The sequence below is a fragment of the Gobio gobio genome, assembly GCF_949357685.1.
Source record: "Gobio gobio genome assembly, chromosome: 18".
Taxonomy (NCBI): domain Eukaryota; kingdom Metazoa; phylum Chordata; class Actinopteri; order Cypriniformes; family Gobionidae; genus Gobio; species Gobio gobio.
Genome location: NC_137111.1, coordinates 28,794,815 through 29,032,007, shown reverse-complemented (window position 1 = coordinate 29,032,007; position 237,193 = coordinate 28,794,815). Strand labels below are relative to the sequence as shown.

The 237,193-nt window shown below is 37.8% G+C and overlaps 4 protein-coding genes across 9 annotated transcripts; 1 reads left to right on the top strand and 3 right to left on the bottom strand.

The window, feature by feature from the left end:
- Positions 1-34,125: 34,125 nt before the first annotated feature.
- Positions 34,126-57,011, top strand: b3gat2 (beta-1,3-glucuronyltransferase 2 (glucuronosyltransferase S)). The gene is made up of 4 exons (XM_079843373.1): positions 34,126-35,135; positions 40,865-41,009; positions 48,196-48,344; positions 56,214-57,011. The coding sequence occupies exons 1-4, from the start codon at positions 34,566-34,568 to the stop codon at positions 56,298-56,300; spliced, it is 951 nt and encodes a 316-aa protein (XP_079699499.1). The 5' UTR covers positions 34,126-34,565; the 3' UTR covers positions 56,301-57,011.
- On the bottom strand, positions 56,791-192,467 carry smap1 (small ArfGAP 1). Of its 6 annotated transcripts, none has more exons than XM_079843365.1 (11): positions 192,172-192,467; positions 156,930-157,063; positions 149,573-149,658; positions 145,323-145,398; positions 134,113-134,184; positions 129,793-129,873; positions 91,289-91,367; positions 82,693-82,820; positions 67,925-68,150; positions 67,034-67,350; positions 56,791-57,982 (listed from the first exon to the last, which is right to left on the bottom strand). In XM_079843365.1, exons 1-11 carry the CDS (start codon positions 192,287-192,289, stop codon positions 57,848-57,850), a joined length of 1,452 nt encoding a protein of 483 aa, XP_079699491.1. In that variant the 5' UTR covers positions 192,290-192,467; the 3' UTR covers positions 56,791-57,847. The 6 variants fall into 6 exon arrangements, with proteins under 6 accessions (XP_079699491.1, XP_079699492.1, XP_079699495.1 ...); XM_079843366.1 differs by having other exon boundaries at positions 129,793-129,870; XM_079843369.1 differs by lacking the exon at positions 129,793-129,873.
- A 1,642-nt stretch (positions 192,468-194,109) lies between these two features.
- sdhaf4 (succinate dehydrogenase complex assembly factor 4) lies at positions 194,110-195,121 on the bottom strand. The gene is made up of 3 exons (XM_079842553.1): positions 194,968-195,121; positions 194,677-194,808; positions 194,110-194,427 (listed from the first exon to the last, which is right to left on the bottom strand). The coding sequence occupies exons 1-3, from the start codon at positions 195,044-195,046 to the stop codon at positions 194,318-194,320; spliced, it is 321 nt and encodes a 106-aa protein (XP_079698679.1). The 5' UTR covers positions 195,047-195,121; the 3' UTR covers positions 194,110-194,317.
- Positions 195,122-198,519: 3,398 nt separating this feature from the next.
- tlx1 (T cell leukemia homeobox 1) lies at positions 198,520-201,348 on the bottom strand (the record flags this gene model as incomplete). Its single annotated transcript, XM_079842411.1, has 3 exons — positions 198,520-198,730; positions 199,756-199,993; positions 200,880-201,348. 3 exons carry the CDS (start codon positions 201,346-201,348, stop codon positions 198,520-198,522), a joined length of 918 nt encoding a protein of 305 aa, XP_079698537.1.
- Between the last annotated feature and the right edge of the window lie 35,845 nt (positions 201,349-237,193).

Here is a 237,193-nt window from a genome sequence, read left to right as displayed (position 1 = left end):
ACCAAACGACAATGAATCATCAGTGACAACTGGAGAGTCACCTGTAGTCAAAAGCAAAAGATTAGACTTTACAGAAATTTAAATCTACAGGCAACGCTAATACACACTAAATACAAGTAGTCACGCAATGCTGATGTTGTTAACATTAACAATTTGAGAACATAGTATAACAATAATAATGATTTGCACCGGTTGATGTGTTATGAGTTAAGCGATCGTTAGATTCAATCACCGTTGGTAGCACAATACATTTTAATGTTTTTTTTTTCTCAGCTGGCCAGAACAAAAGTGGCTGACATGTTACTTACTTGTTCAGATGACATATTCAGGTGAAAATTCTTATTTTGGTCATACTTCCAAGACATAGAATCTGTGATTTCGAAGTACAGTATCCACGCTGGTGTGGTGAATGAATGACAGCCAAACATACTCCTCAAAACATTAGATTCATTCGCACTGAGGAGCCATGCCGATGCACAATTAAGATGATAATTCCGCAAATAACAGCAATTGCATGTTTCAAATAGAGATGTCGACAAAGAGGCAAAAAATTACGGACTGTAGCTTTAAAGCCGTGGTCAGACTTTGAGCATGCAAAACATTTTCAAACACTGCAGTGGTCGTGATATGACGTCACTCTCTGAAGCGTATTTTTATAAACATGAATTCAAAATATAACAAATAGTACACTCAAAATGTAAAAAAAAAAAATACAATCTACTCGACTTTACTGTAAAAATGTGGTTCTTTTAATTCAGCCAAGGTCACGCCGTAACGAATTGATCTTCAACTGGTCACACATTGTCCTGTAATGCAAATTAGCAGCTCAGAGTTCACCAAACTTGAACTTTGGAACGCAGCGAAATGCAAAACTTTTAGCATGAGCTTGCGTTTCCGGTTTAATGCATTCACATGCGTTTGAATGGAAGTCAATGGAACAAAAAGTGCAATGTGACCGCCCCTTAAGGCGTCTATACACAGCTGAGTTAAGGCTGCTTTAAGGAGGCTCTGTGTCTGCTCCAAATTCTGTGTAAAGACACAATGATGCATAAAAGTCACACTGTTCACAGAAGCAAAGCAGTTCTGATGCTGTATCAGTGACGCCTTAAAACAGGGATGGGCAAACTCGGCCCTGGAGGGCCACTGCAGAGTTTAGTTCCAACCCTAATCAAACACACCTGAACCAGCTAATCAATGCCTTCAGGATTACTAGAAAGCTACAGGCAGGTGAGTTTGATCAGGGTTGGAACTAAACTCTGCAGGGCAGTGGCCCTCCAGGACCGAGTTTGCCCATCCCTGCCTTAAAGGGAGAGTTCACCCAAAAATGAAAATGTCATCATTTACTCACCCTCATGTTGTTCCAAACCTGTATGAGTTTCTGTTGAACACAAAAGAAGATATTTTTGTTGGTAACCAAACAGTTGACGGTAGCCATTGACTTCCATAGTATTTTTTTCCTACTATGGAAGTCAATGGGTGCCGTCAACTAGAACTGTTTCAAGAAAGAAACTCATACAGATTTGGAACAACTTGAGGGTAAGTAAAGACAGAATTTTCATTTTTGTGTCTATACCTTTATTTTTTGGGTGAACTATCCCTCTAAACTTTGTCATTGACATCAGAGAGCATGCAATTTATAATACATTATATCGTATATTTTTTTAAATGTCATGTTTTCAAATGTCTATATTCTATCCACAAGTTTCCTACGCCCCATGAAGCCTTGCGTCAAAAGTGGGAGCGTCTTCCGGTTCGAAGTAAACAAGCGGGACTTTATGCATTTCCATCGTAGTTTATGCGCACGTTTTCGTATCGGCTAGAAAATGTATCCGACTCAAACGAGCGCATACATATTTTATGTGCATTTATAGAATTCATTCGCATCTTGGCGTTTCCATTCAGCATTTTTTTGATGCAATAAGGTTATCCCAAAATGCGCATAAAAATAGGTGGATGGAAACATAGCTTATTGACATTCAACAGTTGACAGTCATTCATGCTATCCAAATTGGCTAACGATGTGGGAACACAACCTCAACAAACTTTCAAAAGGGTGAAACAACCGTACCTTTACCCTCCGCGGTAGTTGGTTGGGAGGATGACGTGAAGAAGTGGCCTTGTATCACGTACGGTAGCATTTTTAGCTATTTTCTAGATTCTGTAGCCTGTGATGGTAAGGCGATGACCAATTTGAAAAGCTCAGAGGCGTATCAGTATCTGTCGGAAACTATCTAAAAGCGGACATTGAGCCGAGCCCGAGCCTACACGTATCCCATCACAAGGCATGGGTTCTAGCATCAGTGACAGGTGAAGTACAGACAGGGCGTTGTTCATGAATTTGGGCCAGGACGCTGTTGTAGTTATGCAGCAGCACTTTGGTGGAAGGTCAGTAAAGTAAGGAAGGACAATTAAGGACACGAAAATGTTATTGTTTATTGTATTGTGATATCCTTAATTAACTAATAAATGTACTAAATTAAATGTTTAGTGTGTGTCATTCTGCAAATGTTTCTTCACAGTAACCTTCACTTAACCCTTGTGACACCATCTGATAAAAAAAACGTAAAAATGATCATTTTGAAACCTTGCCAATGATCCGAAAAACACTCTCCACTAACTAGCACACAAAACACCATTGGAATACTACTTCCGCCGCCTCACCGGAAGTTGTACCCACGTTCTTTTTTACAGTAGCGCCCCCCGGAAACAGGTGGATATATGAACAGTTCAAATGCAAAAGCTGCTAATCGGCACCTCCGTCAGAAATGAAATAATGATATTGAGCGAATGCTCTCCACACATAGTATACATTTATCAAATACTTTCATTTGAAATCCGCTAAATCCCAGCATCAGGCCATTCAGAAATACCAGTTTGTTGGCAGAAACCTCTAAACGCCACTTCCCTTTGTCAGCAAAATCCACAGAAGTCCACAGAAACCGTGAATCAAATCATATGATTTCAAGATGAATGATGCTATGCGAAAGAGCCATCTTTTACTTGCCAAGCTTCCATTGTTATAGTTGCAATGACAGGTTCTCTTTCAAGCATACGTTTCGGTGTCTCACTATGGGATACGCCCCTTCCGTGTATTCCTCAGAAGCTCTATTACATTACGTCAGCCCCAATTGGCTGGCAGACGTGACATTGTGTCCCTCAGTATAAAAGTGGCGACATAACTTCACTATGAAATTCAAAAACCGCTTCTCGTTTCACAACAGAAGCCTACATTTTTGGATAAACTTTAAAAAAATAACAAACTTCTGGGCGAACTACTGGGCACCACGCCGTTTTTCGTCTGGCTCCTTCAATTTGCATTCCAGCCGACTGCAAGGATTGTTCGATACAATGATGGCTGCAGCAATGCAGACTATCCCGGCTAGTGAGGGAGATTCTTTGCGACTTTGTTCATGCAGGAACCAAATTTCATGCACACGACCACACCAGGTCAGCTCTGCATGTCTGGGGGTTAAACATGCCCAATTGGTGATCGAGAACCCCGGCTCCTGTGAACACTGCGCATGCTTCACAAGCTAGCACGCAAAGCTAGTCTGACAGGCCAAGATCCTCTCATGTCACCTAGCCTTGTTCCAGCTTCCACTCCGCAGGTACCCATTCCTGCAGAGCTGCCCACCAAGAGCTTGATGTGTGCTTCCCTCTGCCCAGTGTGCTCAGCATGGACGAGGATGAGGATGCGCTTGATTTCGAGGAAGAGGGACAATCTGATTTTCTTCTCTCTGAAGAAGAGGAAGATTCAAGGACTCCCCCTTCCTTCCCCCTGCGCACTCGGCACAACTCCTTGCCGCAGCGGGATCCACGGAAGAGGCGGGTGGGGTACCATCCTCCAGTCGCTCTCTCTGTTAGGGCTCTGAACGCGATCTCTATGCTGACCGCATACCAAGCGGAGCTGCAGGACGAAGTGTCGACCATGCCAGGTCAGACACATTGGGAAGAGATCTGTGTCATTACGGATCTCTCTCTGCGTCTTCACAGATGCGCGGTTCAAGCCGCGAGCAAGGCCATGGCCACAATGATCATTCAGGAGAGAGGACGATGGCTTAACTTGGCTAATCTCTCGACAGGGAAAAAGAAGAATCTGCTGTCCAGGGGCAATCCTCTATACGGGGAGTGGAAATTGAACAGGGAAGAGGTCGAACAGATTTGGAGCATATACAGCAGAGTGACAGTGGATCTGTTCGCGTCTCACGACAATGCTCAGTGTCCTCTGTTTTTCTCCCTGAAAGACCAGAGCGCATCCCTGGGGATAGATGCGCTGGTGCACGAATGGCCTCGCACTCTCCTTTACGCGTTCCCACCAATAGTGTTAATATCCCCAACACTCAACAGAGTTAGGAAGGAGGGATTGAACTGATGTTAATAGCTCCGAGGTGGCCAGGAAAATATAGGGAGACGGAGATCATACAAATGCTATATGAAGATCTGTGGTCTCTCCCGTTGTGCAGAGATCTACTGTCTCAGGCAGAGGGGGAGATCTTTCATTCTCACCCAGAACGCATGGCGCTATGAGTATGGCCCGTGAGTGGTTCAATTTGAACACAACCGGTCTGTCTAACAGTGTTAGCAAGACTATACACAATGCTATAGCTTTGTCGACTAGGTCTCTTCATGAGTGCAAATAGGGCGTGTTTGAACGCTGGTGCACGGCTAAACACGAAATTCCCTTTCAGTGTTCAGTGGCAGTCGTTCTATCATTTCTGCAGGATTTGATAGACCAAGGGAAAGCGTTTTCAACCATAAAAGTGTTTCTGGCTGCTATCTGCTTTCACATAGGTTTTGATAGCAAAACTGTTGGGCAGCACAGTATTATCCTTAAGTATGCAGGTTCATGAAGGGCGCACACCGTGCTTTGCCAGTTTCAAAACCGCTTTCCCCTTCATGGGACTTGGGATTGGTACTTGATGCTCTTTCAATGTCCCCATTTGAGCCGTTGGACAAGATTGATTTAAAAAATTGCCATTTATGACAACGCTGCTGTTAGCTTTGGCTTCAGCAAAGCGCGTGATGCAGGGGTAATTCTGAAACCTAATCCTGCAATCATGCCTCATGCCAGATCATCCCTCTTGAATTGAGAGCTTTCTCCCCGTCGCCTTTTGCTTCATTAGAACAGCAAAAGTAAAATGCGCTGTGCCCAGTGCGCACTTTACGCATTTATGTAGAAAGAACCAGAGGGTTCAGGGAGAGGGATCAGCTGTTCGTGTCTTGGGCGAAACCATGTACGGGGAAGCTGATTACTAAGCAGCGTTTATCGCACTAGATAGTGAAGGCGATTGTGTTGGCATATTCCATTAGGGGTCTTGTGCCCCCATCTGGTTTATGTGCACACTCAACAAGGGGAATGTCAACGTTATGGGCTCTCTTTAAAGGAGTCATGATACAGGATTTTGTGAAGCGGCAGGTTGGTCCTTGCCGCATACATTTGCAAGGTTTTATAAACTGGATGTTACAGCTCACACTTTAGCACATGTGGTATTGAGCGTAAGAATGTGAGTCATGACTCATTAATCTCATTCAGCCCTGGATGCAGTGACTGTGGTTGGCAGAAGACTTTGAGGCAGGCTATCTGGCAATACGGTAGTTAGGATATCCCATAGTGAGACACTGAAACGTACGCTTGAAAGAGAACCGGGGTTACGCAAGTAACCTATTGATTTTGCAAGTAGCAAGTAAACACAACAGTGTTCCTTGTGCTTCTATAAAACAGAAACAGATGTGGCAATCACTTTGCATCACAGCTCCCCTTACTGTGTGGATCAGTTTTGTCACGTGCTGGAGAAAGCAGACGAAGGCGAGGATCTAAATGCAGGGTTTTTAATAAAATAACACATTGAACCAAATAACTCCAGGAATAAAGAAACGAAGGAACAAAAACCACTAAGACACACAAACTAGAAGCAACCATAACATGTATAACAACCCACAAACACCAGTAAGACACAAGCACTATATATACAAAGGGAAGACTAGCTTAACAAGATAACAAGAGGGAGTGGCTAAATTGGAAACACCTGGGAGAACTTATCAACATGAAAAACTACAAAGAACTACAAAACATGACACAAGACAGGAAACAACAAAAGTCCTCACAAGACAGGGAAACACAGGCTGGGATCATGACAGATTTCTTCATTGTTACATTTTGAATTCTGCTTTCATCATTTGCAATGTTTCCAATTGCATCTTTAGTGATTTTGCAACTGTTTACTATTTATTTTTGTCCAAACAGGTGGACTTAGAGGTTTTTGTTTGAAATTAGTTAAATACCCATGAATTGACTAAAGTGACATTCTTGAAAATAAGGCATTTCAATAACTGACTAATAACCTTTTCATTGTCATTAAAGTGAAATTACTGAACCTAAACACGAGGAGCATGCTATAAAATGCTAATTTAAAAAGAAAACATGTCAGATGGACTTAGAGGTTTTTGCATCTGAACTCTTCATATGTCATTCAACATATTTTTAAATGCATTACAATGCTTTAAAGCTACACTGTGTGATATTTTCCCCCATCTAGCGGTTAAAAGGTATATGACCATCCAGTGAATATTAGTTTCTCTTCCTCTCAATTCCGATTTCGTTTTAAATCCTACAGTGGCCGATTTAGTCCAAGATTAATATGGCTTCCAGTTCGACCTCGTCCACATTCGACACGGTGCCGTCGAGTGTTAAAACGCACCTATCAGGCGAAGCTTGAATTAACGGGTATGTCCCTCTTTGGCTAATGTACTTTCAAGATGGAGGGGCAACATGGCGACCCGCATTCGAACCCCTTACCCGTATGTATTTTCAATGGCATATTCTCGTATAAACTTACGAGAAAACTTTATTACTTGAAAGAATTAAATATACATTAATGAGCACATATATTTTTGAAAGAACTAAGTGTTTTTAAACTAAAAAAGTTACACAGTGTACAATGTAAAAAAAAACCCCGTAAAATTTACGGTAAAAAAAACGGCAGCTGTGGTTGCCAGAACTTTACCGTAGAAAATACGGCAGTAACGATTTAGGTTTTTAGGGATAGCACCATATAATTTAAAGGTTTATAATGTAAACATTACGGTTAAAAAAGGTTTTATTTTACAGTTCAAATCCGTATAATTTAAAGGTTTATAATGTAATAATTGCGGTTAAAAAAGGTTTTATTTTACAGTTAAAAACCATATAATTTAAAGGTTTATATTGTAATGATTATGTTTACACTGTAAACAATTTACGGTAAAAAAAATATTTTATTAACTGAAATAATGTTAAATTACAAACCTATTGAAATATTAATATCAGTTATGTACCTTTGATATATACGGACAACCACCAATCACAGTGGTGATGAGAATTACGTGATGAATCAAAGCTCATCACAATCAGCTTTTAAGAGGACAATACTAATATATAGAAGGTGCTCTGTGTCATTCACACAAACACTAAACACCATCATGGTAATACACAAAACTTTGGATAAAAAAATGCAATAAACATTCATTTAACAACATCAGATGTAACATAAAACCCTAATGTACATAAGTGATTAGAAAAAACAAAGAAGAAGATAGTTATTGCAATGAAAATACATCAAAGGCGAAGTGTCCCGCAGGGAATTCTGGGAATGTCAATTTACGGGTTTTCACTGTAAATTACACAATGACTTGTTCTTTTTCACGTTCAAAAACTGTAAATTTAACGATATTTTACTGTAAAATTAAATGAAATGTAAGGTTAGATCTATTACAGTTATTTACCGTATATAGTAATGAAACTTTCTGTTAACCAATTAACTGTTTTTCACCGTAGCATTTTTACAGTAAAATACCGTTAAAATCACAATAATTTTTTACAGTGTAGCTTTAATGCACTGTGAACTAACATGAACAAACCATGAACAGCTGGATTTTTATTAACTAATGTTAACACAGATTAACTAATGCTGAACAGAGGTGTTGTTCATGGTTAGTTCATGTTAATTAATGCATTAACTAATGTTAACTAATACAACCTTATTGTAAAGTGTTTCCAATTCATCTTAACTAAAGATCAGCCCACTCAACATGTGTAAGAAACTCAAAATGAACCTGAAACTTTGAAAATAAGAGCTTGCATAAACATAAAGGCTAAATCAATTACATGATGTTATGTGGATGCATACATATCCTATTAGGGAACTGTATTCATTTTTAAAAAGCCACTAGGTGGCATGCATTTGTAAAAAGCTTGAGATTAAGCATGCACAGTGAACTGCAGAAGGATGAGGGCAGAGGCTGGCGTGACATGAGGTCAACTGCAAGTCATTGCACAATATGTCAAGCATGATCATGTGTAAGGAGCAAGTTCAGTGTCTTTTCGATCTCAAATTAGAACTCAACTCATCATGGCTAAAGAGGCCAGATTTGATGTATCTTTATTTGAGTGACTGAGGCAGGAGAATGTCAAGCCTCTTTAGACAGCATATTTTTTACCCTAAATGGTTGAAAGAACAATTATAACTAAAGATTATCAGGAGACCTAAATCTTCATTCATTTCAACTCTTGTTCACTATATTTCTCCTTTCTCTTCTCATGTCGCTCACAATCCTAAATAATGGACTTACTGTCTTCCCAGTTCACTCTCTCTATTGTTCATGCTATACAGCATTTATCATTAATTTATCACTTTGCCTCTTCTTGTCTCTTTCCATCTAGTTTCCCTCTCTATCTCTCTCATTGCCTTCTGTTCTCCTTTCATCATGAATCTCTCTCTGTGTGTGTGTGCGTGTGTGTGCGTGTGTGTGTGTGTGTGTGTGTGTGTGTGTGTGTGTGTGTGTGTGTGTGTGTGTGTGTGTGTGTGTGTGTGTGTGTGTGTGTGTGTGTGTGTGTGTGTGTGTGTGTGTGTGTGTGTGTGTGTGTGTGTGTGTGTGTGTGTGTGTGTGTGTGTGTGTGAGTTTAGCAAAGTGGATAGGCTCTCCAGTGACTGTGGGGTAATTATCCTTCATCACAAGTCATGCTCTGCTGCTTCCTGCCTGTTGGGGGCTGGGAGACACAGGCCCATCAGTGCAACTGTTTCTAAGGTCTTTACAAGAGGGGATTCGAGATTGCTGAAAGCTTGTCGACATACCAAGCTGACATTCTCTTTTTCCCATCCACTCACAAACTCATTTGGCATTTTTAAAAGAAATATGCCTGGTTTCACAGACAGGGCTTAAGCCTAGTCGTAGACTAAAATACATGTTTGAGCTATCCTAACTGAAAGAAACTTGCACTGGCATTTCTTAAAGGTCCCATGGCGTGGATTTTTAAAAGTATTTTATAATGTTTCCTGTGGTTTACTTATATTGTTAGTATGATTTTTACATCATAAAATGTCATAATTTAGAAATAAAAGGCATTTTTCTATTCTGATATTAGCCCTCTGGCTTGAATGCTCCGTTTGAAGGGGCGTGTCTGCTGTGAGACTTCAGTAAAAACGCCCACTGGTAATTGGCTGACATCTTTGCATTTGAAATGAGTATTAGATCTTGTCGCGGAGGGGGCGTGGTTTAGCGAGGTTATATAAAGTTATATTGTACTGAGTTGTTGAGAGCGCTGTGAGCGCAAGTTTATTTTGTTTGTATCAGAGAGTTCTGAATAAACACGAGTCCCAGCCACGCCGACCCTGTCTTCTTCCACCTTATTCTACGAACTTTGTAACATGTGGAACCCCTCTCGAATACTTTTACTACGTTTTTTTACCATTACAGCTGTCGAGATGAACGAATCGTGAAAGTGTTGATTATAGCATTATTTTAGATCCTTTCCCATCACATGAAAGGCTGCAGTGAAGAGCACTGAGTACACAGACAGTCTGTTGATCGTGTGAATAATGATAATAATAATAATAATAAGCTTACTGCAGTGTGCAACAAGTGTCTCGTAGTAGTGTCTCATAGTAACCTTCGACACACTCAAATAATGTATCTAATATGATAAAACAGCGCTGCGTTACCTCACATACGCATGACCGGAAGAAGCAGAAGCGGCAACTGTGGCATAACAAAAGCTCAGCCAAAATCAAGGTGTCATCAAGCTACGTGAATTTTTAATAAACTACCTCTAGCGGCGAAAAATTACATATTGTGGCTCTAATCGATGAACTGAAAATGTAAAAAACAGCACTTAATATCGAGGAGGTCCCCCTCGTTGGCCATCAGCCCATACTCGACAATCCCACCGGGAAAGTCCTTGTGCTCCTTATGGCCAGTACATGTGTAACAGGCATTTAGACCTTTTCAATCTGCCCATCCATTGAAGGGATGTCTATTGAGTTAGGAAAGAAATCCAGAGGCGTTTCTAAGCAATTTGACTTATCATACAATCATACTTAGCAAACTGCTTGCCTGACACTTTTGGGAGCCATTGTGCATTTTATAGCTGTTTTCTCATTACAAAAGCCATTTGTGCCTGGCTGTGTGAGAGGAAAACAACAAAGCAACAAGCAGAATGAGGAGAGGTGGGCGGTGAAGTTTAAAGAGGAGGCGAAAATAATAATGACATCCCATCGGTTAATAGAACCATAAGGAGCATGCATGCTTCTTAGTCAGCATGTAGGACCTGCTGAAGTGAGCTTAAATCTCTTGGTGGACATCCAAGCTAATTTGAATGGGATGGACGGCTGTTGGCAGCTCAATGACTGCTTGCCTCACTAAATGCTGTGCCTGACAGAAGCTATACAGGCCTGAGTGAAGCTGTCAGGATGGAACTATGTTACTGTACCACAAGGCTTAGTAGTTGGTCTAATGAGTGATTTAGATTTCATGATGCCATAAACACAATACGCCAGAGTTGATTAATTTTTTCAAAATGTGACGATGGCGACTCGCTGACAAAGTGATGACATTCGTATGTAAGGGATAAATAAGAAAAGCAAATTGTTTTATAACCTTACCTGTATAGTATCTATATCCTAAAATTTCTGCTAAGAAAATCAGTCCAACGACGTCAAAATAATTGACACAAACATTATGATAACTTTATATAATAACAATATTTAAACTGATGAGAAGCAAAATGGTGCCAGTTGTGTCACCATAACATTGTGACGATTCTTTAAAAAAAATTCATTCTTGTTTTTAATGGAATATTGCAGTATTTATTATAAATGATTTCTCCGTGCACAACATTATTTCTTTTTTTAAAATTCAGGTGCCCGCCCCTCATAACTTTAAAGGGTAGCCTACATAACACACACATTTTATGCCAATCTTATATGTTAATCTTGAATAGGCTACTTATAGAGTAGTATTGACATCCATCATATCTCCGAAGAGTATTTAGTTTTTATCATATTCATAAAAGACAGATACGCTGTACTGATTCTTTCCAAAAGCAGCCGAGCTCTTGCCAAGTATAGGTCTCTGCAGGATAGTAATAGGAGTTACTAGATCAGTGGGCGAGGCCATAAACAGAGGGCCGTTTTCACTGCGTTACCTGATTTTCCCACGTCACAGTGTGGGTTGGGTTTAGGGGATCATTTTCATTGCATGGTTTATAAACACCTATCAGTTTGAAAACACCCACAAATTTAGAAACGCCCACTTTTGTTCAGCAGAGACCCCATACTCGCTCGTGCAGGCGTGCAGTGGGCAGAGCTAAAGAGACACCACACACACACACACACACACACACACACACAAAATACATCATGGCATTATCCCTGGATAACTTTCGATTCATTATAAGTTTGTGTTGTTTACATTATGCACTTACGCTGTGATTTCCAACAAAACACAGACATTTGATGCAGTTTCACTCACAACCCGCGGTTTCGACGCATGACAGGGAGAAAACAAACACACTTGCAGAACTCCGGAAAAACAAACTGCATCCACTGTTTCCTTAACACTGGGTTATTCAGGAAGCTGAACAAGGTTATCTTTCCCTCACAACCAAAAACACACTTCTTTAGTGACATTGTTGATTTTGTGGTCTAAAAACAAAATGACAGCGCTACCAGAGCCCGTCTACGGAGAGCCTGCCCACTCCCTATTAAGCCCTGTTGTACAGAATTTTGGTTGTAGTACCACCAGAGTTCCACTGGGGGCGATCGCCATGAGTGCAAAATGAATGGAAGTCAATGGGGCCTGACGGCTAAATTTGTCTCTTTCACCCGATTGCCGTTGAGAAATCTCAGAAATGATTGTAGATTTTGCAAGTTCAACATGGGTTTTAGGTCGAAAGTTGAATGAACGAGTACTTATGTCCTTTTGATTTCTTACAGGTTGAGTTGTTGTTGTCCATAACACGCTAGCATTCTGCTAATGAACGCTGATTGGTCAGTGAAGGACTGATTACGACCAGAGATCCTGCTTGATGGCATCGTGTCATCTGAAGCGGGACCAGAAACAAACAAAACAAAAACTCTTCTAGCACGTGTATTTACCTGTGTCAGCTGTGTTGTCGATGCCTCGAGAGAAAAGAAAGTGCAGAGCGCGAAAGCACCAGAGCGACTGAAGGATTGCCGTTAAGCAGTATCTCTGGTCGTACATGTGTATGACGTCATTGACACTTTAAAAGACTTTTTAAAGCAAATAAGTGACTCTAAAAAATCTAACACCCAGCAATGTGTAATTTATTTGCATTTCCTTTCGAATACAACATTCAAATTACTAGATAAAAAATTATATCCTGAGAAAAGTGGATTTTTATTGGTATAGCGCCGTAGACCTCCATTCATTCTGCACTCGTCCTGTGAGCGCCCTCATATGGAATCAGAGAGGAACTGCAACCAGTTCAGAAGCCGGAAGTTCAGTGAGAGTGAAACTTCTCGCCATATTAGACATTCTCTGGCGCTACCGACGGCTTCTGTAACCAAATGAAGCTCGTTGATGGGCGTGCTCTTGCGCGCTCACACTCATGTTTTGACGGACAAATTTTGCCCATGTTTAGCATGAGAATCCAACTCTTTAACAGTGTAAATAAGTCAGAATGCATGAAATAGCATTAGCCCCCCCCCCCCCCCCCCCCCCCCCACCCCCCACCCCCTTAAACAAAATAACTACCCTCCCTCTTGCACCTAGGCCTACATCTCTTTTCTTCTCTGATGATGTATTTACTGGCGTGAGGGCGGGACAACATGTCAATCAAATGACATCACAGCAATAGCAAATGACAATGATCCAACCATCAATTTCTTGTTGGAAAAGCCATTTCACTTGGATATAGCCTACATCACAATATAGAGAAAAGACTATCACAACTTCTGTTTCATGCTGACTTTAAAGAGAGCAAGTCCATGATATGATTCAAGACTCAAGAGACGTGAAAGTAGTTTCAGTTTCAGGATTCTGTCTCCCAGGTGAGTAGACTCATATAGGCCTATAGCATTGCCATGAGTGGCAGTGTAGATTAGGGAATACCGTGACTGTGACTAAATAATTAGAACAAGTATTCAAAGGAGTTGTTGAACAGAATATATCAGTAGACTGGGGATGGTTGTAACACTTTTTGTTTGAGCATCAGTAACTAAAATTTTGATACATTGTAGCCACATTTGTCTACAAATAACTCACTTGAACGTGTACTACACAATCACAGATAATGTGAGTTAATGTCACAAAGAGTCCCGTTGTTACAATCTACCCTACTACTGGGGTGAGTTATAACACTAGCTGGGGATAGATGTAACACTGAGAAGTAAATTGATGAAATAACACCCACACTATCCCACTTTTGCTTAACCTTCATTGAGGAACAAAGAAAAAACAACTAACAACGTGAACAACACTGCCAAAAAAACATTATATTGTATTTTTTTAGAACACTGTTCCTCCCTGTTGAAAAAAACAAACAGCATATGTTGGTTAGGCTTCATGTCATGTAAGTTAAATAATTGTACCTACAAGTCAATGATTGCTAGGCGGAAAATAATTCTGATGAAAAATTTTACTTTCTTACCTTTTTTTGGGTCATAAAATTTAAAAATTTGCTCACAGTCACATGCAATTCCTCCCGTGAGCTCTAAAAGAAGATGGGTGAGATATAAAACGAATATTGATGTTATAACAGCTCTTTTTTTGACCTGTCAAACTAAAGTGTAACAACACTCCCCTACTCTTTCATAGCACTGCTGGATTCTGGAATGTTACTTTATGAAATTAGCATGTTACCCAGTCCGGTTAATAGACTATGAACTCACTAAAACGCAGTTTTACGCAGTGCTATTTAAACTCGCCCTCCATTTTTAACTACCGTTTCAGTAACTTTTTCAAAAGAACTCTGAATGTTATTTTCTTGGACGGACAAACATTCTTAGACTAATGTAGGCTAATCGAGCAACAGTCGAGCTCTCTGGCTCAGTAATGTTTGTATAAATCCTTATATGTGCTTTTGTAAAACGATGCTTTGGGTTCATATCATCTGATGCTGCGATATAATGGTAGAACTTGGTTTATTCAGTAATTCTGGCAGTCATTCAGTAAGTTAGTTTTTTTGTAATACTACAATTCCACCACTAGAGAGCAGCAGTTCCTCTGTAATGAAAACAATGCCTTTTTGATTTCACACGCTCAGAGGATACATTTGGTTTTGAGGGAGCTGGTGGGACATAACTCTTAGTATGCATTATGACTCAGACAGCCAGTTGTGGGGCGCTGGGGCAGCAGATGGGCTATTATCTGGATCTGTGCGGGAGTGATGGAGAGTCAAGCCTGTGCTAGATACAACACAACATTACTCAAACAAAATATCACTGTGCCAAAGAAATCCCTCTGCTTATACTAAAGCTCTTTCAAACAGTAATGCAGCAGCTCTGATACATTCACAACAAATGCACCAAGTTACAGGGTGAATAATAACAAATCATAACGCAAACAATGAGGGTAATGAGTTTATTATGATCATGATTAATATTTGGCTACAATAATAGCCTAATTATAATAAAAATACCATCACATACAATAATAATAATAATTATTGACAGTTTACTGATATAATAGTTACAATAATAATCATAACAACTATTACAACAAGTATCATCATCCTCATTGTTATATTTTAGTGAATTATTAAGTTTATTACATTATTTTTATCAAGACTAATTATATGCTACCACTCTAAAATTGATTTAATGTTTATGAAGTTGTTTTCCTTCTGAAGACTGTTGGCCGCTCCCCAAAATGTAGCAGACACACAACATGAGTTAACTGCTGAACATTTTGAGTTTGATTTCAGTTTACAAATGTGTTGTAGTTTTTTTTTCTTTCAAACATTTTTCTACTGTCCCACTTCATCAAAAATGATTGAAAATGTGGCACCGCATGCTTTGGGTAATCTGGGACAGTCTTCAAATGGGGGAAATGTGCATTTAGGGACTTTATAAGTCTAATGACAAGGGTGTAGATCTCATTACAACTTAGGGGTAGACCCCTGATATAGGCTACTTTGAAATGAACTTGAATATAATAACCAAATTAATAATCCGTTGATCAAATTGTTGCTTGCTGTTGCTTAAATATCAGTTGATTTGTTTTATATGTTATAGAATGTTAATAGAGTTTTAAATTAATTTAAATTAATTAACACAGTAGATTGATAAGCCTCTGTAGAGATAGAAATTATTTTTCCGGATATTGGAACACTCTTTATGAAAAAATGTGACTAGCCTATATGTGTATATGAATTAATAAACATTTCTATAAATAAAATACAAATTCTTATTGAGAATTCTGTCATTTTTTCATAATGCTTAAAAAAAAATTGGTTATATTGTGTTTGGCATGGATAAAGTATAGGCTTTTTTGTTAGGCCTAATACACGTGTCCCAGATAACAAAGTGACCTGTCCCAGATTTTTTTGGGGGCAAAAAATCACTTATAGGTGTGGCAAGTCTCCTCTGGGTATAATATCTACATTCTTTCTTCTCGTGTGATTAGAAAACAGCTTAGGGATTTCAGAAAAGTCTAATGTGTTGATCTAATGGGTAAGATAGATATTGAAATAAATCGCAGAAGTCATAATTGCAAAAAAAAATTCCCAGATTACCCGAATTCACCCTAACATTCGATTTCTTAGGAAGCACGTCTGGTTTGTGTTTGAGTTTAGTTTGAGTTGGACTTTAAGTTTTGCTTTGTTTTTTGTTTTTTTACACTGTTTCTTGTTATGTTGCCTTTGTTAGTGTTTTGTTGCCATGGTTATTCATTGATTGTCTAATGCACTGCCCCTGTCACTGGTTTTGTTCATTGGTTTGTGTTGGTCTACACTCACCTAAAGGATTATTAGGAACACCATACTAATACTGTGTTTGACCCCCTTTCGCCTTCAGAACTGCCTTAATTCTACGTGGCATTGATTCAACAAGGTGCTGAAAACATTCTTTAGAAATGTCGGCCCATATTGATAGATGGCATCTTGCAGTTGATGGAGATTTGTGGGATGCACATCCAGGGCATGAAGCTCCCGTTCCACCACATCCCAAAGATGCTCTATTGGGTTGAGATCTGGTGACTGTGGGGGCCATTTTAGAACAGTGAACTCATTGTCATGTTTCACGAAACCAATTTGAAATGATTCAAGCTTTGTGACATGGTGCATTATCCTGCTGGAAGTAGCCATCAGAGGATGGGTACATGGTGGTCATAAAGGGATGGACATGGTCAGAAACAATGCTCAGGTAGGCCGTGGCATTTAAACGATGCCCAATTGGAACTAAGGGGCCTAAAGTGTGCCAAGAAAACATCCCCCACACCATTACACCACCACCACCAGCCTGCACAGTGGTAACAAGGCATGATGGATCCATGTTCTCATTCTGTTTACGCCAAATTCTGAATCTACCATCTGAATGTCTCAACAGAAATCGAGACTCATCAGACCAGGCAACATTTTTCCAGTCTTCAACTGTCCAATTTTGGTGAGCTTGTGCAAATTGTAGCCTCTTTTTCCTATTTGTAGTGGAGATGAGTGGTACCCGGTGGGGTCTTCTGCTGTTGTAGCCCATCCGCCTCTTCTATCAGCTTGAATCAGTCGGCCCATTCTCCTCTGACCTCTAGCATCAACAAGGCATTTTCGCCCACAGGACTGCCGCATACTTGATGTTTTCCCTTTTCACACCATTCTTTGTAAACCCTAGAAATGCTTGTGCGTGAAAATCCCAGTAACTGAGCAGATTGTGAAATACTCAGACCGGCCCGTCTGGCCAACAACCATGCCACGCTCAAAATTGCTAAAATAACCTTTCTTTCCCATTCTGACATTCCGTTTGGAGTTCAGGAGATTGTCTTGACCAGGACCACACCCCTAAATGCATTGAACCAACTGCCATGTGATTGGTTGATTAGATAATTGCATTAATGAGAAATTGAACAGGTGTTCCTAATAATCCTTTAGGTGAGTGTATATTGAGCCTGTTTTCTGTTTGTCTTTGTTTAGTCTTCATCTCGTTTGGTTGGTTGTTCAGTTCAAGTGTTATGATATTTGAATTATCTGAGAATCTCAGCTTTATTTTGAATTTGTAAAATGAAGACTTTGCTGTGACAGTACTCAGACCACAATGATATAATGTGAGTGTTAATGTTATATCTTATATAAAATTGCTCTTGTCTGTTTGTTGTAATGCTCTCTGAAAGCCAAGACTACATGACAAGCTCACCACACACTTCTCTTCCTCTCCACGTCCATGTCTCGAGTCCCATCGGGCATGACACTCTACCAGACCTTAGAGTCTACTGAGAGCTTAATGAGACGACGGACTGTTCATCAGCCAGAGCACACTGAATTTAGACATGACAGTTGAGGGGGTCATAACGAAGAACTGCAACACTTTGCACTAGTTACACTTTATATTGTGGGAAGAATAAGATAAAGCATCAGAAAAAAGAATCAAAGTCATCTTTTTAAGAAACACATACAATCTACACGTTATGAAGTGGAGTGAGCCAGGATTATCAATCAGTTTTATAATTGTCTGTAATTAATGAAAGATATGGGTCATTACCTTGTAGTCAAGTGTGTCTTTGCATTTCAAGGTTGCTTTTACAATCTAACTTAATATGATGTATCTACCGAGAACAGTAATCACATCCTCGCTGTGAGTTAACACTGAGACACTCGTGTCCCTCTGGCAAGGGTTTTCAGGAGGTTAAAAGGCACATCAGCATTCAGCGGTCATGACAGGCACACACCATCCAGGGTACGTAAAAAAAAATGTTGAACTGTCCCAGAGTCACAGAAAAATTAAGTTGTGAAGGGGTAAATAAACTCCAAGCAGATAGAAGCCATAATTTGCCTATGATTGCGATGCATGGCAGTGACATGATTACAGTGACAATTTGACATATTTTTAGATAGTTATATGGATACCACAGACTTCACCAGACCTCACCAATTTATGAGATATTCATTTCACCTTAATTTAATAATTTCTTGCTTTTTTTGTAGAATCATAAAAGGTGAGGGTTACACGTTATAATAAGTAGGTATACAGCGATAAAGGAATTACACATCATTTGTAAACTATTCGTTTATAGTTAATTAATAGTTTATATATTGTAGTTTCTGCATCGTTAATATATTAATAGGCTATATACAAATAATGAGGTCTTCACATGATTAACTCTTTTTTTTTATTAGCTCACATGTAAAGAGTTAGGTTACACTTTATTTTAAGTCATTGTTACAGTGTTATTATATATTTAAGTACTGAGTAATATTAATTATCCACATACTTACTATATGCTTATGGTGGGATTAGGGTATGGTTGAGGGTTAGTTGCGTGTAATTCTGCATAATTTACTGTTATTACTATGGTAAGGACATGTAACATATGCAACAAGGACACTGTAAAATAAAGTGTTACCAAGAGTTAGATAATGCTTTGTTAACAGCTTATTAACCGTAGTTCTAACTTTAGATTAGGTCACAGAAAATCAGAAAATGTTATTAATTAAGTGCAATCAATTGCAGTTAACAATTAACGTTACAATTACAAGAACTCACTATAGCCTTAAAGGATTACTTCACCCCAAAATGAAAATTGCCTGATAATTTACTCACCCCCATCTCATCCAAGATGTTCATGTCTTTCTTTCTTGAGTCGAAAAGAAATGAAGTATTTTGAAGAAAACGTTCCAGGGTTTTTCCATCATATAATAGTTTTCAGTTGCAACCAAAATGCTGAAGGTCCAAATCAATGCTGTTTCAAAGCGCTTCGATGGATTCCAGAGGCTCTGCGTGAGGAATAGGGTCTTATCTAGCGAAACAATCGGTCATTAAAAAAAAAAAAAAATTGTAGTGAATATACTTTTTTAACCTAAATTGTTCATCTTGTGCAGCTCTGCGAGGTGCTAAGGATGACGTAATCCCGTCGGAACGGTCACATTAGACGTAGGCAGAAGTACCGCCCCGTGTTTACAAAGCGCTTGTGTGAGGACTAATACAAACGCCCTTTAACAAAAACACTCAATTTTCAACCTCAAAATTAGGGATATATCGTTGTTTTACCGTGTTTTTGTTTTTGTTTTTTTGCCAAAATACGTTTCTATAACAACAAAATGAGCGCTTTGTAAACACGGGGGCAGTACTTCTGCCTACGTCTAGCGTGTCCGTTCCAACCCTATGGTTCCAACATAATTACGTCATCCTTAGCACCTCGCAGAGCTGCACACGATGAACAATTTAGGTTAAAAAGTATACTCATTTAAAAAATATATATATTTTTTTTCATTACCCTATTCCTAGTCTGGGATCACGCAGAGCGCTTTGAAACTGCATTTATTTGGACCTTCAACATTTTGGTTGCAACTGAAAAGCATTATAGCCTATGATGAAAAACCCTGGAACGTTTTCTTCAAAATACTTAATTTCGACTGAAGAAAGAAAGACATGAACATCTTGGATGGCATTGGGTGAGTAAATTATCAGGAAATTTTGGGGTGAACTAATCCTTTAACAATGTAAAGACTATACAATACATAAATTATGAATTAACTAGTTTGAAAATGATTTGTAAGTACTTCATTACTGTATTTTTTATATAAAGTGTTATCAAGGTAAGAGCTGACTTTATTTTAATCTATTCATATATCAGCAGCTGCTGGGTTATTTCCAAAGCTCTGTGACTGAGATTATTAAATTGGCTGATGTCGTTGATTAATGCTGTAGTTTTGTCATTCTCTCTTCTGTCATTACAATTATTTGATCTGATATTGTCACGTGATATTGCTAGCTTGGATGGTGTCATCTGAACTTGCCATAACTTGACTTTTAGAGAATTGACCGTACTGCCAAACATTCTGGGATTTCAATTCTGTGTCTAACAGCTGAAGGCCCTTATCATTTTTAACCATATTTCTCCCCTTTAGGCAAACACACACACACACCTTTACTCCTGTCACACAGTATGTGTTACAGTGTGCTGTGACTGCAGCTTGTCCATGGCTGTTAATTAAGTTCTTATCAGAGCTGTGTGTCTGTGCATCCACGGGCTCATGGGACGCCAGATACACACTCCCATCTGATGCAGCAGCAGACCCCTGGCATATATTCTTCAGCTCAATATCAGCGTTGCTCTGCCAGTTGATCTGCTGTTATATTACATGGCTCTCTACAATTCTTGATTCTGATTGGTCAGTCATGCCAACCAGCGGTGTGATATTTCCTAATATTTGCTGTTGTCTGTGTCAATGCTGTAGTAGCTGTATAAAGTGTCAGTCCACTCATCCGGGTAACTGAAGCTGGTGTGAACAATCAGGTTCTCTTGCACGAATGGGTCCACACTTGTGATTCCATTGGCTGAAAAGGGCTTATATGTGCTCTATTGAGTGCCTGATTAGAAAACGTACACACCGTCATCTTAAGTTTAACTATGTAAATAAGACTATAATTGCTTTTTTAAAATGTATTGGTTAATAAACAAAGATATACACTGTGAAATTAAATAGACCTATTTATTGTTCTTTTAACTGCTCAGCATAGATTATCATACTGCTAGCCTGTTAGCCTGCTAGAAAATTAAATGTATAATTTATGATCTATTATCTTTGATCATTTGTTAAGAACAGGCAAATAACAAAATGTGGAAACAATAAACTTTTCACTATTTAATGTTATATTATTATATTTAGTATAGAGGGACTTCAGTGTTAATACCAAGCTCAATTGCTTAGCTATTGCTAAATAACTAAATAACTAAAAGATTAGGCTATAACAAAGTGCAATAAATGATAAACTTACTGAGCTGTATTCTCCTGGGACCCAGAAAAAAAAGGTTTTTGAATTTAATATTTTTTCATGTCATTACATTGTTTAGAAGATAAGAAACAAATGGGAAAAGGTTTTAGGTTTCAGGATTTTTTTGAACCAAACTTTATTTAAAGATGATTCTGAACTATGTTAAGAAAGATATAACGGAATGCATTGATATACCATTTTACTTTATGCAATGTGTGGGTAAAATGGCCATACTTGGATTTTCCCATTCAATACAATGTATCTATACACTGCATCTAATTTGCATATTAATGTGTTCTTGGTGCAACATGTAATGAAAATAGAAGTGTAATAATGGGAGTAATAATTGGCAGCATTTTCATAATAATATATAATATTTCATAGGAATATTGATATGTAATTTCCTTCCTTATTCACTTGTTGTGTCTCCAAAATGCCTGATAAACATGATTTAAGTCCTGGCTGTTTTGTAACAGAAAGTCTTTTTATTTTGATTAGAAACCCCATAACATTCTCCTGAGATTATAACAAACTATTTGAAAATTAATCAGATTTTAATGACAAAATATTATCATATTTCCATAAGAGTGCTAAACATTAATGCCAGCCATTTTTAAAGACCAAGAAGAAGAAGTTGTTGTCCTGGTGACACCTCCAAACATTTGGTATCTCTGCAAAGCACTGAATGTGCTCTTTACAGGACATCCAGACTTAAAACTGTGACATATGGTGTCAGAGAAATTCACTAAAATATAATGTCCACTACAGTGGACAAAAGTCTATTACTGGGTCCAAGGAGGATATTAAAATAATTTGCATGATCACGAATAACTATTTGTTTATGACTGCTATAATAAATTGGCGCATGACATGTTTTTTAATTTAACTTAAAAAAAAGAAAAAAGGAAAGAAAGAATTACTCATTATGTTCTCTCTTTAGCATGCTGCTCACGTACAGGATGGTGCATTTAACGAAATAAACACCTTAAAAACAAACAACGGCACAAGGTTTAAAATCGCCCCATGAGAGCGAACGAGAGCATCTGGAGCAGATGACAGAAGGGAGGAAGGGGTTTAAGGAATACACACACCGGCATAAATCACACGGCACGCTGACAAATAATGCTCAGTGCCACAGCCAGCTGATTGCAGGTAAAATATATAGTCATAGGCACTCATGTTGATGAGACGCTTCTCCATAACGACATATATTGTTATGGATAGCCCATAGTTTTCATAAGAGCTTTGTGCTATTTCCTGGACTGCGATGACAGGGGTGTTTTATTAGGAGTACACTGGCTTTGCTACCAACATCTGCACAGAGAAGCACGAGCTACAAAAACTGGCCATTCATATTTTATTAGCCATTTTGCTGGCTATCCATAATTCACAGCAGAGCATGCTTAACAGGCCTGCTCTGGGAGAGTGGACCAATTATACGGCCCCTGTGAAGGAGGATTGATTCTGTTTGGGTCAGCGTGTCTATGTGTGTATGCACTATCTGTGTGTTTGTGTGGTCTGCAGGTGATTACAGGGGTTATAAATGCAGCTGGCTGCAGGGAGATGGAGAACAACCTGGAGCGGACAGTAGGATTAGCTTTTCTTTCTCTCAGCTTGGATTCTCTAAATGGTAGAGTGTTCAGCTTTCGAATGCTATATTATTATTATTAATGTTCATTTGTTCAAAGAAATTGAAGTTATTTTTACAATTTGACGTTATAGAATACATATGGGTGAAGTGGGACGGTTATGCTTGATACCCATTATATTCACACAATTATTAAAAGTCATTACTGAATGAATCTCTGGGAATAAACAGTAGCTTGTGGGGTTCTTACGTTGATTGAGGGGCTTGGTGCAGCTTAATTCATAACCACCAGCAAAAACAAAAGGATAAAGAAAACAGCATATACAATTGAAATGTAATATATGGTAATAAAAATGTTATATCTCTTCTCAGCAACTTTTTTATAAAATGTATACTAAAAATAATTAGTTTATATTACAACTTTTTATTTTGTCATTAGATTCTGAAATACATGTCATTGTGCATTCTTTGTCTGTTCTTGTTGCTGTTTAGTTGGATTGCTGTTCTCCTGAGTTTTCCTGTGTTCCTTATTTTGATGTATTGTTAAATAATGTACTGCTGCATTTAGATCCAGCCTCAACTCATCCTTTGCTGCAACCACACAGTGACACACACACACACACACACACACACACACACACACACAAACACAAATGGCTGGTTCACTATCTTTGTGGGGACCTAGACGTAATGGTTTTTATACTGTACAAACTGTATATTCTATCACCTTACACTAACCTTACCCCTAAACCCACCCATCATACAAAACTTTCAGCATTTTTACATTTTCCAAAAAAAATAAAAAATTCTGTATGATTAAAGCATGTATATATTTATACGCACATACACGTTTTCATGTTTTTGGGGACTTTCCATAGACATAATGATTTCTACACTGTACAAACTGTATATTCTATCCCCTAAACCATTGGTGGCGAACTCCGGTCCTGGAGGGCCACTGTCCTGCATAGTTTTTCTTCAACCCTAATCAAACACACCTGAACAAGCTAATCATGGTCTGAAGGGTTACTAGAAAGCTAAAGGCAAGTGAGTTTTATCAGGGTTGGAGCTGAACTCTGCAGGACAGTGGCCCTCCAGGCCTGGAGTTTGCCACCCCTGCCCTAAACCTACCCATCACAGAAATCTTTCTGCATTTTTACATTTTCAAAAAACATAATTTAGTCCGATTTATAAGCTGTTTCCCTCATGGGGACCAACATATGTCCCCACATGGACAAGGATTTCGGATATTGCTATCTTTGTGGGGATACGTGGATCAAACACACACACTTGATTAATATTTGTCCTATATTGTGGTTGGAAAGTAGGCTGAGTCACATGCTTATTATCTTGTTTACAATGTTATATGTCTTTTTTTTACACCTTGCCTAATATGGAATGAGCGTCTGCTTGTACTTAACTGACATTTACATTGTCAGCTATTTGTTCAGTAAAGGTTGCTGCTGAACGGCATGTACAACATTTAAATATTTGAAGATCTGATTACTGTTTGATTGTTACTGACATGCAGGAATGATGTCATTATTCATTCAATGGATGTGATGTCACATTACACACACACACAGTCTTGAATATGTGGTTTACGGGGACTTGCCAGGCGTAATGGTTTTTATACTTTACAAACTGTATATTCTATCCCCTTACACTAACCCTACCCCAAAACCTACCCATGACACAAAACTTTTGGCATTTTGGAATAAAATAAAAAAAACTTGTTTTTTAAGGACAGGAAGTGTCCTCATAAACCATGTTTACGTTGTAATACCCATGTCATTATACACATTTGTGTCCTCATAAAACGTATACCTGTATACACACAGACACCAAACCTTCTTATATTCCCTTTATACATTCCTGCAGCTTTACTAATCACAGCACTCAAGATTATTGTGGCGTAGTGCACGTCTGTGCTGTTTAATTAAGAAAGTTCTGTAAAGACTTTATAAAGTCCCACTATCTGTCAGTCCTAACCTACACCCTTTGGCGAGCACTAAATCCTCCTAAGGGTCTTTGCTTCTTTCTATTTTACACTAATATCTCCCTCATTGAGCTAACCTCTTTCAACAGAGCCCTGCCATGGCATATACAAATGCAATATGACTCAAAAAGATTAGTCCATAGAAGGAAGAAATTTCAGCGGCTGCTTACATTTGCCTTTTATTCAAGATCATTAAATGTTGACAGTTCTTCTGTCATTAAGAGAAGGAAGTTAATTGTGGCTTTGAAATGTAGTGCAATCACATTCAAACAAAATTTGAATATTAGAAAGTAGTAATTTCAACAGGATCAAGGACATATCCATTTCAAACATGTAAAAGCCCTCTGAATGCGCATTGTGTTTCTAACAACATCATTTTAAGGCACATAATTCTTAGACTAAATTAGAGACCAGGCTCTGTAAATTGCACCCTGTCCAGACCCTACTCAAGATGGCACATTTGGAAACAATGGTTGCAAATGAGATCTCTATAATATCTATTGTTTGAGATATTAAATTGAACTGAGAAGAGCAAATGCTGCATCTTTTAATGATTGCATCTCATTTCAAACCATTTGAACTGCACTTTATTACCAATTACTACCACAGCAAAAAATGACATTTCTTTAATCTCATTCGCATTTAGACAAAAATTAGATTAAATGAAGAGCACATGTAGTATTTCGCTTGAGTCTACTCTTAAAAATAAAGGTTCTTAGGGTGTATGGTTCCATGAAAAACCTTTAAAGAGCACCTATTATGGCATTTAAAATGTTCCAAATATTGTTTTAGAATTCCCCAACAACAGTTTTGCATGCATGCAATGACAAAAAAGACTTTAGTTTTCTTATAATATGCATTTATTTTTACCTGTTTTGACAGCGATTCTCAACTGATTCCTTTAGTGATTCACTTTTCAAAACCCCGCCTTTACGTGACGCTAATCTGCGGTGATTGGTCCGATGACCCAGTCAGTTGGGATTGGTATAGTCTGTGCAGATATTTTCGGAAACGGAACGCCCATCAAAGTCTTAAAGTGACAGTAATTTGTTAATATGTGTCAGGAGTTATGAATATGAAAACCGTGTCGGTACCGTTTGATTGTAATATGAGCCTCAGCTGATCTCATTCATAAAAAAAATCCTCTATTCTCCTCACGAAGACTCGCGACAAATCAACATCCCTCAGGGCTTTTAGTTCAAAAGTGTGCAGATGAGGAGAAATATTGATAGATTCTCATATGTCTGTGTCAAATTTCTAAACAGAGGAGTATTTTTTATTCAATACTTCCTCAAAATGCGCAGATGTAGCCTAATCATGAGCGATTGAGTCTCTTATGTGTTGTTTTCAATTCATACTGGCAGCCGGAGGGCGCTCTGTGCACATGTAGTCCATATATGGTACAGACAGACGAAGAAGATACCATGTGCCATAATAGAAGTCCATAATAAAAGCTTCCTGAGATCGCGAAACATGCAAATAGAGACATTTGAAGACTAATAAACACACAATCGCGACGATGTATGGTTTGTCTTCAAGCCACTTAGTCTTCAAATGCTCATCCTTGGGCAGATGAAAAAAGTTTGCTTTTGAGTCGCACTTCAGAACACAGCGTCTCGTCGCCATGATGTTTTCTAGTTTTCACTGGCGTCTTGGAGCGCAATAAGTGGGCGTATCGTATTCAAATAACTTGACAAGTTGACGTCATCTAGTCAGAGAAAAAGCTTCGGTTTTCTAACGATTCTTAAAAATGACCCAGAGTCGACTCTTACTTTTGAAAGAAAATAACTAGGCTATACATACGGTGCACTGTCATATTTCAAACTTTGCAGGATGTTTTTGTTCACTTAGATCTATGTTACACACTACATGAAAGGTAAATTTCAAAATTCCATGATAGGTGCTCTTTAATATCCAAAGATCCATTGCACAAAAGATTTTTTGTAGCGCAGACTATAAAATGGTTAGACAAATGGTTCTTTAATCAAAGAACCTTTCACAAAACGGTTCTTCTATGGCGTCGCCGTGAAAACCCCCTTTTGGTTCTTCCTGGCACCTTTATTTACCTGATTATTTCTCCTCTTAGTTTTAGAAGACATCTGAACAGTATCTCAAACTGCTCAGATTTGTCAGATTTCAATATGAACTCAAACATTTCAGCAGCAAGACTACATTTTTTGAGCTGCTATCCGCATGAATTGTATCACTCTATACTCCTGTCTGCCAACGATTGTCTCATTTGCTTCTGTTTTTATTTCTCCTTAGGAATTTTGTCATTGGAGCTCCACATGAGCACACAGCTCACTGTGTTGGAGCGCATGAGCTAAACGCCGATTACATCTGAAAAAGATGCTTAAATGAAAGATAATGGTATCTTCATTAAGCCTACTGAGATATGAATGAGCAACCTCTGAGCAATACAGTTTTCATCTGTTTACATCCTTTTCCCAGCTGAGATGAAAACCAAGGGGCGTCGTCATTCATCAGCAGGTGAGAAAGGAGTCAGCCAGCTGGGTGCGGCGGGGACGGTGTGTCCTTCCGGCATGGAAGTGAAAACTAGTCTTGCAGTCTCGTACTCCTCTCCACTCCACCCACATGATCCAGCTCCCTGTGGGACTAACCGAACCAAATCAACAGAGTTTCCAAATAGCACTGAACAGGCCAAAGAGAGACAAGTCTAATTGATCACCCTGTCACTGCTCTTTATCGTTAACGGCTTCGTGTCACAGTAACAAATTAGATTGTTTCAGGATGAGACCAATTAATTGTGATGTTAGAAGGGCTTGCCAAGTTCCTTGTGCCAGATGCAATTGTGAACACCAGTGATTTCTTGGTTTTGCTGGGGCACTCTATCAAAATGCCATTTTGTACTCTGCATCTTTCATGATTGTTAAATGCCTCTCAGAAAGAATGGGAAAGCATTTTCTTTCATTCAAATCGTCACTTTTTTCTTTCCTGGCAGAAAAGAGCTAGGTCATACTTGTTATTGTTTTTATTGTGTTTTTATTGCTAGATCAATGCTGAAAGTAATATTGACAAACTACATATCGTTCGAAACCTTACAAACTCTAGTTTTCCTATTTGGTGACTGCTTTTCGAAATACATTACAAGAAGCAGTAATTTATTAATTGGCAACGAGAATATTTTCATACTCATAAGGTGTGTTCAGGCCTTTATGTTGAAATGGCGATGAACACGAAAAATCATGAAAAAATGGTAGGAATCTCAGTTTGTTTTCATGCCAAAAGTTCATTAAATATAAAGAAAAAAAGGGGTTCTCCATGTGTGATGCGCCGGCGCTATAACGCACATACGTGTTCTTTCCGCATGTCTTTTATGTGTTTGCTAGAGGTTGAATTCAAATCAATTACTGCCAAACTGCCCATACTACTTCTGAATAGAATGTCTACTTCATAAATTGTTTGAAAATTGTGGAAAAAATATGGTTCAGATCACTATAACCATATATGGAAACGGAGCCACCCTTATATGGTAAGTAATGGAGCTTGGATGCCATTTAGTGAAAACGTTTTCTTATCCGAAAACTCATTTTTTTGAGATGTTAACCTAAAATTTTGAACTTTCTTGCAGTTTTAACATAAAACATGTTTTGTCAAATATATATTTTATATAAAATGTATATATCATATTTTTACATTTTCAAAAATTTTAAAGAGTGTTTAAAACAAGACCAATCTTAAGGTTGTATGTGCATTTTTATGTCTATGCAAAGAAAAAAAAAAGTTAAAAAGGGGTTTAAAATCACGTTATTTTATGGATGCACAATATAGGCCACCATATCGGTGTCAGCTAATACATGTTCATTTTTAATGTTATCATTATTGGCCCGATAAGAAAATTTGGCCAATATATTAAAGCCGATAAATAATGGATAATTTCCTTCAGCTGAGACACTTCAGATGTGCACTGCTCTCCATCATCAGAGATATATATGCTATATGTAGCTTTGCAAGTACATGTCAAATTATTCTACCAACCGGAACCTCTTATTATACCAACCCTACCCCTAACAGTCTCCTAATACTATAATGAGATTTTGTTGACATGTTGGTGCAACATAACTTATAACAGAATGTCTGAAGGGGACCATCAAAATAAAGTGTAACCAAATTGAATTGCCATTCAAATGTAATCGTGTCAAACAGTACGGGAAATTGTAGAATGTCTTCTATCAAATAGGATTTGTACTTGTTTGCCTTTTACCCAGAAAATAGATGCTGGAGACATTACCAAGATGGCTAGTGAATAAACTAACTTGCCTGAAAGAGACTTTGGCCAGAATCAGTCCAATCCAATCCAATCCAATCCAATCCAGCATTTCAAGGACATCATGCTGCATTTGTGAGCTTTCTCATTTAATCGCTCCTTCTCCAGCAGATATAATTTCCCCATGGATTAATTAAGGACCTAAATGACCTTTTACTGCATGTGTGTCCCATAAAGAGAAAGCGCAGTGTTTTAAGATAAATCCCCAGAGCTATCATCAGCATGTCGGTCTGAGGTCTCGCTGGCTGCGTATCATTACATCACTAAGTTGCTCTGCTAGTGCTGTAAGACAAATAATATGCCATGTATGTGGCAACAAGCACAGTGGAGCTCTGTATTTCAGAGGATCCTCCTACAGGTAATTGCTTAAGTTAGCCACAATATAAGAGAGCCGCTTGGTATCACAGGTGCTAATGCGTGTTTATCCGGGGGCTCGTACCTTTGATGTAGTCTCGAATTGAGGAGTGTCATCATCTATTAATGTACTAGCAATACGTGGCCTGTGAAATGCCATGTTACCGCTCCGGCTCTGTTTACTTGTGATTGAGCTCCAAGAGACAGCTTTTGTTATGTAAATCAATCCCACAGCATGATATTCTGCCACAGATTCAAGGTTATTACAGCGCATATTCATCCTGTTGCTGTTCAGGACTGTTTTTCATGAAGACTGCATTAGACAAAGATGATGAAATATACAATGCAGAGAGATGTTAAAATTCGAAATTTAAAAAAGATGGACTGCATGCTTGGATGCTTCAGATTAACACTTTCTTGAGTGTCCTTGGAATGAAAGAGCTTGCAAAGTTACTTCTGTTATTTAGAGATCTGGTTGCGTGACCAGCATACACCTGACACTGTTCCTGGAAATTATTCACACACACTCACATTTTCGAGGTAAATGGGCTGTTCTTACAGCTTGTGAGAAACAAACCCAGTTCAATTCTTATACGGCAATTAAGCTATTAAGGCAATTTTGTTGTAAATCTTAAAACTCAATTTAATGTACAGCCGAAATGGTGGCAGAATTGGAAACACAAAACGCTATCAAGTTGAAACATTAGATGCACTTCGCTCGAAAATTAGATTAGGCTTGGAACAAGCGAAACTATTTGAATGCTTCGATTTTTAGTTGAGAAAAAAGTCCAACGGCAATTTGTTTCCGCAGCTTCAAGAACAGAGACCTAATGCTGTTAACTGCAGGCCAATTGATTCCATTGAGTTATGTTGAGAAAATGTATTGGCTCAAGCCAAATTCACACAATAATGGAAAGTGATGAAAAGTCATTTCTATGCAAATGGTGTTGACAAATGCATTCTATATTTCCTGCTTATTGTGAAGATCTAAATTGCTTTGCCTCACTCTTATTGAATCGAGACCTAAATTATCGTTTAATCTAGTTGTGCTGTGATCTACTTTCATGGGGCACTGCTTTAATTGGTTGTTATTGCGTTCTGTTGGCTTCAACAGCATGCATGAGTATTGAAAGGATATTTCTCCATCAATAAACAGCTTTCCTTTTCCTCCTCCCCCACCCCTGGAAGCCATTAAATAGTCCGGTCCATGCTCTCCTGCGTAGCGTCATCAGCGTGAAGGAAGATGGAAGGATTACCAGATTAGATTGACTGCAAAAATGCACACTAGTATAGCACCATTCTCTGTCTTGAAGTGTGTCATAGTGTCTCTTGTTCCTTCTGAACAGCATAAATCCTCCTTATTCCATCACATCTCATTTCCTCAGTTCTAACAAATCGGGGAAAAAACCACTTGCTCCATGTAATAGAACAGTTCACTTAGGATCAATTCCATTACATCTAACACCTGAAGCTCATTTCTTGAATAAACAGGCCATAGCATTTCTGCTATACTTCATAGAGCTTCTCTTTCAATCTAGATGCAAGGAAATGCACAATAGCCAGTGTTACCTGTCAGATTCCAGTCATTTGACAACAAAGGGGTGCCCGCAATGAGATAGCGACTCTGACAGTTGCTTCTATTTTCTGTGATTGACATTGTCTGTGCTGACAGGGGGTGGCATGTCGAGGATGGGAGGACAAGGCTGGATGTCACAATCCATTGCTGTCATCGCTGTGAATGGAGACACAAGACAGTCAAATAGACATGCCAGTGCTGAAATGAACATCATAAAAGCCTGCAGGCAATGTGTCAGCCATTTTGATTACAATGTTGACTGTTAAATCGAATAAGTTGTCGTGTTGTTTTTTACCTTGATGTTTGTCATGCATCCGAATGTTTTGTTTATGCCATCAGGTGATCTACTAAACTTACAGATGGGAATATGCCTAAAGCAAATTAAACATCACCAGATTGCAGTCTTCAGTCAATCATCTTGTTATGAAAAAATCAGGATGATGTCACAGGAACTTGCACTTCCAGTATTCATTTAATTGTGTTTAACATTGATCAAACAGCAAAAATCCTTTGGTTAGCAGTTTCTAAGTGTATAGTCTACTCTGCAGTTTTAGCTGATGTTGTATGATTTGCACCTTTCCAATGGTTCTAGTGAATTAGGGATAATTTTATAAAGTAGTCTGCAAATTACACAATAATTAAAACATAAACGAAAACAGCATCGAAATCAAATGAAAAAGTTGCATTTGATGAATGTTCAAACAGACCCTTTATTTATTGGACTCTGATTGCGATCTGTCAGGAGCTCTGGAACAAACAAATGTTGTGCTGTTAGTGTTTATCAGGGGCATAGCCATCATTTCAGAAGTGAGGGGGACAGAAATGTCAAGTGTAATACCAGTTTATTTTTTCTTATCTCTTGTTTTTAACTGGTTAAGAAATCTAATACACTGCTGAACAATTTTTCCTATATTGTCCTAATGATAATTTTATGATTGGTTTATGTGCTGCAAACACTTTTGCACTGAGTCATCAAAAAGTTTATGTAAAAAAGCCTATTTTTTTCACAAAATAAGGCAAAAATATATTTTAGCCTACATTTTCTGTACTGTAGAAGACTAATAAAGGCTGTGTTAACACTGTATTATTATTCATATATCATTGATATCGTATGAAAATACCCTGAGATGGCTTGAAAAAAACAAACACATTGTCACAATCGTATTAATTGTCTTCATATGTTTCATTAGCCAAAAAGTTTCTGCTTTTTATTCAGCTGCAGCCATAGTGGGATGCCTTTGTCCATGTAAGGGATTTATTGGAACTTCATAAGTTATTACTTCTATGAGTCGTTTTGGACTTTCTACACAATGGCGCCCTCCGACTTCGAGAATGAATGAAACATTACATGAGAGTGTTTAGCGTTAAAGGTCCCATGGCGTGGATTTTTGTAATTATTTTATAATATTTCCTGAGGTGTACTTATATTGTTAGTATGATTTTTACATCATAAAATGTCATAAATTAGAAATAAAAGGCATTTTTCTATTTTGATATTAGCCCTGTGGCTTGAATGCTCTGTTTCAAGGGGCGTGTCTGTTGTGAGACTTCAGTGAAAACGCCCACTGTTGTGATTGGCTGACATCTTTGCATTTGAAATGAGTATTAGATTATGTGGCGGAGGGGGCGTGGTTTAGCGAGGTCTGCAAGCGCTGCCAGAGAGAGAGAGATGGACTGGGCACTTGTAGACCAAAAAGACGCAGAGCTGGAGAAAGATTGCTGAGAAAAGTTATATTGTACTGAGTTGTTGTGAGCGCAAGTTTATTTTGTTTGTATCTGAGAGTTCTGAATAAACACAAGTCCCAGTCACGCCGACTCTGTCTTCTTCCTCCTTATTCTACAAACTTTGTAACATGTGGAACCCCTCTCGAATACTTTTACTACAGCTGTCGAGATGAACGAATCGCGAAAGTGTTGATTATTTTTAGATCTTTTCCATCACATGAAAGCATGGGCGTCAGAAGGAAAAAAAATGTGGGTGGGTCCTAGCTCTCTCAGAAAAATGTGTAGATGCCATTTGATTTACATTAAGTACAAATATGCTGTCTTGTTTGCTAAACGTCTGGTTGGGAAACACAACATTACAGAAATCACCATAGTAAGAGCAATAATAAGACGCAAGGCATCAAGTTTTGATGCAAATCAACCCGAGGTTCGAATCCGCCTTTTGCCGAACTCACTCTACTCCCTTTTCCCATCACATATCTGATCGGAAAGGCATTTATTTTCAATAAAAATGTTAGAAAAGTGAAAATAAAGCATCTAACGTGTTTAATAATAAGTGTTTATTGGTTAAGGGTAGGTAAACAGACATGTGCTGAATTAGAGACGATAAAAGTGAGTGGGTCCAATATCATTGATCGTAAAAATTGGGTGGGTCTTGTCCCCAACGCCCATGCATGAAAGGCTGCAGTGATCAGCATTGAGTACACAGACAGTCTGTTGAATGCAGTCTCAACAATGACGACATACAGTGAAGATTCCAGATCGACTGTCTGAGCTTTCATTTTCTCAAAGGCAGAGCAGGACACCCAGAACTCGGTTTACACCTATCAAAATCTCTAGCCACTTGGGGACCATATACAGGCTAGGGGAACTCATATTAATGTTAAAAAAAACTCATAAAATGAAATTTTCATGCCACGGGACCAGAGAAACGTGCGAGCGGCCATCTTTAGAATTTTGTCTTTGAACTTCCGTTTTTGTGGTAGCTCTGTAGGCTATATTTAATCGCTATTGAAGTAGATTTATTTTGCAGAGTTAAAAATTAAACGTTATCATGAGCATTGTAGGCTGTTTGTAATGTTTATTATTTTCAGAATTAAAATCTTTAAAAAGAAAAAAAATGAGGGTGGAGAAAGTAATTAGCTTAATTCATACAGTAAATTCGTGCAAAAACAAAAAATCAACATGTTATCTATTTAGGATAACTTCTAAAAGCAGCCCTCTTTGTAGGCTACTATTTAGCCTACAGTTTAATAACCCGTAAACTTGAAGCTTTTACAGACAAATATGTTTTAATTAGCCTGAGACACAGACTAAAAACAGACTAGCCTACAATGCAAGTGATTCCTCTCTGCGCAGGTTGGGAGGGTGAAATCTCAGTTTGAAGTCTCAGTCTTCCTCATTTCAACAGACCACAGCAGCGCTTGTCGGACCATCAGCTCGGTCCCATCATTCGGTGCAGATTTGAGAAATCGTTATACCTACATGGCTTTATTTCACTCCAAGGTGTGCACGTGACCAAAACAATGACCTGTTGTAATGTTTGGCACTGTTCTCCGCGCTGAACGACTGGAGACATATGAGCATCTTCTCAGGGAACGGACTGACTGGCGGAGCGCAGGACGGGATGGGATTGCAACAGCGCGTTTAGTTGAGGGAAATGGGAAGTTTAACCGTTCGTGGACTGCGGCTACTGGATAAAAAACACGCGAGGAGAGGCTTTAAAGGAAGTTTAAAAAGTAAAGATCTGCAATAATACAACAATCGCCTCTGAATGAACTGCTGTGTTTGTGGCGGACTGTTAATTCTTCACATTAAGCAGCGCTGGTTCTTCGGGCACAATGAAATCCATCTTCTACACTCGCTTTTTCATCCTTCTTCCGTGGATCTTGATAGTGATCATCGTGATCGACATCGATACGAAGAGATTGTCTGTTCGGAACACGGCCAGCTTCTATTTGTCTCGGCTGGGGAATGTGCAGCAGCAGCGGCAGGTCGTCAGGACGACTAGGACCAGCAGCAGCAGCAGCACCACCAGCAGCAGGAGTAACGCCACATCTCTCCCGGTCGTTTATGCCATCACTCCCACTTACAGCCGAGCGGTGCAGAAAGCAGAGCTCACCCGCTTGGCAAATACGTTCCGCCAGGTTCCGCAGTTCCACTGGATCGTGGTGGAGGACTCGAACTCCCACACGGAGCTGGTTTCGCGTTTTCTTGCCCGCTCTGGGCTGCGATACACTCACCTGAACGTGTTCACCCCGCGCAGGTTCAAGCGGACGGGGATGCCCCGAGCGACCGAGCAAAGGAACTTAGCGCTCGGCTGGCTCAGAGGACACCGCGCGTCCAAAGATAAAGGAGTCGTTTTCTTCGCGGATGATGATAACACTTACAGCCTTGAGTTATTTGAAGAGGTAAATACGACTTCTTAAGATGACTATTGTTTTTTTTCTACTCCTTGAAATCTGGAAATCTGGAAAATATTAATGAAATAGTCCCACATCATAATTAGCCTACCTAACTAAAGATATGTATGGGGCTCTAAAGAAAGCTCTGCTGGCCCACACTGGTCAAAGTCATGAATACATGGCATTCTATGTCGAAATATGGCTGGGATTAGTGGTTATACTGTTGCTAGGGTGTTGCTAGGCAGTGGCTACCACTCCCGGTTGCTATACCACTCACTCTTAGATATTGTCATCCTGATGTGATGAGCCATTGAAAAGGACCATGACTGTCTGTACAGTAACTCAAATACAGGATGAGTTAGTAGTTTTTTTTTTCATGAAGAAGCACATTCATATAGGCTACCCATCTTATTTCTTCCAACAAATAATAACTAGTCTGTATCATCTGTAAGACCAGGGAAAATGTTTATAAATGGGGAGTGTGGATATCACACAAGGTGTGATATAGGCACAACTTAGGCCCTACAGTAACTTGCACTGTAAAAATGCAATAAAATTGAAGGCTGCAATCAAACTTAAAGCTGCAGTTAAAACAAATTGGTTGATTTACGCTCTTTATTTTCACTGTAGAACACACAACAAGATGTTTTTGTACTCCACAAGGTTGTTGCATTACACTTAAATGAAGAGTTTAGAGAGAAATAGATGTAGGCTATATATGAAAAGTTGGCAATTAATAAATAACTAGCAATGCCTCTGGAGACCTCGCTGTAACATCTGTCCCCATGGAGATTCATGTGGTGTCTGCCATTTCTATCTATTTCTTATGAGTCAATGTGCAGAGGTTGATGCACATAAAGGAAGGCGACCCAGTACACTGTGTAGCCAAGCAGAGTGAATTAACCCAGTTTAAGGCAGTGGAAGTCACAGAGAAACGACAAAGCGTCCTGACAGCTGGGAAATTAGGATTTGTCTGTTTAACCGGTTGTCTGTGGACGAAACCGATAACACAGTGAAGTGATGAGAGGAGAGATGCTTCATTTGAGGCTCTGTCTTACACAGGTTGAGTTTTTTTACATCTCACACTCAAAAATCGTCGTTTTTCAATGGAGAAAAGAGAAATTTTAAAGAATCTTTACACAGCTCTTTTGCAATTAAAAAACATTGATGTCAAGCTCCAAAAAGGACAAAAAAAGTTGTTTGTATGAGGAACAGACAAACCTTAAATCGCATGTGATACCAGCGCACAGGTCATATAGACCAGGCATTCTCAACCCTGGTCCTCAAGGCCCACTGTCCTGCAGAGTTTAGCTCCAACCCTAATCAAACACACCTGAACCAGCCAATTAAGTTCTTCAGGATTACTATAAAGGTACAGGCAGGTGAGTTTGATCAAGGTTTGAGCTAAACTCTGTAGGACAATGGGCATCGAGGACCAGGGTTGAGAACCCCTGATATAGACCACGTCTTTTTTTTTTTTTTTTTGTATTAGGGTTTTTTGGGGGTCTTTTTGTAGTTTGACCAACATGGCCTCCACATGAGCTGAGTAAATAATGACAGAATTTAAACTTTTGGTTGAACCATCCCTTTTTTCATCAAAACATCTATTTTACAAAGTGACAAGATAATATAAATTCATACAGAAATGTGCAATTTTCAGACAAAACCATGAAGGTCCACACTTAAACCTAACCGTCAGAAGGCATAAAGAGATTGTATAAAAATGTTTGAATGAGAAAATTCAAACAAGTTAGCCACAAGTTCGCTAAAACTAAAATATGTTACAAATTACCATGTGAGTGTGTTGCTTTAAACAATATCTGATGATTATCCATTTCTTTTATGTCTGGTGACTATAAAAAGGTCACCGGGGTAGGGTTGGAACATAAATTGGAATGTAAAGTCCATACTAGAGGCTTAGTAAATACTAGTTTGTAACTAACTCTGTACTTTATTCGTATGCACCATTTGTTCTCAAGGCAGAACGTAGCTAGTAGGTCGTAAGCTCTCCTTAAAGTAATGCATAGTCGCATAATATGACGTTTACCCTCAATGATCCAATATCAAGCCTTCAAATGCCTGAGTAGAAGTTGTGTTGAAATGCTTTAAATTTCAGTTCATCCTTCATTTTAACGTCTTCCGCCTAATGGTAAAAATAAGTTTCCATTAAATACGATACTACTTAATCATGAATAACATATGTAGGCTAAGTAACATTCAGAAACGAAATGAATAAGGATCAATAACTAAATACTGATACAAAAACCCCCCAAAAGAAATTACATTTATTGATTGTGACAGATTTTATTTGACATGCACAACATAGAGGGATGTACACAGCGCTGCGCTGTTTAGGACAAGTTCGTGTTGAAGAGCCGCTAACAAAGTAATCTTTTCACATAATGTTCTCTCTCTTATAATGTAATTGAGTGTAAATGTCAGCATTATCATATGTCAAAAGAATTGAAGTCTGTTGGGTAAAACAAGAGCTCAGTTCAGTCAGTCTGCTATTTTATTCCAAGCGTTACTCCTGATCGGAGGCTTCCATAAATATTAGTTTATACGTAGTTACGCTTAAACTAATTTGAATGGTGCAACGCAAAAATATTTAGTGTGTAAGTTGTAACTTAGTGCCCATTTACGTCAAAACTAGGCTAACTTAGGCACAGCTGGTTCAACCGGCCCCAGGAAGCCACTGATGGGGAGAGAAGAGGTTTCCTCCATTGCATTATACTCAGTTCTATCTACAGTCACACAAAATCTCCTCTCTCTTGGCTGTTGTCCAAACACGGCACTTATAGCTCATCGTCTCATTTATCATCAATTATGCTGCCCTCTTTTACCTCTGCTTTTTCCTCCTGTTTTAGCCGTTCTCTTTTCCTCTGCCAAAGGCCTTACTGCTCTCCTTCTTTCTTCAATGCTTGCTTTGTAGCTCCCTCTGCCTCTTTCTCTCTCTTTATTTTTTCCAGAACACAGCTGGACATGTGGATGAACACATGGAACGGCCCCTGAGGGGTAGAGCGCAGTGTCAGTATGCTGATGACCTCTGCACTGCTCAACACAAACACATTACACAGCACAACAATGAGTGTCATTTGGCCACTTTCAACAGCTAGTGCTTTATAATGACAAATATTAACGACACAAAGGAATTGTATTCATTTAGCACATACTGTTTTCCCCAACCAGAAATGCTACAGCTCGACTTATTCATCCTAAGGCGACAGTAACATAAAAGCAAATTGGATAGAAAAGTACAAGCTAGTACAGAGATGTGACGGAGAAACAGTGAAACAAATTTGTTTTTTTGTTTTTTTAAATAAATGGAGTACGGTACAGTGCGCTAATGGTCATCGATCAAGTGCTTGTGGAAATATTGTCTTCAGCTGCTTGAGTGGAGTGTGGAAAATCATTTTGTGTTAAAATAGCTTTATCATCAAACATGCAAATATAAAAAGATAATTTTTCATTATTACATTGTTATTTGTTCAGTTAGAATAATAATGCGATAAGATGAAAAGCAATTTGTCCAACAACAAAAAAATTAAGCATGATATAATCGATCACGAACCAGCCAATCAGAACAGTTCTCTCTGTTTGTGCGACTCTCACACTCTACTCATTTGTGCTGCAACTAAAAAAGCTTGCATTTTCATGTCTAATGTAACGCTTTACCAGACAGCTTTTCATTTCGAAATGCGAGGGTCATGATATCTACAACCAGTCTCTCCTCGTTCATGTTTTTATATAGACCTCATGTAGCCCCGCCCCTTTTTAGCGCTGTGCTTGTTGTGTTTTGTCCACCCAAAAATGAAAATTCGGTCATCATTTACTCACCCTCATGTTGTTCCAAACCTGTATGATTCTGCGGAACACAAAAGAAGACTGTAGCCAAAGAGTTTTGCATCCCTCTGACCTCCATTATATTGTTTGAGGAAGTCAATGGGAACCAAAACTGTTTGGTAACCAACATTCTTCAAAATATCTTCTTTTAATGTTCCACAGAAAAAAGAAACATGTTTGGAATGACATGATGGTGTGTAAACGTCAAACGATGAAAGAATTTTCATTTTTGCGTGACTATCACTTTTAAGTCCAATGAGATTTCAGTTTTGCTCATTGTGGTCAGTTAAGACAACAATGCTTTATCATATCATTGCTGCAAAAAAGAATTACCGTAATAGGTACGTTTACAAATGAAATATGTAAAAACAAGATGTATTTACTTGAAAAGCCACACTTCTGCTTATTACACTGGCAGTTTTCCACTTGTTTTGAGTTTAAAGTCAGTGTATTAAATTAAAATAAGAATGAATAGTATCTTATGCAGAGATGCTTCTCTTGTTTCTAGGATTTTCAGACATTGTTAGTGGAAAGCATCTCCAAGAAATATAATTGTCATTTGTTTTTCTGTGTACATATGTATTTAAAACTAAATCACATTCTAATTTTCATGGTAAAGTATACTATGCTGCTACCCTGCTAATGACACATTGACATCACCTCGAATTCTGCATTCGATTTATTGTTCTCAATTGTAACCTGTCTTTCCCTAGAAATATAGTTCCTCGCTAGATTTAGATTTTTTGAATTATTCGAATCCTCTCTGGAACTGTCTGGCAGCATGTAGAGTTTTGTTATCGAAGGTGATTTAGCCTCCCTGAAGATATTGAACACACTCGTCTACTACAAATTTATTTCTCTGCACTGTGTCAAAATGGGGCCAGAATTTCCTATTCCCTGTCCCTGCAGGAAAACACGTAGGTCACAAAAACTGCCAAATACAGATGCCTTGCCAGTAGCTCGAGAGCTTAACTCAAAGAACAGAGTATGTAGCATTGCATTTGATGGCTGTGCCTGTTGCCCTTGTTGTCATCTTCATTGCAAAAGGATGCTTGGCACCTGCAGATGACATCCTCTTTGCTATAGAGAATTCTTTGACTTTGCCTTTGAGCTGTGTTACACTTTAAGAGCAACCATTATAGAGACGAAGCCTTTGAAGAGAGTGAGGAGGACAGCCATAGAAACACAGCTAAACGGGCAGCAGTTCGGGCTTCAAAGCTTGTCCATTGCTTAGGGCCGCCAGCCATAGACCATCACCGACTGCATACAACACTCACATAAATAGCACAACCATTAAATATTCAAAGACTACTCTGACCATTTGGTTGAGAAATTGCAGCAGCGCTCATTCCCCTAGTGGCAAATAGTTTTTACTTTTATTATATATGAAGGAATGAAGGATAAAGCAGATTCTTTCAGCAGTAGGATGTTTAAAATTTCTCAAGGAAGATGATATCTTGTTGGAAATGACAGTTTAGTGTTGCCGGGTGGTTCAATCAGATGTGATCGTGTTTATGAAACTGAAGAGCGATGTGCGCTGTCTCCAGCAAACTGCAGGTGGACGGACTTATTTATGCTGAAAATGAGCCAGGATTTTACAAGAAGCCATGCTGTGTGTGGCAGTCCTATACTTGCTCCTTTAAAAATAAAAATTGCTGTTGAATACTCATATGGTTATGAAGCAGGGCCATATCCACCACCATAGACATTGAGGGGGAAATGGCAAATTTGAATCATTTAACAATTTATTTCCTTTAACTAAAAATACCCCCCTTCCCCCAATTTTTTTGGTTATGGCCTTGGTATAGAGGCATAGTTTTTTTTTAAACAATAGTGATCTTTTTTTCTGTGCATTGTGTTTGTAATATTATCATATTTAACTTCTTCTACAGATGCGGTCAACCAGGAGAGTGTCAGTGTGGCCAGTGGGACTCGTTGGAGGCCGGAGGTACGAGCGTCCCCTGGTGGAAAAGGGGAAAGTGGTTGGCTGGTATACAGGCTGGAAAGCCGACAGGCCGTTTGCAATTGACATGGCTGGTAAGACGTCACTAAGATCGACCTACACAGGAGTAATTTTTCCCCCATAGTAAGTTGTCAAAACACCGCTAGCGATTTTTACTGATTATTATAATGACAAAAGTGAATTATACCTGCAACAGTGTATCTAACCAGGAAAAAATGTCACATATTTATGAATAAATGACTATTATGCTTGTTTTACACCATGCGCAGAAGCAGCGTATTCACAAGGCTGAACCATAAACGCGAGGCTCAAGCATTCATGCTGACACTGTTTCTGCTGTGTAACAGAACTGAAAAACAGTAGAAAATTGATTTCTTGCTTAATAATGGCCAAACGTTCTAGAATGCCAATTGGAGTGTACCACTGAAAACTATTAAGACTTGATTATCACAAAATCGAATGTACGTAAGGAAATCCAAAAGCTAATTAATTAACTTGGAACAATCTAAACCTTCCATTCATTATTTTATATTCAAAAAGCTATATAGATTGTGCTGATAAATCACTTGATAATGCATTTTCTCCATATTTTCCACGTATGACTTGCGGCTAAATTACCTTCAAAGCTGAAACCTCACTGAGGCATGTAGTATAAATGGTCTGATGTTAATATGGGCATCCTGAAAAAAACAACAACAAGCTATGCCTTAGACCTGAAAAATCTTTTGCCTCAGTGGAGTGCCATATTCTCCTCTCACTTACTGTATTTTTAATAGCTGGTTTAGTATTACAGATTAAGCAGCCATTTGAAAAAAAAAAACATTTGACCAGTTCTCAGAAATGCCTCTAAATATCTATTTCTGAATTTCACATTTGCATAGTTCTCTTAACATTATCTGGCTCGTGTGACGGTGAACGTTTTTTGACAATAGATTCCACTGGCTAATTAACAGGTTTTCGGTGACTGGCACATTCTTTCATTCAGCTGGTTTTGAATTTCAGAACTCATTTGTGCAAATCACGTGAACTTCAAGTTAAACAACTACCAGATTTCTTTTTTTTTATACATCCTGCCCATCTGAAAGCTTCCATTTAAGTTGCATTTATTCATTAGGCAGATGCTTTTATCCAAAGCGATTTACAGAGCATTCGGAGTATACACTTTTATCAGTATGTCGGTTCACTGGTAATCAAACCCATGACTCGTGGCATTGCAGGTGAGCTACTGTGACCAATTAACCATCCATCAATGGACTTGAAGTCATTTTTAAAGTTCAGAACCATTAATGTAAATGTCTTAAAAGTATTTGAGAAGCAGAACAACATTACCTAGAACATTATGTCTTCGAGTTTCACCACAAGGTCTCTCAATTTTATTTAATGTTATTAAGATATTGAACTTCCGCCATCCATATCTCTGTCCATCTTCTCTGAGTTCTGGAGGATATTCTGCCCATGTTATACCATGTGCTGCTGATGATCATAACATCAGCTGTGTGAGGAGCAGCTTGCCTGCTCAGATAAACAGATGGGACTTCTTTGCAGTTTGGTCGTGTTGATACTTTCCAGACTGCCCTTCACTGAAATCATTTCAAACAGGCGTATAAAATTGGCCCAAAGCAGGCAGCAAAACAGCTTCTATATGTATGCAAGAAAAGTGCTCTAAGCTGAGGAAAAAAGCTGTGAAACACCAGAGGGTTTTCTGAAGAGGCTTTTCTCCTATACTATACTATACTATAGTATACTATACTAGTGATACTAGCTAGATCAACTTTGTCAGTGATTTTGAAGGGAAGGTTCTAAGTAAGTGAACTGTACCAGGGTTGTTATTGTTAACAAAATTTTAATTATTAAAAAAGGGCATGTAAAACAAAATTACATGAAAATTAGAAATGCCTTGAAATGAGAAAATGTGAAATTGTCTTGGCAACTCACAGAAATAAAATATGTTTAAGATAAAGTATTCAATTTACTAAAAAATAAAATAAAATAAATTAAAGCTAATATGCACTAAGTTTTGGGACACCTGCCTTTACATGCACATAAACTTTTATGACCCATTGTTGAGTTGGCCCACCCTTTGCAGCTATAACAGCTTCAACTCGTCTGGGAAGGCTTTCCACAAGGTTTAGGAGTGTGATTATGGGGATTTTTGACCATTCTTCTAGAAGCGCATTTGTGAGGTCAGGCACTGGTGTTTGGACAAGAAGGCTTGGCTCGCAGTCTCCGCTCTAATTCATCCCAAAGGTGTTTTGTCGGGTTGAGGTCAGGACAGTCAAGTTCCTCGTCACCAAACTTGCTCATGTCATCCATGTCGTGCACTGGTGTGCAGTCATGTTGGAACAGGAAGGGGCCATCCCCAAACTGTTCCCACAAAGTTGGGAGCATGAAATTGTCCAAAATGTCTTGGTATGCTGAAGCATTAAGAGTTCCTTTCACTGGAACTAAGGGGCCAAGCCCAACCCCTGAAAAACAACCCCACACCATCACCCCCCCCCCCTCCACCAAACTTTACACTTGGCACAATGCAGTCAGGCAATTACCATTCTCCTGGCAAACGCCAAACCCAGACTCATCCATCCGATTGCCAGACAGAGAAGTGTGATTTGTCACTCCAGAGAACATGTCTCCACTTATCTAGAGTCCAGTGGTGGCGTGCTTTACACCACTGCATCCAACACTTTGTTTTGCATGCAGCTGCTCGGCCATGGAAACCCATTCCATGAAGCTCTCTACGCACTGTTCTTGAGCTAATCTGAAGGCAACACGAAATTTGGAGGTCTGTAGCTATTGACTGCAGAAAGTTGGCAACCTCATCACGCGCTGACCCCGCTCTGTGAATTTACGTGGCCTACCACTTCGTGGCTGAGTTGCTGTTGTTCCCAATTGCTTCCACTTTGTTATAATACCACTGCCAGTTGACGGTGGAATATTTAGTAGTGAGGAAATTTCATGAATGGACTTATTGCACGGGTGGCAAGCTATCACGGTACCACGCTTGAATTCGCTGAATTCCTGAGAGCGACCCATTCTTTCACAAATTTTTGTAGAAGCAGTCTTCATGCCTAGGTGCTTGATTTTATACACCTTTGGCCATGAAAGTGATTGGAACCCCTGAATCCAATGATTTGGAGGGGTGTCCCAATACTTTTGGCAATATAGTGTATATTTTTTTACACCAGTGGTTTTCAAACCTGTCCTGGAGGCACCCCAGCCCCGCACATTTTGTTTGTCTCCCTCATTTATCACTCCTGGTTCCACTCATCAGCTCATTAGTAGAGACTGCAAGAACTAAATTGGGTGTGTCTGATAAGGGAGACATACAAAATGTGCAGGTACCACAAGGACACGTTTTACACATATACACATACGAAGCACACAATTACTGAAACTAAATTCAAAACTGGAAACGTAAAAATAAAAGCTAATTTAAAATATTAAAAAATATATAATAGTATATAAATAATGCTAAACGAATACTGAACTGTACTTGCATGGGACAGAGGCTCAAAGTTAAGTCATGGATGATGATGCTAACTCAGATAATGGGGTTGTCAATGAAAATGAAACAATGTTTTTACAGCACTAGTGTTTCCAAACGGAATAGCAATAATAATGACATTTTAAACAGGTTTATGAAACCCACCATTGGTCTGGCAAACTCTAGCCCCACCCTAAACTCATGCCACTGGTTAATAAAAACTCCCCTGTTGTGCGGCATCTGGTCGTATCTTTACTCTGAGATATTAAAAGTTGCTTTTCAGAATCTTCCTCCTCTCTGTTTTTCTCTGGTGTTACGAGCTGCCAACCTCTCTACCCCATCTGCTGAGACCATCAGAACCTTCAAGAAAGAGCTGAAGACACACTTCTTCCACAAGCACTTAACTAAAACACAACCATAAACAAAGGCACTTCCTATAATAACTCCTGGCCCTTAGCACGGTGTATTGCAAATATTATTGGCTCTTCTAATAAAATGCTTGTGATGTTCCTCATTTGAAAGTAGCTTTGGATAAAAGCATCTGCTAAGTGAATACATGTAAATTGGAAGCTGACATGTCAAGCTGGGCGGGATACTCAAACAGAGCAATGTTAAAAGCATCTGTGTTTACACTTTTTGGAAAAATCAGCTTTCAAATGGTATGCTACTAGTTTACTATGATAAAGAACATATTGCAATTACACACTATTATAAAGCATAACAAACAGGCAAAGATAACAGGGACCCTGCAATTTTAGACAGAAAAAGCCACCATTCGCTCTCTATAATTGGCAAAAAGCACCTTTACTGAAGCTAAATACAGCAATTCCTCTGCATTTTTAGCGAACGTGAGCTCTCAGGCAATGCATTACGGAGGGTGGGGTGAGAAGATGCTGACAGGTTGGAAACATCCTAATGGAGAGAGGCAGGGCTCATATGGCGCTCGGAGGAATGAATACAACGTCAAAGATAGCAGTGCGTAGTTGAAGCAATCCCTAATTCCCCAGACTCCAGCACTGCCGCTGGATATTATGCTGTTCATGAAACTCTAATAACAAGAGATGGTATCATCTCTTTCTCTTGTGATCTCCGTTACTACCACTATTGCTCTTTTTCCAAAGCTCATATTTTTCTATCATGTTCACTCACCCATAAAATCATCATCATTGTCATCAGACGTAACATATTCATTGTCAGGCCTACCTGACAGTGAGCACATCTCTCTTAACAAACACTTCACACAATGCATACGCTTCCTCACATCGCTGGCATAGACTAAATGCATGTTGAAAATGAGCTGTTTAAGGTTGATAAATTTGCCGGCTCTACTGCACTTCTCTCCGAACAAAAGCGGAGAACAATAAGGTTATTTAGTATTCCTGCTGTACGGCTTCTTCTGAGAGCAAACACAATAGCAGAGAAAAGGTCCTGAACCGCCTCTCTCATTGCTTTCAAGCACTGCTCTCACCTGAAGAGGAGCTCAAGTGCTCGTCTTAACATGGAAACCTTTTTAACACACAATAGCATCGTTTTGCACATTAGGCGGAGAAGAGCTGAAAAGATTATGCATGAGAATAAACGGAAACAAAAAGCTGCATCTGTAGTGTACACAGTGATTAAACCGTGAGTCACACTAGCCTTTAGACAATCCGTGTCACCAATATAATTTGCAGAATTGTATTTTACAAATGTTTTGATAAGTATCATGCACTGATTACAACAGCTTATTTGTGGTGAGCACAATACAATTAACATACTACTAAATATTTAAGAATTACACCATAATATTTTGTTGAAACATCTACAGTACACTACCATTCATAAATTTATCCATTATATTGTGATATATTTTTACAATTTAAAATTGTATATTGATTATATCTGTGATGCAGACTCCAGTCTTCAGTGTCACATGATCTTTCAGAAATCATCCTAATATTCTGCTTTATTACTTTTATCATTTAATATTATTATTATCAGTTCTTAATATTTTTGTGGAAGCCGTGAATTTTCAGGATTCTTTTATGAATAGTAAGTTCAAAAGAATAGAATTTATTTGAAATAGAACTCTTTTGTAACATTTTACATTCCTTTGTCACATTTAATCAATTTAATGTCATTTCTGAAAGAAGAAAAAAATCTCAGTCGCTAAACATTGGATGTATAAAATGAATATTTACAGAACAAATAATAATGGTTGGAATAAAAAGCAGACTTATTGAATTACATCAGCGAGCTCATATTGTACCTTAACAGAATTGAATCTTTTTCAAATATATGATAATATTATGTAAATAACCGAGTTGGTAATGACAACATGAAACTAATTTAAAAGGTGCCCTTTTCAATGTGCTTTTTACAGATTGCTCTATTTGTATTTACTTATTGTCCCTTATTACTTTTAGCGAATTTTCTGAATATGATTTACATATTTAAGTATACTAATTATTTCATGATTTATGCATTTCCCTGGAAATTAAATTACTAATGACAGGTCTATAAAGCAAAATGGGTTTTAAACATCAATCGCTTTTTAGCTAATTTGAATGCCACCCTAATGAAAGACCTTACAAATGCTTGGTCATGCAGTCTTGGAGTTGGTTCAAAAATCACGATGTGAATGCTTACTATGGGCTTACAATACAGTCTATGCATCACATCTAAATGGACCCTGAAGTGCTGGTGGTGCAACAGCAGAAACGTGTCCAGCTCTTCAGCACTATCGAAGCGGTGTCCCTAGATCTCTGAGCGAAGGTTCTTGCATCATTTCTCCAATACTCGTATACAGGGACATCAAAAGGCAATATAGTCATTAAAAAAAGACAAGAAAAAAAAAAGATCAAAAGAAAGGAGTTAGCTGGTCTTCAACTATTAATAAACCTTGACGGTATTCATGTCGATCTGAGGGAGAGAAACCTTGTAACTTCACAAGGACACAGTTAGCCAAGGCTTAGATGAACATTGCAATGCTGTCGTGAGCTCACCTCTGTGGATTTCAGGGAAGCCCAGGTGGTTTCAGCTGGAATGTAGGCGTCCTAGAAAACAGCCTGTGCCCATGCAGGATAAAAAGCTCACAACAGAGGGTGATATTCCCTATAGTCAAATTTGAAAAGTCCTTCTCCTGTTTGGGGGCTGAGACAGTCATCGAGAGAAATGGAAACAAGGGGGTGAAAAACTAATCCTGACCCACATGCATCAGTGGGACGGTTCAACTTGCTCCCATGCGAAATGCATTAGGTCAAGAGAAAGCTGAAGAGCTGTGCATCTGTGTATATAAATAATACCGAGTGAAAGAGAAAGTGTTTAAATATATTGTGAGATTATTTGGACAATAATTTATTTTAGATCATTTTGCAATGAACCATTTTCTCGTAAGCTTTTTGATGAGCTTCAATGAGCACCAAACCCAGACTCTCTCACTTGCAAACGAGATCTTTAATACCTGGAGAAAGTTATCCGATTGTACTCCCATCCATCTCAATGGCAGTTGTTCAACCTCTGAAAGTATGCAATTAGCAATCTGCCATCACTGCTTAAGGGGACTCACTTCTGCAGCCAGGTTTGAGCCAATCACCCGAGCCGTATAAGACTAATCACTCTAAAGGCGCAAGGAAATGACATCATGACAATGCTGTCACAAGAGTTCCAAACCCTTCTCAGTAATGACTGTCATGAGTTATGTCAAAAGCAGCAGAGAGGATAAAGTTAGAAATAAATAAAATACATTTTAATTTAAATGTTTGATTTATAATTTGCATGGATTTTTTTTTTAATGGCAGGCTTTGCAGTGAATCTGCAGGTGATCTTGTCAAACCCACGTGCCCTGTTCAAGAGGAGAGGAGCCAAACCAGGGATGCAAGAATCAGATTTCCTCAAACAGATCACCAAGGTGGAGGACTTGGAGCCAAAGGCCCAGAACTGTACCCAGGTCAGTAGAGCAGGTTACTTTTGAATCCTTCACTTTAGGGGCTTTCGCACCGGAGGAACCTTTTCATAGTTCCTAGAACCCGGATTTTAGTTCTAGGAACTCCTTTTGGGAGAACTAAATAAGCTCCTACTTCAGAGTATGGTCTAACCCTGCACAATAGGAACTACCAGTGTACGCTGATTGGCCGAACGCATGTGAAACAACAGCACCCGCCATTTTTAAAAAGCTGTGTACACACACAGATTATAGCCTATATATTTACCCCAGAAACTAACTCTACAAAAATGGAAAACAGTGATAGATGGACCTCTCAACCAAGCGAAACATGATTATGCATTTCTGCTCAGCTAGTGACATTGGACATCAGCCACACAGCAAACGCTAATACTTTTTTATATACTGTCTACTTTCTTTGTAGAACAGTTCTATCTAATAGTGTATTAAACAGGATTGTTAAACAGATCGTAAACTAATGAAGACAGATGCTGCACATTTAGACACGCACTTGCAAACTTCCCTAAGCCCTTCCCCTCGGACAGACCCTTGCTCCCTCGATTTTGACCGAGGGAGTCTACTTCATGTGTACACTTCAGGCAGCATATACCACAATGCAACACGAATGTGTCGTCACCGCATATCGCGTTTCATTTACCCCACCACAAAAAAATCTATGATATTTTAATTATTTTTTAAAACAACCCAAACACACATATATACATATAGAATGCTGCATAAAACAATGGAAAAAAAAAATCAACTTCATAGTGGATCCAAGTGATCAAGGGCTTAGGATGTTCTAGTTCAGTCCATTGCAAAGGTTCCACCAGTAGTAGGCACTTATGTAACACAAGCAATGACGCATATCGGAGTGAACGAGACAGAGGGAAGTTAGCAAGTGAAGAGCATTATAAAAACTAACTGGAACGCAGCAAGAGAATGTGAGAGCTGTGTGCTCAGGCTCCGGTGTTCTTAGCAGCGTCAAAATAAAGGTCCGCCGCGCCACAAAAATAAAAGTCAAAACAAGAAGTGCGGCATACGTCACTTCAGAGTTCCTACTGGCGGTACAAATGTAATGAGGAAAATGGCCCTAGGAGAACCTTAAGTTGGCTGGTGAACCCTGTTGACTAGTTCCTAGAACTACCCGGTGTGAAAGCCCCTCTTGATTTTCATGCATACTAAAAAAAAAAGCTAGTTTTTGATGTTCCCTATACGGTGACCGAGAGAGCTTGAGCTGCAAAAGTTCACAACACACCCAAACACAGAAACGTTTCACAAAAGTTCACAACACATCCAAATATTTGTGTGTTTCTATATTTGGTTGCATTGTGAGTATTTGCAACACGTGTTGTCAAACTGATGAAGATGTTTTCTTAATTTGCTGGTGTTTTTTCTATTTGCATGTTTTCTTCAGTTACAGCATGTTGAGCTCTCTCTGCCACCGTATTTGTTTCTCCATTAGCTCCAAGTATCTCTTGAGTCTGAGACTCATTATTTAAAAGTCAAAACAACAAGCGTGGCATACGTCACTTCAGAGTTCCTACTGGCGGTACAAATGTAACGAGGAAAATGGCCCTAGGGCAGGGTTCCTCAAACTCGGTCCTGGAGGGCCACTGTCCTGCAGAGTTTAGCTCCAACCCTGATCAAACATACCTACCTGTGATTTTCTAGTGATCCTGAATACCTTGATTAGCTTGCTCAGGTGTGTTTGACCAGGGTTGGAGCTAAACTCTGCAGGACTGAGTTTGAGGAACCCTGCCCTAGGGGAACCTTAAGTTGGCTGGTGAACCCTGTTGACTAGTTCCTAGAACTACCCGGTGTGAAAGCCCTTCTTGATTTTCATGCATACTAAAAAAAGCTAATTTTTGACGTTCCCTATATGGTGACTGAGAGAGCTTGAGCTGCAAAAGTTCACCACACACCCAAATATTTGTGTTTCTTTATTTGGTTGCATTGTGAGTATTTGCAACACGCTTTGTCAAACTGATGAAGACGTTTTCTTAATTTGCTGGTGTTTTTTCTATTTGCACGTTTTCTTCAGTTACAGCATGTTGAGCTCTCTCAGCCACTGTATGTTCCTCCATTAGCTCCAAGTATCTCTTGAGTCTGCGACTCATTATTTTGGGCGTTGTGACTCAACGCTACCTTTTTGGTACTACTTTGAAAACATAACTTCGTACATGGTTTTATTCTTCTACCAGTGACAATAGTGAATAGCTATGTCAAGTAGCGGTTGAAAATGGAAAAACACTATCCTGTGTATTTGACTCCGTCTGATTCTAAAAGCCCCTTCATTCATTCGTGGCCCATTATCTCAGGAGCTGAAATCTTCAAGCTCAAACCTCTTTGTCGACTCACCTTACATGTCAAAATGCTCTCTTCCTCCCTGTACCGCACATCACGGCTACTGCCATCATCATTATCACCCAATTACCCTAATGGTAGCCGGCCTGGGTTATTAATAGTTACTATTAGCAGGGCTGACAATTCCACTAATCACCAACACCAGCAAGAGCAGGACACGTTTCCAACATCAGCCAATCAGCTATGCGTCATTTTGCCAGACGCAGCATAATGTCTGCATTGTAAACACACTGTAGAGAGCACAGGTTTATTCCTATGGTACAATGCCGTGGCGGGTGTAAGTGTGTAGATATCGCGGCCGTAAACAGGGCGGAAAGGCCACTGACAGTTACAAAGAAGTGCGAGTCGCTACTTGGACAAAGTGGGAGTTTAATATACTTAAATTTGTGGCTGTTTTCCAGTTATATGAGAATGGCATTGTGGAAGTAAACAAACAAAAGTTTGTGTGCCAACAGTTATGGGTCCTTGTGATGGGCGCGAGTGGGCGTCTGTCCAAGTGGAGCACTGCCAGCAATGTCTTTTGGAAAGGTCACATTTATAGAAGTGTTCTTGTGGGTCCCTGGCAGATGACTGTGACTAAGCCTGCGGGCAGGGCAATACAGCTAACTCCCAGCATGCAATTCAAAATGAAAGGCAGGGAGGCTGGGTAGGATTGAGGGGGGTCATCTTATGTGAGTAATCGGACTGAACTGATGTGACAAGGAGGAAAGAGACAGAGGGAGAGAGGAAGAAGAAGAGGGCAAAGGGAATCTGTTTTGAGAGATGGCTAACATGTCATAGATGGAGAGGTGAAGAGGGTGTGAGAGAGATTCACATGTTTATTTACAGAAGTCAGTGCATAGACTCTCCTGTTTATTAATGTCAGTCTCAATCATGCTTCTGCAGACCAGATCCTGCCAGACTGCTGTCAGTGTGCCAGCTTGCTTCACTCTGCCCACAATTTCCCAAATGATTAGTCTCTCTCGAGGCTTTAGATATTCAGCCCGTTTAGATTCAAAAGAAACGCTTCTTCAATAAAAACATTGTTTGAGAAAATGGTTGAGAAAAAGACTGCCCAAATAGAGACCTTTAGAGTAATACACCTGTATCAGTAGTTGAATACATGAGCTAGAATACTTTAATTGTGTAACAGTTAGTTCCGATGTTGTGAAGATTATATCCCTCTTGTACAATTATAGCAAATCACTTTATGATGTATAGTTATTGGTCCAGACTAGGGTTCATTAGTTCATGCAATAGATAACATGAACTAACAATGAACAATGCATTCTGAGCATTCATTAACCTTTGTTATTGTTAATTTTTACATATACTAACACATTTTTAACATTGCAAATTGTGAATTTTATAGAATAGTATAAAATTAACTAAAAAAATTAATTGTTAGTTCATACAATTCCGTTGTAAAATTTGGGGTCAGTGGGATTTTTATGCTCTTATGCTCACCAAGGCTGCACTTATTTGATCAAAAATACAGTTAAACAGCGATATTGTGAAATATTATTACAAATTAAAATACCAGTTTTTTTATTTTATATGTAAAATATCATTTTTTTAAAGATGTAATTTAAACCTGTGATGGCAAAGCGGAATTTTCAGCAATCATTACTCCAGTCTTCAGTGTCACATGATCCTTCAAAAATGCTGATTTGGTGCTCAAATCATTATCAATGTTGAAAACTGGGGCTGGGTATTGACACAAATTTCACGATTCGATTTCCATTCACAAGCTTAAGATCCGATTACGATTCGATTCAATATCGATTATTCTATCAGAAACAGTACATGGCAAATTTTCTTGAGGAAAAAATGTTGTAAACTATACATGGTAGTCAGTTACTAATATCGAAGGTTAACATTAACTGATTTAAATACAAACATAAATTACACTCAATGTTGTTTATAATAATAAAAGTTATAATACTAACTTTAAAATTACATAAATCATATTTCTACTCTAATTTATTTTTGAAATATAAACATTTAAATGGTGGCAATCATAAAAACTTGACGGATTTTTTCAAACATGTATTAATATTGAAGAACATTAAAAATGAGAATGAATAGCCTATGTAATATGGTGCATATATTCATCAAAATGCTTATCATACACATAAAAAAGGTTCTATATGGCACCAAAAATGGTTCTTGGCTCGTAATCAAAGGGGAACCTTTTTAAGTGCTATATAGCACCAATTTTGGTGCTTCAGTGGTCCTTCAGCGGTCCTTCGACTAAGGTGCTATTTAGCACCGCTGACTAAAGTGCTATATAGCACCGCTACCATAGGCTATACAGAACATGTTAAGATATAGTGCTATATAGCACCAAAAGTGGTTCCTCTATGATTACAACGAAGAAACATTTTTGGTGCCATATAGAACCTTTTTTTTTTTAGAGTGTAGAGTTCATTTTTTTCTAGCTGACTAATGAGTTCCTAAATGTGACATTATGTGACATAGCTGTTGACGTCTTTCTGCGGTTGAAACACTGATTGAGCGATTACATGTGACGTGATAAAGATTTCAGTGCATTGTACTAATCTTTTAACATACCTTGACGTTCATACATGTTTATTTCACGCTGTAACTGGTATTAAAGGGATAGTTCATTCAAAAATGAAAATTCTGTCATAATTTACTCACCCTCAAGTTGTTCCAAACCTGTGTGAGTTTCTTTGTTCTGCTGAAAACAAAATAAGATATTTTTAAGAATGTTGGGAACCAAGTAGAGAGAGCAACCATTGACTACCATAGTAGGGAAAAAAATACTATGGTAGTCAATGGTTGCTCTCTCTCTTTGGTTCCCAACATTCTTCAAAATATCTTCTTTTGTGTTCAGCAGATCAAAGAAACTCATACAGGTATGGAACAACTTGAGGGTGAGTAAATGATGACAGAATTTTCTTTTTTGGGTGAACTATCCCTTTAAAGCGGAGGAGATGATCAGTTCAAATGAGATGCGCGCTGCCGCTTCTCTTGAGGTGAGCTGCGCTACTGCGATCTGTCACACCACATTAAACAGCGCCAAAATGGTATTTATTTTTTTACATTTCATAAAAAAAATTATTTTAAGATTTGATAAGATTATATCTTATCAAAAGTAACAAAGCACAAAGATTATTGCGATTTATTGAATGGGAGAGGCTGTACAAAGTTAGGTTCATTCATCACCTGAAAACAGGATGTCTAATCGATTCTTGGGATTTTAGAATCGATATCGTTCATAAAAATGAGAATCAATTCAAATCGAGAAATCCTTTCCCTCCCACTAATTTTTCCCTATTGAAAACGGCTGCTTACTATTTTTTGTGGAAATCTTGATAATTTTTTTTCCAGGATTCTTTGATTAACAAAGTTCAAAGGAACATCATATAGGAAATATATAACTTTTGTAACAATATAACAGTCTTTCATGCCACTTTTGATTAGTTAAATGTCCTTGCTGAATAAAATACATTTCTTTAAACTTTTGAACAGGAGTGTAGGCTACATGGTGATGAGAAAAAATTGGAAATGGGAGGAAAAATTATATTTCAATGCTTTTGTGTTCTTTTGCAAATGTTTTGTGTTCCACAGAGAAACTTTGTTCGCTCACAAAATGTTTGCTCCCGGAGAAACCTTGCATTTGCTCGCAAGGTTTGTGATGAGTTTCTTGGGGTACTGCATAAAAAAAACAGTTTTTCGAGGGAAAGCTACATTTCTCAGGGGAATGTATATGTTTTCGAGCGAATGAAAAGTTTATCGGGGATATGCAAAATTTTGGAAATATATTTGTTCCCTCCCATTTCACATTTTTCCACTAATGGCAAGACATCATGAAAATGTGAATTCATGTATTTTAAATTACATATCACTCAAGCTAAAATTGGACAAATTAAACATTTGTATTTATTTGTGCTTTCAGTTGGTCATGAAGGTATTGAAGAAGGGTGATGATAGGATCTTGCATGACATCAGTCCTCTAATTTGATTGGTTAATTGGCCTCACTCTACTTGTAGTCATGTTCCAGATCAGAGTATTGTATCTGTGCTGTGTATGGTATGGGAGCAGGGAGCAGTTTTTTGTGTGTGTTTGTGTGTGTGTGTGTGTGTGTGTGTGTGTGTGTTTTTGCAAGCTAGGAGCAGGCTTTCGAAAAGCAGGGAATGGGTATCTTCTCTCATTCCAGGATCAGTCAAAGTGGGGTTTCTTTCACCACAAATTGAAATGTCCATTAGAGTATTAAACAAGATAGTTCGACACACATTGTAATAATACTATCTGCTCTTGTCTTACAATATTCTGAGGAAAAACTATTCCAAGATTAGTGCAAAAAGTATGAAGGTTTTAAATTTTAATAACCATTTCTTGAAACCCATTAAGATTTACTAGAGCCCATGGGGACTGCTGGCTTCCCACCTCCGCACTGCTGTTATATCACTGCTTTCAACCTTTGCACACTGAATTGTAGCCATTACATTATCAACATTAAAAATTAAAGGATTTATTACATATGAAAGCGGAAGCGCACAAGTTTAATTAATGTATTATTACATTCCTCTTATAAAAATTAGACATCTCTGTGGGCTGCAAATGTCAGCGACAGCTGCACACAAACATAACTAATGAAGTTTAACCACCCACAAACCAATTATGCTCCACTTCAGAAAGTTCCCAATTTAGTCTATCTCAGACACTCAGACTTAAAGTGAAACTTTTATCCATATATAAAGCTCTGTTCTGCAACTTACTTGGCCCTGACAATATTTATTAAGGGAACAATGGGATAGTAGATGTCAAAGTACAGCAGACGACACCTACATAAGGAGCACTTTTATAGAAACTACCAGGTGGATGCAACTTATGATCAGGCCAACTACTGCAATACAGCATGCTTCGGGTCACTTTTTGGGTTTGCTCCAAGGTGCACCATATTTATCGCTTATGGTTCTGCTAAATTAGCCTTGGGCAAAACAAGACAATCTGCAGTGCCAAGTGTTCAGGAACTGACGCGTCACACCTGGGTGCGGCCATTTAACCACACTCATTCCTTGCATTGCCTCAAACTGATATAATTAAGACATGTAACCAATCTGAGAGATCCTATTCCAGCACTTTCCAAGATCTCCGCTGAGAGATCACATACACTGACCTTGTTTTCCGTTATGATGTACCCGTGTACGCTTCGTTTCCTCCATAGTTCATTTCAAGGAAAGCCAGTTCACTCTGTGACCATATTTGCAACCCCTTCGGGCAGCTATTTCAGGCATTCAAGACTAACGCCCATGTACTTGAATGGGGAAATACAGAAATCTGCTTGAGAAACTCACATTTAAAAGACAGATTTAAAATCAACAAATAAATCTTACATGAACCGTCACATAAATATTGTTTCATGAGCCCACCATATTGCTCATTGCACTTTCTACCGTTCCTAGTAAAATGAGTAAACCGTCTTGGTGTCTTTTTTTTTTTTACGCACGTTTGATTCCCAAATTCTGAAATAACCGATTAAAACTGGTTTCTTTCAGGTCCTGGTCTGGCATACCCGGACAGAGAAGGTCAATCTGGGTAATGAACCAAAGCGGCAGCAGGATTCGGTTTTTATAGAGGTCTAGCAAGCGACACTGCACTAGGACTGTCATGACACTGGATGGAGGCTCGCCATCCCTGGCAATTTCCAAAAGGATGGCCGCCTTTGAACTTTAGGATACCTGCTCTGGAGGAAAAGACATGCCGGGCTATTTCGGGTTCCTGGATTCTCTACTGAAACACTGTATCTGCTGGAGCTTCTGACTGTGGTGTCACACTGGATTATCTGTTACGTGGTGGAGAAGATACCGTGGATAAGAGGTTTTTCAAATGGCAACTCTATGTGAAAACTTGATCTTATTCCCAATGCGGTAGTTAACAGACCACTTTCCCTTTTCCTCGGACTCTGAAAGCTTGGAGAATCAGATTAAGGTCTGTGAACGTGGAGAAGAAGGACCAGCTGCTTGAACAATGTACAGAGAGGTTGGGTGGTGCTGAAAATAAACTGTCCATGAAAATAAAAGGAATAGTGGCTAAAAACCCTGCGCAAGACACCATTACAGGGACAGAACTTTTGGATTACAACTGTCTTTATTCCAAACGACCCTCTTTAAAAGCAAACAAAAAAAAAAAGAGGAAAAAAAAAAAACTTTACAATAAATGCGTCTTTAGACAAAATGATCACACAATAGTTCATGGCTATTTACTGTTTAATGCACGGAAATAACAATATTCTGTCTCTGTACTAGGCACCAGAAAATGTAAACACATTATAGAAATAAACCTGGATGACACGGTGGGGATGTTTAAATTATTGCACAGCAGAGAGACCCTGTCTGAGAGGATAGAAGCTCTGCTACAGCGGCGGGACTGACGTGTTCAACTGCACGCTTTTGTTCGGTCAAAATGAGCTGGCTAAAACGACAATTCCTTCCCCGAGCCCCTTTCTATTGACCCCCCCAACCCCCCTTTTTCCGTTAGCCGTCACAGCTGTACAGTCGTCCAGGTTTATTTGTCTTTCACTCACTGTGCTTCTCTGTAACGCACACATTAAAACATCACAGTAAAGATGGAGTTTGTCATGGAGCTACACAGATGCGGCGGGGTGAGAGGCCAGAGAGAGGGGGCGAGGGGTTCGTCTATCTCATGGTTACATTACATTACATGGGTCTATACAATATCTGCTACAGGGTTCTGGGACATGGGGCTACAGAAGATAGGGAAAGGAGGGGGATGTTACAAATATGATAGCCATACCTCTGTCTTTTAAATACTATGACTTACTATTTGGTAAAGATATATTAGAAGCCTGTATAATTGGTCCAGCAGCTTTCTTGTAGCTGATATGTGATTTGAACCCCCCAAAAATATATATATATATATAGAAGAAAAAATAATTGCAAATAAGACGGTCAAAGCTGCCAGTCTCTTACACGCCATACTCTCGCTCACTTGATCAATACACAGAGGGCAGGATGAATCGATGCTCTCCAGAGTAGTAATAGTTGGAAAGAGAAAGGGGGAAAAAATGACAGTACATGAATAAAACTCTGGGTGCGAGTGGTGGTGAAGGAGGAGAGGAGGAGAGATGGAGGGATGTGGTGCCCCTTGTCCTCCGTCGTCCCTCATTCATTTACTTCCAGAGTTGGGTGCTGAGGGTCTGACCAGATGGGGGTGCCACCCAGCCGCCCATGGGGGCACCAGGTGGACCAAATGCCATTGGAGCACCGGAACCGTTCAGGTTCATTCCAGACATCTGTTGGTTAATCTGAAAAAGACAAGGGGGGGAGAGAGAGAGGTGTGTGAAACATCTATAGACACAAGACTTGTTAGAACAATATTTGCTCTGGTCCAAAACCAAAGCATTTTAAGGCATCACAGGCGCTCTACCAACAGAAAAAGGCTTTCTCCTAAAATACCCCATTTCAGCTAAATTCTTAGCCAGCATCACATGTACCTTTCGCGGAAAAGGCAAGAATGCACTGCAATGAGCTCAGTGAGGGAACCCACCCCCCGATTTTATAAAAAAATTAATTACACATTTTAATTAAATAAAAATATATTTATTACATACGCTGCCATTCAAATGTTTGTTGTCGGTTTAAAAAAAATTATTTTATGCTCATCCAGGCTGCATTTATTTGATTAAAAATACATTAAAAACAGTAATATTGTGAACTATTACAACGATTTCAAATGACGGTTTTCCATTTGAAAATATTTGAAAATGTAAATCAAGGAAAACATCTTGGAGCGCTGCTTGCTGGAAGGACCTTTGTTTAGTAATCCCAAAAGGTGCTATTTGGTTGGGTTTCAAACTTGTATTTACAGAAAGAAAGATCCAAGGCACTTCGTCTGGTTCAAAAAAAGTTAAAAAGCCTTTATTCAAACCATGGCTCACTCTAGAGACTGACTCTAAATGATTAAAACATTCGGGCATTCAGCCTTCCTCAGAGTGTGTCAGGTACAAAATGAGTAACAAATGAGTTTTTCTATTAATACATATTTTTTATTAATCCTGTGATGGCAAAGCTGAATTTTCAGCAGACTTAAGTATCACATGATACTTCAGAAATCATTCTAATATGCTGATTTGGTGATCAAGAAACAATTCTTATTATTATTATCAATGTTGAAAACAGATGCGTTGCTTAAAGGTCCCATGGCATAACATTTTCATTTTATGAGGTTTTTTAACATTAATATGAGTTCCCCTAGCCTGTATATGGTCTCCAAGTGGCTAGAAATTTCGATTGGTGTAAACCAAGTTCTGGGTGTCCAGCTCTGCCTTTGAGAAAATGAAAGCTCAGACGAGCCGATCTGGAATCTTCCCTGTATGTCGTCATACGGGGAAAGGTTACCTCCCCTTCCTCTGCTTTGCCCGCCTAGAGAATTTGGAGAAAATGGATTCCGTTTCGCAATGTCAGCACAGGCTTTACAAACAGACTTTTACCATATGGATTTGACAGCACTGCCAAAAAAACAGTGAGTAACAGTGTTTATTAATGCCTGATCTGTGATTTCTGATGTGTAGCTAATCATTCAAGTTCACACAGACTTTCTTTCTAAATCTTTTATGCATCCGTGAATCAAGCCAGTAACTAACGTTAAACGATCAACTTCACATCGGTTCTGTTAGTAGCATGAAACAAATCTGTTATTTAAATGATTACAGAGAGCGATCAAAGAACAATCTCTTTATAATAGCTGAAGCTGTCAATCACACATCGCAAGTGTATCTGCACACTTGCCCAAACTGCTGTTAAAACGAATGACGCTGTTATGCTGCACAACGAAGTTCTTACTTTATTCATGTCGATGTCGTGTTTGCTGTTAGTTGTGGTGAAAGCATTTTGTGAGAGAAATAGCGCTGCAAGGACGAGATCACTGCATTCACGCGATCAAAAGACTGTCTGTGTACTCAGTGCTCTTCACTGCAGCCTTTCATGTAATGGGAAAGGATCTAAAATAATGCAATAATAAACACTTTCACGATTTGTTCATCTCGACAGCTGTAATGGTAAAAAAACTTAGTAAAAGTATTCGAGAGGGGTTCCACATGTTCGTAGAATAAGGTGGAAGAAGACAGGGTCGGCGTGACTGGGACTCTGAAAAAAATTTTTTTATTCAGAACTCTCAGATACAAACAAAATAAACTCGCGCTCACAGCCCTCTCAACAACTCAGTACAATATAACTTTCTCAGCAATCTTTCTCAGGCTCTAAGGTCTCTCTGGTCCACATGTCCGTCTCTCTCTCTCTCTGGCAGCGCTTGCAGAACTCACTTAACCACGCCCCCTCCACCACATAATCTAATACTCATTTCAAATGCAAAGATGTCAGCAAATCACAACAGTGGGCGTTTTCACTGAAGTCTCACAGCAGACACGCCTCTTGAAACGGAGCATTAAAGTCAGAGGGCTAATATCAAGATAGAAAAAATGCCTTTTATTTCTAAATTATGACATTTTGTGATGTGAAAATCATACTAACAATATAAGTACACCTCAGGAAACATTATGAAATAATTAAAAAAAAATCCAAGCCATGGGACCTTCGAATAATTTTATAGAAATAGTGGATCATTTTTTTCAGAAATAGAAAGCTCAAAAGAATAGCATTTATTGGAAATACATTATAGTCACTTTTGATCAATTTGATGGTACCCTTGCTGAATAAAAGTATTACAAATTGAAATTGGTCACAAGATTGGATGACTGTTAAGATGCTGTCTAAGGTCCCTAGGTCTATTCTATTAAAAGAGAAATACACATGCTTTTGGTGGAGTCTGCAGTAGCATGAAAAGTAGAAGTGGTGTTTCTGTTTTTACACAATCAGACCAGAGATAAGACCAGTAATTTCACCTGAGGACGGCCTTTCCCTCCAAATGTTCCCTTTTCCTCTTTTCTTTTTTCAGGTCACTAAGCTGTTCTCTGATCTTTAAACCCACTCACCCCTCTTATTACTCTTCGTCTCTCTCTCTCTCTCTTTCATTTTCTATACCTCTACCCTTTTCCCTTGACTCTCACCAGTTTTCTTCCTGACAGGTCCTGTGCGGTGTGCTGGCTGTGGGGCAGCCCATCAGACACGTCTGTCTGATTTATACCGCTGTTTCTACAGCTTACATCCAACAGAGAGAGAAAAACGAATGGTTTCAAATAAGCAGCTCCCCATTTTTTCATTATTAACTTGAATTCTGGGGACTAAAGTTTGTGCCATCTTTATCCAGCTGTCAAAATGTATATATAAATGGAAAACAGAATTGTTTCTTTCTTCGCAATAAGAGTTTGCTGTTCTATGTTGACATTGGATGTACAAAACTACATAATCCACCAGTCAGTTGGTTGTCTGGTATACAGAGGCTAAAATAAATGACAATCTTTTATTACTCAAAAGTCAAAACTAATCTCTTCACAGAGAACTGTGGATGATAACAGAAACATTGCTCACAGCACATGATCAGTGCAACAAGTCCGACAGTAATGGTCTTGAAATATGTTGTTAAATGCTGTAGATTTGTGACACAGACAGTGTTTTAGAGGGAGATGAGAGACTTTTTCATGCTGACAGTCTAACAGCACACTAAACCACTGTCAGCTGTCAGCCCGCTAAAAACCTCTCGGCGACGGTGCGATCAGTCTCAGAAATTCATCCCCTTCATAGCACCGCTTTCAAAAAATATATCACTTAAAACAAAGTCAACCTTATTCATTGACTGGATGGTTGTTTACATAATGTTTAAACAATGTTATGCTAATGTTTACCTAACTGCTTAGCCACTATTCAGCTCAGTCCGATCTGAGGAGCGAATCAGTGAAGTGTGCCAGTACACCGAGGTGAGCCAATCATAACAGAGCTCATTTTACATATAAAAGACTTAAAGACTACACAGCTTGCTTAATAAATATTATGTAAAATAGACATGAAAAACTAAATTACGACTATAATTATTTTTTTAGACTTTGGACAAACCTTTCAAAAAAAAGAAATTAATATTTTTTTTCAGCAAGGATGCTTTAAATTGATCAAAAGTCAGTAAAAACTTTCACATTTTTACAAGATTTCTATTTCAAATAAATTATGTTCTTTTGACAGGTAAGAAAAGCATATTAGAATGATTTCTGAAGGATCATGTGTCTGCAAACTGGAGTAACAATGCTGAAAATGTAGCATTGCCGTCACAGGAATAAATGACACAACAATATATTAATTCAAATAAAAAATGTTATGTAATATTTTTAGTGGTGGGCCGTTATCGGCATTAACGTGCTGCGTTAACGTGAGACTCTTATCGGGCGATAAAAAAATATCGCCGTTAATCTATTCTCAAAGTTGGGTTGGGAGCTGGGTCTATACTACGCAAGCTATGATGACTTTCACCTTGATATTTTAGCGCGGATGTATACCTAGCTGAATTGTACTGTAGGGGCGAGAGAACGAGTCTTCGAACCTGTGTGTATGCCTACTAGTGTCGTCAAAAATATTGATATTTCGCTATGTATCGATACTGAAATATCTGAAACGATACTCATTTTCTAGAGTATCGATATCAGCTGCGCTCTCCTCTCCTCTCCGACCGACAGTGAGTTGACACGCACCCGCCTTCTCTCATTCAGTCCGTGTAATCCTCTGAACATGGCGAACGCATGTTCTGCTGGATTTTTCCTCATGTGTGACCGGTCTGAATTTCGCGCAGGGTTGCACATAACGTTAATTCTACTAATTCCCGCAGATTTCGTGCTCGCATCTGAAGCGCACATACACATACCGTAATAAAGCCGCCTCTGACATACAAGTGCAAAAATGAGCTCCTTTTTCCATCTTATTAATGGTCAAATACACTCAAAAATGTCTCAATGCCCATTTTGGTGAGTTTTAACCTATGGTTTTAACGTAAACACAGTCGTAACCAGCTCACAGGAACAGTGGGATCCATGCGTGCGTCAGGTCTTAAAGGGACAGAAGTTATTTATTATTTAAACTACAAAAAGACAAACGATCACTTACGAGCACACATATTCTGAATGCCTTCGGCAGAATTCAAATGAGCCATTTTAATCTAGATTAATTCCAAGATTACAGTCAGACTAATCTAGATTAAAAAAAATTATCTATGCCCACCACAAAATATTTCACAATTTTACTGTTTTACTATATTTATGATCAAATAAATGTGGACTTAAGCATAAGAGACATAAAAAAAATCTTACCGAACCCCAACTTTTGAATGGTAGTGCATACAAGAACACAATAAGGCCGTGTGTCCACCAAAGCGTTTTTTTCACGCAGCTGGCTGGCGTATTCAATTGTTTTCAATGGGAGCGCCACTTTTTTAGAACGCCATGAGCGTAACGAGGCGCTGAGCAAGTATTTCACGCTCAAGCGCCCAGCGTTTTTTTACTGGTCGCCTAGAGTTGAAGAATGTTCAACTTTGAGTAAAATGCAGCACTCATCACTGTCACTTTTCACCCAGCCGTCCAATCAGAGTGGAGGAGGGGCGGGACAAATACAACACCGACCAACCGCAACATTCTGCTTGTACTGTACAACGTCAACAGATGATAACAAGCAGTATAATAATGGAACAAAATAATTTAAAACAAGAGCCAGAGCAAATACTTTACATTGTATCAGCATTTTATATAGAATCAATACAGAAACAAACTATCTGTGAAATGAGATACTAGTAACACTTCCGCGGATATTCCGTGTCATAAACAAAGAGTCTCAACTGAAAAAAAAAACGGTGCACTGCCAAAACGCTCAAGCGCCCACAGCAAGACGTTTTCAGCCGGCTAAAATGCTTTGGTGGACACGCGGCCTAAGTAAAATTTACATTTTTTTTCTTTTGCAAGTTGTTCCACGCAGTAAATTTCACATATGGAATTAAGTAAACTCTACTTAACCAAGTAAAATTAACAAAGAAAATAAGTAACTTGACCATTAAAAGTTTGTTGAGTAATTTCTACTTTCTTGAAGTTTCCTTTGCAATACTTTTTACTCAAATATAACACTGAATTAAATTGAATGAAAATAATTAAATAAATTATTGTGTAGACACAATATCTACATAATATAAGTAACGCGTCATCTGAACACAGAGACCTCAATACTAACACAATAACGGTAACATCCAATGAATCGTTTTTGAATATGAATGTGTCAATTTTGAGTAGAAAATTAACTCCAAATGTCACAAAATGGCAAGTTACTAAACCTAACAACAAAAGCAATGATAAAACTGTGTAAATACAGCTGGAAAACAGCCAAACACTAACCTTATTAATTATTCAAGCCCCACTACATGATGGCAACGCCAGTATCAGAAAAGTTGAGTACTTTTACTTAATTTTATATTTACACTTTAATTTCTACAAGCTTGAACTGAGTACTAATAAAGAACTTTGTTTTTTGAATTGCCTGAACTAATTTTTTCATGTAGAAATTATATTCACGTTTTCTGTAGTATTTACTTATAATTTTTTTATCAGTGTAGACTAAAGGGAATAAATATTGATATGGTACAAAAATATAAAAAAAAGCCACTTTAAATAAACAGAAACAGTAGCACTTGCCTTTTCCCATACAATCCTGAAATACAAACTACAGCACACAGAATTCATCTGCCTCCTATTCGTGTTTAATTCCAAAGCACTAAACCCCTTCCTGAGGCAGTTAGGGAGGTTATCCATCACCGTGAACTCCTGGAGTGCTCTGATGTCTCACAAGGTGACTAAACCGCTTTAGGCCATGTAGTGTATGACTAGAGTGAGACAGTCAGAGGGAAAAATGTTTTTAAAATAAATCCTCCCAAAATACTCAGGAGGATCCACTGTGGACCTTAACTTCATTTTGTGCTCAAATGCACAGCAGGACAAATTTGGCCAATCTCGTAATTACACCTGCTTCCTCCGCAACACAGTACTGCCTACGCGCAGAGAAATAAGTGTGCCGTGAGAGTGTGTGTGTGTGTGTTTGTAAATACTCCAAGAGCAGTATTCAGCAGTATCAAACGCTAATGATTCTTCTCCTCCTTGCGCACTGGCTCTCCCACTTCCTCGGAACAGAGGGAGATGCTGGGTAACGAAGAAAAACATCTCAAGTCAGATCCTTCTCAGAAAAAAAAAAACATCTCCCAGGAACCGTGCGACAAAATTACCCTCACTCCAGAAAACCATTAAGCAAACGCATTTCTTTCCTCAGCCGGTCTCTCAAAATACAAATGTGCTGCTGAAGGCCTATAACTCAGGACGCACACGCTTGCATTGTAGGGAGGGATTTTAATTAAGGCCGTGTGTGTGAGTGTAAAGCACGCTGTATTGATTTATGATGTGTAATTAACCTCCTGGAGGCTGAAATCTCGGACTGCCTCCGTTCACAGCCTCATACACAGGGGGTCATGGGCCACGGGAGGCAGAGGCGAAACAGGGAGATGATAGAAGTTGAGAGGTCAGAGTCGCTGAGCCCTCGTCTTTAATGAGCCACATGCAGATGGGAGGTGACAGCAGATTAGATGAGGACTTTAAAAACCCTCATTATGAATCTCTGATTATACGGTGAGAGTGACCGAGAGAGACTGAATGTGACAACTCGCTTTCCACCTCAAAATGTGAAAGATCTGATCTGAATAAAAGGAAAGCTTTGTGGATACCGGGAGATGCATTGTGGGAATCGAACATGATGAATGGTAATAGCTTCAGATATAGATGTTCTCTCTATAAAAAGCAGATACTGATCCACTGCAGCCTGTGCGTCATATCAATGACTCATGGCAGATTCTGAGAGGGTGGGTTGGTTAAAAATACACCCCCAGAAGAACATTATGAACATAACCTGAAGCTCTTGACCTCCTGTATGTGACTTAATAGTACTGTCATTAACACTTTTCAATTGTGACAGGTCCCCTTTTTTCACCTACAACATTGATATGATTGCACTTATCATTCATTTCCCAGCTTTTTGAATGCTTCCTCTACAATGGGTTCTTGTAGCTGGCAAAATGGACAGTCTCTTTCCTTTTTGCAATGTAGCTAACTACCTGCTTTCAACAAGCGTACTACGAGACAGATCTACCAATCCAAACTCAAAAGTACAACTAGTTTCATTAGGACTTTAGTTAACATGACAGCAGATTATATTCTTATATAAATTTCATTTATGCTAATTACCATCTTTATAAAGACCAATTCACACCGCAAGGACAAACACGTTTGTTGGCTTTTGTCGGATCACTGTGTTACCCCTGTCTGTGTCCGTTGCCGTTGGTCGAGGTTTGTTTTCACCCGACTGAATGTGTTCAATCATTGTTTGTCGGTGTCTGTTGGAGCAGTGTGAACAAGAGTTATTTTTAATTCTAAATTGTAAATCCAACAGTCAACATGTTTGTTGGCGTTTCTTGGCTTTGTCTGTGCTGTGTGAATTGGCCTCAAAAACAATATAAATGTTTCGTATGTATTAGTTGTACGTTTCCTCCTGAGTGAACCTTCATAACAATACTTCAATTATAAAGTCTCTTATGCTCACCAAGGCTGCATTTATTTGATCAAAAAACAGTACTATTGTAATACTACTACAATTTAAAAGAATTGGTTTCTATTTTAATATCTTTTCAGTCTCACATGGTCCTTCAGAAATCATTTTAATATGCTGATTTGAAACCTCTCTTATGATCGATGCTGAAAACCATTATTATTAAAAATTTTTTCCAGGAGTCATTGAGGAATATTAAATTCAAAAAAGCTTTTATTTGAAGTTGAAATATTTTGTAACATTATAAATATATCCAAGGTAAATTTTGATCAACTTAATGCATCCTTGCAGAATAAAAGTATAAATTACTTAAAAAAAAAAAAAAACTAAAAAAAAAAAAAACATCTTACTGAGCCTAAACTTTTGAATGGTAATATAAAAGTATAGTATAATATAATAATTGATTTATTCATATCAATAATCAATGATATTGATCAATTTTGATACAAACAGGAGAGTTTGATTAGGAAGGTACACCTAAGGCTTATATTTAATATAAATTGATATACTAAAATAATATAATAAATATTATAAAAATACTATTAAACAGCCTCAGCATTCTTTTAACCACACACATCCTTACTCCAAAATCCCACTCTCCAAAGACATATCAGCAAATCTAAATGTACCTAAATTCTTATAGCATAGACTTAGAATAGCTTAGGATGTTTCTTTTGCCGTTTACAGGTCAAGAGCTGTCATAGAGACAGGTGTGTTTTCATAAGACATTTATTTCAGTGACCGTCGGGACATTTTATGTGTGGTAAATTGCTTACAGCACCATGACATACCTGTGCCATATTCCACTGTCCTTGCTGACCTGGCTGCATGGCATACATGTTTTGAGGGGGCACCATGCCCTGAGGTCCCATCATGCCTGGAGCCAATCCCATCACCCCCGGCTGTGCATTGCCCATGAAACCATTAGGCATTGTCATGCCAACCATCATGCCCGTATTCTGGCCCATCATAGCGCCACCCTGGCCCATAACAGCCCCCATCATGGTAGTGGGCGGCATGGCTCCTCCCATCCCAGGGAAAGCCTGAAAGTTCCCCTGTGGCTGCGCAGGGAACTGCATCTGAGATGGGCCCATGAACATCGCAGTCGCTGTGGGAGCAGAATTGCACAAAGGTACACAAATAAGATTTACACACAACGACATGTTCAATATGTTCAAAGAGACAAAAACAGAAGCAGACCAGAGGACACGGACACACAAAGCCTCACAGAAAGAGGAGAGCAATCAATATCTGTGCTAATGTGTGCAGTTTCTTGCCCCGAGCGCAGAGGAAATGGATCTTTGAGACAGGAGAGGTGTTCGGGATGAAAGGGGACATATAAAAAGTCCTGATGATGGAGAATTGGCAGCGCCTTCATTTTGAGCATCTGAGGTTTTGGGAAATGTCCTCTTTGAACAGGGCAGGAGAAGCAAGCAGCTTTAAACCACGTTCAGCAGTATCAGAGTGCTGAGACACGCAGTGCTTGAATTATTGATACCCCCATTAAAGCAGGGCTTCTCAAGAACCTCGCTTGCTTTCTCTTTCTCTCAAACACACACTCCCACAGCACCATTAGAAATGGACTCTAGACGCATAGAGCCATTTATAGATCTGCATTTTCTCGCTCGGATCGCTCATTCTCTGAGGAATAAGAAAGTGGGACTCTGGAGGGATGGATGTACCTTGTGCAGGCTGTTGTGGGACGGTGCTGGAGCCATACAGAGAGAGAATGGAATCCTTGGAGAGAGGTTTCTTGGCCGAGTCCTCTGCTTTGCTGCTCCCGCTGGTTTCGCTGAACAGGTCCAGATCACCCTGTGGTGGAGCAGAACTTCCTGTGGCCGTAGCACCTGCCACAGCCCCTCCGGCAGAGCTGGCCTGAATGCTCTCAGCTGCCTTACTGGAACTGACCTGCAGAGCACAGGAGACGGTTCACTTAAAGCCACACACACACACACACGCAAAACCTGCTAATGCTCTCTCAAACAATAATTTCCTGATACATCAATAAACTCATTAGCAATCACACACACGCATGGATATATCTGTGGGCCTTAAAATCATGAGCCAAACGAGGTATCTCTACAGACTTCCCCAGTCTAAATGGTGGGAAACCTGTGCCAAATCAACTGGATACAGCTCCAAAACATCCACAGAAGAAATACTACCAACAGAAATGCTCATTGAATTACATATTTTCTATAAATAAACTAAAAATAAAACAATAAAAACTAAAATCAATAATTTTAATATATATATATATAATTTTTAGTTAAACGTATATTTATATTCAATAAAAATATGATATGAAAATATTTCAAATATCTTAGCTAGTTTCCTAGCTTGGTTCTAGGGGGCTTTTGACTACTTATCAGATTGTAGACAATTGATGAAATATGTAAAACATATGAAGTACAGCTCACACAGAAGTCACTTTCAAACCCTTTCTGTAGGAAACTTTTGCTCTAAATGTGAAATTGTCATTCATGTGGATTCCTATTGAAAAGCCATAATTTTGCCTGCACAAATTCGCTGAACAATGGTTCTTAAGGAACCTAAAGAGAGAATCAAAAGATGCCAAATCAAATCAAAGTTGGTTGAAAATATCCATCCTGTATAAACTCAGAGGAGAGAAGACACACACACACACACACACACACACACACACACACACACGAAAGAAAGGCTTCATCATCTTCAAGCAGAGAAATGACATTAATTAGACTGCAGCTGTGATGAATGAATAGCTCAGGAAGAGGAGACACAATTCACCGTTTACACAAAGTTACAGCGCACACAAATAGCAGAAGATGGAGGAGACAATCAGTAAGAGGCAGTTTGTGTTCAGTCAAAGCACCTGCATCCTTTTACTCAATTACAGTCGTGTGAAGCTAGACTAACAGCCAAAAAGCTGCAGATGGTACGGCTGATGCCATGGTTACCCTTCAAAAAGCAAGTCTGTCAATATGAAACTTGAGGGAAAGTTCTAGGCCTAAATCATAATTTGCATGTCCAGGAAAGTCAGCATGCTGATTAGTAACTTACTGACTCTGGTGGCGCATGGCTGAAGAAACTCAACAGTGGCCCAAGGTCATGTTCAGTGATGTGCGAGACCTGGGTGAGCCTTGCTGAGATTTGGCACAGGCTCCATTCCATTCCTGATTAAGAACCAGGAGGGCATCACACTATTATAAGCAGGACTAAGGTACGTTACCCTGGCAACACACCATGCTACATATTAGCCATGCCAGGTGGACTTCATGAAACCTGTGTCTTTGGCTTCAAGGGTATTTATATGCTTGTGATAAATGTAACATGTTACACCGGAAAACAATTTATACAAATATACACAATTTTGTTGCAAATGCACTAACTTTCAAAGGTTTGGGTTCAGAAAGGTTTTTGAAAAGAAATGTATACTTTTACTCAGAAAGAATGCATTAAATTGATAGCAAAGACATTTATATTTCAAATAAATGCTATTATTTTGAAGTTTCAACAAAAATATTAAGCCGCACAACGGTTTTCAACACAGATAAAAATAATAAATGTTTCTTGAGCAGCAAATTATCATACTAGAATGATTTCTGCCTTGATTAGGGTTTTAAATTATCTGCAAGTTATTCAGGATTCCAGGACAATCCTAGTTCTTTTAGATCTAAGTGCTGCTTCTGACACAGTTGATCATGAGGCTCTACTCGACCGACTTTAGATCGGGTCTATCAGGTCCTCTCTTAGACTGGCTCAGATCCTGCTTAAGCAACAGCATATGTTACTCTGAGTAACATATCCAAGAGTTATGTCACAACTCCAAGAGTTATGTCATTTCTCGTGGTGTTCCTCAAGGCTCGATTTTGGGTCCTCTGTAATTTAACCTATACATGCTTCCTTTAGCTGGAATAATTAATCAGTACAATATTTCATTTCACCAGTATGCAGATGACACGCAACTCTATCTTTCACTTGCACCAGATGCCCAAAATTAAATTTCCACCCTACTGGACTGCATTGAGAGCATACATCTGTGGATGTCACATAACTTTCTACAGCTAAACAAAGATAAGACAGAGGTACTTGTTATCGGGAATGATGTGCGGTGAACATCTATTGCTCCACATCTTGACTCTCAATCACTAAAAGCCAGTTTGTAAAAGTTTGACAGTGATCTAATATGTTTTAAGAAAAACACATTAGCATTGTTACTAAAACAGCATATTATCACCTCAGAAACATCTCCAAAGTGACATTCTCTCCCTTTCTGACAATAAGAAACTTGTTCATGCATTAGTAACATCTAGACTTGACTACTACACAATAGCATTTTTGCTGGGTTACCAAAGAGCTCTATTCAATTCAGAATGCAGTGGCACGCATGCTAACTCGCTCTAAAATTAGAAATCGAATTACTCCAACACTCAAATCTTTTCACTGGCTGCATGTATCAATCAGGATTGAACTCAAGATCTTCTTACTAGTTTTTAAATGTCTTCATGGAACTGGCCCAATATACCTTTCCAAGTCATTGAATAAATACACTCCAACAAGATCGCTCCGAACATCAAATAGTAATTTGTTGGTAGTACCAAAAACAAGGCTAAAAATCAGTGAGTCAGCCTTTAGTTATTTCAGTCCCAAGCTATGGAACTCTCTTCCTGACAACCTATGAGCGAACGACTCCCTTTTAAAAAAAAATTGTTCACTAGGGCTTTTCTTTTATTTATTTTATTGTTGTATTTTATTATCTTATTTCTGTAATGTGATTTAATTTTTGGTCAGGGCTGTCAGGGTGGAAGAGCTTGAGAGAATTGGGGAGTGATATTTTGGATGTGGTCTCAGACTTGAGGGTAAGACACCAGGACCAAGGATGCAGTCTGGATTAATTGCACACCTCTATGTCAACAGGTGTGTTTGGATGCTCAACTCCAGTAGAGGTGGAAAGAAAATGGATGCCATCAGAGGCAGACGGTGTGTTTGGATGCTCCACTCCAGTAAGGGTGGAAAGACTAGGAAGCCGGGGCTTGCTGCTAGTGTAAATCACAAACCGAGGCTCTCTGACTCTTCCATTCAGATCGAATTTAGTCATCTTATTTCTATATGTGTATGTATGTTTTTTTCTGTGTATTTCTCTTCTGTAAAGCACTTTGTAAACACTGTTTTCAAAGGTGCTATATAAATAAAGCTTTACTTACTGAAGACTGGAGTAATGAAAGCTGAAAATTCAGCTTTGGCACCACAAGAATAAATTACATTTTAAAACATATTAAAACATTAAAACATTTTAACTAATAATATTTCATAATGTTACTGTTTTAATTGTATTTTGATCAAATAAATGCAGCCTTGGTGAGTAGAGAGACTTAGTAAGAGACTTAATAAAAATAAGTTTACAAAGGAAAGACACGATTTCACAGGGCCTTTTAAGCACTAGAGCTAATTATAACTTTTCACCCTCCATAGAGAAAGAAAAGAAAAGCAGAGAGAGGGAGTGAAAATGCAGAGGGGAGAATGTGCCACATCATTTGAATTCAAATCGAGCAAAAACAAATAGATATGTGAATCAATCGATTTTCCCCACAAAATCATCCCACCCTAGTATCATTAAGTGGCAAACATGCTTACTCAGATGGCAGATATCGAACAGGCCATTCTCTGAAGTTCACTGCTGAAGTACGTGCCTGACATGAGCTCATAAATAAAACTAAACGAAAAGAGCGTGATTCAGAGACCATCTCCGCTCTCCTGCTGTCTATCCATCAGTGTCCTGGAGCTTCGGGCACAGAAATGTTCCACAGTAATCAGAGACAAAAAGGCAGGGTTGGGAGGACAGGGTGGAGGTTGGCAGGGACACATGCGGACGCTCTCTTCACATTTAGATGGGTCGGCGATACACAGCTCTGCGCTTAGGTATGCGGGAGTAACACCTCCAGCTGCTGCTGCGCCAGTCGCCACATCTGATAAGAACCGAGCAGAGCTGAACACGGGTGAACAGCACTGCGGCACGATAAGCCAAACACCGCCTCGCAGATCTGATACGCAAACCCCACGGCTGATTAACCTGTGAAGGCTGACGCTAACAAATGCGTGCTACAGCCTATAATGGGTTCATGCTTTGATATGCACAAGAAAAAAGAGACGGAGAACAAAGAATCACACAAACTCTTGACAGCTAGTCTCAAGTCCCCAGCAACAAGCAAGAACATACTGACTTGGCAGGAGTGAGCCTTTTTCAGGCCTCATTATGAAAAAAAGAGATGACATAAGCCCTTTTCTCTATTTGTAATATGAGTGACATTTAAAAGGGATACATTGGGGGGTCCGCAGAGGATCACAGGCAATGCTATTAGAATTAAAAATAGATGAGGAGTGGGAGGCCAGGAGACCTACACTTCCGAATTCAGAGAGAGGAGCAGATATTTCCTCTATGCTAAATGAATGAGAAGGAGAGACAAAACTTTTGTTCTCACATGGACAGGACTTTAGATTATCGTGAGAGATGTTCACATGAATGTGCATCTCAAAAACATGCTACAAATATTGCAATGCTTCCTCTTCTATATATATCCACAAAAAACATATTAACACTAGGGCTGTGTCACTACAATATTGCACTGATAGAACAAGCAAGAGAATGATAGAACAAATGATAGATGGACAGAACAATAGAACGATAGAACGATAGATAGATAGATAGATAGATAGATAGATAGATAGATAGATAGATAGATAGATAGATAGATAGATAGATAGATAGATAGATAGATAGATAGATAGATAGATAGATAGATAGATAGATAGATAGATAGTTAGATAGTTAGATAGTTCGACAGAACAATAGATAGATAGATAGATAGATAGAAAGTTCGACAGAACAATAGATAGATAGATAGATAGAAATTTCGACAGAACAATAGATAGATAGATAGATAGATAGATAGATAGATAGATAGATAGATAGATAGATAGATAGATAGATAGATAGATAGATAGATAGATAGATAGATAGATAGAAGGATCGACAGAATGATAGATAAATAGACAGAACATTAGATAGGTAGAATGAACTATAGAACGATAGGAAGAATGCCTGGAAGAATGCCTGAAAGTCAGATAGGTCGAACGAATGACAGAACATTAGATAGGTAGAATGAACAACAGATCGTTAGATACTGGTAGAACAAACGACAGAACATTACAGACAGAACGATAGATAGGTAGAATGAACGACAGAGCGTTAGCTAAAACAAACGACAGAACGATAGAGATAGAACAACAGAACGATAAATAGGAAGAATGTAAGAACGACTGATAGGTAGAACGAACGACAGAGCAATGGATAGATAGCATAGAACGAACGACGGAATGTTAGATAGATCGATAGAATGACACATCGTTAGATAGATAGAACAACAGAACGTTAGAACAAACTACAGAATGATAGATAGATAGAACGATATATAGAATTAACAAATGACAGAACAATAGATAGACTGAACGACAGCGTTAGATGGGTAGAATGAACATCAGAACATTAGATAGAATGATAGATAGAATGCATCTAGATATAGATATATAGACAGATCTATTGTACGGGCAAAAAAAAAAATATATGTATATATTTTTTATGGTCGAGAAGTACATTTTTCATCAAATTTATAATCTACTCTTGAGTGCAGTATCTACTCTCCAAATCTTGTGTTTGCCGCCCTATTGTTAGCAGTCCAATTACGTCATTGTAATGCATCGCAATGTTTTGAATAGTGATGTATCGCGTATTAAACGAAAACAACTAAGAAAACGTCTCATTCACCAACAATCAGTGTGGCACCAAACACATGAATATTTGATCTATCCCTCCCCCACATTAGCACAGAAACACACGCGCCATACACACAATGCAGCCTGTATTTCACTGTGACATTCACAGAGCACCATGCATATTCCAGCTCTATCCACCCCCAAACACAATTCACTCGCTCACTCATACCCACAGAGAGAGAGAGAGAGAGAGAGAGAGAGAGGGAGAGAGAGAGATTTTATGTGCAACAGAGTAGGCTTTGTCTGATTAGCAGCCCCACACAGATAATTAGCACTCTGGTGGTGCTGTGGGCTGGGCTAATCCACTTTTCCCCACAGTCCCCTTCTGCCTGGGAAACCAGAAAAACCTGAGCACAAAAAAAAAGAAAAAAGAAAAGAAGAAACAAAAGAACAGAAGTGCCCCAAAATCACAACTGTGCTAGGTTGTTTTTGGTGTAGATGGCTGCTCGCAGCAGTGGGTGCAGACTGGGTATATGCCAGATCAGAGTCTGGCAGTGCCACCCTGCCAAGGTCCCACTGAAGCTCAGAGTCTGAGGATCAGTCAGCAGGAAAGAGCGGATGAGACTAGAGGCCATCTGGGGAATACAAAGACACACAATCAACAACATAATGAAAAAACAACAACAACAAAAACGAACGAACGAACAGTTAAGGCACGTTTACACCAAATCTGAGTTGCAATGTTTAAAATAAATAAAGCAGTAAATATATAAATAATAAAATAAGTAAAATATGTAATATGCATTTATTTTATATAAATGGGTCAATGACGTGACACCTACATTTTCTGTCCGATTGCATTTGTTTTTTCCAGATAAAAATGGGTTTAAATGCATAAACTGCTGTTTTGGAAATCTTTGAAATTATTCTAAATTTACTCTTTACTCATTTATTTGGCATGATTTCCAAAGTGTTTAGTAATCCTGTGCAAAATTACAAAGCATTTGTATTTATATTTTCATCATAATCTACAAACAAACGTCTGATCATGTGGTGCGACCATCAAGAAACTATACCACTTTGGGACTTTTATTCTGAAATCCATTCAAGATCACTATTTACAAAAACTCAATAAGAAATGCAATTACTTTTCCTAAACACTTTAATTACAGAGAACTTGTTAAAACATCTTTTTTAAGTCAATTAATTAATTGTAAGAAAAATTACGGTTGCACCACATTACATTTTATAAGGCTACAGCCAATTCATCTTAACTTAATTTAACATTTTAATATGAATTCATGTGTCCACAACCTTCTTAATGTTGGAACAATTGCAATAGATATTATTATTTTTTGTATTTTAAAATTGGCCTGTCGAAAATCCTTATACGTCACTGACCCAAATGCTTCCATCCTTACAGGAGTTAAAGCTCAGTGTTGTGATTTTAGACCTTGAAATTAAAACGAATTCTTCAAGGACAAGTATATTCCTATGGACAGGTTTGAGAGCATTTATGAAGTTCCCTGCCAATTTCACAACAAACAACAATCCCATTAGCCTCTGAGATGCTCTGGCTGTATTGCGTTCATGACCTCCACTGGTCCAGAAGACATTGTGAAGAAGAGTGTCCCTGAGGTGCAGCTCTGGGATCAGTTAACTGTGTTAGCACTGCAGTTAGCAGTGGTTACAGATAGAAGATGGAGAAATCTGAGCCTGCATTAGCACTCTGACCTATATGCTTCCAGTCAGCCTCTTTGTAATGTATCCACTGCCTCACTTTGGCCGTGATCGATACTCAGCTGGTCTAGACTTCAGTCATAGTGCCATTAAGTACAGGTAATATTCCCACATAAAAGCAGCAGTATTTCACCTTCTCCTCCACACGTTAACAAAAATACCTTAAGTACTAAAGGCCACTATAGCACTAATTTAACATTTCAAAAGGCTTCCTGTAACTCTATTGAAAACAGACATTATTTTATGGCTAGTACCTGCTAAAAAGGGCTGTCAGTGATATCACATTTATTTACTGAGAGAGAAAAAAGTGACATAATACAGTATATGCACCACAAAGAGATTAATTCCAGCTAATAATATTTCAGCCATATTTTCCACTGACAAACATGGCTGAGAATAAAGCCTAGCCATAACATTCAACACCCTGCTGCTTACACACCCAAGGACGTTCTGGCTCAAGGATACCTTTAAGAAAATGAGCTGCCCTGGAAAAGCAAGAACACGCATACATACACACACACACTGAATATGTGAAAAAAGCTAGACCAATTAAGGCTAGGTTACCCCATCTGCTAAAGAGAAAAATTAATACACTTGACGCATTACTGTCCCCGAATCCTAAAATATGCATGTGTTCTTTAAATATCCTAACAATTTGCATGTGGCCACAAGCGACAACCTCACCTTTTCCTGAGACGTGCGAGCGGATTGGTTATGTTTTCAAGCTCTCTGGCTTTAAGGTAGAACTGGTAACATGCGTACATTTGCATTGTGCGGGACTGGAGCATGAAATAAGTTAATCCTTCATTGCCGTGGTTCCTCAGGCAGTCCAAGCAAGCCCATTCATGCATATATCAGTAATGTTTTCTATGACCTTGTGAAAGTGTCATATGACGGTATCTAAAGGTTTCATGAGTAGGACAGGCATGGGACCAACGGATTCTGATTAGCATGGCTCCATTAGTACCTGCTATTAGATGACCTAACTAAACCATATGGCAAAAAGCATTTTTTCCCTGCTAATGGACAGCTTTCATCAGGTACATTAGACCTCCTTGTACCCTTTGACTTGCAGAAGTGGGTGTGTTGTTCTAATCGGATGCAGAGAACAGAGGCATATAGAAGTATATGTTGATTAGACTAACAACAGTGACAAACAGGACCAGAGTGAAAACAGAAGTCTTCAGATTGCATTATAACGTAATTTTGACACTTACACAAACACACGCACATTCTGCCACCGGTGGCAGTAATAGCTCTCAACCCAGATGATGGTCTGCCAGTGAGTCACTTCCCAGAAAGCAACATTCAGAACGGCAATGCAAAATCTACAACACATCCCAAAGAACAGAATTTTCAAAGCATACTGCATAAAAAAAAAACCACACCAACACATATATACATATAGATTTGCGCAGCACAGCAGTGGCCGGAAAGCCAGATTTAAGCCTGGATAAAGCAACCACCCTGCAGCACCCCGGCCACCGCAGAGCCTTTTCTCTTTGTAGAGGTGTACAAACTGAACTAGCTCAGCTTTCATTAGGCATAAGTCCTACTGAGAGACCATCTGTGCTTAAAACATGCACACAAAAACTGAGACTGCCTACGCTGGAGCTCACTATACAGCGTACGTAGATTCATGTGGTTTTCCACTGTGCTGTATGCATGCAGTGCTGAATGCGTGGTGCATGGCAGGCCCATATGTTGAACGTGAGGGCCCATGGAGCTCAAAAGAACACGAGCGGATCAATAGCTGTGCTTTTAAAGGGACGGCGGTGGGTTTTTCTGATGAGTTGTGCCTCTTAAAGAGCTGAATGATTCATTAGTGAGTCAGCACGCTATACATCCTGTGTGCAGCAGATTCTGGGGCGAGACTAGTGCAAGAAAACAGCTGACAGATGGTACTAAAATGACTAAAGTAAAGCAAACCTTTCTGCAATTACATGACCTAGTCTAGAACACTGCCTCAATGAAAGCGGTTTAGAGAATTTAAATAACCCTGTAATACATCAAAATCTAATTTTAAGAGGATAAAATCAGCTAAATACTAAGAGGATCATTTGCAAGATATGGAAATGGAAGTGTGATTTTTGGGTCAAATCATGTCACGGCAGGGACATATTAGTTAACATCATATACACTGTAAAAATGATAAAAACAGATTATTGCAGTATGTTTCTACTTCAAAAAGTCACAGTGAATTAAATGTGTTACTTGCCATTTCTTTGTAGGTGTTTGAGAAATTTACTAGCAATTTCTGAGTGAAAATTGTAGTAGAACTTTGTCAGTGTAGAGATTTTTTTCTTTACTGGTATCTGTTGTATCTGGATATTAAATTGTTCATGCTCATTTACACCATTTTTAGATGGCCATTTCCATCATCTATCCCTCAAATATTAAAATGAATACTGTACATTATAATGTTTAGACAATTCAAATAACCCTGTAATCATCATTTCCAAGATATGGAAGTGGATTTTTTTCTTTATTGTTATGTGTTAAAATTGCATATTAAATTGTTCATGCTCATTTATACCATTTTTTAATTTTTCATCTTAAAGTTCATCTTAAATAAAGCGCGGCACCAAAAGTTACATGTAAACGCCTCAGTTTGACAAACTCCAAATAACAGTGACAAACATCATGTGTTGATATGCGAACAGCGAATGATCATGATGCAAATGAGCAGGGACGCCTTCGCTCCACAACACTCACAAAATGTTGATGTTGATACTCTCACAGCTCTTATGTGCGCAGACAGCTTGATTAGGGAGCTGCAGAGAAACAGGCTGGTCAGGATGTCAATAATGGGGAGGGATTTGTTGCTAACGGAGCATCATGGGATACCAGAACCGGCTAGCAGTTGTGCAATCATACAGAAGCTGTAGGGAGGGTGAAGTCTTGCAGAGGAGACTGTGTGTGGATGTCTCAGGGGGTGATATGAAAGCTGGCAGTAGATGAGATGTGAAAAGAGGAAGTGTGAGGACAGATTAACATGCACCGGCTGGAGTCACACTGAAGGAATGGAGAATACGGAAGCCTGGCGGTTTCTCATCAAAGGCTCCAACGGTCTCTCAAGTTCTCATCATTCTCTCCCCTTAGGCTTGAGAAGAACTGGGAGTGCCTTGACTCAGGCCCTCATGCCAATCAATCAGAAATCTGCTGCTTGTTTCCACATGCTGTCGCTTGGTATCAGGGCATGGAAAAAGAAAAATCAACATGCATTCCCTCATCGTCTCGCGCTCATTTCCCATCTTCTCCAATTTTGGTTTTCCTTTCCAACCAGGCCAATTGCATGCTTACTGGTCTTATTATTACTGTTGTATCTTTCTGGGTGTTCAACTGATTCCCATTTTGTGCACGCTCCGCAAAAGGATTGAGAGGAAAAAAAGAGGTGTGAGAGGGTCAAAACATAATCCCATGCCGATTTTCGACATGTGTGACGCACACAAAACCAGATTGCTCATAATAACCAACATTGTAGGAAGAGCCGATTGGGTTTCAGTATTGATGAATGCCTGTTTATATTTCTGATGTGCAGCAGATTTACTCAGGAAATCTTTATTTACAAATATCATAAGCATTAATGTGAATATGTAAATAGTGGTTTGTCTTGGTTGATAGAGCGGTTTTTATTTTTACTATGATAGTATTTTATATATAATATCATATTTGTCAATATTCTGAAATTGGCTTTTTTACATTTTTACTATTCATAATTTTTGTCATTTGTATTAGTATTTTTTACATTTCTAGCTCTAGTTTAGCTTTAACTTATTTATAACAATTTTATAAAATAGCTTTAACTTATTTACCTGGTCATAGTCATTTTAATAGTCTCAACTTTTCTAATTTTAAGTTTTTCATCTAATGTTTATACTTTATATAATTTCAGATGCATTTATAAATGAATAAATGCATTAATTAATGAGCAGTTTAAAAAAAAGTTTAGTTTTAGTTAAAGTCACCATGACAGTATTCATTATAAATGATTTATCCATGTACAACTTTATTGTTATTATTTAATATTTATGCGCCCTCGTAATCTTTAAACACTGATATGGAGACAAGGTCAGGCTTCTCTTTGCACTTCCTGCAGGCGCTCTTGCTTCCCAAAATGACTGTTTGGGGAAAAACAAATCCTCATTCACACACATAAGCAATCCAATTTCTATAAGTGACATCTTCAGATATGAGAAATGCCTCTAAATCCTTTAAAGAGCTAGCGTGTGGCTCTTTCAGACACATCTTCCACACAAAGCCTCTAAAAGACACAACAAACAAGAATCAAGGCATAATGCTGCCATCCTCCCTCATCAGACACCCACCGGCGCTCGATTCATCTGGAGAATAAGAGCAGAGATTGACAGCATGCTGTTGAGACCGAAGGCTTTGTGAACGCCTGAGCATTCGCCTACTATTCTCAAGTGATCTATCTTTAGCTCCTCTTTATCCTTTATTAGCATCCCATGAGAATGCAGAATGTATTCATTGTGAAGGAAGGGCTGATTTCCGCTTGGCCAGAGCAGAGCAGAGCAGAGCAGAGCAGGAGGGCATCAATTATTTGAGGAGTCCAAGTCAGTCCAGCGGCTTTACACACCTCTCAATAAAACATTGATTCAAGTGGGGAAAAAGCTTTTTGTCAAGCCACCTTTCTGGCTTCAGCAGAGCTTCAGGTCTCGGAGATCAAAAAAAGAGAATCGTCCTCAAGCCATTCTGAGAATGATGGCCAAAACAAGTGTGAAAGGAGGATGTGAATAGAACTTAGTCAGGGTAGGCGCCATATTGAATTTAACACGGATGAAAGCGAGTCTATGAGGGAGAGACTTGAAGTTTTTACAAATCGCATAAGCGGCATAAAGCTCCTAGATCACATGTATTTTTCAGCTGAACAATCAGTATAACAATTACAACAGTACAATCCATTGAACACAATGTACTTTTATCCCTCAAAAAGAGAAGACCCTGTCAAAAATTATATATGGCGCAACCCTGACTAAGGGAGAAAAAGAGAAAGGACAATGTGGGGTTAGTGAGAGTGGATCTCAGGGGTGAAGACGAACTTCCACAAAGACAAATTGCTATTCATGCTGGGATCCTCCAGTGTCCTGATTGGCTATAAGTGTGTAAATCAGTGGTTCTCAACATTTTTTTGGCCCAGCGCCCACCTAAACTGTATCCACGTTCCTTACCACCCTCCATTAAATAAAAAGTAAGCTACAGATATTAACGTTGATTATTATTATTACGCGCTTTATTATTAACATATCATTAAAAAAGCATGGCCCATACTGGACAAATGTCCAGTTGTAAAATTCGACACCATTTTGTCTATAAAACTTAAAGTTTTCATTGCAACAAGTGAATTCAGGAACATTAAAATGGATATTCATTTTTTGAATATTCTTAGGATATTCTAAAGACTACATTTAACAGTGTTATTCAATTATTACTGTGTATTTAGTGAGCATTAGTTGATGGCAAAGGTTCTTCAAAAGTAAAAATAAGGTGGGTATGTACAACTAAATACACAATATCAGTCAAAAAAAAAATAACCCTAACCCTTACTTGAACCAATAAGGAACAGATGCATTGTCCATCTCTAACATGTATCTACCAACTTCTCTCTCTCTCCTCTCAACATTTTCTTTTGTCACTCCCTTCTCTTGACATTATTAAACATCTCTCCTCTTCACTCTCCTCAGTGAAGGGCCGTAATAAATGCTAATATCCCTCATTATTCATGCGGCATCCTTTGGCCAGAAAGACCTTGCAAATCAATTCTGTCAGCCGCAACTAGACAGGCAAAATGTAATCATGTTGTTTGCGGAGGAAATTAAAACAATTGGGTTTGACCTTTTCTTTGTCTCTCTTAGTGAGTTGATTTTAAACTGAATGAAGGCAGGCAGAAACAGACACACTGACAAATTACTAAATGCACCAAAAGAGTTCAGATGGTTTGTGGGTAGCTGACATACTGTAGCACTGACGATTCGCTTTTTGTATTTAATATCATGATTTAAGGTTAAAACTATATATGAATATATTACACAAATGTATATTTTAGGCACCTTACCATTTGAAAGAAATATTTGCAGTTAATTTGTTTAAATAGTTCTACATTGTTACAAAATCATTTTTTGAATTATAAAATGATGTACACTACCGTTCACAAGTTTGAGGTCAAACTTTTTTTATGTTTTTAAAAGAAGTCTCTTATGCTTACCAAGACTACAATAATTTGATTAAAAATACAGTAAAAACAGACATATTGTGAAATATTACAATTTCAAAATTATTTCATTTTAAAAATGACAAAGCTGAATTTCAGCATCATTACTCCAGTCATCATTCTAATACGCTGATTTGGTGCTCAAGAAACATTTCTTATCAATGTTGAAAAAAGTTGTGCTGCATATTATTTTTTGTGGAAACGTTTTTTCAAAAACATAAATGTGTTAATTTTGATCAAGGTAACGCATCCTTATTAAATAAAAGGTTTTTTTATTTTATTTAAAAAAATGTTTGAATGACAGTGCAATTTCTCTAAAATGAGTGGTATATTATAATTTTACAAGAAAAAATGAGCCAATTCTTGTCAACTACCCAGCACTGAGTAAATAGTGTGACTGACATGACAGCAGGATAGAGCATGTATTTTGAATTTAAGTGTGGACACTCACTATCTCTCACACACACACACACACACACACACACACACACACACACACACACACACACACACACACACACACACACACACACACACACACACACACACACACACACACACACACACACACACACACACACACACACACACACACACACACACACACACACACACACACACACACACACACACACACACACACACACACACACACACACACGCACGCACACGCACACGCACGCACACACGCTGGTAATTGGTGTTTGCATTGGTGGACTCGTGTACCTGGTTTGTGTTGGTGTTTGAGGGCAGAGGGTTGGACACCATTGGTCCAAAGATGTCTAAGTCGTCACTGATTGGAGCTGCACTGCTTATTCCTGCCCCACTGCTTGCAGAGCTGGCTGTGGGCGCATCTGAGCAAAAGAGAACCAAATGTCATTACAGACAAGGGAAATGTGTCAACTGCATTACACAGAGTAACAGTCACTATGGATTTTTAATTGGTTTCACACCAAAGTTGAGAAATACAGTGGCCCCAAAGCCACATAAATATGTACATATGCGATTGCATTAACTAACAAAATATGAAACTGTGCCAAAGATTTAAGACCACTGAAAAAAGCACACTTTTCAAGGAAAGTACATACATTTTTGGTAGGTTGTAAAGGCAAAACCCTTGTTTTTTCATCCACTGGTCAATTTTGAGGTTGTGTGCTATTTTGTTTCCATAACCTCCTTTTTTCAGACTATTACACTTTATCTGTTTGCGTCTGAAGTTTTCAATTACGATACACACCTTTAAAGGGCGGTTTCCTTAAAATTAGTTTTTTTTCTCATGCCACTGAGCCAGTAATCTCCACTTCACTAACACTTACAAGCAGAACATTCCAGTTTTATTCCTATCTATATTCTAAAAGTTTTTAAAGTGGAGTGTGTTCATATATTATTCACCTGATACATACATTTTATTCCTAAAAACATGATGCCAGTATTTTCTGATTAACAGAGTGATAAAACGAGATATCCAAAACCCCCAAATTGTCACCAAAATTAAACAAGAAATTCGAACCTGGCCTTATCCAATGTTCAGAAAACTAGTGCATATTTAAAACGTAACAAAACAATTGTCTTGATGCACTGTGATTAATCAACAAGTATGGTGAGACCTATTTAGACACTCTCTGGTATAGTCAAACTTAATACAAAAAGTCCATAGTTCATGGGATTAAGTTGCTAGGACACCTGTTTTGCAGGGACCAACAGGTTATCAGTAATGGCAAAACAAATGTTTTCATTTGTTTGTGAATCTAAGTGTCCAAATACATTTTGGGGCCACTGCATCTTCTCCGAGCCACTGGAGTCAACCTCTTTACATAATTCAGACACATCTGTGACATTGACTGAGCAGTGATGACCAATGCCAGGCTAAACCTGCTTGCATGAGTCTTTGTCTCTGTAGAGAGAAATAAAAGAGTGTTCATCTGGCAGCAGCCCACACCGCCTGCTCAGCTTGCTTTTCCCGTTCACGCTACCTATCGACTTCATCCAAGAGAGCAGGAAATCTAATCACACTCCGCACACGCCTCCGCCAACGCTGGAGAAAAAGCACCCGCTCGCCTCCGACGCCGGCCTGCCGCTCAGACGCACTCTCTCATTCCATTAAAGTCAAAGACTCCATCAGAGCCCTGCCTGTGTTCACACGTTACAGTGCGCAGAGTCAGGAGCTGCTGCCATCTCTTTATGACTGATAAAATCCATGAAAATAAAAGAGCTCAAAGTAATATAACTGCAGCCAATAGCAACGGGTGTGGGGAAGAGGAGAGATGCAATGCTTGATGAGCGGGGGGTGAGACAGGAAGGAGAGAGGGAAGAGGAAATTAGAGAACCTACGTATAGAGATGTGCAAAAGAGCGCAGCATCTGGAAAGCACTGCACTCTATTTCATAGACCTTTATGTGTGCACAAACTCTGATAAGCTTTAAGAGCACCTTTACATGCTACGGTTCAATCCATCGGTTGTTGACTTAAGGAAGGCAGATCTGAATGCAAGCTTGCGATCGATTGAAAGCAAGTGCCATCTATGAATCTATGCAGATTAAACTATTGCCTATTGACTATTGACATAAGAAACCAGAAAATAATTCTGTTGTTTAATTACAAATGAACAAGATCCCAAATATATTTAACAAAAATGCAACATTTGCATGGATTAATTTTTCAAAATAAATTCAATAACATGCAGTTAGAAAATATATAGGGTGAAATTTAATTTCATGTCAACTTTAAAGGTCCCGTTTTTCCTGTTTTTTTGAAGCTCAGATTGTGTTTACAGTGTGCAATATAACATGTGTTCATGTTTCACGTGCAAAAAAACAGTATTTTTCACACAATTTACTTATCTGTATACCGCTGTTTTCACTGTCCTCAAAACGCCTTGAAAGATTTCCCTGTTCTATGAAGTCCCTCCTTCAGAAACACGTAACGAGTTTTGATTGTGCCAGCGGTTCCCGTGTTGTGATTCGACAGCAGCTTAGTGCACGTTGCCCGGAAAGGTCACGCCTCTTACCATAACGGGGAGATGAGCGCGCTCAAAGTACAGCCCCTGAAGGCCAAACAAAGGTGATTTGACTCCGGGATGAAAATAACAGCGTCTGGACGACATGGCGACAAACGCAACCGAACGCAACACTTCCTCTTCTCCACGAGGGAGAGCAACATGACCACGCCCCCTTTTTTGCGTATTCTTGTGGGTGGAGGTTAGTCAACAAACTGTTCTACTGACGTCATTAAAGCAGGGAGTACCAGGATGTAGTCCAAACTGTCCGTTCGCTGTAGGCTTTGAAAGGGAACTTCTGTTAAATAAAATATCTCGCTTGGCATTGAACTTTGAGCTTTATAATTTTACAGGTATTATATATGCTCTAACAGCAACATTACACACTAACTAAAGTTTGAAAAATGGGATCACGAAGAACAGGACCTTTAAATACATTTAAATGTATAATTTTTTCTTTTGAACAAAAAAATATATATTTACAGTGCCTTGTGGAAGTATTCTTACCCCTTCATTTTTTCCACATTTTTTATGTTGCTGCCTTACATTATAAATACTTTTTTTTCAGCAATCTACACTCCATACACCATAATGACAAAGCAAAAAATACATGTGACAACTAGTTGTTTCTTTTCAATAAATTGCAAAGTATTCAAACCCTTGACTCAGTACTTAGTTAAAGTACCTTTAGATCCCCAAATCTTTTTGGGTATGACGCAACAAACTTTGCACATCTGCATTTGCCGATTTTCTCCCATTCTTCTCCTCAGATCCTCTTAAGCTCTGTCCGGTTGGATGGGGACCATATCTCTCCAGAGATGTTCGATTGGATTCAAGCCCAGGCTCTGTCTGAGCCACTCGAGGACATTCACAGTGTTGTCCATAAGCCACTCTTGTATTGTCGTAGCTGTGTGCTTAGGGTCATTGTTCTGTTGGAAGGTGAACCTTCTGTCCAGTCTGAGGTTCTGAATGCTCTAGAAAAGATTTTCATTAAAGCTATCTCTATATTTTGCTGTGTTGAGCTTTCCTTCTACCCTGACAACCCCAGATTATGATGCTGCTACCACCACTCTTTACTGTTGAGATGATATTGTGCAGGCGATGAGCAGTGCCCGGTTTCCTCCATACATGATGCTTAGAACTGAGGTTCATCAGACCATAGAATATTGTTTCTCACAGTCTAAAGGCGGTGGGCAACGCGTCGATTTTCATTTATACTTCTGCGCCCTTGTCCGCGTCGACGTGCAGTTACACATGCAGAGGGAGCATGTGTACCCCTGAGGGAGGGGTTCTGGATGACCAATCACAGCGCTTGCGGTCCGCATAGAATTGACGCGTTGTTACATTTTTGGAGAGGGTCACGTCAAGGTACGTCGTAGGCTAGGCGTGCAACACACAGCCTACGATGTAGCTACGGCGTACACTCGACGCAGAAGTATAAATTGGGCTTAAGAGTCCTTTAGTTGCTTTTTTTTGCAGGAGGGGCTAGAGCCTGCCATTCATAAAGCCCAGATAAGTAGAGTGTTGCAGTGAAGTTTGTCCTGTAAGTTTCTTCCATCTTCATATATGATCATGGAGCTCAACCAGAGTGACCATCAGCTTCTTCCATCGATTGCTCAGTTTGGTCAGAAGAGTTCTGGTTGTTCCAAACTTCTTCTAGTAAAGATTATGGAGGCTTCATGCTTCCGTACAAATAATTTCACAACGCACTGTATATATTATGTACTGTGATGCGTCACAATTTGATGTCCAATTTTAAATTTGAAACCAGTGCTAAATAAATCGGTTCACTTCGGTCCTTCTGTAACTTTACCCGTAAAAACCTTGTAACTCCAGTGAATCCTCAAGCTGTCAAAAAAACCTTATACAGAAGCTCCACCCGCCTCAATTGTGAATGAAGTGCCAGACACATTTTTGAGAACATCTCTGCTTGTTTGCATTGGATGGGTAAATAAAGGACTGGTCATTTGAATAAGTACAGCATTTTCGTTACACAAAGTTTGTAAAGGCTAATGTTTTATGTATTTAAGGAGCAGAGCAGAGAAGAGAGTCTTAGTCTGGTATTTGCTGTCTAGTCATAGCCAATACAGCCTGTGAATAACACTCCAAGCTTTTGGCCTTATGTATTAAACAACAGGAAAAACTGAGCGCCAGTAAATTTAACCTGTAAGTTGCTGAAAACGTAATGCAATGCACGTTATTGCCTCACATGTGAGTGTTCTAATGACTGACAAAACATCTCCATTTGATCTTGATTTTGGTTAGAATGTTAATACTATAATGATACATCCAAGTGTTTGACTATGCATAAGAGCCTGTTTACAGCTGGTCACTTCATACAAAAAGATTCCATTTACACTGGGTCACATAAATGTGTCTCTGCAAAACGGATATAAATCCGATCTTGAATTCCCGCGCTATATGCAGATTTAATGGAGTTTACATCACCGAAAACAACAGATATGAGCTGCATTTTATCATCAGCTAATTTAAAAATCAAAAACTGCAATAGGAGAGAGTGTGGCAACAGCACTGGTAAGATAATTTAGTTTCTTTACTTTTAATGAAGATGATTGTGTGTTGAGACTCTGTGACTTACTTTCGGTTTTATTTGCGGTAGTTTGTGCGCTGGCTTGATGAAGAAATACTCAGCTGTTCATCTGTGGCGATGCGTGTCAGATTTGTTCATATCTGGCTATAACATGTCATATAGTCTATAACACGCTCTCATGTTTATCTTTTAGCATTGTTGGGAGGAGTAAAATTTACATATGTGGGTTCAACAACCAGGTGCATTTAGACTTGTTCAGTTTTGACTGGAATGCAACCCAGACCACCACCAGAAGTGGTTTGAGTGATCGGATTTAAATCCGTCTTGAATGCGTTTCAGAGGGAATTTACACCCGGTCTTTTCACGATTGGATAGCTATCCGATCACAGAAAATGCATGAAGTGACCAGGTGTAAACAGGCCCTAAAGCTACAATACTAACTTTGACAACATGGTGTTTAATTATTTAATACAGTTTTTTTTTCTTTTCTGATTAGTTCTACACTAATCTGTAATTATCGCTGGTTTCAAAACAAACACCGTACTGGATATTACCTGCCATTAATTTTTACTTAAATTAAATGCTTTAACATGTGGTGACATCCTAAGAAAAACTCCTGGGATCCAAAAGCTAATGCCAGCGCATAGACATGGCGACTGACCTATAATGACTTGACAACTGAGTAGGGGTGCAACGATACACTCATGTCACAATTCGATACAATATTATCCCAATATTTTTAGCCAAAATAAAGACTTTTTTTTTTATAATAAAAAACTTTATTATTAAAGCAGCACTAGGTAGGTTTTGCTCTCGGGGTCCCCCTACAGTTGGGAAACAGTATTGTCCTCTACTACTGTCGTAAACTGTCATTCTACATCAGGGGATGCATCGCACGTGCATTTATTGACATGACAACCATGAAAGCCTTAAACACTGCAGGAGGAGTTCACCTGTCTATGGAGTTCACATGCAGGTGTTCTGCTTGCGTCGCGTGTGATATGTCTTCATCCCAGGTAACGTTACAGTGGCATATGTTTCAGCATGTCATATGAATATAATTTCATGGGTTTTATTTTTTTTCCAACGCCAAATGATCGCGATGCTCACGTTTACAAGCCAGCGTCATTATAGTAGCCTAGTCTATTGGTTCCCGTTTTACAGAATCTATATGATACTTCAATTCAATGTTTGAGTGGTAGGTAATAACCATATATCGTCAATATTATAATATCAAGCTACCATAGATGAATCTGCAAATTTGAAAAAATCTATTTGCATTATAGCTTGAGGCAAGACAAATAAACCAATATCACAGACATGTTAGGTATCCTAAAATATGATTTTGTACGTCTTACGTATTTACTTGCAAGAATGTAGCCCCTCCTCCTTCAGCTCACGCCAACGAGCAAACGCTGGCCCAATGTTGATCCTCGTCCTGCCTTTAATCCGATCACTTTCTCGTTTCCTCTTTTTGCTTTCCTCCGACAAAACCTTTGCTTTCTTATTTTTCTGTGCTGCTTCGGCCATGACTATAACATTCGGCAAACAAATGATAGTTGGGCTCGCACGTCCGAATTTAAGGAAGTGGGGGTGGTGGTGGAAGTGACGTATATGCCGTAAAGCAGTCGAATTTTGTAGTTCTTTTTTTTCTCGGGTTACTACACGAAACCCGAAGTTTAAAAGTTCGATTAAAAACGATACAGACCCCGTCAGGCTATGGCAGACGTGTCATTCAACCTATTGTAAGTCGATGTATCATCACAAGAGGTTTGAAAATATATTATAAAGGTTGAAAAGTTACCTAGTGCTGCTTTAAAATAATAATCCTATTATTTTATTATTATCAGGACCCAGAAATAATCCTCCACTGCATTATTATACATTATATTCAATACTATACATAGTAGTTTTATGTAGTAATGTCACTGAAACTCCGTAAACGTTCACTTTTTTTCTTACGCAGTACTCAAGCTTTCAATGCAGGCATTCATCGGATCTCTTATACATAAAAGAATAAACCTAAATCGCTTCAAATAATAACACTAAAAACTATGTGATATGGTGATTTAAATTATGTTTGCGCTTTCCAGTAGCACGTATGTGCTTCAGACGATCCATGCACACAATCATGGCATGTCAAAATGACTATTCCCAAACTGTCAATGGTTAGTTCATCCCAAAAATTGACATACTGAATTTACTCTGTCATGTTTTCGCAAATTACGCAATTTTGTTTTAAACTTTAACTGTGAGCTAGGTATGGGCTTTAAATTTGTGATTAAACCGAAGTAGTGAGATCTTTTCTTCCATATTGTGACATACATTTTCAGTGAAATTGATTATCGAAAAAAGAAAAAAGAAAAAAAACACAGGACGGGACTTCTATCCATCAATTGTAGAAAGCAAGCTGGCAGTCGATGGAAAAAAATAGGCCGGGTTTGAGGAGGCTAAATGATAGGAGAAAACAAAACAGATGTCTGTCGTTTCACCAGAAGATCGATTTATGACATTTTGATTAAAAAAAATTAAAAACACATGTATGATGAAATAATCATTCATAATGTTGTTCAAAATAATACAGATGTTCACTTAAAATAAATATAAGCGTTCCACTCAAAATGTCTTATACATTTGCGATGAGAATACAATTTTAAGTATGCAGTCATGAATAATTCCCTTAATAAAATCGGTTTTGTAAATTTTGTAAGCAGCTGTAAACAGATACCCCAAACATGTATTTAGCCTAGATTAAAATGCAAATATGCATATAATGCAAGTAATTTGATAAAAAAATGATCAACGGCACTAAAGTAACAGCATCGAAAGGGAGATAGACATCTTGCTAGTCTGAACACAGTGCCTGTTATGGAAGGGTGAGGAGAGATGCTGAGGCCTTGAGCAAAAACACATCAATAAGACGCACGTCTCAATCTCAACATCATCATCTCCAGCCTCTCTTCATCAGCACTGACCCCTACTGCCCCCCAGCTGAAGACGTTCATCTAAACACTGTAACCTCCTTGCCTTGGACACACACATTTGTGGAAATTTCTATATTCTCACCAATGCTCTGTCTGTCTCACTCATCATAACGGACAACTTGGTAGCAGACCGAGATTGAGAGAGTGAGAAATATTGAATGAGAGAGAGAGAGAGAGAGAGAAAGTGATAAATACACAAGACGGAGCGACAAAGGAAAGCTCCAGGGCAGCAAATAGAAACTTTCATTTCCCAGAAAGTAATATAACATCAATTGTGTTTGGTCATCTCAAGGGCTCGAGTTGCCGGCCTGATCAATACCGCCAGGACTAAACTAGCAGTGTGCTTCCCTGAACCTTCATCTAGACAGTAATAGAAGTCAGTGTGTTCCTCTATCCGAGCCTTAACACACCCTTTAAAAAAAAAAAAAAAACTACGCTTTGGTGAACCGCAACACGTTGCTTTGGAACCGTTCTTTCAGTAGTCACTGAAACAAGGAAAAAAAAGGATAATGCCATTTTACATGTTACAATATGCTATTTTGTCTAAATAAATGAAAAAGGAAAAACGTAAAAACTAAGACCATTCATTTGGAATGCTTCAAGAACTCTGTAGGATTGATTTGCGTGTAAAATCCTAATGTCTAATTAGACACGTTAAGTTCCGCCACTTCCCTCCCATTTAAATTGTTTGCCTTAAAATGGCCTTGAAGTCTCTTTTTCTTTCAGACTATCTTAGATGTATCAGATTCCCTGATCGGCAATGAGATGAGTAATCAATTATTCATGTCTTACCAAGGCCTAACAGGTCGATGGAGGGCTCTGCACTCTTCTTAGGACTGAGTCTGGAATCTGTCTGGTTGTCCTCTCTTTTCTGGGATGGAAAGACACAAAAAAAGAGATAAAAGAGAGTGTTATTGAGAACCTTTTTTTGGGATCACAATTCCGAATGCAGGCATCAGCGTAACAGGCCACCAGTTGTTGTTCTGATTTGAATGCTGTTCTTCACCAAAAACAGCCTTTAGATGCTATGTATACACAGCTTCTGTTTTATCGTTGCTAGTCGGCACTTGACGGCTCTGAACATCCTGTGCTGCAAATTGTGTGAATAGATAAACAAAAAGTGTGAGCAAGCTATTTTGGCTCCGCGTTGCATTTGTCTCCTGACTGATGCCCAGCTGCACCTCACAGGTGCTGAATGACCGTGCCACTTTTGAGATGCAGTTTAAAGGCGCTCTTGAGGCCTGTGATTTGTGACGGGCAGAAAGAAGCATCACAGGCTGAGAAGCGAAGCGTAATCCGGTCTGAACGGCCGATCGATGGGCGCTGGGTTAAAGCCTGGATCAAAGCCAGATAGAGGCCTTTTAAAACCTCATCCTACACAAAAACACACGCGCATATATACACAAACACACAAGAAAACTCAAGAGGACAGCACTCAAGGACAGACCGGGAAGACTAAAGGTAACAAGAGGGCAAAACACATTGGAACAAACACAAACCGAGCCAGACTGCACTGTCAAATCTGAATAAAACCACCAGTGTCTGACATCTGCCTTATTAGCACAATAAAAGAGAATGATAAATGCGAATTTGTCTAGATGTGTCACTTAACGTCATCATTGCGCAATTGTTCTTGGCAAAAGATTGGATTTGAGCGATTGAAAAACGGGACAGAACTGACACAAGCACTCTAATGAGCATCTGCAGGCTTGGGTTTGTGGTGAAGTGTCAAGCCAGGTGCATCGTGGGTAGAAGGATTAAATGGGGAAAAAGAAAATATGTTGCTGTTCTCCAGTGAGCTTTAGCCTCGGGTCCATCCAAGTGTGGAGTAAAAAAAAAAGTTGCTTAATAAAAAATAAAAAAAATGCAGTCAAATGCAGTTTCTGATGAGAAATTACAGTGGTCGTCCGTAATTTTACAAGCTCCCAAATAAAAAAAAAGCTTATCAAAAGTATGTTTTATACATCACTGGGCCCTAAGCTCTTGAGAAACGGTTGGAAATTGAATTAAATTGAATTTAATCTTAATCTTTTAGTGGTGAAAAGCCTCTCCAGTCTTGCACATCAGCTTTTGTGTACAAAGCCAAGTCTCTCAGTTGTGACCTTTTTTTATTGTAGCACACAGGAGCAGAGACACACATGGGTAGAAAGGTGAGCAACAGCTGCCCTCCACAAATACAAAGATGCACAACTTTTATTCGCTTCTATGATTGAAATCCGTAATCTTAAAATGGTTGGCTTTGGTTAAATTATGTATGAATTGGGGGCTTAGGTGCTCTACTATTTGTTTACTTTGACACATGCATGCTTTGAAGACGACTTCGAAGAAGAAATCCTTCAAAAATGTATTTGTGCTTCAGATGATGGAAACACGACAGCCTGAGACAAACAAACAAAGAAACAATGCACACATTCACAAGACAAATAAACTGAAATACAAAAGGCATATGGCACACAAGCAAAGGTCCCTTTAGCATGAAGGCTCACACTTAATTTATATTATTAAACATTATATTAATGAGGTGAGCAGACCAAAATGAGTGTCTGAATTTAACCAAAAAATTATAGAAAAAATATATAGTATATTACAAGGTTATTATTAGCTAAAACTTTGAATTTGATTGAACCTCTAAAATTACTAATTGGAAACATAAAAAAGGAAATTATACCTAATTAGTAAAATTAAGCACAAAACAAAATTGCTAAAAAATGTAACTACAGTTAAAATGAAAAATACATTAAAAAAAAAAAAAGCTAGTTTATAATATTAAAGGATTAGTTCACTTTATTTTACTCACCCCTATCTCATCCAAGATGTTCATGTCTTTCTTTCTTCAGTCGAAAATAAATGTAGTTTTTTTGAGGAAAACATTCCAGGATTTTTCTTCACATAATGGTTTTCAATTGCAACCAAAATGTTCAAGGTCCAAATCAATGCAGTTTAAAAGCGCTTCGAATGCTTCAGATGCTCTGCGCGATCCCAGATGAGGAATAGGGTCTTATATAGCGAAACGATCAGTCATTTAAAAAAAAAAAAATAAATAAATATACTTTTTTACCTAAATTGATAATCTTGCACTGCTCTGCGACGTGCTAGTGATTGCGCAATCATGTTGAAAACGTCCCACGAGACGTAGACTAAATCCCCCCCCCCAAAAAAATGTTTTTATTTATTTTCGACTAAAGAAAGAATGACATGAACATCTTGGATGAAATGGGGATGAGTAAAATATCAGGGAATTTTCATTTTGAAGTGAACTTATCCTTTAATAAAGCTATAATAGTACATACCGGTAAATAAAATTAAAATAACACTGCTGACCAATTTGAAGCGTAGTCTGCTACTCTTTTGCTTTTTCTCCATGCTATGATTTTATTTATACATATCTAATCTATACACCTGGCTTTCTCTTACTCCCCCACATCTCTTTCAATGCATTTCATCCTCTCTCAGCCCTTCCTCACTGCCTCCATCACTCACTCGAAAGCTGTTCAGTGAACGGGTGTGAAATTGCTTGAACTGTGGCGTTGTGTCTCTGGGGCCTCTCCAATCAAGGTCATTTCTAATTCATGAATACTTCCCTTTGATGGAAGAATAATTCCATTTGGGTCACATTCCCTCACACTCGATGCGCCCGCGCCATGCAAACAGGATCAGAGGGAGATGCTCATGTGCGCTCAGGCGGTATGAACAGGGCCACTCACTCTACACTTCATTCTGGACTGATGCAAAAGCTGAACACACTCGGCTGGGCACTCACAACTTCATGCATTCCAGCTATGAATATCAGAGAGGGAGATACGAGTATTCGTATCGATTTGACTGTTATGTTATTTTTCTAGATGTTCAAAAGACCAAGAAATTATCTTTTTTTTATTTATTAAGAAGGCAGACAAGTGTTTCACAAGACATCACATACACTATTCAAAGATAATCAGAGGGTTAAAAAAAAATGTTTTACCATAAGCATAGCCATAGTTTCTGCCATAAACGCCAGTTATACAACTGACAACTTTGTATTAACCACTACTACTGAAACAGACTTTAAAAGAAAGGAAACCATTATAGTTTAAAGTAGTTATAAAGATGAACAGACTTCGCTATTATCAATAACTATTAATAGAAACTATGGAATAAAAGGTACAATGTTATATGGGAACAAACTAAATGGACAAGACAAAACAATACACCACAACATACTGTAAACAAACACAAAAAATAAAACATGAAATAAAAAAGAAAAATATTAAGTGACAAACTTTAGATTACAAATGAATGGAAGATGTAATATACAAAAAAACGTGGGGAGAAAGAGATCTGCCATCTTGAGGAGGAACAGAAGAGTTGTTGTTCTGCTCTTCTACAGCCCAGAAATAATGATAGTGGAAGCTCTTGGCTGAAAGTACAGTGTGTTCTTGAGCTTATGAGCGGGCACATGCCACTTCCTGTAGCACAGTTCCTTTACACACTCACAGACCGGGACAAAGGCCTCACTCTACACAAGCCAGAGCAGAGGTATTAATTATTTGTGAAACCACAGTGGAAAAACAGAAAGACAGGCGAGAAGTGCTTTGAAGGCTTGTTAGACCAGTTCCCATTGGCACAAACACTAACCAAAGATTGCCAACTAATACAAACCTCTTTAATATTTTACAACAATTAGTGCCAAACTTCTAATCTGACTGACCAAGCAGTGTTATGGGCTTTAGTCACCAAACACTAAAGCTGGATGTAATAAATTAAACCCCTGTTACGGAACATGATAAGCAGTCAAACTCATTCTGTTTCCAGTAATTAAAGCAGCACAAACCCCAGCCAGTGGTTAATGGAAGCGTGGCAACATCTGCCAGCGGATGCACAGAATGGAGAGACGGAGGCCTGTGCCGTAGGGGGAGAGAGCAGGACTCGGTTATCATTTAATATGCTTATCTTTAATTATAGTTCATCATTGTGCTTATCAGGGATCTAAACTGGGGTGGCCTGAGGAGTCTTCAGCTCGTAATCAGCACAGGCACTTACACCACTGATTACTTTATTCCAATTCCACTTTAATCAGCTGTTAATCCACACGCTCTCTTAGAGTTCGCACTTCCTGCGGAACAAGGGCAGCATTGCAGCTCGATGCAGCTGTAGCTCAAACTCAGAGATGCGGGACGAGTGACAGACTGATGGTCTGGCCCAGACAGAACCTGGGGAGATTTTGTGCTCCGCACAGATTTCTCAGAACAGATGTTTTAACAGTTTTAAACAGCTAAGCGCAGTACACTAGCAGCGCACAATTTTTACACAAAAAAATGAACAATAAAACTAGTTTTTGGTAGTAATGGGCGATATAAACGATATGCGATATAAACGATACAAAATTGGCCTATGATAGAGATTTTAAGTCTATTGCACTATCGCGATAATGCACGTTGATGACAGAATCTACCCGCGAAATTTAGAGCCACGAGCTGCAACTGGCAGCAATGCATCATCGTATTGGTCATCTTGAGTAAACATAGCTGAAAGCAAAACGGAGGAGCTGGTAAAAAGACCGGTGCAACATCCATTGTTTGGACTTGGTTCGGGTTTAAGTCGACGTCTGACGCACAGATGAGCGGCACGCACGCACGCACGCACGCACGCACACACACACTCGCTCACTGTCTTTGTAGTCTCTGCAGTGTTTCCCAACCGGAACCATTTTTTTTCTTTCAAATGTTCATTTCTCAAAATGCTCTTGAACGGACAAACTCACACAAAAAGTATGTCAACATCTCCATCTTGATGAGTATTCTAGCAGACATAGTCTGTATATGCCTTAAGCAAACTTTATACAGTCGATAAAGACGACGCATATCCATGCATTAGGTCTTAAAGGGGCAGCAGCCTTTACTGCTGTCTGTTTAATGTCAAACAACAAAAGACAAGGACATCACTCACTGCTCTTGATTGAATAGCTTTTGTAAGTTTAATAGGATTAATCTTTAATTTATACAGTCAAATATGCAATGTTATTCTACATTTGATCATTTTCTGTACCTGATAAACTAATGTTAGACGTAGGCTACCTGAAAAACCTGAAAAGCATAGTTTATTTTATTAGCATCTTTGCTCAAAAGTATTTATTTGTGCTGCTGCTTGTATTTAAATTATTTGTTCTTATTATTTTCTTTATTTTTATTCGACAGTAGTCCTTTTTTCCCTGAACAAAGCAAATACTGAACCGTACCGAAACCGTGAACCTAAAACCGTGATACAAACCGAAACGTGAGCAATCTGTACCGTTATACCCCTAGCGTAACATATGCGAGGGGGTGCCGCAAAATGGAAAACATTTTCAAAGGGTGCCATGACTGAAAAAAGGTTGGGAAACACTGCTATAGAGGACACGAACGCATAAACCATCACTTCATGAGAATTTACCATTTCATTTGAGAAAACTGTCATATCATAAAATGAACAGACACTCAAAGGTGTTCACGGTAACCCGTCAAAATAAAAGTTTGGTTTAAAGGGAGACATTTTTCAGAATATATTTTATTTTACTGTTGTAGCCTACAGTAGATTTAACTTTGTCTCTATGTAATAATAATTCGTCTCAACTAATAATAATAAAAATTATGCCTAGATGGTTGCTTATTTTTCACTTGATCTTTTTTATAAACAATTTTTACTTTTAAACAGCATACAGCCTTTAAATGTTTATGTATTATTTACTTATAATGATTATCATCATAAATAATAAACTTATTGAATTGCATTTAATTTTTTTAAATACTTAAATAAATAAAAATTGTGGTACCGAAATTGGTACAGATCTGGCACGCATCTCCCTGTATCATTGCGTGATACTTTTGTATAATTTTTGTAAAGTTTTAGCCTGGTCGCTATTCACTGCCATTATATGGATAAGCGCGTACAGAACGTTTTTAAAACTTTCAGCTTTTTTTTTGTTAAAGTTACTATAATAACTACATGTATCATGTGTAACAAGGACAGGTGCAACGTGTTACCAAGTTTTTTGTTATTTGTATTCTAACCAAAATATGTCCTTTCATATATCCTGTCACATATATTTATTTTAATTAACATTTCAAATAAAAATGTTGTCAACTGATTTTAAGCCATTTAAAGTAAACTAAAAGAGACTTCCAGCTCCTGCGGTTCAGACCAAAGCATACTATAATTGGATTATTTGATTACATTTTTCTTAATTTTTTTCTTCTTCTAAAAATACTGTCAGTCCATTGTAACTACTAGGGGTGTAACGAGACGCTTGGGTCACGAGACATGAGATTGGGTTCACGAGAATAAGACGAGATGAGATTTTTGCACAGTATTTTTAAGAAATCCTCAATGACAAAATTCATGACTGGAAAAATGGTACGCAAGTGCATTTCGAAATGTTTTAACTAATCATCTTGTAATAAATGTCATTTCAGTTCTACTTTCGGAGTATGATTTATCATATGCATTGAAAGACAACAATATACAAGCACTGTAAAAGGTTTTGCCACAAACTCAACTGACTGGCTTCTCTCCTGTGTGAGGAGTCCCTTCAGACATTACTATATATGAATTATGCGCTTCCAGAGCTTCTGATTGAGGCTGTTTGTGACCTCCTAATTGAACTCATTTCCACTAATTGAACACAGAAATAAAAACGTTTTCTTAGTCTTATTATTAAGTGCAAACAATGAGTGCAACCATAATCAAAGTAATATCTAATAAACAAATACATAAAAAGGCAAGAAATTTGTAGAATTTTGTGAATGACTAGCATTACAATTCAACAAATCTGAGGGCCTGCTGATGGCCTGAAGCGATTATAAGAGATGAAGGGGAAAAGATGAAAACAGAACTTTCTTATCTGCTGCAAGCCCATGCAATGGATTGCATATATATATATATATATATAAATATATATATGGATGTGTGAGTGTGTGTTTGACAAACATTTCACAGTAAACATGGCCACTGTAATCTGTATTATGTATGTGGGTAGTGGGCATTTTCCAGTCGTAAGGCTTTGTTAGCATTAGATGGGATGGACAGGCATGAAAATTCAACAGATCAACAATAGATGTGTGGGGAGGGAGAGGGAACGCTGGTGCGAGGGCTCACTTCTGTGAATGATGCACTGCAGGGGGTTGTGGACCGAGCTTCTGGCCCGTCACAAACTGTCAACACACATCACACTGAGGAGACTCCGGCGCGCTGATACTTCCACGCCTGCCTGCTTGCATACACACACACACACACACACACACACGCACTGTGTTCTTCCCTAGACACTGCTTTTGTGAAGGCTATGGAAACTAACTTTGAGGGGTCAAAATTCTCAGTTGCCAGACAGAAACAATTTTTTATGCTGGCTTCACTTAATTCATTTGACAGCGTAGCAGGAAAAGGAAGGTGGTGGCGAAAAAGTAATGGTGCACAAACATTCACAAACATTCTACAGCAGATGTTGCATTAATTATAAATGTTCTATCATTTACTGAAGTTTAAAAACATTGACAGACAATTAACTTGCCTTTTTAGCGGTTTTAAAATACATATGAAAATAGTTATACATATAAAAATAAGTCATCTAGCCTATTGCAATTCCCTTTTTTTTTTTTTTTTTTATCCCACAGTGAAGGAAGCCAATAGGTGTTTTAACTAAAGAAAATGGATGAACAGTTTCTGCCCCTACACAAATAGATGTGAGTGATGATTTGTGGAGAAAAATTTGACATTCTTGTTGTAATTCATGAAATATTGTTCAAATAATCTGGTGAACAGATGGCAAAACCACTGTGACTTCTGTCTTTATTTGAAGAGCAAAATATAAAGGAAAAGGCCAAAACCCTACAACACTGCACTTGGTAATGCTAAAAGAGCTCTTGCACAAAGGCTCTTGTGATATTAACATATTAGTTCATTTCAATTTATAAGTCAGTTTTTGCTGTTTTGTCTTGTAACAAGATTTACTCAAGGAGCAACACTGAATAAGATATTGAGTTTTCAAAAAAATGTATATTTAAGAAGTGTATTTTGTCTTTTCATTTGTTTTTACCTTGCATATACTTCAAAACTAGAGAAAAGTCTTAATTTGTTGTGCAGTTTTGCTTCACATCTTGTTTTAGGAATTTGTATATATTTAAACTGAAAATTAAGATAGAAATACTTCTTAAAAATAGGAATTTTGCAGTAAATGTCACAATAAAAATACCAAGTAAATATTTTACCGAACATTGTAACTTGAAATAGAGATCAATGATTACAATTTGACTTTTCAAAATCAATTGCTTTCGTGATCAAATGAATAAAGTCAGATTTACAGAACTGCTCGACTTTAATTTTTTCTATCTTTATGAACTTCCACTTTAGCCTGTATTATGTGATGTTTAGGTCATTATAGACCGAAACAAAATGATATAGACTCAAATTATCACTAGTATGGAAAAATTATCTGAATCTTCAGTCCTTCTAAAATGCGGTTTTGGCAAGAAACAAGTCTTATTATCATCAATGTTTAAACCATTGCTGTTTAATATTTTTGTGGATACTATGATGCATTTCTTTTCAGGGTTCTTTTATGAAAACAAATTTCAAAAGAGCAGCATTCTGACCCCAAACTCTTGAACAGTAGAGTATGTGATAACTGGGTAAACTAGAAAGCTGAAAGTGTGAGTTGTGAGTGAATAGGTTGCGTCATTTTTAATTATTGAACATATTCGTATTGGGTAAATCAAGAACAAATGTGCACATAGAAAAGGAATGGCATACATCTATATCATTTTCAGGAAAATGAAAATAACAATGGAGCATGACAGAAAATGTACAACCCAGTTCGTCAAAGTGACGGATGATGATTACTTGCAGCGCATCCTCTGAATTGCAGGTGTGTGTGTTATCATGGCCCTCCTGCTGTGTGATCTCATTCTCTAAAGGTTGCCTGCACCCTCATCTCCCCAGAACCCCCTCCTCCCCGTCCTCACTCTCTCCCTCACCTTTTATCTTGACATCACTCTGGCCTGTATATCAGCTAATGTGAATTCTGAGTGGATGGGCTGAGATGTTGAGGTTAATGATGATGCCCTCACTGCAGTATATATGAAGCTCAGCGAGGGCTGTCTGAACCCCCAGAGCCACTTCACTTGCACCTCAAGCCTCAAGTCAATACGGTGGTTAGGCCTCAATCTCAGTAAGGCCACGCACATACTCACAGGGTGGGGAGTTACAGTTTCTCCACTCCAGGCTTCTAACCACACAGTCATTTTCACGCCTACTGGATCCTCACGCTTTCCAAATTGTTTTTGCAAAGGTCAAATGCAATGTTCAGCTTGCGGGGTCTGACGGTGTAAATGGGGAAGACGAGGGAGGGGGAACACCAACCCTTCGGCCACAGATGAGAAAGAAGGCTGAAGTGGTGCTCTGAAAACAGTTTTTCTTTCTCCTTTGTTTTTTTCTTCTTTTCTCACTCCCACAGAATGAAACAATGCCACACAGAATCAAAGCATCCATAACTTCTCAGCAAGTTCATTAATAATAAAAGAAATGTGAATCACCGGGCAGCAAATTACACTTTTACAGTCTCATATACAACCTGGATCTATAGTCAAGTCGCGCACAGCTGCACAGAGAAGTCTCAAACGTGTAGAGGTGTCCAAATAAACAGTGAGAAATGCATAAACTGAGTTTAATAATTCTGAAGGTGAAGTGTGTGATTTCTGTGCCATAAGAGGACCAGAACTGTAAAGAAATTGTGTTGATTTCCTACTCTCTAAAAATTTTTGCTCACACTTTACATTAGGTGTCCTTAACTACTATGAAGGGTCAAGGGTCAAGCCAAACATCACTTGTCTCTTCATCAGACACATATCCTTCAAGAATGATTTTATGTTCAATATTAAAATAAGAATGAATGATAATCAAGTTATAACAGTGTCCTACATTTGATAAATCAGTTCTCTATATTCAAGGAGTGATTTTGAATATTGTAGTGTTTTAGTTGCTCTGTGCTTTTGAATCCAGCTCTGATGTCTGTGTCAAGATGTGCTGACAGGCAAATGTCCTTGGTGTTTGAAGTGAGAAGAGCTCAGCATGTGTTAACTGTATGTCTTCCTAAAGCGACCCCCGGGGTCATCTATGTTACAGCTATGTGACTCTTTTGGGGACTTAAAATGTAACAGAAATGTACCTCTCTGATATACTTTTCTTTCTTTATAGAATAGAATAAAGTCACTTCTGTACTAAATGTAGTATCAGCATGTTTTGCAGATTCAGCTTTGTTGATAGTTAGTTAAGATGTCCCGACCTTGATGGAAACTGGTATTCTCTGGAGTATTGTGTGTGTGCGTTGTATGATTTGTGCAGATCCAGTATTGGATATGGGCCTTCCTGCAGGCGATGCCAGACCTTTAGACGCTTTTCTGTGACCTCCGAGGTCACTGGAGACTAATCTGGGCCTGGGCGACATCAAGTCTACGCATTTTTAGAGATATATGCTCCTATCTGTCTACGTGTGGAAAGTTGCTTACGTTGCATGTTGTTAGAACCAATCAGAATCATTCCACATGGCAGTAATGACGTGTCTAGACCTTGAAAACAGTATAACTGTTCAGAAAATTGTATGTACGTTAGACGGAGGCGGGGAGACTGTTAGAGGGAGCGCGGCCTACAAACTCCTCTTGAAGCTGGCTTCTGCTGATGAAACTGCAAACTATTCTTCAGTAAATTTTTCTTTAATTAATCTCACTCCTGACTCTTGGTCTTCATTTTTCACTACTGGTCCTGGGTCCTAAGCTGTTACCCCAACAACTATGTGCTTATTATGTTCATATTGTAGTACAAAACACTTATGCAGATATTGACGTAGGTGAGGTTAGGCACAGGGTTTAAGGGTAGGTTAAGGAGTAAGGGAAGACTCAACAATAAGAAAAATGTAAAAACATATGTACGCAATAAGTGCATTATATCAATTGATTAATGTAAATGTTAGTATGTTAACGTTAAAGACACCTGATATAAAGCTGGACTAAACATTTAATTACTTTAAATTTGAACAATCTAGATATAGATTCTTAAAACGGCAAGATTGATCTTTTACTCTATCCCTGTGTCTGAATATGCCTACTTCCCAAAAAGCTGTACGTGTAATGAGTAGTACCTATCTTTGAATTCATAGTATTCATAAAACAGGAGAAAAGGTCACACTTTAATAGTTAGTGGACCCTAATTTAACAACAACTTTTGCCTCAAATTCCTAATTACTGCTTACTAATAGTTAGTTAGGTAGTTGTGACATTTAGGTATTGGGAAGGATTAAGGGATGTAGAATATGGTTATGTAGAATAAGGCATTGACATTAATAAGCCAATATGCAATATCCAGCATGTTATATGAATGCTGACAAGCTACTACTTAATAGTGAGAATTGAACCCTAAACTAAAGTGTTACCAGCGAAAAGTATCCAGATTACCTACTATCCCGGCAAGATTTTGAATTGTGCAATCGATGGACACTTGAGGCCAAAGGAACTGACGTCAACCTGACGCCTGTACCTCATATGACAAAGACAACGTGGTAAATGTAGTACACACATATTCATACTATATAGAACTTACTTTTTTAACGTTTGTGAAGTTCGTTTCTCATATCATCTGCAGTACCTACTCAGACATGATGCACCTTATGCCATTATTGATGAATCTTCAGCACAAGAGTCTTAAGTCACAGATTTTTACGAAACTGTCCAAAAAATACAAAATAACAAAAAAATTACTCAAATCAATATCAAGTTCTTTTGGTATCTAATGGTGAATCAGAATGAATACAAATTGAATCTAAATCAAACAGAGGTTGGGAATCAGAATTTAAATCAAAATAAAATCAAATCAGAAAATGTGTCTCGATACCTAGCCTTAGCAAGAAGTTGACATGTCAGATGTCTTAAATACAATAACGCTTTAACGCTCTTTGGAAGTCAACATACAAATGACTTGTATCAGTTTCTGCACACTGAACAAGGGCAGGAGAAAACATTTCATTGTTAAAAAAGGCACACTTCACATTTTATTTGTGCAAAAAAACTAAACATTCTTGGCACAAATTTCACATCAGGCCGTGGGTCAGGAGGGGAAGAGATTTCATCAGGCATAGTCAGTGAAATGGGAGCTGACCCTTTTCTAGGGTCTGCTGTGACGCAGGTAGGCAAGCCACAGGCCCAGAGATCAATGCAAAACACGTTTCAGGGCGCAGTCAGACTTGGTAAATGATGGCTTATTAAAGGAGAGAAATGGTGGGAGATAGCGGTAGGAGGGGGTGAGTGAGAGACAGCGATACAATTAAAAGAAAAAAGGCTCTTAGAAGTTCCTCGTTTGCTTTCAGAAGAGGCGTTACATCTACTCGCCACTTTCAGATGCATTTTTTGATGACTTTCCTCTGACTGGTTCTCCAAAACTCATTTGCTCTTGCCACATCAATGCAATCTGATTTTTGCGCATAAGGCGCCGTTAATAGATTTGAATGCAAGTTTTATTTAGTGCTTAATAAAAATACAACTAATTTCACTTTGCATAAAGTAATTGGATTTGCCGTTTCCACAGTTCTCGGTTCACGACACTCAGAAGGGGGTCTTTTCTGACTAAATCAAGAATCGTAACTACAGCACCATGCTTTTATGTTTGCGTGTTCAGATGTTTTCAAATATGGCCGTGCAACATCCTAGTCAGGTTTCTGAGATCTTATCTTTCTCTTGCAGCCTCAAACAAACAGATGCATAAAGGCAACAGCCACCGTCACCCGACCTTCCGCCGGCAATAAACTTTTAATTAAGACTTTTCATAAATGCTTATCTTCATCACGGGGCTCCACAGGGCTTGAGAAATCCTAGTCCTCATTTCCTCAACCGAAAGCCTAAAAGCTGCCGCAGATCTAATTATGATTCCCACCTAGTGCGTTCGTGCTTTCGTTATTCTGAAACTTCGCTAATATTTCGCCTCCAGTGGAAGGTTAAGAAACGAGGCTTTAAACCCACCAGGACAAAATGTTCTTTTATGACATCTGTGTGCTTCGGTTCTGCAACTGACACCTTTAATGAATGTGGTGACTGTTTAAGTGGACACTGGTGGATTTTGTGAGAGTGCTCGCATGTGTAAAGATGCAAATGAGTGCAACACAAATGCATCATACAAAAACACATTTTCGACAGAGTAAGCCGCGTGGGCTCCCTTGGTGGCGATATACAGCGGGAAACGGTCTCAGCTAATTCACCGCTCTCCCGCTGCTCCAAATTCAGGCAATATTGATCAGACTCCCTGCGGCACTGCTATCGATCGCCTGTTTGCAGGTGTGTGTGTGTGTGCATGCGATTGCATGTGGTGTGTGAAACTAAACTGGGTCCCTGCAGGGTGACTGAGCGGATGGTGGGGGAGGGAGATGTCTAGTTAAGGTGAAGAGTGTTGTTTGTCAGAGGACGCTGCTCATTTAGGGCGCCCTTCACTCTCTCGCTCTCGTACACGTGGCTCTTGTCGCATTAAGGTTGCCAGCGGTGGGGGCTGGAGGCAGATGTGTTGTTGAAAGGCAGAGGCAGAGATGAAGGTGGTGCTGGGGGAAAGAGCCGTTTTAACACTATATTACAGGCCGCAGTGTGCAGCTTCTGGTTAATGGGCACCACTAACTGCATTGTTCACAGTCTCCTGTGCATCAAGTATGCCATGGTGATAGCTAAAGGGATAGTTCTCCCAAAAAAAGGAAAATTCTATCAATGTATTCACCCTCATGTTGTTCTAAACACTTTTTTTTTTTCTTCAGTGGAACACAAAAGTCAAAACAACACTGACTTTCATTCTATGGATAAAAATATGAACATCTTTTGTGAGAAAAATATCATACACGTTTGGAACAATATGGGGGTGTATAAATGAAAGAATAAAATGTCGATTTATGCACAGATACACAAAAAACCTATTAAACCAAGCTATCCATTACCTTACATTTAGACTTTCTACCAAAATACTATTTTATAGTAATTGTTACCACAAGAAACTAAATTTGGTATTAGTGCTCGAGGTGATATTTCAGCCTCTAAGACTATGTTCACACTGTCAGTCCAAATCAAATTATTTGTGTATCCGATTGGAATCTAATCTAAAATTACAGACTTTGTGTATCGCAATTGTTCAGATCCGATTTGCGTCCCATGCCGCCCTTTTGTTTTCCAGAATATCTGCATTGGTTTCAATTGCAATGAAGTTGTGTTGGAAGGTACATGCCAAAAACAACAACAGCAAACGCAACATGGAGGGATTTGCAATACAGATGTTGTCTTATTTAAAACATGACAATGTATAGCTGCCACACTGGACTGCTATGTCAGAAATGTATGAGGCTGGTGTGCACGGCACTTTGCAACAACACAACCTAGTTTCTGCAGCGACTTTCAGCGTGTTTCCTATAACAACGGTTATGTTTTACGTAGTGTGAGAAAGTAGCATAAACCACAGGGAATCCAATCAGAGCAGTCAGCCTGAAACACGAAATGCGATTTGAATAGGATTTCAAACCACATATGAATGTAGCTTGAAACAGATATGTAAAAAAAAAAAAAAAAAAAAAAAAAAATCACATTTAATGTGGTTTTTTGATGTTCACAAAGAAATGCGGATTTGGACTGACAGTGTACACGTAGCCCTTAAGACAAGTAAAAACCAAATTAAATGTGGATGGTTGCTTTAGCCAGACAGTCCTTATAAATGGGCAGCTCTTGGCCAGAATAAGCTGCAATATTGACCATGGGAGACTCAGACACAAATGCATGGATTCTCAAAGAGTGGGTGAACAAAATGAGTTCTGTTCACAGAAACTAAATATTGCATTTATGACTAATGTGATTTTCCACAAATTTCAAATTCAGTACAAGGTTTAAACAAAAACAGCCTACATGGTCTAAAACAAATCAAGAAAATGAAGACATGCCTTTCATAGCCTCATATCTCAGCTGTGGTATGGCTGTGCATAGTGTTATCTTGGGTTCTGTTATCATGTCTTCCTCTGATTTATGCTTCTGCAATACGCAGCGCACAGCGTGTGCTGACAAGCTCTGATCTATACATTTACTGGCTCACACATAGCTTGTTGACTAATACGGTACACTCTTCTCCAAGTCGCACACTTGCCGCAGCATCAAAGGTAACACACACAGGATGTAAAGTACTAGAGCAGTGGTTCCAAACACTGGCCCTGGAGTACTGCCAACACATTTGATGTCTCTCTTATTTGAGGCCTTGAGGTCTTTACTAATGAGCTGATGAGTTGAATCAGGCATGTTTGATAAGGGAAACAATCGTTTTTCAAAGTTTTTGTCTCCATATAATGTTTCAACTGCTTCTGTCCATACACTGAAAGTCAGTGGGGTCCGAAACAACATTAGACCCCAAAATATCATCTTTTGTGCTTCATACAGATCATCCTAAAAAGTCATACAGGTTTAGAATAACATGAGGGTAAGTAAATGATGACAGAATTTACATTTTTGGTGAGCTACCCTTTAAGCTCCGCTGACAGCATGTGTGGTGTGTGGTTGATAAGCACATAATAAAAATAAAATTATTTTGACTACATTGGTTTCAGCTTATCTGGTATATTCTAGAACAGGGGTGTCCAACCCTGCTCCTGGGGGGCTACGGGCTAGTGTCATGCAGAGTTTAGTTACAAACCCAATTAAACACACCTGAACCAGATAATCCAAACCAGTCTTACTAGGCATACTAGAAACTTCCAGACAGATGTGCTGAGGCAAGATGAAGCAAAACTGATTTCTAAAGCAAAGGAAAACATTTGCTTTTAACTTTTAAACATTTAAATATAATTAAAATAAATAAAGTTACTTAAGATTAATGTTAGATCCTTCAAAATGTTGATATAGTGCCCACATTTACAATACAATGTGTCCATAGATTTTTACAAATCTTTTGCTCCAAACGTCCAAAAACTTGATCCAAAGAGTGTCTTTAACATGACTGAAACCAGTGAACAGAAGGAAACACCCATGAATTAACAGACACTTATACATACACACCCACACACACCCACACACACACACACACATACACACATACACACATACACACATACACACATACACACATACACACATACACACATACACACATACACACATACACACATACATACATATATATATATACATATATACATATACATATACATATATACATATATACATATACATATATACATATACATATATACATATACATATATACATATACATATATACATATACATATATAAATATATATATATATATATAAATATATATATATATAAATATATATATATATATATATATATATATATATATATATATATATATATATATATATATATATATATATATATATATATATATATATATATATATATATATATATATATATATATATATATATATATATAAAACAGAGGAATACTTCGCTCTCTCTGGCTCTGTTTCTCTCTTACTAATGTAACATGTGAATAATATAAATCCTAAATGTGCTGCAGGGTTCTCATGTGTTCAAGGGTTTCCTCTAACCGCAAGTGATGTCTATTGTGGTCACTGTCTGAACATTTTACACAACCACAAAGCCACAGAAATCATTCAACAAGTTTAAGAAGTCTCTCACTGTACAGTTATGAAACTGATCAGAGAACTTCTCCGTGGGTAAAAACTGTAACATTGTGATGCATTATTATTATAAATTCTGGATATTTATTATTCTGGGTCACATGATCCAGAAATCATTTTAATAGGTGTTCTATTAACATTATTATTACGTGCTTAATATTTTTGAGATTTGATTTCAAGATTAGATTTTTTTTCTCAGGATACTTTTACAAATAAAATGTCCCAAAGCAGTGATGTGAAATAGAAATCTTTTTTCCTTTTTTTTGGAAAATTTTGTTGATGTTTGTCCTGAATAAAATTATTCATTAAAACAATACAATTTTGAAGGGTAGTGCACCCGTTCAATTCCATAACCCTTAGTTTATGAGCAATACTAGTAATGCTTTTCTTAGCAATCACCACAACAATACCACATCCACAATCCAATCAAATACCATTGGACAATATATTTTTGTTTTCCGTCGAATATTCGGATTCACTTAGACGTGTCAAATTCTAGACATTAAAGGTGCTGTAAGCAATGTTAGCTGCTTCGCTACACTTCTGCTACTAAAATCCCTCAATAATCACACTCTCCAAAGACACACCAGCAAACCAGAATACTTATCATATGAAGACTTAAAATCCAATTGCTTTTAACAGCATCTGGTATCAGCGACATCACTGAAAATACTTGAAAACACATTTAAATGCATTGCAAATGTCAATGCATATACACTTAAAGTGCAAAGAGTGTCTTGTGATGGTCTAATTAAAAGGTGTTAAGGCATATTAATGCATATATAGCATATGTGTGTGTGCTTCCTTTGTGCTTTGACACTGCAGAAAAAACCTCTTAACAAAAGCAGCACTCACTCTGCCTGGCCCGAGTGTGCCAACTTACAGCCACCACAGCAAATCACTGCATTTTCCACCTCCTGCAGGGCGACTCGCTCTCCTCCATCTCCTTTCTTTCTTATTTCACTCCATATAAAATCTTGTCATCTTCAGTGGCTCCCTTTTTTTCTAATCTGTTTATTGTCTGATGCCATTCCCATCTCTTTTATATATTTAAAATAATGACTCTCTCTCACTTTCTCCTCCTTTGATTGGCTGGCCAAATCAGGGGACATTATTCCACCACACATCAGGGACTCAACAGCTCTCCAGTAACCGCAAGCTGCCGATAAGGTCCAGCATCTGATGCACACCTCCATCACAGTGGAAACTTCCTCTCCCACGGCGCACAATAATTAGCCGATGTCTCGTGAAAACAAACACACTTGCATCTATACAAAATCTAGAATGTATTCTACAGACATACAGCTGCCTATACATCTGCGCGGGGAAAAAACACAAGATCTCCAAAATGAGAACAACATTAACTGCTCATAAGCAATCAGTCGTAAACAACAGACTGTTGAAACCCAGTGATTTGCTTGTTCTAAAAGGTAGGCAGAATGATTATGCATAAGATGACCACAGTATTCACAAGCATCCTTCAAGAAAAGGCATTTAATTTTTTTTGGGAAAAAAAAATACTGTTACAAATGTATTGCTCATTGTCAATTAATGATAGTAAATGCATTAACTTACCAATTTTTATATATGATATATTATAAGTGAATGCATTTACTATCATTAATTGACATTGAGCAATACATTTGTAACAGTATTCATTTATCTTTTTTAACATTTGTAAATAAAATACAACTGTTCATTGTTAGTTTTTAGCTCAGGACCATTAAATAATAAAAACTTTTGATTGTAAAGGAGCAGTATGTAAGAATGACAGCTAGTGTTTGAAAAGGGCACTACAGTCCAAACTCAAAATATTGCTTGCCCCGCCCCCTCCTCCTCAGACTCGATGTTCACATGGGTTGCCAGTTTGAGGACATGCAACAGGAGCGAACTCAATTGACAATGGACTTGCTGTTGAGAAAGTAAGTTAATTTACAGTAAGTTGATTTACTGATTTGTGATGAGTTGATATCATGTTTTAATATGCTCCCATTCATAGAGATTTTTAGATGGATGCGGAGGCTTTTTTGGTCATGTATAATCTGCGATCTCTGACCCAGTTTGTTTGCTTCCATGGCTGCAATATGCAGTGTTTTCCGCCAACTGGCAACCTGGGGTGTCGAAATACTTTTGGGTAAATTGGCAACGTGTGTTAACGCACAGACTAAAACAAAAACTGGATGTAGCAGTTTTTCAGAGAAATTAGTATGTTTCCTAAATATCTGCAAACATATTATGGTATTTCTGAGTTTTACAGTCAAAAACGTACATATATAATATGTATTAGTAAATGTTCATTAATATTAAAAAGTATTTTCATTGTTAGTTAATGTTAATTAATATATGTACAAATGTTAATAAGTGGAACCTTATTGTAAATTGTTACCAAAATATTTATTATATTTAAGCAGTTTTTTTTTAGAAAATTTAAATATTTAAGTATAGTAGTTTTTCAGTTTGCTTGTTTCGTTTTTCTGATTGGTGGATATTTCTTTGCATGTCATTTTTCCCACCAGGATTTGTTAAACACAATTATTAAAAATTAAACTGAAACAATGCAGGCTGATGTGTTAAACAAAAGCATTTACTATTGATTAACAACCTCAGAGATCACAGTATGTCTGTCTTTAATGGTTTATAAATGATCTTCAAAAATCCATTCCCCTATGGAGAATTTATACTTCTGGACATTTATCTTGTTTGGGGGTTGTTTCGATGATTTTCCTGCACAACTAAACAAAGATACTGACTAAAAGAAATATGTTTGTAGTGTGAGACAATGAAAAAGAAAAAGAGACACACTGAACGAGAATGAGAAGAGATAGAGAGAGATTACAGACTAATGGAGGCTCATCGTGGGAGAACAAACCTCAATCTGAGCTTAGTCAGTCTGATCTGAGGTCAGTCGTGCTCTATAAATAACAGACGACAGACGGGCAGCAGTGGGCACAGCACAGGTGTGGAGGAGGCCTGGAGGAACAGAAGCTCTATGTGTGTGTGTGTCCTTACAACTGAACATTTATTCTGAGTCAGAGAACTCCAATTCCAATTTATCCATTGGGAATAGATTTATCATGAAAGAGGCGTTTAGTGTCAATAGGTGTGTTCGGGATGCTGGCTGGTGGCGTCAGCTGAAATGACATTTATTTAAATTGTACAAATAATTTTTCTGTACAATGATAATAGGAACAGGCATTACAAAAAATAAATGGAGTCCATTTAGATTTCATGTTGACATTCAAAGGCTGTGTGTATGTGGTCTGGGAGGCAGAAATCCCTCAGCTTCAGCGCCCATCTTTGATAAAACCACTAGTGAAGTCACAGACCCATAGTATCTTTGTAGCTATTTTATACTTTATACACACACACGCGCGCACACACACGCACACCTTTAGGCAGAGTGGACAGTGAATCCTGAAATCCCATTCCCTGCATGAGCAGCCCAGTGAGAATCTCTCGTTCTCTCTCACACACACACACACACACGCTCAGTCTCGCACCAGCCGCCAGTCTCCCGCCCTGCACCAGCACACCTTTTTCGTCTTTTATCTCCTCTTCCTCACCTCAGTCTCCCCCTTCCTTTCAACACCACCTCTCTCCCATCTCCCTCGATACTTCCCTCTCTCTCTTTCTCATTTCCTTTCCTTTTGTTCTGTCTTCCTCTCTCTCTATCTCCATCTTTTCCAAACCTCATTTCGCTCTCCATCTCCCTCATCACCTCTCTCTTCTCAATCTTTTCTGTATCCCCAAAGCAGAAACCCATCTCCCCATGTGTGTGTGGTATAAGCACAGGCCCAAGGTCATTGTTAGCCTAGATTAGGCAGGAAGCGCAGAGAGGAACGGCCATTATCATGTGACCGACTTTCTTATTATTTGGTGTCCTCAGGCTGGAGAGTGAATCAGCATCTACGGTTCCGACGCAGACTATGAGTGGGAAATGAAGAGAGAGGAGAGAGACAAGTGAGGTTACGCTGAGGCGGTTTTAGACAGAATGACTCAATGTTTTGATGAGGTAACACGGAAGCGAAACCAAACTCGAAGAAACCATTTCAATTTACTCTAGTTTGGCTGTGGCAGTCATTAGATAGGCAGTCATTATAACTGCACAACTGTTAGTGTGATATTGCTTTTATGAAACAGTTAAAAAAACAAGTAACTTATATTTCAGACTAATTTGGCTGTTAATTTCTACATTTTGTTTCTGTTTTGTTTCTTTGAAAATAAACACAAATGTTCTTATATGACTGTCAGTATCAGGTATATAGATAAATAATAAAGAAATACAAAGTTATTATAAACACTTTATGTTTTTATTAGGGCTGTCAAAAGATTAATCGCGATTAATCGCATCCAAAATAAAAGTTTGTGTTTACATAATATATGTGTGTGTACTCTGTTAATTATTATTTATATATAAATACACACACATTTAAGAAATATTTGCATGTATATACTGTATATACATTTATATAATCTATAATATATATATATAAATATAAATGTTTTATATATAAAAATAATATTTTTTCTTAAATATATACATGCTTGTGTGTGTATTTATATATAAATAATAATTAACAGAGTACACACACATATATTATGTAAACAAAAACTTATTCTCTCGATTAATCACGATTAATCTTTTGACAGCCCTAGTTTTTATTTTATCTTACTTGGGTTGAAACCATGGGAGAGGACATAATACAGTTTGGGTAAAATTTTAGAAAAACTGTGGAAACACTGGTTCAATTTGTTAACATTGTTAGTTTGTGAAACATATGTATTACAAATCAATTAATTTTAAAGCACAAAATTGGTTAATGTTAATTTATAAATATATTACTCAAACATTGTTATTTTACATTTGTTCATAAAATGAAATGTAAATTAAATTATAAAATGTTAATAAATGTTAATTTATACAACTTGAAATGTTAAAAAGGATTCAAAAGTTCAAATGTTTGGGGTCAGAAAGATTTATTTTTTTAAAATAAATTAATACTTTTATTTAGTATAGATGCATTAATTTGATTTTGACAGTAAAGACTTTTACATGGTTACAAATTTTCTATATCAATAAACATATATTTTTTTTTTTAGCTTTCTACAAAACAAAAAATCAGCATAACTATTTTCAACACTGATGATAAGAAGAAATGTATCTTGAGCACTTAATCAGCATATTCGAATGATTTCTGAAGGATCATGTGACACTGAAGACTGGAGTAATGATGCTGAAAATTCAGCTGTGCCATCACAGGAACAAATTACATTTTAAAATATATTCAAATAGAAAAAAGTTATTTTAAATTGAGATAATATTTTGCAATATAATTATTTTACTCTATTTTAGATCAAAATTGAAATAAATTCAGCCTTTAAAATTCTTACCGACCCCAAACTTTTAAATGGTAGTGTACATGAAGAAAGAGAGAGAGAGAGAGAGAGAGAGAGAGAGAGAGAGAGAGAGAGAGAGAGAGAGAGAGAGAGAGAGAGAGAGAGAGAGAGAGAGAGAGAGAGACAGAGACAGAGAGAGAAAGCGGCGTGTGCATCACACTGGTTAGTGCCAGGCCTTGAGCTTTAAATATCTCATCTACATTAATTATGCATTTTACCTCACAAAGACTACAAAGGAAAAATCTCACCTGCTGCCACTACACATATGCTTATCAAGAGCACGGACCACACACACAAACGCAAATGTAAACACCAAACACTCATGCAGTCTTGTACTAGTGAGATGCACGTGTGTGTCTTCATTAAGTGCAATGATCAGGGTTATACCTCTACACAAAAGCATTTAATTAAACACGAATAATACTAACAGCAGGACCTGCTCTATTTAGCATGTAAAAGCCCCTGAACTTATTGGTCTATGGGATCTCACCTGTTCAACTGCCAGGCTAATGCGTCTATGACACGTACGAATATGCCACTTTTCTTTGGCACCTCAGTAAGAGGCTCCTGGGAGGAGGCGATGTGTGTTGGATATATTCTTTGGCTGATGTTGCCCACAAACAAAAAATATATTTCACAATTTGACTGTATTTTTGAAGCAATATATGCAGCCTTAATGAGTATAAGAGACTTCTTTGAAAAACATCAAAAAAGGTAAAATCTTACCAACCCCAAACTTTTGAAAGGCAGTAAATGTAAACACAAAACTGCATACAATTTTTATACCAAGATACTCCTCTTAAATCACTAGATAATTTCTGCCAAAATGTTTCCTGTTTGCAAACAAACTGCACACACATACTTGCCTGTCCAATTTTTTTTTACATTTTGGTACATCATTAAATCCAAGTTTAAATGATTAAAAAACTTAAATTAAAAAGTTTTAATGTGTTTGGGAAACCATGCTAGATGGTATATTTTAACATTCTGAATTTATCATCATTCATAATTTATTATTTCTTTCCAAAAACGGAGTGCCTGAATATCCAGTTGCCCTTCATTGCAGGATTGACAACAATTTTGCATGATCAAAAATCTATCTTGAGCATTCCTCAGGAACAGTCACAAATTCTATGAGCAACGACATGGTTTAAAGCGATTGGCTTTTTCGATTAAGAGGCGGGACTTCCTGACAGTCCGCTTGAAACAAAAATCCCACTCAGCTCAGATTAGTGAATTGGTTCTCAACCATGGAGCGTCCACAAACTTTCAAGGGAGCTGACTGAAAATTATTTAAATTACATTTCTGGAATTACAAAATGAACTGTGGTTAATTTAAAATTTCAACATATCTCAGTAATTTCCCATATCTCAGCCTGGGGGTGAGTGGCTTTTGAAAATTGTGTTGGGACTTTTGAGTCAAAAAAGTTAAAAACCACTATGTCAGGAGCGCATTATGGAGTAGGGGCTCTGAAAACAGCATCCATCTTTAGGCTAGGGAAGGGCCTCTGTCTCCCCATCAGCCGACTGCACATCTGGATGTGCCGTATTCTACACTGGATCGAGTAAATCTGTGTGTTTGCTATGGTCGAGTAATATGGAAATTCCTCCTCTCCAACTGCTCACAGTCCCCTGACAGCAGACTGTCACAAGAACAGCAGGGGGATGGAAAGATCTGAGCAAGAAATGCATGCACACACTCAAAAGGACAAACACAAAGTGTGATTAATATGTAGAGCTTTCCACATATACACACACTTACTCCGATGTCTCACACGAGCAACATGATTCTCAGGTGAACAGATGGCTTCCCATTTCATACAATAACGTAGACACAAATCCCAGAATCCTAAACACAAACAAAGAACACTACACATGCATGTGATGTGTACCAAACAATAACAACAGCATCTTCAGTTCGGCAAACGCTGCTGGTTTCTTCTTTGATAATTTATTCATCGCTCAAATGGGAAAGAAGACTGAAACGTAAGCTTAATTTCCAAAGGGAAAAGAATGGAGGATGAGTGAGCGAGAAAGCAAGACAGGTGTTTTGAAGGAAGCGAGACACTTTTTTAACTCTCGATGAGCAACAAAGAGCCAAAAAAAACGATAGGAGCATGTTGCGGCATCACATGTGGATTCACACATGGTGTATGATGTTGTGTGGGCGCTAACCCTGGAGACAAAGCAGATGCTAGCCTAGCCTAATGCGTCAGTGAGAGAAAGGGGAAATTATGTTGAGCATAGCAATAGTGGATGTTTTATTATTTTATCCATGAAACGTTTACAAATTCTGGACATGACAAAAAAGACTTAGTTGTGTAAATGCAGAGATAATTTGTGCAGTTACCTTGCCTACTGGCCTTGAAAAGCACATGGGATAAAATGCGCTCGAAAGAGAGAGAGAGTGAGCTAGCAGGGGGCTCGGTCAAGGTTTTTGATTGCATTCAGGGAGAGTCACGGCAAATGAAAACAATTGTGGCGCGGCTGCCTTCATTAGCGCAGAGAGAGAGCTTTTCATACTAATTCCACTTAAACCCTAATGAGCATCTCACTGAGTTTTAATGAGAGACGGTCGGGCAGGACGAGATACTTGGGCAGTCGCTGCCCTCCAGAAACGGTCTTCTGGGGTCACTGGAAAAACAAATCGCAATCTAGTAAACTCAAAGCTGCTTTGGAAAAGAAGAAAAAAATAATAAAAGCACAAGCCAACAAGCTGCTGCTTCGTTCAGACCCTCCAAGATCTCGAAGATTTTGGAAACTACTGCTGGAGAAGAAATAAATAAAATAAAATAATAGTTGATTCTTTCCTAAAATACAAAAAGATAAGGAACTGGGACTTTTTTTGTTGTTGTTAAAAGTGCTGTAAACAATGTTAGCCATTCTGGAACTTTTCATCAACTACTGAATTAGACACAGCCTCTTTTTCCCAAACCCTGCCCTAAAAATATACCATCATACTGTTGAGAGCACTGTAAGAGAGATGGCACATCATCCTAACAACTAACTAACAACTGCTTATGAAGCTCAATATGGTACTCAACTTAAATAATCCGCTTCAGCTACCATGATCTCAACTTCCAGCTCGGCACATATGGAACATCCAAAATGATCGACAGGTAGAACGTATCTCAGTCTTAGCTGAGATAGAAAAATAAAAAAATAAATAATTAATTAAAATTCAATACCGAAGGGGAAAAAAATTTATTGAAAAAAATAAAATGAAGTTATATAAACAAATATATTAAAAATGGTATTACTTGATTATTGTATTAAGTACAGAACACATTTAAGAATAATATCATGTTATTTGTAAATTCCTAACAATTACCAATTCCTTACACTTCCCATCTTCTTCCCTTCCTGAGTTTTGAGAGACTGTGATGGTGAATGTTATTTAAGTAACAGCTGAGTTACATTTTGATCACTGTAAAATCCAACAGTTGTTCTTACTAATACTTTTTAGTTGACTTTCCTTAAATTTTTTATTAAAATAATGATCTTTTAAAATTGTATTGCAAACACTTATGGCATAAATACCTTGTGAAACTTTTAGTTAAGTTGATATAATCCCTCTATATTAGTGACAATATCTTGCAATTGACCATGCTTGAGCCACACAAACAGACATTCAGCATGCAAAACACAACAATGGTAATGTTTATTATTATTATTATAATTATTATTATTATTATTAATTAATAAGACCATTACAATTTTATTTGCTGTCGTTATTGGGGAAATACTAACACAAGAAAGCAAATAAAATTGTAAAAAAGCCAAAAATGGTAAAACAAAGAAATGTATTTATTCAGGCTGCAACGCACTCTGGGAGCTGTCTCGCTATCACCAGACCAAGCTCAATTTAAGATTGAACATTGGTCTGGGGAGTCTGCTATGTATTTTCTACTGCACAAGAGGCGTGATCAACGAGCATAATTCAAATGACTCTGTACGCAATTGGATAGTCCTTCAACCAATCAGCCCACAAGAGGCGTGATCAACGGGCAACGACCCATCAGTTCTCTATGCGTCATCGTGTTAAACCCGCCAATACCGCGCCAGGTGGATAAGCCAGTCTGTGATTGGTGGCCGCAAAAGTGTAACAGAAGCAGTAGAAATTAATGTAAAGGTTTCCAGACTGAGTTGCAGAGCAAAATCAAATAGCCAGCAGATCAGGCTGGGTTTACCCAGTCTACTCTGGGAGTACACTTCCTCAGATCACAGAAAGAATTAAGTTGACAAAACTTAAAATGGTTTAAGTAAGAACAACTTGATAAAATTAAGTTATGCTTAATTAAATTAAAGCAACGAGTTTGCAGAATTGAATCAAGTAAATTGAACAATTTTGTTTTCACGGAGTAACTTCCCTACAGCAATGACAGACATGATCCTATGAACAGGCATGAACCCTCTTGTGAGGCGCCAGACAGACTCACATCCATTCATTTATGAGCAGCATGTCATAATAACAAGCCTCCATCAAAAATGTATCCCATATTAGCAATATTCCAAAAAGCATTATAGACCATCTGGTGTACATTTCAGTTCATACAAGGGACCGTTATGTCTAAAAAGCAGAAGAATGGTGCATAGCTGATTACAGTATAAAACGCTACTTAGCTTTTGTATAGAATGACTAGACTAGACTAGATTAGAATGACATGTTGCATGACCGCAAAAATGTTACTAGGCCAAAAGGGACCACCGGAGTTTCTACAATATTTTCATCCGTCAAGTGAAGTCTGATCACTTAGAAAACAATACCACAACAATATCACACAATACCTCAACAAGCCCCACAATGTGAGGTTTTACTCATATCTGTAGCACAAACAGTGCAGAGTGAGTTACTGTAAGTGCTACAGTTTAATACTTTGAGTTAGGAGTTTGTTTAAATCCCAAACCCTGGAGTATGAGCAACAGTGTTGCGCGTCTTAGCAAACACCACTAATAAAACAGTGAAGCCTGTGGAGATCAGGTTGTCGAAAATATATCCGTGTTATTTATGGATTGAGGGAGATTTTTTTTAAGAATTCTATGAAGCTCACCAAAGGCTGCATTTATTTGATCAAAAATAGGGTAAAAAAGTAACATTGTAAAATATTATTACAATTTAAAATAACCGTTTTATGCTATTAATGTTGAAATAACAGCCTTCCAGTCTTCAGTGTCAAATGATCCATCATTTTTTTATTATCTGCTTAATGGTTTTGTGGAAACTGATTTTTTTCCCCCCTCAGGGTCCTTTGATGAATAGAAAGTTCAAAAGAAAATAATTTATTTGAAATATAAATCTTTTGTAACAATATAAAAGTCTTTACTGTCACTTCTGATCAATTTAATGCATCCTTGCTGAATAAAGGATTTCATTAATTCACTGAAAAAAAAGAAAATATAAAATTCTTAATGACCCCAAACTTCTAAACAGAAATATATCTATAAAATAGTAGAAATTTTAACCAAACAAATAAATATTTTATTGCAAATTTACAACAGGACGATTTGCTGATTTTCTCTTTTGAAAAAAGGAAATGGATGCTACTAACACTGAGATTAAAAGCAAATTAACACTAAATTAACAATTCTATTAAAATCATTTAATCAGTCGGCCGAGGCTGTTTATCCGTTGCCATCGATACTGAGGCACCAAAGGCTGGTATCGTACCAAGGCCAAAGTATTGGTATCAATCCAACCCTACAGCAGACAGATGGAGTATCCACTACAGCCAACTGAATTTACTTAGTTCTACATCATCTCAGCCTGGCAAACACACAAACCTCTCTGAATGTTTTTACGAAGCTAAATAAACCATCATGCATAGCGAAAGACGTTTACCTTTCTCTAGTGCTGACAGGATGTTGTTTTAAGTGGCAGACTCGCTATAAATCCCTCCGTTGTGTCACACATGAAGCCAGAATGCCATCTTAATCAGTCTACATTGACCTGGGGTCAGCGCTGGTTTCTCTCTCTGGATTTTCTTTTTTTTTTTCACACTCCCTAAAACACACACGGCTCTGGCGATCTCAACATGTGAGTCACAGACTACGGATCAGGAGAGGTCATGCTGGGGGGCATGACAAAAGCGACAATCATACACACACACACAGTTGCGGAGGTTCAGGAGAGGCTATGAATATCATTGTAAGGTCCTCGCTTGGGTGATTTTAACATAAGCCAGCAAGCACCTTTGATGGCAAAGGAAATATGTATGGAGATTAACTCACAACGACAGACAAATGAAGGTTGTCCAGGGGAAAAATATGCATCAGAGGCCACAAGGCAGGCACCCTTGTTCCCCGCAGGAGCGCTTTAAGAGATGTGCATGGCATCTCATTCAGCCATTCAGGGAAGACCAAATTAAGGTTTGATAGATAGCTAGCTGAGGAATATTTGCACTCAACAGAGAAAAAGAGAAAAAATGGTGCAGACACACTCATCTTACTCTTAAAGGTGCAGTGTGTCATTTCTAAATGCTAGCGCTGGGGTGTCTGGCCTGGGGATGAATTAATATTACATGTGCGGTGCTACCAAATCAGGTGTGTCCACAACATTGAATCTGGCCCCCTTAAAAAACAAGTTTGAACACCTCTGCACTAGCAGTATCGAATTTTTGGAATTTCAAAAACAAATGAGTGTTTTTAAACAGATTTTGAAACACAGCTATGTTTTTGACCAAGCAGATCAACAGATATTAGTTTATTAAGGTTATTAGGGTAATACAGTTATTAGCAGTTATTAGCAATCTGATTGATGCCAAAGACCTCTAAATATGATTATCCTTTTGCTTGGGAGCTCATACTAAAAAAAGGAGTTTATATTATTTTCACATTTAAAGAGCCATTTATACGGTGTGAGAAAAATATCAAACATATGTTGTTTGCTTAGTTAAATTAACTTACTTAGTAAATAATTTATTTATTTAGTAAAGCAACTTAAAGGGTTTGTTCACCCAAAAATTTAAATTCTGTCATTACTCACCCTCATGTCGTTCCAAACCCGTAAGACCTTCACAAATTAAGATATTTTTTGATGAAATCCAAGAGCTCTCTGATTCCTCCATAGACGGCAATTTAATTACCAATTTCAAGGTCCAGAAAGGTAGGAAAGAAATCGTTAAAATAACCCATGTGACTCCAATGGTTCAACCATAATGTTATGTAGCAATGAGAATACTTTTTGTGCGCAAAAAACAAACAAAAATAATGACTATTCAACCATTTCTTCTCGTCTGTGTCAGTCTCCCACCCAGTTTACGTTGGCCAGCTCCTGCGTCAGCATCACACGCAAGTGTCATGGTGCTCACGTGAACAGCATCGGCCAATGGTAAGCCGCCGTTCTGCCGTAGAACCTGGAAGCGCTGCAGTGTATTTACAACGTTAGCACTTTGTAGGAGACTGACACAGACATGAAGAAATTGTTGAATAAATTATTGTTGTTTGTTTTTTTGCGCACAAAAAGTATTCTCGACGCTTCATAAAATTAAGGTTGAACCACTTGAGTCACATGGACTATTTTAATGATGTTTTTACTACCTTTCTGAGCCTTGAAAGTGGTAATTAAATTGCTGTCTATGGAGGTGTCAGATTTGACAGAATTTAAATTTTTGGGTGAACTAACCCTTTAAGAGTTAATAACTTATTCTAACTTAACTTCACTAGTACAATGATGAGATAAAAGTCAAATAAATACATTCTTAGTTTCACAAAATTATAATTTTTTTTAAAACTACAACTTTCAAAATAAAATAATTGTAATTAATCTCATGACAAGTATTTGCAGCAGACTAAAACTGAGAAAAAAATATTAAACGAGATATTAAAAATATTAAAAAGCCAACTAAATAAATAACAGACATTACCCGTTGTGTCCCTTTTAGGGGGCAGTTTGCCTCAGGCCTAAGGTATAGATTTAGTATTGATACAGAATGAACCACTGATTCAAAGTCATAAAGTTCATCTCAATCCAGTCTGACAGCAGACAGATGGACCCACTACAGCCAACTGAATGTAGTTTGTTCTACATCAGTGTGCTGGTTGTGTGTGTGTGTGGAGGTGCACACATGAGCTGTCACGTATGGCCACAGGCACCAGCCCCAAAGGCACAAAGGTTCTGAACTGCCCTGTCAGGATCTCTCCCTCCATTCCTTCATCTTTCACACTTTTCGCTTCATCTCATCCCTCTCCCTCAGGGAACGGTGTGAGACTGCTCTAGAACAGGAGGTGCCCCAGCAGTGCAAAAACTCAGTCTATCTTAACGCTTAGTCGTCTTCCAGGAGTTACAAACACCGTGAATATTCTTGACTCAGTGGAGCAGAAAGTGGAGAGATTGCAGCTGGACTTCCAAAGGCCACTGCATTTTCAATCTTCTCCACTGTGACCCGCACTTCACACAACATACAACCGCACATAGTTGAGAAAGATTGCAAGAACGTAGGACAGTGGACTAACGGGTTGTGAGCCAAAAAACAAGTTGCGGGTTGGTTCCGAAGCACACTGTAAACCCGAACGTTCATATTAATTAAATAGATTAAGTAGTGTATACTCAAAGTTTTAGAAAAAATTCTACCAACTTAATTATTTCAAGTTGGTGTAACATGGTCTTCCTTTTGAGTAATTTCAACTGATTTTTTTTATTAAATGGAACTTTTTTGTGAATAAGTAAGCATAACTTAAAAACATAAATGAAGTACAACTTAATAGAATTAAGTAATTACATGCTAAGAATGATGAAGTCCTGTTATTTCTGTTGTTTCAAATAGAGATGATTTAAAAATAAACTTAATTTATATAGCACATGCTAAAATACAATAAAATCTCAAAGTGCTTAACCAAATAAGTAAAATCCATCATAACAAATAAATTACAACCATAGCCTATTAAAACAATTTAATTGGGGCAAACTGAAATGTGTTAGTGGAAGACAAAATGTATTTATTTAATTTATTTATTGTATTTTTTTTGTCATCAGTTTAACGTAGCCTACAAACTAAACGATTTTTATAACGTGTACATAAGTTTTGTTCTCTGGTTTAACACATCACACAATAAGCACTTCTAACTCCTGCAAGACTTACTCACACACAGAGATCAAGAATCAGCCTATGAATCTCAACAATGGTGACATGATTCATGCCGCAATGCATTCTGGGTGCATCGTGCGAAACTCATCCATGGCTCCCATAATGCATTGCGGCATGAAGCGTGTCACCATGGTTGAGATTCATAGGCTAATTCTTGATGTCTGTGTGTGAGTAAATCTCACAGGAGGTCAAAGTACTTAAAATAGAATCTATTTTAAAACTTATTCAGCTTTTCTGATTAAAACTGTGCTGGATCTCAATTGCCTCAAAATTTTAAGTTTGAGTCACATGTTTTTAAGTAAACAAACTCAACATATTTGACTAACGTGTACTTAAAGCAATGACAACACAAAGCAATAAAAATTTAGTTTTGTTAACATAAAATGGTGTGGTTGTGTACTTATTTTTTAAAGTTATGTGAAAACGCAAAACTTTGTTATAATAATTGAAAATAATTGAGTTGCCTTAACAGAAAACTGTAAGTCATATAACTGCAAATATTTGAGCTGAGCTAAATGAGCACTTTAATTTAACTGTGATCAAAAGGTACAAGTAGCAGGTAATCCAACCTTTTAAGTTCTGGAAAATTGTGACTTTTAAGTTATTCAACTTAAAAAATTTGAGGCAATCGATTGCCTCAATTTTTTTGAGTTCTGGGAACTTATTCGGGTTTACAGTGCATGCAAATAACAAAATGCAACTAATCATATAATGTGCTAGGAATAAATAAACAACATTTAAAAAAGAAAGAAAACATTTGCCATATCCATTTTAGCTGACGTCAAAGGCTGTTCATCCAACCAAATTACAGTATTTTGGTGCAACTTTGTCACTTTGTAATACGACAAATAATAATAATATAATAAACTGTCCAGTGTGTGTGTGGCAGACAGATGGGAAAAACACTTCTAAATGTTGCATTTACACAATTGTGACACTCATATTTCTGACTCTAAATTCTGAATTGATCAGCAGCATTCAAAGACACAAACAATATGCTGCTTGGCAAACATATAAAAAGCCTAGTTAGCGTAATAAACCATGTTACTTAGTGGAAGAATTGTTAACTTTGATTATTATTAATCATTTCTTGATCATGCAATACTACTGTTGGTGCATGCCAATTTATAAAATCAATAGAGTGCAACAGTACCTGCCGACTTTTTTAGAGGCCATGGTTTTTCCCATTCATATGGATTTGTTAGTTACAAGCCATGAACCAAACCAACCAGCTACACGGTAAAAATCACAACATTACAAACTTTGATTTGAAGCAAAAAAAAAAAAAGTATTTGAAAATTAGACAAAAAGACAAAAGGTACAAGACTAAAAGGTAACGGCTTTAATGAAGGAAAGAACTACAATCCAATGAAACGTTACAAATGACAATCTAATCCTAATAGCTCATAGTCGGCCTGTCTTCAAAGGTCATTAAGTTATCATTAAAATCAATTCACCTATGGAGAAAATGAAATGGATTTGTACTTATGGACGCGGAGTGTTGCACTCTATAAAGACACTTCACTAAAGCCCTTTGGAAAAGTTGCACCCACACAAAATGGACTAAAACTGTTGTGTTAAAAATATACAGAGAACCCATGCTTTGTGTTCAATACAGTTGCCCCTTAAAAATGAATTATGAATTTGAAATCAGCATGATTACAGTCTTTTCTTAAGGGTACTTTAACACTGGCAGTTTAGTTCGAAACGGGGCATAGTTTGCAATAAAAATGGGTAAAGTGAAAGCTGTCATGCGGACCGGGAGTGCATAGGGGTAACCACTGCCGCTGATCCAGAGAATGCAGTTGTCATGTATAGGTATGGCAGCTTCACAAACAGTCTTTTTGTCTTTTCAACATCACAGTATAATTTTTTCTATGTCCATATTATTCATACGAACATTCATATCACGGAAGTACTGGGATACAAGTTTATATTTCAGGTATCAAAACAGATCAAAACAGAGCAAATCACCTTTTTAAAGTAACATGGAGCTTCAAATAATGATTGTATCGATTACATTGTTTACACTACCAGATGGTGACAAGTGACCGTTAAAATATATTTGTAATTGAATAATTTATTCAAAAGAATTGTTCAAAAAATGCTGATTCATCCAGTAATGAATTGAGTAATTGAATCATTCAATCAACAAGATTTAAAAAAATCTGATTAAGTGTGAAAACAACCCAACCCAAACCGGTCCTCATGTGTGCACTTGTTCAGGAAGAAAATGTAACCCGTGCATGCATTTTAGCCAATGACAACGTCATTAGCTCAACAAAACACAAGGGATGACAGCGATGATTTACCATGTATACAAGCGAGAGAGTGAGCTTGCAGTGCAATCACGCATAGTGAATGACAAATGAATGGCTCACAATCCGCTGTCTCCTCAAAAGAGTCTGTTTGCAAGTAGCAGAAAGTCGCCTTCATGTGTCGCACATACAGTGAACTCGGGTGTCATTCATTCTGCTGCACATATTGACCCGCAAACGCAACAGGGTTCGATAGAATCAAGTTCAGGCCTTGCCCACGCTAATAAGTTTTCATGTGAAAACGCATCTTTTTCTCTCCATTTTGGCCTTCTGTCCACACAGAGATGGCGTTTTTGTCAACAAAGACAGAGCTCTCCCACGTGGATACATTTGAAAAGGCTGTTTTCACATTGTAGTGTGGATGGTGATCGAAAATAATGACGCATGTTTAATCATGTGACTCATATTGTGCCCATAATATCTATGGTTATACTGGCATTGTTGTGCCTGCTATTTACATTCATAGTGTTGCTAAAGATAAATGCTCCTTTGTTGAATCTTCATATTTCATGAAATACTGAAAATGTCTCACAATTACTGTCGTGTGGCAAAACATGAGGGCAATTGCCTTTTAGACCATACGGTTTTGAGTGCGACCTGGACAAAACAGTGAGTAGTAGTGGGATATTTTGCTAATAAAATGATAAAGCATGAGAATTTTATTATATCTGATCTCCGTTATCATCATCTTGTGAGCTTTTATTACGTTTTACGCATCCACAGCAAGGTGATTTAAGCATTTTCAGAAATTTCAGTGTGGATAAGCAACTTTTGTAAAATGCTAGTGTGGACGGGGAGTGTTTTGAAATGAAAACATTGTTTTCAAATGTATCCCGATTAATGTAGATGTAGAGTGGTGAAACCAGACCGCGTTTGGACTCGGATCGCAGCAGACGTGCACAGGTTTGCCTATCAAACCCATCATCTAGTTTTACCTATTTCTGTACTACATGCTAGTTGGTCACCACTGTATGTCCAATGTAAAATCAAGTTAAGAGCCACTTGTGCAGGACAACAGAGCATGAAGGATAAGGAGCCATACAGAGAGAGAGTTAGAGAATAACAGAACGCGAGAGACACTACTGAAAAAAAGCACAGCACTCTTGTCCTCTCCGTGACTCTTTCTCCATTCTCACTCAGGGCCACCCAGCCTCGCAATCCCGCCTGTCAATCAAATACCACCATTGTGCTCTCTGACAGCCAGATGACAATAATACACATTCCCAAAAGCCTTGCACACTTTTTTTTTCTCTTACACACGACTGCCACTTTCTTATGCGTTTGTTTTCTGCGTTATGATCCCAGGTGACCCCAAACTGCGCTTCAGGGGAGGGGAAGGTGTGTGTGACTGCGAGTGGTTATGAAGTGTAGCCCGAAGGAAAGCAAGGTGCCTGGAGTGTGAGGACCGTTACACAAGTACAAATGTAAGATGGCTGTTCATGTTGTTTTTCCCTTGTGTTGCAGAGTTGTGAATGTGTGCTGTCGACTAGACAAAAATTTTAAATTATTGCTGCTGTGGCTATTTCAGCACATCTAAGACGTGTTTGCTTGTTTGCTCAACATCTCTGCAGTACAGAGAGATGAAGTCAAGCCTGCAATATCTGTTACTCTACGTGTCCACTGGTGCGGAAGAAACCCGCTCGATAAACCGCTCAAAGCACTAGAGATCAGACACTCTGGGGGTTTGTCTGTAAAATGAACAGCAGTGTGGTTGTTTCCATGCGGGCAATTGCATTCTATACATCTTCAATGAAGTCATCGTGTATATATATGTGAAACACTACAGTATACATAGTATATATACGTGGTGGCTATTTAAAAAAAAATTGGATTACGCTATTATTTTGACATCATTTATAATACATTATAAACAAAACTATATATAATATATATATTAGTGCTGTGAATCCATTTGAAAAATTAACTAATTAAATCGCATTGTTTTCTGTAATTAATCGCGATTAATTGCAATATTTTTGGAGTTTTTAATATTTTGATATTGTAATAATTTCAGTTACTCTCCAAATTAATGTAGAAACAATTTAAAGACAGCATATTTTAAATATGTGTTGTAATGGCATCTTTTTATGAATGAAGGCCAGTATCACTGATACTAATGTCTCATTGAAACATTAATGACGTTACATTACAGTATAACTGAAAGCTCCCAATTTCAACATTTATTAGACTTTAAAAAAGCAACTTTAATTTAAGTGAACTTAAAACAATCTTTAAATAAACCCATTACAATAAATGTTATATTTACCTGTGGCCTTCCCTGTTAGACATATACATAAATGTAATAGTTATCGAACACCTTTCTTACCTGCATGAATAATAAATTAAATATAGATTAATCATCTTTTCTCTGTTACCTTAGTTCTTTGATGAACATTAATGACAGACATCATTATTGAATGCTGTGACTTTAAGATCGGCGGCTGCCGAACATGACACGCTGTCACGCGCATCTCATTTTCTCACGTTCATTTAAGAAGTTATTTAACTCATTTAAGACTCTTATTATGAGAATACTCGACAAAACTGGCATTTTGGCAACATTCACTCTGTTTTTGTTATTGTTTGTTCAAGAGCGAAAGAGAACTCGATGTGTGCACGAGACTGGAGCAACTAGGGATTGAGATGCAGCCAAACAGACAGTACACTGACATACAGCGCGCTCTCTTCTGTCTTGTCACGATTAGATGGTTTAAAAGCATTTACATGAATAAGAGCGTGATCATATAATGTAACACTAGGCAAAAATGTATATAAAAACGAACGCTGCGTTAAATATTTTAAATGCGTTAAAATGAAAAAAGTAATCGCCCGTGTTAATTTGCCTAGCACTAATTATATATATCAGGGAAGCAACAATACAGTTAGTCCACAGTTCAATACATACCTCAGTTTTTAACCACGGTTTTCGGTTTGGTTCGGTTCTGATGGCTTGTCACATCAGTTTTTTGCTATTCTATTCTTAGCAGACAGGAACAGCAAGAGGATAAGGAGAAAAAAAAATACTATTTTTTTATTTTACTTAAAAGACTTGAAAAACCTTACTTAAACTTAAAACTTTACTTTAAAAAAAAAAAACTAATTCCTAGGGTATTGTATTAATATAAAATTAATATATAAAAAGATTTACACTGGCAGCTCAGAGCTATACAGCAGTATTTAAGTATGAAATTGAATGAATAAATTTAAAAATAAAACACTACATAGACTTCACTATAAAATATACATTGATTCTTATTAAAGCTACCGTATTAAAGTTGTTCTCTTTGTCTTTTGTTGTTTTATTAACATTAAAGGAATAGTTCACTCAAAAATGAAAATTCAGTCATCGACTACTCGCGCTCAAGTTGTTTTAAACCTCAATATAGTTATTTCTTCTGTTGGACATAAAATATATTTTAAAGAATGTTGTAAACCAACAGTTGCTGGTCCCCATTGTAGGAAATAATAATATGGATGTCAGTGGCTACCATCAACTAGTAATACAAGACTCAACATGTCAATAAGACTACATAGTCCAGTAATCACGTGTTTGACAGGCGTTTAGTGTGCGCGCTCGGAAAAGCGCATGTTAAAACAGTACATAAGCACGCAAATGAAATGTTTAACCCGCAAGGATTTAAAATGCATGAAAATAATTAACTTTCGTGATTGCGAATAACTATAGTATGTCGCGTTGTTCAGTATATTGGGATGGAGGCAAATGATAGAATGTGTAGGCAAATAATTAATTAAATGCAAAACAAACTAAAAAAAACGCAATTCACAAGCGCGTATTGAACCGTGAATGTCGTACCGAACGGTTCAATTATATTCAGAATTGTGGCATCCCATATATATATATATATATATATATATATATATATATATATAACTCTCACAAACAGTACACTTTAAATAGAAAGGTTGTTTTTATATTACAATATTACTGTTTTACTGCATTTTTTTGTCAAATAAATGCAGCCTTGGTGAGCTGAAAAAACTTTTCAAAAACATTAAAAAAAAATCTTCAACCCCAAAATGTTGTATTGTATACATAAATATGAATAAAATTTATAATAAATATATTTTATTTACATTTTCTTTCAAATCACAAAGTGAAAATAATTGTGATCAATTTCAATTTCCAACTAGTCTTTACAAAAGCAGCTAGACAAATGGTAAAAAGGTCAAAATTGGCAAATGTTAACTTTTTTTTTTCTTCTTTTTAACATACTTTTCTCTGACATTTTCTACAAATGCCTTGGGATCTATTTAATATCAATGTAACACACTTTTGTTGACTTAACCCCATTCAAGCCACAAAGATAACAAATTTGAAATTTGAACAAATAATAGCTCAGCTATGTCACAATCTTACCACCTTAAATCCGCAATCCCCCACATGAGGTTTTCAACTAAAATGAATCCAGAGATTCCAGTGAACTAATTTACTGCAAAGAGGCATATGAATATGCAGGACAAATTAAACTCCAATGCATAGAGTGTTTGATCTCATAAGAGACGGGACTGTGATCTTCCTTATGGTCACTGAACACGGTCCTCCTACTCATGTGTGATTTGTAAAGATTTAGATTTACTAAAAATGCAAGCATTGGAAATCAAGAAAAAACCTGAATCAAATCATTCATATCTGTAAAACCTTTCCCCACTGAGATCATATTTAAGAAGCACAAGATGAAGCTGATAAAGTATCAGGTAGGCTACCTTTAAAAAAATTAATTAAAAAAAAGTCTTGAAATTATTCAAAAACATGGCTCTCATTACAAAAGGTAATGGCTCCAGTCTATTTGGTCAGTAATGAGGTTGATTACCTTCTCAAAAACTGCTGGCTTGTTCCCTTTATCTGTGTCCTTTTCCCTCTTTTTCTCCTCCTTTTTCTTCTCTCTCTCCTTCTGTGTCAAAATGAGGAAAATATAAATACAAAATATAATGTGACAGATAAACTGTACTCAGAGACAGGCAGGACACAGACACACAAACACCTCACGCATACACACACACACAAGAAATTGAACAAGGAAAAAAAGTTGAGTCAGCTACAAGTCTGAGGTCTTAGGGCACAAGGCTTACCGTTTTTCCTTGAGGCCTGTACTTTGACAGCTTAAATATGGTTACCAAAGCTTAAAAGACACACAGGCTATATATTTAGGTTTCTTGAAGTGTGTGCACAACACCGAATAACTATGTCCTTTTGTCATAAAGATGACCTTCACAGTGTCATTTTCACTAAATCTCCAATTATGTACTGTTTTTGATAACATTTTTGATAATAAAGAGTTTAAAATCACAATTATGGTGAATAATCTTGATTACAATATTGCTCAAAATAATTATACGTGGGCCATATGACCAAAACCTTATGGAGTAATTCATGAGCCTATTACTGCATTCGGACCGAATGCAGTGATTGGATGAAAATTCTTTGGTCTTGAGACTTCACCAGAAGATATATGTACATTTTTTAATATTTAGACCACATCTGTTATTGATTGCTATCAGATTGTTAAGGGAGTTTCAACCAGTATAACAAAAAGTTTATGAATATAAAGTTTATGAAATAAATACCTTTAAAGTCCCTGTAAAGTCAAAATTAAATTCTGAGTTTGTCACACCACAGACAAATGTGTTATTAACCACCAAGCCAAATTTTAATCATAAAAAACATCCACCAAGTAAATAAAATAGCTTATTAAAAACTTGAAAAAATGAGCAGCATTCTCTGCTCTCAAACGCTGGGGACGTGTCCACTGTCAGCGCTGAAACCACGCCCACTCGCGGGACCGCTGCCGTAGCACACAAGACAACACTCAACTCACTCGTACAGTTCACGATGGCATCAGATGTTGGGCGGGATGGGAGGATGAAGGCCCGGGTGGGAGATAATCGGTTTGGCCCCGTTCTGCAGCGGATTATCAGTGAATTCCAGTTGTTTCCGATGAAAGTTTGTAAAACTATCCTGTTTAAAGTCACTGCAGAGGCAGGTGTTGGTGGTGATCCTCAGCTCTCCATCAAGGTAGCTGTTCACAAAATTAATCCACCTCTTCTTGATATCATCGTTTTTTTGTTTTGTAAACTGTTTTGTAAGTCTAACGGTACTGACAGTAACTAGCAATCGAGCGGGGGAACTGATGCGAATGTGCTCTAGTTATGATCGTGTTAGGGGAGGGGCCAGGTTCAGTGGCTCCAGTGCATCATCAACAGTTATGATGTCTCGGAGGAGGGGCCATATGCACAGTGACCGCAATTTACGAAAGTCACATTACATGATTTCACTGGTTTGCATGTTAAGTTTGGGCTTTTAAGTATGAATGAAAGTGGGAAAAAAAGGAATGGGGCACAATATAAATTTCATCTCAATTACCGTATTTTCATAATCAAAAAAAAAAAAAAAAAACAATCATTGAAGAACAAAACTCAATTTCAATTAAAATCACACAGCCCTAGAAATGACAGAAATTACATTTTAAAAAATGTGAAATTAAATGGGAGAATATTTTGTCTCCCTGAAGCTAATTTCAAAGGTAGCATTTTAGGTATCTTAAATATATTAAATGTAATTTCACAACCTTGATTTTTCTCTGGGTTTTTTTTCATAGATCATGTTTTGTTCTTTATCTCAAACATCCTCAAACTTCACTGACACCGTTTTGTCCACGGAAACCAACGACACTAACTACTAGCAAAATTGCTTGCCAAGATGGAAAAGATTCCACAACTGAGGACAGTCAGAATTTCAGGAAATTCATATAAATAATTTTAACAAGATTTGTGAATATTTCAATGATTCGTTGATTTACATTATGATTTCTTTTGTTTTGTTTAAGATCAACCTCTGGGAAATTGTCAAGTGCCAGTGATTGAAGAAACACCGACATACAGTTTCGCAATAGCTTTTAAAGTGCACCGTTTAAAACTCCCAACAAATGCATGAAAGGTTTGGCCTTGATATCGAGCTATCAGCCTCCTTTTCTCTCAGCGCAATCAATTGCTGCTGCAAAAACGCTGAGCGAGAGGCTGGTTCAGGTGTGGGAGCGAAGGATCAGAGTGGGTTTTCTGCAGTGGTGGTGGTGTGTCTGACTGGCACTATGATTACCAGCAGACGGAACAAATGGAGAACAGGCCTAGAGGAGAGGTGCGGATTGGCCGTTTGGAGCTCTTTATGGGCACATTGATTATTCTATTTCCCCTCTGCATGCTGCCAGAGCTGTGCTATTGATTCCTTTCCACAGCAGAGCACAGAGGCATCTGACTCCACACACACACACTCAAACAACCACAGCACTTTTTAACAATGGATGTGAACCCGTCAGTGTGATTTCTATAGGTTCTTTCTCCTTCCCCTTTGTTTGGTTTAAATTAACGTTCTCACAAGCGGTTATATAATCTGTTGCTAAACCTGTCAATAGTCAGATGGTTTTGGCTGGTGCAATTACATCCGCTTTACATGCTCCATTTTACAAATAGATTATGTAGTGAGAATTGTGGCAACAGGAAATTAAATGCATATATTAAATTAATTTATTTGTTCTTAGATATTAAAATATTACCTATTATTATATTACCGATTCATAGAGGCCCCACCTCGCAACTTACAGGACTTAAAGGATCTGCGGCTAACATCTTGTTGCCAGATACCACATCACACCTTCAGGGGTCTAGTGGAGTCCATGCCTCGACGGGTCAGCAAAAGGGGGACCAACACAATATTAGGTCATAATGTTATGCCTGATCGGTGTATAATAAATATTATTTTGGCCTTGTCCACACAATATTGTTTTCGTTTGAAACTGCATCTTTTTCTCTGTTTTCTCTCCATTTGAAAATGGCATTTTCATGTTTTAGTGTGAAAACCATAGACTGTAAAAAAATATGGACGTAGTGTCCGTGACGTCACCCATAGGATTCTGATGAGGAGTTTTGAAGCGCAAAGAATGGATGAGATGGCCGTTGCCATCTTGGTAGCGCGTCACTCCCGGATAACAGAAAATGGGCAAAAAGGAGGGACGTGGGCGGAGCTGAAGTGACACGAAGACTAACAGACAGCAGATAAATGGCTATCCACCTGTCCCTCAAAGTGGCCACGCCCTTAATTATGCAGAACTTTAATGCTTTATATAATGTAAACGAATGAGTTATACAAAAAACTCACCCCCCTCACAGTTGTCATAAAGGGCAAAATTAGCCGTATAGACCAAAACCACAATTTGTACCAGGCTGTAAACATGTTTTATTCTGCTGTAAAGTTGGGCATTTAAACATGGGGCTCAATGAGCTTTTATGATGGTTTCCACATGCGCTGTAAGGTTCATTTGGCGTTTCCCGACATTTCAATGTGGACGAGAAACTTTTGGAAAACGCTACTGTGGACGGCGAGCGTTTTGAAATGAAAACGCTGTTTTTAAATGTATCCAGATTAATGTAGATGCAGCCTTAGAAGTTAGAACAATAATAATAATGGCCACCAACATGTTTTGGTGCTTCTATGCTGTGGCCCCAACCAAACCATCTTAACCAAACATGCTGGTTGACCAACTTGACCAGCTAAGATGTTCTAGTCTAGCACTAACCAACATAAACCATTCTTCAACCACATGGACATGGGGATTGCGTAACATATTATATCACTGGACATTGATTCAGCAATTGATTAACAGCATAAAAAGGGCTGTCCCAATTCGCATACTACTTTGTTGGGGAAGTGAAAGTGCATTCAGAGTATCTAGTAAGTTTATCAAGTTGTGTGATAAAATATCACCTTGATAAATTGCATCTACATACAGAATATCAAAGAGTTCAGTAACCAATAGGTCTTAGTACATAATCAATATTTCTAGTTCGTTTTCTTCCAGATAAAAGCTAAATGTGTGCATATAGATGGCTTCAAAGCAAACAGACAGGGACTGAAGCCCACAAAACTTTGTTTTTAGGTGCATTTTTAAAAAAGGAGCAGAAACAGTAAAAAATGTGGGCATGTTTGGCATATTTTCAACATAATATCATTTGGAAAGCAAAACTTACAAACTATTTAAGATGGAAAGCATGCGAATTGGGATGCAGCCAGAATGCACAGCACAAGCACAGCACCAAGATCAGTGATCTGCACAGCACAGAGAAGCACAAAACTACAGTACCTCCAGTTTGCTTTTCTCAGCTGCTTGCGAAGGAGGAGGCGATACTGAGGGCAAAGCAGCATCAGAGGACTTCTGCAGGAGCAGAGGAGAAAGAAAGAGGGCGAGAGGGTAAAAGAGCAATTGAAAGAGAATGAGAGAGAGTGATAAAGAGGGGATGTGGAATAAAAAGAGCAGGAGAAAAAATCTGAATTAATAGGCTGCAGCAATCACTATACAGTGAATAATTATTCAGCCTGTGGGAGACTGGGAAAAGCAAAAGTTATATACTGATACATTCACACACACTACTGGTTCGCTATCTTTGTGGGGACTCTCAATAGACGTAATGGTTTTATACTGTAGAAACTGTATATTTTATCCCTAAACCTAACCATCACACAAAACATTCTGCATTTTTACATTTTCAAAAAAACTCATTCTGTATGATTTATAAACCGTTTCCTCATGGGCACCTCAATTTAGGTCCCACTGGTGACATAAGTTCCCATGAGTGAGTGTGCATTCAGGTTGAAGTCCCCAATAGGATAGAAAAACATGAACACACACACACACACACACTTTAATACTGCCAAAATATAACTATTTCAGTAGTATTTCTGTCTTTAAGTAAAATATTTAAACCGTTAAAACAAAAGTCACTCGTAAAGCAAAATTGCTTAAGATATTAAGAGAATATCTTGAGAATAAAGTATTTGTTTCCCCCATTGGCGTTATTACCGCATGTAAACTTCAATAAGATTTTCACTTTCACTTCGTTAAAAAAAAAACAACTTGCCAAAGGGCTAAGAACTTAATTCAAGATATATTTAACATATGCAGTTTTACTTCTCAAGTGAATGCATCTTGTTTTAAGGATTCTTAGATATTTTAACTGGGAAAAAAAGACCAAAATTCTGCATTTTAATAGGTTGCACAAATATAAAAATCAGGAAGAGGATCCACGCATCTTGATCTAGTTGCATCAGCAGTCTCATCTATCAAGGACACATTTGGTGCTTAAAAATAGCCCAGACTTTTCCAGATGTTCCAAAAGACTCCATATTTGTAAGAAATGAGTCCATCTGCAGATTCAGTCTGTCAATCTGCATGGCCAAGACTGCCTCAAATCAATAGAATTAACTCACAAGTGTAGCCACGGCATCAATCAGACAATGATGTTTGAAAAGCCTGCTCCTATACGTTTACATACACATATATATCAAAAGCTCAGCCAAGTTCAATAATATGGATTTCTATTTTCAGTTTCATTAAGAACTGTATTGTCTGGGGTAGATGGGCATCGTTTGTAATATGACAAAACAATACCCAAAGTGGTTCAATTACTGCTTGTATTATAGAACTGCATGACTATATATTTTGAAAAGAACTGCCAGTGCAATTTGAACCGGGATATGAAACGCATTTAAAATCTCATTGACGCAGTTTAGTTATCAAAGCAAAAATAATAAAAAGGCAGAGCAGCTGATGTTCAATAAGGTGAGTGAGAACTGCAAGCTAGCAAGTGATGCCTTTTGACTCATAATTAAGTCATGTCTGACTTCTCTTCAGCATTATATCGATTGCAATAGCAGGTGTGTATTCCTGAAGTCTGAATACTGAAGGCTGAAAATACAGTTCCTCTCTAATTTAGCACAAACTTCTTATGATTAATGTTGTGTGAAATACCAAATGACTGTTTTGGTTGAGAAACAAAACTTTATATGTGCTCTCAACATGAATATTAATCCCTCTTTTTATGAACTTGCACTGTATGTGTATAAATAAATTAACTTGCACAGACAACCACATGCACTTATTAACAAATATGTAGATATACAGGTTTGGAGATAGCAGACAAAAACAAGAAAAAAAAAATGTGTCTTTCCCCGAAAATGTGGTCAAACGCTTAAAAATTAAATCAATCTTGTATTCATGTTTTCTTAATACAAAGACCAAAAAAGTGCTTTTCCGCTAATTCAAGATCACCTGTTATAATATCTTCCGAGCATCAAATGATACTGATCAAGCTCTTGACCCACACTTTCTTTTTGTAGTCTTCTCCCATTTCCCTCACTGTGCCCCCTTTCATTCGCTCAGGGTAGCTTGTTTAGGGTAGTTGTTTTCATTGACTCAGGGGCAGATAGATGGCCCTGGCCCTTCACAGAGTTCCACAAAGCCTCCTTCTCTTGGGGGAAGAAAGAGAGAAAAGGGGGGCATGGATGGGCCAGGGCCCATTCCAAGAGGGAGAAAAATAAAAGGAAGAAGGTGAAGTGGAAGATAGAGTATTGGTGGGATGTCTGATTCTTTTCTGCAAACTTTTCCGATTCACTTCAATGTACCGGTTCATAAAACCAAATCGCTGATTTATTTTCCATTATCACGCAATGACGTCACATACGCAATTCTATTATTAAAGCACCCAATAATTAGACTGGGTAAATCCAGCCTAATCAAATTGCTGGCAGATCTCGCCCTGCAACTCAGTTTGGAAACCTGTACATTCGTTTCTACTGCTTCTGTAACACTTTTGCGGGAACCAATCACAGACTGGCTTATCCATCTGGCGCGGTATTGGCGGGTTTAACACGATGACGCATAGAGAAGTGATGGGTCGTTGCCCGTTGATCACGCCTCTTGTGGTTTAATTGGTTGAAGGACTATCCAATTGCGTACGGAGTCATTTGAATTATGCTCGTTGATCACGCCTCTTGTGCAGTAGAAAATACATAGTAGACTCTCCAGACCAATGTTCAATCTTAAAATGAGCTTGGTCTGGTGATAGCCAGACAACCCAATAATGATGTGAAACGCGGACATGTCTAAAGTATATAAAGTGAATAAACTAGACTTAAATCAACTCACCTTTTTATATGAACCAAGACAAACCATAGAAAAACTTTAATTTCATCCCCTCATTCTAGTCAACAGCTCGGTTTATTCATGCTTGTATCAGCAATACATCGGTTCTTCGCAGACATGACAGAGTCCGAACTGTTTCCTCAGTTCAGTGTACTGGTGACACAAGAACTTTGGTAACCATCAGCTGTCTCTTGACTAGAGAGAGAGAGAGAGAGAGAACTGGGAACTGCTGTTGACTCCATAAGAACTACAGCCATCGGATCACTGTTGTATTTCCAAACGATTAATTTGTTATACTTTATGCTTTTCAGCAAAATACATGCAGAAAGAATAATTTTGTCCCCATTACAAAACCCTCAGCAGACAGTTCTAAGCATGTCGGATATGTCCGAAAGAATGAGGTAAGAAAATCATAAGATCATAAAGTCCTGGATATTTGGTTAATTTTGAGTCAGAGTGACTACACTCTTAAAAATAAAGGTTCTTTGGCGAGGTGTGTGGTTCCATGAAGAACCGTAAATATACAAAGAACCCTTCCATTGCTAACAAGGTTCTTTATAGCGAAGAAAGGTTCTTTAGACTATAAAATGGTTAGAAAAAATGGTTCTTTAAAAGAACCTTTCCCAAAACGGTTCTTCAGGGAACCAAAGATGGTTCTTCTATGGCATTGCAGTGAAAACCCCTTTTTGGTTCTTCCTGGCACCTTTATTTTTAAGAGTGTAGCAAGCATGTCTAAAAGTGAATTTCGAGTAACCTGCAGATCTGTTCTGACTTTAGGTTTCAGATGGCTCAGTCCAATTTGGGTGAACCAGTTCAATAAAAAGAACTGGACATCACTAATATGGGACATAGAAAAAAAGAGCAAATTAAAACAAATAAACAGAGTTCAATCAAAGTTAAAGGGGTGGTAAAAACACATTCTTTTGAAGGCTTGATTGTGTTTGTGGGGTGCACTGTAACATGTGTTCATGCTTCGTTTAAAAAAAAAAAATCTTTATTTTTCATATATTTGACCTTTATTCTACACTGCTCTGTCCCTCCTTGTAAAACGGTCTGATGCTTTCCGGGTTGTATGAAGCCAGTCCCTCAAAAATACGCGATGGGCTCAGATTGGTTAGCTGGCCCAGTGTGTTGTGATTCGCTAACCGCCTAGTGCACGTTTGTCGGAAACGTCACGCCCCTTACCTTTACCGGTAGACTGTGCTTTGGCAGTATTAGAAACAAAGCCGTCAATAAAACCACACCAATCTGAGCCCGAATCAGACCCAGAACATTTTAGTGAAGATGATCGAGCAGAACCTGTTCAGTAAAGACTGCGGATCTATAGTGATCGCTACTGAATGGCACTTTTACTTTTGTATTTGTAGAACGATTATAGCCAAATATCTGTCGCAAGAACTAACCCAAAACGAACACTAAACACTGGCTTTACTAGTAAGTTAGCCAAATCACACACAGAACCATGTTTAGCATGCCTGTAGATAAACAACACATAAAAGCTCTAATCAAAGAATCATTTACACTAATGCCAGGTTCGCTGTTGAGATTTTAACGTTAATGTTTGTAACGTTAGGTGTTCGTCGGATAACGTTAAGTATGAATGAGCATTTAACAGACTGGTTTGCAGAACAGCGTTGTCATCTGTTTACTTCCTTGCTACAACCTATTACAGGAAAACACATCGATGAAATATAAATCAGACTTACAGGTTGTGGCCCGTAAACAGCTTCTGTTTGTAAATCCAGCTTTCAGGACAAGCCGTTGTGCATATCCTGCATTGAACTCGCGAAGATGGTGGAAGTTTTCCTCCGTGAAATGTGCAGCGCGCGTGTCGTGCATCCACGCACTGGCAGTGTTTGTCTCACGCAGCTAACGTTGTTCAAATCCGGCATTGAACTCGCGAAGATGGTGGAAGTTTTCCTCCGTGAGATGTGCAGCGGGAGCCCCGCGCGCGCCTGTTTCCCTCTGTCTGTCTCATACACACTTGCATATAACATGCTGTATGTTAAACGCTCTGCAACGCACCCCCGTCCCACAAGGAAGGCTGAACAAAGCAAGTACCCCAGACCTGCAATCCGGATGAAAATAACAGCGTTTCCTTGGCATCGCGGCAACAACACTCCAGCCTAACTATACCACAACAGCGCCGCGATACAAAATGGCCTCACCCCACCTTATTTAATATTCTCGGAGGAGGGGTTTATGTAAATATTGAGCCTGTTGATGTCACCAACCCTGGAGGAATGTGTGTAGTCGCCTGCTGGCCGTTTGCTGTAGTCCTTAGAAACTGATTTCTTTAAAAGCAAATATCTCCCTTTGCTTTAAACTTTGAACGTTGTAACTTTGCAGATGTTGTTTATGCTCAAGCAGCAACATTACACGCTAGCTAAAGTTAGAATAGTGAAATCGTGGTTTACCACCCCTTTAAGCTTCACCAACAGCATATGTGGAATAATGTTGGTTACAAAAAAATATTTTGACTTGTCCTTCCTTATCGTTGGCACTTTATTTTTCATTTTACGTTGAAAATGTTTTCGTAAAGTTTTTTTTTTTTTTTTTTAAATGTTCGAATAAAACATTGAAAATGAATGCCAGAAGTTATGGTTATTTTAGATTAATCACCTAATCAGAAAATAATCTAAAGATTTATCGGGGGTGGGGGTAACAGAGAACTACTAAAAGAAGAAGAAAATATGATAGTTAAATTGACAGGAAAAAAGTTAGTAGCATAATTAATATTGATGGTTTCAAAGCTAACAGCCCGGGACTAAAGCCCACAAAACTCCAACTTTGGTTTCATGAGGTCTTTAAAATGTTATTTTAGGTTTTATTGATGCACTCTTCAAACATAGTAGAAACGGTAATTGTGTGCCATTTTTTTGTGTCCTGTTTGGGATGTTTTCAACAATATAATTTGAAATGCAATACTTTTAATGCTCAACGGACAGAATTTGTGGCATAATGTTGATTACAAAAAAATTAATTTGGACTTGTGAGGCACTTAATGGAAGTGAAGAATGGAAGCCAAGCTATAAATGTTAGCCAGTTTTTTAATAAAGTAAAGTAATTAAGAATATCCATGCGATTTAAAAAATGTCACGTCTGTGAAACATTACATCCAATTGTATGACTTGACATGCAAACTTTACACCATGAATGACTATAAAATTATTTAAATTAAATTACATTACAGCTGAAATAATACATGCGTTTTAATAGAAAATGTATTGCAAGTGTTTTTATAAAAGAAGCTTCACATTTCTTCCATAACAGCATATAAAACTGGCCCCACACTGTAGGTGCTTCACAGTAACCTCAAACTTTTTTTTTTTATGGTATTCAACATAAATGCCACAAATGTTGTCGGTTTAGCTTAACTTGTATTAAACCCGGAATATTCCTTTGAAGCAAGTGACGGTGGCAAGGGAGTTTTCAGGAAGAGGAACCGGGACAAGGAAGGGACAAGAAGACGGATGACTTTCCCTTTGTCCCAGTATGGAAGTAATACTGTCAGCGGCATGCGTCCACAGAGCCCAAGCTGAACAAGTAGGTCCATTAAAGCTCGAGTTAGCATAGAACTGTCCGGACCGGTTCATTACCTGCTGATGGATCCCCCTCATAATCTGCTTTTATTGGGTTAGCATCACCACTGTGCTCCATAGCAGCATGGGCCCATATTCATTAGAGAGCCATTAAATAATACCACACAATACTCCACATCTTCCCCCACTATATCCCTTTAATACCAGCATGCCCGTCTGGGGAAATAAGTCCAGAACGGGAAGCAGGAGGAGATGAAGAGAGGCGGTCAATAAGCAGAGACAGCAATCAGCCTAGAGTGTGAAGGGAGAACCGATCTCCATCTTAATGCAGCCGAAGGCGTGAAGACTCCCATCCTCTCAAAGTAGTAACAGCATCACTGTGAGGTCCAAAGGTCTCCGGCTTTCGAGCTGAAGAGTAATAGAAGGAGCGAACAGCTAAATGCCCCCATAATGCAGTGCAAACGGCCAAGCAGGCCAGGTCACTTGGGGCTGAATGAGGCTTAGATGACTGCAGTGAGAAAAGAGACAGTGAGAAGAATGAGAATTGTCCAATCGCTGGGTGCAGAAGGATGAAGCTATTATTAGTTACGCTCCGATATCTCATTCACACATTCACGCTCACAGACAGTTCCGTGGCGTAAAGAAACGGAGTTTTCTAAAAAAAAAAAAAAAAAAAAAAAAAAATTCAAGTAACATTTACCATAGCAGAGCTGAGCCTGTGATGTTCATATTCCCATCGTCTTTTATATATTCCGTTCTTGATATTAAAAACGGCCCACTGAGAATCTTCATTTTGCGCATTTTCCATGGCCTGGAAACACTTTGATCAAAATAATGAAAAAAGCACGCAAAAAAAAAACATGTTTTGAAAACATCAAAACAAAACAAGGAAGTGCAGGACGCTTAATATCCTGGGACATTTATTTTCTGAGGTTCCGCTTCACTGTTGGCTTCACACACACAATCATTTAAATGGTGCGAATCAGCAGGGAGGGAACATGACTTCAGCGCGCTGACTGGCGATAAGGCTTTCAATAAGACACATTTATTCCCCATCTACTGCCACAGAAGAACACACACAACTTTCATTACTGCCACGAGACAGGAAGACAAGGAGAAGGAAAGAGAGGGATGGTCCGTTAGACTCTCTTGAGCTTGTTTTAGTAATTGAAGCAAGGAAAGGCTGCAATATTGCATTTCTCTCCGCCTGGGATGGAAGCAGGCAACTATTGATTTGATTTCTTTTCTTTTTATTTGGCCAAGCTGCTCATCAGAGGCCTCCATCTCAGACTTAAAGTCAGCGTCACATGATGAGAGTTAACAGACATGACTGGGGTAAGTTGTGTCACCAAAAAGTGATCAAACCCAGCACCACAGCGGAGACAAATATTACAGCTCGAAAGTTAAAGTGTCAGTAATGACAAATATATTACAAAATATTTCGATTTCAAAAATTCTGTTCTTTTGAACTTTCTAGTCATCAAAAAAAATTATCACGCTTCTCACCAAAATATTAAGCAACTATTTTTATATTGATTATAATAAGATTTCTGAAGGATCATGTGACACTGAAGACCGGAGTAACAATGCTGAAAATTCAGCTTTGCCATCACAGGCATATATCAAATATATCAACAGAGATAGTTATTTTAAATTATAATAATAACATATCACATTATTGTTGTTTTTACTGCAATTTTGCAGCCTTGATTAGCATAAGAGACTTCTCTTACAAACATTTCAAAATCTTATAGACATCTAAAATTTTGAATAGAAGTGTAAGTAATAAATTAACTAGCATAACTTCTGGCACTTCTCAAAGACTCAATTTATATGACATGGAAGAAAACAGCAATGACAATTGTCAATATCTTCTATTGTGTTTTATAGAAGAAAGAAATATGGGTTTAGAATGAAATAAAGCAGAATAAATAATGACAGAAGCTTAAGCTTTGTTAAATAGTGTTGCTCAAACGTTTATCTTCCAGTTCATGCATGATTCAGAATTACTTCAGTTACACCCTCGTCAAAGCCGGAACTTGTGCTTTTAAACCAGGATTGTGATGAGGTAAACTGAATTAGTACACTATTGTGTAAGCCGTTCTCCACTACAGGACTCAGTTCTCCGTTACTAAGGATCATCTGCATTAGCAAGGACAAACACAGATGCATAAAAGGAGGTAAATACATAATAAAGACAACGTACACATACGTTTCTACAATATATCTGCAAATACTAACAGTAGGGATACTATTAATTTACGTGGGGATAAAATTAATTTACGCATTTAGTTTAAAACATTGGCTCTCAACTGGTGGGTCGGCCCTGAAAAAAAATGTCTGTTACAATAAGGTAATGGAAGTAAAGGAATACAAATAATAAAAAGAAACTAACCACATAAATAAACTAACACTTCTCTATCTTTGTTGTTGAGATCAAAATTTAAGTGTCCAATAAAACGGTATTTTGCGAAAATATATTCCAATATTTTATATATTTTTTACATTTTCATTTTAATAAAAATTTTTACAATGTGTGCTTTTGTAATTGTTATATTTCTACCGCATTAGTTTTAGCAAAGTACTTAAACTTAAATTACACACACTTCAATTAACAAATACATTTTTAATAATTTTAGTTAACAATAACAACACTGACCATAACCAGTTGAGAACCAGTTTTTAAACATGAATACATTTTAAAGGGGTCCTGAACTGAGAAATCAACTTTCCCTTGAGATTTTTATACATTATATAAAAGGTCATGGTAATATACGCAAAAACCACGCAAACGTCATAAGTTGACCTCAGACAACAGTATAACATTTTTTAAAAAGCCAGTTCATGACACCTTTAAAGATGCAAAGAGCAAAGAAGTCTGTCTTAAATCATTATCTGCTTCTGCATTCATCTCAAGTAACAGTCCCTCACTTCACACTGTTCTCACTCACCTTCTCATTATCTTTTCTTCACACACTCTCTCTCTCATCCAGACCCCCTCCTCACTCTAAGCAAAATGCCTTAAACTGAAAAGGAGTTGTTTTTAATAATATTTTAGCATATAAAAGCCGTTAGCAGAGTGGGAGGACAACCTGAAATCACTGTCTTTCTTCAGGCAGTGCCTCAACTTTACAGTGCAGCGCACAACACAGCACTATTTTACATTTTAGTATTGAATTTTAATTAAATTAATCATTTTTCTTTCTTTTCTCTGACACATACTGATGCTGCTTGTATCCATGTCTGGTTTATGACTCCTCAATCAGCAGCTGCCCACCATCGCATTGACCTCTGCCGAAATCTGATTGGCTGTCTGTTCCTGCAGGCAGGAGCTTTAATTGGCCGGCTCAGGCCTGTCAGAGAGAGGCAGAGCTCTTCTTGGGTAGGCTTAAGTAGAAAGAGAACTGTAATTGGACAGGGCAGCCGTGTGGAGTTTGATCGAAAACCTTTCACGCTGCAACCATGTTTCAGTCTCTCCTGATCCAAAGCAATCAGAAAAGGCCAAAAGGAGGCTGTTTGTTTAGATTGCTTAAGCTCCTCAAGCATTATCATGAGGCTAAGACCTGCACGGCACGCTAAGAATGGTCGATTACTATTCTTTGTGGCGTTCTTAAAGATTTGGTCAACACAGACTAAGAACATAGAGAAAGTCACAGACATTAATTTAACATATGAGAGAGTGCTTTAATTGGCTGCTGGCTCTTGTCAATCAATTTCCAGCACGTAAAGCACAGCTGCAACCCACCAGGCTGTGTAATGTGAATTTGAGGCCTCAATGATCAGAACAACTGGCCACCAAATCAGGCCTTTCGCACAAAAAATAGACAGTAAACTTAGAGTAAACACTATAGCTGGGTATTGCTGGCTCACTATACAGCGTTACGATTCTATATGCTCCACTGCATCACAATTTCAAAGTGTATCGTGATAAGGGATTTATTGTGATAAGGGCAACTTTGCTAAACGCATAAGAGCAACCAAATCTGCAAGATCGGTTTCAATATTTGTCACACAGACTGCTTCACTTCAGTCCAGTACAATGCCTCAGAGAACTGCCACTATTTATATGAGATGCTTCTTCATTTCCTAATCTGAAGGAAGTGATATGAACTCACACATGAATGAATAGATGAAAAAAATAAATAAACACTAAATAGACTAAACAAATAAGTCCAGTATAATGCCTCAGAGAACTGCCACTATTTTCATGAACTGCTTCTTCATTACTTCAACTATAGAAAGTGATATGAATTCACACAAATTAAAAAATAAATGGTAACTTTACAATAAGGTTCATTAGTTAGCATTAGTTAACAACATTTGTTAACATGAACTAATAATGAACGGCACTTATAAACCATTTATTTATCTTTGTTAATGTTAATTTCAACATTTACCAAAACATTATTAAAATCTTGCTAACATTAGTTAATGCACTGTGAACTAACAAGAACAAATCATGAACAGCTGGATTTTTATGAACTAACATTAACAAAGATTAACTAATGCTGAACAGAGGTGTTGTTCATGGTTAGTTCATGTTAACTAGTGCATTAACTAATGTTAACTAATACAACCTTATTGTAAAGTGTTACCAAATAAATAAACAAATAGGGGTATATCAATGATATATTGGGGGGGGGGACAATATGTTAATATATGAATGCATTACCACAGAACTTGTACAAAACTATTTTAAAGTTGATGTAACTTTGCTGAGGATTTATAAATAATGTGGTCACGAACCTGGAAAATAAACCTTGCAGTGCAGCATGCACGCACACTCTCACACACACACACACACAATGATGTGATGATGTTGATACTCACAATGGCTCCATTGACAGCATTTTTATCGTAGTACTTCTTCCTCTCGTACTTGTCCCTGATGAAGAACTCCACGGCTCTGAAACATTGCTAAGGAAAATTCAAGTCTCATAATAACCAAGACAAATTATTTTAAGCATCACAACATTTAAACAAGCCTGGCTTGCATTTAATCTGTAACCCGAGATAAGGATGTAAAAACAAAGAAACATGTTGCTAACTGATAACTAGTCAGTTAATGTTGAACCATTAAATGGTTTGGCTCATATTTTGATTGAAGTTTCATGACATATACTTCATCATACCTCATATCCTCACAGTAAACAAAGCCACAAAACGTCCTTTTTGATTTCATGACGTTTTTAAATCTCAGTCTTGTTGTTTTAAACTTGATTCGAGGAACAGTTTGAAGGAGGTTTTTTTTTTATGGCAAATCACAGTTGCTCAGCTACAATGCAACTCCTGCAGTAAAGAGGCCGACCCTCTCAGACTGGCTGCTATTTCTCCTCATCATTAAAGACACCAGAGCACCAACACCCCACATGGACCACAAACTGAATAAACTTAACATTCTGTCTTTTTGAAAGAGAGGAAAAACACGTAGGATCAAACAAAGATGGCTTCACTTCCCCAGATCCTCACAAACCTGTTTTTTCATCTTTTTACAGCAAACACACACACACACACACACACACACAGAGAGAGAGAGAGATCGGGGCCAAAGAGAAATGAAAAAAGACACTCACTCTTTGTTAACAGTGTGAATTTATACAGTGACAGTAAAATGCTAAGAGGACCGGTTCATACAGCTTTATTGGATTTACCCTCTCATGAATCCCTTATCACAATACAGTAATGCAGCTGATGAAATACGGATCAGGGTGAAGAAGCAGGTGGCACGAAGAGAAAGAATGGAAAAGAGAAAAGACAGGGGTGAGAGACAAAAGCCTTGTAGCATCAACAGTACAAAAGATTAGCGGTTCTCAAACTGGTGGTCCAAGAAGAATTTTAAGTAGTACACTGAGTGACCCAGTGTATTTTGCTCTTAGTATATATGTATATAAATAAAATACACACACGAACAAGCTAATCCAGCTAATAAAAAATCCTCATGGACACTTATGTTCACAATTATGCAGGGCTTCCTTAAAAATGAAATGGATGCTTTGTTGCATCACGCCGAGTTAGAATGTGATGCAAAAGTTACAGAGAGAAGCCGGGAAGAATGATGATGCATAAAAAATAGTGCTGGCATAAATAGGAGAAAGAAAAATGAGTTACACAGTAAAAAAAAAAAAAAAAAAAAAACACAGACTGAAAAATGAGAAAGAAATCCACAAGCACACCACATAAAAATACCGCTGCCATTCACAATGAGCAACAGAAGAGAAAGAACTTCAAATTTCCTCTCTCTGCTGATCTGACGTTTATATTAACATGGCCAACTTTTCCATTAGAGAGAGAAGCGGTGATAAGTGCGAAGTGAGAGAGGGCGAGAGAGAGTTAGAGACCCCCACACTGGAGCACAAAAGATCCGCATTTCCATCTGAAGAAACCACACCGGTGATAAAGCAAATTCCATCAAAGCCAGTTTGTGGAGGAAGCTCACCTCTGCTGTCCAGATTAATCCATTTTGACGGTTAAGAATATTGTACCTCATCGGTCAGCATACAAATGAAGCCATTTCCATAGCCACACCAAACACAGAAGCGCTGATAACGGGCCACGGATGCCAGGGAAATTCAATTAGAGTTTCTGAAGGCGCCAATGAGGAGAATATGGAATTATCCTGGCCGCCACACACACCCAATTAGACTGATGGTGTGAAATAGGACGGAGGAGGATACCCGAGGCAAGAGGGATGAGGCGGAGGGATGAGAGACATGAAGAGACTTCCTGTCGGGCCTCAGAGATGAGGTAGTTCCTGTTCAGGTCTGCTCTATGTGAAGGTGCTGAAAACAGCAGCTGTTTTCTCTCGATCTCTGGAGCCAGAGGTGTGAAGTCACACAGGCTTCTGCCTGCCAAACTCTCACACATCCACCAACTTTAGAACAGGAATTCCCAACTGAGTTTTTATATTTATATTTATTTATATTTATATAACCCAGTACAGTATATACACTTTGTGACAGAACTGAACTGGCAAATAAAGAAGTCTCTGCATTTATTTGATAAAAAAATACATTAAAAAATTTTTTGTGTGAAATATAATTTAAAATAACAATTTTCTGTTTGAATACGTTGTCATTTATTCCAGCGTCGGCAAAGCTGAATAACACCAGTCTTCAGTGTCACATGATCCTTCAGAAATCATTCTAATATGCTGATTTGGTTCTGAAGATGTTGAAAACAGCCTATTAATATTTTGTGGAAACTGATGAAAATTTTTTTTGATTAATGGAAAGTTCAAAAGAACAGCATTTATTTGAAATATAAATATTTTGTAACATTATAAAATATCTTTACTGTGATAAATTAGATTATGCCTAAACTCATGGTAATATATGCAAACAATCAGTGCAGTTCCATGACAGTGCTTTTTTCTTAGTGTACCAATTACATGCATTCATATTCATATTAACAATGGGTGCATAATAATAATGTCATAAAAAGTAAAGTTTACAAAAAACAGTCATTGTTTCCCCTTTTTCAAGCCTGAACAAGATTGTGAACATGCAATGCAAAAGTTCCATTACCTGGAACTAAATGTCTCAAGAAACATAATGGTACTGAATGCCTCAAAGACAAAAATGTGCTCTTAAGCTACAATAAAAATATTCATGCATGCATATTCAGGTTGTAAAATAAGTAGTATTTTTGTGAGCAGAAGAATTAATTTTATTCATCTTTGGGGAAGATCTTTGGTAAGTCTGTTAAATTAATTAATTCAGATAGAAAAACTTTTTTTCTATATATATATATATATATATATTCCATATTCTCCTCATATGGGATTCATGAGAGCGTAAATCCAATAAAGCTGTATGAACCGGTCCTCTTAGCATTTTAATGTCACTGTATAAATTCACACTGTTAACAAAGAGTGAGTGTCTTTTTTCATTTCTCTTTGGCCCCGATCTGTGTGTGTGTGTTTGCTGTAAAAAGATGAAAAAACAGGTTTGTGAGGATTTGAGGAAGTGAAGCCATCTTGTTTGATCCTAAGTGTTTTTTCTCTCTTTCAAATAGACAGAATGTTAAGTTGTGTTCAGTTTTTGGTCCAGTTGGGGTGTTGGTGCTCTGGTGTCTTTAATGATGAGTCTGAGAGGGTCGGCCTCTTTACTGCAGGAGTTGCATTGTAGCTGAGCAACTGTGATTTGCCATTTAAAAACGCCTTCAAACCGGTCCTTGAATCAAGTATATATAATAATATAATTAATATAATATAAATATATATAATATCATATCATATAATAAATATAATTAATATAATATAATATAATATATATCTTATTCATTGATGGCTTTCTTCCTTTTCTGTTAAAAATAAGAACTGCCTGCCTTCAAGCCATATAAAAATGTAAAAAAAAAAAAAAACTGGTGTGTCCCTGAGTTGCCTAACACAATTCTATGAGTATGTGATAAGAACAATTAGTATTATGGGAAATGACACACATACTTTGTTATAGCTTTAGGTGTTGTACCAACCACTACACAATTTAAATGTAAATTGACATCACTTCAACTGCAAGCAATATTTTGTCATATATATTTGTGGAAATACTGCATAAAAAAAGCAATCTGCAACTCAACTGACAAAAAGCATTGAGAATACCCGTATTTGGTAATTAAATATTGACTATCTTCATTTATCAGAGTGCAAGACAATCCAATATGTACAACTACCTTTAAAACAGCAGATTGCACTGTTTTACATGCATACTCTAAACCCTTCTTCTCTGTTGCTTACAAGAGAAAAGTTCCTAGTACTGGCTACAGAATCTGATAGTTTGTTTGAATTTGGCAGCAACAATAAAAGAGTAGGATGCGACAGCATAAACTCACAAATAAACAGTCCTTTGCATATTACAAATCCGCAATTTGTCTATTCTAAAGCCAAGAAAGGGGATTTTACACTTTAATCATGTCAATTCTCTCCAGACGACCAAGAAAACATCTGTACCACACAACCCCAACCTCTGAGTAGAAAGTTGATACTGACTTTTACCAAATAACCAGCAAAGGCTATTAGAGCATATTGCAACCAGAATTACACAAACAAACACAGACAGATAGATAGATGGACTCAAGGATACTGGTCAGTTTGCGGCCGTCTGAAGTTTTCTGGGAGATGAGCTTCATACAGCTGTCTTGCCTTGGTGTTGCCCATGCTCTGCACACTCTAAACATAGAAAGAGAGAACAAAGAAATAATAGGTGAAAAAGAAGAGCAACACAAACCATCTTAATCCCAGGGTCCATCTGTAAGAAGAAAAACCAAGCAAGCACCTAAATAATGAATAAATACAATTATTATTATTATATCATCATCATCATCATCATCATCATCATCATCATCATCATCACACATTTAAAGCATAGCATAATACACAATTTAGCTACATATTAAGTGTTAGAAAGAATATATATCACAATTGCCAATCAAGCATAACACCTTTCTATCAGAACCAGCATTAACTTCTTGAGCAATTTGAGCTACATTAGCTTGTCTGTTTGATCCGATTAAACGGGCCAGCCTTCACTCCCCACATGCATCAATGAGCCTTGGTCATTGCCCTGTCACCGGTTCACCATTGTTCCTTCCCTGGACCACTTTTGATAGATACTGACCACTGCAGAACGGGAACACCCCACAGAGCTGCAGTTTTGGAGATGCTCTGACCCAGTCGTCTAGCCATCACAATTTGGCCCTTGTCAAACTCGCTCAAATCTTTACGCTTGCCCATTTTTCCTGCTTCTAACACATCAACTTTGATGACAAAATGTTCACTTGCTGCCTAATATATCCCACCCACTAACAGGTGCCTTGATGAAGAAAGATCAGTGTTATTCACTTCAATATCATAATGTTATGCCTGATCGGTGTATATTTCACATTATAAATCAAGTAGTTTTCTTAATGAAAAACATTGCAAATCATGTTTTAGTTTAGCTGGAAATTATTGTGAAATTACTTTCACAGTTTTGTCAACTCTATTAGAACACTAACAGAAGTGCCCTTGTCCATTATCAAAAGTACATAAACTCAAACATTCAACACAGAACTCTATAAAATCAATAAATAAGTTAATCAAGTTCAATTTATACAGAAGCCACTGTAAAACTGGTGCATCTCTGTACAACGTTAAGTAGGGCTGCACGATTAACCTTTATCGCATCGATATTGAGGTTTTAACTCCCGCAATAACCTAACCTCAGGAGTCGGAGGTTTTTTCCCCCGCCTCTGACATTTGAGTGACAAACCTATTAGCCAATCAAAATGGTCGAATCTCGCGTTCGTGGCTTGCTGGCCAATTAGAAATGGCAATGGAAACAAGGTTGTATGATGCGATGCACCGGGCGTGGCAGGCGGCTTTCTGTCAGCAGCAAAGCAGCTAACACACAACGTGTCGTGTAAGTTACCTCGAATTGTGCCTCAAATTGTGAAAAAGCTTGTAACTAGGGTAGGTAGATAATAGGTAAATAGGTAGATAATATACTATCTTTACATAAATAGCTACTATTCTCTTAAAACTATAATTTCGTTATTTTTACTAACCCAAATAATGATTCATCCGCTAGTTTGCACGTGAGGGGGAAAATAGGTTCCTTCCACTTAAGAGTTGAGCTCTTTTTATTTTAATATAACTCTTTACATAAATTCTATTTTCTACTTTTTAAAAAATTACTTCGTTATTTTACTAACCCAGTGTTTTGTATGTGAATGCTGTTTGACGTGAATATTACCACAGGAGTGAAGCACAAAGCTTAGCCTAGAAAGGAAATAATGGTCAGATTGCACTTTTTCATTCTGTTTTGCGATCTGGATCACTCGACTTTCCGTGAATTTTAACAGGCCTAGTCCATTTTATCCCAATGGACATGGACATCTAGTTTCTTTTCCCAAGTCTTCACTCGCGTCGCACCCATGTTAACGGGATTATAAACGTTTCTTCCTTTCGTTTGCTTATAATTAAGTCTATTATAACTATTCACATCCTTTACTGTGGTAAAGTATAAAAAACACTGTAGGACGAATACCTTATTACTTCAATTTTTATTTAACACAGTTTGTTATTAAACTTGGTAAGGCGCGTCAAGTTTGGTTTATTTGAATAGCGCATTTCACACACACACACACACGCGCGCGCGCGCGCCGGTGATTTTAGTTTCGTTTTCTCTGGCAGTGAATAATCAAAGATTGCCTAAATGTCTTGACCCCGTGGAAGATAAAATCCGCTCTTCAGACCTTTTACAACAAGTGTTGCTTTGCAACATCAGTAGAACATATGAAGATGAAGATATTCGAAAAAGTGTCTATCCAGCTTGTGTCCCATTCCTCTCAAAGCGCAGAGCGGTAGGCCTATATGACGCATCTTTGCGGGGAAATAGTATGAATCAAATATTTTTCTAACTAATATTTAATTCTCTTATATTCTTGAGGTTACCATTATTTACTGAAAATCGTTTAAATGTTTTATAGGCTGTGTTGTTTCACTGACGGAAGTGCTTAAATAAACAGGCATTATGGATGTTTCAGCCTCAAATGATTTCAAAATGTAGGCTATATATATATATATATATCTTATATATATCTGGCATAGACTACAGTATTTAAAATTGCATATATGCATTAGTTACATTCTCAATTTAATTTACAGAGCAATCCCTGCTAAGTTTTTAGTTTAACTAATACTAGAAGAGGATTTGTGTCTGTCGGCACTCACAACAGACTCGCAACGGGGGCGTGGCATCACGATGGTTGCGCTCCATCGTGATGTCGGTCAGCCATCCATCGGCACAACCCTACTTGTAACTGCGCAGAAATGGCCGAAGGCACTTCTTCGGTGACGGGAGAGGAAGCGGAGCACTTGGTTAACAAGAAGGGTGGTTCAGCTGTTTGGACTTATTTTGGATTCGCGAAGAATGACGTGGAGCAAAAGAGTGCTAAATGTAAAATATGTCGACGTGCCGTGGCCAGATCCAGAGGAAACACTACCAATCTATACCAGCATCTTAAAAATGTTGGTGTTTTATAGTAAAAAACCTTTAATGTAGCACTCTGACACAGTTTCTGATTTTGCACTTTCTTATCTTGCAGAAGGCTGGATAAGGTGTTGTTTTTAATTGTCATTGTCATTTATTTTAAAATGTCTGCAATATAACAGTTTCATGTTCAGTAAATTGCAGTGGACTACAGAATTATTTTGTTTTTCTAATTGTAAATCTAATAATAATTCATTTTCTATTTTTCAGTGTTTAAGATTGTTAAATTTAAAAACAAAATAAATGACCAAGTGGTTAAGTTAATTTCCATTATGTCGTCTTTTTCTTTGGTATTTAGGTTCAGGTATTTAATAATCACGAAGCATCAAACAATCTCATTACCTCAATCACTATGTATGTAGTTTATTTAACCCTCTGTGCCGTAAAAGTAACAACATATTTTATTCATAATTTTAGGTTTTATGCACTTAAAAGTATCGAACGCAAAAATCGAAAATCGCACCGCAATCGCAATATTTGTCAGAAAAACCGCAATTAGGTTTTTTCTCAAAATCGTGCAGCCCTAACGTTAAGACATTTAGCTAGCTTTTTTTTTTTTTTTAAATGCCCTGAGGAATGTATTCATTATACTGCTTGGATCCCAAAAAAAGAGCTATATTGATCTCTCTTTCAATGTCAAAGTAATTCAATGACCTCATTCATCCCTTAAAAAGGTGGAGTTTGAAAGGTTGCTGTGAACAATCGCTGGGGCAACTGGAGTGACAGTGCAAAATATCTATACCATGATTCATGCCACACCTCCCAATTTTTAACTTGCTAATAAAGCAAAACAATAAAACACATGAACTTTCACCTGAAACACAGAGCTTGTAACCAGAGTTTTCTTTTAAGCCTGTGAGTTCATGGCCCTGATTTTTAATTAACCGTGTAATCCTGTACACAACTGCTTAGAAAAATAAAGGCTGTTCGAACATACAAATTACACATATTTGCATTATCATTTCAGTGTCACGTACGTCTAAGTCTGTCAGAGACAAATTAATTTGAAAATGATGGATCAGAGTGAAGGAAGAGTATATGCTGAAAAACAGACAAGTAATTACCCATCAAGAATTAATTATCCATCCAGATGTCAATTAATATGCGAAGGGGAGATGCAAGACTCCCTTTTGGTTGCTTAAAAACTCATAAATCTTTCAAGCCACACTGCTCTTTACAGCACAACACACAAAGACCTAAAATATAGTTACACATGTATAACTGTGCTTTGAATGATGGTTATATGATTTTTATGCTGGCTTGATCAGGCCAGTAGTAGGCTTGCTGCTGTAGTCTGTGTTAACGGTGTAACATGATGTTCGGCCGTACACCATACGTTACTTGCCTCCGACGGCAACACCCCGACTGTCATTTGCTTTTTTATTGAAATAAAAACCATTTAGTTCAGTTGGACAGCAGACACTACAATTATGAACTGAAATTGTCTGCATTGCTCCAGACACGAGCTACAGTCACAGCACAGTGCAGCAGGGGTCCGATTTCATTTATCACATGATGAGAGTAAGGAGGGATGACTGACAAGACGATGGCGACTTGGTGCGCAACAGATCCTGAGCGTCATTGACAAATATCTTATCTTGTAAAATGTGCGGCCAGTACCGCCGCTCCCTTTACACAGAGTACGTGTCATATCCACGATGCCTACAAATTATAGGCCGTAATACACAGAGTGATCGCAAAATCGATCATACACTGGTGTTATCAGTAATACCGGTATTGCAGTCACAAGTTTATATAACATTACTTTTGGCAAAAGGTCAATATCGTTGCATCCCTAGTGAAATTTGCAAAAATAATGTACATTACCGGTGAAAAGTTTGGGGAATGGGGTCAGTAAGTGTTTTTTTATTTGTTTGTTTTTTAATAAGACCCCATCCACACGGAGACCATTTAGCTGTATACGTAAAGTTTTTGAATCGCATCAGCGTTTCGTCAAGACGGATCCGGCGTTTTAGGAGTCTGAAACCAGGTCCTTGAAAGGATAAATCAGAAAAAAATACCCTTGCGTTTTCATGTGTACAGCCAATCCGTATATTTTGTGAAACGATGATGTCATCACACTAAGTCCCACACGGTAAAGACTAGAAGGGATACAGCTAAGGGCACTGGGCATGCGCACATCAATATTGAGTAGGGCTGGGCGATAAAACGATAACGATAATTATCGCGAAAAAATTTTCCTCGATAAAACGATAACAACAGTTCGATAAATGCTCGATATAATGCTTACGCGCTATGCGTAATGCTGCACATGCGTTTTGCATGTTGTTTGCAACGTTGTTGACAGTCACAGTGGCCGACAGGCTGACAGGCTTGGAGGATTGGAGTGGAGTGAAGCGAGAAAAATGAGCGATAGTGATGAAAATTCAGCGCTCACGACCAGCTTGGAGGACACAGATACCGTTGATAGGAAAGGTCACTCAACTTCAGTGGTTTGGAGATATTTTTGCTATTTGCGATCCGACATAAAACAGAGCGACGTGCACTGCTTATCATAGGTTCACCACACGGTAATATAATTATTAAATTATCTTGCTTCTTCGAAGTTCTTCCATATAGCATTGCCATTGAGCCCAACACAGCGGTAAATCTACATTAGCCTAATATCAGTTCACGCATAGGCTTATTGCCTTATTAGTTGTAGTGGGTGACTACAACCAGCTAACGTTACCAAATTATAAATCACTAAAACATGGAACTTATGGAAAAATATATTTATTGGTATCATAATTTTTTGTCTTTGGTGATTTATTAATAACTCAGCATCGCCTGTATTAAAAGAGAAATAAAATAATTTAATCCGATGTTTAAAGTGAATAAAATAGACTTGACAGCCTACTGAACTTTGTACTCTCTCCCAGCCCACCGCAGTTGTGTGTCGGTGAGGTAGGTGTGTGTGTGTGTGTGTGTGTGTGTGTGTGTGTGTCGGTGATGTGCGCGTTGGACCAATCCACTGTAAGGCAAGAGAGGGGGGACTCAAAATGTTTCTAAACTTAAAACGCATTTTTTGCCTGTTTGCGTTTTTTGTTTTACTACTTACACAATTATTTTATATAGTATATATAATTATATTATTGATAAATTGAGTGTAGAGTAACAAAATGCTGACCACAGTTAAGATTTTTCTTATATTTATTTATTTTATTTATGTTGTCAATGTCATTTATTTATAAGTTTTGGCATGCTGACAAGAAAGATTTTTTTTTTTATTCTATTTTTTTTTTTAATCTTTAAAGCACTTTAACTTTGCATTTGCAGTCAGCAGAGCCAAATGTTATATCATTACAGTTCTAGATTTTACTATAGATATTTATTTTATATATTAGATTTATATTAATAATATTCTACTCTATTTATATTGATTTTATTAGTAATAAATAAATCTACCTCAGTTTTGATCAATTATTCACCTGTTAGGGAAGTGTTTGTCATGTTTTGACAATAAAGGATAGTTTAAACCCCACAATTAACTGTCTGTTTTCTACAGCTTTCACTCAGGAGCAAAAATATGCCTATAAACTTTAAAGAAATAAAGAAGAAAGAAAAAAAGAAATTATATTGTGATAATTTTTTGGGGCATATCGCCCAGCCCTAATATGGAGTCATTTGATTACTGTATTTGCATTATTGTAAGGGTTTAGGGTTGGGGTAAGGGTAGGCGTTAATAAAACCCAATCTGGTAAGTAGAAAATGCATTTATTGTTATTTTATCGTGAGATTTTGCCTCACTTCCGACCGTTGTTGTACCCCTTTCTAGCCACAACTCTTCTTCTCCATATTTAGTGCATTTCTGTGGCAGAATTACAGCGCCACATACTGGTCTGGCATGTATACTACATCGTTTTAGTGGTTTCGTGTGTACGCAGAAATTTCTTGAGACGAAGGGGGGAAAAAAGATTGGATAGGGAAAGCTCTGGCTTCGTGTGGATATGGCCTAAATCAATATTTTTATTCAGCAAGGATGCATTAAATTTATTAAACATGACTGTAAAGTATTTATATGGCCAAAAGATATTCAATTCAAATAATAAATGTTTCTTGAACACCAAATCAGAATATTAGAATGATTTCTGAAGGATTATGTAACACTGAAGACAGCTTTGCAATAACAGGAATAAATTGCATTTTTAAATATATTCAGTCGCAAACAGTTATCTTAAAATGTAATTATATATTTCACAATATTACTGTTTTTTACTGTATTGATCAAATAAATGCAGCCTGGGTGAGCATAAGAAAAGCATAAATACATCTTACCAACCCCAAACACAAAAAAAGCAGTACTGTGAGTTGAGTCATCAACAGAGCCTGAAACATCCCATTCAGCCCCATAAAGAAAGAAAAGACAGCCAACACAATACACAATGTTACACAAAAACACACATACTTGTATCTGCTCGGGGGTCCATTGATCCAAGTTGACTGATTTGACGCGTGATATATGCACTCCCAGGTTCCGGTGTATTCCAGCACAGCGGATACACATAAACACACCAAGATTCCAAGAGGCCCATCGAGGTCCTGAAGGGAAAGAGAGAGAAAACAGACAGATTTCAGACCTGCAGTAAAGCACTTCCCATTATCTGAAACAGATAACACCATCATAACAGGCAGTGAAGAAACTGCGGTTTAAAATAAATCTTCTGAGTCACGGTGCCGCCTCAAGCTCCGTCGCTTAATTCTGCCTCACCACAGCATCGAATAAACTGCATTGTTTTGTGATGCTGAAAACCAATATCTAAATGATGGAATTTTGCAGTTGTGATAATAAAATTCGATCCAAGAGCCAGATGAATGCAGCAGGTAGCCCACCTGAATCAACAGTCAATAGCTGCAGGTACTGGAATAAAACGGTGAAACTACATTGTGAGACTCCTGATCTCATCAGCCACAAGAAAAAAAAAAGACAAGAAAAATGTGAATTGTGCTACAATGCAGACTGTATGTGATTATCTTAAGCCCAGTGTGTAATATTCAGCTCTCAGAAGTGACTATAATAGCACGGGGGTGGAAGGAAGCGCTCTGACTGTAGATGCCATCAAAGGCAGAGACGGAGGTTATGTATCTTTTAGGGATGTGCGCCACAAATAATTCCCATAACATTTAAATGGAAATTTTGTAACCGACTAGTTGACTAGTCTAAGAAGACAGAAGACAGTCTATATAAGCAATGCATTTGAAATAACCTACTTGATCTATGAATCAAACAGTCAACTACCATACTGAATGCCGCTGAAAGAGATGTGTATATATATATATATATATATATATATATATATATATATATATATATATATATATATATATATATATATATATATATATATATATATATATATATATATATATATATATATATATATATATATATATATATATACAATCATTTCATAAACAATCGCTGTGCTAGCCTTGCATTATGATCATTGTACATTAAACTTGATGTTTACCAACAACAATACATTATTTAAGGTCATACTACGGGGCTGTTGAATGTTTGAATCTGATTGTTTGACGAACATTCTAAGAATTTGCAATTATTTTCAAGGAAATGCACGGCTAAAGTAGTTCCAGGCAGGTCTTGACCACATTACATGTCCATTTCACTTCGCCAAATTATTTCAGTTATTTCCTTACAGCTTACAACCGCAAAATAACTAAAACCCACAATGACACTGACAAAGCAAATAAATATAGCACACAATAGGATAAAAACGATAAATTATTTCCATGTTTTTGCCAGAAAATTATGTTTTAATATGTACAGAAAGTACTCTCTCCCGCTTGCTCTGCTCTCCCACTCAAACGCGCACACATACAGTACGGACACACACTCACACAGAAACATGTTGTCGCCGCTGCTCTGACGATTTTATCAGTAAAACAGTTTGGCAACTTAAAAGCTACATGACATTTCTCACTAGTGAGGTAATAAGAGTGCTGTTCTTGAAGCAGGTACACTTATAGTTTGGCTTTTAGTAGAGACGCTGCTGCCAAACACTGTTGAGAGACACGCAGACTCAAGTAATTAACACACGCTTAATCTCTCTCTCTCTTTCTTTCGCTCTCTCTCTAATAACTGCATTAGCCTGCTAAGAATGGCTCAAGCTTTCGTTACTAGCTCTAAAATTATGTTTTGGAATTAGCAACGGAGGCATGGGATGAGATGCATAAGAAATTGTTCTTAAAGGAACACTCCACTTTTTTGAAAATAGGCTAATTTTCAAACTCCCCTAGATTTAAAGAGTTGAGTTTTACTCTTTTGAATCCATTCAGCTGATCTCTGGGTCTGGCGGTAGCACTTTTAGCATAGCTTAGCATAGATCATTGAATCTGATTAGACCGTTAGCATCTTGCTCAAAAATGACCAAAGAGTTTCCATATTTTTCCTATTTAAAACTTGACTCTTCTGTAGTTACATTGTGTACGAAGACCAACAGAAAATGAAAAGTTGCGATTTTCTAGGTCGATATGGCTAGGAAACTATACTCTCATTCCTGCGTAATAATCAAGGAACTTTGCTGCCGTACCATGGGTGCAGCGGCGCAATGATATTACGCAGCACCTGAAAATAGGCTAGAAAGTCGCAACTTTTCATTTTCCGCCGGTCTTAGTACACAATGTAACTACAGAAGATAGTTCAATTCAACTGCCTGTTGTCAACTATTCCTTACAGATTCTGGATCTGGATCTGCTGCGGTTAAGTAAGTTTCATTCGAAATGTTTAAAATTCCATTAAGGTATTGTCCCCTAGCCCTTCAGACGTCGCCTCTATAAAAATATAAAGCAAAACATAAATGTGGACAAAATGTAAACGACTGGTATTTCCAACATCGAAACAAACGGCATCGTTTAGTCATCTAGTTTCGCAATTCCCTAGTATTTTTCAGCTCTGTTCGAGAAACTGTGCACAAGACGCGTTTGTGCGAGAAGTTGAGATGGTTGAAGTGGATGGATTGGGGGTTTGGGCGCACTGGAGCAGTCCTGACAGCTTTCCGCTGGTCGGTTGGGGTTGGTGAGAGCACTGCTCCTGACGGGCTATAAATCACAGGGTTTGCTGGGAAATGGATTTCTGTGGTTCACCCGCCCTCTTTGGCTTTATCTACACCTGTCAGCCATCTTAGGACACGTCCAATTCGTTTCCTCCGTCTCACGCTCTCTCGCAGTACGGAGCCGTATCCGTGGTAGCGGGGGGGGATGGGATCTATATTCTGGCCGCAGGATGCCTGGCATGCTTTTGCATGCCCATCATGCAACAGTAGAGTAAACCAGTGACCCCGGTAGTGCCACCCACACAGCTCCTGAATAGAAAAGGCACACACACACTCACACGACAAGTACAGCCATTAGCATAACAAACAATACCGCACTGTTTCTTCACTTTTAAGCATGTTCATAATTCATCCTGCATGATTGCTCAGGATATTAATGGCTATCTTGTTTCTGTTCTGCGCTCAGATGACAAAAGAGGATGGGCGACTCGTGAACAGGCTGATAAGATTCCCCCAACGCGCTGGAAAAACTCTGGCGAAAACTGCAGTAATGAGAGAGAGCTGGTTTCCAGTCTCTTATCTCTCACCCACCCCAAACTACCATCCGGCTGGCTGCACCAGCTCTGTCTGCCACCCTCCCAGATTTATTAGCCCAATAAAAGGCTTCAAGATTGTGTCTCACACCGCTGCACCAGGAGCTGCATAACTCACCAACAATTAAAGAGGGTTAATTTGTCATTGAGTGGAGCCCGGTGCAGTGAAGGGTGCAGTGCCCCTGCGGAGGGGAAGTGCTAGAGAAACTCTCTCCACACCCTCCCTGCTGGACTAAAACGCTGCAGTGGGGACTGGATATGCTTATTAGGCAGAAGGTGTGGGAACCCTGAAATGAATTTCCATAATTTGTCCACGACTTTAAGGATTCTTACAAATGCTTCTGTGTTTCTTTGTGAGAACATAGTACACAGAGTATTTCCAGCAGAAGAATTGAGAATAACTAAAACAAATTATATTAATTATAGAAAATACATTTTTATGACTTTTTCAGAAGTTCCCTCTATATAGATCAGTAGTGGTGAGAACCCTGCATCTGGCTTCAAAAGAAATCAACAGTCCAAATCCAAAAAAAGAAAGAAAGAAAACGTATACATCCTAGAGCTGCACAATTAATTGTTTAGAAAAAAAATATGAATTCATAATCTTGATTCGAACACCCACACAATCTCATTCCTAAACATCAACGATTCGGTCATGTCTATTTAAACCTGTGACAGAATCACATTGGAACATTCAAATCGGAGTTGGCGCTGCCGCTGACCCAAAGAAAGCAGTTAGGCTATCTATGTATGAAACAGCTTCTTTTTTTAGCCATAATTATTTCTGTAACAAATATTCAAATTATCACAGAAGTAAGGGGGTAAATGTTTATAGTTAGGATATTAACACTGATATCTATGGAAGCGATCAAAATCAATCAATCAATCACCTATTGAAAGTAACTTGGCCTTTCAAATAATGATTGTTTACAAATGTATGTGTCATTGAATCATTCATTCAAGATTAATCCAGTAATGAAACAATTGAAGTATTTATGAGTCATTGAATCATTGATTCAAACCCATTTTTTTAAAATAATTAATTCAAATGACTACAGCAATTAACATCTTGTCAGAACCTCTAGAAAATTACATGTTATTTTGTTTAGTTATCTGTTCAGAATCGTGGGAGAATCGCAATATTGATTTGAAAAAACTAAAACAAATTGTGATTCTCAATTTATCCAGAAATGTGCAGCTCTACATACACGTGCAAACATTCACAGAACATTTTCAATATGCCTGCAGCGATATGCTGAAATATTTAGGTCACAAAATCAGATAAATTGCCCCACACAACAAAAATCTGATCAAAAGGGATTACAGGCAACATGTTTAATTTGCACGATAATAACAGTAGTAATCTGTCTCAGCTGCCGATTTATGATTGGCTTATCCAAGATGTAGGAGGGGACCAAAAATAGCAATACCAAAATATCATGATGAGTAATTTTATAACATGGTAATATCAAATTACAATACTTTATTATGATCAAAATAATTAATTTAACATTACTTAAATAATTTATTAAATATTTACAGAATTTTACAGAACAAGTCTGGCATCAACAGCTGCCTTTATAAATAATACAATTGGATGAGCCATATTCAAAATGCTAAAATAGCCGATATACACACACAAACAAACCCACTTGAATTGCTGCTACATTGCTGGCCGACCATAAACAACCTACACTGACTGTCTCTACCTCACACGCAAACACTGTAAACGTGTCAAAACGAAATTACTCTAATTAGAATCAATGAAGCTGGAAGCGCCCGTCTGCAACATAACTTGCAGTGTAGACTGCAGATTTAACATAACATCTACCATTGCATGGTACAGTCTACTGTCAAGCCGCAGAGCCCTACTGAGATGGATGTTAATGCCAGGTGTAAACAAGGACTCTGATAACCAGCCAAGAGTAGAGGTCAGATAACTAACTGCTGTCTGTCTCACAGCCCTGCAGACAGACACGAGGAACTGGCAGAGGCTGCAACCAAGACAGGTCATGACCTATGACCCTACCTAAGCTCTGCCATTCTGAGAGGAATGATGATGGCCTCTAGCGCCCAAAAGGGGCAATTTCAGCATTTCAGATGTGACATGCCCGCATGATCGCTCTACTTCCTCTCATTTCCCTCTTCCCCAGTCCATTCATTATCTCCACAGCTGGTCGCAGCAGATGTACAGCAGTGCGGACGAGTCCCTCAGTCAACATACTTTGGCTAATAATTCACCATTCACCTCTATGAAATGGGAACCGGATGCTGTGAACAAGTCTGCACTAGAAGGATGTGAGAGAGAAAGTGTTCTCAGTAAGACTGTGGCACGCTATATTTAGACCCGAGGAGAACATGCAAAGGATGCCTTCAGCAGCTGGGTAGTGAGATAACATTTTTGGGGAGCCCATAAACACAGGACACCCTGGGTGTGCAAGGCGGCCCTTCCCTGAAAACTCAATTAAAAAAAGGCAGGCCAAATAAATTATTCAGTGTCTAAACATCCAGAGCAGGGCTCGCTGGGACTTTGTGCGTGTAGGTACAGCGGGAGATTTACAGTTGTCTCTGCGGTTCCCCGGTCTCAGCCCGCTCCATTGAGGAGTCACCCCAGATTTATAAGCCTGTAGCTCATTTGCCTGCGTAGAACACACATAAACAATAGGACATGGCGGATATAAGATGTGTGAATCACACACACTCTTTGTCCCTCACACATGTCACTTGTGCCTTTGTAGCACCTGTCTTACTGAAAATTGAGTGGCTGCATCGCTTCGTCAATGTCACCTCAAGGCTACAAGAGAGCATTTGTCAAAATAAACAATAGTCCCTTCTGCCCTCCATCTTTCACTTCTGGGGGCACGGGTAACCGTGGCGACGAGAGCCCCTCTCTCTTTTTTCACTTCCTTCCTAATCCCCCTCCATCAGCTCTGCCAAAGAGTGAGGAGAGAGAGACAGAGGGAGAAAGAAAGGGGGAAGAAGAAAAACAGGAGAAGACAGTGGCACTGTACTTCACCCAGAAACCTCAAAGAACTGGAGGACCTTCCAGCTACGCTCGGGTAACACTTCAAAAGGCTGGTGTTTATTGTCCCAGTATGGTCCAGGGACAGGGGCCAGTTGTCGTGTTTCAGGACCCCGCATGGCTGCCCTTCACAACACCTGACTTACTTTTAACAGCTGAATAGGATGCAAAACCTCCAACAAATACTTATGAATGGCTGTGTGTACAAGAGTGTCATTTCAGTTGGCTGAGAGTCTGCCTGCAATTTAAAATTGATATACACACTACCGTTCAAATGTTTTGGGGTCGGTAAGATTTGTTATGTTTTTGAAAGAAGTCTCCTATGCTCACCATGGCTGCATTTATTGGATTAAAAATAGAGTAAAAACAGCTATATTGTGAAATATTACAATTTTAAATAATTGTTTTCAATTTTAATACATTTAAAAACCGTCATATGTTCCTGTGATGGCAAAGCTGCACTGTTTTCTGTGCTGCGCAGTAGGGCTGTAGCTATCGATTATTTTAATAATCGAGTATTCTACTGATTATTCCATCGATTAATCGGATAAGAAGTACTATTAAAGAGCAGTACTACAAGAGAAAATAAGACAGGTCTCTTAAAATGAACTAATCTGTTTCCTTTTTAGAAAAATTATCAGCAATTTTTATTGCTGAAATTGCACATTAATATATGTGACAACTAAACCCATTGAAGTGCATTCAATTGCCATATTACATTCAAAATGCAAATACAAATATATAAATTAAATAATTTTTTATAAATAAAGATAACTTCAAACTACTTTAAAAAGGGTAAACATGGTACAACCTAAAACTAAACCTACAACCTATAAATCAAAATAATAATATTACAAACAAGAATAAAACATTGCATTTATGTTGTGCAACTTAACTTTCAAGTTTCAGCCTAACTACATCTGAGGCATGACATAAGCCTTTACTGTCTTCTTGGAAGGCTTTTTGGCTGTTGTAAGAGGCAAATATTAGTGGACAGGAAGGTAACTTGGAACAAGAGTCCATACTAGAGATGCGCGCATCAGCTCTAACGTCACCGAATCCGCTGTTAAAAACAAACCATCCACCCGCACCTATGATTTTCTCTGATTTAGATATCCACACCCGATCATCACTTTACAATTATTCAAATTCTCAGTGTTAAGCGAGATGCTATCGTAACATATTACACTAAAGTAGGTTGCTTTAAGAAAAAAAATCTTCTTTGGCGAAATTACATTTCTTAAATAACCTAACAACCTCGACAACCTATGCTATAGCACACGGAGGAGTAAATACTGGAACGTGAGCAAAAGATAAATTTAATTCAGATAAAGTACATCGCACATGCAGATCTACGTTTTAAGGTAATCATTCATTATAGTAACACAGCTTGTTTTATTAAGTTAGGAGCAATAAATATGATTAAAGTGTGAGATTTAAATTCAATGAAAATTTAAATGAAATCAATGAAAGCAAGCAGCTCTGAAAGCAGGAGCGCAGCGCATCAAGAGCACACAAGTTTGTTGCCCTTAGCTTTGAGAACATTTTAATGGTGTACATTTCGGAGATATGAAGTATATAAAGTCCCGTTAAACATTTCACATACACATCAAAATGACGGTGATGCATGTGCAAACTCCATTCATGCTGATCGCTTCATGTGTTTTGAGTAGCTCGTATCTCTTCAGCTGAAATTAAACTTAAATGCTCAGCGTCGCATCCTGAAGCTCAACACACAGTTGTCTTCATTTAAAAATTGCGAGACTAAATTATATTACCAGGGCTGATGTCGCTCTCTCTTGCATTGCGGTCTTTGATCTTGAAACGAGCTGAAAACGAAAGTAAAAGAATGACACACGTTCATTACGTTTTACCATGAACAGAGTTCTGCGTCTTTATTAAAATCAACACATTAATGATTTCTCTCTCATCCACCCTTTGAAATATTATTTTTTTATTACTTTACTCACCCGACCCACTACTCCTTACACATAAAATATCATGGCACAATATGGATATTTTTCTTACAAAAACCCATCGATTCACTTCAGAAGGCCTTTATTAACCCCCAGGAGCTTTGTGGATTACTTTTATAATGGATGATGGATACACTTTTTGGGCTTCAAATTTTGGACAGCCATTCACTGCCATTATAATGCTTGGAAGAGCAAGGACATTTGTTAAATGCAACTCCGATTGTATTCGTCTGAAAGAAGAATGTCATTTACACCTAGGATAGCTTGAGGGTAATGTGTCCTTGATTATGTTTTGTTTTTTTGTGTGTGTGTGTGGGGGGGGGGGGGGGGGGGGGGTAAACCATCCCTTTAACTTTGCCCTTAGCCAAATCTATTTGCTCTGGAACAAGTAATAGATTAATAAGATCAAAGATTACCCGTTTGACATACCCAAAATGAATTATACCTCATGTTTAAACACTATCTACATAAGAGCCAGTGGCAAATTCCCGAAGGACTGGCCGAGATGAAGCCGTTCTCTGCGGGTACATGAGCACTGAACGGCTGCTGATGGCCTGGAGCTCACATCTCCGAAATCGTCTAAACAAATAGTAGTCACATATTGAGGTCTAAATAACTACATTATCGGCTAAAAAAAAAATTCTTAACACTACATTGTGACAACAACAGCAGAATTTGTAAAATTATGGTGGCTTTGCTCGTCCGCCATGACACTCGCGGTTGTGAGAGAAATGCTGCAAGCGGAGTGATACAAACGGTGAAACGATTCCTGTGGTGATAGTGGTAGAATATTGCATGGCTGCATTGTTATGTATTGGTCCAATGTGTGTGTACTGGTAACCCAGAATGCACTGTAGCAATGCTGACCACACACTCTCAGTGAAGTTCCGCTAAATAATGTGCACGTGTCTTTAAAAATAACTCGTACTGCTTTTGTTAACAGTGCATGACAGTGCTGATGATGTTTATATAATAGACTGTGTGCGCGTGTTTGTGTGTTCATGCCTCATTTGGTCTGTAAGGGCAAGCCACGCTTGTACAGTGCATCTGTGCGCATCTCTAACTAAGTCACTGCGATCTGCGACTGCTGGGTATAGGTCACTACACAAAGCATGCTGGGAATGTGACGGTGGGATCCTAGTAAAAAAAATTAAAATAAATAGGAAGTGAGGAGGCAGAAGTTCAGCACTCAGCCTCATCTCTAGATCCAAAGAGTGAATCGGCACAGCAGTCCGTCAAACACACACCTTAACGTAGGCATGTGCACACACACACTTTTGGACTGCATAAGGTCACCTTTTGAGCCTTTTAAAAGTGCTGCTGCCATGTTCTTAAAAGCTTCTATTTTTCTCTAATTAAAAAAAAGGTGACTGTGGAAAACAAGTGCACCGCACAGATCTCAACCTGCACCTTTTCAACACCAAATAACAGGCTGTGAATGTGCAGGTGTGTATTTATTATCCATAACTGGAGGAGAAAGTGTGTCTGGTTATGCAATAGAGTGGTGTGAGGGGGGAGGGAGAGGGGGAAAATATGCGGCTCTGCCCCGTCCATCACAGTCGTGCCCATTAGTGTTTGTGCTAGCTATACGGACCCCCAGCTGTTTGCCCAAGTGAACACACTTCATGCAGTCTAAAGGCCCTTTCACACCAAACGGGAGACGAAAAAGCTAAATGAATTGCAGGCGAATAGTCTATTCACACCAGAAGTGAAACGAATATAGGGCTGAACGAAAAGCACATTCACGCTGGCTCAACAGATGCCATAACGCACCCTTCAGGTGGATTATTAGAAGCACAGGATGGAGGATCATTCATTGGCTAAGTTCAATTATAAAAATACAAATATTGAAACAGATGTGATGTTTAAAGTCATTTGCAGTTTTTGTAAGATTACAGTTTTGTAAAACTTAAAGAATCCTGAAAAATCTATATTACAGTTTGCATAAAAATATTTAGTAATACTGTTTTAAACAATAATAATAATGAACCCTAACCCTAACCTCACCCTAACCCAACCCTAACCCTAACCAATCTACTACTACTGTCAACTCACTGTCAAATGTGCATTTCTAAGAGACAAAACATGTAATATTATTAATACTGCAGCTGAAGATATATGCCAAAGTCAGGCCACACAAACCTGTTTCATGACTAGAAACAATATAACCCGTTAACACACGCAGAAACTAAGACATTCATTTTTTTCTATTAAGAAATGTATTTAAGGAAAAATGACTGGAATTTGTCATTTTGGCAAATAGTTTAGCCACAATTAACAGTCTGTTAATTGTGGCTAAACCAGTTTAACTGTTTAACCACAATTAACAGTCTGTTTTGAGAGTAGTTTAACCACAATTAACAGTCTGTTTTCTATAACTTTCACTTAGGAGCAAAAATCTGCCTTTAAATTTGAAAGAAATAAATATTTTACATTTATCGTGATAATTATCGATATTGACTGATATGAAAAGATTTTATCGAGATAATTTTTTGGCCATATCGGCCAGCCCTACTTTGTTGTTCATTTTATTATAATGTTTCAAATAATTTACAGTTTATTTAAAAGATAAAATAGTTTTAAGCACCTTATACTTTATATTATAGTTTTATAATCTGTCCTGACAGTGATTATTTTTTATTTCATGAATAAATAAGATAGCTTTTTGGGTGATAGTTCACCCAAAAAATGTATTCTAGCATTTGCTCACCGTCAAGAATTGTATTTGTGGGTGAACTATCCCTTTAATATCACAAACTGTTTCTTTGCATTTATTGTAAGTACTGGGCTCACAGTTCACACCGGTTGGGTACTTTGAACTGTGTGTGTGGATGCTGTGCTTGTCCATTTTTGACCCTGCTGGTCTGAACAGCTTCATAGAAATATATTGTTTGTTTTCAAACTGTTGTTGGTGCTGAACATTTGCATTCGGTGCGAAAAGGGTCAAAAGGTGACAGAACAGAAGCATCCGAAATGGGTCATCCTAGAAATCATACATCATCCTGAGCTTAAACCGCCCATCTTCCAGCACTGCACAGTATGGTAACAAAACTAATTGGTGTTGATGGGAGTCAAGAAATGTACTGGAACCGTGCGATTATGCTGTGCTGCGCCTGGCAGTGTTTTCAGATCCTTCCTACCCATGATAAACCCCAAAAACACCCACACACCAGGAAATAAACTCAAAAACCAAGTGTGAAACAGAAGTGCATGGCAAGCGTATCTAAATACCAACCGTAACAGCAGCAAGCGACCCGCAGAGCCAAGAGGATTTATCTGAAAACTAACCGTAAGACGAAACGCTGACACTGAATACATATAGACTAGCTCCTCTGAACTACATGAAAGAACGAGAGAGAGTAAAATCCTGAAATAGACCGAATGTAATAAATGTACCCGTGAACACAGGCCTTCACACAAACCAAATTGCAACCTGTCAGATTCTCAGCAGGTGCTTCCAAAAAAAAATGCACCAAGGAGATTGATCAGCCAGCCCCTGTGATGCCAAGATACTTAAGGCAGTCAACAGAGAAGGGTCAGAAAAAAGAGAGAGAGAGAAAGAGAGAGAGAGAGAGCACGGCGACTGGGAAAGGTGATTCAGGATCAGGTCTTTTCTGAGCTGAACTCATATGGTTTAGATGGATGTGAATATAAAGAACTATAAGGATACAGAGATGGAAAGCACACCGAGGACAGAAAGAAAGAGCCACAGAGGACTCCACTGCAATGCTTTAACTATACCGCATCCTCACAGCACCCCCTGGAGGGAAAGAATGACAGGATGATGACTAACAAGTTCTTCAAAAGGCATCCAAAATGACAAATTGAGATAAAAAGCATGTGAAGGCGGACTAATTGGTTGAAGTATCTAAAAGTCAAGCTCTTAAAGAGATAGCTCACCCAAAAAAGAAATCATGTACTCACCCTCACGTTGATCCAAACCGGTATGACTTTATGTAGCACAAGACATTTCGCTAAATATCTCAATGGAAATCAATGACACCAAAACTGTTTAGTTACCAACATGCATTAAAATATATTTTGTGTTTCGGAGACAGGTTTGGAGCAACACAAGGGTGAGTACATGACATGACTTGGTGAACTGTCCCTTTAAAACCTTGACTGGATCTACTAATGTTCGCATTTTTATTATTTATATAATATAATAACTGTTTATTATCTCTTGGCATATAATGAAAATGTACCATATATACAACTTGCCCATATAAGTAATTCCTTAATTTGATTATTGCAAACTATTATTTGGCCAGGGATGTGCAGAATACTATAATACCATAGTCGAATACTATGTTCGGAAAGGAAATGATGCATTCTACAGAGCCCCTAAACGGACAACAATGTAAAAATATTAAGAAAAAATATATTAATATTTCTGCTATTGGTTTACTTATTTGTTTATTTTTTTTTTTAATTAAGCCACAGTAGCTTCTATTTCCCCCATATTGATCGGCTGTTGTCACAACAGGCTTCCAACAATGCTGCAAAGCATTTTGGGAGGAAAGCAAGTCACACTGAGAACAGTATGAGCCTTGCAGACCTGCTGTGCCACTCAACATGTACTTTACTGCTCGTAGAACTGCCAAAGTGTCACAGACAGCCATAGATACACATTATATTATTGTGCTGCAGTCAGCAGTGCACACTAGGTAGGGATGTTAACCATTAATCGACAATCAATTAATTTGTTGATAATTTAATCTAGAAAACTGATTGATGTAATAAGATGGTTGATGAGTGATGATCTTCCAGTGCTGTTTCAGCTGTGCGCTCCTATTCTATGGCGCAGGGTAAACCAAGACCTGTCAATCCGAGCGATTAAACCAATCCAAGTGCGCTCCAGCTGTAAAACAGTGTCCGATTGGTCTCTACACCTTGCCCCTACCCACCACACCAGAGATCCAGTTTCCATTGATTGAACTTTCAAATGACAGTGGAAAACACTGTCAAGATCGCGACAAGATCGGATCATGTGTGTATGTGCATCAACTGTGCTTTTTCATAAACATACTTGGTATAGTTTGGTCTCTAACTAAAACAAATATGATTGTTGTATTCTGCTAGTTGAGACCTTTTTAACAATATATGACAAACCTCTCTGTTGTGCAGGTTGATTTTATAGATCACATTTTCATGTAAAGCAGTTATTTTTTCATGCTATGAAAATAGAGCACTTCATAATATCCCTATATTAATTGTAAAGCCAAGCTTCTAGGCTTTAAAATGTCACTTATTTTGTGTTGGTTAAATGCCCTTTTCACTAGATGTAATATAAAGCCACAGGAACTTTCCCCAGGAACTAGGGACTTTAGAGTGGTACTCTGTGTGTTTCGACCGCAGGAGCTGGGGTCTAAATGAAGTTCCTGGTAAAAATGTCCTCCTCAAAACGGCCCTGCTCACGAGGTAGTATTTTTTCAAAGTTCAGGAACTTTCGGGGGTGGGACTTGGGCGCTGAACATGCTGATTGGTTGAGCTCACCCAGCATTTTATTTCAACCTAAAAGTCAGTTGCGGTGTGTGCAGTAAGAGTTGTTTGCTATTCAAATCAACAATGGAGTTTAAAAAATACGACCGATGATGAGGTTCAGGCTTTATTGAGTGTATTTGCGGAAGTCGAAATCCAGTGGGCTCTGGAAAGTCGAGTGCATTCCTACGTCATCGGACTAATCTTCACGGTAGACCCCAATGGAAACGCAGACAGCTAAAAAGGTTAGTGGGACAAATTGTTCCGGGTAATTTCGGTGCAAACAGGGCTCCAGTGTCCCCAGGATGTGTCTATGAAGTTTCAGCAACAGAAATACACCACAAATGATTTATTATAGGATGTTTTGAAAGCCCCTATTTGGGCGGCAGCTGTTTTTGTGTCTCTTTAAATGCAAATGAGCTGCTTTTCAGAAGTGGGCGGAGCCTTTACAGCTCACACTAGTTTGGATGAATGATAACAACTATGGAAAGCCGTTTTGACTTTTATTCATTCCCAGGATATGAATTCTTGATATCAACAATTACATTTTCACTAGTTAAAATGCTAATTCTTGATATCAACAATTAAATTCCTGATATCAACAATTAACATTTCTGATATCAAGAATTAAATTGTTGATTTCAACAATTAAAATCTTGATATCAATATAATTTCAGATATCTAAAATGGCTTTCTTACTAGTAACAATCACATTCATGATATCAAAAATTTACATTTTCTCTAGTTGCAATTCAATTTTGATATCAAGAATTGAATTGTTGATATCATCAATTGAATGTTAATGGCAGCCTATGGTGACATTTTACTAGTGAAAATACAATTACTGATATCAATAATTAGAGTTTTTACTAGTTGAATTTGAATTGTTGATATCAGAAATGTTAATTGTTGATATCAGGAATTTAATTGTTGATATCAAGAATTAGCATTTTAACTAGTGAAAATGTAATTGTTGATATCAACAATTCGTATCCTGTGAATGAATAAAAGTCGAAACGGCTTGCCATAAACAACAACTGGAGTGTGGAGAACCTCACACAGCGAGTAGAATTCGCAAAGATGATAAATACCAACTGTTACACAAACTTCTTTGTATTTTGGACTGGTACACCGTTGTCACTTGCGAAAACAAAATGGCAGTGCTGTGGGTGGAAACATGCATATTAAGGGGCGGTAGTATTATAATAAAATCCCCTAACTACTTCACTAGGGGAGCGAAATCTGAACGGCTCGTTTTTTCACATGCTTGCAGAGAAAACAAAGTTACTAGGTTGTCCTTTTCACTTTCTCTGGGTTGGTAGATGCATCAGGGTCCCGATTATAGCACTTAAACATGGAAAGTCAGATTTGCATGATATATCCCCTTTAAGCAAGTGTTTGTCAAGTAACATGATAACTTGGTAGCGATTTCAGATGTTAAGGTTATCGATTAATTGATTTATTGATTGTTAATTTAAACAACGATTGATTATGAGAATTTATGTCAATTGACCTCCCTATTGCACACTATCATTAACGATGACTGACATACAGAACTTAATTTACATAGAACATACCGCTCACAGACTGTTGTCGAAGACAAAAACAAGAGATGAAATAAAGCAATCTTTAAGAAAAAACAGCAAAAGCTCTGATTTTTCAGACCTAAAACCAAAACAAAAGCAGACGCATACACAAAAATTTGCCAAAACCTTTATCTTCACAGACACAAGCTCAAAACAGCAGACGCCACTGACGACACACTCTACAAAGCCTCCCAAATAAATTAAGACTTCAATTAAAGATTAAAGCCAGTCGGAGATCCTGAGAGAACTAACTCCTTCATTAGAGGAAAAAAAAGGCCCTGTTCAAAGAAAAGCTCCACTCTGTCAGTCTTCCGAGGCACAAGAACACACACATACACACACGGCATCTCAAAACTGGCAGTGGAGTCCAACTGAGTGACAGTAGAATTCGGCCTCACAGAGGGAAGACTAGCAGAGCATGAAATTAGAGCCCTCTATTCCAGCCTAGTAGGAGAAAGACGTCTGACAGAGACTGAGAGAAAAGGTGTGCGCATATGTGTGTGTGTGTGTCTGCTATCTCTGACAGGTGAGGGAAGGAAAGGAAGGGTGTTTCGGGGGTGGGGGAATAAAGGCTTTGGCACAGTGGCTGTTCTGTCAGGTGGAAAGGAGAGAAAAGACTGAGTGAACATGAGAGAAGGGCCAACTCGCTGTGACCTCTGTAAACATCCATAATCGTATCCACCTGTCTCATAATATTGTGTTAAAAGCTAGTTTTGGAGAATGTGACCTGCAGCCAAGAAACCTGCGTCATTTAAGTTCGAACAGAAAAGAAAGTATAGATGAACCGATTCACTTTGGCTTTAGGTGGTGTTGTGCTGCCCCCTGCTGGTGAGGGGCACTGGAGATTAGTATAACCTAAGGACTTTCGATGTCTGATCATAGTTTTAGGAAAATTGGGAAAATGTGTGCTTAAAAGCTATGGAAATATGTAAGGCTGTATGTTTGGAGAAATGCATTCAAACAGATTATTAGTAGTTTTCAAGTACATACACAAACCCTCAAAAGTGTGGAGTAGGGAAGTTTTTTGTAATGGTTTTGAAAGAATTATCGTTATGATCTTTCAACAGTACTGCGTTTATTTGACCAAAATGACAGTAAAATATTATTAAAATTTAAAATAACTTCTATTTTAAAATGCAATTTATTCCTGTGATGGCAAAGCTGAATTTTCAACATCATTACTCCAGTCTTCAGTGTCACATGACCTTGCTCAAGAAATGTTATCAATGCTGAAAACAACTGCTTAATATTTTTGTGGAATCCGTGATACATTTTTTTAGGATTCTTTGATGAACAGAAAGTGTAAAGGACAGCATTTATTTAAATTTGAAATCTTCTGTAACATTATATTATGTCTTTACTGTCACTTTGGATCAATTGAATGAATTTTTCAAAACAAAAAATCTCTTCTCCCAAACGTACACCTACAAACATACACAAATATTGTCGAATTACCAGACACTGATAATAAAATGGGTAGTCTTCTCAGTTTATGCAATTTGGCTCCATTTATTAATTTTATTCTTTTTATTTTTTTCATCGGCTACCATCCATATTGGAATTAAATGAAAGCATGCCAAAGAAGGGTGCGCAGACGGTAGCTCAGGTAGGTCAAAAAACACACAAGAATAAGCGTTAGGATAATACAACATCAGCAAACGCAGACATTCGCATTCGGATAGGATTAGATTTCTCAGAGGACCGCTGAGTTTGCCAAAAAACAGTAGGTAATTTGCTCTGGATTTTTATTTTACAGAGGTTGTGAGAGAAAAGTACAGATTTGGCAGATTCAGACGGCATTAAAATCGCAACTTACGTCTGTGAATTTAGATTTTCTCTAATGGCCCCCTGGAAAACGAATCCCGTCCAAATAGGGCTCTAGGCAATACAAGGCTAACTTTCATGCTAAATTCACATGCTAAAAAATATATATACTGTAGTATTTCATTTGGAACACAGCCACATGCTCTGTGAGATAAAGGCCTATATAGCGAGCTGAGCTCTGCTTAAATGAATCACTGCAAGAGACACAAAAGCCTAAATTCACATCTTTATTCAGCTAAGACTGTAGAAACAAGGTTTGATCCACAGAGCTGGGAGAACTAAGCCAAAACACACCACAATGAACATAAATCTAGTCAACAGTTTTACCACATACTTGTGCTATAAGGCAAACAAGCTAATGTCTCTCTTGCCCCACCTGCTGACAAACTAAAGGAAAGTACTTAAAGACAATAAGTGTTATTTACATAAAATTTCCAGACCACTTAAAGACACAATCGCTTTGATGAGAGGAAGAGAAGACAGGCTTTATTAAAAACCTTTAATTTATTCAACTATTCATATTTAGTACCACCCTATGCAAAGTAACTTAAAGGGATAGTAGACACCCTCATGTCGTTCCAAACCCGCAAGACTTTCGCTCATCTTCGGAACACAAATGAATATCTTTTTAATTAAATCTGAGAGCTTTTGAGTTTGACACTTCAAAAAGTTCATAAAAAGATTGTAAAACTAATCCATATGAATTGTTTAGTCCAAATTTTCTAAAGAGACACGATCGCTTTATATAATGAACAGATTGAATTTAGGCTTTTATTCACATGTAAACATTCATCAACTCATCGGTTGTGGTAAACGGAAGCTCAAGCATGTTCACGTGACGTGCGAGAACCAATGAGGTTCATTCTTGTGTTACGCAGCACGTTTCAGCTTCCGCAAGAACCAATGAGGTTTGTTCTCGCGAGTCAAGCATGTTTGGTTGAGCTTCTGTTTATGTTCTCTGATCAATGTTTATATGTGAATAAAAGCCTAAATTCAATCTGTTCATCATATAAAGCGATCATGTCTCTTCAGAAAATTTGGACTAAACTGCTCAATTCATATGGGTTAATTTTACGATCTCGATGAACTTTTTGAAGCCTCAAGCAGTAAGTTGCGTGTCAATTGAGAGTACAGAAAGCTCAGATTTCATCAAAAATATCTTCACTTGTGTTCCAAAGATGAATGAAAGTCTTACAGGTTTTGAACGACATGAGGGTAATTAATGAAAGACTTTATATTTTTGGGTGAACCATCCCTTAAAAACGTCTTTATCTGAACGACTCTCAATAACACCAACTTACACTGAAAGTTTACCATGACCGGCTCACTTCTAGGGCATGAAATACAGAAATGAACTGGCCCTGACACAATTGGTCACCACCACCAAACACTCTCAGTCTCGGTAGTCACAGACTCCACAGTGATATCCAGACGCGGCCCAATTTGATCCAGGCTTTGAGTGGAATGGAATCTGCCTGAAAAACATTATAAAGCAGCACAACAGCTGCTCTTACCGAAAACACTCCAGCTGGTAGAGGCGTCCATAAAACAGCAGGCTAATATTTGGGCAAAATGTAGCACTGGATGAGACGCATATTTGCAAGTCCCTAAATTGATTGTAGCTTTTATTGAATTATTCTTTAAACAATACCTGATTAGAGGTAATAATGAAATAGACATCTAGAAATAAAGTCCTATAAGGAAGAGGCTTAATTTTTAAATAATGTTACATTGGGTACATTTAACAAACCTGCTATTAGTTAACTAAAATATGAAAATTGTTTCCTCCTCTCACCCTCATGCCATTCTAAACTGTGTGCCTTTCTTTCTTCAGCAGAACATAAGATATTTTGAAAAATGTTGAACAGTTTTGGTTCCCATTGACTTCCATTGTAATAAAATTCCATTTGTCCATAAAATTGAAGCAAACTGGAATCAAAACTGATTGCTAATCAAAATTGTTCCAAAATATCTTATTTTATGTTCTTATCTTATGTTCTTGGGATGACGTAAGGGTGTTTAAATGACAATTTTCATTTTTGGGTGAACTTCCCCTTTAGGTCTGTGGGGAAAAAATCCACAGATCACTGTCAAAGTCATTATTAAAATAGACAAAACGGACGCACTTTATATTAGGTGGCCTTAACTACTATGTACTAACATTTTAATTAATAATTTGATACAATGCACTTATTGTGCACATACATGTCTTTACATTGTACTTACATTTAAAAAAAATACCTGTATGTAATTACATCTGTAATTAATTTCTGTAGTTACATTTGTAATTACCGGTACACAGTTGACACTTCCCTTACACCTAACCCTACCCTTAAACTTACCCATACCACCAAACCTGTCCCTAACCCTACCCTTAAACTTACCCATACCACCACACCTGTCCCTAACCCTACCCTTAAACTTACCCATACCACCACACCTGTCCCTAACCCTACCCTTAAACTTACCCATACCACCACACCTGTCCCTAACCCTACCCTTAAACTTACCCATACCACCACACCTGTCCCTAACCCTACCCTTAAACTTACCCATACCACCACACCTGTCCCTAACCCTACCCATCTCCACCTCAATATCAGCAAAGGTGTTTTGCAATACAATTTGAACACAGTAAGTACATTGTACTTATTTTTTGATGCAAGTAGTAGTTAAGGCCACCTAATAATAAGCCACCTAATAAACAAACATTTAAGGAGCAATTTTATTCAATATTATTTTGTCTAATATAATGTGTTCAGCTACCAATACTTTCTATATTTAAATCCATTCCCTGAAATTACACAGATTCCACAATCAAAATTGTAAAAATGTGCAGATTCTAAAACCCTGGAAAACAAGTCTAGGAGCAAAGGACTTCATGCTTTTGTCTGTCTGTAATTACTGTGGTCATAATTCATACGCAGTGACATCATCTCTTTTCCAGTTATTGTGAAAGCATGTTTAGACACAGCCTGAGCATGAACAACGACTCTGAAGCTGAGAATCCAGTCCAAAGGAAAGGAAGCTGCTGCTATAGCAGGCATTTCTAGAATGCACCCACAGAGATAGTGATCATGCACATCATTCTTGTCACAGAGAGGAAAAGACTCTGTATTGTTTCACGTAGCAGGGGAAATCCTTCTGATGTGTAGGAATGCAAAAAAAATTCTCCTTTTTGTGGCACCCCCTCGCATATGTTACGCTAGGGGTGTAACGGTACAGATTGCTCACGGTTCGGTTTGTCTCACGGTTTTAGGTTCACGGTTTCGGTACGGTTCAGTATTTGCTATGTTCAGGGAAAAAAGGACTACTGTCGAATAAAAATAAAGAAAATAATAAGAACAAAATTTAAATACAAGCAGCAGCACAAATAAATACTTTTGAGCAAAGATACTAATAAAATAAACTATGCTTTTCAGGTACGTCTAACATTAGTTTTCAGGTACAGAAATTGATCAAATGCAAAATAACATTGCTTATACTACGGGGCCGTTGAATGCTTGAATCTGATTGGTTGATGAACGTTCTGAGGTGTGCAATTATTTTCTGGGAGACGCACAGCGAACGTAGTTCCAGGCAGCTCTTGACCGCATTACAGTTCCATATCACTTCGCATAGTTAACTGTAATAACGGAAATTACAGGACTAAAAAAAAACACCATGACAGACGATTTTCCTAAAGTTAATTTTAATATTTACGGGAACTATAAAATGTTCAACAAATGGGCGGCAGGAGTATTAGACGGTCCAGATGAAGAACAACATAAACGGAAGCGGACATCAAAGACAGCCGGCAACAACAAAAGACATAAAATGATTAGCGAAGAACAGCTAGACATACTCGAGGGAGAAAAACACGAAGAAAACACCAAAAAAACAACAGCTTGGGCAGTTAATGTGTTTAACGACTGGCTTAAAGCCAAAAATACGTCTCTGGATGAGGTAGAGAGAGAGGGGGCATCCACTTTAAATACCCTGCTGCGAGCTTTCTATGCCACTGTCCGAAACGCATCCGGCACAGAGTATTCAGTGTCAAGTTTTATTTCCCTTAGAGCTGGACTGAACCGCTATATATCCAAATACAACATCATTGGTCAATCGGAATTTAAGTCATCCAACGACGTATTCAGGGCCGTCCTCAAAAAGTTTCGAAAGGCTGGGAAAGACGTCAGTACTCATCATCCTCCCATCTCCACTGCTGAAATACAGCGCATTCGTCACTCTCCGTATCTGTCACCAGACACAGCAGCCGGACTGGTTCGCAAGGTCTGGTTTGACATTCAGCTGAACCTGGCGAGGAGGGGGCGTGAGGGAAATCGAGAGTTAAGACAGCATTCATTCGTTATTAAAAAAGATGAAAATGGAGGTGAATTTGTTTGCTTGTCTTATAATGCAGAAACAAAAAACCACAAAAAGCCCAACGATCCCAAAAAAGACTGTTACCGAGGATTCATGTCTGCCAACACAAGTGACCCCCTTTGCCCAGTTAAAAGCTTCAAAAAGTACCTCACTAAATGCCCACCTGATGCCACATCCTTCTATCTTCATCCTCTGAAAGCGACACAGGAGGAGCTTGACAGGCGAGAGTTCTGGTATTCTCACGAACCCATGGGTGTGAACTACCTCGGAAATATGCTTCCTTGCATCTGCGAGGCAGTGGGGTTATCCAAAAGATACACCAACCATTCATTAAGAAGCACAGCAGTTCAAATACTGTCTGAAGCAGGGCTGGAGAGCAGGCAAATCATGTCTGTCACAGGGCACAAGTGTGAAACAAGCCTGAGAAGCTACTGGGCACCTTCAGCAGAAGAAAGAAAACAATGGAGCCTGATCCTCTCTGAAGGACCAACAGGAAAAGACAATCTCCACTACACAGCTCCCTGCGCTTGATCTGCCATTTTTGATGTCTAATTTTACAATTAACGGAAGCGTGCAGTTTAATTTCAATAAATAAAACATGTAGGTCTAGATAAATAAAGTTGTAGCATGAATCAAAAAGTAAATATAATACAGCTGGTAGGCCTGCTGCATGATTTTTTCCCCGTTATTATTGCAGGTACAACAAATAATATAGATATGCCTAAGGCCTTTTGTGTTTCATTCATTTTTGCACAAAAAAAACAAGCAAAAAACCAGAAAATGCAACGATTTAATAATAATTAAATGAATATATATACATTCACAAGCTTTTCTGTCTCATTACTGCAATCACATGTGCACACATACACTACAGTTTGCACAAAAAGGTGTTTTCAGCGCTGACCTGACGATTAGATCAGTTAGCCTATAGGCCTATATAGTGTAGCAACTTAATGTCTACATTGTCTACACATGACATTTTTTCCACTATAGCGAGGTAATAACAGCGCTGTTTAGAGACGCACAGAGGTCTCTCTCTCTCTCTCTCTATCTCTCTATCTCTCTATCTCTCTATCTCTCTATCTCTCTATCTATCTATCTATCTATCTATCTATCTTTATATATATATATATATATATATATATATATATATATATAATGCACACCCGAGGTGTAACGGTCACAACGCGATATCATTCTAATAATTGAACGGCCCGTCGTCAATTATTCCTTACATATTTGAATGTATAAAATAAAGATTAATCCTATTAAACTTACAAAAGCTATTCAATCAAGAGCAGTGAGTGATGTCCTTGTCTTTGTTGTTTGACATTAAACAGACAGCAGTAAAGGCTACCGCCCCTTTAAGACCTAATGCACTGATATGCGTCGTCTTTCTCGACTTAATTAAGTTTACTCAAGGCATATACAGACTATGTCTGCTAGAATACTCATCAAGATAGACATGTTGACTTGAAAGAGAACTCAATATTTGCGCGCTGTGAAACGCGTGCGCGCTTTCGGTTGAGTGCACAGAGACACATTTTCTCACAGCGCGTGCGACTTCTCATTCGCGTCTTCTGGCACTACACCCGGGAGATGACGGCGAAAATGACTGGTCATATTCGAACATAGGGCAGCACTCGCATGCATTGAACAAAGGTTACAAAGAGTGAATTATTTGAAAAATGTGAAGAAAAAAAAAATTTATTTGAAGGACTTTTACACGGCACTCCTGCACTCGTCAGACGGCACCCCGGTTGGGAAACACTGGTCTAAACGACGTAACTACATTAATATACACTGGTATTAGGGCTGCTGCTGTCAATAAATCAAAACCGAATCCAATTACATTACATGATATTCAAATTAATTACATATCAGTATTTGCTGATACTACTGTTCAAAGGTTTTTTTCGTAACGTTTTTGAAAGACATCTCTTATGCTCACCAAGGCTGCATTTATTTGATCAAATATACAGTAATAAGGTGAAATTACAGTTTAAAATAAATGTTTACTATATTCAAATGTTATTTATTCCTATGATGGAAAAGCTGGATTTTCAGCATCATTACTCCAGTCTTCAGTGTCACATGATCCTTCAGAAATCATTCTAATATGCTGATTTGCTGCTCAACAGACGTTTATTAACAATGTTAAAAACAGTTGTGCTGCTTAAAATGTTTGTATTTTACATTTTCTCAGTATTTTTTCAGGATACCATTTTGTAACAGTATGTCTATAATGTGTTGATCAATGTAATGTGTTCTTACTGAATAAAAAATAAAAAAAGACCACACATTTTTAAATTGTAATTGTTTTCTTTTCATATCAATTAACATAAGCCTACACTTCACAGCAACCTATTTTCCAATCAAGTTCAATCCATCTGTGGTATTCTAGGGGCCAGCTGACGTTTTTGGATGCCTCTCAGACCCCTGGATTCTGTTCCATTTTATTGTGCTCTCAAGGGTTTTTGAACCAAGAACATGAGCAGTGTGAATGGCTCCTTACTCATTCTGTGCTACTGATTAGGGATGAAACGGTATGGAAATTTAACATCACGATTATAGTGACCCAAATTATCACGGTTATCAATATTATCACGGTTTTGTTCAAGTTTTATATTTGAAAATCAACAAACAAACTAAAGCAGCTCTATGCACTTTTTTAAGCAAGATTCTGTGGGATTTTCTTCCTTACAATGGCCGTCGTCAATATCAACGGATAAATAACAATAATTTATCGTAAATATAATCTCTAATATTATCTCTGTAAATATATTCTCAAGCAATATTCTCATCAGTGTTCAACAATGATGCATTTAAATCTAGCATGTTTTGTGTAAAAGCCCAAACAGTATCCTAGAGAAATAATGCATATCCATATTTCCATATGATTTGACAGTTTATTTTATTAAATATCAAAATGTCTGCATCATACCTGACACCTAGATGATCACTTTACTGCCAGTTTTATGACTTTCATTCTTTTCAAATGCTATTAAAGTTTCAAACGTGTATAACGTTACCAATGTTGTGTGTAACTTTAGAGACGGTCCCTAAATTCACCAACTTTATGCCAGTCATATCAGATGCGCTGTGGTTCTGCTGTGTTTGTTTGAAACTATTTTCGCTGCTGAAATAGAATAAAAACAGTCATCCACTGTATGATGAGTGAATCTCTTGCGTACATCACACACACATCTCTGCTTTTAGTGTAGATTTCAGCGCGTGAGAGCGGCGCGCGCTCTGAACAAAATTCCGGATAATCTGAACGCCTTTGATTATGAGACATTGCATTCATAAACTCAATATAAACACGTGTGAGTGGTTATAATGCGCAACGCGATTATAACAGATGGATTTTGAGAAGACTATAATAAGTTCAACAGCAGAGTGGCTAGTGTGCAGCCGAAACAACGTTAACTTACACCCACAAATGGCGGTTGTTAATGGCAAACCCTGATTATTATCCCTTAAATGTCACCCTAGTCTTGTCTGAACTTGTTCGTTCGCTTCACGTTATTATTTCCCAGACGTAGTTTTGGTATTGAGGTCAAAGTCCACTTGCCTTGCGTTCGTAGTTTTGAAGTGTTCCCCCTATTACAGCGACTCTCTTCTGGCATGTTCTGCAGATAAGGTGACCATCTTAGATTACGTTTCCCTCAGGACTTTTGTAAAAGCCAAAATATGACAACGCCTCAGATTTCGTCCTTTTAGATATCTGAAAAATCTCCCGGTGCAGTCACTGCCTTCTGCCATATCTTCTCATTCAGAAAACAGCGCTGCAGCCAGACTGACTGGACAAGATTTACCGCGAGTTTTAAAATCGTGATAATCACACGCGGTTTTAATGATAATTAAATTGTATACGATATTACTAACCGTCACTACATTTTATCGTGGTTTATAGTGAAACCGGTAATCGTTTCATCCCTACTACTGATCTTGGTTGTTTGGCGAGTCGGGTTACCTGTAGTAGCAGCTGGGACTCAAATGGGCAAAAACATGTCAAAGCTTATATTCAAAAATCCTCATGTGATTAATTGCATTTGTATAGGCGTTTTATCAAACACGATTAATCACATTCAGTTGACAGCCCTAATATTTTTACTCTCAGGTTTTGCTCTTTCTTAATCAAAACATAACTTCTGGAGAATAGAATAACCGAAACACACAAAGATGCTGACGCAGACTTTCCGCAGTTCTTATCTCTGTGAGTGACAGTGTGAAAGAGGGCACACAGGAGGAAGTAGCAGAGCACATTTCCTGTCTGTCCTTGCGGCGTGTGCATGTGCAGAGGAAGTCAAAGATGGGGAGACTATCAAATAGACACTTCTCTCAACACTCTCCAGTTGCCAGACACAATGCAAAACCAATACACACATACATCTATCAGCACTTAAAGCAGGAAGGACAGACACACACTTCAGTACTCTCTGCTTTTTTCTGTCTTGAGGCCTGATTGGATCATTACTCATTACTAGATCTGCCCAGAGGCATTCCCAGAATCTGTGCCCACAGAGTTTCACAAAAAGAGCTCATGTGAGCACACTCACTGCTTGCTGGTTAAAGGCTGTAGCTAAAGTAGATATAATGTGTATAAATAGTTTTTCCATTGGATGATTTGACTATGATAATCTGTGGGATTTAATGCATCTAACCACAGTAAAATCTTACTGAAAATGAATGCTTACTACAGTACAGATCACTAATTGAGGTAGCTAAAATACAACATGTCTATATGACAACTATTAATTACATCACGATAACATCGGCTTAACTACTGGTGTAAGACGCAATGACTGGAGTCTGCCTTTCACACAGCATGCAAAGCAGAGCATGGTGCACTGTGTGTGTGGGGGGGGGGAGGGGGGATTCAACTGGCAAAGTAGGCAAAACTGTGGTTCATAATAATAATAATGGATGAAACAGTGTTATTGTTGAAAGTAAAACTATTAAAAACTATTAAAAATTAATAGAAATAGAAATAAGCACATGAAATTACTAAAACTTATTCAAAATAAATATTATAATTGTATATAAACACCAGGATGAAGCTAAGGATATTAAAAACAAGCCCGTTTTACATAATGCGTCAATTATAATCTCTGTCCTCAATTTAACCAATGTTTAGAACTGTCATTATTATTATTATACCATGCAATTATTATGCTGTGTTGCTGGAAGGTTTTTGAGCCCGGAAGTTACGACTTCAAACCACGGCTCACGACTTTGTAGCGTTCCAGGCAAAGTCGCGCCAAACTGCCTGAGCACAAGGTGGTAGCTAGAAGATCCAACAAAAAAAACGAGATCAGGCACACTGTGAGCTGGCTAGCTAAACATTGTAGGCTATGTCTAATTTCGCTATGCTGAGAAATTGTACATTACATCATTTTTTAATAAGCATGACTGTTTGCATGGTCAACTTCAGGTTTACCTTACGTTAGCTATGCCCTACATTTCCATGTGGCGATATACTTTCACGACATACATCGTTTCAGGCACATAACATTGTAATACATAATTGTGTGTGTATTATTTATCATTATTATATTACTATTAATTTAATTCCAACATCATATTGTCCTAAAGTCCATTTCTCACCGTGTACGACTTTCATAAACACGCATCCGTAGGGCCTGCCACTGTTGTTCCTCGGGCCATGTGACGTCAGAGCGCGTAACTGGGAGTATGTCGATCTAGTACGAGTTCACGGGTGGGAACTGGGAAGTCACGGGTTTGACTGCCGTTCCAGTGCACTTTCACGGGTAGAAGGTTGGAAAAACACGGGTTACGGGTTGCCTGGAACGCCGCATTACTATTGCATTGTATAATAATAAATTTAAAAAAAGAAAAATTTGATGAATGATCATGCTAAAATTATGTTATTATATTAATAACTGGTCTCAAATGGGTGAATGGAAATCAAAGACTAAAAAAAAAATATTTTAAACGTAAAAATTTAATTACTAATTGTCATACTGAACCTTTATACCTTATTCTACCAGACAATAAAGATTATAATGCATGACTTCAATGACATCAGCCCTCTCCCCAACAGCACAAATGTAGGTGACGTACCAAATAATAGAGCCTGTTATTATCGCCAGACAACAGGCATGTCACATGAGTCTCTGTGTTTGGCTCACAGGTGCCCCCAAGCTCCAAAGACAGGAACGGGGCAAAGCGCCTTCACCAAGTGTAAATAAGCATACACAGAAATGCAAAAAAAAAACACACACAGACTAAAAGAATGTGTGTGTATGACACTCAGGATAACACAAACTCTGCCCACACAAAGCAAATATGACCTTAAACATAGGCTGGGTTCATTCTCCGGTGGTGTTCTGCATGTCGGTGACAGCGAGCATAGTGGCATCAGGCAGCGAGAGAGCAGCACGGCACAAAGTAAATAAAAGCCTCTGGACACACTGTGCCCAGCCATGTCTGACCGATCCCTACTATTCTGTCACATCTAATCACATCCATCGGCTAGAACCAGCAGCTCCAGCAGTGCCACACTCAGCACATTTACTGCACTCTGTATATTTCCTCTCCTTTTTTACTTGACAGCGCAGTTCATGGCAGTCTCTCAATTCTACAACCATGTGGAGCTGTAAGTTGTCTTGTGAGGCACAAACATTTGGGGAAAACACAGCTGCAATGTTCACTTGTCTTAAAAATATAAAATAATAACAACATAATAATAACACTCCAGCTAGCCATTTTAGGAAGGCTATGGGGACTGTGCTTCGCTTCACTACACAAGACTTTTTTGCAAATACAATACATATACAACCACATCTTGGTTCTGAGAAACCCAGCGCTGGAAAGCTTTTCTAATATTAACGCAGGTTCTAAAGCTCTGATCATAACCCTTTTTCCAGTGATATTCTTCTGACCTTTTCTCTTTTGTAATGTCTCTCAGGCATCTCTCTTTCAACAGGCTTAGGCCCAATCCCATTTCTACCCCTTAGCCCTTCTCTTTCCCCTACCCCTTCGTTTTGCGCGTTCACGTGAAGGGGTAGGGGTGTCTCGATTCTTTTTTGGCTGGAGTGGTAGGGGTAAGGGGAAGGGCCAGATAGCCCTTCAAACGAAGATTTTTCAGGACCACACTTCGAACGAAGGGGTATGAGGAGTTTCCCTTCACCGACTACCGTGCTGCATAGAATGTGTGTGTGTTGCCACTCGGGATCGATCACTTGTGTGTCGCCTGGCTGCCGTTTCTCCGTAGCTTGCTTAACGCACTATTTGCGGGATTTGAACACATATTAATAATAGTTAAAAAAATATATATCTGGTCATCCTTCATAACGCAGTCGATATTTACAATACATATCATCTGTAAACTCTCGCGTTACCAAGGCAACGACTGACTTGACGTATAACGTATGAACATTATCGCAGCACCACAGTAGATAAAGAAACCATATCCGTACCGGCCGGCTCGGATCAGCACGGAATGGAACGGTTAATAAACAAAGAGAACAGTTTGGTCCAATGGAAAAGCGGCTTCACTAGTCTTGTATGTTCTGTATCATTCTGTATTGTCTTAGGAAACTCTGGCTCATGTTTTTGAACTGAAAACGAGTGACATTTTATTAAGTCCAAATACAGTGCAAAACTCTGTTGGGAGTGAGTAATTTGTTAAACGTGCTCGCGCCTGATTTCTGTTAGATATAGCCTACGCACTTCATTGCTGTTCATACTGGTTAAATGTCACAGGATTTCATAATAAAAGAAACGGGGTATGATGAGGTGTAATGGTATAGTAGTGGTGTCCCATTTCTTAGGGGAATATTTTCACCCCTACGCCTTGGCACTCTATTTCAAGGGGCAAGGGGAAGAGGTAGGTGTAGGGGAAGGCGAAGGGGTATAAAATAGAATTGGGATTGGGCCTTACTCTCCTCCACCATCATGTGTACACGGCCCCTACTGCTGATTGGCTACTAGTGTTGCGGTTTCAACATTGTTTCTCAGAAATCGCTTACTGCACCTTTAAGTTGGCCTCTATTGAGTGAACCAACATGAAAGAAACAGCATTTTACTCCCATAGTGTCCCATATTTCTGAATGAAACAATATTCAACAAGTCAAAAAAAAATTTGAGAGTTTTGAGAGATTTTATCAATTAGCGGTTAAATTAAATATATTATAGCAGAATTATGTTCAGATGAATCGTGCATAATAGGACCAAGAAAATATATTAAAGACATAGTTCAGCTAAAAATTTAACTTGAATATCCTTCTTCTGTGAAAAATAAAATACTTTTTGCGTCCCAAATCATGTACTACTTAAGCACTAGTCTATACCATTTTGTAGTATGAATGGTGTGAGTAGAGTCACACTGAAAATTCCAAAAAGAATACATGCCGTTTTAAAGGCACAATATAATATTTTTGGATTAAAACGTCCAAAAACCACTAGAACAATGTTATATGTATTGTTGACCAAATTTTTTCCAAGAATGTTTAAATCCAGATAAATAAGCAATTTTAACCAGGACACGGACCGTGTCAATGCATTGCCTATCAATGACATCATACACACGTTACCCTTGATTTCAATTTTTTTGTTATGGTAGAAAACATGGAAACATCAAAGACGCTTTAATATATTATGTGTATTATTAGACAGGTGAGCAACTGTTTGGATACATTCATGGACAGAAAACTAATCATTGATATATCGCTCAACACAGTTAGTCTTTTTGTTTAAATCTCGTTTTCTTGATTTACCGCAAGTATGTTTTACCATGCCTAATATCGATCTAGTTTACTGCAGTGAGCAACAAGTGTCTCATAGTAGCCGCCGAGCAACGCACAGAGTAGCATTATAACATAACTTTCAACACACTCAAATGTATCCAATATGATAAAACAGCGCTGCGTTACCCCACATACGCATGACCGCAAGAAGCGGTTGTCTGTGGCATAATAAAAGCTCCATGAAATCAAGGCGTCATCAAGCTACGCCTTTGTTTTAAATAACCGGAAAAAATTACATATTGTGGCTTTAAATACCCATATGATGCACTTAACCGAAAAAACTAAGTGTTGAATGTTGTACACTACATGCTTTTGACTGTCGCAGCTTTTCGTACGTACCGGAGGGGTGTGGCCATCAGACGCTGATACTGAATGACAAAATAACTTCTTAAAATTAATACACTAGATCAGTGGTTCTCAAACCTGTCCTGGGGACCCCTCACCACTGCACAATTTTTATGTCTCCCACATCAGACAAATCCAATTCAAGTCTTGCAGTCTCTACTAATGAGCTGATGATTTAAATCAGGTGTGTTTGATGAGGGAGACATGCTAAATTTGCACTGGTTTGAGAACCACTGCACTAGATGGTAGAGCACATAGTGATTAGTGCATAGTGCGCATTTGGTGCACTTCAATGTTTTTTGTCAATGGTGAACATTCTTCAAAATACCTTATTTTATGTTCCACAGAAGTAAGTACGTCATACAGGCTTGGAAAGACATGAGGGTGAGTAAATGGTGATAGAATTTAAATGTTAAAACTCATTCAAAAGCTAATGAAGCAACAAAACTCCACCCATCAGCACTAGCATTGTGTAAGAGAGAGGCAGAAAGAGGCCAGGCAATATGAGCAGTGAGGTGTGGCTGCACTTAAGACACCGGAGAGCTCTGGTCTGGTTAAGACGAAAGCTGAGAGGGGAGCTTGAGAAGGAGCAGGCCTGCGACATCACCGCAGAGTCGAAGACTGCCTCCTGCCTATATATTCTCACATGCTCTGTGTGGAAATAATGGACCTTGATGAGAAGGCAGAAGAGGGTTTATAACAGAAAAGACGATGGAAATGGAAAAGACAGAAAATAGTGCCATGGTCACCCAGTGTTTTGTTGATGGACTATGATGAACCCTAGACCATAGAGCACCTTTACTTCCCATTCCACCCAGGATGCAATCTCTACAATGGGACATAGTTTAGGGACTATAACAAGTTTTTGAATTTGTCCACCTATAAGCTTGCATCAGGATCTGTTGGTAAGATTGTAGCTAGTAAATATAGCAATGTCACTGCCACTAAGGCCACAATTAAAAAAAACATGCAACATGCACGGAAATAAGAGGAATTGAGAATGCATTTTGTTCTCAATGTTTAGCACCATGTTACAAATACAACTGCACACAGCTACAACAAAGAGACAGTACAGGACTGCAACTTTGTGACAATATTTATTATAACAATGACATATAAAAGTCATGATGAAAAGGAAATAGCGGCAGGATCATTTGTTCTGTATTCTTAAAGGGGTACTTCAGCGCTGGGAAGATGAATGTGTATTTAAACTGTCATTCATGTAGTAGAAATGTTAAATTATTTTTGAATTTGGTGCCTTCTAGACCGAGAAAAGACAGAACATGTATTTTTGTCTCGTGGATGAAAGACAACAACTCCCAGAATGCACTTGCTTCGCTGCCCAACGAGGCCACTCACAAAGCCACGGCTACTGGTTATCACTTGCCCACCGCGGCACCGCCCCCACCGTCGTTTTGATATTCATAGTAATAAAATAATTTTGTTCAGTTAGAGAACAGACACTACAATTAAAAACTGAACGTGTATTTTCAATAAAGTGTGAGTGAGCCGAACGAAAGTCAGGCACAGACGCAGCAGGAGTCAGATTTTCCGAGCGCATTTACATTCTGTGAGTGAGATCTCTCCCCTGTGGGCGGGTTGATAACATGCGGAACAGCTCCTTCTACTGGCATACATGGGCAATATACAGCCCGGGGGCCGGATCCGGCCCAAATAGTGCTTCAATCCGGCCCCCGCGATGCGCTCGATGTGCTGGCAATGTGGATGAAAGTTGAATTTTTGTATTTAGGATTACAAATGAAATGTTTAAGCTTTTGATCGCTATGGTCGCATATATGGGATTTTTACTTCTGTGCCCCTGAGAGTACGGTCCCACATGGTATTTAGAATGTTCAGTGACGTCGCATGACTGCCGGATTCAAACTGTGCTGTTGCGCGTTGGTTGGCGCTGAGCCAGAGACGGACGAGCTCAGCCTCAGCGCTGTCATATATCACAACTATGCAGTTTTTGTTCAACCTCATAATGTTTATTTTAGGTTTCAGACATTTCAATACACATAAGCACGAGTAAAACAATACATTTGGAGTTTGTAAAATACACACTGATGGCTGTGGAAGCAGCAATAACAATCTATTCAAATATAATTTTTCCGAAGTGATATTATACCAGACAAACATAGTAGAAGTTACTATTAAGTTTACTCTATTCTTGTCACAGTTCACCGGCCACTTTCTTGCACGTATTTCGGGAGAAACTGATGACCCTGATTCTCTGGGAATAAAAGCGATGCATCTGTAATACAGTGTTATTGTGGGTGCGGTGTCACGTGACAAATATGCCGCATGGCCATGGAAACATTAAGGGGGAACAATCTAAAATAGGAATCGCCTTGAAAAAACTCACTGGGGAGTCAGTAAGAATATTAAAATGAATCGTGAAACAAGGGTTAATATATGCATAATAAATGACGCTGGCTTATCTTTTTATTAAGCTAGTTATCAGTGTGTATTGATCATTGATGGTGTAACGTTAAGCCCCCTTAACAATTTCACGTGCCCCATTTCATACTGCATTTCATACTGCATGCATGTCCTGTAGATGGTGATGATGATACAGATTACAGCTAAATCAAATTTAATTTCTGTGAGACGCATTGGACTATTCCATGTTGTTCTTTATCTTTCAAGCAAACATACGTGTGATGAAGTTGATTTGCACTTAAATTGTGTTCTATTTTATAAAAGATTTAAACAACATATGTTAAAAAAGAAATTACAAAAAAATCAATAATAACAAGTGAAATAAGCTGAATATGTTTTTCATTTAGTGATGAAGGTATCCCCAATTCAATTTTATAATTCCAAGCCAGATTGCCTGAAGTCTGTATGTTAATGTAACCTGCACACATACATTTGCAGTTTTGTTAATAGTTTTCGATATTGAATAGCTACAGCTGGCATGAATGACAGTTGAACAATATGCAGGGTAGTGTAGTAAATGAATCCTTGAAAGTAAATCCAGTTATTGTAACCTTAGAGTAGCCTATGTCAGACAGGCCGCACAAATATATATATTAGGCCTTGAAATAGGCTGGCAAAAGTCAAAGTAACTGTAGCCTTATACATATCTGCATTTAATTAATTTGTACGATTTAATCATGTAACTATGTTTAATTGCAATTGTCCAAAGTGTGGCCCTCCGTTTACTTTGCCAAAGTAACTGTGGCCCTCAGACTAAAACTGTTGCCCACCCCTGCTCTAGCCTCTGGCCAAAAAAATCCTCTGATGACACAAAATGACGATATTTGCGTCATTGGAGGATTTTTTCCAGAAATAAAATGCATAATTCTCTCGTCTCAGGGGGATATGAGGGGGGAAAGTACCATAATTCGAATATCCTACCGGGTTTCTACTGATACAAAGCTTAATGCTACATCGCTGAAGTAACCCTTTAAGTATATCCGAGTGTAATGGATTATAGAAAAAGAAAAAAAAAATGTAGGGCGGAACTTGGTTCAATGTGGGTTGTTGATTGGATTTTGAGATGTGGGAATTACAGGAGCGGGCTTAAGAGGAAGAAATTATCAGAGCAGCCCTACAAACGTCATTTTCACTGGAATATCGATCGAGTTATGACATTAAGATTAAACATTATGAGGTCAAAACGTTCTAAAATAAGGAAAAAAAAATTAATGGTTCACAATAAGATCTATAACATGCATTTACAAAACAGATAATAGAAAAATAGAATTATTATGGGTAATTAGAACTTTTCAAATCTTACATTTCAGTCTTCTTCAACGTGCTTCACACATTAAAGTAACGAATTCTCGAACGAGAATTAAATGGCGGAACTTGTCCATCTAGAAATTGACTTTATTGAGGTTATTGTAAAAGTTGTTTTGATTAAAGATTACAAGGGCAATGAATTTAAAAAAATATTTAATAATAATGGTATACACATATAAATAAATGTATAATAAATACGGCAACATTCCCCAAAAAACGTATAATCCATTTTGCATTCATGGTGACTTTATATCATTAAATTATAATAACAACCTTCCCTTTGCACCAAGAAACTGTGCGGACACCCTGATAATTTTAAAAGACCACCCACTTGAACATCTATTATGGTTACAGTCACCTGGTTACAATATGAAGTAAAGATTGGAACAAAAACAGGAACTAAAAACTGCTTTCACTTGTGCTTAATGGTAAAGTATCACTTTTGGCCTTATAGTCCCTGTGGTATTATGCACTGTACTAAGGTGAACAATTATGAAACAGGTGAATATGTGGAACAGTGATCAGCATCATCAAAGCCGGTACTGTAGGTTAATCTCTCTTATATAGCACCACCTGACAATGAAACGTCAGGGTTACAGTATCAGACCTTCAGATTAGTTCAACTCCAGACTGGTTTTCCATTCATGCATTAGTAATGGTTTTGGTCAAGGACGCATGGCTGAATAGTGATTCGCCGGATATAAACCCACTGAGCTGTCAACCTAAACAGGGTCTGGGCTTCGTTAAATTCAAACGTCAAAATCGGCAGCCCGGTAGGTTGACACACAGATAAGGCTTTTTTTCTCCGGGTGACTCAGGACCGTGAAGCTTGAGAAACCTGAACGGGCTGTTCAACGACAGGTGATCAAAAACATCAAACGCGAGTTTTTATGAATAGTGGAGGAGATTTTTACATCATCTCACCTTTGGCTTCGCAGTCGGCGCAGTATTTGTTATCATCCTCTCTCAGCATTTTGGACAGAATGGCCTGATGCTGCTCGTTCAGTTTCTGAGCCTTTTCCCTCTCCGATCGCGTCGTCATCTTTGACCGTTTTCTGTCAACGTCTCTGGATAAAATCACCGGTCTTTCCTCCGATTCTCTCTGTTCAATTGGATCGTTATAAATGGAAGACCATCCCCTGTGAAATGAAACTATGATGGGCTCACGGCAACGGAGCAGCGACTGGGTTGAGACTGAGCGGCGGAATATGGCCGATTGGAGGAACAGACCGGAAGCGGAAACGTAGACGAAGTACAGTGGGATCATTCAAATAGATTTAATATACATTGAATAGAAAAAAGGGAGACAGTATAATCAAATTTAAGTGATATATTATTTAATTGAATTTTAAGAGTCAGACCTATGCTTTGTGAAATCCAAATTTGTATGCCACTGTGACTTTTGCGTCATTGCTGACGTGTTTGAAGGTTTGACGCGAAATCTGTGGAGTTATGATGATGTTTAAATCATAGCTAAGGGAACCTAGAACGTTGTCATTTGTTTATAACCCGATGAATAGACTATTGATTAATTCAGCAAAGGCTATTTTATAAACTGGGTGACATTATAAGTTTGCAACCCAGACAGGAACTTTAAATAAATAATAATACAATTATAACACATTCAACTTTAAACACTACATTTTTAAATCATGCCAATTTCTAAAAACATAATTTACAAATAAAACTTTAAATAAACATCAAAGTTATCTAGAAAATGTATCAAATAAAAAATAAATGGAAACATTTTGTCAAAACTATTGCATTGCTGTATGATTTTCATATTTAAATACAATCTAAAAAGACACTCTTTAATATTGCACAGGCGATATAGGCATTCAATAAGCTAAATGTTCATGTTATGTTAGATCTATGTTTATCTACCATCTCTAATAGGTCTCTCAACAAAAGTCATAGGATATGCGTCTCTCTTTTAATAAAAAATACATGGGGACAGCAAAGTATATGTATTTGTTGAATGTGCCTTCAAGAATTATTCCCTGCAACATATCAGCCAAACTACCACTGTTCAGTTTTGTAGTCTTTGCAGAGTTATTAGATGTTAATTTAAATGCTGATCCCAGCCTTGCTGCTGTGCCCTGATAATGCTTCAAACCCCTCTCTGCTTAAAGGCTGATATGGTACTATAACAATTCATGTGCAGATACATAGGGAGCCTATAGCATTTATAACTTTATGTATTCTTTTTCACAAAATAAAACTGACTAATTACATATAAAACACATAAAGGTCCTTGTGACAAAACTTTGTATGAATTGTTTGAAATGCGTTAATAATTTTTTTTTTTACATTTTATGATTGAATGTATTTGTTCTTCTAAGAAACCTTTTTACTAGTGGGTGCAGGACACTATAGTTCATTTATGTAAGTGGGGGATAGCAAAATAAAGTAAACTTTGACATATTATACCCAAAAAAAGTGTCATACAGTGGACTACCAGTAAAATTGATAAAAAATTTGAGAGCAAAATTATTCAGACACTTTGACCTGACCATGTTTTGCTAAAGTGTTTTTTCTTTAATTGCTAATGCGACCTTTTACACCACAGACTGAACAAAATGAAGCATTGCATTAGTTGACCTGTCCTGACATTTGTTCTGACACAGTTTAACTCTGAGTTCTTGCCATATTTTATTACCATTTTCTAAACTATAGCGAATAAACCTTGATAATGTGAGAAAATGTTGAAGGTTTCTGAATAAATTTTGGTTTGACTGTGTGTATATATATATATATATATATATATATATATATATATATATATATATATATATATATATATATATATATATATATATATATATATATATAAAGATTGTCAATATTACAAATAAAGGCAGATTCTTCTCAAAATACCAATTAAAGACTAAACAGATCCATTCAAGTAGTTATTACGTTTACTATATTATTGTAGGCCCATACAATCAGGGGAGACATACATCATTTATGGACATACATCAATTTTGTCATCTTATTTATATCTCTATAGGAATTAGGAATTACACTCAAATTGTAAAATAAATAAATTTGAATATTTTAACAGGCCAATCTAAAAATCAATACAACGACCCTTCCTTTCCCAGTCTCCATATCGTGTAGGTTCAGGACCTCTGGGACCACCTTTCTCCTTAGTTTCTGGATTCACGTCATCTGGAAATCCTGTTAAAGAAGAAATTAAACATTAATTGTATACACTTAAAATACATGTAATTTGTATTTTTAATTCTTTTGTATTTTTTATTATAGTGAAAAGATTTTTGGAAATGCAACTTTAAAAAAATTAATAAATAAAAGAGCTATAGTACGATATAGTTCCAATATCCCTCCTTATAGCTACTCTCTGTCCTTTATGTAATTTATTATTCAATTATAATATAGCTGTATAAAAGGGATGACGTGTGTTCTTACTTTTAAGGACATCTTTGGATTTGGACTCAGTTTCGTCCATGTCAAAGCGTCCTTGGGGCGTTTTCGCTTTCTTTAAAGGTTCTTTATCTTTGGTCACCCCACCAGATGCATATCCTGCTGTCCTATGACATGCTGTAGGGGACAGCAGCGCAATATTTCAACAAATCTGTCGCTGTTCGTGAGACTCAACACGATTCTCAGTAATCAATATAAAGAAGGTTGCGAAATGATAAAGATTAATGTGACATAAGTACAATTACGCATGTTGTGCAAGCATCCCAATAAACTCACCAGGATAAGTCGACTCTAAAAACAATCCTCTCTTTACAAAACCTCTAGCTGTCGTACAGCAAACACGTAAAAGAGACATTTTGCGTGAAACGCCGCACTAATTTGTTATGAACTTGTTCCCTTGTCGCTGCAGAAAATTACACAACGGAAGAATGTTTTGACGCTGGAAAATGACGTAGTGAGCGTCATCGTGTAGGGACACAAAATTCACTCGAGATGGTCGCGGCGGCGCTAAAGAAGCGCAGAATCTAATGTTAAGCATAGACAGTAAGATTATATGACATTTTGAATGAATCTGCTTTGCATGGCCTTTTCCCTGTTTCCCCCCCAAAGCGATACTATGAAATAATACGACTCCTGTGAAACAGAGTGAAGTGACAAAATATAGATTAGTGTTAGTGTTCCAGAACATTCTCCGAAAGTTAAGTAGCCTCCAAAATTACTTTTTTGTGTGATGGTACCATGAGCCATCTCTTTTAAAAACGTTTTAAGGTATGATTGCATAAATAGCTACAACATAAATGGACATTTTATGAATTGTATAAAGCGAAATTATGTGTGACACGTTTTTTAAAGGGATAGTTTCATTTTTGAGCTAACCATTCCTTTAATTGCATTGTAATACAAAAAGAAAACAACAACTAGGCCTACTGCATCAAGCCGTCTGCATCACGATATACTAATTTGAATCAGATCTACAATTCTGTTTTGACATTTTTGACAAATTCTATTATTTAAATAGCAGGTTATAGCTATAGCATTTTATGTATTAGGCTAACGTTATATGTGCGAATCACCTTTTTATACCTTTTCTTATACCTAATGGTAATTTGCATCAATTATAGCCTATCTCGGACATTATAACGTGTAAATTAGCCTACAATATTAAATAATTCGTGAATCTAAACGAACCCGATGTAAAAAAAAAAAAAAAAAAAATTCAGACAATTGGGAATTGCGCAAAATGCTAGTTTGATCAGTTTTGAAATATTTAGCCTACTATAGAGGAAGCCTTTGTGAGAATATAGGCTAGGCCATATTTAGCTCTTTCCAATGCAATTAAGTTCTCGAGTGTTAATTTACAACGCCTGTTTGCTTCCCAAACATAGAAAAAGATCGCAACGGAAACGGGTCCTAAAAGGTGTCTCCAGGAAATTCCCCAACATAGTGGGAAAAACTACCAGTAGGCCTAAATTGAGGTAGACACCATATGCAACTATCGCGGGGTCATGAATGAAATATTTTACCGTTACCGGCCTATTTTTTTTAACTCTAAATAACTTCCATATGCATCTCTTAACATTCTGGAAAGTTTTAAGCGACACTTATGTAACACATTATTCGATTTCGGAAGAGATGATGAAACGTAGGCCTATTGGATAAGCTTCTGGTTAGTTTCAGGAGCACCATCCATCACATCTGCACATAGTTAATATCACAAACACACATATGCACTCTCTACTCGCCAAGGCATACATTTATCATGCAAACAAAACTGTCATTCACTTTGAGGAGAGATTCATCTCTATTTCCACAATGACAAAAACCTGCTAGGTGTTGCTATGGTTACTCGACAAGAAGCGCCAAACAAATCGGACAGTTAGAATGAGTCAGACTGAGACATGACAGATATTTAATTCATATAAGCTATAATAAAATATAGATTTTATAAAGGTCACGCCATCTTCGAAAAAAAATAAAGGACAAATAAAAATATTGTAATCACAGAAGCTTGTATTTCAATATAAACGAATAATAGGCATAACAGTGCTAGCAAGTGGATAATTTGATAAACTGTTGAATGTGTAAAATTAAAATTCAGACAAAAAAATGTAGACTTGAAGTGTAGGCCTACAGGTGTTACTAAACATTGATTCATATTTCGGCGTTGTTTTATTTGTATCAGGTAGGCCAATGGCTGCTTCTGGGTGTTCCCGAGAACATTTAGCTGTCAGAGAAAAAACTAATTATTCAGAAAACGAAAAACTTAAACGCACTAGGCCTACAAATAATGTTAAAAGAATTACATATTTGACAACGAATAATCTTTCTGGAAAGTTGCAACAACATAGATTTCTGCATAACAAGTGCTTTAATTTCACGCTTCCGTCTTCATACGGTGAAAAAAAAAAAAATCAGTTTATCACAAGCATAGGCTAAAGAATGAAAACCGGCCCATTTTAATGTGATCGATAGGCCCATTTAGACTAGGCTATGTTTAATCCACAGGACAAATTTGTTGAAAGTGTTAACAAACGTGCAAAAATGCAATCCCTCATAAGCGAAAAAAAAAATTTGGTAACACTTTAGCCTAGGCTAATAAGTTTGTTCCATGTTATGTTCATGAGCTGATTAGGCTAGTTGGAAACATTTCAATCAAATTGAATTAAGGAGGTTATGTCTTTTGGTCATATTTTCATTTTTCCAATGAAATTACGACGCTCGTTGTTTTTACATGCTTTAACAAACTTTACGCGTTATAAAGTCTGCTTGTCTTTTCATCAAGTGGACACAGTGTAATCACCGTCATTAGGCTATGGTATAAAGTCTTTCTGCAATCAAGCAGCCTATATTGTGCAGTCATAATGCAATGCATTGCGCAAATGTGGGCATTATCCTATGGCCAATATTTATTTAGCTGTCACGATTTAGCTGTAAAAAGTGATTAGTTGACTCAACTTAAAAAAAAGTGAGGAAACCCGTTGCCTTAAATTATGAAGTAAATAAACTTAATGCGTAATTGAAAATTAAGTTATGTGAACTTGACAATTCCACATAACTTTTTTTTAATTAGGCTACGCATGAAGTTTATTTACTTCATAATTTAAGGCAACGGGTTTCCTCACTTTTTTAAGTTAAGTCAACTGATCACTGTTTACAGTGTAGTCAGTAATAATTTATGCAGTGGATAATGTAGCTTTAATTGCATGATAATTTGATAAGGCTACTATTAAGTTTAGTTGTAATTTTGCAGTTGTCCTGCAGGTGTCCTTATGATTTATTTAGCATGCTGTAGCCTAGTCTAGAACACTATTCGTTCTGTAACGAATTTTTACAAGTAGGCCAACGCTTTTGGGAAACAGCAATCATTTTACAAAGATTCGTACGTTCGTTTCTGTTAAGATTTTATTTTTTGTATATTTTGTGACTTATTAATAGCCTAGCTAAAAGTTATTAAAGTGTTACCACAAACGTATAGGCAATTGGAATTATATATATATATATATATATATATATATATATATATATATATATATATATATATATATATATATATATATATATATATATATATATATATATATATATAAAAGAACGTTTGAGGTACAAACGAAATATATGATTTTATGCTTACATATTGTTCGTTGTATTTTGAAAAAAAATCTGCACGACTGTAACGGGGAGCATCAAGTAGGCTATAGCTTATGTATAGCTTTTTTTTTACAAGTTGCATATTACAAATGAAAGACACATTTTACATTAAAAAGAAGAAAGCAATCTGATGTTGAGATATTCCTCTGTACATCCCACGTCCATAAAAGTCTCCCCATCTTAATCAGTGTTGGGAACGCTACTGATCTTCCCCGTGTTCTCAGTCCAGGGCTGGAGGTTCTGAAGTGCGAACAGCGAGCTGTTGTGAAGGCAGATTGGGTCCGGGGTAACAGGTTGGTTTATAGTCTTTTGAAAAGCTTCTTGCTGAAGTTGCATAAGAATTCGGTTCGCTTGTTGTCGCTCTGCTTCTCTCTCCTCTGCTGTCTGCCGCCTGTATGGATTTGGATCACAGGAGTCATTTAGTCGGTTTTTCCAGTCATGATTTTAGTTAGCTGGTGGTTGGCTAAATTGTACAAAAAAATATAAAACAATAATTTTCTTCTCTCTATCATAAATACCTCATAACCTGGATTTCCTCAAAAATTCTGACAGACCTTACATGTCAATCGAAACCTTTTATTTATAAATAACAAGAACATTATTTTTTGTCATTAATTCACTCATTACATGCAGCTTATAACATTGCAGAATGCATTTTTTAATGTATATTTTACATAAATACATTTATGTATTAATTGGAAATATATAATTCAATATAAATTACATTTCAGGTTCAACAATAAGATGTATTTTTCATATGTTGTAATATTTAATTAAATGTGATATTTTTTGGTAGCATGGACATCATCATAACATCAATTATCCAGCTTCAGCCAACCCAAGTAAGATTTTGAGCAACATTGTTACAGTATCAGAGCATAATATGTCATCATCTGACTGCATCATAATACTGACCCATCGGTCTGCTGAACTAACTTCAGGTCTGTTCCTATAAAGTTCCAGGTCTATAGCAGAATGTATAATAAAATGGTAAAAGCTGGAGTAAAAATGCATTGGTATAAGTGCATAACTAATATAACCACGGTCAAAGAAAAGGGACACATTCAACCAATATTGGTCATTAAAAAATAAATGGAGTCAATTAAATATTTACTGATGTATTGATTGGATTGATTATAGGCCTAATAGGATATATATATATATATATATATATATATATATATATATATATATATATATATATATATATATATATATATATATATATATATATGAGTGAACTGCATGAACAGGCCTTACAAACCATCTATGGAATGCATTATGGAACTGACCCAACTGACCTCATGATGGGCTGCTTTAAAAACAAAATAACCTACTCAACTGAGTTTAGTGGTGAGACGAAAAAGAATGCACTGCATGCGTGTGTAAAACCACGATTAGATCACAAAAGCTCACCTCCATTTCGTTCTTCTGTTCTGGAACCATGTTTTGACCTGCGCATCAGTCATTTTAAGTGCTTTCGCTAAGGCTGCCCTCTCAGCTGACGCCAGATACTTCTGACGGTGGAAGCGTTTCTCCAGCTCGCAGATCTGGAGGCGCGTGAACGACGTCCGGGGCTTCTTCTTCTTCGGAGGGGTTCGGTTCTGATACGGGTGACCTATACGGCGTGTTACAGTGAACGGTGAGAGCGCCACTATATTGAGAGACAGATTGAAAGCAAGCGGAAGAAATCAGCAAAACGCCAGAGCCAAGCAGTGAGAAGCAATTGAGACTTCCAGAGGAGAAAAACGACTTTTGTCCCTTCTCTTATAAAAACATGCAACAATCACGAAATATTATATCGAATAAGTTCAGCCAAGCAAGCAGACAGGAATATCTTTTTGGCATTTCCTCGTGTTAAATGTAAAAACACTGTAAGAATGTTTTTTCAGGCGCAAAATATGAGCCTCATGGTAACATTTAAATTGGGCTGTGATTTTAGCAGAATCAAAAATATTACTTAATTTGCATGAATTAAAGGAGGTCAAATCAATAGCATTTTCACTTTTTTACAGTCTGTAATTATTTGACATAATAATGTTAAAATAATAATGGCCAAATAGAATATTAACGGACACTTTTATGTGGATATACATTTTTAAACTATAGGCCTATTTTTTATGTGGCCTGTGAACTTGCAGTGTTTGATAATGTGTAAAATGCTCGTTTATATGATTAATTCGCGAAACCAGTCGCCTACTTGCTAATCTTTATATCGATTTTTTATATATAGCCTATATCGAACGTTCTAATTGTTTTTTCTTTATAACGTTGTCATAAACAAAATAAAACAATTCAATTGAGTGACTTCAACAATGAAGTCCTTGTAAATTATAATTCATGAATTTGTTGAAAATTGTAAGAAAAAGTTGTGTAAAAAGTTACACCCTGACAACATAAATCGAAGTTTTTCGACCGCTTTGATTAGCTATAATTTAATTGCCGATATTGTCACAACATTTTACCGTGCATTTTCGACTAAGAACGAAAAATCCAATAATGCATAAACACCACTGAGAGTTCAGAGTGATTTCTATTACCTGTAAATCTGTCTTTGGTATATCTCCTGTTACTCTCCATCCATGGAAACGTTAATCCCGTGAGATTGTTAATGGTGCCCATGCTTCCCATACTTGGCACCGTGGTAGCGCTGGTGGGAATGGACGAGTGAACGCTGCTCAGCGGCCGGTGCGCTGGAACCCGGATCACTCCCGAAGAATTAAGGCAATTCCCATTAACATTCGTGCCCAAGTTCATGTTGTACGAGCCGTTGAGGGAACCAACGCTGCACGAGTTTCCATTGTATCCGCCCGAGTTATTGACGCTGTAGTTGCCAGTCATGGTATTGTAGGCTGTGCTGACTATGCAGCCCAAACCGTAGTCCAGGTCCTGCATTCTGGGGTTGGAGATCATGCAGCTCCCTTGGTCTGCATTGTTAAGAATCTGATCGATCCCAAAACTGATGGTGTCTGCGTGCGTCTGGTGGAGATGCGCTCCCATATGATCCATGGTGTGGAGAGGCGCGCGCTCCTGCGAGCCTACAGGATCCTCCACGTCACCCCAGTTATCATACAGCAACTAAAACGCAGTTTAGTCCAGAGTTGTCGCTATCTAATAGCGTTGACTGCATGTGTGAGAAAGACTGAACTAGACGATTGTCTTTTTTACTGCCTCCCTTTACCCTTATAGCTATAGCCTGCCGGATGGAGCCACGGGAACATCAATCAAAATGCCAAAGAGGCTGGGTAAAATTAAGCCTCCAATTCTGGGGTGAGAAACCCAATTGGCTAAAGAATACACGACGATTCTGTTCAACGAAACTCACTGGAATTCCCTCTTCAGCACAGGGCAACTCAAAAGAGAAGATTTATTAAACCAAAACACGGGCGATTTTTTTCACCCAAAACAACACGCACACAAAGACAAACTTTTCAATTAAATTATCTTGGTTATGCAGTCTGTTGTTGAGAAATTTTGTATGCGAAGAGTCATTTTCACTCTTGTTATACTAGCCTACAACAGATCAATATATCGCGACCATGAACTCTTATATTTCAAATGAATTACAGTGGTTTGTCAGTACTTTAGAAACAGATCAGTCACACTATATACTGTCAACGATATTAGCTACATTTCTTTGTGAAATTAAATCTGAATCAAGCAATCATTCTGACTCGTTTGATTAATTCATCAAAAATGGATGGTTATTCGGATTACAACAACATGGGCAAATATGAAGGAAATTCTGGATGAAAGATGTTTTCAAACATCACCTAATTTTAAATAATTTATATTATTTAAATGTTGTTAGTGACGATAGAATTTATTTAAAATCCACATTCATTTGGAAAGATGCAGTGTGTTCATGTGTTAACTTTTGTTTTAATTATTCAGTTTATTTTGTACGCATTAATCTTTCTAAATCAGAGAATAACAAAATAAATATGCAATATTACGAAAGCAAACACTGTTAGGTTATCGATTCCTTCTGGAAGAAAGGAGGAGGTGATTATTTAACGTAAGATGCATTTAAGCATTAATATTTGATGGGGCTCCAGATTAATGCTGACCAAATGACCAACATTAAAGTTTAATGAAGTAGAATGGTGTATATTGTCGTTGTGTGGGTAGACTTAATTATATAGCTTTTAAGTGTGTTGGTGCTTAAAAACACAGCATTAATGTGCACTGCAACTGGTAAACGATTGATTTCCCTTCTAAAAAATGCTGGGTTAAAAATAAGCAATTGAGTTGTTTTAACCCAGCGGTTGGGTTAAATGTTTGCTTAAAACAGCCCAATTGCTGGGTTAGTCCATTTTCAACCCAACTTGGGTTATTTTTAACCTAGCATTTTTTTAGAGTGCATTAAATAAAATAGAAAAAACGAGTTACTTGATTCGAGTTTATGTGATTATGTATTGCGCGGCTATATTAGCATACTTAATTCTAATGCAAATAACGTGACTGGAATCATATGGCATTACATTTACGTTCCGTTAAATTCTTTCTTTGAATGAGATATTAGAAAATGCATTTTATAGGAATTTAGAAATCATATTTTAAAGGAATTTGTCAGTAGCCTTTATACATTTTGGTGTGCGATTTGTTGAGGTTTTTCTCACCACACCAAAATTGTCTTTCTTTCTTTGCTTAACTTGTTAACGTTCTTTTTTTATAGATAGCTACTGAAATGTGTTAAAGTTTTTATATAGATGTTTTTATATATATAATATGAACCCAACCTTTTTATTTTGGCTTCCTCAGAGATGATCACGTGAGCCCTAGTTTCTTACCGATTTCCCAGCACGTTCCAACTGTCTGTGGTGCGTCAGTGTACCTGTGTAATGCTCGACATCTGATCCATCGGCGCTCACTGGCGCCACTTCCATCAGCTGCATCTCTGAGCTTAGTCGAGAGCGCACAGCCCTGCTGCTGACAGCTTCAAGAACATCTACATTGATGCAGCACATCAAGAATTTAGCCCTGCTTCATTTGCACCTCACGTTGCTATATTGAAAATATTCTGCAACGGCATCATTCTAAACATGAAAACAGAAAAATAGCAGCATCAGATTTGTTTTCCATTTAGCTCACTGTACATACAATTATAGAGACAGATGTAAGTAAATATATCATCTTTTGACAAATGTCTGTGGAAGGTTATACCTCTAACATAAAATAAGCATGAGCAAAATGAATACTAATTGACCTCATGCAGTCCTCTTTAAAAATGGCAGGTAAATCTATTGGATATTTGAACCTCGCTAACATTTAGGCTTATTGTTACAGTTCTCAGTTGTGCTGTGGGAAATTGGCTTTTATTTTTGGAGGACAGAATGTCAGGTTCACTGTCTTTAACCTCTGAAATAGATTGATGAACTCAGCAAATACAGCGTCTTGATGCATTATGTCAAAGGGGAAGGGACTGGGCTTTTTTGGCCTGTATTGTTAAAAAGGAAATACAAGGAAAGGCATGCATTTAATCACATGAAAGATGTACAATACACCATAAAACCTTTAAATACATCTAAACCAAGTAAGCTTCCATTCTCAAAATATGGTTTCTCTCTAGCTTTCATTTTGATCTACGATTTAAAATGATGGTATGAAGCCAAGACGGCTCCTCAAGGGAGTGCGCAAGCAAAGCGTATGGCCTCTTTTAAATGTAGAAGGTGCCGCTCTAAGGTGAGACAGAATATGTCTGCTGAAAGCAAACTGGAATGATGACCAGTTAACAAATGTCCAGATCAGTTGCTGAGGTGATGAGGGACAGGACATCCATTAACTTGTTGTGTCTCCCATGCTAATGGCTTGTTTTACTGGATAATGTGTCTGTCAAAACATAGTATGAACAATAATTTGATAAATTGCCCATCATTATAATATTTCTTACAGTCGAGAAATAAATGAAATGCTTTTGCAATGAGAGGATAACTTGACTAATGTTGACCTATAGTCAAGTGAATACGACAAATTATTAAACTGGTTGTTTGCCACTACACCAAATTTAAGAAGTCAAAACAAGGTTATGTTATGACTCTGTTCAGACATATAGTATGACGTCTTTCATCAAATAATAGCAATGTTCATTAATGAGGTTATTAAATCATTATCGCAGCTAATCAATAATAATTGCTGCACAAGCTTAGGATGCATAAGAAATATTCAGGTCAACTTAGCCACTGTGCACAAAAGTTACACTGTAAAGAAAATCCCCGTAAAATTTACGGTTAAAAACCAGCAGCTGTGGTTGCCAGAACTTTACCGTAAAAAAATACGGCAGTAACGTTTTAGGTTTTTAGGGACAGCGCCATATAATTTAAAGGTTTATAATGTAATAATTACGGTTTAAAAATGTTTTCTTTTACAGTTCAAAACCATATAATTTAAAGGTTTATATTGTAATGATTATTTTTACACTGTAGGCTAAACAATTTACGGTAAAAAAAACACATATTTCATTAACTGAAATAATGTTAAATTACCAACCTATTGAAATACTAATATCTGTTATGTACCTTTGATATAGACAACCACCAATTATAGTGGTGATGAGAATCACGTGATGAATCAAAGCTCATCACAAGCAGCTTTTAAGAGGACAATACTAATATATAGAAGGTGCTCTGTGTCATTCACACAAACACTAAACACCCTCATGGTAAAACTTAAATTTAAAAAATGCAATAAACATTAATTTAACAACATCAGATGTAACATAAAACCCTAATGTACATAACTGATTAATACAAAAAAAAGAAGAAACATAGTTATTGCAATGAAAATACATCAAATGTGAAGTGTCGTGCTGGGAATTCTGGGAATGTCAATTTACGGGTTTTCACTGTAAATTACACAATGACTTGTTCTTTTTCACTTCCAAAAACTGTAACGGTATTTTACCGTAAAATTAAATGAAATGTAAGGTTAGATCTATTACAGTTATTCATCTTATATAGTACGGATACTTTCTGTTAACCAATTAACTGTTATGTCACCGTAGCATTTTTACAGTAAAATACCGTTAAAATCACAATAATTTTTTACAGTGTATGTTGGAGATTGTATTGCATGTTGTCTCTTAAAATACAAACTATCTCGTCCACTTTCATGTTGACCACTTTGACTCAATCATATATAACAACACAATTTACAAACTAGTAAACACAGCTCTTCATAATGCTTATTGATGGCTACGCAGGACAGATCGCTCACAGGTTGAATTGGAGTACAGATTTATTGTTTGAATCCCCACTCCCACAAACACATGGGAAGTCTCGTTTCATACTCCAGGCACCATGTGGATTCACTCTGAGGTCTAATAGTGGACTTGACACCCATGACAGCGGAAGTCACTGGATGGTGTGTCTGTCCTCTCGAGTGTGGGTGCATCCTGTCGCCTCTTTTATTTAGGGGAGGCGGTTGAAGCCGGCCTCACTTCCCTTTTCCATCCTGAATGCATCAGCCCAGCTGGGACCTGTTTACTTCACAGAGATGGATGGACTCATCCCACCAGCTACTGGTCATTACGTGTGAGATCAACACTATTGCTCCCCCTCCCAAGCTCCACGGACCGAACAGAAAAAAACCCCTCTTCTCTAGCAGTCAGGCTGTACCATTAGCTGCTAGATTGCCAAAGCGAATATCCATAGTAACTAAGGATATTTTGATTATAAAAACATCAGATGTCTCCCTCTTGTATGATTTGAACTGTTTCATAGATTATTACATCAACAGATGAAAATGTAGACTTAAAGGGGTAGTTCACTCAAAAATGAAGATTCATAAAAGTAATTTTTTACCCACCCTCAAGTTGTATGGATTTCTTTCTTTTTTTCTATAAAACACCCCATTTACTTTTATTGTATGGACCAAAAACAATTCAAAACTTCCTTTTGACTGAATAGTTTCATTCACTTTTAGGTGAACTATCCCTTTAAATACAGTTTTTATAAAATAAAGAAAATCAAACAAGAAAGAATTATAGAGAAAAGCCGAAGAGAAAGTCGAAAATGAGTAAAAAAAACTGGTGAGGGAAAAGCATGTGGGAAAAGATATTAATCCAGCAATTTTACAATAAGCAGGGAGGGTGTCATTAATCAAAATTACATATTATATGTGACCTAATTTTTCTTTTTCATTATCTTCATTATATTCCAAACACCGCAGCATCTACTCTGAATGCATAAAGAGATTTTCATACATATATTCATGATCACATTGCGGGAAAAGCAGGCAATATTTTTTCATTAAATCCCTGACTGCGATATCTACATGTATATATGTATCGAAATGTTGAAAGATCAGGGAGTTATCCAAACAATGCCATTAATTTCCTTTATTATCAGCAGTGCAGCACGAGAGGCAAACAGAGGCATAATAATCTGTCATCACGCGGTGCCTTCAACAGGTAGGCTGTTTTTGTGTTTATCTTTTCCTCCTTGTTCCCTCTCCCCTCGTCCCAATTATGCAGCTTGCAACACCATAACAAACAGGTCCACCAGCCCAAACCTACAAGCCAGAAACACAGCCACAGACTAGCTGGTGCCTGCACAGGCCTCGGGGGCTTCAGCTCACACCTAATGATCTGCTTTGACGGACAGAGGCTGTGGGCCAGAGCTTAGCGTCTCCCATGATACCTCACCCCCCACACAAACAGCAAGGTATGTGGCATCAGCTGATGCGCTTATTCCTTCGCGTTTTTCGTGTACAGGCGACAACGTTGTCAAAACGATTCTTGTTTACATGGATCCGCGAAAATGACTAAAAATACTGTATCATGCTGCCAGGCCAGTAGGTGGCGATGAAACGCTACGCACCTATAGACTGAACACGTAATATGCATGTGCATGACATCCCGTTTTCACAAATTTGTGGCTGAATCCGAAATCGCACCCTATACCCTCAATTGCTATTCCCTACGTTAGTCCACTAATTTATTGCGGTGCAAGGTGGGATTGGATGAGTGCACTCAATAACGTCCACTATGGTTGTCACTACAAATGGCTGTCCCCTCAAACAATGCCCTATTTGAGTGTATAGGGGGTGATTTCGGATTCAGCCTGTGTTTTTGTACTTTACACAGAGTACCAACGATACCACACAAAAAAATCTACTTTGAATCCCGTTTTCAGGCCCCAAAAAGGCAGTTGTTGTGTAAATGAATGGCCAAACGCATAAAAGGTTTCCCGTTTTTAGTTGACAACTGTGTCGTTTAAACAGCCCCTAATTTAAGACTGACATTGACCCTTCTTTCAAAATATAACGTTGTCTTTATATTTTGCACAGTTTTCTAGCAGACTGAGATGGCTCAAAAAAGAAAACAGACTGAAATGCATATGAGACATTTATCTAAGCCTTACAGCGCGGCAGGACAGACATCACTCTCAGGGGTCAAAGGTCATGTCTAATTGGGTGGAGAAAAGAAAACAAGCACTCTTTCAGGGTGGTAGATCTAAGAAGGGCTATCACAACAACTCAAAACAGAGGGGGCTAAAACTTCAATAACTATTTCCATCATAGAGTCCATCATGAAGTCAATAAGGGTGAATGGGGGCAACTGCAAAAACTTTTACATTTCCCTTCATAACTCATAGACTACTACAGATATGCCTTTTTGTGAAAGAAACATTTATATGTGCAAAAAAGTACCTTTATTAGATTTTAACAGTAGTCTAACAAATTAACAAAATAAAGAAATAATTACTTAATGTTAATAATTATTAATATTAATGAACAGTTTCCTCCTTTATTTGATACGAGTTAACGGAGTTTAAACAAACAAACGCCCTCTGTAGATGAAATTGGAAAAGGAAAGGATGGTAAGAAAGCTGTCTTCCATTATGAATCATAAATCTCACCCCCGCTTATGTGTAGCTCATTTAGTAATCCACTTATTTATCCACGTTGCTCAAAAGAGAGATATAGTTGATCATGATTTGTTGTATGCTGTGCCATGGTTTATGATAACAACCAGTGATAATGACTTTTGACATTAAACCGTTATAAAGGCATCAAAATTTAGGTAACAGAAGAAAAATTCTGGTGATTTCAAATAACAAAGTTTTTTTTTTTTTTTAATAAAAGCAAACGCACTACTTTGTCTCATTAACAGAGAACGTTGATGTGCATATGCTGAGTATGTTTCATCACACTGACTTAATGTAGAACATGTAAGATCTTTAAAAAATATCAAATAATATAAATAACCCTTAAAGCTGCACTATGTAACTTTTCCGTCCACTGGAGGTTGCCTATTCAAAATAAAGGCCAAGTTTGAGCGCAGAATCTTGGGACATGTGGTCTCCACCTCACAGCCGGTGGAAAAGAATCGGGATAGGACTCGGGCAGAAATCATGTTCATGGATGTGATTTTTAACGTTACTGTAGTCTGAAGAAGAAGCAGGAGCGATTGTTAATAAGAAGAGCGCAACACAAGCCTCGCGAGCAGCGGGGCTTTTCCGGCCATGAGTGTGAGGTAACGCAGTTCTGTTTATCATATTAGATACATTTGAGTGTGTTGAAAATGGTGTTATGACGTTAACTCTGTGCGTTCGCTCAGCGGCTGCTATGACACTTGTTGCACACTGCAGTAAGAGTAAAGGCCGCTACATACTCCGCAAGAACAGAGAAAAAAGTTCTCTCTCCCAGGGCTGCGAGAACAAAATTACGTCATTTTGTTCTCGGAGCCCTGGTTTGGGAGTTCTCGCAGCTTGTTCTCAACACATCGTCTGAGCAGAACTTTTTTCTTGTGGGTGTCTGAGAACTATTGTGTGATTGGTCAGAATTTTAAAGTGGGCGGGGTTAATGTGGAGAAACGGAGATGTTCGGCACCTGCCTTTCTCGTGAAGTATGAATGTCCTGGCCAGAACGAACTTTGTTCTTGTTCTTGCCACCTCGAGAAAACAAACAAATTTCTTTGTTCTTGCAGAGTATGTACCAAGCTTAAAGCGTTTCTGCAGAATAAAACCGGAAACCGAGGGGAACGCAGATATGACGCAATTGACAGGTGACTCCCTCACACGTCCCGGTTCCTCGGTTAAAACAGCAATTTCTCACGATTTACAGATAGTTGGAAACATTTGGGATATTGTAAGTACTCAACTGAACAAAATATATAACACTGGCCTAGTGGTTTTTGGACATTTTACTGACAAATTTTTACATAGTGCACCTTTAACCTTATCAAAAATAACCTTTAAATTCAGTTCTTGAATGCTGCTCCATTTTTTGTATTCCATTAAAATATAATCATATATGTTTTACACTGACTCAAGGTAAAAAGTTTCTCCAGTGAACGCTCTTGAGTATCATCTCAAGCTTTATATCATATTGAGCTTTATCTCCTGTTCACTCCACCAGACACAGGGGCTCAACCCTGAAGTACGAAAGCCAAAAATATCAGAGCGCCAGCAACTGAGCACATTATATTGATGACTCCATCCAAACAAAATGGAATGCTGTAGACATGCGCTAACTTGGGTCTTGTGGGATTATGGAAAATCGTCCTTTCCCATCCCACAATCGATGTGTAGCGGTGGTTTCTGAAATGTTGAGCTTTTGCATTCAGTGGCTCAAACTCTCACATACCTCTGCGATTCTGTTTCCTGAATAATACACACTTCCAAAAACATCTGGGAAAGACATTTTTCTTTGCATACTGCAACCTTGGAAAAGAGAAAATAGTGACATGATGAATTAGGCCACATCAATTTCTATCCATAAGTAACACAGATGCGTTCATCTTGCACTTTAACGTTTTATTTATTGGAGATAGCTCTTATTTTGTCAAGAAGAAGCAGGGAGAGAGTTATGCTCTCTTTAGCCGGGTAATGGTCAGCGGCCGCTTGACATCCTTCAGCCCAGTAAACAGTGTCAGGTCCTAACATTGCGCAGGCGCCACTCGTCGGGCTTACGGGGGAAACGCACTCTTCATTCACATGTCAACATGACCCACGATAGCTGCGTAACCACCGCCAGCGGCCCCCTTGGAAGAGAAGGGGGCAGGGCAGGGGACAACAATAATTATGATGCGCTGCTTTTGTTGGCTTTAATTGAACAAACTTTTAGTACATCCCCAAAAAACAACAAAGCAGTCAATTTGGTGGCAATTAAAACGGACTCATGTTGGGAAGTCATACTTGCTTACAACAACTGCCTTTCCCGCTGACAGGCCGATGATTGATTACAGGGCCCGGGTCGTCTTTTATAACGCGATAAGCCAAATTAAACCCTTGACTGCGGGGGCCCATCTGAGGTCTGGCTGGGCAAATTAAATCTCCTGCACTGATGTCTTTCTCTTCCTCTCATTCTCTTTTTCCTCTTTCCCACCCTTCTTTCCTCCGTCTAGCTCTTTGTATGTCATACCAACAGACACTATATCACGGGAAAAACGAGAGCGAGGAAAATAAAGGAAACAAAACATGGCACAAATGGCCTCAATCTCTCAGGCGGCTCTCTGGGGACCGGCATGCCAGGTGATCTGCAGCAGCAGGAGAGCTGAGGACATTAAGACATATTAAACGTACTAAAGACTTAATGAAGTTCAGGCAAGCAGTGCCACAGTTGACTTTATTAGTTTACACCAGATTAATGGGGATAATCATTTAAGTGATGGAGATGGATTACCCTCTGCAAGATGCTCCTTGGCTCGGGCTGGCCCAGCCACAGACTGACGATACTCCATAGCCAGAGCCAGAACCAAGATTGAGAGATGGGAAAAGTAAGCCAGAAGTGAAATGCTTCATTCCGCCTGGCAATAAACTACAGGGCTGACGCTGCAAAAAAAAAAAAAGTGCGACAAAATGTTAGTGGAACAAAAAAACACAAATTTGGGGAGTGCAGCAATTTAGCCATCATGATTGATCAGCAATATATCAATTTATGTGTCTTTAATAATAAGGCTGTACAGAGATTAAGGTCTACCCAATTCTTATGATGAGAAGAAGTAAGAAATTGTACAAATGCACGATCTAGCCATAAAGCCCAATAAACCATGATGGAAATCATAGAAAACTATAAAAGTTGTACCTTTTCATATGAGCCATGTTGTAAAATGGTATATTGTACAACTCATATCATTTTGTACAAATGTATGATTTTACCATCTCATATCAATTATTAAGATTATAAGTAAACAGAGAGTCATGAAAAATAATTGGTTAAAACGATTAAAATGCATAACATTAAAAGAGAAATATAAATGAAAGGACATAAGGGAAACTCAGCTTACTGTGATCTGTTAAATATAAGACATGGGTAACATTTTCAGCATTCTTTTTTGGACAGGATGTTCAAAAGAACAGTAACATTATGAATGTTACATTACAGTAACATTATAAAAGTCTGTATTGTCACTTTCGATCAATTTTGGCCCAATCCCAATTCTATTTGATATGCACCTAAGAAATGGGACACCACTAGGCCTACTACACTGTCTTCATACGTCAAAGGAGATGCGCAGATGTTTATCACAAGAACATGACCATAAATATGAACACACTTTAATTTTGAACCCGTTTACATTTATTTTGGACTCCATTTTAATGGTTAAATTACATTTTTGTAATCAAAAAGTATGTCTTATTAACTGATATCATGAAACTTACACAGTTTAACAATAATTTATTAAAAGTTTAACAAAAATTTTGTAGGGCCCTATGAAATAAATTAAAAAAAAAAATCAAATTCCGTTTTATTTTTAACAAATTCTGTGTTTTCTTTTTTAAGTTTTCTGGATTCCATTTTAATGGTTTAAATACATTTTTAATAATCAAAAAGCATATCTAATTAATTGAATTAAAAACAACAATTGTTTTTTATTTTTTACTATTTTCTATCCCCAGAATTTGTGTGTTGTATTTTTTCTGATCAAATAGGCATAAAACAAAAAATAATAATTTAAAAAATTATAATAAGTTATTATTACAGGGTATCTGCAGGTTTCACCAAGTCAAATTTAAGACTTTTTAAGACCTTTTCAAGACCATTATGAATTAAATTTAAGACCTATATCACGCAATTAAAAAAAAAAAAACATACAAAAGGAAATGCAGAATCACAAAATTACTCGCAAAGCAAATTCATGTATTCAAATTGAAAAAAAGTATTAGTAAACTTGCACTTCCTCATAGCTCAATCCCACCAGGATTAATATACAAACACACTACCGGTCAAAAGTTTGAGAACAGTACGATTTTTTAATGTTTTTACATTCTGCTCAACAAGGCTGCATTTATGTTATTAAAAATACAAAAAAGCTGTAATATTGTGACAGTTCTGTTGTGCCTGTTCTCATGTGAATATATAGTAAAGTGTCATTTATTCCTGTGATCAAAGCTGAATTTATCATCATTATTCCAGTCTTCAGTGTCACATGACCCTTCACTAATCATTCTCATATGAGGATCTGATAATCAACAAACATTTATGATTATTATCAGTGTTGAACACAGTTGTGTAAAAAAAATTTTTGTAGGATTCTTTGATGGATAGAAAGTTCTAAAGAACAGCATTTATCTGAAATAGAAAGTAAAAAAATTATTTCTGAAGGATTATGTGACTAAAGTCTGGAGTAATGATGCTGAAAATTCAGCTTTGAATCACAGAAATCAATTGCATTTTAAAATATATATTGAAATATAAAAGTTATTTTAAATTGAATTTTTTTTTTCACAATAATACTGTTTTTGCTGTATTTTGGATCAAATAAATGCAGCCTTGGTGAGCAGAAGAGACTTCTTTAAAAACATTGTAAAAATCTTACCGTTCTCAAACCGGTAGTGTGTATGTATATTTTTTGTGAGATCAAAATTGTTTTTGGTGTTATTAGCAGTATTATTACATTGAGACGACTAAATTTTACAGTACAACTATAATATATTTCTGGTCACAATTTGAAGTTAAACCGAACTTTTATTTTGACTTCTGAGTTTGTGTGTTTATGATATGAAGATAGTTTTATCAAATGAAACAGTAAAATGCTCATGAAGTGACTCTCAGAGCGGCTCTGAAGATGAAGTGCATGCATTCTTGTCCTCATATAGGCTGAAAACACCACGTCACGCGTGCTTCAGTGTGCGTCTGTGCCATTCATTCACACAGCGACACGCAGAACATGCAGGACTCATTTTTAAATTGTCTTTTTGCGGTTTAATATTCACAGACACTATATCAATTTGATTTAAGAGTACATTTTTTGAGCCACAGCTAATTATATATGCATTAATAGTATGCATTAACTTTTTAAGGGAACCGCTCACATTCAGTGGCGTAAATAATACAAAACAACACTAATAACACAAAATAACACTATAAATGTGTTTTCAAATACCCTGTAAAATATAACCTAAAGCTAAAACTGGCCACCAACACATGGCTCTGACAGGATATTGCATTTCTGACAACAATAAAAGTGTCAACCCCTCACGCACACCCACCCACAAACTCAGTGCCGTATCAACCGTCCCAAGAAGGTTTAATTATTGTCTTTCATTGTCTTGCCTTCTCTAAGACAGATCTCAGTGTCAGAGTGTGTGACAGATGGGAACACAGGGAAGGTACTTCGCCACATACCCCACAAAATCAGTCTCAACTAGCCCCTATACTCACTATGCATCCAAAATATATGCAGCATCTTTTTAATGGCTGTCTCTTTTCATCTAATGTCACAAAGCTTCTGTTGCGTAAGCAGGACTTCCCCAAATGATGATGGAAAGTCACACTTAAACATAAAGTCTGAAGAGCCCCATGCTGTTGAGTAATAGGGCATGAGACTGAGGGGACATCTGTCAGAAAAACTGCAAGAATACATCCTGTGGAGGACAGAGTTCAAATGGATGTTATATTGATGTCTGGCATACTGTAGTCTCATTCTAAAGCGTTCTGTCCTATAAATTACATCTGAACTATTGCTGCACACTCCATTTGCATCAACTGTAAATTCATAATAAACCAACTGAACATCTCACATCTTATTGATGCGTTTGATTCTTTCTTTCTGCTGTTCTACGTCCTGTGCAAAACAATATGCCGCTAAATTTAAGAAACACTACTATATCAATGCTATGGCAACTTTATAAGATTGTAACCCATAAGCTACATTTTAAGTAAACCACTACATTTTGCTTTATAAGGTTGCATGATGCATTACAGTAACATTATAAATGTCTGTATTGTCACTTTTGGCCCAATCCCAATTCTATTTTATATGCCTACCCCTTCCCCCTTCAAACAGAGTGGCAAGGGGGGTGAAAATATTCCCAAATGGGACACCACTACTACACCGTCATCATACGTCGTAGCTAGCTCCTACATCAAAGGAGATGTTTATCAAACATGACCGTAAATATGAACATATTTTAATATTGAACCTGTTTTAAAAAAAAACTACTCAATTTTAACGGTTAAATTAAATTTTTGTAATCAAAAAAGCATGTCTAATTAACTGAAATCATGAAACTTATACATTTGAACAATAATTTATTAAAATTTTAACAAAAATGACTTGTTTAGGGCCCTATGAAATACATTTGTTTAAATCAAATTCTGTTTAATTTTTTTACCAAATTCTAGGGTTTTCAAAAAGCATATCTAATTAATTGAATTGAACACACATTTTTTTTTCTATGAAATGCACATTTCTATGTTGTGTACTAAATTTTTCTGGCAATCAAATGAATAATTGAATTAATCTTTTAATCATATGAAATTCACAACAGAGCTAATAAACTTAATAACTAACTGAACATCTCACATCTTATTGATGCTTTTGATTCTTTCTTTCTGCTGTTCTACGTCCTGTGCAAAACAATATGCCACTGAATTTAAGAAAAACTACTATATCAATGCTATGGCAACTTTAAGATTGTAACCCACAAGGCATACATAGCAAATCTTTTTCAAGGATCTTTTGAGGCCAATTGCGATAACTGAGAAAAATCATAAGCTGTTATGGTAAAAACTTCAGTAAAAACACTTATTATATATGTTTTAAAATAATAAAATATTTCTGTTTTACAATAATATTATTGTTTTCTAAATAAAGTTAAAACTATTTTCAAATATTACAGTAAAATAAAAAAATATTTAAACAATTGAAAAAATATATTTTATTTAATAAATGTAACAAATTGTCTTAAATAGCTGTTTAAACTAGGTTGATTTCAGGGTGATTGGGTCACTTTTTCCAAGTCATCTCTATGGCAAAAAGTGTCCCAATCACCCTGAATTCACCCTACTTATTTGCTAAATTTTATGTTAGGAAATGACAAAACACAAACTAAGAAACGGATAAATTGTCCGGGTGAACAACAAATTCAGGGTCAACTTAAGAAACACCTTACCGTAACAAACCCAGTGTGTTTTAGCTGCAACCCAACTCAATAAAGCTCAAGACCAGGAATAGACAGACACATGCAAATAGCTTCACTTTTAACAAAGTGATTCATCATCCTGACATGCTACAGGAATTCAAGACAATGCACATATTATTAAAGAATATACTCACCAGGGATAACCATTAAAAACAGCTCTGATTCAATTGGAACACGGTATTACAACATTAATGCACCAATACTTTTTGTACAGAAACGAACAAACTTTCAAAACCAATGTTTACACGTCTAAAAGGTAGCCAAGACATACCAAGACATGCTGTACATAACAGATCTTTCTGAAACTAATTTTGATCTCTTTCAGGTTGTTCTACTGGGGGAAAAAATATCAGTTTATTCTTGCATTATGTACATTTTGAAATAGAACTGCAAACAAACACCTTTCATTATGTTTAACTGATTGAATAAATACGCACAATATAACCTCAATCAGACATTTCATAGCAAAAGTGTATTATTTGACGTCACATATATGTATGCAGTCATTCTGTATTCAATTAATTCTGCATTAGATGTGTCTGAATCATATCCCAGCTCACTGATATCATAAAAGTTTAAAGCAGATGTCAACCGCATAGACATCTGCATGGGCTTTCCAATAATGATGTGATGCAGTCAGTGAATACATGCATATATGGAGCTCTTATATTACACTGAAAGACTGATATCACCACATATGTAAATTATTAATAGCATGCATAGTAAAATACAGGATATGCATGGAGGCAAATGAAATCTTGACTAAATGAAATTTATAGCCGTGAAAAACAGCGTATGAATATACGTGACTATGAAAAGGAAAAAAAAAGCACATTAATATCCATGAGATATGACGCAGTGGTGATTTTCCATCTTAAATATGAGCAAGAGATAAAAGAAAATCATTCATCAAAACCAAATTTCCACAAATGCTCATCTGCCCTCTAGTGGTAAGAACACTGTACCTCCACTAACAATGTGAAGTGGAAATATGCACTTAATATTGACAGGCTTTAAATACTCTCATTCAGGATGCTGTGACGTTAGTGAAACCAGTTTTGCTGGTGAAATAACTAAAAACAATTAGTGCATGTGTTAAATCTATTCTGATGTAATCTATAAAGTTTGGTTCATTAGACTCATGCGACCTCTCTCGCTCTTGAAGGCCTGTTTGAGGTCATGTCAGCAGAAGCCTTTACTTATCAGGGTGAGTTATGGGCTTGTCTGCAGTAATGGCCTGTCAGACACTCACTCTGCCTGCCGTTCTGTTCTTCTCCTGTCCTTCCTCTCTTCTATCATGCTTCAGCTGGGCTACCACTGACCACTCTAGACACATGCAGTACTCCTGTGTGTTTCTAAGAAAGCAATCATTTCTATTGCTATATGTTCATTATTACAACTAGTTAGCTATTTTGTAACTTACTTTTGAAATCTCCTCTACTCTTTTTAATACCTTAACACAGGGGTTTTCAAATTGGGGTCCGGGGACCCCCAGGGGTCCTCCAGAAGGTTCTAAGGGGTCCCCAGAAAATTTCAGAGAATAAAAAGACTAGTCTACCAAACATTCTAACTGTTTCAATTTTAAATGTTTCTCTCCCTCTCTTGCCGTATACATAGTTTCCAGAATTATATGTTTACTTTGTATCTTTAGTGAGTTTTTCTCACTATAGTCCCCTTTATATTGCTCACTGGGGTTGTATAAGGCCGTATTATTAACACAAATACGCAAGCTGCTTACATACATTTATTGTGAAAGTTGCTTATACAAATAATTTTTAATTAAATGTTCTTCTTCAGGTTTATACATAAATTTGGAAACAATATGTATTTATTATGTCACACTTACTATTTATCTAAATGTTTTTTCATATATAAAAATATATAGATGGATTTTAGGAAAGGGGTCCCTCATAAAAGGTACATCATATTTGGGGGTCCTGCACCATAAAGTTTGAAAACCCCTGCTTTAACATATTACTGTTTAATAATGCATTCATAATTTATTCATTTTTAATAAATAAGCTTATTGTTCTACATTCTAATTTTGCACTTATTTTTGTATTTGATATATTACCTTTCACAGTAAAGAACTGAAACAGAGCGTAGACATGATGCAGTTTTGTAGTTATTATAATAATATTAAATAATATGTTATTGGATGGCATAATTTATTGGAATAAATGATGTAAAATGCAATTGCAATTTACTGTATAAAATATTGTGAAGAAATTCTGGCATTTTTATATATTTGAAATATAGTATGAAATTAATAATATTTGTATTATAAGATGAATAATGCTTTTAATATATATATATATATATATATATATATATATATATATATATATATATATATATATATATATATATATATATATATATATATATATATATATATATATATATATATATATGTAGGGTTGGGGAGTAACATGTAACTTGGTTACGTATTTAAAATACAAAATTTGAGTAACTGTGTTTAATTACAGTTACATTTTAAATGGGTGGTAATCAAATTACAGCTACATCCAAAAAGTATTTTAGATTACCAAATTGATTACTTTAATGCTTAAATGAAATAAATGACATTAAAATTCAATGTAAACTGTAATGGGCAATTAATGTAAATAGCCATTGGTGATTCTCAGACTCTGACAGTCTGCAAAAGCCTCCTAAGATACATTTCTGCTTTTATACCCCTTACAGAATATGCATTTTTAATAATTTTAAGAAAATAAGAGGGATCTGGGATCATAAAAATTACATGTTACTTTTATTTAGTACTTTGTTTCACATAGATGATTATACACCACAAGACAAAACATTTAACTACACACGTAACACTTAATTTATACACTAGGCTACTGTTTGTGTTTTCATGTTTAATGTTAAGTAAGACTTTTTATCTCCCAATTCCGACTTTATAACTCGCAATTACGAGTTTAAATCTCACAAATCTAAGGGGGAAAAAAAGTCAGAATTGTAAGATAAAAAAAGTCTCAATTACGGGTTTTATTTTTATATTTAGTGGCGGAAACAAGTTTCCTTAATTCATACATTTACAAAACACACATACATAAAAAAATATAATCAAAACATTTATATTAATTGTATTAGTTTACATATAGGCCTAGGCTAGACCTACCTGTTGATTGATTATGTAGCTACAGATTTGAAGCTGCACCTGTCATTCAATATGAAAATATATTTTGATTTGGTTAATGTATAAATTTATTTTTAATCAATGGTCTTTGTAGCGGTCTCATCTCGTGCGCTTTCTTTCCCAAGCGCAGATGTGAAGTAAACATTCCTGAGGTAAATAAAATAAAATAAAAATTAAAGCTGCAAGCAGCATTTAGCGGGGTTCAAGCCTTTAAGGCCTTTAAGCACACAAGCATCAAAATACATTAAGTTTTATTTAGCAAGATTTTAAACACTGAAATAATTTAATTGGCTGTGGCGGCAATGTTTTTTGAGATAGGCCAATGTCCTCATAGACATACATGGGACCTTGGACCAAGACACTGCATACCAATTTTCAAGTCAATCGGACTAGCGGTCGGGTAGTTATAGCCATTTTCATGTTTTTTTTGTGTTATAGCGCCACCAAGTGTTCAATCGTCGCATTTTTTTTATCGTGACCAAAGACTCAGACCATACACATGTGTACCAAGTTTGGTGAAGACATCTAATTTCTTACTTGAGTTATAGCCATTTTTGTAAAATAGGCTCCTCCCACAACAGTCGTTTTCCGCCCCTTAGCGACCGTGAATAGAAATTTAAATTTTTTTTCGATTATTATTGATATTCAGACTCCAGAGAACATTTCTGCACCAGTTTGGTTCCGATCCGGCAAAAAACCTAGGACTAGTTTGCAAAAGTTGTTTTTTGACAAAATTCAAAATGGCGGAAAATCTATCATGGCAGAAATGAAATCGGAGATATACGTTTTGTTCCTCATGGACTCACCTTTCCAATGATATAAGACACTTGAGTATACGATATACGGTTTAGGAGTTATGAGCAGTTTCGCGCAATTGATTGCTGTAGCGCCACCTATTGGCCAATCGGGTTCATACTCTGACAACATTAGCCTCGATTTTTGTACTACCATCTGATAAAGTTTCAAGTCTCTAGCCTTTACGCTTTGGTCTGCACGATCACAGTTTAAATATGATTGAACAATATTAGTTTAGAGGATAAGCCAATGAGTGGTCTTCTGCTGCCATCTGGTGGCAATTTTAGGTAATACGCCATAATATATTTGAAGTAAATTAATTTGACAAAATGTGATTGTAAATATTGTAATAGTGACTTTATAATGTCTAAATAGGAATTATAGAACATGATAAGTAAATAGTATGACAAAATGACAATTTAAGCCCAGCAGGTGGCAGCAGAGAACCACTCATTGGCTCATTTTCATTTTAAATGTCTGTTTTTCATTTAATGGGCACATTTTCCAAGTTAATGTCTTCAAACGTGCTTAACTCACATGTACATTTTGTTGGAGATATAGATATTTGAAATAAATGATGGGTAACAAATAGCTTATTCCAGGTTTTCCCCTTTAAAACATATTTTCAGGTATTGTTTAAATTGTAATTTAATAATTATTGTAAAAACATTAATCAAATGAACAAATTAATTGATAAACATTGACAAAATGTCATTTGCAACATTTATTATAATGATTTTATAAAGTTTAAATATGCTTAGTAAGCAGAATGAACCAATGAGTGGTCTTCTGCTGCCATCTGGTGGCAATTTTAGGTAATACGTTTTTAACATAATTGTGAATAAATAAATAAATAACAATTTGATTGACAGTATTGGTTCTTGAGACAAAGTTGTTCAGTATGAGGAGATCTACCATAATTTCTGCATACTATGTGGATGTTTTTTACCCCACCTGATTACAGAGATGGAAAATACCATTTACAGCCAATACAGGCAATTCACCATAGGGAATACATGGTTTTCAAAGCTTTTTAACAGTTATAGCGCCACCTATGGTCCGATCTCCATGAAACTTTGCATGCTTCTTCAACATGTTATGTCACATATACATAACAATTTTCGTGAAGTTTTGAGTTTTCCTTTAGGATTTATAGGCTTTTGAGTGTATTTTGCTACGCCCCTCTTCTAAATGACCCTGTTATAGCCATCCAAAGGCAAATGTTCAACTTTTTTTCAATAATTATTGATCTAGAGAGTCCAGAGAATTGTCCTAGACTGGTTTGATTCTGATCGGGCAAAAATCCAGGGACTAGTTCGCAAAAGTAGGTTTTAAACATAATCACAAATATTTAATGAACGATTTGATTGACAGCAATAGTTCATGAGGCAAAGTTGTTCAGTATGAGGAGATCTATCAAATGATATGCATATTTCGGGGATGTGTGCAACACCACGTGATTACAGAGCCTCAAAACTCGTTAGCGCCAACTAGTGGCCGATTTCTTTCAAAATTCTAACAGACCTCTAAAACCATGAGTCAAACATGCCCATTGAGTTTCGTTCCGATCGGCCTCTGTTAACCTTGTCTAATAGGTGCTCAAATTTAATTGGCTGTGGCGGCCATGTTTTTTGAGATACGCCAATTTCCTCATAGACATATATGCTACCTTGGACCAAGACAATGCATACCAATTTTCAAGTCAATTGGACTAATGGTCAGGTGGTCATAGCCTTTTTCATGTTATTTTCATGTTATAGCGCCACCAAGTGGCCAATCGTCGCGATTGTTTTATCGTGACCAAAGACTGAGCCCATACATATGTGTACCAAATTTGGTGAAGATATCTTATTTTGATCTAGAGTTATAGTCTTTTTAGTAAAATAGGCTCCGCCCTGAACATCAATTTTAAGCCCCCTAACAACCGTGAATCCAAATTATGACTTTTTTTCAATGATTATTAATATTCAGACTCCAGAAAACATTTTGGCACTGGTTTGATTCTGATCGGACAAAAAACCTAGGACTAGTTTGCAAAAGTAGTTTTTTGACAAAATTCAAAATGGCGGAAAAATTTGCATACCGGAAATGAAATCGGAGATATACGTTTTTTATGTCAGGTATTCAGCTTTCCAATGATATAAGACACTTGAGTCTACGACATACGGTTTAGGAGTTAAGAGCAGTTTTGCGCAATTGATTGCTATAGCGCCACCTATAGGCCAATCGGGGTCATAATTTGATAACCTCTCCTCGATTTTTGTACTACCTATTGGCCAAGTTTCAAGTCTCTAGCCCTTACAGTTTGGTCTGCACGATGCGTTTTAGGTCTGAATAATAATAATAATAATAATAATTAAAGCTGCAAGCAGCATTTAGCGGGGTTCAAGCCTTTAAGGCCTTTAAGCACACAAGCATCAAAAGACATTAAGTTTTATTTAGCAAGATTTTAAACACTGAAATAATAGATGGAAAATACCATTTACAGTCAATACAGGCAATTTCCAATAGGAAATACGTGGTTTTAAAAGGTTTTAAACAGTTATAGCGCCACCCATGGTCTGATTTCCATAAAACTTTGCATGCTTGTTAAAGATGTGATCTCACATATGCATAACAATTTTCGTGAAGTTTTGAGTTTTCCCTTAGAATTTATAGGCTTTTGAGTGTATTTTGCCATGCCGCTTTTCTAAATTACCCTGTTATAGCCATTTAAATGCAAAAGTTAAACTTTTTTTCAATAATTATTGATCTAGAGAGTCCAGAGAATTATCCTAGACTAGTTTGGTTCCAATCGGGCAAAAATCCAGGGACTAGTTCGCAAAAGTAGGTTTTGAACATAAACGCAAATATTTAATGAACATATTAATTGACAGCAATAGTTCTAGAGGCAAAGTTGTTTGGTATGAGGAGTTCTATCAAATGATATGCATATTTCATGGATGTGTGCAACACCACGTGATTACAGAGCCGTAAAACTCGTTGGCGCCAACTAGTGGCCGATTTCTTTCAAACTTCTTACAGACCTCTAGGGCCATGAGTTAAACATGCCCACAGAGTTTCGTTCCGATCGGCCTCCGTTAACCTTGTCTAATAGGTGCTCAAATTTAATTGGCTGTGGCGGCCATGTTTTTTGACATACGCCAATGTCCTCATAGACATACATGGTACCTTGGACCAAGACACTGCATACCAATTTTCAAGTCAATCGGACTAGCGGTCGGGTGGTTATAGCCAATTTCATGTTTTTTTCATGTTATAGCGCCACCAAGTGTTCAATCGTCGGGATTTTTTTATCGTGACCAAAGACTCAGCCCATACACATGTGTACCAAGTTTGGTAAATATATCTCATTTTGTTCTTGAGTTATAACCATTTTAGTAAAATAGGCTCCTCCCACAACATTCGTTTTCCGCCCCTTAGCAACCGTGAATCGAAATTTCAACTTTTTTTCGATAATTATTGATATTCAGACTCCAGAGAACATTTCTGCACTGGTTTGGTTCCGATCGGTCTAAAATCCAGGGACTAGTTCGCAAAAGTAGTTTTTTGACAAAATTCAAAATGGCGGAAAATCCATCATGGCGGAAATGAAATCGGAGATATACGTTTTGTTTGTCATGGACTCACCTTTCCAATGATATAAGACACTTGAGTCTACGATATACGGTTTAGGAGTTATGAGCAGTTTCGCGCAATTGATTGCTATAGCGCCACCTATTGGCCAATCTGGCTCATAATTTGATAACCTCTCCTCGATTTTTGTACTACCATCTGACAAAGTTTCAACGCTCCAGCCCTTACGGTTTGGGCTGCACGATGCGTTTTAGCGGAGAATAATAATAATAATAATAATAATTAAAGCTGCAAGCAGCATTTAGCGGGGTTCAAGCCTTTAAGGCCTTTAAGCAAACAAGCATCAAAAGACATTACGTTTCATTTAGCAAGATTTTAAACACTGAAATAACAGATGGAAAAGTCCATTTACAGGCAATATTGGCAATTTACCATAGAAAACATATGGTTTTAAAAGGTTTTTAATAGTTATAGCGCCACCTATGGTCCGATCTCTATAAAACTTTGCATGCTTGTTAATGATGTCTTGACACACATGCCCACCAATTTTCGTGAAGTTTTGAGTTTTCCCTTAGAATATATCAAATGATATGCATATTTCGTGGATGTGTGCAACACCACGTGATTACAGAGCCATAAAACTCATTAGCGCCAACTAGTGGCCGATTTCTTTCAAAATTCTTACCGACCTCTAGGGCCATGAGACTTGTCTAATAGGTGCTCAAATTTAATTGGCTGTGGCAGCCATGTTTTTTGAGATATGCCAATGTCCTCACAGACATACTTGGTACCTTGGACCAAGACACTGCATACCAATTTTCAAGTCAATCGGACTAGCGGTCGGGTGGTTAAAGCCATTTTCATGTTTTTTTACGTTATTGCGCCACCAAGAGTTAAATCGTCGCGATTTTTTTTATTGTGACCAAAGACTCAGCCTATACACATGTCTACCATGTTTGGTAAAGATATCTCATTTTGTTCTTGAGTTATAGCTTTTTTAGTAAATAGGCTCCGCCCTGAACGACTATTTTTACGCTCCTTAACAACCGTGAATATAAATTTCGACTTTTTTTTGATAATTATTGATAACCTGACTCCAGAGAACATTTTGTCACTGGTTTGGTTCCGATCGGGCAAAAAACCTAGGACTCGTTTGCAAAAGTAGTTTTTTGACAAAATGCAAAATGGCGGAAAATCTATAATGGCGGAAATTAAATCGGAGATATACGTTTTGTTCGTCATGGACTCACCTTTCCAATGATATAAGACACTTGAGTCTACAACATACGGTTTAGGAGTTATGAGCCATTTCGCGCTTTTGATTGCTGTAGCGCCACCTATTGGCCAATCGGGTTCATACTCTGACAACATTAGCCTCGATTTTTGTACTATCATCTGATGAAGTTTCAAGTCTCTAGCATTTACGCTTTGGTCTGCACGATCACAGTTTAAATATGATTGAACAATATTAGTTTAGAGGATAAGCCAATGAGTGGTCTTCTGCTGCCATCTGGTGGCAATTTTAGGTAATACGCCATAATATATTTGAGATAAATTAATTTGACAAAATGTGATTGTAAATATTGTAATAATGACTTTATAATGTCTAAATAGGAATTATAGAACATGATAAGTAAATAGTATGAAAAAATGACTATTTAAGCCCAGCAGGTGGCAGCAGAGAACCACTCATTGGCTCATTTTCATTTTAAATGTCTGTTTTTCATTTAATGGGCACATTTTCCAAGTTAATGTCTTCAAACGTGTTTAACTCACATGCACATTTTGTTGGTGATATAAATATTTGAAATAAATTATGGGTAACAAATAGCTTATTCCAGGTCTTCCCCTTTAAAACATATTTTCAGGCATTATTTTAATTGTAATTTAATAATTATTGTAAAAACATTAATCAAATGAACAAATTAATTGATAAACATTGACAAAATGTCATTTTCAATGCTATTATAATGTTTTTTTTAGAGTTTATATATATGCTTAGTGGACAGAATGAACCAATGAGTGGTCTTCTGCTGCCCTCTACTGGACATTCTACTTATTAATAAAGTCTTTTCACAGTTGCTTTGCAATAAACACTATAAAATCAGTTATATATCAAATTGGTCTTCCATGTTAATTCCATTATGCATGCTTATACACACACACACACAAACACACACACACACACACACACACACACACACACACACACACACACACACACACACACACACACACACACACACACACACACACACATACAGGTTAGCATGACTTATAAGGACAATTTCTTCAAACCAGAAAAAAAGGTGGTTTAGGGGGACTATGACTTCCTTTAATGCTAGAGCTTTCAAATAAAAATGGAAATGCTTTAAAAAAATCCTGGGTTCAAAACACAAACTTTATTATTTATTTAAACTTTATAAAACATGATACATGGCACCCTGATTTTTTGGTGACTTACAAGGACGTGTGTCCTAGAAGACAAAAACCAGGATTATGAGGACAAAGGGTTTACAAGGACTATGTGATGTCACAATGACATCACAGTTCATTAGCATATACAACTAAACATGACTACACACTGCACTGCAAAGACAGATGGGTTTACTGGGACTGTGAGATGTCTTTGACATGAACGTTAATTATCACTACACAAAAATGAAGCCAGAAAGGTTTGTACTCTGATATCACCCATGAAACCAAAACAGGCCTTTAGCTTTAAGGTTTATTGTTTGGATTATATTATAAAGTGCTGGTCATATAATTAGAATATCATCAAAAAGTTTATTTATTTCACTAATTCCATTCAAAAAGTGAAACGTGTATATTTTATTCATTCATTACACACAGACTGATATATTTCAAATGTTTATTTCTTTTAATGTTGATGATTATAACTGACATCTAAGGGAAATCCCAAATTCAGTATCTCAGAAAATTAGAATATTGTGAAAAGGTTGAATATTGAAGACACACTCTAATCAGCTGATGAACTCAAAACACCTGCAAAGGCCTTTAAATGGTCTCTCAGTCTAGTTCTGTAGGCCACACAATCATGGGGAAGAAGCTGACCTGACAGCTGTCCAGAAGACGACCTTTGACCCCTTGCACAAGGAGGGCAAGACACAAAAGGTCATTGCAAAAGAGGCTGGCTGTTCACAGAGCTCTGCGTCCAAGCACATTAATAGAGAGGCGAAGGGAAGGAAAAGATGTGCTAGAAAAAAGTGTACAAGCAATAGGGATAACCGCACCCTGAAGAGGATTGTGGAACAAAACCCATTCAAAAATGTGGGGGAGATTCACAAAGAGTGGACTGCAGCTGGAGTCAGTGCTTCAAGAACCAGACGTATGCAAGACATGGGTTTCAGCTGTCGCACTCTTGAGCAACAGACAGCGTCAGAAGCGTCTCGCCTGGGCTAAAGACAGACAGGACTGGAGCTGCTGAGTGGCCAGAGTTATGTTCTCTGATGAAGTCAATCAGGGTCCCAGAGTCTGGAGGAAGAGAGGAGAGGCACACAATCCACACTGCTGGAGCTCCAGTGTAAAGTTTCCACAGTCAGTGATGGTTTGGGCTGCCATGTCATCTGCTGGTGTTGGTCCACTGTGTTTTCTGAGGTGAAAGGTCAACGCAGCCGTACACCAGGACGTTTTAGAGCACTTCATGCTTCCTGCTGCTGACCAACTTTTATGGAGATGCGGATTTCATTTTCCAGCAGGACTGGGACCAGCACACAGTGCCAAAGCAACCAGTGCCTGGTTTAAGAACCATGGTATCCCTGTTCTTAATTGGCCAGCAAACTCGCCTGACCTTAACCTCATAGAACATCTCTGGGGTATTGTGAAGAGGAAGATGCGATATGCCAGACCCAACAATGTAGAAGAGCTGAAGGCCACTATCAGAGCAACCTGGGCTCTCATAACACCTGAGCAGTGCCACAGACTGATCTCCTCATGCCACGCCGCATTGCTGCAGTAATTCAGGCAAAACCAGCCTCAGCTAAGGATTGAGTGCTGGACATGCTCATACTTTTCAGTTGGCCGAGATTTGTATTGGTCTTAAGTAATATTCTAATTTTCTGAGATACTGAATTTGGGATTTATTTGAAATATATCAGTCCGTGTGTAATTAATGAATATAATAGACAAGTTTCACTTTTTGAATGGAATTAGTGAAATAAATAAACTTTTTGATGATATTCTAATTATATATGACCAGCACCTCTATGCTGGGTTCAGTCCTTTTTGTTGGGTGGTTTTCACTATGACGACTAGGTTTTGGGTCACTCCCTGCCGAGTTAACAGCTGGGTTACTCTCACTGACAGTAGTAATAGTGCTCCCCATCACAACAAACGTGTCCAGCTAATGGGTCACATAACCAGCGCACTATCAAATCTTTACAGAGAGAAAAGAGAAGACTGCACCCATATCAACATCACAGAGTGTAGTGTCATGACGCATGCCTTCTGCCGCTGCCACAGGTGCAGTCTGGGAATCTTTGTTGATTACACTGGGAGTCATGTATAGTGATCATACCATGTTCGACTGAAAGTGAAGCCTTTAATGTCAGAATGAGGAGATGACACCAGCTACAGCTGCTTTAGCACAGAGCAGGGGTGTCCAAACTCGGTCCTGGAGGGCCACTGTCCTGCAGAGTTCAGCTCCATCTTGCCTCAACACTCCTGCCCGGAAGCTTCTGTATGCCTTGATGAGCTGATTTAGCTGTGTTTGATAGGGGTTGGAGCTGTACTCTGCAGGACAGGACAGTGGCCCTTCAGGACCGACTTTAGACACCCCTGGTGTCTCATCAGAAGACTGGATTAACCCCCTCCATTCATATGGATTTATTTGACCATCTCTTTATGAACGTTTTGAAGCCTCAGAGTTTTGGTTGAACAGACTTTCAATGGAAGGACAGAAATCTCTCAGATTTCATAAAACATATCTTCATTTGAATGAAAGTCTTATGGGTTTGGAACGACATGAGGGAGAGTAAATTATATTTTTGGGTGAATTAACCCTTTGAAATATTCAAACCATTAGAGTGATACTGTAGTAGTGCTACAGTGGTTGGATTAGAAGCATGACTGCCTCCGGATCGTCTTTGCAAGTTTTACTGAAACATCCTCGCGGGTTCTAAAGAAACAATACCTCCCCTTCATTAAAGAGGCTTCTGAGAGGTGGCAAATAAGCAGTTGAGCAAGTTATTAAAATAAAGTCACAAGTTTTAACCATGTTAATGTTTTGAATTTAATATTTTGAAGAGCTTTAAAACAGTCAATGTGAACAACAATACATTTTGGTTATCTTGCCACAGATGCAGATATCTGAAACATCAACTACAGTTAATGCATGTCAGATGAAACAAAATGCCCAATCACAGCAGCCACTTCTGCTTTTTCTTCATATCAGTCGATGTTCCCACGATGTTCAGCACTTCCATCACTAAAAACAAGAAAGCATTGCAGTGTGAAATGTTGAATATTTAAAAAATGTTCAGACTTATAAAATCTAAAAAACTGCCATACTAGCGAGCTGACTTGTTCTCCTGTTTTATCAACAATTTCCTCGCTCGCCACGGCACTCATTTTCCACTGGTCACTCCCTGCCGGTTCTGTTACTGAAGAGTCCAACACGAGACAACGATATGCCGCAACCAGACAGGATACTGTTACATGATTGGCTGTTAGCGGGGCACGCCCTACGTTGCTAGGTTACCAGAGAGCGAGTGCCTTTGTTCATGCAACCAAACTTGCTTCTCAACCTCTGGTTTCTTCCGACAAAGAAAAAAAATTATCGAACGTTTTATCGAACGCATTTTTATTGATATTGGTTACGTGTCTATCGTGATACATATCGTTATCGTTTTATCGGCCAGCCCTACGCAGCGCTGAGTTTATTTACACACGTACAGCTCATGATACAGCATCTCAGAACAGCTCATTTACTGTGAACGCAGCTGAAAACACCGGATCATGAGCTGCCCGATGTCAAACAACAGTACTCGAACCATCAGCACACATTTATTAGCTGACAGTCAGATAAAAATAAAAAGATTGATGTGTAACATTTAAATAAATTACATTTTATTAGTAATATTTGCAGCTTAATTTCTTTATTTCAGGAATCATAAGAATAGACTATTTTTTTCTACAGTATAATGTTATCCAATCACTGCATTCAAACTGGGTTTGACAATCATCTGTCATAGTCACCCTGCAGTAATCTGTGATCGCACAGACCAGGGCCCTCATTTATCAATGGTGCGTACACACAGATCTGTGCGTAGTGAGTGCGTAAAAGAACAGTTTCACGCAAAGTGTGGGATCTAACAACTTGAACTTGGACGTAGAAAAGTGTGTAAATATAAGCACACCTCTGAGCACGCTTACGCTGAGAATCTAGTGCTAGAACAGCGACACTACACATAAAAAGCATTTAAGACAGTTTGCATTAAGCAGATCACATATGTCCTGTTTCCTTTAATTATAAAACACTCAATGTCTCATTTTTGTAGTTTTAAACAAGATGTGTAATTTTTGTCAAACCCTATAAAAGACAGCTGTGACAAATGTAATTTATTTCCTTGGACCCAACCTACATCCAGTTCCCTTACCGAAATCCTCAACAAGCTGGAATAAAATGGGGCTTTCATGCTATCGCCATAAAAGCCCCATCACCAATGAATTTGATGATGTAAATAGAAAAGGGTTTCATTCTGTTAACATGCAAATCATTTGTGATGCAAATTTGTTGTTGTTAAACGTCGTTGCGCAACTCCTTCTGTGTTTGTGAAGTTCCTCTTCTTCGCCACAATTGCAGTGAGGAAAAAACACAATCACGTGATTTTTAAAGGGAAGTGTTGTCCCCATATATGGTTGATTGGAGGCGTTTCCGAATGCTTATGACTGTGAACAAGCATGGCACATGTGGGATTTATCAACATCGAGTGCTTACTCATGTGCGTAAGAACTGTGGTGCGCATGTGTGATAAATACAGATTTTATTGTACTTAGGCCCATTCTAAATTTCATTCGTAGGACAAAATATAGAACCTTTTCTACGCACTGTTGATAAATGACCCACAGTTCAGAACATGTGATTTGCGGATTAATTGCAAAATTTAACCAAAAGTCCAGTGCTCAGATACTGTACTAAATAAAATATTAAAAAACAAACTGGCTTAAACACTAATGTATCTTACAAAACGACACAATACCTGTTGTGAAATTGCTTCTGGCAAACAGGGTGTAAATATCTCAGTGGAGGCAACATCTGTGTTCATCTGAAAAGGAGAGGATGAAAAGAAACACGGCTGTAAGACACTCGCTGGAGCTCAAGAAGCTGCAAAATAAGACTAAACCTAGACATGTAGTTTTTGGAAACAAACTGAATAAGCATGGGTTACTCTGAAGGCATTCTGTTCCCTATATAACTAATACACTACAGTGTCCTAGTAAACCTGTCTGTCCTCACAATGCAGTGTGTTTTCAGGTTCACACACTCATGTCCCAGTGTTTCCTCTATAACTAATACACTACAGTGTCCTAGTAAACCTGTCTGTCCTCCCAATGCAGTGTGTTTTCAGTTTCACACACTCATGCCCCAGTGTTTCCTCTATAACTAATACACTACAGTGTCCTAGTAAACCTGTCTGTCCTCACAATGCAGTGTGTTTTCAGGTTCACACACTCATGCCCCAGTGTTTCCTCTATAACTAATACACTACAGTGTCCTAGTAAACCTGTCTGTCCTCACAATACAGTGTGTTTTCAGTTTCACACACTCATGTCCCAGTGTTTCCTCTATAACTAATACACTACAGTGTCCTAGTAAACCTGTCTGTCCTCACAATGCAGTGTGTTTTCAGGTTCACACACTCATGCCCCAGTGTTTCCTCTATAACTAATACACTACAGTGTCCTAGTAAACCTGTCTGTCCTCACAATGCAGTGTGTTTTCAGGTTCACACACTCATGCCCCAGTGTTTCCTCTATAACTAATACACTACAGTGTCCTAGTAAACCTGTCTGTCCTCACAATGCAGTGTGTTTTCAGGTTCACACACTCATGTCTTGTGTTTCCTCTATAACTAATACACTACAGTGTCCTAGTAAACCTGTCTGTCCTCACAATGCAGTGTGTTTTCAGGTTCACACACTCATGTCTTGTGTTTCCTCTATAACTAATACACTACAGTGTCCTAGTAAACCGGTCTGTCCTCACAATGCAGTGTGTTTTCAGGTTCACACACTCATGTCTTGTGTTTCCTCTATAACTAATACACTACAGTGTCCTAGTAAACCTGTCTGTCCTCCCAATGCAGTGTGTTTTCAGTTTCACACACTCATGCCCCAGTGTTTCCTCTATAACTAATACACTACAGTGTCCTAGTAAACCTGTCTGTCCTCACAATGCAGTGTGTTTTCAGGTTCACACACTCATGCCCCAGTGTTTCCTCTATAACTAATACACTACAGTGTCCTAGTAAACCTGTCTGTCCTCACAATACAGTGTGTTTTCAGTTTCACACACTCATGTCCCAGTGTTTCCTCTATAACTAATACACTACAGTGTCCTAGTAAACCTGTCTGTCCTCACAATGCAGTGTGTTTTCAGGTTCACACACTCATGCCCCAGTGTTTCCTCTATAACTAATACACTACAGTGTCCTAGTAAACCTGTCTGTCCTCACAATGCAGTGTGTTTTCAGGTTCACACACTCATGCCCCAGTGTTTCCTCTATAACTAATACACTACAGTGTCCTAGTAAACCTGTCTGTCCTCACAATGCAGTGTGTTTTCAGGTTCACACACTCATGTCTTGTGTTTCCTCTATAACTAATACACTACAGTGTCCTAGTAAACCTGTCTGTCCTCACAATGCAGTGTGTTTTCAGGTTCACACACTCATGTCTTGTGTTTCCTCTATAACTAATACACTACAGTGTCCTAGTAAACCTGTCTGTCCTCACAATGCAGTGTGTTTTCAGGTTCACACACTCATGCCCCAGTGTTTCCTCTATAACTAATACACTACAGTGTCCTAGTAAACCGGTCTGTCCTCACAATGCAGTGTGTTTTCAGGTTCACACACTCATGTCCCAGTGTTTCCTCTATAACTAATACACTACAGTGTCCTAGTAAACCGGTCTGTCCTCACAATGCAGTGTGTTTTCAGGTTCACACACTCATGCCCCAGTGTTTCCTCTATAACTAATACACTACAGTGTCCTAGTAAACCTGTCTGTCCTCACAATGCAGTGTGTTTTCAGTTTCACACACTCATGCCCCAGTGTTTCCTCTATAACTAATACACTACAGTGTCCTAGTAAACCTGTCTGTCCTCACAATGCAGTGTGTTTTCAGGTTCACACACTCATGCCCCAGTGTTTCCTCTATAACTAATACACTACAGTGTCCTAGTAAACCTGTCTGTCCTCACAATGCAGTGTGTTTTCAGGTTCACACACTCATGCCCCAGTGTTTCCTCTATAACTAATACACTACAGTGTCCTAGTAAACCTGTCTGTCCTCACAATGCAGTGTGTTTTCAGGTTCACACACTCATGCCCCAGTGTTTCCTCTTTAACTAATACACTACAGTGTCCTAGTAAACCTGTCTGTCCTCACAATGCAGTGTGTTTTCAGTTTCACACACTCATGCCCCAGTGTTTCCTCTATAACTAATACACTACAGTGTCCTAGTAAACCGGTCTGTCCTCCCAATGCAGTGTGTTTTCAGGTTCACACACTCATGTCTTGTGTTTCCTCTATAACTAATACACTACAGTGTCCTAGTAAACCTGTCTGTCCTCACAATGCAGTGTGTTTTCAGGTTCACACACTCATGTCTTGTGTTTCCTCTATAACTAATACACTACAGTGTCCTAGTAAACCTGTCTGTCCTCACAATGCAGTGTGTTTTCAGGTTCACACACTCATGTCTTGTGTTTCCTCTATAACTAATACACTACAGTGTCCTAGTAAACCTGTCTGTCCTCACAATGCAGTGTGTTTTCAGGTTCACACACTCATGCCCCAGTGTTTCCTCTATAACTAATACACTACAGTGTCCTAGTAAACCTGTCTGTCCTCACAATACAGTGTGTTTTCAGTTTCACACACTCATGCCCCAGTGTTTCCTCTATAACTAATACACTACAGTGTCCTAGTAAACCTGTCTGTCCTCACAATGCAGTGTGTTTTCAGGTTCACACACTCATGCCCCAGTGTTTCCTCTATAACTAATACACTACAGTGTCCTAGTAAACCGGTCTGTCCTCACAATGCAGTGTGTTTTCAGGTTCACACACTCATGCCCCAGTGTTTCCTCTATAACTAATACACTACAGTGTCCTAGTAAACCTGTCTGTCCTCACAATGCAGTGTGTTTTCAGTTTCACACACTCATGCCCCAGTGTTTCCTCTATAACTAATACACTACAGTGTCCTAGTAAACCTGTCTGTCCTCACAATGCAGTGTGTTTTCAGGTTCACACACTCATGCCCCAGTGTTTCCTCTATAACTAATACACTACAGTGTCCTAGTAAACCTGTCTGTCCTCACAATGCAGTGTGTTTTCAGTTTCACACACTCATGCCCCAGTGTTTCCTCTATAACTAATACACTACAGTGTCCTAGTAAACCTGTCTGTCCTCACAATGCAGTGTGTTTTCAGGTTCACACACTCATGCCCCAGTGTTTCCTCTATAACTAATACACTACAGTGTCCTAGTAAACCTGTCTGTCCTCACAATACAGTGTGTTTTCAGGTTCACACACTCATGCCCCAGTGTTTCCTCTATAACTAATACACTACAGTGTCCTAGTAAACCTGTCTGTCCTCACAATGCAGTGTGTTTTCAGGTTCACACACTCATGCCCCAGTGTTTCCTCTATAACTAATACACTACAGTGTCCTAGTAAACCTGTCTGTCCTCACAATGCAGTGTGTTTTCAGGTTCACACACTCATGCCCCAGTGTTTCCTCTATAACTAATACACTACAGTGTCCTAGTAAACCTGTCTGTCCTCACAATGCAGTGTGTTTTCAGTTTCACACACTCATGCCCCAGTGTTTCCTCTATAACTAATACACTACAGTGTCCTAGTAAACCTGTCTGTCCTCTATCAACTTTATACTTTTCAGATGTACAATAAATAAACATAATATTAAAAATTCATCTGGCTTAAACACTAATGTATCTTACAAAACGACACAATACCTGTTGTGAACTTGCTTCTGGCAAACAGGGTGTGGATTGTATCAACCTTATTTTGAAAATATGAACAAGGCTTGTTTTACGGATATTACAAATAAGGAAAACGGAGCAAGAAAAGACCAAGATCTGCTAAAACTCAAAATATCATGCCCTTTTCTAACTAATCCTAAACGAACTTTTCTTCACGGGACAGAAAAGCCCTCTTTGTTCTCTTTATACGGGTCATTCTCCTTCTGATGATTGTGAAAGAGTGCGCCGGTGTCTACTGTTGCTATTATCAGAGGCCACTTTATCTGATTGATGAATAAAACGCACAGCTTATATTTTATATAAAATAACAGTGACGTTTTCACACAATGAAAGAGTTTTATTTCAACAGTAGTGACCGCAGTGACGACTTTACAGTTGACAATGGCTTGAGCGGTTCGACTCAGAACTATTCCTGTCTCGACAGAGAGCTGTCATCTGCTCTTGTGATCTGTATTTGCTTGCGCGTTACACGCGAATGGTGCTTTTGTGCATTCAAGCGTTTGAAGCGAATTCGCGTCTGACGCCCGAGTTGAAAAATTTGAACTTTGGCGTCAATTCGCGGCACGTTAACCAATCAGGAGCCTGCTCGCTGCGGTCATGTGGTAAAGTGATGTGATGAGAAACCCTGCATAATTTAAAAATACTACTATTGTGTCACAAAATTTAGTTTTAAGACTTTTTCAGGTGACAATGTAGTTGTTTAAAGCTCAAATCTGTGGTTTATTTATAAAGAGAGCGCCTATTTATTGTGAGAATTGTGAGATCCAGGCGATCACCGGGCAATCAGCGCTCATAACCCCGGCGAGAGCAGCCTTTCCTCGGCCAGTCCTTCTGCCGTCTGCCGCTGGCTCTGATGTCCTGTAGTGGTGCATCTTGTGTAGATCTAACGGGCGATCTTTGGTGTCATGAATCTATAATTTGTTGTCTGCCAAATCGTTTTGACTGAGGGCAAAGAGAAGTTTCATAACTTTATATTTTAAGGATATTTAAATATACATGCAGTGAAGATAATGTAGGAGTTACCTGGACCACATTTGTGTGGCTATTAATGCTTAATATATATTTTTAATGAAAATGAAAAGAGGCAGAGTGGTTTTTTATGACATATTTCATATTTTATGAGTGCCTTGGACGCGCGTCAATTTCGCATCCAGCTCTCGATTTCTACGCGCGTCCAATTCGCCGCGGACGCGTGAATGCATTCATTGACGCTCTATTCGCGTTTGGTGTGAACGCAGCATGACACGTGTCAATGAGCTACGTACAGAGAGCTGTCATCTGCTCATGTGATGGCAGTGGCCGTCCTGAGGAGAACGTGGGCTGCTCTAACACGTATCAATGAGCGACGGACAGAGAGCAAGCCCAATCCAGTGAAGGCGGTAAAGAAAACAGTGTGTGTCTGTGAAGGCGAGCTGTGAAGGTGTGGATGACGCAGCACGATTCAAAAATACATGTTTCAAGATCGATTTGTAATCGATGCATCGAGAAAAGGGTGTTACTAATACAGCGTCTATGGGAGTGATGGTGAAAATTAGCATCTTAATTTTAAATTAACATCTTAACATCTCATCACATACGTGTGATGGTACATGTCTTCAAATGCACTATTGTGTTGTCCTCTGACATTATAAAACAGGACAGATGTATGTGGTGTACCTTTAAATCTGAGGATATACGGCTGCTCGAGGTGCGGCTCGTCAGATCTTGAGTTAATGTGGTCTTCTGCGTCTCGCACAGGCTTAGGTCTGCGTCGTCCATTTCATCTGGCTGCAGAATTAAAGGCATAGTATTTTAAACAGAATAAAAAAAAGCATACAAATATTTGCAAATACACAAATCTAATATGATACTCACTCTATTTTTTCCCTCTTTTTGAAAGTTGTGAAATCACCATTGTGGCGTTTTTCTTTTGCTATTTGAGTAAATCGGCACACAAAAAAATATTTAATGTATTCTCTCATTCACAGCTATAATATTTAACCCAACTATGATGACTTCCGCTCGGAGAAACCTGGAAATGTGAAATGGGTCTATAGAGCACCAAGGCTCGTAGTGTGAACGTCGCCTTAAGTGTACACGCTCAGAAAAGTGTATGTTAGATCAGCGTGTAAATATAAAGTTTATCTGGCAAGGCTTTAAAACGCATGCAAACATAAGCTTTCATGATGGCGAAGATTGCGATGCCACTCTATCGCTGCGCTGCAAAACATGTGTGAACGTAGGGCTGTAACGATTTGACCAAAAATAAAAATCTCGATGAATTGAACATTTTACCTCGATTACCATTAATGAACGATTATTTTGCTCTTCTTTTTTTTTTGCTTTCCTTTTTTGCCCTTATAGTTCACTGATAAGGTTTGTACTGTAAATATTTTCTACTATTAAAGGTGGGACATTTTTTTTCTAATGAAAGTGCATTTCTTTGTGATTTTAAAATACTTGAAGGAAACGGTTGACTTTCAGCAGTTATTGTCTGTGGGGCAGATTTCTGCTTGTTGTACACCAGATACAGATAAATTAACACTATAGGCCTACATTACATTTATCTTAATGCATTAATGAGACAGTGATTGTGTGTGTGAATTAGTCATACCGTATTATTAATTATGAAGCTGTGGTTTGTACTTACTTCAAAAGGTAGACAAATCTATGCCATAACGGTATCTAAGCTACTTTAGTGATGAATCACGG

Excerpts from the sequence above, each read along its gene's own strand:
- b3gat2 (XM_079843373.1), top strand. The coding sequence starts at position 34,566 with ATGAAATCCATCTTCTACACTCGCTTTTTCATCCTTCTTCCGTGGATC. Across the intron at positions 35,136-40,864 it reads GCCTTGAGTTATTTGAAGAG|ATGCGGTCAACCAGGAGAGT; the intron begins GTAAATACGACT and ends CTTCTTCTACAG. Across the intron at positions 48,345-56,213 it reads AGGCCCAGAACTGTACCCAG|GTCCTGGTCTGGCATACCCG; the intron begins GTCAGTAGAGCA and ends GGTTTCTTTCAG.
- smap1 (XM_079843365.1), bottom strand. The coding sequence starts at position 192,289 with ATGACGACGCGATCGGAGAGGGAAAAGGCTCAGAAACTGAACGAGCAG. Across the intron at positions 157,064-192,171 it reads CGCCGACTGCGAAGCCAAAG|GACCTCGATGGGCCTCTTGG; the intron begins GTGAGATGATGT and ends CTTTCCCTTCAG. Across the intron at positions 67,351-67,924 it reads CCCACAACAGCCTGCACAAG|CGACTGCGATGTTCATGGGC; the intron begins GTACATCCATCC and ends CTGCTCCCACAG.
- sdhaf4 (XM_079842553.1), bottom strand. The coding sequence starts at position 195,046 with ATGTCTCTTTTACGTGTTTGCTGTACGACAGCTAGAGGTTTTGTAAAG. Across the intron at positions 194,809-194,967 it reads TTTAGAGTCGACTTATCCTG|CATGTCATAGGACAGCAGGA; the intron begins GTGAGTTTATTG and ends TGTCCCCTACAG. Across the intron at positions 194,428-194,676 it reads ATCCAAAGATGTCCTTAAAA|GATTTCCAGATGACGTGAAT; the intron begins GTAAGAACACAC and ends CTTCTTTAACAG.